This window comes from Doryrhamphus excisus, linkage group LG13, assembly GCF_037039965.1.
Source record: "Doryrhamphus excisus strain RoL-2023G ecotype Guam linkage group LG13, RoL_Dexc_Guam_v1.1, whole genome shotgun sequence".
Classification (NCBI taxonomy): Eukaryota; Metazoa; Chordata; class Actinopteri; order Syngnathiformes; family Syngnathidae; genus Doryrhamphus; species Doryrhamphus excisus.
The window spans coordinates 9,713,653-10,002,010 of NC_136369.1; the positions used below are offsets into that span (position 1 = coordinate 9,713,653).

General features: G+C 39.8%; 11 protein-coding genes across 17 annotated transcripts in view; 5 read left to right on the top strand and 6 right to left on the bottom strand.

Annotated features, from left to right (window-relative positions):
• Window positions 1-3,137: 3,137 nt before the first annotated feature.
• Window positions 3,138-80,117, bottom strand: sbf2 (SET binding factor 2). 4 transcript variants are annotated; one of them, XM_058088768.2, is made up of 43 exons: window positions 79,953-80,117; window positions 71,828-71,913; window positions 55,007-55,144; window positions 51,776-51,910; window positions 50,604-50,714; window positions 48,754-48,859; window positions 45,721-45,853; window positions 44,525-44,633; window positions 44,206-44,319; window positions 43,693-43,770; window positions 43,335-43,448; window positions 42,317-42,445; window positions 42,140-42,238; window positions 41,654-41,858; window positions 41,441-41,550; window positions 40,390-40,539; window positions 32,629-32,697; window positions 25,933-26,103; window positions 25,413-25,684; window positions 24,405-24,577; window positions 24,067-24,140; window positions 20,992-21,187; window positions 20,744-20,871; window positions 19,980-20,155; window positions 19,746-19,879; window positions 19,189-19,390; window positions 18,841-19,037; window positions 18,614-18,754; window positions 16,602-16,685; window positions 15,422-15,496; window positions 14,061-14,239; window positions 13,816-13,992; window positions 13,460-13,561; window positions 9,260-9,445; window positions 8,227-8,353; window positions 7,849-7,976; window positions 6,820-7,044; window positions 6,627-6,734; window positions 6,130-6,323; window positions 4,449-4,536; window positions 4,240-4,371; window positions 4,053-4,169; window positions 3,138-3,958 (listed from the first exon to the last, which is right to left on the bottom strand). In XM_058088768.2, exons 1-42 carry the CDS (start codon window positions 80,005-80,007, stop codon window positions 4,071-4,073), a joined length of 5,709 nt encoding a protein of 1,902 aa, XP_057944751.2. In that variant the 5' UTR covers window positions 80,008-80,117; the 3' UTR covers window positions 3,138-3,958; window positions 4,053-4,070. The 4 variants fall into 4 exon arrangements, with proteins under 4 accessions (XP_057944751.2, XP_078651637.1, XP_078651636.1 ...); XM_078795511.1 differs by having other exon boundaries at window positions 3,138-4,169; window positions 6,130-6,320; XM_078795510.1 differs by having other exon boundaries at window positions 3,138-4,169.
• A 2,424-nt stretch (window positions 80,118-82,541) lies between these two features.
• On the top strand, window positions 82,542-84,827 carry adma (adrenomedullin a). Its single transcript, XM_058089190.2, has 4 exons — window positions 82,542-82,674; window positions 83,233-83,342; window positions 83,464-83,577; window positions 83,659-84,827. The coding sequence occupies exons 2-4, from the start codon at window positions 83,248-83,250 to the stop codon at window positions 83,960-83,962; spliced, it is 513 nt and encodes a 170-aa protein (XP_057945173.1). The 5' UTR covers window positions 82,542-82,674; window positions 83,233-83,247; the 3' UTR covers window positions 83,963-84,827.
• A 6,743-nt stretch (window positions 84,828-91,570) lies between these two features.
• On the top strand, window positions 91,571-100,965 carry ampd3a (adenosine monophosphate deaminase 3a). Of its 2 annotated transcripts, none has more exons than XM_058089063.2 (14): window positions 91,571-91,819; window positions 91,989-92,175; window positions 93,088-93,253; window positions 93,324-93,543; window positions 95,087-95,216; window positions 95,297-95,491; window positions 96,451-96,582; window positions 96,670-96,833; window positions 96,904-97,030; window positions 98,346-98,509; window positions 98,598-98,718; window positions 98,802-98,975; window positions 100,260-100,370; window positions 100,458-100,965. In XM_058089063.2, the coding sequence occupies exons 1-14, from the start codon at window positions 91,599-91,601 to the stop codon at window positions 100,629-100,631; spliced, it is 2,286 nt and encodes a 761-aa protein (XP_057945046.2). In that variant the 5' UTR covers window positions 91,571-91,598; the 3' UTR covers window positions 100,632-100,965. The 2 variants fall into 2 exon arrangements, with proteins under 2 accessions (XP_057945046.2, XP_057945047.2); XM_058089064.2 differs by having other exon boundaries at window positions 91,989-92,034.
• On the bottom strand, window positions 100,637-103,896 carry lyve1a (lymphatic vessel endothelial hyaluronic receptor 1a). 2 transcript variants are annotated; one of them, XM_058089066.2, is made up of 6 exons: window positions 103,737-103,896; window positions 103,483-103,660; window positions 103,266-103,405; window positions 102,287-102,457; window positions 102,106-102,178; window positions 100,637-101,346 (listed from the first exon to the last, which is right to left on the bottom strand). In XM_058089066.2, exons 1-6 carry the CDS (start codon window positions 103,816-103,818, stop codon window positions 101,244-101,246), a joined length of 747 nt encoding a protein of 248 aa, XP_057945049.2. In that variant the 5' UTR covers window positions 103,819-103,896; the 3' UTR covers window positions 100,637-101,243. The 2 variants fall into 2 exon arrangements, with proteins under 2 accessions (XP_057945049.2, XP_057945048.2); XM_058089065.2 differs by having other exon boundaries at window positions 100,637-101,349.
• A 2,190-nt stretch (window positions 103,897-106,086) lies between these two features.
• Window positions 106,087-135,693, bottom strand: mrvi1 (murine retrovirus integration site 1 homolog; the record flags this gene model as incomplete). Its single annotated transcript, XM_078795831.1, has 32 exons — window positions 106,087-106,739; window positions 107,458-107,586; window positions 108,657-108,779; window positions 109,262-109,326; window positions 110,458-110,592; window positions 110,692-110,741; window positions 111,946-112,099; window positions 114,603-114,734; window positions 114,843-114,983; window positions 115,692-115,722; window positions 115,817-115,922; window positions 117,027-117,105; window positions 117,202-117,612; window positions 117,760-117,816; window positions 118,585-118,625; window positions 118,835-119,008; window positions 119,086-119,147; window positions 120,530-120,636; window positions 122,208-122,496; window positions 124,686-124,816; window positions 126,933-126,979; window positions 128,898-129,045; window positions 130,986-131,697; window positions 131,970-132,220; window positions 132,332-132,425; window positions 133,058-133,113; window positions 133,202-133,261; window positions 133,336-133,392; window positions 133,463-133,540; window positions 134,818-134,868; window positions 134,953-135,070; window positions 135,518-135,693. Coding segments are annotated over 32 exons (4,428 nt in total), but the record flags the coding sequence as incomplete, so codon positions are not given.
• A 1,221-nt stretch (window positions 135,694-136,914) lies between these two features.
• Window positions 136,915-137,824, bottom strand: LOC144901609 (protein KASH5-like). The gene is made up of 4 exons (XM_078795651.1): window positions 137,752-137,824; window positions 137,516-137,595; window positions 137,308-137,427; window positions 136,915-137,242 (listed from the first exon to the last, which is right to left on the bottom strand). Exons 2-4 carry the CDS (start codon window positions 137,532-137,534, stop codon window positions 137,058-137,060), a joined length of 324 nt encoding a protein of 107 aa, XP_078651777.1. The 5' UTR covers window positions 137,535-137,595; window positions 137,752-137,824; the 3' UTR covers window positions 136,915-137,057.
• A 958-nt stretch (window positions 137,825-138,782) lies between these two features.
• ctr9 (CTR9 component of Paf1/RNA polymerase II complex) lies at window positions 138,783-148,583 on the top strand. Its single transcript, XM_058089788.2, has 23 exons — window positions 138,783-138,951; window positions 139,625-139,723; window positions 139,943-140,182; window positions 140,267-140,384; window positions 140,645-140,734; window positions 140,815-141,071; window positions 141,148-141,255; window positions 141,331-141,567; window positions 141,836-142,054; window positions 142,594-142,777; window positions 142,857-142,945; window positions 143,029-143,214; window positions 143,283-143,370; window positions 143,444-143,592; window positions 143,665-143,781; window positions 143,860-144,005; window positions 145,563-145,634; window positions 146,179-146,314; window positions 146,393-146,548; window positions 146,628-146,776; window positions 146,852-146,945; window positions 147,532-147,644; window positions 147,788-148,583. Exons 1-23 carry the CDS (start codon window positions 138,907-138,909, stop codon window positions 148,167-148,169), a joined length of 3,474 nt encoding a protein of 1,157 aa, XP_057945771.2. The 5' UTR covers window positions 138,783-138,906; the 3' UTR covers window positions 148,170-148,583.
• A 2,798-nt stretch (window positions 148,584-151,381) lies between these two features.
• eif4g2a (eukaryotic translation initiation factor 4, gamma 2a) lies at window positions 151,382-159,511 on the bottom strand. Its single transcript, XM_078795832.1, has 21 exons — window positions 159,245-159,511; window positions 157,602-157,708; window positions 157,433-157,489; window positions 156,449-156,571; window positions 156,238-156,340; window positions 156,033-156,164; window positions 155,890-155,956; window positions 155,660-155,811; window positions 155,482-155,592; window positions 155,203-155,385; window positions 154,965-155,118; window positions 154,733-154,893; window positions 154,310-154,417; window positions 154,080-154,187; window positions 153,899-154,003; window positions 153,605-153,820; window positions 153,267-153,525; window positions 152,950-153,154; window positions 152,673-152,881; window positions 152,480-152,601; window positions 151,382-152,398 (listed from the first exon to the last, which is right to left on the bottom strand). Exons 1-21 carry the CDS (start codon window positions 159,509-159,511, stop codon window positions 152,333-152,335), a joined length of 3,015 nt encoding a protein of 1,004 aa, XP_078651958.1. The 3' UTR covers window positions 151,382-152,332.
• A 1,697-nt stretch (window positions 159,512-161,208) lies between these two features.
• On the bottom strand, window positions 161,209-230,969 carry galnt18b (UDP-N-acetyl-alpha-D-galactosamine:polypeptide N-acetylgalactosaminyltransferase 18b). The gene is made up of 11 exons (XM_058089791.2): window positions 230,518-230,969; window positions 194,935-195,130; window positions 192,841-193,007; window positions 184,856-185,039; window positions 184,317-184,514; window positions 183,106-183,220; window positions 167,672-167,857; window positions 165,512-165,649; window positions 164,472-164,567; window positions 162,731-162,895; window positions 161,209-162,630 (listed from the first exon to the last, which is right to left on the bottom strand). The coding sequence occupies exons 1-11, from the start codon at window positions 230,756-230,758 to the stop codon at window positions 162,484-162,486; spliced, it is 1,833 nt and encodes a 610-aa protein (XP_057945774.2). The 5' UTR covers window positions 230,759-230,969; the 3' UTR covers window positions 161,209-162,483.
• Window positions 230,970-277,560: 46,591 nt separating this feature from the next.
• Window positions 277,561-278,077, top strand: pth1b (parathyroid hormone 1b). Its single transcript, XM_078795820.1, has 2 exons — window positions 277,561-277,640; window positions 277,779-278,077. Exons 1-2 carry the CDS (start codon window positions 277,561-277,563, stop codon window positions 277,972-277,974), a joined length of 276 nt encoding a protein of 91 aa, XP_078651946.1. The 3' UTR covers window positions 277,975-278,077.
• A 570-nt stretch (window positions 278,078-278,647) lies between these two features.
• btbd10b (BTB (POZ) domain containing 10b) overlaps window positions 278,648-288,358 on the top strand; it is a 9,773-nt gene continuing 62 nt past the window's right edge. Inside the window, exons 1-9 of one of the 2 annotated variants that reach the window (XM_058089677.2) lie at window positions 278,648-278,781; window positions 279,117-279,318; window positions 281,489-281,682; window positions 284,102-284,417; window positions 284,516-284,618; window positions 285,586-285,706; window positions 285,891-286,088; window positions 286,172-286,282; window positions 287,447-288,358. The exon at window positions 287,447-288,358 is cut by the window's right edge and continues 62 nt beyond it. In XM_058089677.2, coding sequence (XP_057945660.2) covers window positions 279,218-279,318; window positions 281,489-281,682; window positions 284,102-284,417; window positions 284,516-284,618; window positions 285,586-285,706; window positions 285,891-286,088; window positions 286,172-286,282; window positions 287,447-287,778 — 1,476 coding nt within the window. In that variant the 5' untranslated portion in view covers window positions 278,648-278,781; window positions 279,117-279,217 and the 3' untranslated portion in view covers window positions 287,779-288,358. The remainder of the gene's footprint in view (window positions 278,782-279,116; window positions 279,319-281,488; window positions 281,683-284,101; window positions 284,418-284,515; window positions 284,619-285,585; window positions 285,707-285,890; window positions 286,089-286,171; window positions 286,283-287,446) is intronic. The other variant, XM_058089679.2, reaches the window with a different exon arrangement.

Here is a 288,358-nt window from a genome sequence, read left to right on the forward strand (position 1 = left end):
TAATTGGCGCGTAGTGGCTCACTGTGGCGCCAGCCCAGTGGACTCCTAGAATCATGCAGTGATGCATTAATGCAGCGGTCCGGCGGCCATTTGTGGCCCACAGCAGGTTTTGTATTGGCCCCTTACACATTCTAAAAATATAACATAAACAGCAAGTCATTTTACACGAATAAAGTCAAAATATTAAAATAAAAAAGTTGTAACATAAAAAAGTCATCAAGAGAATGTCATAATATCATAAGGAAAAATAACATATTTCAGTTGAAAAAACTTGTGTTTTGTAAAAAGTTAAAGTGTTTAGAGAATAAAGGCAAAATATTATGGGATTAAAGTCATTGTTTCATTAGAAGAAAGCTGAAGTAGGTGAAGTAGAAAATAATTGTTAATTTAAATACAAGTAAAACTAAAAAAAACATCTGTAATTTTACAAGTCAAAACATTAAGACAAAAAGAGTCACAATTTTAATAGAATAAAATGGTAATGAGGCAAAGTTATGTCATTTTAGCAGGAAAGTGTTTAAATAATTACAAAAAAATATGAGAAACTAAATAGTTGTAATTTTTGGAGAGTTATGCTGGATCTATGACTATAAGAAGAACAAAGTTATAATATCACAAGAAGAAAATTCTAATAATATGCTTTTTCACCTATATGACAAAGCTGAAGCTGTTTTTAGTTAGGTTCAGTATTTTGCATTCCAATGTGAAAAAACTGGGAATAAATTGCAGTCATTTACAAGCCTCCAATTTGTCTGATGGTTTTTTTTTTTGCCAGCATGGATATGAAATGGGTATTATATTGTCTTAAAAGGTCTCCAGTTAGACTTGTTGAAACTTGCAGAGACCAAGTATAATTATAATTCCACGGCTGGAATCAGTCTGTAGACTAACTCAGAGCCACCAACTTGTGGATGCTTTGCTAGGTCATCATTTTCGTCGAAAACCGAAATTCACATAAAACTATATTCCACAAAAATACTTTACTTTATTGAGGGGCAAACACTTTGATAATATATCTTTATATTTAATATCTTTATTTGACGTGACGTATCCCACAAATAAAGACATTTGCAATTTTAACGTTTATTTGTCGCCACTGCCTCTGCTTGTAATGACGCAAAATATCCACTAGGTGGCGACATAAGTACATCTTGCTCAGGCATGACCGATTAAAGTGCACGACCGGGACAAAAGTCTTGGGACACACCTCTTTAAGTCTTAAACTACATGTCTTAGGGGTTGAAAGGAGAGATGTAGTTAATAACATCACTCTTTTGGACCATCCTGCATGTCTCTCTGATTTAAATCCCATAGAGGATCCCATTTGGAGATGGATGGCAAGGGAAGTTTATAAAAAAGGCCATCAAGTCATCTTCACCACTTGGAGCAATGTTCCCAAAAGCCTCCTGGGAAAAACTCCCATCAAGCATGCCCAGATAAATTTTTCGTATTCTACTCAGCGCAACATTTCCAACGTCTTCCGCCTGTGGTACACCCCAGGAAAGGCTCGCCTCACATTTTCAAAATGAAACAAATATGGTGCCGCTTCCTTTTTTCTCCATCGCCAGGTTTCACAACATCTCTGCATTCCAAAGTGAAGATCATCGCCTGTTTCTGAAAAAAAGAAAAAAAAATCCACGTCCAGTCCAGAACGAATTCATTTGGAACCCTCGTGCAACATCTCCTCACTCGAACATTCTTCAGGATTGTACAAATATCTGACAGATGTGTCTTTGGATGGTGACCTCACAGGCCAAAGCTTCACAGCAGCAGCAACAACAGAAAGACATTAAGAAGCTGAAACCATTTTGGAGGTCATAGACGGTCCTGTGGCCCCCGTGCCTACTTTTAGGGGTCCTGAACGCAGACTTGCCTTGATTGTTGCTTACATATTTGCCTCCTTCATCACATTGTGGTTACATAAGAGAATGAATGCGTGCTTGTCTAACTTCATTACCAAAATCTGTGGGGGAAACATTGTCGTTTCATGGTCACAGATGATTCGTGGAAGAGGCCAAATCCGGAGAGGGCTTCCATATGTTGGATGTTTGCTCTGCACCTGCTGGCTTTCCGAGCAAGATGGAAGGTTCCACAATATTGCTGCAAGTTTAAATGAAACATTTTAGAATAAATACTTCATTTGAATGAGTTGAATAGGAATGAATGTTGTATTAAAAAAAAGATCCATCATGTTAGAAGAATGTCGTCACCGGAGTTCTTGGATGGTTGGGAACAAGTTCATTCATGGCTGTGTTCTCGTGAGCCCACTCCCTTGGATGAGAGGCAAATCCACACATGATTTCAGGATGCAAGATACCTTCTCTTCTGCGGACAAGTTTTTTTTTTTTTTTTTTGCACATGCCCAAAAAAAAAGGAATTGGGATTCATCAGAAAAAAAGCCTTGAGGAGTCCAGTCCAAGTCCCTTTTTACCAATATTAACCATTTTCTATGCTGCTTATCCTCATTAATGTTGCAGGAGTTGGAACCTACCCCAGCTGACTTCAGGCGAGAGGCGGGGTACATCCTGGACTGGTCGCCAGCCAATCACAGGGCACATATAGACAAACAACCATTCACACTCACATTCATAAGTTGATTGTACTTAAAAGATTACACCAAGTGTGGTTTAAGTTATTGTTTTTTTAAGTACAGTCTAAACAAAAAGGTACACTTTGTTGAATGTTAGTTTTATAGTTATTGCTACTTAGATGATTTAAGATGTTAATAATAGAAAAACATAGTGGAATCTACTTAAAAGTACAATTGTTCAAAGTTTATATTTTAAGTCAATTGCCCTTAAAAGCTTCCTTTTTTGCTGCCTTTGGCCTGCTGTCATTCCTGAGCAAGCGCTGCACTGTTGGTGCCCCCGATATCACAGTTAAATCAACTTTTGGAGATGGTCCTGATGCTTGCTGGACTTTCTTGAACCTCTCTTGGAAGTTATTGATGATAAAAATTTTGACTATTTTTTTTACTATTTTAAAAAGCTAACTCCAATAAAACCTTTACAAAAATAACAATGCTTAGTTTTGATGAGAAAAGTATGAATTTGACGTTTGCAGATGTGTAGAACATTATAACCGATACAGACTCGCTAACGTAGCTAAATAATGTCACCAAAATAAAGTTCCAACCCTCATTATAAAAGTGGTATTTTATTGTTAGAGGTTATTTGTGACAACTTTTACGAGTGTCAGCTACACAAACAAAAGTTGTGACTTTCAAGTATGTCTGATTTATTTCCATAAAAATTAGTGTCGGCACAAAAAACATTGGCACAAAGATTCAGCAACAACAACAAAACAAAACAAAAAAAGATATCTTTGTATAGCTTCATTTTCTTTTTGTGTGTAAAAGCTGCATTACTTACATATTTGTTTTGTTTCTTGAGTAAAAGCCCTTAAAAACAAGATGTCAACAAACAGGAACAGGCCACTCGGGTATCAGTTCACTTTTAAAAACACTTATTAGTCACTTCAGGAAGGTTAGAAAAGGTCACAAAACAAACAATATTTACACAAAGTCATGATAAAAAAATAATTTACAAAACACGAGACATACTCGTTAAGCCTTGATGGACATTCAACATAGAAAATCGAGAAAACATTAAATAGAATAATAACCTAATATAACTTTTCAACTGGCTGTGCAAATTGTGTCTTTTTTTTTTTTGGAATTGAACACGTGACCCGGCAGTAGGAAAGGTCACAAAGAAGCTAATAGTAACAATGCCTTCCGTTGGGAGCTCCAAGTGCAAACTATTAGTATTAAACATCTCTGAGCTGATTTGCTGATTCAGCAGTAAAATCACCTGGTAGTAAAATAGAACTTCCCAGTGTCTTATTGCTTATGAATGTTAAGAAGAACCCCCCCACTGCCCCCCTCCCTCGCCCAAGAGAAGTGCAGTGCAGACTTGAGAGTGTTTTTCCCTGCTAGCAGCCACTTTCTGAGTCCTTGCTAGTCCCAAAGAAGAGAAGCAGAGTTAAAACACTGTCAAGTCTCCGATGCCGCCTTTGTTGTTCCTTGTATGATATCGATAACCTTGCCTGACCTTGTGGAGACGCGGCTCTCAGGCGTCAGAGATGCAGCTCTGGATCTTGTCCATCCACAGCTGTGCACTGGCCGCGTCTGCCGCGCAGAAGTTGTATACCCTTTTGCTGGTCTTCAGCTAAAACAATAATATATATATTTATATTGACCATATTATGTATTATATTATTCAAGATGTCATGACTTACATCAAAGAAAGCCTTTTCACTGATGTGTTTGGGCGCCCCAATTGTCGGTGCCCCCGGGATCACAGACTCCACCTCTGCCAGCTCGATGTGACCTCGACAGTTGGTGTCCTCGCCAGTTTCATAGTACCTCATCTGTCACCATAACAACCAGGTCCTAACTTCCCCGCCGACACCACTCACTGACGCCCCCGATTGGCTGGATCTCTTACCTGGTGCTTGGTGACATCCAACACAAACCAGCGAGGCTTCCAACTTTTCAGCAGCGCTCCACGTTTGTACAGGATGCCCTCGTACGACCTGAAAGTGGATGCAGAGTCTTAGCATGTAGCATTGTATGCTAACATAGACTTTCTTTATTGTCATTGCACAAAAACATAGCAGTGAAATTGCCAACGAAATGTCGTTGTGTAATAATAAATAATAAATAATAATGTGGAGAATAAATAGATGACATCTAACATACACCCAGCTGGATAAGGAATTATCTTATATTCAACTTATCTGTGATCCAGTTTCACAAAAGTGTGATATGTTATGACATACTGTCTTAATTTTTCATGGTTTGGCTAGTCCTGCGACTTTAACTTCGGAGCGACTTATATTTGGTTGTTTTTTCCCTACACTGACAGCCACACGAGGGCGCTCTAGGCTTGTGTCTAGGAGCGAAAACGATCAAAGCTGATTTGTCAACATGAGACAGAGGGAACGCATCTGTTTCTCCTATCACTATCACTCGTGATCAGGAAAAAAGCCGAAAAAACAAACAAAACATCATTGTGTACTTCTATAGAGCAGCTACACACAAATAACCCGCACAGAAAGCTTTCTAGATCTTCCAGAATCTGCACCTACTCCAGCTGTATTTCTTTGGATTTCCAAATTGGTCTGTTGTAATGTATTCCACCCACGGCCCACTCCACTGTGATTGGTCACACTCATCTTGTACACAGGCATGCCCGTATAAGGAAGTCCAGCTCACTGTGACTTCACATTCTCTGACACGGAGTGTTCAAAGCCATCCCAAACTTCTATCAGGCCTCACTTCCAAATGCACAAACCTTATTTTCTGGAACTTTGGCATCGTGTAACATGAGAATACAACATTCTAACTACATTTATAGGTCAGAAAAGTGGAAAAAGTATAATATGATCATTATAAACACTTTGCCATGCTTTCTCTTTTTGTTCTATGACAGTAGCGATGTTGCCTTTATATTTGTATACTTGCTCTTTCACCTCCTTATAAGCCTCCATGATGATTTCCGCTAAGTATGCCATGATGAATCGGTGACTTGGTGATCAATAGACGGGGCTTATTTAAGTGGGCGCACAGAACTAGTTTCACCTGGCTTGATTAATCCTTGTCTGCTCATCCTGGCTAGGTCTTTGTGAAACTAATTAAGCATGGACACTCTTGTTGTAGGTTGGGTGAAGGCTACTCAATCATTGATCTTGGATGTCTGAATCCTACATACATCCAACGTTCTAACAAAGAGACTTGACCTCACTGAGGATAGGTGTGAAGCATTCACACACAATTGGATTGGAGTGGATTTGACACAAAAGAGGATTCTATGATTTATGAACAATGCATCATGCAAACACAATAAAATACAACGCCTCAAGCGGCATATTAGCATTTGATCTGTGGAAGTTTTTTTGGAAGACAAAAAGTACAATTTGCAATACGTCAGGGTTCTTGTGATTGGGAGTGAAATATCTCCATTTCAGTGCCAAGAGACTGCACATTTTTACAGCCGATGGCCGCCATCATAACTCGCAGCATTCCTCAGCGCTGACTTAAGAGACGGACAGCTTCCCTGCACCGTCTGTGAGTAAATCAACTGTGAAGCTCAGACTGAGGAGGGGGAGGGGGTGTTCACGACCCACCTGTTCTCCTCACTCTTGGGGGTGAACTGGTTGTAAAGTGTAGCAGCGCGGCGGTTGATTCCGTTGGAGGTGGCTGTGCTTCGGTCTTCAGCCAGTCCGCTGTCTGGCAGGTGCAGCATCGAGCGTCGGTGGAGTGCCTGCAGGCTGGACGTGGGAATCAGGCCGGAAATGGATAGCGACTGCTTGCCAAGCTGCTGATACAAAACGGTACAAAAAAAAAGCATTTGAAGGGAAAATGTGTCTTAGTACAGATCTGACTGTGTTCCTGCTGAGTCCCCTTGTCCTTTCTCTGCTATGTGGGTCAATGGAGCTCTGTGTCACATGTTGCCAAGGAAACAACTTTGACACAGGGTTATGCCAATCTTGAAATGATTACGTCCAATGAAATCTCCTTGGCAACAAGTGTAAACATGTGATGTGGCTTAGCTGCTACAGTTTTACTGGAAATGTGTCCCATTTCTCAAATGAAAAAAATGTTTCAGGTCACTGCTACATACAATTCCTTCTTGTTTGATGTCTTCCTGGATGCTGACACACACTCGGTCCAGAGTGGTCTGCCATGTCTCAGAGGTCTGGTTCACCTCTCCTTCCAGCCTCTCCATGTCCTGTGGACGTTAAAAACAAGCCATGATGATTAGAAATATGGCAGATGGAGACAAGAGTTTGATGTTTCATGCAATGAGGTTTTACAGAGAGCAGTTTGGTGATGGCGTCAGGCTGAGCTCGGGTCACGCTGCTGTAACAAGGCCACACAATCCTCCTCTTGCTGCTCGAGATGGTCTGAGGTTCCTCCGAGTAGTCCGCCCTAACCGCCATCAACCTCCAGTCATAACATGGCCCCGTTGACAGTGTCTCGTCCATGAAGAAGTCCCACTTAGTTAGACTGGGGATGCCAACTGAGGGCTTCAGGATGGTCTGTAAGTAATTCATCGGAACAAAAAGTTTCAGAGTGATCGACTAACAAAACGTTAATTGCAGCCCTTGCATTATTTAGATTCCCCGCTTGTTCATTCCAAAAACATGCTAAGTTAATTGGTGACTCCAAATTGTCCATAGGTATGAATGTGAGTGTGAATGGTTGTTTGTCTATATGTGCCCTGTGATTGGCTGGCAACCAATCCAGGGTGTACCCCGACTCTTGCCCGAAGACAGCTGGGATAGGCTCCAGCTTACCCGTGACCCTTGTGAGTATAAGCAGTATAGAAAATGCATGGATGTTTACATTATTCAGAATATGTATGCCATTATGTCATCATAAACAGGAGATCATAGCTTGGCCATGGAGCTGATACAAAGGGTTCGAGGAGGTTAGCAGGGGAACGCTCGTTGAACTAGTTAATCTTCCCAAATGTTTTAGACTTGTCTTTCACTGTATGCTCTCACACAAACATCTTAGCTGCCCTACAATCACCTTTGAAAAACACATCCATCCATTTTTTTTTTGTTATTCATTGTTTATCCCTTAGAAAACAGAACAGTGGTTGTAGTCTTGGAAAAACATGAATGTTTTCACTACTTGAGTTTCTATTTCCCATACTTTTCCTGACCTGGACATGTATCTAACCCTAAAATCAACATGCACGTCTTGACAAATTGACTGTGGTAGTGCAATGTAAATGGAAGTGACTTCCCTAGCACATGCATTTTCGGAACAATCTAATTTTAAAGTTGTGGGACATGAGTTGTCAAACACTTGTTTGCAAGGAGAAAGACACTCACTTGGCTCTCTGATGCGCTGTACAGATAGTTGAAGAAGATTGGACTCCTTCGGTGCATCCTGTTGATGCACTCCCAGATACAGATGCCTCTCTTCGCCTGCTTGTCACCCTTATCGTCAAACAACAAGCCTGCCAAATAATAACAGAAGACACTTTTAAGCAAAAAGAATTATTGCTTCTGCAGATTGCTTTAGTTGTGTTTAAAAGATGGAATTTCAGAGGGATTTATTATCTGACTAGGGAGTGTGAATGAGAACGATGTGTGCACACAACTTGAGATGAATGTAGAAATGGGACAAAAGTCCAGCCAGTCAGTGTTCATTTAAAACTAAACAGGATTTTTTTTTAAATCTCTGCTGTTCTGAGTAAGAGCACCAACCATGTTCCAGGCGCTCGTAGTCGGAGTCCAAAAGAAAGTTCTTGAATCGGTTGGAGATGTGGTGATACGCCAGGAACTTCAGGTAGTACTGATTAAACTCAAACTCTAAGGGATGCTGCAACAAAATCTAAAAACACACACAAGAATGGACAAAGGCAGTTAGTCAGCGGTTCAGTGACGTTATGCTAAGGTTTTAATGAGCAATTGAAACAGAAACAGGAAAGTCCAAATGGTGGTGGTGGTGTGGAGTTCTCGTGGGAGCAAACTGGGCCTTTATCATGGCCACTGCACGATTCAAAGCTAGCAGAGGGCATCCCAGCGGTGTTAAGTGGCCATCGGATATTTGAGGTCACTTGGGTCCACTAGCAAAACAACAGCTGTTTTGGAGATGAGGCACTTCTATTTTCAGCTCTTTTCTGAAGGCCTGTTCTTCAGAACGCTACAGAGACACCCCCAGGGGCCCCCACCCTGCTATCAACTGCCAAAACTACACTTTTAGAAGCCAAATGAAGAAACTATGTGTTGATGTAAGTACACAGGAATGGGTGTGCACAGTGCACAGAAATACACAATATTGTCTAAAGTAAATTTTTGTGTGAACCTCATGTGTTTGCACTTCACTGTTAACCCCCCCCCTCCAAAAAAACCCCACACAAGCCTTCCTCTCAATCCCCCAAACGGCATTTTTCACGTGTTGCTCCAAATGTGAAGGGATGCTAAAACACGCAAGCACAGACAGTTCTATGCCGATCACTGGGTTCAAGCACCATCTGGGCTGCAGCCTCGCTGGTGCAATACGATGTTGACATCACACTTTCAACCTTGGGAATTCAAAGTGTAAAACTAAAGCAAATGTACAATGTTGCGCTTTTCGCCTTCTTCACCCTCACGCCTATTCGGTCCTCCGGAATGTCATGAGCTCATGTACAAGATATGAACAATGAATTGAGGAAGTGCATGAAAAGAAAAGTAAAAGCGAAGAGCGGAGATGTGCGAGCCTGTGGGATTTGGGAATGAGATGTTGTTGCCTCACCTGGTGCACGCAGTCCAGGAACTGCAGAAAGATGGGCGTAAAACCGCTGCCCTGACTGCTGGGACTCAGGTTGCTCCTTTGGCTGAACTTGTGGCCGAAGGAGAGCCACTCCTTCTCTAGCAGCACCTGAAAGCCCTCCAGAGTGCGGTAGAAGGGATCGCTCAGCAGTTGCACCAAAGACACAACCTGCACAGAAGACGGAAAAGATTGAATGAGTTTCAATACAATAATATTCTTATTATATTTCTATGACATTTCTCTTATTTTCAGGCAGCGTGTCTACACCAAGCTATGTCAGTGTTACAGGCATGTTATCCATTGTAATTAAGGTTTTTAAAAATGCAAATACATGAGGTCCAATGTTTACAACAGGGGTCTCAAACTCAATTTACTTGGGGGCCACTGGAGCTCGAATCTGGGTGAGACTGGGCCGCATCAGGTTTAAAAAAAAAAAAACGCATTTATTAAAAACATCGCTTTGGTTCCAATTTTCTACAAGAAAAGCTCTGATAAAACATTCCACTCTTCTCAAATATCTTACTTTTTATTTTTCTACACAAAATAAGATGAAAAATAAATAAACAAATCAAGAATAAAGAAAATCAATCAATCAGTAATAAATAAATAAATATAATAATAATAAAACGGCAAATAATAAAAACCTAAGAAACAACATATAGTTGGTGAGTAGACAAATTATTTTTTTCAGATTAAAATTAACAAAGCATTATTAGAGCCCTGTAGACATGACAAAACACGACTATAGTCACATTTATACTCTTTTTATTTACAACATATTGCGCAACTGCAGGGTCTTGAGACACATGCTAACTCGCAAACTAGAGAGCTAGCGACCTAAACGGTAGCCTTCAAGTTATTTCCTTTAAACTTAAATAGCCAAAAAATTACCACTTCCACACGGATAGGGAGGATAACTATTAACAGTTATTTAACCTTTAACATGAACATTAATCAAATGTAATATTTTTTTCTGGGTACTTGATACCATACAGCATCCATATCAAACTTGCACGGGCCGCACTAACATTAAACTTTCATATCAAGGCGGGGGCCTCAAATTAGTGTCCTGCGGGCCACATTTGGCTCACGGGCCGCGTGTTTGAGACCCCTGGTTTACAACATCATGTTGCAACATTTCATGGTTCCGAACATGCTCCCATAAACTAATTAAAAACTCTCTCAAAAACTAGTTACAGTGCACACCAGCTAGAGAATACGCGCCATTTGCAGCATATGAATGCAGTTTGTGCCTTGCACTGGACGGAAAGATACAGAACAGACTTATTAGTCAACTTTTTGGACAAATTATATATCTCAGGCGGCAGTGCGCACAAGGAAAACCATCACCATGGAAGTGGAAAAAAAACCCATAAAAAATGCTCCCAGAGATGAGGCATTGCTTGACTGTTGCGACCATCATCAAGGATAAAGAGTCCAAAAGAACAAAATGAGATGAGACTTTAATTTTATGAAAAGTACAATGGTGGATGAGTGGTTAGTTAGCATGTTGGTCACACAGTCAAGAGATCGGGAAGACCCGGTTTTGATTCTCATTCTGAAGTTTCGCGCATGCCTGGTTTTCTCCAGGTCTTGCTTAGATGTAAAAACTGTGTCCATTTCCCCCCTCATCTGCTTTTCTGCAAAAGAAGCTCCACTCTTTTACTGTGTGTCTACGCTAGCGGCCCCGCCTCGTCCCCCAGAGACAAAGCAAGTCTATGACTGACAAGAGGTCTCATTCTGTTTGCCATGAAATATATGTATGGAGCCTAAAGGTGCTGAAGCAATGTACAGAGTGAATGCTCTTCCTGCCTGCTTGGAGGCGAGAGATGAGAAGAACAGACATGCATGGGCTGTTAAATATTGATTTATTACGGTTTCATTATTGTAATTAGTGTATTTAAACTTTTTACATTTCCTTATTGTGTTCTGTGTAGTGCGGGTGACTTAGAATTTCAGTTATTTATTATAATTACTTCTTAAGTTCCGACTTTCCCTATTCCATTCGGACCCGAGTACCACAGAAATAGGCGTCCCTGGCTACAGAACACACAAAGCAGCAACAACATATTTCTGTCATATGTGACACACATACATCAACCTTTGAAGCTGACCCTAATGTCAAACGAATCATCTGCTATCAATGACACTTATATAACAGCCTAGTTAAATGCAGGCTCACTCCACTTGCCCACACATGCAATATGCTTGGCGGGCCTTCCTGCCCGTCACCCCCAACACTACTAATGAGCCCTGACATGGATGGAATGAGTGGGGAAGAAAAGAGTTCATGTCTTGCCTGTAGGCTTTATAGAATATCCAACCCTGAGTGGTGGAGAAAGGCGATGGCGCCCCGGCACAGATCACTTAGATTACAGACTACAAGACATGGAGAAGATGTTTGAGAGAAAAAGCAGGGAAAGAGAAAGGAGGCAGAGGGTTAGACAACAGACACAAAAAAAAAGAAAGTTTTGTTTCCTGTCTGCTGGGTGTCCTGTGGACAGCAGCCAGAGCATATGGATGCCATTTGCCTGTGCAAGCTTGATCATGACCTGGCGAGAAAAAAGCCATTCGTCTGTGGACAGAGAGCCTCGGGCCCAACACGTGCCTGGCAGAAGGCACCCACAAATTGTTTTAAACGGCAGCCCAGGACTTTAGACACCTTATAAACACATTGATGGACACAGTCTCACAACACAAATATGTGAAGAACATGAAAAACATGGCTAATGAACATAATGAAGACACTGACAGGACCCTGACTGTTTACATGCCTTGGAACTCCTCAAGCCTTCTCATAATCCTTCACTGATTAATTCAGAAATGACACAATCAACTAGAAGATGAGCAGAGAACACACATTATACATTTATAATTTATACCAGGTCTATTTTAAAGGGGACCTATTATGCTTTTTCCACTTTTCTGACCTACAAATGTAGTTACAAAGTTGTATTGTCGTGTTAAATGATGCCAAAGTTTCAGATAATGAGGTTTTCACATTTGGAAGCAAGCCCTAAAAGACATTTGGGATGGCTTAAAACGCTCAGTTTCAAAAGGAGTGGTAAAACTGCCCCTTTGTGATGTCACAGAAGGGCAGACTTCCTTATATGGGTGTGGCTGTAAGCCACCGAAGCTCTCTGTCCCCAATGGCATTTCACACTGGACTGCTTTGTGAACTGCTTTGTGCTTTGTTGGGCCAGTATGCAGCTGGCCCAAACTAGCCGACTTTCCAATGTTACTTGGTTGTGTGGAAGAGTCAGAAGAGCAAGCAGTAAGTAACAATTTATCAGTGTCCGAACCATGCTTATTTTGTCTAAGTCGTGGAGCAAAAGCACTTCCATATAGGCAGAGAGGTTGCTAAAAGCCGTTTCCCCCCACAATTAGTGGCCACATTAGATGTTACCGATGCTGTAGAAAACGCTAAAATGCTAAAGCTACTTAACATTGAGAGACGTCTTGTGACAAACAACATTTAACAAGCCATTTCTGCAAATATAGTGCCTCATATATAACAGATACTTTATATCTATGTAAAAATAGCAGTAATAATGCAGATGCATGCTGCAGTGGCATTCCAGATCCCTCTGTAAATGATGATGTCTGGTTTGCTTGAGAGATGAGAAAGAATACCTCAAGTGGATTAGACACTTTCATAAGTCTTTTGATGAGACGGTATGATGGAGACAGGGATCTGACAAATTCTGATCCTGGTAACGTCATAAATTTACTCTCATCACAAACTTTTTCAAGCTACAACCTTTTGAAATAGTAATGTCAAAATATCACATCTTGTATAAATTGGGATTAAGTTATTACTTATGTGAAAAAGTTGAAAGTTTTATGGTGTTTTACGGTGGTGGCTTAAGAGTTCTTTTGATCTCACAAAGAAAATGGAGGTTGATTGGGTCGACAAATTGTATTTGATCTTCAGAATTTCCACTGTGCAATTAATCCTGAACGGTGGTGTTAAGGAAAGTAGCACACTTGGCATTGAAAGGGCAAACATGTGAGATGTTCACTGTTGGAGTAGAGGAATGGCACGATGTCTGTTTTCGTTTCTTAACATGCCAATTTTCCAACTTCAGGAACATGTCATGGAAACGCTCTCCCTCTGAATCTGGGTGTCTTGTCGGCTTATTTAAGTGGGGAAAAAAAAAAGTATTTGTGCAGTGTTCTCACTTGCGTGGTGATGTCCCAGCCATCCTCCAAACTGAGCAGCACAGATGAGCCGCTGTCCAGAAGCTCCACCAGAATGAGAGCCAGCTGCAGAATCTTGTGAAGCTGTGACAAAAAAGCCATATGAGCAATTTATCTTAGCAGTAAATCACTTGGGAACTTTGCTTTGTTACTTTAAATAGGGTTCCCTCACTCTTTGACCAACAAGAATGTATGTGTCCTTATTAGACGCATAGTAAAATCAAGCTCAAATAAAATCTGCTATCATGATAAATCCTTGACCAATGTAGAATGACACAAAGCAACATATTGTACACCCTGATAAAAGACTGCACTGGTTTGTATGTGTGCTTTGTCACCTGCGGGATCCATTCAGAGTCCTCCAAAACTTTGAGGAAAGAGTCCTCAGAGTCAGAAGAGGTGACACTGGGAGCACAGGCCCTCAGCAGCTTCTTGAAGGAGCTTTTCACTTGCCTCGTGTCTGCAAAGTCCACTGGCACCAGCTCACAGTTGAGAGAAGAGTCTACTCTGAGGCCCTACGCACATTTCATCACCAAATGCTCAGGTGAAAAGAAGTTCAGACACAGCAAATTCTGTCTCTTACCCTCAAATGCGACTTTTCACCAAAGATGTAGAGAGCAGCTTGCTGTTTGAGCAGTTGAGCCTGTAGACTGTTACTCCCTGCAGGGGGCGCCAAATCCTTCCCTGCTAGTCTGGCACCCACATCCGCTGTGGATGTGTGCTGGCTGAGCCTGCTGCTGGAGCGCAGGCTGGCCCACATGCCTGCAAACACACAGACGCAAACAAAACTCAGACCACATATAACACACACACGCTGTCCCGTTCCAATGCCTCTGATGTACACATGCTGTCAAACAAACTAAGACTGAGTGATGAACAGCACATGCGCAGATGACGTTTACATGCACAGCAGCATAAGCAATTATGTAAACACCTTCATTCTTTAAGCACTTTGTGACATGAAACAGGCAGTGATAGATTAGAAGCAAAGGGTGATGGATTGTTTTTCAGCATGTCAACAAATCTAGAAACAGTTTCTCTGAAAAACAACATGCAAGATGTTCCAAATATCACACTGAAAGGAAGGACATTTCGCAGTAATAAAATGTTTACTGTGTGATCATGATAGCAGCCTTCATTTGATTCAATACATACAGACCAAAAGTATTAAATTGGCTCTCTGTCACTCTCTCTCTCTCTCTACCAGACAATAAGTGACACATTTTTCATAGTTTTTAAATGTTAATTCATACAGACTATCATTGCCATGAACCAATGAGTGAACATTACTGTTTCCAGTCACACGAACAAAATATCGCTCTTAGCTTGACATTGAGTATGAAGAATTCAATACATTCAGTGATGTGGAATGAGACGCCGATATTGTCCAATTTTCAATTTCTGATTCAGATATCAACCGATATGTGTAACATCACATATATATCATCATTCAGGACAGGAAGAGTGATGGATAAATCCAACCATCAATTGGCATTTATTGTCTTGTTGCATTGCTGAAACTAAGGGTGAGTTATTCCTTTGCAGTTACATTTACACTTTATCCAAGCTGTCTTCACTGAACTACGTGCACGGTCAGAGGTGCCTCATTTCATTTGATTCATGACAGTCTGCCAGGATAAACTGCTTCCTTTCCTCCGCAGTCTGCACTTGGCTTCCAACTGACCACAGACGGCCTTGCTGAGCCAACATATCAGCCATGGAAAGGGCCAGATGACAGCGGCCACTTTGGTTTCTGAAAAACCGCAGCTTCCAGAATTGCACTCTTTTACTCTAGTGATGATTAGTCATTAGTGGCTCAGAGGGAGTTTTGAGAATGGCGGTATGCCCAGTTTCTTGTTAGCTTGTGAGAGAAAAGATGATGAGGTGTCAGAATGAGATGGAGCGCTGAAAAAGGAAAGGGGAGGCGAGGCAGTTGCACTCTACCTTGGTTGTGGATTCGCTGCTTACTGGTAGATTTTTGGTTTGAGTGAGTGAATAGTTTATCTCTGTACTCAAGCACTGGATGGCGGTTGTGTAGAGGAGGTCATGATGAACATGGAAAATAATGTCAATGTCATACAAACATTTGAGCTCATAACACCCCAACATGGTCATGCATGATTAAATGGAGAGGAGCAGCTGAAGGTCACTTAAAAGTATGCATATGATTATCCATTGTAATGAGCTTATGTTGCAGATGTTAGTTCTATAGACAGAATTGGCAAGGATATGCCTGATATGCAGGTTTTTGGAGGACAAGGTTCACTGTTTAATGTCAAATGAACTAAACGTTACAGTAGGGATGCCCCAATCAGAGTTTAGAACATACTTAATGCTGCAACATAACCTACATACATGGTGGGTGCTCGGTTTATTTGTTTCAAACCATTCTTCCACATAACCAAAAACAAATGTTAAACACACCAAAAACACTATTCCATGCTTTTTACAGAGTAATCTATTACGCCCATCCTTGCTTCATTTATTCAAGAATTACTATGTCAGGTTTGAAAAGAAAAAAAATGCTGTGGAATGTGGCTACATATTTTAAAAGGTCAACCTGGCAATTTACAAGGAACTAATGTAGGAATGTGGCTATTAATTGGAAAGTGAATTGTGTACTGTATCCCACTGCAGTGATTAAAGCTACCGCCACCTTTGGAACAGTCAGTTTGGATTTGACAAATAACGTACTGGGTAAATTAAGCAACATAATGACCTATTTCATAAGTTTGTAAATGTCAAATAAATGGAACCAATTAATTTTTGTCATTTTCTTGGCATGTCTGGCACGCTTGAAGGTAGAGTCAGCACAAAAAAGAATTAGTAAACTTCACTGTACTTAGGAATTAGTTGGAACGTGTTTTCACCTTCGACCTTGTTCTGAAACAGTGACTAATTCCTCAGATATGCACCGACACCAAGCACAAAGCCATTAAGCCAAGACAAAACATTCAGTACTTATACAGCACAATACAATGACCTGGATGAATGAGAATATTCACAGGCATTCAGTAATGAAGTACTCCTTCTAATTGTATAAGCACTCTTCAAAATTGCAAAATTATGATGCAAGGTAACTAATAATAAAGCTGTTTAATTTAGAACATTCTGTGACACTCACCTCCTCTGGTGAAGCTGTTTGAAAATGGAATGTCTAAATGGACAGGGGCCATCTTTGGCATTCTGGATGTTCTCCTTTCGCTGCCTAAGGGGGGGACACAACATTCATACATGATGCAAGAAGGTGCCAATAGTTATTTTCCATTAAGTACAAGACACAATACAGGATGTGTACTCATTTTCATAAACAACTGAAAATAAAATACAAATACAGTACTACAATGCATGTTTGATATGCTGCATTTATGGCATCAAAACACATGTTGTTATTTCCACCATGAAATATACCATTGTTGTAGCTACTACTGCCAGTAAAACATACACACCTCACAACACAATATCCATTAGTGAATGATATTACTGTTAACTGTTAGCATCTGTTGCCGGTGTCACTCGTAAGTGTTGATGACCTGAATTTATTGCAGTCACTCATCTTTGTAACTGACCTTGCAGTCAATCTGTCAGTTTCAGTAAGTAAATACATAATTTTAATAATGCTATGGGGTTTCATTCCAGGCTTACATACCTGTGGCCATTTTCTTGTGTGTGTTATGTTATAGTTATCACAACACAATAGTGAGTGTTGTTATTGTGTTATTGTTGTGAATATGTCACTTTCTTGGCTTTGGTGTGAGTTCATTGTTGCATGTGTTTGAATCTGGTTCCCGGAACATAGCCAGTTAAGGAAACTCGATGGAGGGCATGTCACAATCACCATTTGAATTCACTCCAATTCATTTAAAAAGTGAGTACTTTCATTTTGTTACCTTTTTTTAAATTATCATGAGTACTTTAAACCAAGTCGGATATGGCTTAAATGTCTCAACAAACTAAAAAAAACAGTGCAACCATTTAGGATGCACTGATGTCTGTGGAGATGGATGGGGCGGATGGTGACCTTACATAACCTTTTATTGTACAGGTTTCCTTCCATATTCTACTGAATATCAGCTTTACTGTTAAACTACCTCATTGTCATGAACACACACACACACACACAAATTAAAAATAAAATAAGCATTGACCGTTCAAAACACAAAAGGGAAAATAATGAGCATAATAGGTCCCCTTTAAAATAAAAAAAAGGTATTTTTTTAAGTTGTTTTTTTTTTTTGTTGAATTTTTAAAGATTCCAGCATCAGATCGCGCTGTGCCATACACATTTTCATCTTCGTAATACTGCACAGCAAATTTCATCATTCATTAGTGGTGTGTACCTACAATTTTACAATTTAAAATGCTTTAATAAGCATATTATAGGGATAAAGCTTGCTTTAAAGGTATGAAAGTATTTTGTGAGCGTCATTTGTCATAAGTGAACAATGACAATCAAAGAGATGGGGAGCATCATTACAACAGTCACTTTTATTGAAAATAGTGATCCATAATTTAAGGACAAGTCAATCTAAAGCTCACAGGAGGGTTTGGAGGGGCAGCAGCATAATCTAGGCTCCATTAGAGTGTCAAAAAATTACTAAAAATCAAATTACTCACATTTTTCACAATTTGCAGGTCTCGGAATATAACCTCAGCTAATATCCGGGATCCACTGTATAATGTTTCATTTAACAGTTTTTGTCCTGCAATTTATTCTTTAGGTTGTGCTTATACTTTTAATTTAGTATCACTTATCAACATTAAAAATTTTAATTTGTAAAGTAAAGTATAAAAGTATTTCTTTAACTGATAACAGAAGAAAATTAACCAGTGGTTCTCTATTTTCTGTTAAGCCCCTCACCCCCCATGGGACAAAAATGTTTTCATGCCCCCTCATTTTGGCGTACAATTAAGAATGTGATAATATTTCTTTATCTGTTCAAACAACTGTATGAGTTGCTGGTACCAGCATGAATAAATACACTAACAGACCTGCCAACCTTGAAGAAATTATGACTAGTCCCCTCTGCCTCTCACCTCAAATCCCCTCAGGGGTGTCCGTCCGCATGTTTGAGAAGCCCTGACATAGTGGGCATCAAAGAAGGCAGAATGTGAACATAACCCATAAGCATGTACCTGGTGAAAGGCCTATGATGGAGCGATTCGACAGTGTGTTATGGCCGTTCATCTTGAAGTAAATAGGGATGGAGTTGAGGATGGCTTGCAGGTACTTCTCTTGTTCAAGGCTACTGGACGAATCAGAAGACGATGCAGGCGCTGAATCAGAACACAGACCATTGCAGAACAAAATGACAATATAAAATACATTTCCATCCATTGCATATAATGACACCCAGTCTTACCTGTTGAAGATGGGTTCTGTGACTTAAACAAGCCCACAACACTCTTGCCATGGAAGCCTCCTGAGCGGAGGAGCACAGCTTTAGTGCGAGGATGTTTCCAACACACAACTGGCAGGCGGTTGTGTCTGTAGCAACGCGCCACTTTGTGTAAACTGCTGTCTTGTATGGCCTGGGGAACCACCAGTAGCCCTGGGTAACTGAGGTAAAAACAAATGCAACTTAGGAAAATAATTTAGTACAGCATATGTGCAACAACTTCCGTTGGAAGTCAGTTCATTTAACAAGCCAAACACTTGTCTGACACTTTAAGGGGGACTTGCCATTGGACCTTTCTTAGTGGTTGCGTACCTGCGACACAGAGAATAAAGCCTATTGACAGCTGTGATCCTGAAGTGCTCGCCCGACTTGGAGCGTGATGAGCTGGCCGTAATAGTGCCAAGGCCCAGTCGCTGGTAGTCACGGAAACACGACTGCTCGACCAGCTGCTCCATGGTGGACTTCTCAGACGCTCTCAAAGTGCTGCTGGGCGGTGGCTCTCCATCATCTGATACTGAAAGTGAAGATTGGATTTGAGTTGGATTTCCATTTGATTTACATGAATCGACATAATAGTCCATTAATTGATCATTAAGAATTCTGTCAAAATCTATTAAAATTGGTTGATTATCAATCCCTACAAAATGGAGTGCATGACTTGGCTGCAACCCCCATAGGTCGATGCAGTTGAGATTTCTAGTCTCAAGCATAAAATGACATTAAAAGAACAGGTATGTAGTACATTCTCCAATCCCATTAAATATAATAAAAGAAAAAAATAAGATCAACATCACATGATTAAGTTGTCCCACTGTCAATCAAGCTAACTGAGTCAGAAACCCATGCTTATTGTACATGACGACTCTCACTTGAAACATCATCATCTTCATGCCAGGTCATTCTGCTTCCTCTGTCACTCCTCTTCAGTGTGGTCTGGCTTCCACGGCCCATTGTAATCTTGCTGGCTCTCTTGGCCCCCTTGACAATAGTTTTGGATAGCGTTCTGCATGGATGACAGAACAGACATTACATTTACATTTTTTTGGTCCACACAGGACCAGATTTCCACAACACTAGACAGTCCGCAGAGTTAAAGCACAAACCTAAATCCAGTGTTCCTCTCTTTTTGCTTTGGAAGGATAAGCTGAGGCTGGGTTTGCCCTGCAGCAAATGCAAAGGAGCTGAAGATGGATTGCGGGTAGCGGATCCTCTGCAGGTGCTTCCTGAACATCTCTACCACTTCAGATTTCACCTCTTCGTCGAAAGCCACTTTTATCAACTAGTACGACACATTTTAAACAAACATTTTAAAGCAAAGTAAAGTGAAGTGAAGATATATGCAGCTATACACAGTCTACTACTTCATACTTCCATGCAGGACATCCAGGGGCTCATACAGTACATTCACAAGCTCATGTCTTTATTAAAATCCTTTTGAAAATGTTCCAAGTCATGTATTTGTCATTTGATATATTACATGTTTTGAAAGCAGCTATATTGTAACATAATATGTATAATTAGTTTTATGTTGTTTCATTCCCTTTGTATTAAGCTTGCTACTGCATTTGTTGTCAGCAGCTGTTTGCAACTACTCAGTGGCTGCAAATGGACATTTTTGACTATCTAGTAAATATGACTGATATTGTCAAGATGTTTATATGATTATCCATCCATTCCATCTTCTACGACTTTTATATACACATCATGTAGCCAATGTATTATCATTTTCAGCCCAACGTATTGTTCATCGGCTTTCTTTCAGCACTCTATATCGGTATTGGCCCCAAAAAAACCCATATCGGAAGGGCTATTATGCTGTGTATTAAACTTGTGGTAAAAATAAGGAGAAACCCTGCATCGTATTCACCTGAGAGGATGCAGAGCGCAGCTGGAGGCCCTCCTGCATATTTTGCTGCAGCTGGTTCTGGATGCTTATTTTCTTCTCTTTGGTCAAGGTGGCAACTGGAAATGCTCTGACAACTGCCTGCTCCCCCACTAAACACATAGCCAAAGGTCAGGTAACTCAAGTAATTATGAATAAACAGCGCACCATCACATTACTGTATTGTGCACAACCTAACCGAAAGTCAGAAATACTTTGCAGAGTAAACTTACCGAGCGGGTCATGGGGAATGCCTTTGAAGATGATGCGGTATGTGGTGAGGAAAAGTGCTCCCTCTGCTGGTAGGATGTGTGGGCCCCCTAATAGGCCCCCAGTAGCTTCTTCCCTGCCATCAGGATCCAGAAGCACCCTCAGCCCCTCCATCACAAACTCTTCTCCAGGAAGCAGCGCTGGACGTAAAATTTTAGGCTGATAGGACAGCATATTGGGGAAAAAAAATCAAACCCAGAAGCAACACGAAGTGTTATGTCCTGACTATAATAGCGTACACTATATAGACAAAAGGATCCAGACACACTGGATATAAAGTGTTAACCTTACCAAGACCTTTTTGACAATTGTATACTTCTGAATTGTATTTATATTATATTACTTTTATTTATATTGTTTATACTACTATATTATGTATAGTTCTAGCAGTTTGGGCAAGGTTCTACCATGACTCAGCCCCAATGCAGAACATGTGAGGCATGATGTCAACCCCATTAAACACCTTTGACATGAGCTAAAACAGAGATTGTGAGCCTAGAAGGACCTCTGACCTACAAAATGGACAAAAATTCACATCTTGAAGAAAGTCTGCCAGATCAGTGGAAGTGATTATAGCTGACAGAGGTCTATATTTTCGTCACTCGCTTCCAAATACTTTTGTCTATACCGTAAAATGTACAAGCATCAGCTGAAAACTTCAGTATGGCAATTGCCTGTCATAATGGCAAATCACAGAGCCCCATGATACTGTTTGATGTATTTGAGCTTCACATGCAAGTCACCTTCAAAAACAAGCAAGCATACAATGCTTTAGATAGCATTTGAAAAAAAACAAACTTGAGAATAGGCACACAAAAATTTCCAGCACAAAATAATTGTATCATATTACTTAATAAATTGAATGTAGAAAAAACAAAAACAACAGATTCTTATGGATCTTCCACACTCACTTACTTGACTGGGAAGAGACAACATGATTAGTTTAGATTTAATTTTATATCCTGCAAATAACATATTCAGCACTTCGGCAACCACAGAAAAGAGTAAAAGCTCACTCAAGCACCACCATTGGAATGAAATAGGGCAAATCCAGCCATGCATTTTCTGTACCACTTATTCTCACGAGGGTCGCCGGCATGCTGGAGCCTATCCCAGCTGTCTTCAGGCGAGAGGCGGGGTACACCCTGGACTGGTCGCCAGCCAATCACAGGGCTCATATAGACAAACAACCATTCACAATGATGGGTAAACATTATAGCATGCAAGCTTGTCACATGGACACATGAACCAACTTGTGTTGGGATCATAGCAGCCGTGGAACCAGTCTCATAACTGTATCTTCAGGCCAGAGATTGCGTCACATGAACTGTTTATGATGTTGTTATCCCTGCACTTGGTGTCCAGGGAGAGAACTGTACCATCTTACGATGTTGTGCATCTTGCTCTGATTCTGTATAGTCTGATCCTGTATAATCAGGTGGCAATTAAATGTGTTAAGCAATGCCAATCAGTTAACTGGAACCCAAAGATTGCTTCTTGCTGACTTACTCAGGTTTAACTTGTAAGAAATCAACAGTGTTCTAATAAAGCTGTTTGACCCCGGTCAGTGATCTTAAAGAGATATCAGCCTGCACTTTAAATGCATTCCTCGCATTTTCTTTCCAGTGATCAGTGCTGCTATTGCAAATACTCTGACTCGTCATGAGGCCGGTGCCATTGTTGTATGGACACTTTTTAGTATTTGGCATGCTTCTTGCAGCTAGCAATCCAGCTTGGAAAGAGCCACAAAGTTCAGCAGACAGCTCACCACAGTTTCCGGGTTGGTCCCAAGGCAGTACTGGGATGCTGTTTGTCTGTGTACAAGTGCTTTTAACAAGGATTACCAAGCGTTGGCAGGCACTGTAAAAGCACAGCAGGGTTCAAAATACCAAGTCAAATATTTAAAAGTGCACTTGACAACACTGGCAGTCTTCAGCTTGCTGCACACTCGCAGGAAACAGAATAAAAACCAAATGGCTGGTGAATTCCATTCACAACAGTGTGTTATTATTCATGTTCAGTTGCCATTACAATTGTCCCTGGTTTATTGACGATTAATTGCTTACAGACCAAACCGTAATAAGTGAACTAAAGTTGAGTCTGAAATAAAAATAGTGATACTTTTTATATGTCAGCTATATAATTGCATCTTTGTTTTTTTTCTAAGCTTGGCTATATTGCAAATCACCCCAGGACCTCAATATATTCAAGGGTTTAAAATGCATCAGTAAATAACTATGATGTTTTGTATTCTTGATGCTTGATTTGAAATACTCTACACGACTTTTTAAAAATCACCAAACACATTAGGTGAATTAGCACATAGAATCAGATCGGTATCATCGACACCAGCCTAACTTTTCACCCAGTATCGGATTGGAAATTAAATCAATGGTATCGCACATCACTAGCACTCACACTTCTGTAAACACACGGAAATGTGAGTGATGGCATGCTTTTGCACATGCACTTCACTTTGCATACATATTAACATGTTGCATTTCTTTGGTAATGAGAACGACCACACAAAAAATTGTATATAAACAATCTGAACTGTACATGAAACCCTGCAGTTTGAACCTATAGCCAAAGTGTCTGTATGCTCCCAAAACTGTACTGAGGTGGTACTCATTCCCAAATTTTGCCCACATTTGCAAGTACAGCGGGTTGGGACCGTGGCTTTCTAGCCACTGCCTGACAGATGATTGCGAGCCAGAAACTCACCACACCCCGCCAAGTGTGAGACAGCAAAACCTAGTCACTCTCACAAAGATAGAAAGTCCCACAGACGGAAGACATGCTTGTTCAGAATGCTGCAGCGGGGGCAAAGCTGATTGGCATTTTAAGGCAAGTATCTGCCGATCTTGATACCGTCCTTTTTCACTGATATCGTCCGATACCGATCTGTGGACGATGGATCGGAGCACCACTATTTTTATTAGTATTTCACTGTGTTGTGCGCAGTCATCGGGTTTAATTTAATTATATTTTACACTAGTAAAACTATCTAGGAAATGTTGGGCAAAGTCATCGCTCACCTTCTGAATGGGCGGTAACCTCCTGCTCTCCCTGTGAACTGCCTCAAGAGCCTCTATCTGCATGGCAACTACGCCTGTGGGTCAGAGGATGAGGTCAATTACCTGGTGTCCACACATCAGTGCACTCATTGACGGGGTACAAAGAAACACATGTACGGTACTTAAACACACTGACACAACCAGCGTGTATTTAGAGGTTTTAAGGCCATTTAACATGTCAGGAGTTAATCAGCTCAGAGGCCGGTGTTACTGAGAATACACACTAGCAGGAGTTACTCTGTACAAAGCTGAGGGAATTAGGACAGCAGCTGCGTGAATGAACAGTGTGCGTGACGTACCTGGGATCATGCTGTGGAGGTTCTTGATGTGTTCCTGGGTTACACCACTCTCTGTGCACACTTTGTCAATAAAGCGAGCCACAAATCGGACCACCGAGTTGGCCACGTCGCTGTTCTCAGAGTCCTCAAACCCACTTTCGGTGTCAAAGCTCTCGGCAACGCTGCCGGCGATGCTATAAACGATAAACAATGTGATGAAAAGCATGACTACGTAAAGGGTGAAACCACTTTGTCCATTGGGAGATGCGAGAGCTGCGTGTTGACAGAGGTGAGCTATGAGCCTGGCACATGCAATGTGTTGATGCTGTGATCAATCTATTAGCCATAAGAAAAGTTTCACATGAAGTTAACTGCCTTCTGGAATCCTCACTAGTCAAATGGCAGAGCTCAAAAAACATGTCTGGCGCTACAGTGAAAAGAACAAATGATGAAAATGTCGACATGAACAAATTCTCAGCTGTTCTCTCATCAAAAGTTTAAACATCTTGAGGCAGTTGTGACAATAAAATACCAACATTTAGGGGGGGAATTATATACCACAAACTTAAAATGCGGACATTGTGTTCTTGGTGTTTTTGGCAACAAGTGAGCCACTCCAAAAAAAGATTAATTTCCCAGTGCACAACAGGGGAAATCAGAGGTATTCTGTTTGGTTTGGGTCGAGTACAGAACAGGCTTATTGATGACACCCAAAGGGTTTTCAGGTTTCGCTATTTTGTGCAGTAGCAATGTCTCGGGAGCAGCTCAGACTGAATGCGGACTGGACACAAAAAACACAATGAGTTCCGTTTGGCTACATTGGAAGGAATGGGTGACTGACTTCCATCACCACCTTAACACAGGAACACATATTCCCAAACCATGAAACCTTACTGTTAAGGTCTCCTCCAGATAAGAGTGATTGCTGTACCTTCCATGTGATGAGAAATACAACAAGCAAATTTTCAGTTCAACTAAAGTAACAGCAATGCTAAATATATTGACCTAGTGACACCTTTGCATGCTGACCTGTTGGTAACGATGCTGTTGCTGCCGCTCTCCCAGTCAGTGGCTGGTGTATTGCGAAGTAGTTTGTTCTTGCTGGTGTCCAAAGGAACAAGCAGATAGACCATGAGGCTGGCATAGTGGATGGCCTGGCTGAACACGGTGCTCTCCTCGTTCTTCACCAGCTCCTGCTGCTTCTCTTTGCTGAGGCTCGGCCACAAGCGCAGCTGCTCAGCAGCCAGGTCCATAGCTGTCTGATCCTCTCCTCTGCCCACCCCAGGCACTGTGCCCACCTCCTCGAAAGGGATATTGGAAAAAATGGTTGGAGAGAGTACCCAGAGTAAACCTAACGTGCAAACTCCACACAGAGATGCCCGAGGGTGGAATCGAACTCGGTTCTCCTAGCCAACGACAATCAATGTAATTTACTTGTTTGTCATTGCCAATGGTGAAATTAACTTAGATTGCTGGAAATGCAACTGTTTGTGTAAATTATTTCGTAGTTTTGTTGATTGAGGGGGCTGTCCTGCATCTTGCAAATTACCTTCAGCCTGGCAGCGATGCTCCACTTTTCTTCGGGGGTATTGAGGTATAGGGCTCGGATCTGGCTCTGCACCTCGCTATAGAAAGTGGCCTCCCAAAACTGCTGATTGGTCCAGATGGGGTGGTCTTGGATGCAGGTGTAGGCAAATTGGTTCACTCCAGCAACCAGTTTCTGTAAAACACAAATACATACTGTAAATTAACGACACCAGTGACCAGAACTGAAAACATTTTTTTTTTAATGGGAGAGAAGTGCTTCAAACAAAAACATCAATGAGGATCTAGACAGGAATTACATTGTTTTCACTCCATGATGCATTCTCGTCTGGATGCAACTATATGATAAACCGGCCAAAAAAATATGCCAAGAACGTTCCTTTGTGGAAAAACACAAATTAAATCAGCCATGACTTAGTCATGACTGAAATCAATCACTGAGTTGTAACCTGTGGCAATATAAGGATGTTTAAGTGTTCTTTGGATCTCTGGGGTATTTCGAAACAGTGCTAATGTCTTTCACTAGTGTGGTCTAAAGACTGAAGCACCTGCTGCTTGCACAAATAAACCAGGTAGGGAATGTGTGATGCTCGGCTTCAGGCATTAAATCTGGTTGACAGGGTGGAGTACAACACGATGTTAAGGAATCCTTGAAAAATACAACTGTCTGAAAAAAGATTGCCTATCAACATGAAGTCAGGGGAGATGAACCTTTTAGAATACGACCCTACGTAATGGTTTTCATGTTCACTTCATGGATTATTCTCAAGTATAGTATTAGAAGTAGAGGCGGTCGCTGTAATCATAACAAGCAGAAACAAAACAACTTCATTCTCAGTAAAACCACTGCAACAATCAAAGTCTTGTGTGTTTCTTCTGTTGCATAACAACAGATGCATTATTTTCTGCGAACAAGACAGAAAGATGAAAAACATTTCACATAATGTACAACTCTACATAAACCCAAGTGTAAATTCCCCCAAGGTAAATGCCTCACTCATGTGACGCATCCAAAATGTAAGAGCAGGATGATCCTTCTCACCTCTCTGTACTTACTACATGCTACGTGTCTAAAAACACAGATGTGACTGCGTGTGTGTGTGTGGGGGGGGGGGGGGGGGGGATGTTTGTGATGCGTCTTTGCTGCCTATACTCAGCCTGTGTGTGTTTTTCTGACTCTTGAGATATGTGCAGGGGTCATTTTGACCCAGGTCATCACTTCTTGTAATACAGTGGGACACGACACTCACAAGATAGATGGTAAGCAATCAGACAGGGAATAGGAGAATAATGGAGAGGGGAGAGGAGGGAAACGAGGAAGTAAAGTTGAAGGGGAAAGGGGGAGTTTACAGACCATTATGGCTGAGTAACTTGTCTCATGGAGGGGTGGAAGGTAGGAATGAAAGAGGGGGGATAAAAAAAAAAACAAGCCAAAAAAATAAAATGAGCACAATGGGAGCAAAAAGGAAGAAACTGTTCTGTATAGGTCAAACACAGAAGGGCTATCTGGATGTGAGATCTTGCATAGAACTTTAGGGGTCATGATTCTGAGGTTGATCAAGGTTTCTTCCATCAAACATAAACTGGGACTCGCAAAAACTGAGAAATGGTGCAGGTTGTCACCAAAGAGGGTGCACAACAGGGCATAGATAACTGACCTACACAAAATCCATCTCTTTTTGTATTGTAATTGAAGTATTTAGTAATGGAAATATGATGTTGAAAGTTGAAGAATAAACAATTCTGTTCTTGTAGGACATAACTGTATACATACAAGTCATGCAAATGTTCCAAAAGAAGGTAAACATAGATTAGGTAAACCACAAGCTGGACATTCTGAGTGATACAAATGCTTCACTTTATGCATGAGGTGATAGGGGACACTGGCTGAATTAGACCCCCCCCCCACACACATAAACCAACCAGAAGGGATGCTTACAGCACAGTGTTCCAGTCGTGTAGGTCCTCTAATTTGTTTGGGGGCTTTTCCTTTTTTCTCTTAACCAGTAGGTCCAGCAAAAACAATTACTGTAGTGGCACGTTAACATATAGATCATTCAATTTTATGCAAAATAAAAACTTACTGAGATATCAATGACACCTACGCATCTCTTGATAAAGGCACCCATTTTTAAATAATAAAGGTCAGAAAAACAGCTCCTTAGCAATTGGACCAAATATCATCCACCACATCCAACAAAGGGCCACTGTAGAAAAGGTTGCATGAAACCAAGATACACTTTGGCACTAACAGACAATTGATAACATCCATGCAAAATACATATATACAGAATATTTTGCAAATCAGTCTCACCTTCCCTCTGTCATGAATACATTTTCAACATGCATTCTCTCAGGGGACCAGAAAAAGTTGAGGCGTTTAAGGAATGAACAGAGAATGTGGGTCAAAAACATCAACTTGTCAGCCTCAACATATGGAAACAAACTAAACACACTCTGGCTCTGGTAGCAAGGGTTGAGGGAGCATGGGGTTCCCATGTTCCCTGCCCTAGATAATCTAGGGACAAGGGGACAGTGCCACTGACAAAAAAAAAACAAGGGGACCTTTCCAAACATGGACTCGGAGAATGACATTGGTCCTAGAGACACAGATTCACAGCATAATACTGAACACATTAAATGTAAATGTCTGGTAATGTGCATCGTCATTTGCCAGTTATTTAAAATGAACAATTGTTAACAAATAGCTTTTGTAAAAATCTATACATCAAACTATTTGACAATCAAATAGTTAAGAGTCTATACATTGTATACTTTCACGTGGTATATTTTCAGCAAAGTTCAGTAGATGTGCAGAAGGTGCACTGATAGAACAAATGACTGAAATATAACAAAAAATGTATAAACATTAAAATAGTATTGCAAAACATAATAAATATGTATGGAATCAAAAGAAAAGTACTGACTCATATGATTAATTTCAAGTGCAGAAAGTGTCATGATGATCAGAAAGTACACACCCAATTTCAAAGCCATGATTTATCATGACCTTTCACAGAGTCCTAAAAATTAAATGCGCACAACCTCTGATGAACAACTTGTGATTCGCAAAACCTATGTCAACATGCAGACTGTGTGTATTAATATATTATAGCCTTACTGTTTTAATATGAATGGATAGAGAAGTTGCAGATATGCAGTGCCAATTAAATGCATTTGATTAATTCATGATCAGGAAGTTTGATTTCCGAGCTAAATGTTGAGGTTTTATCACCTTGTGGGTCTCAGGTGTGTATGTTTTACCACAATGCAAAGTCAACAAATTCATTAGATGAGCTACTGTACTGTACTGTATCTAATACCTATCTGAGAAAGTCAAGTTCTTGACTTGAAAGCTTATTATTATTATTCCAAAACATTGGGAAACATTTGACACACTCACCAAGATACTGTATATAGTATTGTCAATAACAAGGTCAGAACGTACAATGCTCAACAAAAATCGGAATAAACCCCAAGGGACACATCGCAGATGCTACATAACGTGACAAGACTAAAGTGGAGATGTTTAGCTATAATGCACAGCATATGGGAAAGTCTAAACACAAGCTAGGCATATTTTGTAGCCACAAGACTTGGTCCTCATACGGTTTTTACGGTATGTCTGGGTATACCAAAATCAAATGGCATTTCTCCAGCAGGTAAGCTTGCAATAAACTCGGTCATGCAACAGGACAATTGTCTTCAACAATAAACACTGTGCAACACAATATCTTTATAAAAAATAAGCAAATTGTTACAATGATCCAGCCAAAGGTCATACCTTAACTCAATTAAAATGCTGCCTGTGGACCTTAACAGAGAATAACAGACATAAAAATAACGCATGTGTGTTCTAGTATGTCAAACAGTCATGCAATATATATCAGGCCACAACTACTGTGATGCCCCATTACCAATCTGTGTTTTTGTTGTGGTTCCACTGAGTGACCCTTGTACCACTGCACCAGTCATTACAGAGTCTTTTTGGCAAATTCCCACCTGACTTCACTTTAACTTTTTACCCACTGGAGAAAAAAAGTCAGACAATGCACTGTTTGTTTCAAATTTAACATATGTAACAAATACATGGCTATATACCATTATATTTTGTTTTTATAGGCCTTCATTGGTAATTATTCATTGGTGTTTTACAACCTTAAATAGCAAGACATTGTTCCACTGTTGCAAATGTTGGATAATAGCTATCCTTATGAATGTGAACAGTGTGTCAGTTCCTGTAAGGATGGTTCTCAATTATTTTCTGTCATATCAACACTGGGGGACAGAAATGTTTTTATTTTGATGTTACAGTGCATCCGGAAAGTATTCACAGCGCTTCACTTTTTCTACATTTTGTCATGTTACAGCCTCATTCCAAATTGTATTAAATTAATCTCTTACCTCAAAATTCTACACAAAATACTCCATTATGACAATGTGAAAAAGTTTTTTTTTGACATGTTTTGAATTTATTAAAAATAGAAAACAAAAAAATCACATTTACATAAGTATTCACAGCCTTTGCCATGAAGCTCAAAATTGAGCTCAGGTGCATCTTTTTTCCACTGATCATCCTTGAGATCTTTCTACAGCTTAATTGGAGTCCACCTGCAGTAAATTCAGTTGATTGGACATGATTTGGAAATATAATAACTGTCTATATAAGGTCCCACAGTTGACTGTGCATGTCAGAGCACAAACACCAAGCATGAAGTCAAAAGAACTGTCTGTAGACCTGCGAGACAGGATTGTCTTGAGGCACAAATCTGGGGAAGGATACAGAAAAATGTCTGCTGCTTTGAAGGTCCCAATGAGCACAGTGGCCTCCATTATTCGTAAATGGAAGACGTTTGGAACCACCAGGACTCTTCCTAGAGCTGGCCGGCCTTTTAAACTGAGCGATCGGGGAAGACGGGCCTTAGTCAGGGAGGTGACCAAGGCACCGATGGTCACTCTGTCAGAGCTCCAGCGTTCCTCTGTGGAGAGAGGAGAGCCTTCCAGAAGGACAACCATCTCTGCAGCAATCCACCAATCAGGCCTGTATGGTAGAGTGGCCAGACGAAAGCCATCAGACCAGAGAATTTTGTTTCTCATGGTCTGAGAGTCATTCAGGTGCTTTTTGGCAAATTCCAGACGGGCTGCCATGTTCCTTTTACTAAGGAGTGGCTTCCTTCTTCCCCGATCGCTCAGTTTAGAAGGCCGGCCAGCTCTAGGAAGAGTCCTGGTGGTTCCAAACGTCTTCCATTTACAAATAATAAAGGGCACTGTGCTCATTGGGACCTTCAAAGCAGCAGACATTTTTCTGTATCCTTCCCCAGATTTGTGCCTCAAGACAATCCTGTCTCGCAGGTCTACAGACAGTTCTTTTGACTTCATGCTTGGTGTTTATGCTCTGACATGCACAGTCAACTGTGGGACCTTATATAGACAGTTATTATATTTCCAAATCATGTCCAATCAACTGAATTTACTGCAGGTGGACTCCAATTAAGCTGTAGAAAGATCTCAAGGATGATCAGTGGAAAAAAGATGCACCTGAGCTCAATTTTGAGCTTCATGGCAAAGGCTGTGAATACTTATGTAAATGTGATTTTTTTGTTTTCTATTTTTAATAAATTAAAAAAAAGTCAAAAAAAAAATTTTTCACATTGTCATAATGGAGTATTTTGTGTAGAATTTTGAGGTAAGAGATTAATTCAATACAATTTGGAATGAGGCTGTAAAATGACAAAGTGTAAAAAAAGTGAAGCGCTGTGAATACTTTCCGGATGCACTGTATTTCGACCTCACTATGCTGCTATTGTCCCCTACAGACACTTAAAAACAGCACATTGAGTTTACTTTTGTTTTATTGACATCCAAATACCCACATCTTATTTTGCAGTTCCGTCATTACTGTCATGTGAAGCATTGAGAGGCCCCATCATGGGCTGTACATTGCGAGTATAGTAACTCAAATATGCACCTAGAAATTAGACTGTATGAGTGGGAAAACAAAGCATTCATGTAAGAACATTTTTTAACCGCTTTTGTTCTCAGTTCCGTCCATACAAATAAAACCAGAGTAACATTTTTGCACATCTGTATATAAATCTATATAAATCAAGTCTTCAACAACAGTCATCTTGCATTGACGCTCGATGACGTCTCAGCCATATAAGCTAGCTTGCACGGCGAGCTTGTGCAGCCCCTAATAATAATATAGCCAGTAGTGCATTCAAATATTTACACTGCATGTATGTGTTCATGTACTGTATGTGTTCCACCCTGATCAGAACATCCCTAGCTAAAACACTTTTTTTGTTTGTATGCATCGTAAGTCCATTCTGAATTCCCGTATGGCGCACATTAGAAAAGAAAGCAAGGATGTGTTTCTTTTGTTATGCATTTGCTCTTCAACAAGCAGTGCAAAGTGCAAACATTTGGCAGTATATTACAATTATTGGTCTTCGCCAATTGGTTGCCAATACACAACCAATGTCACAAAATTATTGAATTATTGTTGTGAATTATTTAAGTAAGCATATTTACTGTTTGGAAGGGAATATTGTGGCAAGTCTAACAGTATATGAGAGTGGAAGTGGTTTAAGCAGCAAGGCATGCCACCCCAACACTTTGTATGCATTAGCTGTAAAATGAGAGAAACAGACGCCTTACATGGAACACACATACATCTGTGTTTAATGAACATCCTTACTCTGTAAAAAGCAGTTGACAGCGGAAGCAGGGCAGCAGCCACGGTGTACTCCTCTGAGCTGGAACAGTCCTGTGGGTCAAACAACAGGGGACAAGTGAGAGCAAGGTAATACACAACAGGTCACAGGTTACGTAGCTCTGGAAACATTGCACACCTTAAGCCACTCAACACACATCAGCAGGGCCCTGAAGAAAAATAAATAAATTACAAGTGAGGCAGTGTTAGTTTTATCGCTTTTAGATCCCTACAACACGGTGGCCATAGAGGCATCAGCTCTGTTAGTAGGGTGCTCTAACAAATCTTTAAAGACTCTTCCGTTAGTCCAAAACACTGCCGTACGAGTCTGAACCGGACCCACAAGAAAAGCTCATATCTTATACCTATTTGCCTCACTGCACTGGTTACCTGTAAAACTTACAGGTTCTGTCCAAGGTTTCATCCCCAGAGGGAGTTTTTCCTTGCCTCTGTCACCAAAAGGTTGCTGTGGGGTTTCAGTTGGTTTTCATGTGTCACCTTCATGTGTAAAGTGCCATAAAGATGTATGATGGATGTATCAGAGGACATGAAAAGCATGTAGCACAAGAAAATGATAAATGCAATGAACACTGAGGGGCAACTTTCCTCTTACATAAAAGACACTCTTGCCCTGTTAAATGTCAGTGCCAGGCCCCAAAAACATGATCTGCCAAAACCACTCACTTCACTGTGTTCCATAGTAGAAAAGGGCATATGCTTTCAATAACCTTATATAATCTTTGTCCTGACACACTTGCTAAAGCAAAGTCGGCTTGAATTTATTTGTAAGATTGTTTCTAAATGCCAGACATCCGCAACATGTTGCATAAATGTTTGGGGGGAGCCATGGCAAGCCACAGAAGCAATCCTTTCTGTTTTACTGATTCTAAATCATGGAATATTATAAAGTTATAATGTAGTGAAATCCGAATTTATATTCTGATGTACATGCCAATACCAAATATTATACAATATTCTGTTTTCCCTTATCCTATGTGGAATACCTCAAAGTATGCTGCACCTCATAATCACTGTGTTGTACATTTTGTCGATATCTTATACTGTATCTATATACAATGTGAAAAAATGTTTTCCCTTCATGATTTTTTGTTTGTCACACTTAAATGTTTCATATTAAACAAATGTAAACATTAGTGACAACATAAATGACACCACAACAGAACTCCAAATGCAGTTTTTCAATTAATCCTTCTATTATCAATGGAGAGAAAAAAATCCAAACCTACACGGTCCTGTGTGAAAGAATTATTGCCCCCACGTTAAAACATAAATTAACTGTGGTTTATCACACCTGATCAATTTCTCTAGCCAAACCCAGGCCCGATTACTGCAATGCCTGTTCCAAATCAAAAAATCCCTTAAATAGGACCAGCCTGACAAAGTGAAGTAGACCGAAAGACCCTAAGAAGGTAGACATCATGCCGATAAAGTTTTGGGACTCCAGCCAACCAATATTACCCCAAAAGTGCAGCGAAACAAGATGTACTGCAAACCTTTACACACTTTATGTTCAAATAATTTTGAATTTAAATAGCTTGAATTTGTGAATAAAAATGTATTGTTCCTGAGCGGGAAGCAGGCAGGATGTAATACTCGTAAAACATTAGAAAATAACGTTAGCCATCTATGCAGCTGCATAATTCTTGCAAAGAGGTCCTTTTAAATATAGAACATCAAAAAACTTTTAGTTGGAAAATGTTCCACAATGGGCTGCACGGCGGACGAGTGCTTAGAGTGCAGACCTCACAGCTAGGAGACCAGGGTTCAATTCCACCCTCGGCCATCTCTGTGTGGAGTTTGCATGTTCTCCTCGTGCATGCATGGGTTTTCTCCGGGTACTCCGGTTTCCTCCCACATTCCAAAAACATGCTAGGTTAATTGGCGACTCCAAATTGTCCATAGGTATGAATGTGAGTGTGAATGGTTGTTTGTTTATATGTGCCCTGTGATTGGCTGGCGACCAGTTCAGGGTGTACCCCGCCTCTTGCCCGAAATACAGCTGGGATAGGCTCCAGCAACCCCCGTGAGGAAAAGCGGTAGAAAATGAATGAATGAATGAATGTTCCACAATTTAAGTCACCTCTTGTCATTGAGGTGGGAGGGTGGGTCCTGCATCCAAAACAGTTGAAGACCACTGCTTTGGATTATGCAAGAAATTACCAGGATCTTTACAATAGAAGGAAATCAAGAAAGGACCTTAGGGGTTCAAACAAAACTGATGAGAACAGGAGAAAATGATGCGAGTTGGACTGCAAAAGTACTTCATTTACAGGAAATTGGTACTTATCGGTCCTAAGCCTTGTTGGGATTTACTTGTTGGACTCAAGGAGAGTAGCCAGAGGAAACAAAAGTAAAGACCATACACGAACATCAGTCTGGTTTATGACCTGGTGGCACACCTTATAACCATAACTGGAATTGATCCAAAGAAAGTCTAAAAGTGTTTCTTTCTTAACACGCTTCTTTTCAAAGATGTATTGTGTAAATCATGCATAGAGAAATGTGACCTTCAGGACATAGGGTGAAAAATGCAACATTCTCTGATAATGGTCTCTAATGGGGCCCCCCGATGCCGCCGTTGCTCAAGAAAAGCAGACAAAAAGGCAAGAATGCACAGAGGAGCGAAAATGCAAAACACAAGCTCACCAGCTACACATGAAACATAGCCCCTCGCGTGGACAGTTTCTGTCTTATTTTGCTTGTCACTTGTGTTAGTCTTTTCTGCCATTTGCAGTGTGATAAAATGTTCCACCTTGGAGAGGCACCAGAGCATTGTTTACCAGCATCCCTAACAATGCAGGGGGTCACTGGAGTTTAAGAGCTGCAGGAGGAAATGCACTGTGAATATTTAACACTTTTTTGGGTGGTTATTGCTTTAAATCAGTGATGCGTGTAATACATTCTGTGGCTTAGATACATACTATTTTTAGTTATTTTTCAGGTGAAGAAAACATCACAGCTCAATAACAGTAATGACAAACCCAACAGGACGTCGTAATTGTTGTTTTAATGACACCTCAAAATATTTGAAGATAAAATCGGGGTACACGTTACAGATTACAAGCTAGTTGTGTAGCCTCACATTTTAGTCCAGGGGTCTCAAACACGTGGCCCGCAGGACACTAGTTTGAGGCCCCCGCCTTGATATGAAAGTTTAATGTTAGTGCGGCCTGCGCAAGTTTGATATGGATGCTGTATGGTACCATGTACCCAGAAAAAATTATTATGTTTGATTAATGTTCATGTTAAAGGTTAAATAACTGTTAATAGTTATCCTCCCTATCTGTGTGGAAGTGGTAAGTTTTTGGCTATTTAAGTTTAAAGAAAATAACTTGAAGGCTACCGTTTAGGTCGCTAGCTCTCTAGTTTGCGAGTTAGCATGTGTTTCAAGACCCTGCAGTTGCAATATGTTGTAAATAAAAAAAAGTATGAATGTGACTATAGTCGTGTTTTGTCATGTCTACAGGGCTCTAATAATGATTTGTTAATTTTAATCTGAAAAAAATAATTTGTCTACCCACCAACTATATGTGGTTTCTTAAGTTTTTATTATTTGCCGTTTTATCCTCATTATTATTTTTATTTATTACTGATTGATTGATTTTCTTTGTTCTTGATTTGTTTATTTTTCATCTTATTTTGTGCAGAAAAATAAAAATTAAGATATTTGAGAACAGTGGAATGTTTTATCAGAGCTTTTCTTGTAGAAAATCGGAACCAAAGCACTGAAAAAGTTTTTTTCTGTTTTTAATAAATGCGTTTTTTTTTTTTTTTTGGCCCAGCCTTGCCCAGACCCTAGCTCCATTGGCCCCCCAGGTAAATTGAGTTTGAGACCCCTGTTTTAGTCTGTAGCAACATCCCGCTGTCTTCTTTTCCCCTTATTATTGAATGTATTACTCACTAGTCTCCCTTCCCCTTGACGCAGCGGGAGCTCTAAGAGCTATGATGACAAACACAGCTATTTGTCCTCAGACACGTATACGACGGACAACAACAGGGAGCTTGAACATGTGACAGAAATGATGCAGGAAGTGAACACAAGGAAACTTCCTGAGTGTTTCTCAGACATTAGCACTATCCAGGAAAGCTGTAAAATGAAGTGACGTCGGACGAGGAATGCTCACGTTTAGAGCACTTTTCTTTGTAGTTACACACGTACACTGAATTATAAATAATTTTCAGCTCATGCATCATGGTTTACTAAAGGGGAAGAGCAGGCCAAATAGTTGACCTCTGTGGTGTCAGAAACCTGACTGCAACAGATGTTGACCTGTCCATACTGGACAATCAAAGGAATGAGTAAACATGGGAACACCACTGAGTTTCTATTCTCAGCAACCACTATTACATCAGCCAGTCTATCAAGGCTACAGAGACAGACAGGAGCCACGTTCTCCCAGCTAAAGACTAATTAATGGCTTGAATAATGTCAAAATCAATGAAGTCATAGATTGTTGTAAGTGATCCTTCAGGCACCCTGTAGATCACACGCTTTTCCAGTGTGCATCCAACTGCGCTTCATGTAGGACTGTCATTCATTTCATTATCCTCAGCTATTGTGACCCAGAGAACCAAAGTGTAGGGAGGGAAGAGCCGCCTGCCTTGGCTGGGTAAGGTGCATTAATATCGGATACATTATGTGAGCAGCTGACATGTGCCCACGGAGGTCAAATGTACTTTTAAACTTGCAACACATGCAAGGGTCACACACTCATACACTCGCCATTGTGACATGGCTGTGTGCAAGGTTTTCCTGCATGCACACAGAAAATAATAACTGTGTGCTGTCTGCGGGTTTGAAGACCTTTTGCGATTTTGACCATTTTTGCACAGTCAGCACGTGTATTTCGATTTTAACATCTTTTTTTTAATGCCATGCGATCTATCCCCGCAATAAACGAGGCAGAGGCATAAGCTACCATCTAGGTGATACAGTACATGAGCTCAAAGATTAAAGATTTTCTCTTAACATCTGTGTGGAATATGTGCAACATCAAATTCAACATCATGTGGGGTGTACTTGGCAGCATGATGACCATATAAACTTCCAAGCATAATCCTCTCCCTGTAAACTGCCATTCAGAATGTGTTTTTTTTTTTTAACCAAGATGAGGCCTTCGGCCATGTGAGAGCAGAGCACAGAGGACTAATAATCCTATCAGACAGGAAATGGTTGGAATGCCAGGATACATCCACAGCAGGCCTCATTCCCCCACATGGCTTGTTCACTGGGAGCTGGAGTACTGACTGGTGTTCATGCACACACAACTAAATGTGCAATTAGTTTAAATACGTCAAAGGGGCTCATTACATTGTGTGATTCACGGCAAAAAAAAGATAAGGATAATAACACATGTTTAAGATGGGGGAAAAAAACATTGTAAACTATTTCTGGTCCACATATTTCTGATAATGCATTCATTTCCCCTACATTCCAGGCTTTCAAAGGGTCCCTGACATGATTCATCAACTTTGCTTAAAGATATTAAATTCGACCTAAAGTCACGTACCCCCTATTCCTGCACACCTTTTAATCTAATCAATTTTATTTAATTTTATAGTAATTCCAGGTTAAAAAATGTGTCTTTTGCATGGCCACATTTTCTTAAAATTTCACATAAGCACTGAGATTAATAAAAAAGTAATCATCCTAAATATCTTTTATTCCAATCTGTTGTTGGCATCCATCCATTTGAATTTGAGCTTCACTTTGTTTGTCCACTCACGGTGGCTATTCTAAGTGTGCATATTAATTTAAGATCATATTGAAGAGGAAAGGTTAACAATAATGATAAAGCAGTATCCAAGTACAAAAATACATACAACCAATGATAAAGCATCATTTACGGGGCAATCCCCACACACAGTGACAGGTTTGCACTGCTTCATTGTGCATGGATTTGAACACCAATATAAATGACAGCTTCAAGAAGACTCTCAATGCACAAAAATAATCATCAAACTTGCGATTTGTTCATATAATGCACACAAAGCAATGAACAACTTCATGTTCTGTCTCCTTTCTGCTCTGTTTTCCTTGCACTGTGAAGCGTTAAGGCACACTTGTAATTATGAATGGTAGGCGCTAATTGTTTTTCAAAACCATCGCATTTTCGCTAATGAAAAGTCTGAAAACAGCTGATGTGATATATTACTCGTACAAGTATGTGTATATTACCTTGAAAATCAGCACGTGCTTACATGGACCACAGAAACTATCATGAATGTTGTTTGTAATTTCCCGTGCACGTTATAATGCGCACACACACATGCGTGTATAAAACGAAACACTGTTCTAATATACAGTCATAAAAAAAACCTTTAAAACACTGATTAAAATCATAAAACAAAACTGCTTTTAGCCTTAGGGTGACAATTTAATGATGAATGTCATGAATGACCGTCTAATGATGATATCATTGGGAATCTATGTGTCACATCATAGTGGGTGCCAGAAATCCTAATGAGACATCATGCTTTCATTGCACAAAGAACATTTTTTACACGATAGGTCACTCTGATTCCTTACTCGCTGTCTCACTCAACACTAAAATGTCCATGTGGGTCTCGTATGTGGCTGGGTGTTGCAACAAAGCATGTATGTTAGAACATGACCTCTTTGCTATTTATATTATTTTCTTGGCGCATCTCAAAGAAATCCCTAAAATGGTACACGATTAACAAATAAAAGCCAAACCCTATGCTTGTTCGGAAAACAATGAAAAAAAAAAAACCCATAAAATCCAGTTGGGTCACTTCTTTGACAGCACACAAGGACTAAGATTTCTCTAAAGACTCTTACAGATGCTTAAAATTGGCATTTTACTATATAATATGTAAAGTTACAAAACATGAACACAAGTAAGAAAAAAAGAAAGTATGTCCTGTCCAGTCCGCCAATTGCAAATCTTATTTTTTTTTTTTACATTGACTGTACTATTCTGCAGCTGGCTTTACTTTGAAGCTATTTCATAATTAATTATGGACAAACTGACCCATGAAAAATGGCAGGAATTCAAAGTCAATTCACAAAAGCCGTACACAAGGGACATCTTACACAGATTACAACCCAAAAAAAGGACTGATTCAAAGCAGTAAAAAATAAAATATGACTTATTTTTAATAAAATCCCAGCTGCTCGGGGTGCCTGAAGCCTTACTGACTCTTTCGAGGCAGCACAACTTTGGCACGTATTCCAAGCATGAGGGCACCAGGAGGAGACAAACAAGCTGTCTGATAAACAATGAGCAGCTTTGCTGAGACTCACTGTTACAAAATGTTGTAAACACAGCCAAAACCGGAGAATACAAGAAAAAGAAAACAAGGATGAAGGCTAACTGTAGTCAGTAGGTCTTCTGTACAATTGAGCTTCTCTAAAAGTTCGGGACATTGTTAGTATGTTCCTGTTGTGATTTCCGTTCTGGACACATCTGCTCCCATAAATCGTGGTTATTTTTACCCCAAATCAGTTTTATGTAAGAATTTGGAAAGAAATGTGGGGTAGTTGCAGTTTTCTCTCAAAAAGTAGACATAGAGGAATACGCTGATAATCATTCAGTCGTCTGTCAGTCGTTATTTTTCCATAATGGTTTAACTATTTTGTTTTATATTAACTGACCAAGTGTGTTTAACGCTAAAAGAAAGTGAAAGTGATCCCAATTTCTAGTATTTTCAATAGAAAATACAAACAAACAACAGAATGTACAGAAGTCGTTTTGTGATTACCTGGAGGGCACAATTCATCATTCGAATGATGTAGTCAAATTGATGGTGGTCGAGTATGGCCCGATTTTGCTGGACATGAAGACTAAGCTCATCAGTCAGACACTGTCGAGCTGCTTTGCCTTTGAGGGCACGAAGTGCAGCAGGAAGCGTCTGTTAGGAGGCAAAGAGAGGTAAATGTTAATTGTCAGAAGAATTAATGACACTGGCTAATGTAAATGTGACAAGTTTTTCTGAGTGCAATCATCAACAGTAACTTGTGATGGAATTACTTTTTAACAACTACTGTATTTTTTTAAGGGGCTGCACGGCGTGCGAGTGGTTAGCGTGCAGGCCACACAGCTGGGAAACCCAAGTTCAATTCCACCCTTGGCCATCTCTGTGTGGAGTTTGCATGTTCTCCTCGTGCATGTGTGGGTTTTCTCTGGGTACTCCAGCTTCCTCTCACATTCCAAAAACATGCTAGGTTAATTGGCGACTCCAAATTGTCCATAGCTATGAATGTGAGTGTGAATGGTTGTTTGTCTATATGTGCCCTGTGATTGGCTGGCGACCAGTCCAGGGTGTACCCCGCCTCTTGCTCAAAGACAGCTGGGATAAGCTCCAGCACCCCTGTGACCCTTGTAAGGATAAGCGGTAGAAATTGAATGAATGAATGAATTTATTTTTTAAAGACTGTCAGTTTGTTTTAATGAGAGCAACAGAGAGAGAAAACAGAATTACAACATAATTATTAATCTACTGCATAAGTATAATGCTTTGCACATTTATTCTGATCATTTGTCCAAACGGGTTTTACAGGCTCATTTAGTGGTTCAAAGGATAAACAATACGCATTCTTATTTCAAAGTGTGAGTCAACCCATCTAGCATTTAAATGTAAAAAATCCCCTTTCACACTGCTTATTAATACAATGAATTGTGATCTTGCGACACCCCTACTAACAAGTATTGAAAAATATTACACCAGACAAGTCTAATTATCTGTTACTGCTGTGTGAACGCAAACACATTAAAGCTATATGAATGAGTGTACACATGGCACTGGACATCACCTTTTCTGTCTCCAGGGTCTTGTTTTCAAAGATGAAGGAAATGCAGCTTTTAACTACCTCAAGCCTGCGAGCGCTGTTAAACACAGAGCAAGTCTTTCCTAAAATGGACACTGAAAAACAGACATGGCTAGATAAGAAATACATTTAAACACACTTGGAAATCAGTACATTGAGGGTATGTTTGATATTTTGAATATCAAAAGGTGGTCATACCGACAGGAGGACCAGCAGGTACAACGCATTTCTTCTCCGGTCTTGTCGATGGATGGATGTTGATGTGTTTGGCCACTCCTTCTTGCAGCATTTTCTCCACTTTGTCGTCACACAACACAGGGAAGGGTACCTGGTGCACCCGCAAGTGAGATCCCTCTGATGGCCTAGGCACTTTCTGGAATGCCATGTGGGGGTTCGGGTTTTCCTACAAAACACATACACATAGAATATGTTTTATGATGAACCGACAAAACTGACGTATGTATACAAAGTCATATCATTCACACAGTTGATTTAAAAGTGGTTGACTTGTCGGGTAACATTTTGCTTGGCCTGCAAGAACAGTCTTTCTGGTTACTGAACATTTGAAACACAAACTGTCTACTCTTAATTTGCTAAAAATAATTTTGAATTATTGAGTACTGTATTTACATAATTGCCAGATAAGTAAATGACAAATTTGGGAAATGTTAAAGTATGTCTCACATTTCTGTATAGCTGCTCGGAGAGGTCCTGGATTCGTTTGAGCAGCTTTGCAGGGTTGAGTTCTTCCTCACGAAAACGCTCAATGTCTAAGGCCACCAGCTACAAAAAGAGAATACAATAACATGACAAATATGAAATGATTGGTTCATCGTTGAATGTTTTCAATGCCTTCCTTACCTCATCAAAGAGATCGCATGCTCTGTAAGGCGGACCGCGCTCTGAGACAAAGCCAGCAAAGGCCATACCATCCAAGACCTTGGTGAGAAAATCGTTCTCAATGAGGCCTCGTTGGCCTAGAAAGGCAGTCTGTGTAATGTCAGAATTAGAAGAGTTACAATACTGCACACATATGAACACCGTTACCCCGGGCTCACACTGGATCCGTCTTGGATCCGTCGTGGCTCACACCAGCTCCATGTGGCAAAGCTCTGGCTAGATACGTTTTTGTACATACTGTATGGAGTCAAAAGGCATCAAAAAAACAGAGACGCTGAGGCTGTACAGGCAAATATGGCTATTGTTTACCAGAAGTTCCTGTATCTGCTCTTGCGAGCCACAGTACCTACCGGAGTCAGTGTGAGTGGCACTGCATTGGATCAGGACTGTACCCGTAACGGATCAATTGTGAGCCTGGGGTTAAACTACTAACATGGCCATAAACAAGAAATGTTTGGAAGTATCCTTTGATTACGGTAAAGGATATGTCTCGGTGTCACTGCAGTGTTGAGATATCAATATTTCATGGGTTTACTCAAGCCTTCCCCACTTAGCAATTCCAGGCAAATAAACTGAGCATGTTTATAATAGAATCCATGTGGGGTACTTTGAGGATTATGTGCTCACGGGGATACCATGGAAACACCACTATCATGAACAAACAAAATACCTAACAAAAACATGCAAGCTGTAAAACATCTCAAATTGCCCAAGGTTAGAGGCCCGTATTGACGGCTTGCAAAAAAAATAATAGCAGCATCGTGAAGCGGTCACAACTGAGGGACATGCTAGCACACTTGGGTTATCTGTTTACATGGAATTCCAGTCACGGCTTGTCTCAATATTCCTGGCAGACTACAAGGACAGTGCTTTTTTTTCTGAGAAACACTGGCTTAACATTTTTAATCAAGTGGTCATCATCAGCAGGAAAACTAAGTTTTGCAACATTTTCATCCAGAAATTATATTTGTGATCTTACCTTGTGAAAGTGAATAACAGGTTCGCAATGGATGCGAATTAGCTGCAGGCATGACCTGTAGCCCTGGAAGAGTTGTGCAAACAGCCTGAGAAAGACGGCCCTCACCTCCTTGTCCTGACACACACACACACACACACACACACACACACACCTAATCAAAAAGCCATTTTGCAACAGCAAGCAATTATTTACTTAATCATCAAGGTTATTTGTCTTAAGGTTAAATTCAGTTGATGAATTGCCTAGTCCAACCTTTTTGGGATTTCAGGCTAATTGTTGAAAGCAGCAGTGTCCTCCTCGTGAAGGATGAGAATTCATACCTATGGGCAAAGAGCATTTGATAGCGATGCTGACTTACCAACAACTTAAGGTTGGAGGGTGCAGTGCGAGGTGGTGGGAAAGCATTGTCTGCAATCTCCAAATCAGGATGCAAAACCTTTAAGAGTTGAACCACTTGTGATCAGAAAGCATTGGATTTTGTGTTGAAAAATAAAATGATCACTCAACAGAACTGAACATTACTAGCACATGATGGCACATGATATTATGAACAATTTAACAATGGAGTTAAGAACTGAATTGAAATTCCATCAACTAAACATGTTTTTTTTCCAAGCTCCAGTCATTGCTTAATAAGGATGTGTGTTTACTGGTACCGCTGCTATTGGCAGATGTTTAACAACCTTATTCTAAGTAGAGTAACAGTTGGACAGTTGTGAGACAAGGGACACATTGTAAGCAAACACTAATGGTCACATTTATGTTTGACTTTACAAAGGGGCTTGGGCTATGTATTTTGTTGGGGTCTGAATGGTATGGTTATGGGTAAAAAAAATGAATGAATGAATGAAGTAAGCAAGCACGTGCTCACCAGTGACAGGGCGGACTGTGTCTGGTTTAGGAGAGGTTCAGGGAGCAGAGACAAGTGAATGCACTCTGGGATTTTTATTGTTCCTCCATCCAGGTCCGCAATGATGACATCCAACTGGTGATACATGAAATGCTGACATGTCAGGTGGTTTTATTACAGCTAGAGGGATGACTGCAGGGATAAACATGAATTCCTAACAAGGCTTCCACGTTAGCGGCCACATCAACCATAAAAGGGCAGATTACATTAGGTGCAGACCAACCTAATCATCATGCATCATCTTTGTTTTAAAAAAAAGATATTTCAAATATGTACCCACCAGATCCTGGATTTCACTCTGAAACATGGAGTGCACTCCGATGATAAAAGGTGTGGGGGAGCTCAGCACCTCCAGCAGGCGTGAAGGCAGGATTGGGATGTAGGGATAACTACAGATAAAGACACACAGATAAAGAAAAAAAATACACATCACACATCCAGTAAAACCAAGAATACGCAGAAAATGAACAGGATATTCGGAAAAATGTGTTTATTTAAAACTAGTTCACCAGAAATCCAAATGAGTACACTCATAATCTGTGATACGTGTAGTACACAATGTTGAAATACTTTGCAATAACATCCTTACAGTTCTGGAGCATCATCATTGATTGGGAACTGATGAGCAAAAATTTTGCACAATTTTATATACAGGATACTTTTTGGACTGTTTAATAACCTGATATATTCCAGGCGTTGGCTAAAAGTGTGTTTTTACTTAAATTTAGTAAAACGTTGCCCGCTTTATCATCAAGTCAGACGTTTAAGATGTGTATTCTGTCATGTAAACACATGTTGGAACAGCTGCATGTACTACATAGGTACAGTAATGTATGTTTACTGAGTAATGAAGTCATCCTTCAAACAAATGCGTATACTGTATGGGTGTGACAAGATCTCGTGTTATAAGATGTTCCAAGATTAAGGATTTCTCGTTCAGAAAAAGCCTAGGGCGGTAATAAATTAATTACACAATAAATGAAAATGAGCTTGGTAATTTTGCTGGCCTCAGTACATGACCATGTGCATGCGTGTCTGTTTTCCTCATCTCCCGTCTCCAAACAGGCAGGAAGAAGGTTCACTATACATTGGTTTCAGCATCTTGGCACATTTGTTCCATAATAGTGAGTCTTTTTTACAGTCTCTTTGTCTAGGTGGGAGGAGGCAGGGCCAGCAGCATGCACACAAAGAGTGTAAAGTAGTACAAATTAAATTAGTAGATTGCAATATATTGTCTTGTATTTTTTTGGGATGTTCTCATTGCTCTTTTCTTAAAAGTAAGGTTAAAATATAATCTTGTTGACTCAATCTCGTGAATTGTCTTGCAGATAAGTTCCACAAAAAATGATTTTACAGTACCCATGGTACTGCAGATTTGTTTGAAAAAGAAATTAATCCCTATACAAATAGATCTTTTCGATTGGGTAGTGGAACTGAATAAACACAACAAATCAAGCATCAATCACCCACTTTTACCTGTATTTGAGGGGAAACATGAGGGCTTCCAAGGCGCGGCTTGCCTCCCCAAGCCTCTGATAACTGGTGGAGTGGAACAAAACCTTGTGCTCCGTCAGAACCGCACAAAACAAGCTTAGAACATTTTGAATACCTGGAACAAGGAAACAGTAAAAGAAAACAAAGCACAATTAAAAAGATGTTTGTTGGAAAGAATGTTGAAGGCAACAACCACATTGTTCCAAATCAGTCATCAAAGATGTATGGCTATTTATGCTGTAAAACTGCTCACACAATTATGGAGTAAATGGACATGTCACCGATTGGCAATGTTAACTGGATTACCTGTGCACTAATTGGACAGTGGGTCAGATCAGTGCAAAATACTGCATGGGTCACTCAATTAAGGGTTTGTATAATTCATTTAAGGTGAGCTGGGTCAATTATAAAATTGAGCAGTAAGCACAGAACTAGGATTATGTCTAAATTGTAGTTCTACTGTATTTGTAATTCAAAGAGCAATTGCCCTGCTATTCCGTTCCAAAAGAGCCACTTGGTTAAACCTCAGCAATTTGAGGTAACATCAGCACCACTGTAAATGTTCTTAATGAAACTCCCGGAATCGTAAAAGATACCACACTTTAAGTGGTATCCAACTACTCCCAGCTCTCTCCAACACTGACGAGGACATTAGTGTAAACATTAACCAACATAAAAAAACCCTCTTGAATTCAAAATATTTGAATTACTGTGCCAGTGTGACAATCAGAATGGATTCTAACTTTCCAGTTCCTGTTATTGTTTCTTATCAAGCAGCTGACAGATCAATTCATCACAGACTGGGTTGACAAAAGAGAGAGGAACACTTGCAGACATGTTTGCACCACTGGGTGCTCAGAGTCTGGCTGTTTGGCTCCCTGAGTGCAGCACTAAGCTGATAAACAGGAAATGGAGAAAATGTTAATAATGTAGAAGATGACCGAACTGATATATTACTAGTCTGATAAAACTTACATAAAGCACACAATAATGTGCTGCAAAGATTTCCCAATACACTGATGAGGCCCCAGCTTAATATCATGACCAGGTGTTTACTCATCTTATAAAAACAGCGACACATTTCCGAGCTTTAAATAAAAGAGACAGGAGCAGCCCCCGATAACAGCAGACAAAGGCAACAAACAAACAAACAGCAACACTCTTGTTGGCTGGTTGTTATCTCATTCCCGGAGGGGATGGACTTCCTGTGCAGTGTGACATGTTTAACACACATTCCTCTCCGATTACTCCAGTGACCTGTGCACACAAAAAGATGTGCCGAAACGCCATTCTGTATGTCTTTTCCGCAATCCTTATATGGGGAGGAAGGTGGCTAAATTAGTGTAAATGCTACGCCCATGTACTGCATGGACATATACTGTATACAGTGGTGTGAAAAAGTATTAACTAATTTAAATATTTGTCAATGAAAACACAACTGAACACAAAATTGAGTTTTTAGATGAAACCATTTATTATTAAGGGAGAAACAAAACCAAACTATATCACCTTGTGTGAATAAAAGGATTGACTTATTATGGTCATTTTCCGACCCTTTGCATTGAGTTGCAGCCATAAAGCTGCTACACACAGAAAACTTTCTATATCTTCCAGAATCTGCACCTATTCCAGCTGTATTTCCTCAGATTTGTGCTTCCTACCTAAACGGTCCGTTTTAATTTATTCCATCCGCGGCCCGCCTCCGGGCACGCCCAATCCCCTGTGATTGGTCACACTTTCAAACTACTTCCTGACTACTGCGACCAGACTACTATGTCTCTAATCAAACTTTGCCCTTGTAACACTTTCAGTGTATTTGTTTAACCAAGTAGGTAGTGGCATTTTATTACTGGCAATACATGGTACTGTTTAATGGCAATCAAAAAAATTAATCAATGATAACCACCACTTGCACAAAACAAATCCTGTTTTGTCATTGATAAATGAGAACGAGTCAAATAAAACAAAGCTGTGGTGTATTACAAAGTAATAGCACATGTGTAACGTGCTCAAATGCAGATGGGTAAGTAAGTAAATAAGCGGGGGACAGGGGGACGACGGTTTAATCACCCTGTGGCACACAATACACTTGAAGTCGCATCCCTAATTCTTACCGGAGATGACCTGAATTTAACCACAAAAAAAATCTCTCTTTACCAAAACAACACAAAGATGATGTGGTCCATGTGCGATCCAAGTGGATCGTGTATGTACCCGCCATGTGCACACAAGAAATAAAATCTACTTTGCTTTGAAGCACATTCTTCCCCCTAAATGAAGCTAGACGAGTGCCAATTTTCCATTGTAAATCAGATTTCATAATTTAACTCATGACCACATATTCAAGTGTGAATGCTTCAAAAGTAATGTTAAAGTCAAATACACACATCCACAGTATATCTTAATTAATAAATGGTTGTAAGCAGGAATCACAGCATAGCAGGCACATACTGTACTGGTCACAGAAATAGTTTAAGGTATAAAAGATTAACATATTGTGCAAACTGAGCAACGTGAGCCCAACAAACTGCATCAAATCTTCATCATGTGCTTGTTCCTTCTTAGACCAAATTACAGAATCACTGAGGGGACAAAAAGCATATAATCTTGCCTCAGACAAGTTTACAATAGAATTAATCCAAAAGTCTCCAGAGTCTTAAAATCTGTAATTGTGATTTAGTCAAAATAATTGGGGCTTGGAAAATCTGATAAGGTTCAAGACAGAATTAACCTACACCACATCATGTCACAGCTATTAAGATGCCAAATTAAATAAACCCCAATGAGGATTTCAGCAATATGATTTAAAGATATTATTTTAAGAGGTTAAGCACTACAAAACCTAAAAAAATCTTCGCAACTTAATGAACAGTTTAGATATTTGCAATAAATGCTACATCAGATTAACAATTATACACTGCCATAAGCAGACTGGGAAAGTGACACGGAAGAAAAACATTATGGAGTCTTCCTATCAAATAATTACTTAATGGTACTTCAAGTGTCAGGACCCACCTAGCTGCTGGAAGAGCAGAGCAACACTCTTGCATGTGACGGGTAACGTGTCATTCAGAGGAGTCTGGATAAGCTGCCGGTCACCTGCTCCCAGGCTAAACAATTTCTGTACAAAAAAATGCAAAAAAGGTCAAAAAACGGTGCAAGAACATATCGCTTTGTTGGACTTGGATTTGACACCAGTGTAATAATATTGTGCCTCATCGGCAGAAATACTACATGCTTAAACTGGACCTATTGTGCTAATTTCTCTGCCCATTGTATTGAGTTATGGACTCTAATAGAGCAGCTACACACAATAACCAGCACAAAAAGCTTTCTAGTTCTTCTGGAATCTGCACCTATTCAGCTGTATTTCTTTGGATTTCATGCTTCCCGCGAAAATGGTCTGTTTTAATTTATTCCACGCACAGCCCACCTCCAGGCACGTCCACTCCGCTGTGGTTGGTCACACCCTCGAGTGCTTGAAATGACTCGTTGTGCCGATAGCTGCAAGCCCAACTTTCTAGGAGCGATTTATCTTTTTAAAATGTCCGCTTTTAACATAGAGCCATATGTGTTGGACGGCCATAGGGAAGCCTGCTCCTCTGTGACATCAAAAAGGAACAGTTTTGCAACGCCCTCTGGAAACGAGCGTTTTGAGCCATCCCAAACTTCTTTCAGGGCTCACTTTCAAATGCGCAAACCACATTATCTGAAACTTTGACATCGTTTAAGTTGATAATCCAACATTCTAACTACTTTTATAGGTCAGAAAAGTGGAAAAAAGCACAATAGATCCTTTTTAACAAAACATCAATGCCTATACAATGAGAGAGGCTGCATAAACAACATATTTCAATTCTTTACATAACTGTATTCTATTAGTGTGCAAGATTGATGACTTGACAGATAAAATTACTGATGGGATAGTAATCGTAGTTCGCAGGAGAATGGTGGGTATTGCCTTGAAAGACGCATCAACAAAGTTTGCAGAGCTCTTGATTCATCCAATTCCTTACATCCAGTAGCTGTAAGTTTTACCATGTGCGAGGTTGACTAATGTGTCTGTTCCCCTGCCTAAAGGCACACTTAAGGAGCTGCAAATTAAAGTGGTGTCATGCTGGGGACATACCAAATTCTTTCTCTTACAGCATATAAACAACTGTTTGAACAGATGCTGAAGTCACAACTTACAAGAATTTGTATTTTTCCAATAATCATCATTAGTGGCGAGTGGGCATTTAATTATTCAAAGATGGAATGCACAAGTTGATGTCATAATGAATGTTGTCTACTCGTGATGACATGGTAAGTATCAAGTGAGCTTAAGTGAAAAAAGTCAGAAAGTGGTTGTAGAACACTAACAGCTAAATGTAAGGACCTCAATGATGATCGTTAAAATAACATATGCCTTTATTAGTCCCACAAGGGGAACTCTTAAGTAATTTCCAGCAAGAAAACATATTTTCCATTTGACTCTGCCACATTCAATGCATCTGTTGGTTTTAGTACCAAACAACAAATGAGTAATTTCAGCATGCTCTGTCAGCACTCTTTTCAGTGATTAACTCTTGTCACACTGGTCTTGAAGAAGAAAATTCAAAATAAATTCACTGTATTTATCAAATTGAATACATATATACACAGTTAAATATAATTTTATTTGGTTATGACTTGTAAGGACTCAAAAATTTCAAGCCTATTATTTGTGAATTCGCTCGACCTGTCTTGCCTTGAAACTTGACTTGGACATGCATGACTTTACTTAAGACTTGTAAAACACTGACTTGCTCCCACCTCCGCCCGAAAGTCACCACAAATGTACCAGACAAAAATCACATTTAAAAGTTCCTTGAAGTGAAACATACCTGCGATCCTCCAGCCACAGGAACCTGGAATATAAAGAGATTGGCCACCAAACCCTCCAAAGGAAAACTCAAACTATCAGTGTATACAGTGTAGATCAGTCCCAAACAACCCTGGAAGAACAACAGGAGACATACAGTTAATTCAACATGTTAAATGAGTTGTCATGATGACATACAGTATCGTACTATGCTAAGTACACCCCCCACATTTCAAAAAGCATTTTAATTACGGTAGATCAACAAGGGACTATTACAAAGGAAACTTTAATATACTTTAGAGTTCCAGCTTTTATAGCAGTATAGATTTATCTGCTGAAAATCTATCTAAATAATTGTGTCTCGTCTACATTCAAGCATGATGGTGGTAGTGTCATGTCTGTCAAAATGTCAAATATGATGAAATGAAACATGAGTCTCTCCCTTGGGAAACTGGGTCATGTGGCAGTTTTCTAACATGACCGCAAACACATCTCCAAGATTTGCTTAGAGATGTGGAGGTGATGGTGTGGGCAAATATGTTTCATCCAGACCCAACCGAGCACCTTTGAAGAATCTTCAAGCAGAAGGTGGAGGAGTGCAAGGTGTCTTAACATTCATCATCTCTGTGATGTCATCATGGAGGAGTGAAGAGGATTCCTGTAACAACTTGTACAGCTCTGGTGAATTCCATGCCCAAGAGGATGAAGACAGTCCCAGACAAAAAAGGTGCTCAAACAAAATACTGACACTTTGACGACTACTTTCAGTGATGAATAAAGGCTATACTGCTATATAAGGTGTACACATAATATTCAAAGTCATTGAGGTTTTATTTCTATAGTATTGTCCCTTGAGAAGATATAAAATGGTCGGTGAAATGTGAGAAGTGTACTCATTTTTGTGAGATACTATTTATGGGCTCATAACAGAATATTACTAGCAGCAGTCTGGACATACAGTAAATACAGTTTCAACTAATTGTTAACTGCATTTATTGACAAGTGGAACCTATATTAAAAAAGTGAGAGATCCTTTTTTGTAGCTATCAGATACAGAACAGACTAAAACGTGACCAAAACAAGAAGCATTTCTGTCCAAAAGACTAAAAATAAAATGGTTGCCAAAGACAACACTGCTTCTACAACAGACAAATAATTCATAAATCAAGATGTAATCAAATAGTGACTTATTACCCTGAATATTTCTGGATAATCCAATCTCGAGACAAGAATGAGACTTTTTGGAGCAAACACTTGGGCTGGTTGGATCAGGCCATCCTCTTCCACCTCTTCATCTTCATCCCCATCAACCTCAATACTTTTTGATCCCTAGGATATAAAAAAAGAGGCAATTTTAATGAAACAGTTCAAGCACGTGCCGTGGACTTAAAACTATAAGCACAGTGTATAAATACACTGGCACATTTGTGTTACCAATGTAAATCATAAAGTCAGGGTGCGCCTTTAACATTTTACATCCATTGCATTGTGTTTAGAGAAATACCACAAATGTATAATTGTACACAACAAAAAACATATCCTAGTGATCAACCTTTGCATTAAGTTGGTTAATCACAGTGATATAAAGATTCCAGTCACTGATAATGCCATGAATGTGTTGAACGTTAAGCAATGTAGTTAATTTTAGAGATGACTCAAATGAGACAGAATAAACATACCATCCCTGTCAGAAGTAATAAAACTCGCATTAGACAAGGTAAGTTTTTGGCTGGTTAAGAGAATTATTTTCTATATTTGATTCATTAAAGATAATGCTGTTCATAATCTTTCGTCTCAGTCTTTCCATATGGAACACCTAACACATGAAGAATAATCCATCAGATTAATGTTGAGCCCCACGCCATCATAGAAAAATGTAAAACATCAGTGCTAATACAGAGATGACAAGACGGAGGCCAGAACAGTCGCACTATGTTGAAACAATTCTGTACAAATCAAAAAAGTAAAAGTAATTAATACTGCGATTAAACCATTTGTACTCAAAACTGATATAAGCTCATTGTACAAGTAAAGAATGGTCTTGTTCTAATCTTTTTGGATCCTCAATCAGGACAGTCATGCACCAACTTCTCAATGTTCATTCCTGACTAAAGCCCATATCACAATCTGGTATATTTCTTCAGACAGAGAAAACATGCCAGAAGTAGCTCAGGTCTATACAGTATTGGATCAGGTATCCCATTCAGATGGGGGTCATATTCCAGCATTATTCTTAGGATTTGGCTCAATTATTACACCCAAAACATTCCCCCCCACCACCTGTCTGGACTCCCTCTGGAATTTAATTGGGCATATAAGGATTAGAATGTTCAAACAATATCACGTTTCTAGAGGCTCTTTGGTGCCTTATGTAGAATTGAGGAATGTGTGTTTGTTTTTCCGGGGAATGATGTCAGGACAAGGCCAAATATAGCCCCAGCTCCTTATCGGGCTGTGTTTTACTAAACAAAAAGGTGGTATTATGCTTAACACGGTCCCGTATTTCGAATTTGTTATAATCTGTTTTACATTAGTTATAAAAGAATGATTGTAAAGTATAAACTGTCAGGATAAGAGAATGATTCAAGGAGTTGACAAAAATGTACTTGAAACAACAACATGGGGATGTAAATTAAAACAACCTACAATGTTTATTGTAAGAAACCCCCAGCTTATGTTGTTGACAGTTTAGCTATCATCAAATTGAGATGCTTCCCTTTAGCTTAAAACACACTTTTTTTTAGCCAAATGTGGCTAGTATCAATAGTGGTTTCAACAAGATTGCGCGTAGACCTCACAGCTAGGAGACCAGGGTTCAATCCCACCTTTGGCCATCTCTGAGTTTGCATGTTCTCCCCGTGCATGCGTGGGTTTTCTCTGGGTACTCCGGTTTCCTCCCACATTCCAAAAACATGCTAGGTTAATTGGTGATACCAAATTGTCCATAGGTATGAACGTGAGTGTGAATGGTTGTTTGTCTATATGTGCCTTGTGATTGGCTGGCGACCAGTCCAGGGTGTACCCCACCTCTCGCCCGAAGACAGCTGGGATAGGCTCCAGCATCCCCTGCGACCCTCGTGAGGAAAAAGCGGTAGAAAATGAATGAATGAATGAATGAATGAATGAAAGCTCTGCCAATGGAGTTCAAACTATTTCGAGTTTCATCTTACTGTTTCATCAAAAATTGAAAGTAACAATTAATCAAAAATATGGAATAAACGCATCAAAATTACAAAAACATCCTGGAACCTTAAATAAAATTACAAATACCTGCTGTACATAAGTGTTAGGGTGAGAGACAACAGACTGAGTAAAGTTCATCACCTAAGGACCTTAACACCAAGTAACAAACATAGCTGGATGTAATTTGTCTCCCTCCCCAAAAATACCCCACCACGGCACACAACAGGGCTATTCCTTCATTTCTGTTGCATTGAAATCAGTAGGGGAATTTGCGCTTGGTTGTACAATAGGAGGCATGTCAATAATTGTGGTCTGATTCACAAAACAAGATCTAACTGTTAAATAAGAAGGAAACAACGCTAACAATTGTTGATTCTAAAGATTCTTCTGCAGTGACTTGTTCGGTCTTTGTTAGGTGATACATACTTATTGTACAAGGTTCAATTTCTAACTCAACAAAACAAATTATTTGTTGAACTAACTGGAATGTGATTGACGACTGCCTTGCACATGTGAAAGGATGTGAAATCACAATGGGCAGAGTGACAGGAGACATTTAAGGACTCTCACAACGCCATACACAATGAAACTATTAGTTTGGTATTCTGGGGGCTTTTGGTTGCGAGAGACTTTAACAAGGTCATCCACAATCAAGTCCAATTGAATTTGTTGTGATTAATGATAGATGGGGATGTCAACTTGTATGCACGAGTGAATCATAAAGCTGAGGGTGACCACAGGTTCATTGGATCTTTTCTATCAGCATCCAGTATGCCTTTTATTAGCCTGCTGGATCCATCCAGGACTTTGTTTTCTACTAATTCTGGAAGATGTCACACATGTGCATTCCTTCAAATAAAAACAAAGTGCCAAAGAACATTAAAAACAAAATGATAATCCATAAATGGAAAACAGAAATGAGATACATATTGCTCAACCAAAAATATCCCTGATGGCTGTTAAGAGTCACAAAGGAGACACACCACAGTAGATGCACCTAACATTCATCATAAGTGTTCACAAAATTAATTTCACTATCAGGACCATCTATAATGTGGACTTGAAATTTCATTAAATCAGGATTAATGCGGCTCGTGCAGCGGTTCAGGGGTAAGGCAGGGTGAATTTTCAGTTACACAGAATCTTCTTAATTGTTCATCACATGACTGATGTACTAACTCCAGAAGAGTGTGTGTGTGTGTGTGTGTGTGTGTGTATGTAGTTGCATGTATGCAAGCCTACCTGCAGATTGACCTCAGCCTCATAGAATGTGAGGCAGGAGCAGTAGTGTCGGTCTGATTCAATATCTGTTAACACAACAGTGAAGAAGGTAGGGGCTTTCCTCTCCCTGGACAGCTTCCAACCTCCTGGCTGGCAGAACTGCAAATATTAGAAAATACTATTAGAATGTTGTACACTACAGCAAGACACCTATGTCGTTGTATCTGTTGCTTCAATCGTGTAAAAGTCACTCTTCAGTTTTAAGTGGGGCTCCTGAATTCTTTATTAATCTGGGCATATTTACCAGTTCTTGCAAATAGGATTTCCTGTTTCTGTACTACAATATTTACTCATCAGAGCTGGAAGTGGCGTGGTCACATTTATTGTCACTGAAAACCACAAAAAATGCCTTCGCTAATTAGGTGTCTTGGCATGAAGGAAATCAGCATCATTAAAAAAAGCCACATAAATGGTTGAATTCCAATGACAATTTGTGAAACCAACACTTAAAATGCAGTTCTTGCAGTTGTTTAAATAGTTATCTGATGATGAGTTAGGAAAAATAGATAAATAGTTTCCTGTCCTGACAATGTCTACGGTACAATGGTTGGGGTTCGTGTTTTAATTTAAACTACGTTTGAACTCAACATATGATGATATTGATTATGATTAAGCTCTTTGGTGTGAGGACTTAGGGAATCAAGCTCTTCCAAAATACTTCTCAAATAGATGCTTGTATTTCCAAACACAGAAATCACAAGTTTTTTATCATGATTACTGATGCATTAGATACGCAATATGCACAACAACCTTCAGTCACACTTTCTAATTAAACATGCAGTAGATGCAAAGCTGCTGCATTTGTGTCCTAAAGAAAACTAAACTCAAAGCACTTTGTTGGTAGTTTAAGCTGTTGTGTAATATTTCTGTATCGCTTGTCTTCACTAGGGCTGCTGGTATTCTGGAGTCTATCCCAGCAGTTTTAAGGTAAGAGGCAGGGTACACCCTGGACTGGTCGCCAGCTTATCTTAGGACACATATATGTACATAGACAAGCAAGCATTCACACTCACATTCACACATATGGGCAATTTAGAGTCTCCAATTAACCAAGCATGCATGTTTATGGAATGTGGGAGGAAGCCAGAGCACCCAGAGAGAACCCATGCATGCATGGGCCGAACATGCAAACACCAGAGATTCACAAAATCTTACACATCTCCTGACTGTGTGGCCTACATGCTAACCACTCAACCACTGTGCGGCTGTTTTAACTATTTTAAACAGAAAACACAACATCTCATGTCTATACGTAGAAACATAACAAAAATAAACACTTAAGTATAATATAGTGGAGTGACGTAATCACCAGAAAGAGACAGAGAATGACTCGAGTGAGGATTGTTGTATCTTTCTATTAAGCGTCACTGCCCAAGTTCGTTTGTTCGTTCTTCTTCTTTAACTTCCGTACAATTTTCTGCCACTCTCAGGAGCAACTCCTCCTGGATGACAGTGAAAGAAGTTGATCGTATCTATTTTAATCCTAAAAAAAGGGATACATGAAAAGAGTGCATCAATAATACATTTCAGGGTTAAATGTTGCAATCGTTTGATATATGTATCCATATTTCATTACACTCCTGGTGCAAAAAGGGGACCGATTATATATTCTTTTGGGGTAAGGGCCTGATGTCACAATGGCCTTGTCCAGATCGTGCATACTGATAAGTGACATCATTACGATCGAGAAACCTATGGCCTAAGAGACAAAGAGGGACAGCGCTGAAGTGAAGCAGAGTATAGAAAAAGGAAGGAATAGAGATTAAGAGTGGAAATGGCTGGGGGGGAAAGGAGCTTGTTCAACCTGAAGGTTTCAACCAGGATGCCATCATATTCGAGCAGATACAATAGTTTACAGGAAATCTGTTAAACATGCATTGTGGTTCTTTGAGTGGAGCATGTACACACACACACACACACCTGTCTGAAGCTATTCCAACTATGCCATTCATTGTTGTCAAAAAGGAGAGCCTAACACTGCTGATAACACATAACTCAGAAGATCACAGTCGATATGGCATCCTGTGTGTGTGGCTGTTTATGTGCGGGGTGAGTATGAACATGCGAGAACGACACGCACAGCCATATGGGGGAGGCGATGGTTCCCTGATATTCAAATATTTCCTGTCAGTCGTTATCTGGCCTATGGGTCAGTGGGGATGCAGACATGAGATTTGGAGCGTGTTGAAACACTTTTAATAAAATTTGGTGATGCGATAACTTCAACACATAATTTAACGATCCACTTAAAGCTGCCAAACTAAAACAAAGAATTATTCAACATGAATGTAGATGATGGAACCTATAAAAGGGCTACAATTGGGCAGCTTGATTAATGCATGTGGAAGGGATACTGTAAATCATTGACTACATTGTAATTATGTTTATTTCTCTGGCTCTCATTCAAAATTGCAGTTTGTAATTATACATAAAAGGTGCTGATATCAAAGCACAAACGATAAAGTATTTAGATTGCATCAAGCATCTTCAATTCAGATTCGGCTTTTGTAGACTTCTATAAAAAGAGAGAAGCTACAGTGTATTCCACAAATAGTGTTTATCATCAATTCAGTATAAACAGAGAAATGCCTTATGCCTTCTATTTAAACAGTGAACTTGAAACATTTCCAGTCAGTCAAACACAACACTGTGAATGTAAACACACACACAGACACAAATTTTAGGCTCATCATTGTCAGCTTAATGATTGCAAACAGCGATTTGAATGAGGTATGAATGACACAGCGAAACAGAAATGTGGACACGCAGAAACACAAATAATTTGACTTACAGCATTCTTCCTCAATTCGACACCAATCTGAAATGTGCTTGAACTATCCATCAACTAACAGAACATTAAAAATAAATTCTTCATTGGACAATACTACATGGATAAAAGTTTGAGTTGTCACTGTACAGGTTTACTATCTATTGAAAATGACTCAACACACAACCAGCTGTGAACACAACAACACAAGTGAGTACACCTCACTGTGAATATGTACAAACAGTGTCCAAAGCGTCTTAGTGTAAGCACCATTGTTATCTAGTACTGCCTTAACCTTCTTGGCCATGGAATCCACCAGAGCTGCACTGGTTGTGACTGGAATCCTCTTCCACTCTATGATGACATGCTGAAGTAGTGGATGTTAGACAAGGTGTCCCATCTCTCTCCCCCATCTCCCGTGAGGATGTCCTCCAGGAGCTCAATTGGGTTCAGAATTGGAGGCATATTTGGCTATTGCAAAAGAGCTCAAGCCTGCAAAAACGACTTTCTAAAATGAGAGGGAAAACCTTTCCTCCGATTACCACTCATGGTTGATGATTAAGTGAACTAATTTGAGTTTGTGTACAAAAAAGCAGACCGAGTCTTCAACTGGTGTCAGTTTGCCTGTCTATTGTGCACCAAAGTTTGTAGTATAGTGTTCACACATGATTAGTGCTGCAACATTTAGTCAAATAATTTGAGTACCTTGATTACAAAAATATTTAAAAACATTTTCTGCTTGGAAGAATCGCTTACGTCACCAACGTTCATATGTCACCCACATAAAGGACGAAGAAGGAAGCGGGTCTTTGAGCTTATTTTAAGCTGCTATGTCATGTAGGTTGGGTGAAAAAGTTACTGAAAAAATAAAACCTTGATTAACCCAAAAAATTAAACAAATTGGTCTTTCATTGTTTAGGGCAGTGCTTTTCAACCTTTTGTGAGCCACAGCACGTTTTTTTACATTGGAAAAATCTTGCGGCACACCACTAACCAATCAGCTACGTGTTGCCACACAGATGCATATTACATTGCTCTGCCAGTCTTTACACCACGGACACTCGACAATGGCATATATTTGCAGAAAATGATTAATAAATGTTAATTTAAAAAGAAAACTGATATTGGATAATTCCTCATGGCACACCTGTGCACACTGACTGGTTTAGGGAAACATTTTTCTTTTAATTATTTAATTAATTATTGCTTCTTGAACAAGTAAAAATGTTTTTTCTGATTACTCGATTAAGCAAAAAAAAATTCCGTAGAATACTCGATTACTAAAATTCCATAATTGCAGGCCTACACTTGACCATCCATCCCATCCATTCACAAGACAATAATAATTTGTGCTAACAACCCAAATTACACATTTGCATTCACATTTCTAAATCTTCTGTCACACAATAGTTATACCACTAAAACACATTTTTTGTGACTTACAATGCTACAAGCTATAACTAGGCATATGCCAGCTAAAGTAAACCCAGTTGCTACGATCCCAATGCAGTAAAACAAACTCACACCTGGAACCTGACCAGTCTAAGCACCAGTCTGCTCGGCTGACCATTCAGAGAAGAGGAGCTTAAGGGCTTTGCTCAGGGGTACATCTGAAGAGCCACTGAGAGAGGGGCAAGCTCAATTACAGCTCAATACAGTGTTATCCTCCAAGCCTGAGTATTGAATGCCTGATCACAAGCTAGCTTATCTCACCTTAAAGGGGAACTGCACTTTTTTTGGAATTTTGCCAATCATTCACAAACCTTATGTGAAACATGAACACATATTTCTTTCCCTTTTTTGTACATTATAACACGAGAAAACCTGTCATTGGCTGGCGACCAGTCCAGGGTGTACCCTGCCTCTCGCCCGAAGACAGCTGGGATAGGCTCCAGCACCCCGCGAACCTCGTGAGGATAAGCAGTAGAAAATGAATGAATGAATGAACACGAGAAAACTTTCAGAAATAAATATGTGTTCATGTTTCACATAAGGATTGTAAATGATGGTCAAAATTCCCCAAAAAGTGCAGTTCCGCTTTAAGGTCACAGCTACCGTTCATATCTCGAGGTCAACACCTATGTATATTGTCAGTGCTATTTTTTTCAAAACTGAAGACTCGGAAATTGGGAAAACTACAAGTGAAGGAATGACACATAATATCATGCACAAGCTGTACTGTATGTGAGCTCAGTGAAGCAGGTGCAAAGGTCACCATGGAGAACGTAGCCTTTGTACGGCAAGCATAGAACAACCCTCACCCACTACTCCCCACCACGAGACAGGGCATCTCCTGCTCTGAAATTAGACTGCAGTCAAGTGACACTGGAACTCCAGGACACGCTTGCTGTATTGATGTCAGAGTCGAGAAAACTAGTGCCCTCTGGCTAAACTTGCTGCGTCACATCATGTGCTGTAGCCAGGCATGACTGACTCCCACCCGCTTGCTGTATTCACCACCTTTGCCTGTGATACAAGATCTGCAATTTGACCCGCTAAGCATCGCCACAGTTGGGCACACAAGGGGCATCACTGATTTAAAATAAAAATGCCATTTACATTCTCGTACTGTGACGAGGCTTCTATCTGGTAAGACCTACCAACTCCAAATATAACTGGGGTGAGGATGACTCAGGACCGTTGAAAGAGAGGACAGTATCACAAGGCTTTGTCTTCCTCTGTAGTGACAAAGCTTGAACAAGATGCATTTTCCTCTGTATATCGCATAGCAAATGATCACGTTACATTTGAAATTAGGAATGGATTGGTATTATTGCTTCCACTGGTAACTGTAATAATAACTGTCATCTTATTTTCATCCAATCATGCAAGAAGCTCATCACAAGCTGTAATATAACTCAATCATCTTCAGACAACACATAACTCGATGGTGTCATGCATGGGAAGTTGGGAAGTGGTGTTTTCCAAGGTGAGAGATCTCATAAGATCATGTCAAAACAGCACTGGTTGACATGCACAAGCAGCCTGATTGAATGAGAAGTACCCTAGACAATATGCTCAGGAAAATGTGCTCTCCCATTTATTTCCATCATCCTCTTCCTTCAACTTTCCTCATTCATTTGAAAGAGCTGCATAGCAGGAAGACAAACACAATGACGGAAAGTAGAGTGTGAGGGGTCAGGGGCCAGAGATGGGGTGAAAAGGTTAGTGGCGTGCTGCCTGCCCAGAAGTGCCATATTATGAGGTCTGCAGGATGAGTCGTGGTCAAAACAACCACAGAGCGATTCGGCCAAATGGCTTGACGAAACTCCCATCCCCCACCCTCTTTACCCATTGCTATTGCAAACAAAGTCACCATCCTGCAACAATGTTTGTAAATTGTTACGTCGCTGCCCAAAACTGATGCACTTTTCTCTTCTTAACTTCAAAAAACTCTGGTTCCACTTCGAAAATGTGTTATGCAATGTTGTGCACACATGGTTCATTTTAGGGGTAGATATTTTTAGATGGCCATGATGGTCTGAACCGCACAAATAAGAAAAAAAGTTTAGTCGTCAGAACAGGAAGAGTCAAAGAAAATTGAATTCTTCTGCGTGCAATTTTGGCTTTATAAATGCCATATGGGTAGGAAATGCAATGTCAGAAAAAATACCTTGTATTGTATTGTCAATGTCAAGCTGCTGTAGCCAAGCAATGCCCAGAAACAGGCTCAATATGTGATATAGAACTTTCATTTTTTTCCATTCTATACAGACAGGTTCCTGTCAGAAGAATGTATCCCATCTTAGGTTATAGTAAAGGGGACCTATTGTGCTCATTTTCTGCCCTTTGTATTGACGTTGTATTAACGTTGGAAAGGCTTCAGCAACAGTTTAGTGGCTAGTCCAGCTTCGCACATGGTCCCAAAACAGTCCCATATTTTTCGCTTGCTGGTCAGGAATCTGCAACTTCAACCATTTCTGCCTGATGCACGCGTCTTGAGGCAAGTTCGCCTTCCTTCAAACCTGAAGGAAACCTTCTCTCAGGGGTCAGTCAAACCTCATTATCTGAAACTTTGGCATGGTTTAACACAAGTATTCTAACATTTATAGGTCTGAAAAGTGAAAAAATATTGAAATAAATACTTTATTGATGTGGAAGGAAATTCTTGAACTCAAACCCAAAAGCCTCTTCTTTTGGCATGGATTTCCTAAACATAAACCTAACTTTATTTTGCCTTAGTGTGTGTCTAAAAGAGTTTGACAAACACAATATTTTCCAAAAACTTAGAACTGAACATTTGCTTGCTTAACCTCATAGGGGTTCACCTGAACTATGAATCATAGAGTTGAATCATAGTTTAAGTACGTATTTGAAACATAGTCAGCAGCACCAAAGTTCCTTCTCAGAAACAAAGTAAAGTTTGTGGATTGTCCTGGGACAGTTACAGTAACCTGTCTTTAGGCAACACTGATAACAAAACATAATTAACTAAATTATCCCACTGCTGCAATGCAATCGTTTGCTCAGACAAATCAACATGTTATGACAATGTCAAACATGTTGGGTGGTTGCCGGGAATATGGGAATATGGGAATATGATTTGTTTGAGGCTGTACAGTGTGTGACACTACTCCGGTGTAATGTCAGCGGCATTGTTTTATGAATAATAACGTCCGCTTGTACAGCCATATTTTTTAATGTACTATTCTTAAAATCAATGTTAAACACTCTTTTCGTTGGCCCCATCTCATGTATTGTCTCGCACCGTGAGTTAGGTGTCTCATGACACACCTATTGATTAGTGTTGCAATCACAATCGCTATAGCCAATGAGCTATCTCTGAATCCGATGACTATTTGGCTCATCCAGCACTTCCAGCTGATTAAGTGGGTGCGCTCATCATTTTGGTTCTCTTCCCCTAATCCTTCCCCCAATATCCCCCACTCAGATTCCAATTTCAGTCAATGGTATAACTAAATACTGTCTTTTCTCGCTTTCCTCTTTGAATTTAGACATACAGTTGCAATGCAACTGACGGAACAGACCGGAACAGACAGAATATGCCCGACTCATCTGTTGTAAAGCAAAGCTGTGCTAGTAACACAGTAACGTTATAATGCACAGAAAAAGGATATAAATATGTGTTCACGTTTGACTTAAGGATTGCGAATGACGGGCAATATTAAAAAAAAAAGTGCAGTTGCCCTTTAAGATATCCAGTTATGTATGTACGTATGTTATGTTATCAAAAACAAAAAAACATGCTGGACTCAAAGAGTGATGAATGAAACGAGTGGTGTAAACAGCTTTATCCTGAGCTTGCAGATCAGCACAATGAAACACTGCGTCAGAGTGCTGAGCCCCAGACTTTAGAATGCACTAAGATAATGGCTGATAATGACCCTGCTACGGAACAGGTGCTTCCTCTACCGCCTAGAGAGGCCTCTGATAATTTATACACCGTAGGCTACAACAACGCTTCTGCTGCTAATCATCTTAGCAAACACCTATGAAGCTATGGAAGAAGTCTAAAACCCGCCCACGATGCGTATGCTTGTGTTGCAGCCAGTCCTTTGTGAGGAAAGGAAATACAATGTGCACACTAACACCTTCTTGTCACATGGTCACCGGAGCGTATGTAATGTTGTTCTAAAACAATAATAAAGGATATCACTATTGATGTACCAAACACATGATGTCCAATCTCAGCTTCCATCTCCAGAGTAAACACATTAAGTGTGAATTCCAAAAAAGGGCAAAGGCTTAACACATATTAATGGCTTAAGATACAGGATAAATGCAATGCAAACATCAGTATTGTGACGTGTATATAGGCCGAAACTGTTTTTTGTACAGCACGGTAATATTTGTTGCAGAAATAAAAATAAAAACTGTCACAGGTCATGGTGTTTGTTTATTAGAATCTGTCTAAAAGCAACTTAACAACTGGAAAACAATCTCCCTGCTTGGGGAAGGTTTAAGTCATGCACTGTGGCACATGTTCTATAGTTCATTTGATTGTGTTTATAGCTTCTCACTCCAAAATAAACACCTAAATGTTTTCAATGGAAGTGAGACCAAAGCCATGTCCCCATATGCCAAGGATCCCTGAACGTGCCAGATGTGATTTCATGCTATGATCTCTTTCAATGATACAGGTGGTTGAATGGTGGGAATGCTTTTTATTCAAACATTCAGAAGGGGACTAATCAGCACAATGGCAGCACAAGGCAAATATAAAAACACATTTTACTACAGATCCAAACATAAGTTTGAATCTGAAAGATACTGAAACAGGCTTGATTGGCTTTGCTGTTCCTGAATTGTTTAACAGGCACATAACCCTGCCATCTTTAGAACCTCACAAGGAGAGCTAAAAATGTCAGACATGAATGTAATACACTGCTAAATGATGTTATACTGTCAGATGCTAAAGCTAGTCCAAAAGGACATTTTTCAAAAAAGATTCTGAATCTTTCACCCAAGTAAATAAACACCTCTTCCTACTCTATATGGAACAAATAGTTAGGGCCACGCTTCAACAATCAATACCAGCAAGGATGTCAAAATCGTATCTCCTTGAACAAGCCTAAAAGTGACAAAGATGTTTGTGAAATGTACGTAGTCTTATATACAGTAGATTGTGGCAACATTTTTGGGCAGGTAACGGACTGACAGATGGAGACCAAAGGTCAGCTTCTTCACGACACTACGCCGCTAGGATTTGGGACTACTTTGGTTTTACAACACAGGACGAATCACAAACACAAGTTCTTTGCAAGTCATGCTGCAAAACAGTGGCTCCATTGAGGGGAAACACAACAAACAGTCACCTACAACACAACAACCAGGACCTTTATGCTATGTATTTGCGATCTAAAACTGCACAGCCTACTCAGGTAAATGTAAAGGCAAATTCTCAAACGTGCATTAATGAAAATTTCGCTTCTGTCACTCCTTATGAGAAAACTTTGAGGCGACACAAAGCTTTAACTGCAGCCACTATGCAATATATCGCAAAATGCACACTCTCTGTTAATGCTGGGTGTAAAGAGGGCTTTTTCGGAACTGGTAAAAGGAGTTTGACCAGAGATATCAAGTGCCATCACAAACATATTTCTCCCAAGTCGCTATTCCTGACATGTACAAAACTTGTGTGAAATCCGTAAAGGCAGAGCTTAGTGAAGTGATTACATTTTTTTTCTATATTTATTTAAAAGATAATGTACTCTTGACGATTGACTCCAAGTCACGTTGCCAGCTTGTATGTTAAAATTTAAATGAAATACTTTGCCCACTCCAATGCACACCCTTATTGCAAAATATATTGACCATGTCACTAAATTGTCAACAGATCTCTTCTATGTATGAGGTGTGTTTTGAAGCAGATGACCACCAGTACTTGAAGTACTTGAAAGTTGGCACTGAGCCAAATGCAATGAGCGTCAGGAGAACCGTTCTGTGATTGAGTGTGTAGACAAGTCCTAACATCTACATGGATTGTTTTGACAAATGTTAAGTACAATTTGATCAAAAGTTGAGTTACTACAGCTTCTGCTTGGACATCGACAAGTAGCAAACAACTGGAAAAACAGTCATACATCACTCGCTGACACTGGCTCACAGTGTGAACACCAAGGTAGGTTGGATTGGAATGTGTGCCTAAAGATCTTAACATGCCCTTCCAATAATGCCTTGTGCACTGCCACTTCCATATCACAGTATTATCATTCATAGCCAGGTCATAATTTACAGTCTGCTTACAGCTTTTCTCCAAATGAGAAATTTCGTCACTTTAACATCCCCGACTGCACGCAGTAAACGCAGACCTACGCATGTTACCACTCATACACGATAAGTCAGGGGTCTCCAGCCAGTAGTTCACGAGTTACCAGTAGCTCCTAACCACTTTTTAAGTAGCTCTCCAAATAACATTTATTATGTACTCCTATACCGACAAAATTAGACAATGGGGTTCGGCAGTAGCCCTGAAGTCTTTGGGAGCGCTTGAGAGTGTGACCAATCACAGAGGAGTGGGCGTGCCAGGAGGCGGGCTGTTGGTGGAATAAATTAAAACAGACTGCTTTGGACATCCAAGGACATACAGCTGTTAGGTAGGTACAGATTCTGGAAGATCTGGAAAGCTTTCTGTGCGGGTTATGTGTAGCTGCTCTATAGAGGTCCACAACTCAATACAAAGGGTCGAAAAAATGTGCATAATAACTCCTAATGGTGCCCAGAGAAAGTTCCTAGTTAATGGTGAATCAACAGTGCCTCGACTGGTTGCAGACAAATAGCGCACACAGAATTGATCATTATGTTATAACTCAGCCTGTCCTTAAAAATTGTTGATCGACGGCACTATCAATCCACTTAATAAATGTGTTGTGTTATGTTTTCTCTGACAGCAATAAACTTGTACCAGTATCCTCTTTGTGTGCTCTTCAGTGTCCTGTGGCTTCAATTTAACTTGTCCCTTTTCCGGGTGACCTCACAGCGCTTTTCGGCATGGAAAGTCTTGCTTGCTCAACAGCTCCAGCTTTGTTTCCTGGTGTGTTTAGCTTCAGTGGGGCACACGAAGCATTGATTACTCATGTCTTGGTCTTCCTGACAAACACATGATCCCGTTCCCCCACTGGCCAGGACAGCATCCTGCTATGTGGAATGCACTGTTTACATTTTCTCTGAATGTTTTACAAACATCATGAGACAGACGTGCAGTGCGACATGTCAAACTACAGTGACTTGACTCAATGCATCAAGAGATAAAATGATGCTACATTTCTTTCTTCAATCAGCAGCATTGCTGATTGCTGACCTTAGCCAAAAGCCGCAGGTCACGGGGAAGCCAAATTATGAACTATCATTTACTTAACGTGCATAAGCCTGACCAAATGTGAAAAGTTTGTGTTTCATTTTCCATTTTCTGGATGACACCAACAGTTAGAAATTTCAACTTCAGAATCCTTCCCGTAAATGCAAGCTACATTCGTCACGACAGAATAGATTCATGGGGGGGCAGAGCCACAGTTTTAGACAACAGAAATGAAACAAATGTTTACAGTCTGGTTCAGTTTTTTTGTTCAAAATGTGTGTTTTATTGTTTAACTGCAGGGAATCATGACCTGAGAAGAGACAGCAGGAATGAGTGTGTTACTAGAACAATGTCTGCAGGCTACATGTAAAAGTCCTCAAGTTTAACACTGAACTCTGTGGCACTCTGACCTTGCAGGTGTTGTTTCCAGGACAACACTCAACATAAACACACACAAACACACCGTCTGAAGGATAGACCAATTATAAACAGAAAAAGCTATCCATTTCAGTTACCTCTTATGTGCCATATTATATATTACCTTATTTAATCATCTCCTCTGATTTTTTTTTATGCAAAACAAATTAATAATTTTGTGTTAAAAAAAAAAAAAGACCAAAAATTCTTTTCTTCTGGTTTTTGATTTGCATGGGTTTTTCATCAGGTGTCTCCAATATCACCATCCATAATCCAGAACACAATAGGATTTGTGTCTTTATATCAGACAATGTGATGGAAATATACTGACCTCCATCTAAAGACCTGGCTCATCCATAACAGATGAGGATTTGAGCTGGTTCCTATCACCATCACTTGCCTGAAAAGATTAGAAACACATTTTTTGCACACACAAGTTGTAAACGCTTTTTCTTGGTGCATTCCTCATCTGTGGTTATTTAGTTTGCTGGGGGGCGGTTGTGACCACAAAATGCTTTTCGTGCTCAACTCCATGCACTGTTTTCACCAGATGTGTTCCTTGTTTGTAAATGACTCATTTTCTTGTTCATGGAGCAGAGAAAATCTGCAGCCAATAATGGGCTACATACCAGCGTAGAACAAAGCCAAAATGCAAATTGCTGAGTGGGCCTGTTAAGCACTATGGTGTATCTAGATAAAGCTTCAAAGATGGAATTCCTGTCATTTGGCGCTTGACCAAACATTGTCATGACCAAATAGTAGAAGGGTAGATTTTCTGAAAGAAACCATGTTTCCTGTCCTTGATCCTCAGACTGGGAAATAATGATGAAACCACTTGAGGCCCGTTAGCCAACTATATTATTACTACTCTTGTAGATGTCATTTTATTTTAGAAATGGGCATTTCTTTCTTCTTTTCGAATTTTATGGCGGCAGCTATGGGATATTTTAGTAATCAAGTATCGATCAATCAAGTTTTGGAACTTGACTTAATAATAAACAACCAATTGTTTGATTTTTTTTAGATACTCAACCGTTTTATTTCGTAAATTTAGATTTTGCATAGGAAGAAGTCATCCAAGACAAACTATTTAGTGCAAAGGGAGATAAATAATTCTTACTATAGTACGACTAAATGACATATTACATTATGATGGCTGTGCATTTATACAACTCAATGCAACTACAGGTTTACCAGAATTAAGCCATGCCATGGTCGGCAGATGGCTACTGGGCCCCTGTTGGGCACCCATACTGGGCACCCATTGTGGTATGGAAGTGCTACATTACAACGGATACACCTCATGGTGTTCACCTTACTATTTCGCCACATTTTCAGCCTTTCCAAAATGTTGTTTTCCATATCTTTCGTTGCCTTGGAGCATTCTCCTGTGCCTTGAAACCTCAGCTTCCTTCGGGTGGCATAAGTGCTTTGGTGACATAAACGTTTCCTCAAGTAGAAAAAAAAATTGTAATCGAAGTACTTAAATTATTTGGGTAATCAATTTCCAAAACTTCAACATTTTAGAAACAAAATGACTTACCAATGAATACATAGCAAAGAGCAACAAACTCTCTGAGCATTATAGATTTTAGTACTTCTCAATTTCAGTGGAGGATGACATACTGTATAATGAAGAAGCACTGTGGAATGTGCCCCCCACCCCCCACCCCCCAAGATGAAGAACGAAAAAAATGTAACACACTCACAAGGATACAAAAACAATGTGCAGGTCCTCAGTGCCATCTGGAAACACTAAACTAATAGATTTAGCTAAACATGTGGTCGTGTTTCTATATTTACACGTGATGAAACCCCACAGGACCCTGATAGAGGATGAGAGACCAAGCTCAGACAGGGCAGCCAACTTGTTTTATCACCCAGACGCACTAAAAGTTTGAACTTTGACAAAAGAAATGCATTCAATTTCATTACAAACCTTCTATTTTGAAGTCCCAACAAGTTCCCCATCTTTCAGACAAATTTGGGAAGTACTTGGCTTGTCACTATGACAGTATTTGTAAACTAATGTGTACATTCTATCAAAAGTTGTATCAAAGTTGTATCAAATACACTAACTTCTAAAGAGAATTTACCATTGTAATTAAAATGTCAAGGGCTTATAAATACATTAAAAATAAATGTAACAAAAAACTAAAAAAAATCATAAAAATGAAATGTAGAAAAACAACCTCACTTGACCTCAATTGTATTAAGTCTCGCTCCATAAACAAGAATTATGGCAGCTGCAGTAATTGTAAATAATCTTTGATCAGTGTTTGAAGGTTTTATTCTGTCAAAACACATGCATAAATACAATTAGCCTTATAAAGTGAGATTCTAAAGAATGCCTGATGGTTTACACTCTTGGCATACATAGATGACCCATATTATGCAACTTGTTGGCCTGCACACCTGCTGTTCTTCACTATATCACTTAGCTCATGAAGTTAATACCTCAGGTTGTGATCCCTGACCCCTACGTGACATTCCTCAAACTCAAAACACTCCGCTTATGAGACAGAGAAGGAGGGGGAGATGTGACAAAACAAAAAAAAAAGCCAGCGGCCTGTATCTTGCACAAAAAGATTTTCATGACAAAAATATTTTAAACATAACGCTCCGGACAAATTTGTTATAGTACTGGGAAGAGTCAAGTGCCAGGGTAAACAGATGCCTAATGTCTCATTTCTGGGAACTACAAAAAGAGTGTGTTAAATTCTCCAGGATTTAATGACCTGTACCTGAAGGTGGAAATGTGCATCTTAATATTTTACAATTAAACAACAATTTTATCATGATGTTTGCAGTTTCTTTAAATAGTAGCATGCAGGCCTCAGAGATGGGAGACCAGAGTTCAATTCCACCCTCAGCCATCTCTGTGTGGAGTTTGCATGTTCTCCCTGTGCATGCGTGGGTTTTCTCCGGGGACTGCGGTTTCCTCCCACATTCCAAAAACATGCATGTTAGATTAATTGGCGACTCCAAATTGTCCATAATGAATGTGGGTGTACCCCGCCTCTTGGCCAAAGACAACTGAGATGAGGACAAGCGGCAGAAAATGAATGAATAAATACTTATTGTTGGATGCTGTGGAAAACGTACCCAAATTCAATTGAATGTAGGCTTATTTTGAATACCAGCATTGTAATCAAACCTCAGTTTTCAGTGATTAGCATGAGCATGGTGAGAAATAATTAAAAATAAAGAACACCGCTGGACTAATAAAAGACCACCGTCTACAACCCAGATGCTGACAGGGTTGCAAAAACAAGTTAAGAGTCGTCTCTGAAGCCCTAAACACAGGCAGGCTTTTAAACAGTCAATTCACTCATCTAAACATACTACCAGTCCTGACGTCAACGTTTACAGGCTTAAAACCTGTTACCCTATTCTTCCCTTAACTATAAGCATTTAAGGGTACAGTGTTTAAATGACATCCAGTGTGACAACAGTAAATTTAGCATAACCACACTGTAATATGATTCCCAATAATAAAATACTGCAGCAGTACATCGCGATTAGCACTTTCAGGAGTTGTGCCGGTTTCTCATCGTGTGGTTTTCACTCATTCGCTGCCAAGACCACTGAGCTTACTTGTGTGCTGCAGCCAAGACAAATGAACAACATTGATATAATACAGACACTGATATTCTTTGCAGCAAGATACACTTTACATGCTCTTGTGGCCCTGAAAATTAAGAGGTTTTTGTCCACTCTGATAAGCAAATATTTGGTCCTGATACGGGTAACAGATCCCTTGTCACAGACCCCCAGTGGCCTTCTAGTAAGGGAAGAAGCAACTAAGAAAAGCTTAATATCACAAAGGCCAAGACAGAAAGGGTGAATATAATGCAAATATGAGAAAACTTCCCCAATTAGTGAGCACAGGAAGAGCTTTTAAGTAAACATTTCATGATAAATAGCAGGAAATGCCACTGTCCATCCCATGGAATTCACTTGAGTTGGACAAATTTAAAATGGCAAAAAAAAACAAAAACTGTGCCAATGCAAATCCTGACATGCCTTGTTTGTACTTAAAACGATAGAACAGAGCTGATATTTTTTTTTTTTTTTGCAATTTCAATGTCTGTGCATCTCTGGGATTGTATAATTACTAAATACAGCAATATCTACAAATCAAACAACACAAGAAAATTGCTTCAATGAACCAATAATGAACCAATTAAAAAAACACTCCAATGAGGAGAGATGACCCGCAGTGCGCCGTAAGTGGCTTAGCGTGAGCAAATGAGCTCTCCTTGTTTACATGTAATGTGGTGTAAAAACACATGTGGTAAACAAAGTCAATAGTGTGGGTCCTTTCCACTGCCTAAGACCCCTGCTCGCTAGAGACATCAACCTTCAACACAACAAAACCCCACCAGTCACCGGAAACACCACAACAGAACCCTAAAAGCGAACGAAAAACGCCCCCACCACCAAAGAAGGGGGAGGGGGAGGGGGGGTGTAACAACTAATTCACAACATTGATGCATCCATTTATATTACTACGATCTGTGTTTAGTAAATATTTCAGTCCAATCAAATACCACATTCATTTGCTGAGGGATTTGCATAATGACGCTCATCTTTGGGTGCAAAGTGCAGGTTTGATATCCTAAAATTCCCTCTACATCTGGCAGCCAATATAAACCGCGGGAGACTCGTAGAGTTCGCTCACCGCCTGACCCCACCCCCAAAAACTGCAAACCCAGGATAAGTAACACTGTACAGTAAATGAAAATGTACTCAAATATTAGGCAGTAGCAGTTATCTAAATATAAATACATATACATATATAAATCAATTACAATTTTTCATTAAATTTAGTACTCACCATCTCCACCCCTTGAGGGAAGGCTGTTCCCTCCCAGTCCTTCTTGGGGAATCGCTGAATGATCTTCCCACATCCCTCTCCTGAACCTGCAGACAGAAATGTGATGTCTGTTAAAGAACCGAACTTGTTAAAATGTAGTATTCTTGTGTTAAACGATGCCAAAGTTTCAGATAATGAGGTTTGCGCATTTGGAAGTGAGCCCTAAAAGAAGTTTGGGATGGCTCAAAACATTCGGTTTCAGAAGGCGTGGTGGTAAAACTGCCCCTTTGGTCGAAATATCCGCCAAACTGTTGCTGGAGCAAGAAGCAACGCGCATTTGGGAAATACATGCATTAATTTCAGGCAGGCGAGGTTGCCCAACTTTCACCAACATTCAGATTGGTATTTTTTGCCAGATTAGATGCCACTGCCCAACCCTCAGAGTCTCCCTCTTGGGCTCATGTTACATGTTGTTACAAAGTTGCATGATAATCACTCACATAAGTCAAACAGCCCAACAAAAAGTAATTGTCCCTGTCTTTGCTGCAGGTAATCTGCGCCAGATGAAACTTGAATATGAACTGTTAGCAATTCGCTACAATTAAGGAGTGACACTATTTATAGGCAACAATTTGGAACTTTAATGGCTGATCTAGACCAGCAGTGGAATTTATTTACTACACACAGAACTACAGAACTACACACATTTAATTAATTACAACAAACTGCCGCTTAACTTCAATCAATCGGAGGCCCCAACATTGCTTTGTTATTGCCTCCATAAAAAGGGCATCATTAATAAATCACAAGTTGCTTGTGAATGTGTCATAACAACATGCAACAACAAACGAACACATCCGACACAGATATGTTTTGTTTGTTACAAAACATGCAGATTTTAACTCATTTCCCAATTAACGTTTCCAAATGTAAGTTAAAGTGGGAAAAAACAGGAATTTGACCCCCTGCTGATTTTGTATGTTTACTCACTTCCAAATATACATGAACAGTTTCCATAACAGGTGACAGCAACAGGACATAATGTAAAGGGTAAACATTTGTAAAATAAAATAAATGATAAATCTGAAGATATTATATTCATATATGCTGAACGCCAGAGCATGCAAGCACTGAGCCCCAGCCAAAGAGGTAGGATCATGCAGGCTATTGACAAAAATGTCAATGTTTCTAGTCTACCTCCACAGATGTAGCTTACCACCACTAGTGTGTGAAAGTAGAGTAAATCAATAATAGTATCTTGGTTTGAATGTCTTGAAAAGTACCATATAAATCCAATCAATCATTATTATTATTATATTAATTATTAGTATTACCACATATATATTTTTAAATGTATCATAAAGTGCTGCATGCATCAAAATATCATAATTCAAGAGTGTGTATTCTGACAAGAATGCCCTTTCAGTGCAGGCAAGAGAAGTGACTCTACAAACTCTGCAATCTGCTCAGCGATGCCCTCATGTTTGGTGAGAGGTCAGACATCAAGCTCTAAAATACCATCAATGAAGCACACCAGTACACACCATCAAAATGACATAACATTGGCTGCTGTGGCTATTAGAGCCTCAGGTTGACCGTCAACAGCTGACTGAGACCTAGACCTTTACAGTATGTGGTCCGCATTGGTTCATTGCTAGGTTGAGTACAGTATGTTAGTTAAAACACATGTGCTTGCAGCATGCTGCTGAATGGCTATATCTATGGATGGGCTTGGAGAAGTATAGCAGTAGAACAGCAGTCTGCATGAGCGTTAAGTGTCTTTGAGTTTTTACAGCACCTCTAATTGAAATCGAATGCTGCAAGTTCAAATTTCCAACCTAGGATGAAAATAAATGACAGAATTCCACACATTCCTCGCTTGCATTAAAACAAGCTGTGTTTCCCAATGCTACCTCCCTAATATAAAAAGAATAATAGAAGCCAGGCCTGAAAAGAAATGTGCTATTTTTAACATCCACCCACAAGATGAAGTGTAAAAAGAAGGCTATTTATATTTATTCACAGCAGGATTTATCTAAACAAATCAAATCTCGTAGTTACAATCGGGCGTCCTCTCAAATAATAGGGAGTCTAACCGGTGTGAATGAAGCAGGCAAATATTACGTTTAAATTAAATAGTAAATTTAAAATGTTTTGGGAAAAGGGGTAAGTGGAACAAAATATAATATAACAAACAGCCAGTAAAAAAAAAACACGATTTAATAAACAGAAAACCACTGCCTTTACTCAGGTTGCTGTTTTTAAAAGGAAGCAAAACTTTGATGGTTGAGGTTGAGAATTCGTTGATAAATGTCTATTCATTTAGTTCAGGGGTTTGCAACAATTAAAGATACAACAAGGATACAGTAAACAGAGACAATTCATCCATCCACTTTCTATGCCGCTTACCCTCACAAAGGTCGCAATTATTAACCCCATTAAAACCCCAGCCAAAATCAAAGTAAGACAAGAAATTAACAAGTTAAAAAGAAAAATACATTTTCGCAATGGCATAGTTTATGGCACAAACAGCGCAAACAAACAAGTAACTTTTCCACACAACCGACACAACATAGCGGCTTAAAATACGATGGGTGGCAATCGTCGATATGACTTTAGTGGATGACCAGCCCTTTACCATTGTCTCAGGGTGCACTGGTTTCCTCCCACATTCCAAAACATGCTAGGTTAATTGGTGACTCAAAATTGTGCATAGGTATGAAAGTGAGTGTGAATGGTTGTTTGTTGATATGTGTCCTGTGATTGGCTGGCGACCAGTCCAGGGTGTACCCCGCCTCTCGCCCGAAGACAGCTGGGATAGGCTCCAGCACCCCCTGCAACCCTCGTGAGGAAAAGCGTTGGAAAATGAATGAATGAGTGTCTCAAATAATGCTTCAACCTGAGCTGACCTTTTGTCTTACTTTATCATCAACCTACTGAATGTCAAATTGACTTGAAATGTTGTACATAAATTGTTTCCTGCTATGAACTTTAGCTTAATTTGCATAGTCAAATAGTCAGAGAAAAGGCAAATTGTTTTCAACCTTATCAACAGGCTGAAGGTAGTGCACATTTACAACAGTAACCAGTGGAGTTTCCCCTCAATAACAGTTATAAACTTCACAATTCAGAGGAAGGAACTCCTCCACTGCGGTCAGGATACTGCTCACTCCCCATGTCTCGTTCTGACCAGAAGCTGCCACAATTTGGCAAATGTGAAATTAGAATAAAAACAATCTAAAGGAAAAAACAAAAATGCACCACTAAGTAAGACTTTGATTAGAAATTAAAGAACTGAAACTTGGCATACATAAAGAAATGTGAAAAGAAAACAAACATAGTCAATTTTAAATGTTCATCAGAATAAATGTGACTCTTGAACATAATGTGTTGACCACGCCTAATTAGAGATTCCCATAAACTGAATAATTTGCAGTAGCCTGACACACATGGCCATTGCTCGCTGCATATTGATTTTCTTTCATTCATAATAAACCCTAATTACTCTTCACACAGCTGCAGTTATTGAATATTTTAGTATTCTACTGAAAATATTTTCAATTAATCGAGTAATCTGAAAAAAACATATTTTTGCTTGTAGTAGTGGAGCCCAGCTACTGGCAGATGGTGGCTTAATAGCTGAGAAGAAGCTCACTCATTTCATTGCCAATTTATCGAGGGCTCATAATTACCGACCTGCTTTTTTATCATTCGATAATTCGATATATCCATTATCGTGACAGGTCTAGATGTGTTGATGCCCAGTGTTTTTTTCTAACATCGTGAAATATTTCCATCATCACGGAATTCAATAATAGCAAACAATAGCTGCTAAACTTTGCCAAATCGTCATGATCAGCTGACAAAAAACAAACATTACAAATGTGTTTTGTGTGCATACAAAAGGATGTTTAATGTATGTACTTTTGGAATGTGGGAGAATCACACAGAGAAAAGCATAAGCCCAGGTTCCAACCCAAGACCATCATTTTCTAACAAGAATGTATGAACCTCTGAGATGCCCACACCGCATTCTAATAACGTTGAATAATACGTTTGTGGGTGTGCCTAGTGAGCCAGCAGCCCAAAACAAACCCTCTTTGATACATTGTAACAAGAGATTCAATTGATATCTCTTTCATATGATAAAACCTGGCAGCATGAACTCAATTTGCAACAACGTTTTGGGAATCATGCGAGGCATTAACTTCACAATTTCAATCTCCGCTGTAGATCACATGGTCAGCAGAAATGTGGCTGATTTGCTTGTGGGCGACACTTTTTTTCCTCCTCATTTTCCATGATTGCAGCATGTTACATAAGACAATCCGCAAATTCTCACCAGTAGAAAGCAAATCAGAAGATCAATTGCCTCAATGATTCCTGTATATTGTGCCCTTGTTTTCATAATTAGTTGAATTGTACTTATTATTTACATGTTGTTGCAAACCAAAGCACAGCAAACGAGCATAAAGATCAGTTCACATCTTGACACCACTTGTTATAAATAACTTCAACAAACTGAAAACAAACCTACCAAGAGACATCTTACACCTCTACAAGCCTCTCTGTTTTAAATTAGTAGCCACAACACTGTCCATTTAAATTAGTTGCCTGTGTGTGTAGTTGAAAAACAAGACACTTGGTTTTTTAATATGCCATCATATATAATATATGTACTGGTAATGATAAATTAAAGATGTCTCATTGTATATATGTATATTTTTTAGGTGTACAGGTGTAGCGGTACACAACCTTCAGTCAAATGTCTGAAGGGGTACGTGACTGTGAAAAGTTTGGGAACCACTGTCATAGAGTACTCGTTTAAGCACAGGTAAAGCATGCCAATTTCACGCACTTTAGGTTACAGAACCGCAGCAATAATTATGTTAACCAAGCGTATTTTAGCATGCCATAATGAATGACTGGGTTTTTGTGGCTACACTGTAGCATACCTGCTTGGAAACAACTGCCTCTGCTTAACATCACATGGATCAACAGTCAGGTAGATAAAAATAGATTAAATGAGCCATCTTTTTCAGACTGTCTAAATGTGACCCTATTTAGGCTCCTCTGATGATGCCAGGAACATTTTGTCCCTGGCAATCAAAAAGTATATACTAGAATTTGTCGCTAGAGTGAGGATGAACACAGATGATGAAAGCCAGTGTTTATCTAATGTGCATAGCAAGCAAGCTAGGGGGCTCAGAGGATTCAGCTGCTCTAGCCTGGCTTTGACATACAAGGCTCTGGATGGACACCACTGAATGGGGCAAATACATTTATTTTATTCCCTTAGTGCAGGGGTGGGCAAATACTTTCACTCGTGGGCCGCATTGAGGAAACAAAATTGTCCGGGGGGGCCAGAACATATATATATATATATATATATATATATATATATATATATATATATATATATATATATATATATATATATATATTTAACTCACACACTATTTAATACTTATAATTTTCCTTGAATTTTTTTTTGTCTAATTTTATCTGTAAGTGTTATATACTATCAGCTGTATGTTTTCATGTCCCTTTTTTTCAGGAGCATTTTAAACATCACACCACATCTAACTACGTCATTTAATTTGACAGTTTTGTTGTTTTTTTTTTACTAAATAAGACTTGCAAGTCATGTTGCCAGTTTGTATGTTAAAAGTTGAAATACTTAGAAAGCAACTGGCGGGCCGGATTCAAACGCTTGGTGGGCCGCATGTGGCCCCCGGGCCGTAGTTTGCCCACCCCTGCCTTAGTGAGTCTCTCTGGCCTATTTCACTGAGCGACAAATCTTGTTGAATCCTCATTTATGGAACGAATAGTCTTGTACTACTATCTTCACTAACAAACCATCATTCATTCATTTTCTCCCGCTTATCCTCAGGAGGGCTGCGGGGGTGCTGGAGCCTATCCCAGCTGTCTTTGGGCGAGAGGCGGGGTACACCATGGACTGGTCGCCAGCCAATCACAGGGCACATATAGACAACCATTCTCACTCACATTCATACCTATGGACAATTAGGACTCACCAATTAACCTAGCATGTTTTTGGAATGTGGGAGGAAACCGGAGTACCCGGAGAAAAGCCATGCATGCACGGGGAGAACATGCAAACTCCACACAGAAATGGCCGAAGGTGCAACTGAACTCCAGTCTCCTAGGTGTGAGGCCTGCGTGCTAACCACTCTCCCGCCGTGCAGCCTAACAAACCATCAGTCAATCAGTCATAGTAAAAATACATTCCTGAACAAAATCTTAAAACTGGAGCCTGACCAATTTATCAGCAGGTCAGGAATGCACTTTTTTGCTGCGCGGAGATTATGTTGTTCCGTTCCTGTGTACCTCACTGCGCTGCTCCCTGCCCGAGTACCTGGCCCCCACACATACAGGCTGACATGTGCCGCTCTTCCTGCCTCCCTCACTCGGCTGCAGCAAAGGAACAGCAAAACTAAATTGTTTTACACCATGGTAAGCGGCAGCTTTGGAAAATAATACTATATATAAAATAATAATAAGTACCATGCTGTCATGGCCTGTCAAGGAGAACAGTTTTAACATTGTGTCATTTGTATCTCTGTGAGATAAAGATATCCATTTTTGTTTGTAATCAACTTTTTTCCCCACTTTTTAATGCTTGCTTCAGCATTTGTTTTTGTTTCTGTTGAGCTGCAGCTAGAGCTTTTCAATAGTTAGCTAGTAATATGACTAGTTGATATTGGTAAGATGTTTTTGTGAATAAGCTTTTATAAACACAATGTATTTGTTCGTAAAATACCTCACATTATGTAAAAATTAAACCATCACCTTAAAAAAAATCAAAATCTGCTCTAAAATCCTTTGTCATTTTCTGCCAGACATTGAAACGGTCATGATATTCTGATGACAAAAGTAAAAAGGCTTTGTCTTTTAAACATGGCTTAATTGTTCATCTGAACAAGTAAAGCCTCCTGAATGAGTCATTGGGGCTGAGGTTGGGCACAGTAAGACTGTGATTTTTAATTTTGTAAAACATATTAGGGACAAAAAAAGTCAAAGTGGTAGACCTACAAAAAAAAATAACCGGTGCTAAGCTAGAGTCAGCCCAAATTAAGGCCTGCTGTCTGCAGCTCAGTAACCATAATAGAGCATCTAGGAGCAATGGGGTTCTAAATTGAGCTTCTGGATTTGCAGTGACAACAAGTGGTTGCTTGCTAATTTGGACATGTTGCAATGGGCACCCCTATTGAGGTCCCCAGTCTGTGCTAGGACTGTCAAAATGACAACAGGCAACTTGCTTGTGCAGTTCAACAATCTTGCCATGTTCAAAGATTGAAAGCATTATTGCCTTTGCCGTCAGGACATTATGACAGTGTGAATGTCTGAAGACTAATGTAGTTAACACTGCAGATTTTCAACTTTTTAAGGCAATGGTGTTAACCCCTTGCCATTCCGATGAACTGCTGGAACTGAGCTTGAGGCACAGCAAGTGGAAGCAGGGGCAACTTCCTGTCCAAGCACATATAAAAGGTGCAGAGGGTAATAAGAGGGAAGAGGACTGCCTTTCCTCACAGCTGCACGCTGCCTCTATTGTAAAAAACAAGTTCAACTCTTCCGCCAAAACACACACACACACACACACACACACACACACACACACACGACAACAAATCATAGACAAGTGCATTTGCAGCACATTATAAATAGACCACAGCAGAGTGGGCATGACTAAAACAAGAACCAGCCAATACTTAGTAAAATACCCATGCACATCCTGACCATTATAGAATGTAAGCTTGAGTCATGTCACAATGCTTTTATGACAAACTATTGCTTTTATCCAACCACAGCTGTTCTGTAATGTAGTGAATGCGTCTGCCTTCTTTAGACTTGTCACCTAACAACCACAACGCAGACAGGATGTGACTCATTTTGAAAACGTGAAGTTTTAATTGACTAAATAACTACAATAGTTGGTAGGAGTATTGCGTAAAACACTGATAATACTCGACATTCATTGGGTTAATGACAAAATGGAAAGTGTCCCCACTCTCGCCTGTTAGCTTGCGGCTAACACTAAGCTAGTCGCCAAGCTATGTAGCATCAACATCATCTCACACTAAGTGGCGGCCAAGCCACAAAGCTCCTGTTACACACTTACCGGCTTTTTCCTGATCATATCCCACGACAATAAAGTAGTCTGCCAATCTAGCCATGTCTGCCGCTTTTCCCGATCTGTACCAACACAATTCAGCATTTTTCCTTCTTCCAAAGCACAGCCATTTTTGACAGAAGGGCCGTCAATGCGCATGCGTGCAAAACTGAAGCCATACATGGGCGTGCCCCCCTTAGAAAATACAAACACAAACACAACAGTGTGGTCCATTCATGACCATACCGCTTGCCCTCATTAGGGTTCCCTTAAAATAAATCACTATTTAGCATATTATCCACAATAATTACAACAGGTGGCCGCATAGATGGGAAGACTACTAAAATGACATACAAAGAATATTTATTTATCTAAATAACAAAAGTACAAGGTTTAAACATCTTCTCCAAAGTAAAAATGTAACTGATAAGTCTCAACACCTTTATGAATTAAGGTGCAAAAATAAGACACTTTTGTTATTCTCATAAAGGATGCAATGTAATTTGTGACAATGACGTAGTAAAAGTATAAGTGCAGGTACATAGTTTTAAAACAACATTACAAATATAAATACACACATACTTAATTACGGCAGCATGAGTAAATGTATTTTTGTTAATAATTTTGGTACTTTCCACAGGTGGGTATTACACAGATGGCATTGACCCAGACAGAACATATGAGTGTTAAGTGGAGTGTACATAGTTTTCTAATTAGTAGGTGACATAAAATGTCTATGAAAACATACTTTTCCTCACTCTCCATCTTCCTCCTTGCTTTCTGCGACTTATTACTTCTGTACTTTTCCTCATCCCCATCAAATAACTCACATTTGCCAATTAATTATGAACGTGTACCAGCAGTGAAATGTGTGCTCTTGGAAAAACCTTGTTCCTGACATACACGGGTTTTGTTACGCACATACCTGGCCGTAAAAGGTGTGACAAACTATGTCACTCATCCCACAACTGCCAAAAGATATCTATATAAGGACCCAAAACAAAGCTACCACTTTCCTGTCATGATTTCACAACTCCCATTGTTGTCTTCCTGTAAAAGGATCACTTGAGGCAAGTGTCATTACAAAGCGCTTGCTGGTTTTACAACAGATGTTTGGTATTTATATGCTTTCTTGACTTTGAAAATCCTGTTATAAATATAAAGCTCCAAATAACTATTAATATACTCACAGGGGTTTCTTTTGTCAGATACTAAAATAAATAGGATGAGAATTATGGGATGCTGATGGAATGTCGAGTGTTAGGTTTGAAATAAATTGAGAAAACATGTCACAACATGTTTTCCTCTTTCCTCTTTTCTAATCTAAACTGAAAGGAAAATCAAAACTGAAAGCATCCATTCTGATGCACTCTATGAAAGTAATTTAACCCAGAATTTGGACAATTCTCAATTGGAATCTCCGCACTGTTAAAATTATAATATTCCCCATGTGGAAAAGACGATTTATACATTTTATACATTCCATAGTATATCATCACAAACTGCCTGTTGTAAATATAATTTTACTACAGTAATTCCATAATGTGTACATCATGAATGAAATTCCAAAGTACTGCTCCGTTTCTGTACAATAAATCTCAATTAATCTATTCTCCTGGGCAAAGAAAAACTAAGTGATACGAGTCCCTACAAAATCAACAAATCAGCCAAATTATTCCAAACATGTCTGGTCCAATATTGGTCTACTTGATTTTCTGACCTCGGATTTATTCTTAGATAATTGTAAAATTCCACCTCACACACTAGTCCACATGGTAAAATAAATCAAGGCGTAAAGCGAGCAGAACTTATTTACCTTGTACAAACAAATACCTTGAGTATATTGGATTTACAGTCAGGTGTGTTTACTATATTTAATGACTTACCCAATGCTTCTCTCGTATTCATCATGCGGTGGACTTGCACACTGACATGGAACTTCACTGTGTCAGGGAGTGGCTGATACAGAACAAAGTGTGGACAACATTCCTTAAATTTTAAACAAAATTAATCTGTTGTCATATGACAAAATATACCTGTATCCCTTTGTGGTGTAAAATTATTCTATTTGAATACCAGATGCACCTATGAGGCAATATGAGTTCTCTTATACAATAAGCAAAGAAAGGTGTACTAACAATAGAAAATTGAATAATTTAGGTATAACTTATGTAATATATTCATATATATCATTAAAGTCATCAAAGTGAAACAGTCATATAATTTGCTACAATAGTTATCTGGGGTTATACTCATGTTTTAACTGTGTATTAACCAATGAATGTTGTATTTTGGTGTGTCTTCTATTCTGTTTACTTGCTTTACTCAACTCCATTCTTCTGTAAAGTGTCTTTGAGTATTTTGAAAAGCGCTATACAAATAAAATTTATTATTATTATAAAGTGAAAATACTTGAATATACAGTACAATAACTGTATATTCAGTTAATTTTTTAAGTAAGTAAATGCTTCATGAAGGATTTTTTTTGCATGGCTGTAGTGCTGAATAGAATGGAGGGGGGGTTGGAGGTGGTGAAGGATGAGAGTCAGTCAATGAGCCCCTCCTACCTCCTGTATAAATGCTCCCAGTCTGGTGTGTAGGAGCTATTAGCAGAGTGACACAGCTGCCTTACAGAACTACTGGCAATATTGCCAGAACTTGTGGAGTATTCTTCTGGGAAGCTGAACTGACAGCAAGAGCTTTAGCATCCAAGTGAATCAGACAGTCCAAGGTATGTTATGCTTTATTTTCCACGAGGATGTTACTGTGATTGACTGTGCTCACTCAGCTGATGGCTTTATCCTTGCTTTTTTGAGGTCAGGGCACAAGTGCATAGACAAGGACAGGTTATCTGGATGGTTATATAAGCAGTTCAGCTCTTAATATGTGTATGTGTCTGGTAGAGGTGCACTACATCTAAGAAAGGCACTTAGTGGTTGCAATTACTTACAGGGAATAAAAAATGGCAAGTTTAATTACATTTTAGTTAGCTATTGAGCCAAGTCTATTTTGGTAGGTTCCGCTGACTGTCCTTCACATAATTGGCTCAGGGCCCAAAGCATGGTTGTAGGTTTACTTTACTGAGCAAAATGTGACCCTAGCTTAACTTCTCAAATAAATGAATGATAAGTGCAAATAACTTGGCTTTTGGACTCTTGTGTAAGCAACAACACTCTGCAGGCATACTGTACTAGCTAACACACATAGTGGCACATGAGTAGGGGATTCAAAAAAATACATTTTAATACATATTATGAATAACCAACTAAATGTTTGTTTGCTTCCACAGGCGTTACCAGAAAAAATGAAACTAATCTTCCGGTCTTTCCTTTATTGCTGCCTGGTGGCCACAGTAGCACACTGTGTGGAACTTGAAGTCAGTCCCAAGTTAAAAAAGAGGTGAGTTGTTCATTCAGTTATCTATTCCATGTGCTCATAATACCTTGGGGAGACGACAGTTGTCCGTGTACACTGAATTACCTACCTTAAGACTAATGGATTTTTCCTCTCCCTCACCTAGACTCAGCATATGGCTCGGGAACAGACTCAGACGGGATCTGGACAGTAAGACTGTCGACTCTGAGCAATTTGTCAGGCAAGAGGACATCAGGGACACCATGCTGCCACATTCCAGGTATGTATAATCAACTCAGAACCACATTTAAATTTAAATGCATATATAAATAAGCATCTTAAATTGTTCTTTCTTCTGCAGCACTGAAATCAACATCCGAACCAAGAGGTCCAAAAATTCCGCCAGCCAGTCAAGAAGACAGGGCTGTTCACTGGGGACCTGCACAGTGCACGACCTGGCACACCGCTTGCACCAACTCAATAATAAACTGAAAATTGGCAGCGCTCCCGCGGACAAGATCAGCCCACAGGGATATGGCCGGAGGCGTCGCTCCCTACCAGAAGGCAGAGTGACACTGAGGCTGGAGCAGGGCAGGCTCAGGCCCGTGTGGAGCACAACCCATTCACAAGTCCACAAGCTTGAGGCTCTGTTCAGGCAGACATGAATGAGACTTTGCAAGAAAAGAAGAGCTGGGAACAAAAGTGAGGGGAGTCTCAGTACTCTCCAGCACATTTTTCCAGGCTTGGGGACCGAGTCGGAGCTAGACTCGCTGCACTGAGTTTCTCATAGAGCTGAGTTTTACTGCTCAGTGATGTGGAGCGAGCAAACAACTGCAAACACTGGATGGCACGGCGTGGCACAACTACACATGGTGCTGCACTCTGCTTGGCGGGGGTGGGGGTGGGGGGACCCAAAGAAGTGCTGATTCCTACCAAAGTGAGTGGACTCATCCTCTTGTGTAAAAGAGGTAACTTTCTCCCAACATTCTTGGACTTCTTGGACACAATTCCTCTTCCAACTTAATAAGTGCTATCCTGCAAGGATAAAAAAAAAACTGTGAGCACTTTTCCATTTGGACTCAAGAGAATGATAAGGAGAATATAATGTGCGTCACAATGCCAAATAAGGGGATATACTTTAAAGTTGTGAAGCTTTCAGCCTATATCATGTTTTGGGCACTGTATAAAGGAAACTTAATGCCTTAAATTCTGTGAGATATGTGCCGGTCCACAATGGATTGAAATATACTTGAACTTGTTATTTGTACAAAAACATGTGCAATCTATATTTGTTTTTTTTTATTGCAGATATATGTATATATGAATTCATTTATTTAATATTATATTAGTTACATTTAAGTACTTATGCAGATAGAACTATTTTTGTACAGAAAGAAAGTATATGGGCATTGTATTTGTCATTCTATTACTGTGGTAATAGGATATATGTCTTATGGGTATATTATATATTTGCAAATGCTCTTTATTCTATTTGTGTTGAAGCAATAATATTGTCATTTAATAAACATTTTGCAAACAAAAGGCGTTTCTTTGCTCCTGGCCGTCATAAATTCCAGCACAAGCGGCATAGTCTATTGTCTTGGATATAGTAAGACACACAGCACCTGGACTCTGTTAAGTGGTTACAGGGTCTCATTAGAGTTTCCCCTCCTCTCGCTACATTCCCCCAGTTATGACCCCCCTCTATCTCTTCTTTAAGAAAGGGCAGACAGGGTGCCAGGCACATTCCTGCTTGATTCAACTCATATTTGTCGACTAAGCCCATCTCAGAGCTACTCCGGGTCACTGGGGCTTTAAGTTCAACTGTATTCATTTGTAAAACATGGATGCATGTAACCGTCAACCAAACATTACTTCATATTCAAATTCATATTCAGACCTCATTTTATTATGAGCGATTTCATATATGTGCGAGTTAGCAACATCAGCTAAACAACAGCATGGTTATTTTCTGACAAAATCCTCTGAGGTCATATAGAAGGTCAGAAGTATCTCAAACCAAAGCATTGTTAAATGCAACACTCCATCCATCCATTTTAATACCACATTTCAGTGTCCCAGTTGACTGAATTAGGCTGATCACCTGTCAATCACAGGTTGACACATTCCTGTCCTGTAGCCAATTAGCCAATTAGAGTCTTCAATTAGCCAGCCAATTAGCCATACTAATATGCTATTGAACTTTTGGAGGAAGCTAAAGTAACAATGTACACGCTATGTGCAGAAAGGCCCTAGCTGAGATTCAAACCCAGAACTAGGGGGGCCGTCAGAAATTTGGGGTACAAAAAAATGTATGACCTATTTACAACTTCAATTATACATTCTCTATTGCCATCTAGTGTGTAAAAATAAGAACAACTTTGAAATTGTCATGCAGTATTCATCATATTTTAGTATGGGTTATTTCACACAGGAAGGGAGAAATAAATATGACACATCCATCTATTTATTTTCTATGCCGCTTATCCTCACTATATGATCACGGGGGTATGCTGGAGCCTATCCCAGCTGTCTCAAATCAGCATTAATGTAACCATGGTTTTTGTAGACATATGTGAAATTTGACCTTATTAAGCAATATAAAATATTGACTCTCAGTATGAAGTAGTACAGATCTGCTAATAATATTCTTGAAATAGGTACTTCCTGATCACCCTCGGCCATCTTTGTGTGGAGTTTGCATGTTCTCCCCGTGCATGCGTGGGTTTTTTCCCGGCTATTCCGGTTTCCTTCCACATTCCAAAAACATGCTAGGTTAATTAGCGGCTCCAAATTGTCCATAGGTATGAATGTGAGTGTGAATGGTTGCTTGTCTATATGTGCCCTGTGATTGGCTGGCGACCAGTCCATGGTGTACCCCACCTCACGCCCGAAGACAGCTGGGATAGGCTCCAGCACCCCCTGCGACCCTCGTGAGGAAAAGCGGTAGAAAATGAATGAATGAGGTACTTCCTGGCAGTGTCAAAACTGTGCAAAGACTCAGTTTGCACATGCACACAGATTTTTAGAAGAAAACATGATCAACAGAAAAAAAAAATAAATTCTGCACCTTAAATGTGACATAACAGGACTTTCAAGTGCGTTGTGTATGTGAAGTTACACTATAATTAGATCAAATTCCCCTGGATGTGGCCTAGTCACTGTACTCTAATTATGTGAGGGAGTCACTGCTTTAGTAAGCCAATGAACTGATGACGCCACTAGTCACAGCATTGAGAAACGGATGAGGCAGGACTTGAGCTTCATCTTCTTTTATTTCTTGTTTAGATACTAACCATAACCGATGTTGAAATGGTTGTGCACTACAAAGAGGACGAGAGGATAGAACAAGCGTATAATAAAGTTGCCAACTCCCAACAACTGTCCATTAAGGCGATACGGGGCTAGGGCTCAACGTCGGTCCTTTTAAAGCCAACTCTAAAAGTATACTGATAACCTGGGCCGAGAGGATTAGCCTCATAATCTAAACACTGCCTGGCTAAATCAGGGAATGCAGGCGCTCTCCTTGCTTACGGCCCCGGCAGGCAGTCTGAGCCAAGTCAGATGCTTCATGAGATCGATTGTGTCCTCAAATTTTGCAAACACTTGCTTTTGCACCAACAACAAATAACAAAATATCCTGTGCAAAGTCACCACCAACCTTTCATTTTTCAACTCTACTACTACTCCTATTACTCATAGCAATACATAAACATGCATTACACCTCTACTGTGTGTTATTTGTTAAAATTGTAGCACTATTTTTAACACCTAAGGTTTAAATAGAACCCTATAAGCCTGACATTTTTCCACTGTGCTCTGCAAAAAAACTGTAACAATAACTTTAGGATGTTTTGCCAAATCATCCCCTAATTTGGTACACTCGTTTTGGGGAGCGACAAGCACGTCTGTTAAAAACATTCACAGTCATTCATGTTTTTGGAATGTAGGAGGAAACCGCAGTCCCCGGAGAAAACCACCACCATGCACAAGGAGAACATGTGAACCTCAAACAGAGATGCTCCAGGGTGGAATCGAACTCGAGTGGTTAGCGCGCAGGCCACACAGCTAGGAGACCGGAGTTCAATTCCACCCTCATCCATCTACTATGTGTGGAGTTTGCATGTTCTCCCCGTGCATGCGCGGGTTTTTGTCCATAATTGTCCATAGGTATGAATGTGAGTGTGAATGGTTGTTTGTCTATATGTGCCCTGTGATTGGCTGGCAACCAGTCCAGAATGTACCCCGCCTCTCGTCCGAAGACAGCTGGGATAGGCTCCAGCATAACTCCGCGACCCTCATGAGGATAAGCATTAAAAAATTAATGAATGAATATTTTTACAATTTGTTGTGATTTTCACAGCCTAGAGTTCTGGGTTCAATTGTGGTTGTCATTGTGGAGTTGCATGCTCTCCCTGAGTTTGCATTGTTTTTCACCTTCCAAAAAGATATAGTATGTTAATGCTGGCTATTGCTATGGCATCAACTCAACCATCTGAGTTAATTTGATTGAAAGAGACAGGGAGTACCCGTCAACACAGTGGAGCAAGGTGTGGCAATGAAGGAGTTAAAGATGGAATGATGTGCACCACATCGTGGTACATGAGGTATCAAATGCTTGAGCACAGCGTCTACTATTTAGAAACACTTCAGAACCTGAAAGGGTGAGTGGACTGGAATTTGAAAATACGTAAGCAATGTCCTGCTAAAATCAGTTATCAGCATGACTAATAATGATCTGCTAAAGTTGAATGATTTTGCATAATAATACTGTATCATATGGTGTAGAATATGATTGAATACATAATAGTAAGCGTCATCATGTCCCAGTCTGTTATTTATGTTGTGCTTTTTGCTGCGTTTGTCTTCCTTGTGCTCATTATGTCATGGTTTGCACCTGTGTCTTACCCTGACTCCTCCAATCAGCTCTCTCCTCCTTCTGGTGTCTAGTCCAGGTGTGCTGTGTTGGCAACCACTAAATAGTCTGTATTTAGTTTCCAGTTTCCTGTTGTCTTGTAGTGTCTGCCTTGTGCTAGCTGCACTTTCATAGCTAGTTATGTACATGTCCTTAGTTTTGGACATTGCAGACTTTGATTTTATATTTTTAGATCATACGACTACATACTAATGTTGCCTCTCCTTGCTTCTCTGCATTGGGGTCCACCTTGCCTTGTGTCAACCGTGACACATGATCTATCTTTGTTACTTTTCAGAAACACAAACAGAAGGAAATATGGATCTGTGTCTTTTTGACCTCTTTTTGTTGGTATGGTGCAAAAAAATATAGGCTCAGTTTACCTTGAAAGATACCGTACATACCAACCAAAAACACATACAAGTCCAACTACAAACAAAGTGTTTCATTTAGATTTCATTTGGTTTATTTAGATGTCTTTTTTTTTTTTACAATCGCAATAAAATCTTGAATAAATCAACCAGACTTCAAATCATTCATTCTCTACCCCTTTTCCTCACGAGTGTCGCGGGGGTGCTGGAGCCTATCCCAGCCATCTTCAGGCGAGAGGCGGGGTACACCCTGGACTGGTCGCCAGCCAATCACAGGGCACATATAGACAAACAACCATTCACACTCACATTCATACCTATGGAGTTGCCAATTAACCTAGCATGTTTTTGGAATGTGGGAGGAAACCGGAGTACCCGGTGAGAACATGTGAACCTCACAGAGAGGGCTGAGGGTGGAATTGAACCCTGCTCTCCTAGCTGTGAGGTCTGCGCACTAACCACTAGACCGCCGTGTAGAGGAAGTTACAGTTAAAATATACTGCAACCTCTCATGGGACAGTGCAGTTTTACATCGTTGAAGGATATCGTTAAATGAATACCACTAATACAACATCAGGGAACAAACACTAGTATTTAAGTTGTAAATGTAGGTCAGTGTTTCTGTGTTCAGGCTAGTAGAGAAGGCTTTGCTGGCCCTGACAGCACACCACTGAGTGTTATGTAATGTGTATGCTATAGTGTCGTGCTGCCACCTCTTGACTCAATGACAGAATGCATTTCACAAAAAAAAATCAGAGCCATAAGAAAAAACCCTCAGAAGTGTCATTATCTTTGGAAAGGCATTCATGACTTGAGTGCTGAATGGCTTTATTGTATTTGCATTGATCTTGATGGCTTTTGAGATGCTCTCCATGTACTGTTTCTCTAATGATGCAGCCCAGTAATGGACCAAATATGCCCCCCATGGGATTAAAACATGCAGTGGGAAATAATGAGATAACACACTTACAGTGGATGCAAAGAGAGAGCACACATTGTTCACATTAGCCACATAGAGAGAGACAGAGAGAGCACCATTAGCTTGCTCCCCTTGTTGTTGTTTCTATTTATGCTTTCTAAAAGGCTGCACTATAAATGTTTTAATCTGTTTCCTAAAGACAAGCTGTTGCAATACTGAATAAAAGATGTTTCCTGGAAGCATTTCAATCACAAAATTAAAACTGCAAAGCAGTGATAATCACACAATCACACAATCACACACAGTAGGGAGACATGGCATGGCACTGAGGATCAAGGAAACGCCACCTTTAGGGCCGTCCACACTGGGAGGAGCTGCAGGCCGTGCAGCACCCGGGTCCCCCGACTCCGACAGACGGGCGGACCCCCACATTAAAAGGAGGAACCCCCAGCCGGCCGGGTCGAAGGGACCCAAGGATGGCACCCCCTCAGCAGACCCGACACAGCCCCCAGTGTGAGGAAACACTGGAGTTAAAAGCTGAAGACTAAGAGCATAAAATAGGACTAAAAAACATAAGAAAAGTTTAAAAATATTGGTTAAAAGCCTGATTAAAAAGGTGTGTCTTTAATCTTTTTTTAAAAAATATCAACAGTCTCCGTAGTCCTGACTTGTGCTATTTGTGTTGTGTTTATATGAGGCCTTAATCCTCCTACGCAATGTTCTAATGTGGGCTGTATGCTCATTCTTGGAATATGCTGTGGGCCAATAAAAAAACAATCTTTCCATGGTCACTTGCTATGAATAGCTGTGTTTTGAGCGTATCTGCTGTTGGTGCATCACCCCCACTATTACTATCTGTACTCTGATAAAAGCACCCAGGTTGTATGAGGTTGTTAATCTGTCTGTAGATCTCTTTGCCACATACACACGTCAAAACAAGCAGTAGTGGACATAGTATCATTAAAAGGTCTGACCCAGATACGTAATTACAGTGTTGATGATGTTACATTGAAGAGGAGACAACATCACCATCGGAAAAATGGCTATGATCAGCACTGAAAGTAGAAATGTATTGGTACTGTATGAAAAAACATAACTACAGAGGTTTCTATTTCTTAACCCCCCCCCTTGTGCTACAATTTATTCAAACAATAGTGGTAATTTGTAAAGTGAAGGATTAATTGAAAAAATCATCATCTACTGCTTATCCTCACAAGGGTCACGGGGGTGTTAGAGCCTATCCCAGGTGTCTTCGGGCGTGAGGCAGGGTACACCCTGGACTGGTGGCCAGCCAATCACAGGGCACATATAGACAAACAACCATTCACACTCACATTCATACCTATGGACAATTTGGAGTCACCAATTAACCTAGCATGTTTTTGGAATGTGGGAGGAAACCGGAGTACCATGCACCGGGATAACATGCAAATTCCACACAGAGATGGCAGAGGGTGGAATTGAACCCGGGTTTCCTAGCTGTGAGGTCTGCACGCTAAAATAATCCAATCAAACCTAATTAGACAGCAAGATGATGAGTTGTCATGCATGTATTATTTATCAGCAGGATTTAGGAAGAGAAAGAAACTGTGAAAATAAATAAGATATTGTTTGATTAACTGAATACTTGAAAAGGTCATTAATTATGAATCATTGCAGCAGTTTTACTTTCTACCATAATGGTACACCGCTTTCTGGAAGCACTCACCAGACCACTGGTTTAAATAAAACCCCTCAATGCCTCGTCTCTGTGGCTAAAAGCAGGTCTCTTATCTGGACTCAAAGTACAATCACCATTTATGGCTGACAGTTGTCAAAAATGCAATCAATATTGCAGACACACACACTAATAATGTCCCTGATCAAGGTTAAAAAATCAAAGCTGTGATATACCCTGAAAAGTTCAGAGTAAGCCCCCTGGGTGGGGATGTTGTGCATCAGCTTGCCCTTACGCTTCTCACAGAAAAATGCCCTAACCAGGAGTTCTTTGTTTACAAAGCAGACTGTCCTAACAAGATGGGCGAGTTCACTATGTATTATAAACAGTACTTTGCTGTCATCACTGACTTTGCCCTGGCTTCTGCCAACTTGCAGACATGCCTCGCCAATTCCCCAAGGTAACGCTGAGTGAGGCTGTGGAGGAGACCCAACTCCTGGCAGAGAAGGTGTATGCGTCGGCTCTGAAAGAAGAGGACAATAAAGATGCATTGTCTATGTTCATGGTGCCCGAGGACTGCCCCATCGGCCTCCAACAAGCCAAAGAGCATGAATTGCTTAAGGAGCTGGCTGAGCAGCAGTCAGAGGAGAGCAGCAAGAGGTAGGCCATGTTTAAAGAGCGGAAACACAATCTGGGACGTTGATTTATTCAAACTGAACGGAATCGTGCCAAATTCTATAGAATACTGAACTGTGATTTTAGAGATTCCTTAGGTCAAATTTGGACTTACAAGAATTCAAGTTAACCAAATATGTTCCTTACTTTGCAGAAGGAAAAGCCTAAAGATGATTCGTTCCCAGTCCATGTCCTTGCAGGTGCCAATCAATCCAGACTGGACATGGTCAGGAGCTCTTGCGCCATTCCAATCACCCAGCTCCAGCTCACTGGGCTCATCATTACAAGAATACTGCCCTGACTACCAGAGGGTCACCATTAGTGGTGATTACTGTGCAGGAGTGAGTGCAGTAAAAAAGAGGATTAGTGGCTTGTTTATCATAATAATAATAATAATAATAATACAGTACTGTACTTGTAAATGTGCTTCCTCGCCCATATCCAAATATTCACAAGACACTAGATACACCAGGGGTCTCAAACTCAAGTTACTTGGGGGCGAGGGTTTGGGTGAGACTGGGCCACATTGAGTTTTCCAAAAAAAAACAAAAAAAACGCATTTATTAAAAACAGAAAAATATACAAACTTTTTCAGTGCTTTGGTTCCGATTTTCTACAATAAAAGCGCTGATAAAACATTCCACTGTTCTCAAACATCTTAATTTTTATTTTTCTGCACAAAATAAGATGAAAAATAAACAAATCAAGAATAAAGAAAATCAATCAATCAGTAATAAATAAATATAATAATAATAAAACAGCAAATAATAAAAACTTAAGAAACCACATATAGTTGGTGGGTAGACAAATTATTTTTTTCAGATTAAAATGAACAAAGCATTATTAGAGCCCTGTAGACATGACTAAACACGACTATAGTCACATTTATACTTGATTTCACAACATATTGAGCAACTGCAGGGTCTTGAGACACATGCTAACTCGCAAACTAGAGAGCTAGCGACCTAAACGGTAGCCTTCAAGTTATTTCCTTTAAACTTAAATAGCCAAAAACTTACCACTTCCACACTTATAGGGAGGATAACTATTAACAGTTATTTAACCTTTAACATGAACATTAATCAAACGTAATAATTTTTTCTGGGTACATGATACCATACCGCATCCATATCAAACTTGCGTGGGCCGCACTACCATTAAACTTTCATATCCTGCGGGCCATATTTGGCTCGCGGGCCGCATGTTTGAGACCCCTGAGATACACTAATGTGTTGACTTTGTGCTTCATTCAGATCACAGTGGAAGACTATGAACAGGCGGCCAAAAGTCTTCTCAAGGCACTGCTCATCCGTGAGAAATATTCACGGTTAGCCTATCACAGATTCTGTAGAACTACAGCCCAGTTCCTTCGCCGGGCTGAAAATCTGAGTTGGTGTGAAGAGGACGATGTTCAACCAGGTTTGAGCAGACCTTAACATGACCGATGGTGTCTTTTGCATAACATATTAATCTTGCTGTGGTTCTCTAGATATGTGCCCATGTCCTACAGATGGCGAGGATCCTTACAGTATGGATAACATCCCAGAGAACCTGACCTATGAACTGCAGATGAAGGATGGAATAATGTATGTGTACGACAGTACTGACGCTCTAAGAGCAAATTGTCCACATGACCTTCCTTACCCGGATCTGGAGACGTTTGCTATAGATCTCAGCCACGTGCTAGCAATGATTGCAGATGGACCCACGTAAGTTGCCAAAACAAACATCAAAGTTATGCTGGTAGAAAACAGAGAACTGGTTCCCATACACTACACTAACAAATTCCTAACTTTAATTTCATCACTGTTAGCACAAAATGATCTAATGTACATGATAGGCTAATTCGGTTGTTTTCAATTATTTTCTTTCATGCCCTAACCGTGGGATGGAAACATTTTCGCACCCCATCCCAATTTAAAATTCTATTGAGAAACAGATAATATCTATCATATTCAAGAGTCAAATTGCATGCCGAGTATGTCAAATTCATACATGTTGCCAGATAAGCACTAAGACGCAAACAATGCATAACGATGAGCGAATTCAAGAAACAATACAAGCAGTTGATGTTTGCTAAATACAAGGATGAAGAGTCTTGAACCAGTCATGATGTGCTATATATATCACTATATTGACAGTTACTATGGTACACATAATGTCATTGTATGGTCATATCACCTCGTACTTCGATACGGGACAAAAAAAAATTACAAAATTAAAAAAACAAAAAAAAACCTTAAACTGTATTACGGAAAGCAGGAAGTGAACAAATGTAACAGTTACTGATTGTAAAAGTACCAGATGGAGGGGTAGGATTTAATAAGCTTTGCTTCTTCCTACTCCTTTTGAACATGTGGAACTGCGAACTGATTATGTGATGCATTCAATTGTAATCTAGTGCATGTTCAAATGAAATAAAACCATTACCATTAGCATTACCATTAGCATTACTATTAGCATTAGCATTAGCATTAGCATTAGCATTAGCATTAGCATTAGCATTAGCATTAGCATTAGCATTAGCATTAGCATTAGCATTAGCATTAGCATTACCATTACCATTACCATTAGCATTAGCATTAGCATTAGCATTAGCATTAGCATTAGCATTAGCATTAGCATTAGCATTAGCATTAGCATTAGCATTACAATTAGCATTAGCATTAGCATTAGCATTAGCATTAGCATTAGCATTAGCATTAGCATTAGCATTAGCATTAGCATTAGCATTAGCATTAGCATTACCATTACCATTACCATTACTATTGCCAATACTGATGACTGATTGTGGGTTGGGAAAGGCCCATATGCTTGGCTATATCACTGTTGCTCAAACCGGCCTCCACCATACACAGTAACGTTGTTCACGTGATGAACGTGGCATGATGCCGTTCACTGGATTAACACTGCTGGCCTTTTTGGTGCCTTTATATGGGCCTCCAAAACCAATCGTCAAATTATGCAGTATTGCACAATGTGTATTTGGTCCAACCCATGTGCAATGAACCGTGACAACATAAGAACTCGTCATTACCTGAACTACCCGAACACTAAGTCAACAATAAATCCACAAAATATAATTACAACTGTCCCACAAGTAGAAATATGAATTCATTTCCACCTGAGAGTAACTAACTGCTATTGTGACAAATTAATATTTATACATCATTATTGTGATACAGTCTGTATACGAATTGAGATTGAAATAAATTAACCAATAAACTAAAAAACAACCATTCTTACTTTTAGCAAAACATACTGCCACAGACGACTCAACTTCTTGAGTTCCAAGTTCTACCTTCACGAAATGCTCAATGAGATGGCTGAGCTCAAGGAACTAAAAGGCGTTCCGCACAGAGACTTCTACAACGTGAGAAAGGTTGGTATGCTTCTTACGAGGCATTAAGCAACCTGTGTTCATTTCATAATCGGTGGACTGACACTGCATTTGCCACCCAGGTGGATACACACATTCATGCAGCTGCATGCATGTCCCAGAAGCACTTGTTGACCTTCATACAGAAAACATACAATACAGATTCAGACCGTGTGGTTATGGAAAAGGATGGTCAGAAGATGACTCTCCAACAGGTGTTCCACAGTCTCAACATGGACCCATACGACCTTACTGTGGACTCCTTGGATGTACATGCTGTAAGAAAAAGGGTGCCACTATCAGCCTTTATGTTCATCATCTGCTTTACTTTTTATTTATGCTAGTGTCCTTAATTTCCAGTCAATTATTCATTCATAATCACCCTACAACTCCATGACAACCAGTTGTAAGTGTGCCCGATGTATGTATATCCTATATCCCAGAGGTCTCAAACACGCGGCCCGCGGGCCAAATGTGGCCCGCAGGACACTAGTTTGAGGCCCCCGCCTTGATATGAAAGTTTAATGTTAGTGCGGCCCGCGCAAGTTTGATATGGATGCTGTATGGTATCATGCACCCAGAAAAAATTATTACGTTTGATTAATGTTCATGTTAAAAAGGTTAAATAACTGTTAATAGTTATCCTCCCTATCCGTGTGGAAGTGGTAAGTTTTTGGCTATTTAAGTTTAAAGGAAATAACTTGAAGGCTACCGTTTAGGTCGCTAGCTCTCTAGTTTGCGAGTTAGCATGTGTCTCAAGACCCTGCAGTTGCGCAATATGTTGTAAATAAAAAAAGTATAAATGTGACTATAGTCGTGTTTTGTCATGTCTACAGGGCTCTAATAATGCTTTGTTAATTTTAATCTGAAAAAAATAATTTGTCTACCCACCAACTATATGTGGTTTCTTAAGTTTTTATTATTTGTCGTTTTATTATTATTATTATTATATTTATTTATTACTGATTGATTGATTTTCTTTATTCTTGATTTGTTTATTTATTTTTCATCTTATTTTGTGTCAAAAAATAAAAAGTAAGATATTTGAGAACAGCAGAATGTTTTATCAGAGCTTTTCTTGTAGAAAATTGGAACCAAAATTTTTAAAACATTTTTAGTTTTTAATAAATGCGATTTTTTTTTTTTGAAAACCTGATGCGACCCAGACCCTAGCTCCAGTGACCCCCAAGTAAATTGAGTTTGAGACCCCTGCTGTTTCCTATATTCATTTTTACAGGGGAGGCAAACATTCCACCGCTTTGACAAATTCAATTCCAAGTATAATCCAGTTGGAGCCAGTGAACTCCGGGAAATCTTCCTGAAAACTGACAACCTCCTCAACGGCGAGTATTTTGCTCGCATTATTAAGGTAAATAAATGTTAGTATATTGTAAATCCAGACAGAATTTTTTTTTTTTTTTTTGGCCATGTTGCATTCTAACTTTGAACTTTACAGGAAGTGTCCCATGACTTGGAAGAGAGTAAATACCAACATGCAGAGCCACGCTTGTCCATCTATGGGCGCTCACCAGAAGAGTGGCACAGCCTGGCTAAGTGGTTTATTATGCACAAAGTATACTCGCCCAACATGAGATGGATCATTCAAGTACCTAGAATATAGTGAGTCTACCCATTTTTATTACTCTTCATTCTTTAAAAAAATTGATCATTTTTGTGTTTTGTGTTTCAGCGACATATTCAAGTCAAAGAAGTTGGTGCCCAATTTTGCTAAGATGTTAGAGAACATATTCCTTCCGCTGTTTGATGCAACTCTTCACCCGCAAAATCACAAAGAGCTTCATGTGTTCCTAAAATACGTACGTATTTTTTTTAAATTTATGATACCAATTATAATTCATCAATGGGTACAGTATGCTGTTATACAGAAAATTGTGTTGACATTGAATCCAGGTATTAAGATGATGACACTGATGGTGGCACCATACTATTTCTGATTCTGGGATGGAGGAGATGAGACTCAAAAGACACAAAGAAAAAAAATAATTGCTTGTAAAGATTATTTGTTTGACTGTTGTTGAAAATTGATAATTGAGCAAAATAATTTTAACCTACAAACACAACAAAACAAAAAAATACATCAGAACAATATTTTTCACCATAACACTTAACACTAGTTTCACATCCCATCCATGAATGCCTGAAAAATACTAGTTGAAATTTGTGGATTTTAATATGATTCTCCAATTCTGGTTCTAGTCCAGGGGTGGGCAAACTTTTTGACTCGCGGGCCGCATTGATATGACAAAATTTACGGGGGTGGGGGGGCTATATATTTTACACGTAACAGTCCACCTGGTATTATTGTATCTGTAAAATTGTCATGCAATCTGCTATTATTATTTATTATTTTATATTTATATTTAAATATTTTTAAAATAATAAAATATTATAATAATTACAATAAAATTAAAATAATAATTATTATATTATTATTATGTAAAATATGCAAATATAACAATAATATTATATATAATTAATATAATAATTAGCATTAATATAAAATTATAATAATCATAATAGTTCTAATAATTATTATAATAATCTAATAGTAATAAATAATCTTATAATAATAATAATAATAATAATAATAATAATAATAATAATAATAATAATAATAATAATAATAATAATTATTATTATTATTATTATTATTATTATTATTATTATTATTATTATTATTATTATTATTATTATTATTATTATTATTATTATTATTATTATTATGTGCTTGTGTCCCTTTTTTCAGGGGCACTTTGTAAACAACAGACCATGTCAAAAAACGAAATTGATAAAACCATCAAAAGGTTGGCTCAGGCCATGATGCCAGGTTGTATGTTGAGTTTAAATTAAATACTTTGGAAAGATTGGGCGGGCCGTATTCAAACACTTGGCGGGCCGGATGTGGCCCCCGGGCCGTAGTTTGCCCACCCCTGTTCTAGTCCATACTCAGGCAGCAGCATTTTAGATTTGTTGGAAAATTTTTAAGGACATCTTGGTGGACCATCCTGTTACTATAGAGTTACATTTAGATTTGTAACTCCCAAACAAGTCAAGAAATTAGCAATACATATTGATATTTTTGCTTGTAAAAAGCTTCTTTTCTTCCTACAGGTGTCAGGCTTTGACAGCGTAGACGACGAGTCCAAGCACAGCGATCATATGTTCTCATTCAGGAGCCCAAAACCTGAACAGTGGACTGGAGATGACAACCCCCCATACAGCTACTACCTCTTCCATATGTATGCAAACATCATGGTGCTCAACAATCTCAGAAAGTATGAGCTCATTCTTTTTTTCTGTGAATTGTAAAGCGTTCTTCATATTTTGCAAACCTGGAGTTTCTCACCTTGTATTGGTCTGTAGAGAGCGTGGCCTTAGCACCTTCCAGTTTCGCCCTCATTGTGGGGAGGCTGGTTCAATCACTCATTTGGTGTCGGCTTTCCTCACATCAGACAACATCTCACATGGACTCAACCTGAAGAAGGTAAACACTGCTCAACGTGTACCATACCACATTGTTGTTCAGGTATAGAACATTTATTAGTATTTATGTTGTGATCCACTTAGAGCCCTGTGCTTCAGTATCTGTACTACTTGGCCCAAGTCCCCATTGCCATGTCTCCATTGAGCAACAACAGCCTGTTCCTGGAATACTCCAAAAACCCTCTACGAGAGTTCCTGCAGAAGGGCCTCTGTGTGTCCTTGTCTACAGATGACCCCATGCAGTTCCACTACACCAAAGTAATATTTCAACACTTTCAGTCAGTCATTACTGTTTTGTTGTTGTAGTACTGCTAATTAGAAGTAAAAAACTATTCATTTGCATTTTACATAACCAAAGTTAGACCAGAGTTCAATTCCACCCTCCGCCATCTCTGTGTGGAGTTTGCATGTTCTCCCCGTGCATGCGTGGGTTTTCTCCGGGTATTCCGGTTTCCTCCCACATTCCAAAAACATGCTAGGTTAATTGGCGACTCCAAATTATCCATAGGTATGAATGTGAGTGTGAATGGTTGTTTGTCTATATGTGCCCTGTGGTTGGCTGGAGACCAGTCCAGGGTGTACCCCGCCTCTTGCCTGAAGACAGCTGGGATAGGCTCCAGCACCCACGCGACCCTCGTGAGGAAAAGCGGTAGAAAATGAATGAATGAATAACCGAAGTTAGCATAGCAATTTTTAAGGTATTTTTCTTATTTTTCTGTGGTTTTTGTATATAATGACTGCCTTCGGGCGGCATTCCTTTCATTCTAACGTGTTTTGGCCTAGTGGATGTGACAAATTTTTTCAATGGTCGTTTTGATTGATCCCTATGAATTCTGCCATTGATAATGATTTTTTTTTAATTTATGCGATTTGAAAGAATAATACAATTAAATAACAAGCTGTTTTTAATATTTAGCAAGATCATGCAAATAAAGTATAGCCCAATTCATATCGTGTAACAATTCCTTACAATGTGATGCAAGATTTGTGTTCAGAAGGATGTTGAGCTATATTCATGAGCTATATTGAGCTATATTGAGCTATATTCATGCTAAGACACAACATCATTGTGCCAAATAAATATTGACATGGAAACAGGAGCTCTGAACATACAGATAGAGATTCTTATTCATTCTTATTTTTTCCTCCATTATCAAGCATGGAGTTTATGCCCAGTCAGGTAATTTAATTTCATCCTGGATATATCACATGATGTGATTTGTGTTGTTTTCGATACTCTACGAGGAGATAGTAGTAGTAGAATAGTAGTAGTAGATAAAGGACATTTGCATGCTGCTGATTGCAGAAACGCTACCCTTTCCACTTTTATTAAGTCAACCTTGGTGGAGGTGTGCATTCATTCATTCATTTTCTATCGCTTTTCCTCACGAGGGGGTGCTGGAGCCTATCCCAGCTGTCTTCAGGCGAGAGGCGGGGTACACCCTGGACTGGTCGCCAGCCAATCACAGGGTGTGCATTGGACCTTTTTGTTTTCATATGACAACATTATTGCTAATACCGTACTGTTTTTCTTCATGGTAGGAACCTTTGATGGAGGAGTATGCTATTGCAGCTCAGCTGTGGAAGCTCAGCACATGTGACGTGTGTGAAATAGCTCGAAACAGCGTACTGCAAAGTGGACTTCCTGAACAGGTACAGTGTCAGTTTGCTGCTTTTCTAGAATTGCCATTTAATAGAAGATGGGTCATTTGTATATAATAATGATAATGTCATTTACAGGACAAGAAGCACTTCATAGGAGTGAACTATCTTCAAGACGGTCCTGAGGGTAATGACATTCGCCGCACCAACGTGGCCCAGATCCGCATGGCCTACAGACATGAGACTCTGTGCAATGAACTCAGCTTTATTGTGGATGCTGTTAAGTCTGAACCAATGAATTCTGTTGTATGAATATGTCCAAGAACTCATGTGCATCTTTTATTAAGTGCCTGTAGTCCAAATGCAATCAAAGAAATATGCAATCATACTTCACTGATGTCAAGTTGACAAGAAGAAAAATAATAATAGTTTTCTGAGAGATGTCAGAAGACTTCAAAGGAGATGCAGCAGCTTGAGAAAAATAAAATTAATTTAAATCTCTTAGATGATAAATCTCCTGGCTTACAGGTTTAAACAAGCAGTATGACTGGTCAGATGTGTGTGTGTGTGTGTGTGAAGTGCACACAATCCATCTTCACACAAAGTCATTGTGACTCTATAAACATTTGCACTTGATTTCAAACAAGAGATTTGTCCTTTACTGTTTGCACAAGGCACAAAAAGGAACTTGCTGAGCAAGATTTAGACAAATGGGATTACACAAATACACAACGTCTAGTTTGTCCTTAAACTGTCACTTCTTGTATGTACTTGAAGTATCTAAGCAATACAATCAGAGAATCATTTCACATGAATTCAATAGACAGGATGAATTAAGAAAAACAAATATGCATGGGTCAAAATCACATTATGTTGCAGTCCAGATATTGTTACTTTATCCGTTCAACTTGCAATGTCACCAACTTATCTCTTATCGTCTTTTTCTGCTATCTTCACACTTGTCCACTCTTTGGCCTCCATGTAGTCCCTCTTCTGATTCACATCAGCTCTATGAACGTTCCTCTTTCTGCTGACAATCGTGACAAACAAAGACACGCCGTATTATACATGATCACATTCACAATCTAATAAGATCCAATCCGAGATTTATATTTGTTTACCTTTACAAACACAAGAAAGGTCAGTTTTGATTGACACTGTGTCAGAGATATTAAAGTGGACCTATTAGGCTCATTTTATGACCCTTTGTATTGAGTTGTGGACTCCTATATAGAGCAGCTACACACAATAACCCGCACAGAAAGCTTTCTAGATTTTCTAGAATCTGCACCTATTCCAGTTGTATTTCCTATGATTTGTGCTTCCTGACAAAACAGTCTGTTTTGCCTCCGGGCATTCCCACTACGCTGTGATTGGTCACACTGCCAAAGTGCTTCCTAACTATGAACAATATATAAGGAAGTCCGCCCCTCTGTGACATCACAAAGGGGCAGTTTTACCACGCCTTTTGATAACGAGCGTTTTGGGCCATCCTAAACTTCTTTCAGGGCATCAACTTTGGCATCGTTTAACACGAGAAGACTACATTCTAACTACATTTATAGGTCAGAAAAGTGGAAAAAGCATAATAGGTCCCCTTTAACAGTCACTCAGCTGCAGAGAGTAAGGTGTAAAATGTGACTGATTTGAACAAATGTTTTTGTACAAAAAGTCATGGCCACAATATTGGCATGCCAAACATACAAAAATTTTTTTTTTCTAAAGATACCAATATTTTTGGCGAATGATTTGGAATGCCTGATCAATTTGAATTCAGTCAACTTACATTTTGAAGTACGCAAAGACGGCAATTGCAAGAAGCAGGATGGCGCACGCTGACGTGATGAGCACCACTTTGCCTGTAAGTGTTAAATATGACAGGTCAGAGTTATGATAACAAAGTTATGAATACAGAGTGGAAAAACAATGATACCATATACTGTAATTAATACAAGCGAGTGGCATACCTTTCCCAGAGCTTTGTTCACCTCCGACTACACGGGCAAGCTCGACCCCATCTAAGCTGTCCAGCAGTGAAAGGTCAGAGGGCAAGGAAAAGTTGAAAATATTGAGGAAGGGGGGGAGTGTGGGGTTTTTAGCGGACTCCAAAATCCAAGTTTCTTCCTCTGGTTGTGATGCTGTTAAAAAAAACAATGAAAGATGAGATGTGATGAAGTTTATGAATAACATTTAGCTGTTACTATTAAAATTATCAGGTGATACTACCAAATTATTATTAGAAATATGGTTTCATTGACTTGGGACAATATTTTCTTGTCAACAAGACATGAATTTTATGCTATATTAACACAATAGTTAGTCTGAAATAAATACAATAGCATTGGGCTGATTGAGCATTTTCATTATTAAAATACTAAAACACATTTTATTAGTTCAATGCAAAAAAGGGTTAATTTTGGATCATATTTATATTAATCTAACAAAATTAAAATTCAGAGAACCTTTTGACATAATAATTCAGCTTGGCACTACAAATGAATGAATAACCGTTATTAAATATAAAATACATATTACATAGACAGACTTTCTTTATTGTCATTGCACAATAACACAGCTGTGAAATTGCCAACGAAATGTCGTTGCCTGGCTCCCGTATAATAATAAAAAATGAATGAATGAAATAATAAATAATAAGTAACAAATAATAAAAAAATAAAAAATAAAAAATAAAAAATAAAAAATAAAAAATAAATAATAAATAATAAATAATAAATAATAAATAATAAATAATAAATAATAAATAATAAATAATAAATAATAAATAATAAATAATAAATAATAAATAATAAATAATAAATAATAAATAATAAATAAATAATGTGGAGAATAAATAGATTACTGCCCATTGTGATTACTGTCTTTTGTCTCAACACAATCACAATGATTAGTTTGCCATCATATTAGTATATTTTCATGCAAATATACCTGATTCATTAAAACAAAACACATCAAATTTTCGGGTAACAGCAGCTCTCCATTTGACCAAGCCAGTCTGGTTTTGTCCACAATTAGAAAGTGCCTTGACACGGGGGATGACTACAAAATGCTCATCGATCCATCCGAACCTTAAGCACAACGAACATTGATTTAATCAGCGTTTCCTTTTCTTTTATTTAGAGAATTACAGTGCTTTAGGTCTTACCTGCATGTTTCCAAACCCCTATTGAGGGCAGCCATGACTTGGTCTTTAGTGGCGATGTTGACTCCGAGAAATAAGCAGAGGTCACGGGCGTCCGTGGTATTAAAGGCATACTCAGGCTGGTTGAGCTCATTCAGATAACTAACCTGGAACACCCCAGCAATGGTGTTTGCTGGGAAGACTGGAAACAGCATAGAACAAATCATTCACAAGCATTTAAAAATATAAAACACATAATAATAATATAGAACATTTACCTCTGAGTTTGATTTCCTTGATTTCAGCGAAGACATCAGAGATCGACAGTGCGAAAGCAATCCAAAACCAAATGGTCTTCATGACAGCCAATGTTTCGAGACAGTGTTGAGTGCTGCGTGTGTTACAGCCAAAAGACAGGGTTAAATAGCCGTGACTCCTTTTCACTGGGCCCACTGAGTGTGCTCTGCTCTGCCAAAAACTAAGGAAAGGGAAAGGGAAGAGGGACGTTGGATCAAAGGTCGAATCAAGATGCTCCGGGGGCAAGGGCCATTAAACACAGGGATAAAAGATGTGGACAGGACACCAAGTTCAACAGTAGGCAACAGCTGTTTTGAAAAAGCTTACATTTGTATGAATTATTTATCATACTCGTCCATCCATCCATCTGTTTTCATTGCTGCTTATCCTCACAGGAGTATGATGGAACCTATCCTAGCTGACTTCGGGTGAGAGGCTGGGTACACCCTGGACTGGCATACTTGTACAAAAGCAAATAAATACAATATTGGACAAAAATATTTGTTTTTTTATTGTATATAAAACTGCACCTTAACTGTGGGTAAGGGTGAATTCATTCATTCATTCATTTTCTACCGCTTATTCTCACGAGGGTCATAGGCAGGCTGGAACCTATCCCAGTTGTCTTTGGGCGAGAGGTGGATTACACCCTGGACTGGTCGCCAGCCAATCACAGGGCAGGGGTGAATTATGAATAATCAATTATGTTCACTAACAGATTTCGACAGATTTGGGTACATACGTCAATATGTGTACATAGTAGAGTTCAGATCATGAAAATATGATAAAAAATTGTTGAGTGTATTTTACATGTATCAGTAATGTGCGGTAAAGTTAACTAAATTAAAAAAAAATTATACAGCTTCCTCCTTCCCTTACTATATAGCATTCTGGTTACTTAGTAATGTTACATTGATGAGACATGATGCTAGCTTACATTACCTTCACACTACATGTAGTCAGCCATGGTATATCCGACTTGAAAAAAAAAAGGTTCTCATTCCTTGTGGAAGTGGTTATATGTCCCTGCAGGGATCCCATAGCCTGGGCAATGTAGTGTAAACAAAGAATAATAGGAATGTGATGGTGACTATAGGGGTGTTATTTCATGTTTATGGGCTCTAAAGAGAGTTTCTATGTTCAAACTATAAAAAATATTCAATTTATTAATATTGAACCCTTATGGAACCAACTAACCAGCAGGGGCAATAATTCATTCATTCATTTTCTACCGCTTTTTCCTCACGAGGGTCGCGGGGGGTGCTGGAGCCTATCCCAGCTGTCTTCGGGCGAGAGGCGGGGTACACCCTGAACTGGTCGCCAGCCAATCACAGGGCACATATAGACAAACAACCATTCACACTCACATTCATACCTATGGACAATTTGGAGTCGCCAATTAACCTAGCATGTTTTTGGAATGTGGGAGGAAACCGGAGTACCCGGAGAAAAGGGGCAATAATAAATAAATAAAAATATTTTTGTAAGTTCTACATGACTGCCACCCCTGCATCACAACCTAACAATAATGTATTAAAAATACAAGTACACAGGTGCAACGATACCTCATGGAATTTTTTTTTAAAGTGAATCAAGGTGTGATCTTACACCCGTTGTCACACAATAACACATTTTGTGTCGGTGACACTTGACATTGCACACACACGCTCCAAATGATTTCCTCCCATGAGAACTTGCAGAGTCATGAACATGGCCAGGATCCTCTCATGATCCCGCTTCCACAAAAACATCTCTCCGCATATCACGACAGCACGGAAAATGACGCAAATGGTTTGTTTGTGTGCCATTGGTGTGCCACGGAATCGTTAAGTACAAAAAGAAAATAACATTTTCTATTCATGTCAAGGGAAGAATCTTTTTTAGTTTAAGAGCATTTGTAATGATTAAGAACAGTTTTGTTTTTCCAAGTCAACTTAGCCTACTCTATGTGACCCAAATGTACTCCAGGATTTTCTCTTCGTATACAAAATAAAAAATGACCTCCAAGATCTGTCACCTGTCACTCCCATCCCTTCCTAGAGTCCCCTGCACCTCCGATGTCGTAGTTTTGTATTGTTTGTGAATGAATCCATCAAGTGACCTTGACCTTGCTGAGAACGTTATCTGCCAGATTATTTCACGGCCAAGTACAACAACAGTCTGCAGCCTCAGCATGCTTGTCTGCTTATTCCACTAACAAGACACATTTGGGAGCTCCAAGGGTGAGGATAGCTGTATCAAAGACTCCTTAAAACGTAAGAATGCTCGCTTTTGATGGACATCAGTGAAGTCAATACAGTCAATTCATTTTTTTCCAAGAATAAGTCAATGTAATGTTATCACAAACCTTTATTTCAAGGTGACGTGTCAGAGCAAATCTCTGCAGAGTTGACCGCACAAACAGACATACGTGTGAGAAAGTAGTTAGAAATAAACAGAGAGCAACATCTCCCAGTGCTGCGAAGATGCAATCCAAAAATGGCACAAAAGGAGAGCCTGATTGCAAGACAATATTGCACTCTAGAAAACTAATTTGTAGTTTGAAATCTTTAAATACATAAAATATAAATAATAAAAACATACCTTTAAATCGGTCAGGGGATTTTCATGTGTCTATATGACTATTGAAGGTGCCATATTCATCATATTCACAAGTACCAGAATTGTATTTGGTCCCTACAGAAAAAACAGTTGTGTTGATTTCCATTCTAAACCTTGTCAAAGCTAACATCACAGGAACGTCAAAGATGAATACATTGGCAGAAACAATGATTCTTTGGTTCAAACATTGTGTTCTAACTTGACAAAAGTGCTTTTTCTCTTATGTGTCTTCACCCCTGTTGTGGTAGTCAGTGAAAAAGGTGAAAATGATGATAACCAAACACATAACCAGAAAAAACATCAGGGCCAGCCAGAGAAGTCTCTTACTCCACAAAATTCTGGGACATACACGGCGAAGGAGAACCAGGACTTCCTCCATCCTCCTGTTAAGAGAAACAAATATTCACTTTCAGGCTTTGTAGCAGTCACAATACCATAAAGAGTTATGTTAAAAACATGTCAACCCATATCACCCAACTGGTTGAGGCAGAGAGCTGCCCCACATACAGTCTCCATAGAGGAGGTTTTTCCTTGTCTCTGTCATTCATTTGGGCTTCTCTGGTTCTACCAGTCACACTTTGATTGTAAGATCACAACAGTAGCAAACACTTGATAAGAAATAATGTTTACTGTCTGTAAACAGGCTGCAAAAGCAAACATTCATTGGACAATCATATAGGTGAGTATTGATCAATCACATTAACTATAAAACTGCTGGTTTATATGGTAAAACCAATTCTAATCGGTTTAGAGACTCATATAATGGCTTTGAAGTCCAACTTTAAGCCTTTCTAACTCTGGTACCAACTTATTGCCACCCCTATGTGAGCAATGGTCTCACCTTGGCAACCCCAATGGAAAATGTCTGGGCTGTATAGTAAAGGATTCTGTAAAAATGCTATTATTATTGGTGACATGCTCACAAAGAAACTGGTATGCCGGTGTTGTGCGCTACCAAGTCAAGAGCCTCATTTTATATTTAATTAGACATTTTGAAATTTACTGATTTTTACACAAGAACATGTAATATTGACAAATGTTAATATTTATTCTGTTATTATATATTTTTACATCACTCTTGTATTGTCGGTGTTTGCTCACCTGTTTGTTTCCATCTTCTTTCCGCTTTCTTCATCCCTGATTTTGGATTCCAGCAACTTCTCCGCAGCTTGCTCGTCGTCTTTCTTTTCTTCCTGGATCGATTTGTTTTGCTTCAGTCCTTCTTGGTAGCTACATTGAAGATGGTCACATTTACTAGAAATTCAAACAGCATCCAACATATCCACTAGATATAGAAACCTACCAAAATGCAACCCCATTGTTCAATCAATCTCATAAAAATAATACAATAATACAATTTAGTTGAAAATAAAATACACCCGTTTGGAGGAACAAAAATGCTCGCCTTTTCTTATAGACTGACTTACTTTTGGCAAACATCTCCATAACAATATGATAGCCACAGTGAAGCATAAATCCACTTAAAATTATGAGGTGGCCTGCAGAGGGAAGACATTATTTGACACATTTGAGCACTTTTGAATGAATGTTGTAAAAGGTGTTTCGGCAAAGTATTGTAGTATTTTAAGACGTGCACACAACTTATTGAACATTTTCTATGTTTATGGTTGTTTTCATTTTCAGTTGTATTTTTTCCAAATACAGTGGAGCCTTGATTAACACGGTCCCTGGTTTTCGTAGAATTTTGTTTCTGACTAAAATATGTCTTCATATACTGCAGTATATATTCATATATATTTGGTTATCATGTGGCCAAACAAGCGCCTAACTAGTAAGTCCGTTGACCCATGTATCATGTCAGAGAATTGAATGCTGTCTTCGGGCGAGAGGCGGGGTACACCCTGGACCGGTGACCAGCCAATCACAGGGCACATATAGACAAACAACCATTCACACTCACATTCATACCTATGGACAATTTGGAGTCGCCAATTAATCTAGCATGTTTTTGGAATGTGGGAGGAAACACGAGTACCCGGAGAAAACCCACGCATGCACGGGGAGAACATGCAAACTCCACACAGAGATGGCCGAGGGTGGAATTGAACCCTGGTCTCCTAGCTGTGAGGTCTGCGCGCTAACCACTCGTACGCTGTGCCGCCCTCTCTGAAGAATTGATAATTGTTATTGTAGAGTTGGAACTCCATAGACAGATTCTGTCATGTTTTTTTTTTTTAAAATGATGTCATCACTTTCTATCTCCAAGATAGAGATATCTATAATGGATGTCCTGTGTTTGCTTAACAAGGGAGGTGCATGTCCAGGAGAGAAGGCCTCACCCTTTATTGTACGCCTCTTCCTCAATCTTTGCCTTGATCTCTGCCCTGATCTCAGCTCTGATCTCTTCTAAGTTGACTGCAGGCTTGGCCGGTTCGCCTTCCTGCTCCGACACGCTCTTTCCACTGCATTGTTTCAGATAGGAAAAGTACAGTTAGGCCTTGCACATTGACAGTATCGTGGCAAAACATTGTGAAAGCATGTCCATCACAACATGGACTTGATGAACTGCAGCAATGGCTGATTGGCAGACAGAATACAAAGTTTGTTATGGATCTTCTACATGCAGTCCCTTTGTAACCAGGATGTGACCGGACCACTGACTCTGGATTTGATCAAATCTTTGTGTTTAGACTAGGAGCCAGGGTAGCAACTGCAAGGTTTGATGTTTTTCTTTCATTTTCATCTTTCATAAGCTTTGCCACTCCCCTAACACATCCTCGAGGTCACACAGACAAAGTTCCCTCTGTGATACAAAATGCTTTTTCAGGCTTACGTGATCCATTGTTGGAAATATGAATTGGTGACTTGGCGTCAGGTGGTCTTGTGTGCACATAATCTACTTTGTGTGGGTTTGCGTATGTGCGTGTATGCGCTCATAACCTACCACTCAGTGGTTGTCTGATGTGTGGACTCGGGTGATGAGTTGCCTTTCACATCATTCGCTTCACTCTGCAAAGACAGGAGTACTCTCAATAAAACAAAGAATTTCACTTTCCTAGATTACTTTCCTAAAATAAACAAATAGACAATATACATGGACAGTGGAAATGATAATATGTTTTAAATACAATTCATGTCTTAGCTATATACTACACGCGACACTAGTTTGAGGCCCCCGCCTTGATATGAAAGTTTAATGTTAGTGCGGCCCACGCAAGTTTGATATGGATGCGGTATGGTATCATGTACCCAGAAAAAATTATTACGTTTGATTAATGTTCATGTTAAAGGTTAAATAACTGTTAATAGTTATCCTCCCTACCCGCGTGGAAGTGGTAAGTTTTTGGCTATTTAAGTTTAAAGGAAATAACTTGAAGGCTACCGTTTAGGTCGCTAGCTCTCTAGTTTGCGAGTTAGCATGTGTCTCAAGACCCTGCAGTTGCGCAATATGTTGTAAATAAAAAAAGTATAAATGTGACTGTAGTCGTGTTTTGTCATGTCCACAGGGCTCTAATAATGCTTTGTTCATTTTAATCTGAAAAAAATAATTTGTCTACCCACCAACTATAAGTTTTTATTATTTGCCGTTTTATTATACCCTAGCTCCAGTGGCCCCCAGGTAAATTGAGTTTGAGACCCCTGCTATAATGCTTCATTCTTGCATACACCTCATTTATGCGTGAGTAATTTCATGGAATTCAGATTTGAATTGCAAATCTGCCTCCTGGTTGAAACCGAAATTCAAATTCAAGAATGAAATTTGAATGCAGAAGTCATTCTTTGTAGAGCCATGGTGGGTAGAGGCGGGGCTGCTAGCATACACACACACAGCAAAAAAGCAGGGCGTGGTGAGGAGCAATGGAAGATAACGTAGTAGAAGTGAGGAGGAAAAATGTCAAATCCCACAGCCCACGTTTGGGAATATTAATACTGAGCAAGGTGAACCCATCAACAAGAATACGTAAATACTTAAGTTAGGCAAAACAACATGCTTCAATATGCATATCCCATTACTAATAGAATACTAATTTCAACAACAAAGCAGCATGATGACGATTTTATGAGGGATGACGGTATATGGAAAATTTACGACAAACAATGTTATCCTGTTTAGTTGCGGTGAGAAAATGGAAGACTTACCAAGGCAGGAAGAGCAGCGCCAGGAGTGGAGGCCGATGGCAAGTTGGGTCCGCTTGTGGGTGGCGTCTGACCAGGGATGTTCAGGAGGTTAAACTTTGGTACCACAGCGACACTGACTCTGCGTCTGGGTAGCGCCTACAGGTAACAAAACGTGCCATGTTAGCGTGACATAAAGGTGGATACTGGTAATTGGCTTTGCTACACAGGAATTCTTAGATCCAGAAAGATCTTTACCTTTCCAAGAGTGAGTGACATGGATCTCGATGGCCGTGGAACTCCATCATCTTTATGAAGAAACATAGTATATACCATTTTAGAAGCAATCTAATCTAATTTGGCTGTGTCTGTAGTCATCAGAATTGTTAACTAATGTTCTTGAAATGTTCACAATATACAGTGGTATGAAAAAGTTTGGGCACCCCTGATAATTTCCAAGATTTTCCTAGATAAATCACTGGTTGTTGGGATCAGCCATTCCAGTTAAATATATCATATAGCAGACCAACACTGTGATTCATGAGAAGTGGAATGAAGTTTATAGGATTTACAGAAAGTAGGCAATAATTATTTAAACCAAAGTACGTAGGTGCCTAAATTTGGGCACCCCAACAAAAAATGACCTCGATATTTAGTAGATCCTCCTTTTGCAGAAATAAATGCTTCCGATAGCTTCCAATGAGGTTCTAGATTCTGGTTGAAGGTATTTATGAATATTGTTCTTTGTAAAACATCTCCAGTTTAGTCAGGTTTGATGGTTTCCGAGCATGAACAGCCCGCTTTAAGTCACACTATAGATTTTCAATAATATTTAGCTCTAAGTTGTACATTGTTCCTTTGAATGAATGCCTTAGTAGAATTTAAGCAGTGTTTAGGGTCATTGTGTTGTTCGAAGTCTCCATCCCTGATTCTTGAGCATTGTTGGCAAGAATCTGCTGATACTGACTAGAATCCATGCGACCTTCAACTTGAACAAGATTTCCAGTACCTGCACTGGCCCCACAGCATGATGGAACCACCACCAAATGTTACTGTGGGTAGGAACTACTTGTACTGGAATGCTGTGTTCTTTCGCCAAGAGTCAATGACCTTACAAATTATTGTGTTCCAATAATTAGTTTAAAGGGATTCCAATCAATAAAATAACAAGGGTGCCAAAATTTAGGCACATGACCACTTTTGTTTAAATAATTATGGCACATTTTCTGTAAATCCTATAAACTACATTCCACTTCTCATCTGTGTGTTTGTCTGCTATATTTAATTGAAATGGCTGATCCCAACAACCAGTGATTTATAAAAAGGAAAATCTTAAATTACCAGGGGTGCCCAAACTTTTTCATATCACTATATTTGTCTCCTATTTGGTTCATGGGGATAAAACCCAACTTGACTGCAGTGCTTCATCAGCATGCACCAATTCATAATGCAATAAATACATTTGACCCAAACTCAGATATAACTTCATTGTAATGAGTTCCTTGGGTTTACCTCCAGTTTCTACAGACCCTCCATAACAGCGATTGGAGTTCTGGTTGGCCAGCTTCTTAAACTCCATCAGCTCAGCGTGGTCTTTCTCGTACGTCCTCTTGAGATTTTCCACATATTGCATCATGACCTCGGTAGCCTTGCTCATGCGTTTCTCCTGTTGCAAAAAAAGTATAACAAGTCAAAATAATCTGGGACACCGTCCAATTTACTCTATGTGCTCCCAAAAACACAATATTGACCCAAATATTAGAAAAACCTGAAAATAAGACAACACTTTTTCAAGACCTGCTCCAAAAATGTGAATGACAAGAAGAAAAGCTCCGACTTGAATGGGCGTTGAATGGGCTGGCCCCCAAATACATCTCGGACCTCATCCAAATCTACTCTCCAGCGCGGTCACTGAGGTCCGAGGGCCAGCTCCAACTTGTGGTGCCTAAGACGAGACTTTTCTGTGGTTGGCCCCAAACTATGGAACTCTCTCCCCTCCCAAGTAAAAAAAGGCCCCCCAACATCAAAAGCTTTAAGTCTCGTCTTAAAACTCACTTTTATTCTCTGGCTTTTAACTCGGAGTGAGTCGTATGGTCCTGTGTCTTTTAGTTCTTCGTTTTTATACTTTTATTGCTTTGTTTCTTGTTTTTAATATATATTTTACTATTTTATTTCTTAAATGATCTTTTAGTTTTGGATTATTACTTTTTATTTTTACTAGTCTGTGCAGCACTTTGGAAACTCTGTTTATAAAATGTGCTATATAAATAAAGTGGATTGGATTGGACTTGCTTGTGGAGAAGTTGTATGGATCCAGTTGAATGTTTATAAATCTCTATTAGATATACAGTGAAGAAAATAAGTATTTGAACACCCTGCTATTTTGCTATTTCTCCCACTTAGAAATCATGGAGGGGTCTGAAATTTTCATCGTAGGTGCATGTCCACTGTGAGAGAGATAAACTAAAAAGAAAAATCCAGAAATCACAATGCATGATTTTTTAACAATTTATTTGTGTGATACAGCTGCAAATAAGTATTTGAACACCTGTGTATCATCTAGAATTCTGACCCTGAAAGACCTGTTAGTCTGCCCATTAGAAGTCCACCTGCACTCCATGTATCATCCTGAATCAGATGCACCTGTTTGAGGTCGTTAGCTGCATAAAGACACCTGTCCACCCCATACAATCAGTAAGACTTTAACTTGTAACATGGCGAAGACCAAAGAGCTGTCCAAAGACACCAGAGACAAAATTGTACACCTCCACAAGGCTGGAAAGGGCTACGGAGCAATTACCAAGCAGCTTGGTGAAAAAAGGTCCACTGTTGGAGCTATCATTAGAAAATGGAAGAAGCTAAACATGACGGTCAATCTCAATCGGAGTGGAGCCCCATGCAAGATATCACCTCGTGGGGTCTCAATGATTCTAAGAAAGGTGAGGAATCAGCCCAGAACTACACGACAGGACTTGGTCAATGACCTGAAAAGAGCTGGGACCACCGTTTCCAAGGTTACTGTAGGTAATACACTAAGACGTCATGATGTGAAATCATGCATGGCACGAAAGGTTCCCCTGCTTAAACCAGCACATGTCAAGGCCCGTCTTAAGTTTGCATATGACCATTTGGATGATACAGAGGAGTCATGGGAGAAAGTTTTATGGTCAGATGAGACCAAAATAGAACTTTTTGGTCATAATTCCAATAAGCGTGTTTGGAGGAAGAAGAATGAAGAGTACAATCCGAAGAACACCATCCCTACTGTGAAGCATGGGGGTGGTAGCATCATGCTTTGGGGGTGTTTTTCTGCACATGGGACAGGACGAGTGCACTGCATTAAAGAGAGGATGACTGGGGCCGTGTATTGTGAGATTTTGGGGAACAACCTCCTTCCCTCTGTCAGAGCATTGAAGATGGGTCGTGGCTGGGTCTTCCAACACGACAACGACCCGAAGCACACAGCCAGGAAAACCAAGGAGTGGCTCCGTAAGAAGCATATCAAGGTTCTAGCATGGCCCAGCCAGTCTCCAGACCTGAACCCAATCGAAAATCTTTGGAGGGAGCTCAAACTCCGTGTTTCTCAGCGACAGCCCAGAAACCTGACTGATCTAGAGAAGATCTGTGTGGAGGAGTGGGCCAAGATCCCTCCTGCAGTGTGTGCAAACCTGGTGAAAAACTACAGGAAACGTTTGACCTCTGTAATAGCAAACAAAGGCTACTGTACCAAATATTAACATTCATTTTCTCAGGTGTTCAAATACTTATTTGCAGCTGTATCACACAAATAAATTGTTAAAAAATCATGCATTGTGATTTCTGGATTTTTCTTTTTAGTTTATCTCTCTCACAGTGGACATGCACCTACGATGAAAATTTCAGACCCCTCCATGATTTCTAAGTGGGAGAAATAGCAAAATAGCAGGGTGTTCAAATACTTATTTTCTTCACTGTAAACCGTTTTTTGACTGCATCAGCTGCAATTATTCACCATTAAAACACAAACATCCAAAAGCATACAGATGTTTGCATACAAACTGTCAGATACAGTACACCTGGATGTGTTTAAAGCCAATACAAGAGCTGGATAAACAAATTTGATATTTACGTATGTTTATTATTGTGGTACTTTTTTTTTTTATAGTATACAAATGTCCATGTTAGCGTACCTGTCGAACCGCTCCAACTATCTCTGATCTGCTGGAAAGGCGAGTGGCCAGCCGGTGCAGCACTGCGACCGTCTCTATAAGTCGCTGATAGGCCTCACGCTGTTCCAAGTTCTGCCACTGTGGAGCAGTCATCTGAAAAGTGACAAAACACAAGGAGTGTATACTCAAGACCCAATGAACTGTATTGTTTACTGCGGGACCCATTCAGGAAATGTTATACTTTTATTTGGAAGCACTAACCTTCAGTGAGCCTTTGAATTCTTCGAGTTCTTTCTGTGTATCTTCCTCAGTCAGGTTCCTCTCCCTCTCTGCCTGTTTGAGGCGAGTCTCCAGAGTGTAGTTGTCATTACGAAAGGCCAGTGATAGTTGAACAAATGCATTCTACAGGGAGGTAATGACATCAGAACGACACATTAAACAGCACATAAAGCACTGATGAGGCGGAGAACCGACAAACTCTCCCACGGTTAAGTGCATCAGTATTCACTGAATGTGAAGCAACCTGAAGGAAAAGCTGCGATACTGACTTTTTTCACCTTGGGCATCAAAGCCATGCTGCACATTTTCCAAACACGCAAAAAGTCCTGGCTGGGAGGAAACATACGACCTCTGACCCCCCATGGGAGCAGCCAGCGGAGCTACAGCCTGAGCCAGACAACGTCACTCATGTTTGCATTTTATCCACAGGAAATCCAAAGTCTCATTGGGCTGATCACGACCAGAAAACCACTTTCCTGTTGACAAAATGCCACCACATCCAGGCAGCAGTGTTTACGACGTGTAATTAACTACGTTGGTAACAAAACAGAGTTCGGGACTCTTTGGGATACACCTGGTAAATGTACAAAAGAGTTGACGTAATAATAATAATAATAGCAGATAGCAACAGCACATTTGGCCAATCTAGTGGAGAATATGAAGCTATTGTCTGATATGTACTTTTTGAATATTTTTAGTACTGGTCCAAAATTACATCATATGGTAGCTTAATGGTGAGTAAAATATTGCGCATAACAGAAATAATGACAATGTAGTAACCATGTAGTAAAAATAAAGTGCAATCAAAAGTGAAATAGATGAGATACCAACCTCAACTTCCTTTTCCGTGAGGGGAGGTGGACTGGAATGAAATGAGAGGTCAGCTAAGAATACAGTGTTATATAAAAAAAAAAATATATATATATACTGTTTTTGATTGGTTGATTAATACACACCAGCCAGAGAGGCCACGGTGAAGTTTGAGTTTTCTTAGCATGACGTCTGAGATGTTTGGCATGGCGTCAGACTTGGTCTCATCACTGCTGGTTGAAGAAGCAGGTCCTACAGACACACATTAAGTCTGATGATGGAAGCACGTCTACATCATTGTATACTTAGGATTACTAACTACTCATGATCAAATATATTGATGTTGTACCCATGCCCACTGACGTGTGGTCAGGGTAGGCAGATGTAGTAGCGTCTCACTTGATTCATGATGTTGGAAAAAAAAACCCACACAGAATAACAAATATTAAATATTAATTCAAGAGTTTGTATGTTCTTCCCATGCATGTGTGGGTTTTCTCTGGTTTCCTCCCACATTCCAAAAACATGCTAGGTTAATTGGTGACTCCAAATTGTCCATAGGTATGAATGTGAGTGTGAATGGTTGTTTGTCTATATGTGCCCTGTGATTGGCTGGCGACCAGTCCAGGGTGTACCCCACCGCTCACCTGAAGACAGCTGGGATAGGCTCCAGCACCCCCTGCGACCCTCGTGAGGAAAAGCGGTAGAAAATGAATGAATATCATTTATTTATTTAATATAATTTTATAATAGATATCTATAATTATGATATTTATTTATTGTGCCCTGTGACTGGTTGGCGACCAGTCCAGGGTGTACCCCACCTCTCGCCCGAAGACAGCTGGGATAGGCTCCAGCAACCCCTGCGACCCTTGTGAGGATAAGCTGTAGAAAATTAATGAATGAAATAATAATTAGCCCTATGGGGTAAATTAGTCTCGATTGGACCATGATGGACAGAAACAAATTATATTTTATAATATATAATTTAAAATATAATATAATTTTATAATAGATATCTATAATTATAATATTTATTTATTGTGCCCTGTGACTGGCTGGCAACCAGTCCTGGGTGTACCCCGCCTCTCGCCCTAAGACAGCTGGGATAGGCTCCAGCACCCCCTGCGACCCTCATGAGGATAAGCGGTAGAAAAAGAATTAATTTATTTATTGTCCTATGAAAAGATGATTGCTATGAGTTGACTGTAAATTGGTGTCACGAAGGGAAAAAAAACCCATAATTATCACCAGATTTTCCCCAGAGTTCCAGGAAGTGCACACCCTCAGACACATTCTGTTCCAATAGCACTTTGGGGTTCTTACATGAGCAAAAGGGCAAACAAGAAAAGTCACCTTTTTCCTGTTCAGCAGCTTCACTCAAGTCCGGTAACTTGGATCCGACTATGCTTTGGTTCCGCATCAGCTTGTGCTCCTATGAGCACACACACAAACACACGCAAACATGGCAGTTAATGTTACTGGCAAATGATGCAGTGCTAACATTAAAGCAATGGCTCCAATGTTTTACCTCTCTGAATTTGGAAAGTTTTGGTGTTGTGAGCTCCTTGAGACCTGAGGCTTTAAAGACGCCATCCCTGGCCTTGTCAGAATTTGAGTCCTCCGCTCCATTTCTGGAGTTAACGCCTCCAACAGCATCCCAGGAAACAGCCCTCATGAGTGGTGGAAAGGCTCCAATGGTCTTTATCTCGGCTGTGCAGGGGGCTTGTTGCGTTGGGGGCCGGGGAACTGGCTTGGCAACCCCTGTAGCTGGGGCCTGGTTGGAATTTCGTCCCGACCCGCCTCCCTCATCACTTTTGTTGACTCCTGGGGGACTTTTGGGTTCACAGTTTTCCTTAGGGATGGCAAACCGTGGTGTTAGCGTCCCGGAAGACACTTTTCTCTTCTCTGTGAGCTTCCAGTCAACCAACAGTCTGCTGCCCTGAGGGTGGTCACAACATTACACTTCATTCATGCTGAAATTGCTTTTCTTCGTACGTTATTACCCTTTTTACATGACTTATGTAATATTTGGAGAGAGAGAAAGCTCTGTTTAAAGGAAATGAAGTGAGGGAATGTGTTATCTGACCTCCTGATCCTGAGTGGTCACATCCGTTTGCCCTCTCACTGAGGCAACATCCAGATGCTACAGGAGAGGGCGACAGACAGTGGAGGTTCAAACAGAGTCCAGTATAGTCAGAAAAATAATTATTTGACCCCTTAAAAAGACATGAATAATGGAGATGTTTTGGGACGTTCATAGTAACAGAAAGAAAGTATCAACAAAAAAATGCAGAAAAAAACGTTAAATCACGGTTTGTATTTTAATTTGTTTTGAGTACTTTCAAGTCTCCAAGTGACAGCCTCAAAATCATCAGGATTTGGGTAATAGCTATAAAGAATGGACCTCAATCCCTCCTGAATTGTGTGCAATCCCAGTGATGACCTTTGTGCTGGCCGGCCTTTTAACACGTTTTTTTTTTTTATCACGTTTTAATGTTCATTCATTCATTCTACCGCTTTTCCTCACGAGGGTCGCGGGGTGTGCTGGAGCCTATCCCAGCTTTCTTTGGGCGAGAGGCGGGGTACACCCTAGACTGGTCGCCAGCCAATCACAGGGCACATATAGACAAACAACCATTCACACTCACATTCATACCTATGGACAATTTGGAGTCGCTAATTAACCTAGCATGTTTTAGGAATGTGGGAGGAAACCGGAGTACCCGGAGAAAACCCACGGATGCACGGGGAGAACATGCAAACTCCACACAGAGATGGCCGAGGGTGGAATTGAACCCTGGTCTCCTAGCTGTGAGGTCTGCGCGCTAACCACTCGCCCGCCGTGCCGCCCCCGTTTTAATGTGAGAGAAGAAAAAACATATCACAATTTGTATTAAACTTAAAGCTTTACCTGACTGACAGACTGTGAGCTGCTGGCCACGTCAGGGAATCCTACAACTCGAACAAGAGACGACAAACAACGGCAATCAATAACACAAATGGCATTTTGTACTTTGTGGATATTCACCCCCAACATGTGCCTAAGTTTTGTCATTAAGATTCCTTCATTATTGTTTTTTTGCACATGTGAACCCAAAGTGCTTATACTAATAATAGTATAAATGTTGTCCTTTGTGTTCTACTGTATTTTGATGAGTCACCTGTTAGAGAGTCGGAAAGGCTGCTGGTAGAACGACGGCCCCGGCGCATCAGAAAGCGATCGCTGACCTTTTTAGCTTGTTCCAGCAACTCCAGATTCTTCTGGCGATCCTCTTCAGAGAGCTGCATCTCCGGTAGCTTGTCCTTCACCAGATCAATGACATGACCTGTGCTGTCTAAGTCAGGCCGTAATACCAATGAGGTGTTTTAGAGAGAGTAAAGGAAAGTAGTTGTTTACATGTGTTTTACCTACCAACTGTGGTGATGGGTCCTCCAGTGGAGTTTCTGGCCAGACGAGATCTGGGACTGTGGGGCCTAAATCATAAAGCACAATTACAGTTAAATATATTCAGTATGATATACATTCAAACCAGTAAATTTGCATATTCATTCATTCCTTTTCTTCCACTTATCCTAAACAAGGGTTGTGGGTATGCTGGAGCCTATCCCAGTTGTCTTCTGGCGAGAGGAGGGGTACACCCTGGACTGCTTGCCAGCCAATCACAGGGCACATATAGACAAACAACCATTCACACTCACATTCATACCTATGGACAATTTGGAGTCGCCAATTAACCTAGCATGTTTTTGGAATGTGGGAGGAAACCGGAGAAAACACATGCATGCATGGGGAGAACATGCAAACTCCACACATAGATGGCTGAAGGTGGAATCGAACTCTGGTCTCCTATCAGTGACCTGCGCGCCAACCACTTGGCCGCCATGCCGCCAATAGCAACTTCATGTTTTTCTTTATCTTCCTTTTTCTTTACACACACACAGACACACACAGTTTTTGTGATGTTCAGAGTGTCCCTGAATGCATCTCACATTCAGTGTAGTTCCCAGGATGAACAAACAAGAGACGTGTGTGAGTCGGAGATACTGTACATACAGTATGTACATGTATTTTCTCCAAAATACAGTAGTGCAAACATGCAAACTCCACACAGAGATGCACGAGGATGGAATCGAACTTGGGTCTCCTAGCTGTGTGGCCTGTGCACTAACCACTCGATCTCCGTGCATCCAAATTTGCATATTGTTCAAAATTAATTTCTTTTTTTTCCCCCTCAGAAACACATCTCATTCACCGTCAATAATAATGTATAAATATGTTTTAATAAAGGTAAAATAAAGGTAAAATGTACAACATATGTGTTCCACTGTTAGAAAGCGCATGATTTGTCTTTATGATTCACCCATACTTTTTTTTTGTCAAGTGGTCCTTGAATGCACCATAGCCGTGTGCTATGTGCTGCAAACATTCGTTTGCACAAACACAAGCATCGACAGTGAGTCCGACCTCAAAACATGCGACGATGTGAACACAAGTTAGTCCACGATGTTGACTCACGTTCCAACGCTTCCATCTTACATTATCATTCATTATTGATGAGTGTGTGGGGCATATTTTAGACTTCAACCTGGATTGAGTGGCAGTTAAAGAGAGTGGGCAGGAGGTTCTGGAGCTGAATGTAATCTAATAATTACAACAGTCATTTTTATATGCAAAATCCGAGGAGAAAGTCAACAGCAAGCTAGTAGGAGAATTTGGGGGGTGAGGTGTGTCAGAAATAGACAATTTCTTACTTTGTTTAGCATTTGCAGGTAGTCTTACAATATAGCAGGGATCTACTATAGATAAGGTCGCCGTCAGAGATCTTGTGTCCTACCGAATTGAAGATTGCACTCACCTGGCCTGTTCTATAGGGCGCCCATCCTGTTGGACAATGGAGGCCTGCTGTGGGTAGATGATTTTGGGGCCAGTCATGACAACAGCTCCACTCTCACCAGGTGCACACTGTGCAAAAAAACAAAAATCAACACCCCACACAAACACTTCCATGTAACAAGAGTTCAACTTTCAGTGTTATTGTTGCACGCTTAAGTTGTCAAAATAGTCAGGTGCAATCTGTAGCTAGTACTGTAGCTAGACTGAAAAAAACACCCATATATTCCAGCCACAAGGTATGCTGGGTATGCTGGTGCTCTTTCTCCTCAACATTTTGCTGTGTTTGTCATTTTTGCTTCATTGCAAAATATGGTGAGGATGTCAGCGAAGTAAACAAGGAGGTGTAAACATTTCTTGTTCATAGTTCGTATTGTTGTTGCAGCTGGACTACCCAACATGCATTGCGGGCATTTGGAAATAAAAGCTTTAAGTTATGTCTTTTGTTTAGTGTTTCACTACTGTGTTTTTGTGCAATGACAATAAAGGGAGTCTATCTATCTATCTAGTTGTTGTTTATCACCCATTTAGTAGAACTCATATGTAAATAATCGGGCCGCACGTTGGGCGAGTGTATGTTGGCCACAGTCAGGAGATAGGAAAGACCGAGCTTTGATTCGCCGCTTGGGCATCTCTGTGTGGAGTTTGCATGTTCTTCCCTGTGCGTTCATGGGTTTCCTCCCACATTCCGAAAACATGCTAGGTTAATTCATTCATTCATTCATTTTCTACCGCTTTTCCTCACGAGGGTCGCGGGGGGTGTTGGAGCCTATCCCAGCTGTCTTCGGGCGAGAGGCGGGGTACACCCTGGACTGGTCGCCAGCCAATCACAGGGCACATATAGACAAACAACCATTCACACTCACATTCATACCTATGGACAATTTGGAGTCACCAATTAACCTAGCATGTTTTTGGAATGTGGGAGGAAACCGGAGTACCCGGAGAAAACCCACGCATGCACAGGGAGAACATGCAAACTCCACACAGAGATGGCCGAGGGTGGAATTGAACCTTGGTCTCCTAGCTGTGAGGTCTGCATGCTAACCACTCTCTCACCGTGCAGCCCGCTAGGTTAATTGGTTAAGTCCAAATTGTCCATAGGTATGAATGTGAGTGTGAATGGTTGTTTGTCTATATGTGCCCTGTGATTGGCTGGTGACCAGTCCAGGGTGGAACCCGCCTCTCGCCCGAAGACAGCTGGGATAGGCTCCAGCATACCCCTACGACCCTCGTGAGGATAAGCGACATAAAAAAAATGGATGGATGGATATTTATGAATCCACAAAAATTATTGTCTGGATAAGAAAAATATGCAGGATGTCATAACACTTTGAAATGGGAGAAATGATTGTCAGTTTCATAAAAGCTAACCTCGAAGGAGTGTTAAAACTATTCTCTAATAACTGTAAAAACTCTTTTATCACATGCTATGTTATTACCTCATTTGCTCTTTGGAAGTAATGAGGCAAAAGGCCAAAAAACAGTCACCTTTTTTGGAGGCAGAAACCTTGAATAGTAACACTTAGAGTTTCCTGACCATGGCCAACTCAATTACTCAGCGGTGGCCGTTTATAGACTCACATGTTTTGGCCTAATACAGTATGTGTACTTCAGAAAAGGACACTGTGTTGCGTACTCACTGTACTGGGAGAGCTAGAAGAACTGTCCAGCTCTTCGGGGGAGTCTTCCTCTTCCTCAGGCAGTGTGGGCATGGTAGGGAGCAGACAGGGTCGAGAGCGGGTGAGGGGGTAAACAAACTTGTCCTCAGCTGTGCAGGCTGTGTCGCTGGATTCTTTGGTGTTTTGGTGAAAAATAGTTCCTGGCAGTTCCTGGTGTGTCGCCTCTTTTTGGACCTGCACAAACACGCATAATAGTTGCATGGAAATTATAATAAAACATTTAGAATCTAAACAGGTTAGAATATTGCCACTCCCACACGCCACATGACAGGTTGGATGCTTGGCCTGGTTTGATTTGTTTTTTGGTGTTTCATTTTGGGATATTGTTCCTATCTGGCAACCTATGCAGTGCCTTTACTTTTGTTAGTAAAAGCTGGGAGCGCACCTTTTTCTAATTTCTAATTAGACGGCTATTGAGTTCAGATGGGAGTTAATTATTCTTCACCTTGACGTTTGCTTGTACTCGATTATGGGTGTGGACCTTTTGCTTTACTTTTCCTCCATTTCTTGTCACCCATGTGTTGGATGCATTCTGTTGCATCTTTTCTTGTTAGCCCTAACTGTGCCTCATTTAGCCTTACTTTGCTACTTTGATGTTTCAGGCTGTGAGAGCTAATCATTAGTTCATGAAAGACTTTATTGAACCTTCCAGCCGCCATGTCTCCGCATTGCTTAATCAAATTACAACACTTTATAAATAAATCCAAATGTAACACCATAAGCACTGTGTGCAACAAGCTGTTGCTAATTGACAAGATGCAAAAACCAAACCAAAATGAATGCCTCTAAAGTTGCACTTAACACCGAGGACTATGCTAAATGCTGAGAAATCTAACATTTCATTCTTCAAAAGTGTCAGTGAGCCTAACACTAACACCTAGGATGTTCACTTCCTTCAACTGAGTGTCAAAAGATGCCCAAAGAATTATTTCATGCTTCTGAAGTCTGTGCTGACTAAACTCCACAGGGAGTGTGTAAAATAAACACAGGGGACTTTAGATATACAAAATATCATAAGTACATCCTGTGTGGGAATCAGACATACGGTTACAGTTTGGGTTCAGTTCAGGGACCATGTAAGTGCAATAAAGGACACCCATGATCACTGTTCATTTTTATCACTATTCCTATTAAAGTCACACTAATGCATTTTGGGGTTTTGTTTGCTCTAGGGCTTCCACCACAGTTTCCAAGTATGGTTTGTTTGTTAAGTCGCCTTATAACATGACTTAAAATAAACATGCATGATAATCACATTGTGCTGGTCCACAATTGTGTAAAACCACTAAAAGTTAAATAATGCAAGATGTCATTGTCCTTAGTACGAGCCATTGTTCCATTAGATATCGTATATTTAAGATGATATTCCAGGGAAAATGGCATCTATATGTAAAATGGCAACTGAAACATCAAAGTAAGTCATGTCTTCCATCTATTGAAATATTCCTTTGAACTTGCTTCCCTTTTTTAAAGCAAATGTATGCAAATCAGCACAGTACAAGTGATTGCTACTGTACTGTATGTAGCTCTACATTTGCATTTGGTGCTATCTGCCATGACATGCATGTCCTATTTTACTCGGAGATGTAAGATGGAATAAAATCAGGGTTGTTTCAGACACTCTTGATAAATGTTCAGTCGGCTTCAAAACTCCACAAGGAAGGTTTTAGTAACTGGTCTCATGAATCAAATGAGAAAAGGACACTCATAAATGACTCCATAGGTCAAATCTTAATACTAAACATATTCTCTATTATTGTATGTGTGGAAATGTTTGTATATTTTCATTAATTAATAAATTAATTAACTAAACAATCGGGATATCCTGATCAAAACGGCGACAAACGGACAACATCATGAGGCAATGACGTCATTTCCGCTTCTTCTTCCTGTATACAAAATCAACACCAGCAAGGCGTCTATCAACCATCTGTAAAGGACATAAACATTTTTCTTGAAATGATTCGTTTCCTCCTTGCTCAAAAAATGTGCAGTTTTGCATGCCGACATGTTTTAAAATCCAATACTCTCTGTCAAAGACCCAAGATTCCTTTCAAATGGAACATGCACAGAACACAAATCAATATTCCTTTCAATAGGGATATCCCGATAGGCGTACACATGAGCCACTATTCAGATTAGAAATGGAGTCACCGAGGGGTAATATTCAGGTTTTTAAAAAATGGAATATGAGCATATTCTTGTTGTTTCCATGGCCGCGCACAACTGAGTTATTGCTAATATTCCGGTTATGACAGGGTTATTTGACTGCATGTAAACATAGTGATTGAATTATTTGACTGCATGTAAACATAGTGATTGAAATACCCCCTACTCATTATTCAGTATATTTTTATTTTTATTTTCTCACCATATTTCTTCTCTTTGTCCTTTGTCCACAAGGTTTTAATAATGTTGATGTGCTGGACACTACTTGACCTAATTCTATCAGTCTGAGCAACTTCCTCGATTGCGACCATGCCGTAACAGTGTAATTCTTTTCCACGACCCTGCATACTAGGGATGTGAACGATAAACTGATGCAGGCGGATATCCGGTTTGAGTTTCAGCTAAAATGAAAGGAAAGGTATACAAAACTGTGGTGAGACCAGCCATGTTGTTTTGTCTAGAGACAGTGCCACTGAGGAAAAGACAGGAAGCAGAAATGGAGGTAGCAGAGATGAGGATGCTAAGGTTCTCATTGGGAGTGACCAGGATGGATAGGATCAAGTACATCAGAGGGACATTACATGTTTGAGGCCTTGAAGTAGGACTAGGAATTAACCGTTCCTCCTTAATTAAATTTGCAAATAGCAGAGATGAGGATGCTGAGGTTCTCATTGGCAGTGACCAGGATGGATAGGATCAGGAAGGAGTACATCAGACGGACATTACATGTTAGAGTCCTTGGAGATAAAGTCAGAGAGGCCAGACTGAGATGGTTCGGACAGGAGAGATAGTGAATATATTGATAGAAGGATGCTACGTTTACAGCTGCCAGGTAGGAGGCGTAGAGGAAGACCGAAGAGGAGGTTTATGGATGTAGTGAAGGAGGACATGAGGGTAGTTGGTGTGAAAGAGACAGTTGCCAGTTGAGACAGGGTTGGATGGAGGGTATTGATTTGCTGTGGAGACCCCTGAAGGGAAAAGCCAAAGGAGAAAGAAGAAGTAAGACTGCCACTTCCATATACGTAACCGACATCTTTATTTTATAATGTAAGATTATCTACATCAACAAGCATTAACCATAGAATCGACTCGTATTGTTTGTGAATCACTAATGCAAGCTGAAATGTGTTAATCGCTGCAGCTTATTTTGAATAGTACTTCCTATGTTTACTTGTATCTTTACTCAATTTACAAGGCAAGATTTTAGATGCTATGCCATTTTGTGCAAATCAGGCAAGAGCAAATGCATCATAGAGATGAGCCACCTCTGCAGAAGACCCCACACTGCAGATGTGACCGTGAGACTGAGATAAATATTTGTTGAGCGCTTAATTACCGAGATTATTTCCTGTGGAAGAAGCAGACAGGACATATACAGCATTTCTGTGTGCATACACAGCCAAGATAGTCTTGCTCTTTTACAATACGAAGTACTTTTGACAAGCAATGAAGGGAGACACGGGGACCCTTGCTCCCCTCATGTTACATAAGACACGACTCCCTTCTGCCACATTTATTTAAAATGTGCTTGAGTCAAGCATGGGGCCCACAGAGGAAGTAGCGTTCTCTGTTCGTGAACCACACTGTGAGATAACGAGGAAAGCTGGTGAGAACGAGCGAACAAAGAAATGTACAGTTAGTAAATCTGCTGACTTTCAGCTGCATCAGTAGATTACCACACTTGAAAACTTTCATTAAAATACTGGTTAAAAAAAGACACCGCATCCATTACATGCCACGTAGGAGACTGTCCAAAATAATCATGTTTGATTCTGATGCAGAAACATCAAACACAACTTAACCTGCCTCTCACATCCACATGGACCTGTGCAACCAACATGGAGCATTCATTACCTGGGTCCAGCTCCAGTTCCCACTGTCCTCTCAGGCCGACTTCCCATTGACTGTCACCACACTCTGCCTTTTCTCAGAACATGTCTCCAGTCTCTTAGTCGCCGCTTCCTTCTCCCATCCCCTCTGTTCCCTGTCTTTTTTCAGCAGCAGCAGCCTCTCTTTGACTCCTAGGAGCTTTGACCATTTAAGGAGAAGGGCTGCATGCCTCTTTGAGCTGCTTCAGTGTGTGTGTGTGTGTGTGTGTGTATGTGTGACTAGTTAGTGAGTTAGTCGTCTATCAGCTAAGAGGAAACAACATCCTCCTCTAACCTGATGGAATCCAGCAAAAAGCTGTTTTAAAACTCAAGAAAAACTTTTAAAAGTTTTCAAGGGACTTTAAATAAAAGCAAGGACATAAACCGAAACTCTTTTAGCGGCCACTACAGCAGTCCCATTGAACACATCGGATTTTAAACCACATGTTAAAATGTCATTGAGTGACATCAGTACTCGGTAAGCACTATATGATCTTCGGGCAATGCCAAATTATTGCCATTCTGTTCATGGTATTTTTTTTATAATAAAATTGACTTAAAAAATCTGGAAAAAAAATGGAAAATAAACATGTAACTCTGCCTCAATGCTAGGATGCCAAGTTGCCAACAGAAGAAAAGGATGTCTTACCTTGTTGCAGCTGTCTTGCTCTGTGTCACACTCTGTGTCTGCTGGAGCTAAACAGAAAAAGAAAACAGTTCATTTGCATTCAACAGAAAATCAGATGCAATGCAAATGCTACGGGACAACAGAGCGGAAGACTGTTTGATGAAATAGGGAACGGACAAAAAAGAAATGGACTGTCACGGCAGGTGTGGGCAGAGTGAAGCTGATCTGCTGTGACTCCTGTTTCAGGACGTTCAGTCACCCTGCCTCATCGGCTTCATCACTCCGGCAACAACAACCCCAGAAACAGGACTGATTCATCTACTTGGGTTAGATCAGGTGTCTCAAACACGCGGCCCGCGGGCCAAATGTGGCCCGCAGGACACTAGTTTGAGGCCCCCGCCTTGATATGAAAGTTTAATGTTAGTGCGGCCCGTGCAAGTTTGATATGGATGCTGTATGGTATCATGTACCCAGAAAAAATTATTACGTTTGATTAATGTTCATGTTAAAATGTTAAATAACTGTTAATAGTTATCCTCCCCATCTGTGTGGAAGTGGTAAGTTTGTGGCTATTTAAGTTTAAAGGAAATAACTTGAAGGCTACCGTTTAGGTCGCTAGCTCTCTAGTTTTGTTTTGTCATGTCTACAGGGCTCTAATAATGCTTTGTTCATTTTAATCTGAAAAAAAATAATGTGCAAATATATTTCCTTGAGGCGTTTAGTTATAACTTTTTAGGATATTCCAAGGAGAACTTACCACTAACATTACTGTTTTTGTCTTAATTAACATGTAATATGTAATCTATCATGATCTTGATGATCCGCTCCCCCTCCCTTCTCATGTAATGATTACTTTACAATTACAGTAAAAGCGTTGAGATGATTCACTTAATCCCCCAGGAGGATTTTAAGGAATTTATCAACTTAGCTCAGGAAATAGGATAATTTTAAAGGGGAACTGCCCATCATTTACAATCCTTATGTGAAACATGAATACATATTTATTTCCCCTTCCCACTGTTAGCCTTTTTTTGAAAGTTCTTTATCAGGGCTGAAGCGTCCCAATGACGTCCATTGTTAGCTTGCTCATATTAACTTGTTTTCTGGTGTTATAATGCACAGAAAAGGGAAAGAAATGTGTGTTCATGTTTCACATAAGGATTGTGAATGATGGGCAAAATTCCCCCAAAAAGTGCAGTTCCTCTTAAAACATTAAGAAGTGAAAATGTTTTATGGAGGAGAGGATAAATAAACATGGCATTTGAACTAGTAGCTTCAACTGACAGATAACTGGAACAAATTTCAAAAGCAGGGGAAAAAAGTGGCCTAAAGTACATCGACGTGGAGGGCCTCAATGACTTGGTTTCCCTTGGGCCCCCAGATGTCTAAATACGCCCCTGCTGTCATAAAATATGTCATAAGATTAAAAAAAGTCCCTGAAAAGCTTGGATATTCGTGCACATCTTAACTTCCTCAGCATCTACTGTCTTTGTATTCTTGTACCACAAATCATTCATAAAAAAGATCAAGTCTGTTTATGAGAGTTTAACAGAAAAATAGTCAGTCCCATGCAATTCTATTAAAATGATAAAATTAAATGCATGAGTAAATTCAGACCTGACCGTGCAATTGTGGTTTTAATTGAATTCATCAATTTGTGTAACCCTAAAAGGTCAAATTTTTCCACTTACAGTGCCTTACATTTGTACAAAATCCAACAATCTACAAGGTTCAGCATGGCTAAATATACTTTACCCTTCCCAGGGGCCGTATGTTGACATTTTGGAAAAAAAAAATAGACACTTTGATAGATACCAGTGACATACACTCCCTCAGAGATTATTCTCACTGTCTGTTTAAAAGTGACAGCTGTTGTGCACAATTTGAATAACTGCCCATTGTGTCTATTTTCATCACCAATAAAAGAGGAAGTAAGTTTTATTCATTTGTGTCTGAACATGTATTACAGGAATGCAACTGTCATACCTTTCACTGGAAGCTGTGGAGGCTCACTGACTTGTAGAATTATAGGAGGTGGAGGTGAAGGTGGAGGTGAAGGACTCTCTATTTGATCTTTATCCTGTGCCAAACACTCAGTTGAATGGTCTGGACTTACCAAAACCCCGGAACACACCTGCCTCGGAAAAGTGGACAGGGAAGATGATATTTAGTAATCCACATGACCTTGCTTCATATAAGATTCATTCATTCATTCAGTTTCTACCGCTTTTTCCTCACGAGGGTCGCGGGGGTGCTGGAGCCTATCCCAGCTGTCTTTGGGCGAGAGGCGGGGTACACCCTGGACTGTTCGCCATCCAATCACAGTTCATATAAGATGTTCAGGACAATAATTGAAGGATCGGGAATTAGGAATTAACCGCTCCTCTTTAATTATATTTGAAAATAGCAGAGATGAGGATGCTGAGGTTCTCATTGGCAGTGACCAGGATGGATAGGATCAAGTACATCAGAGGGACATTAAATGTTAGAGGCCTTGAAGTAGGACTAGGAATTAACCGCTCCTCCTTAATTAAATTTGTAAATAGCAGAGATGAGGATGCTGAGGTTCTCATTGGGAGTGACCAGGATGGATAGGATCAGGAAGGAGTACATCAGACGGACATTACATGTTAGAGGCCATGGAGATAAAGTCAGAGAGGCCAGACTGAGATGGTTGGGACATGTCCAGAGGAGAGATAGTGAATATATCGGTAGAAAGATGCTGCGTTTAGAGCTGCCAGGTACACTCTAAAAAGTAATTGAGAGTATCTGTTGACACCACTTGATTTAATACATATATATATACATATATGCATAACACATGCAATGTAAAAAATGTAATCAAACACAACTTTAGATAAACTTTCTAAGTTGCTAAATTAATTTTTTAAGTTATGTTCAAATAATAATGTTGGCTTTTACATGAACTTAAGTTACTGCTACTTAAAAATCTGTGTGCACTGTTATTATAATTAAGTAGACAACAAATGAAACTACTTTGAATAAAATGATTAAGTCAGTTGACTTAACATATTTTTTTGAGTTACAAACTTAAAAAACTTGTCCCTATGACAACAATTATTCAGTAAGCATTACTTAAAATAAGCTTTGAGTAAAGAGGAAAAGCTAATTCGTGCAATGCAATATTGTTTGTTGGTTCAAAGCAATTTCAAATTAAGTTGTCATAACTAAGAAAGACGAATGGAAACTGTTGCGTTGATTTTTTTTGTTGAGGCTAAACATTTATTTTTTGAGTGTAGGAGGTGTAGAGGAAGACCAAAAGAGGAGGTTTATGGATGTAGTGAAGGAGACATGAGGGGAGTTGGTGTGAGAGAGACAGATGCAGAAGACAGGGTAGGATGGAGGAGATTGATTTGCTGCTGGAAAAGCCGAAAGAGAAAGAATACCATAAAATGGATGGACCTCAAATCTATACAGACCTATTTCACTTTTATTCCATGCCACTTTTGGTGCATGCATTTCAACACTTCCCAAAATAATTATTAATTTTTATTGACATAATCGGACTAGGGCGGCACGGCGGTGTAGTGGATAGCGCTCACAGGAGACCAGGGTTCAATTCCATCCTCTGCCATCTCTGTGTGGAGTTTGCATGTTCTCCCCGTGCATGCGTGGGTTTTCTCCGGGTACTCCGGTTTCCTCCCACATTCCAAAAACATGCTAGGTTAATTGGTGACTCCAAATTGTCCATAGGTATGAATGTGAGTGTGAATGGTTGTTTGTCTATATGTGGCCTGTGATTGGCTGGCGATCAGTCCAGGGTGTACCCCGCCTCTCACCCGAAGACAGCTGGGATAGGCTCCAGCACTCCCCGCAAAAATGAATGAATGAATGAATAATTGGGCTACATTAACAACATCACTTGATTATAATTGCATAAATTCAATGTCATTTGTTTCTGAAAAGGAGTAGGAAGTACCAGAGCCTATTCATTCATGTATTTAACACGTTAAGTATTTTCCTTTCAAAATGTGTTTTTTATCTTGTAATCATCGCATTGTGCCTTGTTGTGCTGCTACTGTGATGTTCGAATACACAGACCCACAGACAAACCTGATTCGTCGTTGTTTCCATGATCCGAGTCTCAAGTATGTTCAGTTGCATGTCGGTAATGGCCGCCTGTCCCAAAGCGGCCTCCACCCTCTGAGTGATGCTCTCCATCCTCACCCTCACCTGGCTCACTCTCTGCTCGTTCTCTTTTACCAGTTTGGCCGACTCCAGGGCATTGTTGACCACGGCCTCCATTCTTTTGAGGGCCACCAGCAGTCTGTCTGCAGTTATTCCAAGTTTGGCATCTCCTCTTGGGATGTGAACAAAATCTGTGGCCACTGCTGCATCCCTCTGCTCCCTCACACACGTTCCACCAGCTGTGTTCTCATCTTCTGTGTCAGTGTTGGTTTCCTTGTGAACTAGAAAAGCTCTGCTTCTGCTTTTTTGCTCAGCCGCATAATTCTGTGCAGATTTAAGAGAATCTTGCAGGTGACAGACCTGCTCCCTCATATCAGAGATGGTCTGCTCAGCTTCATGGAGTCGAGCTCTCTCTGCCAGCTGCTGAATGGGCTTGCTTTCACCAGTCCGGGCTTTAGCTCCCTCCACACTGAGGGCTTTCCACCACTTCACAATGGCCACCTTCTTGGACTGCGGTATCTGAGTCTGGTTCCCAGTCTGGCTTGGCTTTTGCTCCTTCTCCCAGGCTTTCAACCGCTCGTCCACCTTCTCCCCTTTATCCTCCCATACGCACTTCTGCAGCTCTAGCTCGTGCAGTCTGAAACCAGCAGCACAGCTTTATAAACATCTCCTTCACACACTGTTATGTCTGTAGTTACCAAGGGGCACTAAAACTGCACTTAGCCTCAATACTGTCTTACATACTGAGGATGGTAAAGCCTGTGTGTTGCGTAAGGGTGATGCCCATAAATATTCTGTCAAAAGCAGACATTTTATTAGCAGAAGGGAGCTGCTCAGAGCAGAAAGTAACATCAACTAAATCCACTCTGTTACCATAAGAGGAGAAAAGGAAAGCAAAAACTCACATACACATTAACAAGCTGCTGCTTGATGCTTGCCTGTTGCTGCTGGTGCTGAGGAAAAGGGTTCTCCTGGATCTCCACAGGAGAAGATTCCTGTGGTGACGAAGCAATGAAACAACATCGACTTGTGTCTCTTGTGGAATTTGAACTCACCTTCTCTGAATGCTTATTACGCAAAAGGTGAGCAATTTCTGCAGATTTGATCCTATGGATGATGCTCTGAATGTCCTCGCCATCCGTATGAAGGTGGTGGTTCTGCTGCAAAACATTAAGATATGCCTTTATTCGTCCCTCAGTGGGTAAATTTGTAAACAGTACTACAGTACAAAGTCATTGCAAAAGACAACCCCGTGCTAATCATGACAGTACCTGCTGCTTGTCTTGCATCTCACTCTGCAGGGAGCGTAGGTTGGGAGGATCTCGACCATAGAGAGTCTGAGGACTGATGCAGAGTCTGTCATACCTGTGAGGGGATATCACATTTATTAATCTATATTAGCTGTCTTGTCTTAGCAAGCATTGATCAAACCAAATGTCCAAACACTTGCTCTATACTGTATTATATTCAATATTTGCAAAAGCAAATTCAAGTAGAGAAAAGCAAGTCATCATGGTAGGGCCTAATAGTGTCATATCACTCACATATTTATATTATATTTAAGATAAGATAAGATATGCCTTTATTCGTCCCTCAGTGGGGAAATTTGCATTGCACAGCAGCAAGAGTACAGAATCAGTAAAGCAGTACAAAATACACAATATAGAAAAATAAACAATATAAACAACCCAAGTATTAACAAAATCAACAGTTTTTCCCAGAGTTATATACAATACAGTATGTAGATAATATGAAACGAGATGAGATATATGACCAGTCTATACACTGAGATCTTGCTAGTGAGTTAATATGAGGCATTATGGCATTATTATGATCTTAACTTCTTCAACTTCTTCTCCAATCTTTGGGGACAGTTTTAATATGCTGCATGTGTACCAGTATTCTAGTTCCCAATCAGTTACAAACGCACAAAATGTCTGAAAAGTCTCAATTTGACCATACAGTTTCTAGGAAATGTACATTACAATGCAAAATACCTCAACAGAACTTGATGGGAATGTTCATGTAACCTCATCAGCTCCGCCTGCACACCCTGTAACATAACATGTAAAATAAATCCAAAAATATGTATTCATATTCATTTGCAGAACCAGTGGAAGAAGTAAAACAGTGCAACAAACCTCAATAATGTTGTGATTATCCAAGTGGGAGCTCTTCATTTTATCCATGAGAATGTCTTTCTACACAGGAACATAATCTAAGATGAGTAATGACAGTCAACAGGTTTTAGTGCTAAATTTCCACATCAACCAACCTTAGTGAGTTCTCTGTCTTTCAGAGTCAGCATGACAAGAGTTTCTTGAAGTTCAGCCTGTGAATATTTGAATCTTTAACATGAACATTAACTGTAAGAGTGTTTAATTGATATTGTCTGTTCCTACCCTCAAATCAGCGTTGACCTTTCGGAGTTTATTGATGCCATCTTCGGCGCATGTCTTTTCAAAGGACAGTTTTTCATTCTGCGGAGATGCAAATGTTTTTGTAAAGGCAACACTTAGGTGTCTTATTGGTGGAAAGAATATGAGAAGTCGGGCCTAAAGGCAGCCATGAATGAAGGCATGACTCAAGATACAAACAAACTTATGTAAAAAATGTTTTTTTTTTTTATTTTATTTGGGCAAATATATACAACATTACAGTGCATTTCTTACATCAATCAAAATATAACTTTCCATTATTTACATTTGTATTCAACTATCTGATCACAAGCCCAAAAGGAGTAGGCTGAAGCAAAAGCTTATAAATGCCTACCCCTTTTTGAAAGATATAATCATGTTCATGTTCATGTTTATCCCCCGTTATATTATCATTGTAATATTATTATTGTTATTATCATTATTATCATTATTGTTATAATTATTACCATTATTATTGTTATTATTATAATCATCATTAATATTACCATTTTCATCATTATAGTTGTAACAATTTATGATTTTATTTGTTTTTTTTTATTATTTCATTTTAAAGACTTCATTGCTTCTTGTAGAGTGCTGTTCTAGCATTTTACATGCAAGGTGATTTTTTTGTGGGGGGGGTCACCTTTTCTACATAATTTCCTCTTTTATTTCAGATGTTATGCCACTTGTTTAAAATTCATAATTAAACTACATGAAAATTGTCCAAAAGTTTCCTTCAGCTTGAATAAGATGATTGGTCAATCACCACTGCCGATAGTACTCGCACCCATAAGCAGTCTCAGCAAAACAATTAACAATTTGCAGTCATGCTGTTGTTACTTTTATCAGCTAAACTTTGCCAAATCGCTATCTTTGGCTGATAACATCACATACAGTAACAAATGTGTGGGTGTGTTACATGAGGCGCAGTTTACGTTTAAAGTTAACACCCTCTCGACACCGGACCATCTGTGACATACAGCAACTTTAACAAATGTGTTGATGTCGTAAGGTCCTGGAATCACATACTCTTGGCTTCAATATGTACCTTTATTTATTGTATTTTATTTTTACTTTTTATTTTACTAGTCTGTGCAGCACTTTGGAAACTCTGTTTATAAAATGTGCTATATAAATAAAGTGGATTGGATTGGATAAGATTGGTCCTGGTTTTATTCTAGATACATTAAGGAACATTACGTGACTATATTACTATTTACACAATTCAACTCAAGCAGTAGCAAGAAGCAAATATTAAATAAAGAAGCTTAATAGAAGAAAAAGTAAAATATGAGGATGGTTTGGATCTAAAGACTAATTGAAACTGACTATATTACCTTGTCCTCAAGTCTGCTTATGTGAACCTTCAGGCATTCAACCTCATTGCTCTGTAAGGGACAAAAAAGTGGACCAAAATTGTCGTCTTGAAATTAGTCACTTAATAGAGTATGTGCCTTAAATGTGTGAAATACCAGTTTGGTGCAGCTGGCCTGAGCACGGCTGGCTTTCTCCTGGGCCTCTTTAAATGCCCGACGGGTCTCCTCCAGTTCCTCTGTTATGGATCGGGCTCGAACGGCTGACCGCTGGGAACTACACATTCCCAAGTAAAATATGATCTATCAATATGTCTCAGTAGAAAATATACTGCAGTACAGTTGAACCTCTGAAGTCTACCTACAATTAAAATATGTGCTTTTTAAAATGTTATTTTTACCCATATGCCTTGAAGTCACAAAAAAAAATTTCAAACCACACTTGTATGCTAAACTAGTGAACTGATAATTATATGTGAGGCACATTTGTAGCACCAATCACCTTCACATTATGCTATTGTCATTAAAAATGCATGTTTTTTTCATTTACATATTCATATTAACCATGGGTGAAATGATTCTTACGCTTGTATAACAGTTAATGTTATGCTATGCTTCTAAAACCTTTACCTATCCCGTTAATAAATGTTTTATGTTTCCATTATTTTCCGATTGAAACACTTCCCACTGTGCAACTAGGGAAGATGATGACTTGACCTTTCACCTGGCCAGCTTTGCTCGCAGCTCAGTGATCTCCAGAGTGAGCTGCAGGTTGACATCTTCACACTGAGCCACCGTCCTCAGCAGGCTGCTGTTTTGCTCGTTGAGCTTGCGGTGTGCTAGCTTCAGCTCTGACACTGCCGATGATAGGTCTTTTCCATCGCTGAGTAAGGCCAGAATAAGAGTTAGTGCTGAAATTGGACAGAATGAAGAGAATCCACTCACCAGGCACACTGTTGGCTATTGGTGGAGGCAGTCTTGGTTTTAGAGCATGGGAATTCCAGTCCTGAAAGAGGATTAGGTGATTGGCATTTGTCTAATAACGATCTAGTAAAAGAGAAAAGTGATGGCTTACCATTCACAGCTACTACTGAAGCGTTTGGATAAGATGCATCTCCAACACTGTCCACATCAGCACTGAACAGCAGGAGAAGTCAGAGTTCTTGTCTATCCAAAAACTAACACACTTGGGGACACTAAGGAACACTTACATGGTGTAGTAATTTCCTGTCATTTCTGGTGTATAAGCCGCTACTTTTTTCTTGTGACTTATACAGTGATGCGGCTAATTTATGGCTAAGTTTTAATTTTGTTACATCTCCTTTACTTTTTTACTTTTTTTGCAGGAGATGATTACTCAATATAACAGTCTGACTCACTGTGTCATCTTACAAAGACCACTAAAATCATCACACAACAACTTAACACCCAAACGGCTTGCCCAAGAAATATGAATACAATACATATAAATACATGTACCAATACGAGTTTAAAATAAATAACTATTTTAACATTTTTCCATAATGCATTACATCCAAGCATTGACAGGCACCAATAAATATTGGTGCCTACCAGGGAGCTGCAATGATGTCTGCCTCCTTCTGGGGTCCCTCTATTGGACAGAGGCAGCATTGCAGTGCCATTCATCCATCCATTTTCTATGTTGCTTGTCCTCCAATGAAATGCTTTGCTCAGACAAAATGCTTATGGGAAAATGGTAGTTGTTATAAATAGTTTTTTTTTCACCTTACACTTGTGTTGGTACTTGTTCAATTGTTCAGTTGCTGTGTGATGAGTTCAGCATTCTTTCTAAGATGACATTGTGAGTCAGACTGTTATAGTGGGCACTGAACCACTGCAATTTCCAATGGGTTGACAAGCTCATTTATAACATGCCCCACTATGGCAGTATGAACAGTGCAAACATTATACCAAATTATTATGGAAGAAAATTACATTAGAACCAATTAAAAGTAGAAAATCCTTTACAAATGGGCCCCAGTTGACAATGTTTATGGTTCTCAACACGCTCCCAAAACTTTATTTTGATCCGTAAAGATGAAGTTTGCTTGAACTAATTACAGAGCAAAGAAGAATACACCCCATGTCCTGTACAAAAATGCAGTGTGTTTTAGTGTTTCCAGTCAGGCTCACAATATTCTCACAAAAAACATGTACATGTTCGTAATTATTCATCATGTTTATCTTATTATTTTTACATGTACGTATATGTTTGTTTTGCAATTATCCTCTAATTGCTGACATTACCTGTCCTGGCTGCACTGAGCGATCCATTCCTTCATAGTCAGGTGGAAGTTCTCTCTGCTCACAATGGGGTCTTGACATTCAGGGTCCAGCAATTGCCGCAGGGATGTCAGACCACCCTGCTCTGGACTCTGAGAGGTCACCTTTTGCAGGTACTGTAAGATGGATGATGCCAACACCTCTCCTGCTTGTGAAAGACCAAATGTTGTATTCTGGATTACTTCACTCATCTTTGCCAAGTGGACCTACCTGTGTTGGAGTTGTTGCATGCATTATACATGATGTCAATGAGTTCATGTTCGGAGAACCCACTCGTGTCATGTGAGTCCCTCAGTCCTCGCGGGTTCCCACAGTCAGTAGACTCCCACACTAGACATTAACAGAGATGTTTTTGTGTATTTCAGTATATGTTTGCATACATTGGAGCAGATTTGGCAAACTATTCATCATCTCTTACCTTCATTGCTGTCTGACATTGTGCCTATGTGCTGGATTCCCTGTCAGCAATGGGCTTGATGGAGGGTCACATTTCTGTCTCTGAAATCAAGTACCAATATTTAAGCCATTATTCAAGCCAGAAAACGTGATATTCCTAGGATCAGCATAATTTACATTGTGGTAGTATGTATATGCAATGCAAATATAGTTCATAAAAAGCAATACACAAGAACAGTTATGTAATCTTGGACTTACATTTAGACACACTTTATTGATCCACAAGGGAAATAGCTTGATTGCAGTGGCTCACTTGCAGAAGAAAAAGAAAAACTAGAAAAATGTACCAAATGCAATATAATAGGAATAAATAATGTAACAATATAATAATGAATATAATATATTGTATGTTATACAATAAAAATGCAATCTAATTGAAATAATCTAAGATAAACATAATTAGCATATTTACAAACATATATATTTACAAAAATATAAGTAAACATATAAGTAAATACAATACAGGTTAAGTATTGTAGAGCTTCTGTCGCACAATGTGTGCTGATTATGTAATAACAATGCTTCCTACATGCCTACCTGCTTATGATGAATAATAATCTCATACATTTAAAAGATAATTCAGTAATAATTCTTACTTCTCAATCCATTGCAGTTCCTCTGGAACGAGATGTCATATTGTGTTAATATATTATTTTCATAGTTATTTGAGCATGTCCTCTGATGCACGCATGAAGCCTTCAGGATGCTCTTGCTCTTGTTTGCACTTCACATCAAAACCAGCTGACTCCCCAGAAACCCCCCTTGCCTCAAGCTACTCCTGAAAAAATGATTGCCTGAGGCAATGATACACTCAATTTCTTTGAATTTACATTAAAAGATGTGGAACTGGTATATTGGTATAACTGGTATAAGTAATTAATAATGATTATAAGTAAAGTATTCAGTACACAGGAAGTGGGCAGCACTACACATTTTGGTATGGATACCAAGTGAATCAGGGCGATACTGATACTGATGGTTGGCTGACATGGGTGTTACAGCTGGCTCAAGGTTACAATTTGTCAACCCCTGGTTACCACTACCACCGTTTAGCATATGCTAAACCAGTATTGGTTAAATATTCCTTTTAATAAAATGTAAAATATATATATACATACATAGATAACTTTGGTTGGACAATCAGTCTGCCAAGCATCTCGACTTCACTGACAAAAATAATAACACGTTTGGAATTTTTATTTTAAGTAGGTTTTCCGCCCGGGCACAAATTTGGCTGCACAATCCGCGCTCAGACTTCCGGTTTAAAACAACAGCTAGCTGTTGAGCATTTGGACTACACTGGATTAATTGTCCATTATACTTAACTACATTTTGGTGTTTTCCTCCGCCAGAATGTCTCGGGGGTCCATCGAGATCCCTCTGCGGGACACAGATGAGGTAAAAGCCGTTAATTTGAATGACTCTTCGCTAAAGGACGTTGCTATGTTGCTAGCCATGTGTGCTAGTTAGTGCTAACACCAGAACAAGTGCTTCGTCGCACAAATTGGTAACATTGTCAACATGTCCAAGTACTGTTATAACTGAGCGCACATTGACACATTGTAGCACAGAAAATAACGAATTTAACGTCAGATTTCATCCAAGTTTACTCAAGGTTATGTCTTTGCTCTCTTAATATCTAAAGAAAAGTCAAGTAAATTATGGAAAGACTTCACAGTATTCAGTACGTAGATTTCCACAGCAATGCAAACTACAACTACGAAAATTGTTAAGATAGTACTTCCCCGATAGCGTTATTATCTTTCTAAATGCAGAAGTACTCTATGCGGTTATTCTATTGCATTTGCGTAATTTATGAAAGGTATCTAAAATGAGGGTCAAGTGAATGTGTATATTAGTAAACCGTTCACAAACTCACCTTTAACAGTACTCCTGCATCTTTGCACATCATTGCCATCATGGATGTCTTGATTTAGTTCAAACTGTTTTTAGCCTGTGTTAACTAGAGAAAAGTGTGTAGTGAATGGTGAAATCTTTAGGTTAATACTAACAGTTTATGTGCACAAACTTGTTGATAACATTTATTAATTTAGTAACTTTTATCCTGCAGGTTATTGAGCTTGACTTCGACCAGCTGCCTGAAGGTGATGAAGTCATCAGTATCCTGAAGCAAGAACACACGCAGCTGCACATATGGATTGCTTTGGCGGTAAATCTGTTCTATTCTGTACTGTAAGATTCACGAAATGAAGCATTGCAATGTAGTTGAGTGCCGCAAACAATGTATGGTTGAAAGGTTTGTCAGAAAGTAGTATACTTTTTCATGTTTACTCCAATGAAACAAACAAATCCTAATGTGAGATGTATTACATATAGTTGTGATTGTGAAATAATTAGGCAATAACACTACCCTGTCTTGGTTTTCCAGCTGGAGTACTACAAACAGGGCAAAACAGAGGACTTTGTCAAACTTTTAGAGGCCGCTCGTATCGACGGAAACCTGGACTACAGAGACCACGAGAAGGACCAGATGACATGTCTGGATACACTGGCAGCTTATTACGTGCAGCAGGCACGCAAAGAGAAAAACAAAGATGCCAAGAAAGAGCTCATCACGCAGGCCACGCTGTTGTACACCATGGCGGACAAGATCATCATGTACGATCAGGTGAGAACAAGAGCACAGAGCAGATTATTCAAGATTCAAAAGAGGAGAAAACAGCCTGAATTTAATTTCTCTTGTCTCGATCAGAACCATTTGCTGGGAAGAGCTTGTTTCTGTCTTCTGGAAGGAGACAAGATGGACCAGGCTGACGCTCAGTTCCACTTTGTCCTCAACCAGTCCACCAATAATATCCCTGCTCTACTTGGCAAGTAGTAAACAAAGAACATGCTCGCAAATGTGATTTGTTATTTTTGTGCAACCAACCAGTTGGCTTAAGAAAGGGTAGTGGGATGAGAAAACAAAGCGCACACCTTGTAGTACTACCGAATTGACTGAATATTGCAGCCAATAGGGTATATAATATGAAATATAAAAAAGGAAAAAGAGACTGTCACTGAAAAGTCTCACTTTAGATGAAATAACGAGCATTGTTTCACTGAATTAACGTCTTGTGTTCTTTTCCAGGTAAGGCTTGTATTTCTTTCAATAAAAAAGATTACAGAGGTGCACTGGCATACTACAAAAAGGCTCTACGTACAAACCCTGGCTGTCCAGGTAAACTTTAAAAAATATTTTTAATACCATCACACAATCTAGCATAAAAAGTAATTATATCCTGTGTCATCTCTTATTAGCTGAAGTAAGGCTCGGTATGGGCCACTGCTTTGTTAAACTCAACAAACTGGAGAAAGCTCGCTTGGCTTTTGGACGCGCCCTTGAGCTCAATCCCAAATGTGTGGGAGCCCTCGTCGGCTTGGCCGTGCTGGAGCTCAACAACAAGGAAGCCGATTCCATAAAAAATGGAGTCCAGCTCTTGTCACGCGCCTACACCATTGACCCAAGCAACCCCATGGTGCTCAACCACCTCGCTAATCACTTCTTCTTCAAAAAGGTGACTACTGTCATTGGAAGCTCTCCCTGGTTTGTATTTTAACCGTTCCTCACAATGTTTTGTCGTGCGCTTTCAGGACTACAGTAAAGTTCAGCATTTGGCACTGCATGCTTTCCACAACACAGAGGTAGAGGCCATGCAGGCCGAGAGCTGCTATCAGTTGGCTCGCTCTTTTCATGTGCAGGTAACACCCAAAGTTATCCTAAACTAGCCTCTCCCTTATTTATTTATCATTTCATTGTCCCTTCTCTTCCCCCAGGAGGACTATGACCAAGCCTTTCAGTATTACTACCAGGCTACTCAGTTTGCCTCATCCACATTCGTGTTGCCCTTCTTTGGCCTGGGACAGATGTATGTTTATCGAAGAGACAAAGAGAATGCAGCACAGTGCTTTGAAAAGGTGTTAAAGGCCTACCCCAACAACTATGAGACGATCAAAATTTTGGGCTCCCTATATGCAACATCCGAGGATCAGGAAAAGCGAGACATTGCCAAAGTATGTGTCCCATAACCTCTTGTATTCTCTTATCCATTTCATTGTACAGTGGAACCTCTGAGATAATATATTTCTTAGGCCATCTGTTGTTAAAACATTTAAAAGTCATACAGATGTAAAAATAATGAACTGCTGTTGACATTTAGATGCAAAAACAACACAATTTTACCATTGATAACAAGTGACTATGTATATGGTGCCACTTGGCTCCTTACTCTTTTGAATGCAAGGCCCTTTACAATAAAGAATCCTCATCTTTGCTTCGTAGGGTCATTTGAAGAAGGTAACAGAGCAGTATCCTGATGATGTGGAAGCCTGGATCGAGCTGGCTCAGATCCTGGAGCAGACTGACATCCAAGGAGCGCTATCTGCATACGGCACAGCCACCCGCATCCTGCAGGAGAAAGTGCAGGCTGATGTACCACCCGAGATCCTCAACAACCTGGGTGCTCTTCACTTCAGATTGGGTAACCTGGAAGAAGCCAAGGTACAAAGATGGCAACAAATATACCACGTTGATCATATGATGGGCTGATGCTCTACTGAAATAATACGGATGCTCAGTTGGAGACCTTGTGACACCTCTAAAAATTGCAATTGCAATTAATTGTGATTGTACTAATGTTTCATATTAAATCAGTCAGGATGTAATAGCTGTGTAACTTATATAATGACATCTAGCATCTGATGTCGTAATGCAGCCATCTAGTGGGGGAAAAAAGAGGCATTTATGTGAGGTGAAGAAATTATTTGTGCAAGTGATTAATATCCAATTAGAGGCTACAGTGATTCCACATTTGATCAAAGTTATTTAAAATTTGTCAGATTAAAATACAATTGCTGCATAAGACGATCAAAGCAGCTATGAAACTATAAGTAGAAATACTCTACTTTCTGTTTCCGCACACTAAGCATCATGGGAACTATAGTTCTTGTAGCGTTGTAGCGTAAACATTCTTTCGGTTGTAGGTATGAAATATGAACGTGTTTCATGGGCTGGTCGTCTTTTTTTAATTTTTTTGCTAGAAATACTTCCTTGCATCGCTGGACCGGGCCAAAGCTGAGGGTGAACACGATGAGCACTACTACAACGCTATTTCTGTCACCACCTCCTACAATCTGGCTCGTCTGTATGAGGCCATGTGTGAATTCCACGAGGCAGAGAAGCTCTACAAGAACATCCTGAGAGAGCATCCTAACTATGTGGACTGTAAGCATGCCAAACAGTACATTGCCCATCATGCAGCTGAAAATGGTTTGCGTACCATGAATTGTTCTTGGCTTCACAGGCTATTTGCGTCTGGGCGCAATGGCACGCGACAAAGGCAATTTCTACGAAGCTTCTGACTGGTTCAAAGAGGCCCTGCAGATTAATCAGGTTTTTTTTTTTTTTGGAACGCGTAACTTATTGTTGTCATTCCAGACTCTGTTCACTTCAACACTCTCTGTTGTTTGGTGCAGGATCACCCAGATGCATGGTCCCTCATAGGGAACCTTCACTTGGCCAAACAGGAGTGGGGTCCGGGTCAAAAGAAGTTTGAACGTATTCTGAAACAGCCGTCCACACAGAACGACACCTACTCCATGTTGGCTTTGGGCAATGTGTGGCTACAGACCCTCCACCAGCCGACCAGAGACAGAGAGAAGGTGCGCACACCAAAACACTCTATTGTTGCATATATTTAAGCATATCTGGCCTTTTTTCTTCTTAACAGGAAAAGAGACACCAGGATCGCGCCTTGGCCATATACAAACAAGTCCTTCGTAATGACGCAAAGAACCTTTACGCAGCCAATGGCATCGGTGAGGCTTATTTTCTGACATTAAAACGTCATAGTTGTGGAAGTGAGACCAAAGAGAAACACTCTGTGCCCAGGAGCTGTGCTGGCCCATAAGGGCTACTTCAGAGAAGCCCGGGATGTGTTTGCCCAGGTGAGGGAGGCCACAGCAGACATTAGCGATGTGTGGCTAAACCTGGCTCACATCTACGTGGAGCAGAAGCAGTACATCAGTGCTGTGCAGATGGTAAGAGGCACTCCTCGTAATAAACAACCATTGCGTGTGTACATTTATCTGGAGTACCTTTCTCCTGTGCAGTATGAGAACTGTTTGAAGAAGTTTTACAAACACCAGAACACAGAGGTCCTGCTCTACTTGGCACGAGCACTCTTCAAATGTGGGAAACTACAGGAATGCAAGCAGATGCTACTCAAGGTGAAATCATTTTATTTTGAGCTTCTTCACTCAAAGGATTAAAATGTATTTTTTTCCTTTTGACGTGCTTGCAATCAGGCATGCCACGTGGCGCCTAGCGACACTGTGCTGATGTTCAACGTGGCCCTGGTGCTTCAGCGGCTCGCCACTCTGGTGCTGAAAGATGAGAAAAGCAACCTGAAGGCTGTGCTCAGCGCTGTCAAAGAGCTGGAATTGGCTCACAGGTAGCAACTGGTCATTTTTGTTCAAAAGTCACTGTTCTGTGCTTTTTGTATCAATTCTGCTTTATTTGAAGACTTCATAGTTGTTATGATATCAATGTCTTTATCTGTACCGTAAAGAGAGAAACCAGTGAAATGCAACACAACTGAGAGCAGTGCTGCTTCTTCTTCTTTCTCTTTCGGCTTTTCCGTTCAGGGGTCGCCACAGCAAATCAATCTCCTCCATCCAACCCTGTCCTCTGCATCTGTCTCTCTCACACCAACTACCCTCATGTCCTCCTTCACTACATCCATAAACCTCCTCTTTGGTGTTCCTCTACGCCTCCTCCCTGGCAGCTCTAAACGCAGCATCCTCCTACCAATATATTCACTATCTCTCTGAGTCAAATTCTATTCATTCATGTTGAAAGGTCTGCACTAATATTGAAAGTCCTCCCTTCACTCTGTGCATTGGTTAGCCCTTTTATTTTGTCATACAGTCTCTTTGAATCAGTGGGTGGAGCATTTGTGAAAGTAAAATCTCTCAACATGTCTTTTGCCAACATGTCGTTATACTCATCAACAATCCAAACTAACTAAACTAACTAATGTGGCCATTAGGTGTGTAACGGGACACTCAAGAGATGAGACAATACACAAGATTGGGTTACGAGGACAAGATTTTAACATTCTAGGAAAAGTACAAAAAATATCAAATGTATGACTAAATTAAAACTCTACTACTATGTTACACTCTTCCGCACTCTGTGTGTATGTTAGGGGCCCACCTCCACCCCCTAGACCAGGGGTCAGCAACCTGCGGCTCCAGAGCCGCATGTGGCTCTTCAGCCTCTTTATTGTGGCTCCCTTTGCGATGCTTGAATATTTTTAACACCCGAGTGGGGAAAATGCACGTCTTTTGTAATGAGTTTTAAAAAATCCAACTTTGTCTGAGACCATGAATGCATCCTGAGTGAGTTCTGACTGCTATCCAGTTCAGTACATGAAGAAAAACAAGTAATACTTACCTACAAATCTAAAAAATAAATTCGAGATAATTTAAAAACAGCGGCATGGGAACTTGTTTTTACGTTTACAGTAGTTTACACATACATTTATGTAAGTTTATCTCCAAAACTAGCAAGAGTACTCCAACTCGTCTTTTCTTATCTGAACTACTTTGATACCCCCAAATTCCCTCCAATGTTGTTTTAAACATACTATATGTTTTGCGGCTCCAGGCTATTTTTCTTCAGTGGGCATTGGGTAAAATGGCTCTTTTCATAGTAAAGGTTGCCGCCCCCTGCCCTAGACAAATGGATTGTATGACTGACAAGAGTTTACTCATGCAATTTATTGAAGCTGGCAAAATGATCAAATTCAATTTCATTTATTGTGCTATTATTTAATATATTTATTATTAACCAAGGCCTAGTGTCCATGAAGATTTTTCTGTCGTTTAATCTCCCAGTATTTTGTGACACAAGAACTTGTAACAAGTTATCGTTTAACATGCGACAGTGGTGTGTATGAAGCCTCTAACCAGGATGCTAACTCTATCACTCTGTTGTCCCCTCTTAGGTATTTTAGTTACTTGAGCAAAGCTGGAGACAAGATGAGATTCGACCTTGCGCATGCTGCTTCTGAAGCCAGGTCTGTTTTTTTACACATACTCTAGTGTTTTCTCTCTCTCTTACAAATTAAAACATTTAAACACAGTAAATGAACAAACACGTAATCCAAAGAAATACAACTGGAATAGGTGCAGATTCTGGTAGATCTAGAAAGATTTCTGTGCTGGTTATTGTGTGTAGCTGCTCTATAGGAGTCCACAACTCAATACAAGGGGCCACACAATTAGCATAATAGGTCCCCTTTAATACATGTCACTAGATTGTGTTGGTGGTGATAAAATAAAGCAAAGAATAAGTTATAGTTATGAAATACAGTCTGATCTTCTGCCACAATTTCTGTCTTCAGTGAGCTAGTACATATAGTATTGTACCGCACATACTGTATATCATTACATATAGCATTGTACTGTAACATGGCATTGGATTTATTGCCCATCATTCTTCATTGTTGTATTTTATTGTTTTATCTGTTGCGTTTGGCACACATTGCCATTGTCTGGTAACATGTCAGCAATTTTAGTAGGGCAGGTTCCATCATGACTGTGCGTGTTGTGACTTGTCAGACAATGCTCAGATCTGCTGAGTCAGGCTCAGTACCATGTGGCACGGGCCAGAAAGCAGGACGAGGAGGAGAAGGAACTTCGTGCTAAACAAGAACAAGAACGAGACCTGCTGCGCCAACAGATGTTGAAAGAGCAGGTATTAGATTGATTAGTGGCCCTGATGTCAGGTGTCCTGCTACCTTGTTGACCTTGGCGCTCTTCTAAAACTGCTCAGGAGGAGAAGAGGAGCCGGGAGGCTGAGGAACAGAAGAAGCTGCTGGAACAAAGAGCTCTGTTTGTTGAGAAGACCAAGAACCTACTCACCTTCGCTGAGGGCTCCAAGGAGTTGTCCAAGGAGAAGAAGAAAGGAGGAGGAAGCGGTGGTGGACGCGTGAGTGTCAGAGCACACAGATGCACACACACACACACACTAGCGTCAACGCAGCGTGACTAATGTCATCTCCTCTCAGCGTAAGAAAGGAGGTGACATGGACGAGTTTGTCAATGACGACTCAGACGAAGAACTGCCCGTCAAGAAGAAGAAGAGGAAGGCCGCCAGTGGGAGTGAGCAAGACGAGAACGAGGACCGAGAGAAGAAGTCTCGGAAGAAGAAGAAGAGGTGAGTGCGCTGGTCAGCTTCTCCTACGTGCCAGTGAAGACCAGAAGTGCTGAGTGTGTGGTTACTGTGTCGCAGAGCTCCTAGAGACGACAGGGATAGCGATGACGAGGAAGGAGGAGCTCAACCCAAGAAGCAGCGTAAAATCAAAGAGCGAAAGAAGATTGAAAAGGTTTTTTTTTTTGCATGCTTTTATTTAATTTTTAAGTCTCTGAGGTCCCACAATTGCAATTCTCTGCTGTTGAAATGGGGCGGCACGGTGGTCGAGTGGTTAGCGCGCAGTTTGTGATAATATCTACAAAGGCTACAATACAAAACTTAACATTGTCTCAAATAAGGCTGCACAGCCGACGAGTGGTTAGTGCGCAGGCCTCGCAGCTAGGAGACCTAAGTTCAATTCCACCCTCGGCCATCTCTGTGTGGAGTTTGCATGTTCTCCCCGTGCATACGTGGGTTTTCTCCGGGTACTCCGGTTTCCTCCCACATTCCAAAAACATGCTAGGTTAATTAGTGACTCCAAATTGTCCATAGGTATGAATGTGAGTGTGAATGGTTGTTTGTCTATATGTGCCCTGTGATTGGCTGGCGACCAGTCCAGGGTGTACCGCGCCTCTCACCCTAAGACAGCTGGGATAGGCTCCAGCACTCCCGCGACCCTTGTGAGGAAAAAGCGGGAGAAAATGAATGAATGAATGCTGTTGAAATGCTGATCAAATTCTCTATTTAATGAACATCTCTTCCATCTTGGTCATCTTCAGCCTCAGCCTGAGCGTCCTCCACCTTCTCTCAAAGGGAAGATCAAATCAAAGGCGATCATCTCGTCCTCAGAGTCCTCCTCAGATGAGGATGGCCTGAAAATAGCCGAAGACAGGTAAGAGGTGTTGTTGTTTTTCATTCTTTAGCACATAAAGGGGACATGTATGTTCATGTCTTCCATAAGGATTGAGGATGATGGGAAAAAAATCCACAAAAGCTCCTTTTTAAGTCTCACAAATCCATATTACTCCTCCTCAGGAACCAAAGAGACAGCGGCTCTGGATCTGATGACGATGATGGTGGCAACCACAGGAAACGCATCGCATCCGATAGCGATTCAGACGATGGGAGGAACCGTTCCGCCAGTGAAGCGGCCAGCCCTCAACGCTCGGTGGGATCTGGCGATGACGAGTCTGGCAGTGACCGTGCAGTGAAGAAAAGGAGGGTGCAGCGGCAGTCCGACTCGGAGCAGTCCGACAACGAGAGCAAGCGGTCCGCATCAGATGAGTCCCGGCCTGGATCACCTGTTGCGGCATCAGAGCGGGAATCGGAGCCGGGGTCAGACAATGAGGGTTCTCCTCGTCGCTCTGACAATGGATCAGAACCTGAGGCATCCAACAATGACGATGATAGTGATTAAATCCCACAGAATTGTCTGATTTATGGCAACACTTTATCTCAAAATAAGCCTTTTTAGCACAGCATTATCATGTGTTATCCTTGAATTTTCATAAATTGTCTTTTTCAAACATGTTTTGTCACATTCTTCTTGTCAAGTGAGAAGCTCACATTAAAACCACAATTTATTAAGAATATTATTCACTTTGTAATGAATGTTGTTTATTGGGCTTGTGTGTACATTGTTGGTATTCTTTTCCAATTTCTTTTAAATGTGACAATTCACTGAACAACATAAAGGCTTCGAAATTTCACCTGCATACTTTTATCCTGTGAGAGGAGTTTTTCAAATTTCAGATGTTATGTTCTATTCTCATTAATAGCTGAACTTATTTAACTGTTATGTTACAATAAAGAGTGGCCACGATGTATGATACACTTGTAGTTCATGCGATTGCTATATTCATAATGCTCAGTTTTTCCATCCATCCATTTTCTATACAGCTTATCCTCACTAGGTTCACGGGCATGCAGGAGCCTATCCCAGCTGTCTTCAGTCGAGAGGCAGAGTCCAGCCAGTTAATCGCAGGGCACATATAGACAACCTTCATAATACCTATGGACAATTTGGGGTCGCCAATTAACCTACCATGCATGTTTTTGGAATGTGAGAGGAAACTGGAGTACATGCAAACTTCACAAAGGCACGGAATCAAACTCCTAGCTGTGTGGCCTGCGTGCTACTACCACTCGTCCATGCTTAGCGGTTTCTAATATTTTGAGTCCCTTGTGTGGCTAAACTTATGGCATTCAGAAACACCCATATTCAAAATCTTGGAAAAGGATGTAATACCCTTTTCAACTAGGGCAAGTGTACAGCTAGTGTATACAGTGAAGAAAATAAGTATTTGAACACCCTGCTATTTTGCTATTTCTCCCACTTAGAAATCATGGAGGGGTCTGAAATTTTCATCGTAGGTGCATGTCCACTGTGAGAGAGATAAACTAAAAAGAAAAATCCAGAAATCACAATGCATGATTTTTTAACAATTTATTTGTGTGATACAGCTGCAAATAAGTATTTGAACACCTGAGAAAATGAATGTTAATATTTGGTACAGTAGCCTTTGTTTGCTATTACAGAGGTCAAACGTTTCCTGTAGTTTTTCACCAGGTTTGCACACACTGCAGGAGGGATCTTGGCCCACTCCTCCACACAGATCTTCTCTAGATCAGTCGGGTTTCTGGGCTGTCGCTGAGAAACACGGAGTTTGAGCTCCCTCCAAAGATTTTCGATTGGGTTCAGGTCTGGAGACTGGCTGGGCCATGCTAGAACCTTGATATGCTTCTTACGGAGCCACTCCTTGGTTTTCCTGGCTGTGTGCTTCGGGTCGTTGTCGTGTTGGAAGACCCAGCCACGACCCATCTTCAATGCTCTGACAGAGGGAAGGAGGTTGTTCCCCAAAATCTCACAATACACGGCCCCAGTCATCCTCTCTTTAATGCAGTGCACTCGTCCTGTCCCATGTGCAGAAAAACACCCCCAAAGCATGATGCTACCACCCCCATGCTTCACAGTAGGGATGGTGTTCTTCGGATTGTACTCTTCATTCTTCTTCCTCCAAACACGCTTATTGGAATTATGACCAAAAAGTTCTATTTTGGTCTCATCTGACCATAAAACTTTCTCCCATGACTCCTCTGTATCATCCAAATGGTCATATGCAAACTTAAGACGGGCCTTGACATGTGCTGGTTTAAGCAGGGGAACCTTTCGTGCCATGCATGATTTCACATCATGACGTCTTAGTGTATTACCTACAGTAACCTTGGAAACGGTGGTCCCAGCTCTTTTCAGGTCATTGACCAAGTCCTGTCGTGTAGTTCTGGGCTGATTCCTCACCTTTCTTAGAATCATTGAGACCCCACGAGGTGATATCTTGCATGGGGCTCCACTCCGATTGAGATTGACCGTCATGTTTAGCTTCTTCCATTTTCTAATGATAGCTCCAACAGTGGACCTTTTTTCACCAAGCTGCTTGGTAATTGCTCCGTAGCCCTTTCCAGCCTTGTGGAGGTGTACAATTTTGTCTCTGGTGTCTTTGGACAGCTCTTTGGTCTTCGCCATGTTACAAGTTAAAGTCTTACTGATTGTATGGGGTGGACAGGTGTCTTTATGCAGCTAACGACCTCAAACAGGTGCATCTGATTCAGGATGATACATGGAGTGCAGGTGGACTTCTAATGGGCAGACTAACAGGTCTTTCAGGGTCAGAATTCTAGATGATACACAGGTGTTCAAATACTTATTTGCAGCTGTATCACACAAATAAATTGTTAAAAAATCATGCATTGTGATTTCTGGATTTTTCTTTTTAGTTTATCTCTCTCACAGTGGACATGCACCTACGATGAAAATTTCAGACCCCTCCATGATTTCTAAGTGGGAGAAATAGCAAAATAGCAGGGTGTTCAAATACTTATTTTCTTCACTGTAAAAGAAGTGACCCAATTGTAAGTGCTGTTACAGAAATGCACTAAGCATAATTCTTAAATCAGTTCATGAATTTAGTTAATTTATTTCATTGAAGCTTAAAACAGGTTAAAAGGTTGTACATTATTATAATAAAATGACAAGTTAATGAATTTATTGTGTATGTTTTTGTTGTTCCCATGGCGGAACTAAAGATTCTTGTTTGTGCTGCTAAGTGACAGCATTAAGTGAAGGACATAGGAGGAAGTTATAAACTCACAGCACGTCATTTGCACGTACTGTCCAAGTGGGGGAAGCTAACATTCATATGGATTTCCAAGACTTTAAGGACCTCTTTTCACGACCAGCAGTCAACGAGGTATATTTTTAAGTTGTTAATTAGTTTCATAATATTAAGTTTTATATGACGGGATCATTTTGTGACATGTACCGTTTGTATCTGGTTGAATGCATTTCTCACGGCGTGAAGGCAAGGATGTATGAGAAACAAGCTCATATATTAAACGCCCGTTTCAAAGAACCTAACCTGTGTCTGTTGTCGTGGAGAGTGCTACACCAATAGTAACTTGATACTGCAGTGTTTCACAAAAGTATCTTACCTTTCAGTATTTGCCCTGGTTAAATTGATTTTCACGATTATTTTTGTAGTTGAAGGTTCAAGTACAGTACTCTTCAAGGTCCTCTTGCTATGCATATTAAAACAAGTTTAAATATAAATTAAAGCTTCAGACAACCAAGAGTGACCATGAAATGAACTTTATTAAAGGTTGATGCACGTTCAACCGTTGACATTACAGCGACACCCTAAAGAAAGCGCAGGCGGTCACATGCACGAAGATTAAAAAGACCACTTTAAAAACCTGATGATATGGCAAACTGGAAACTAAGCTTTGGCTGTCTCAATATAATAAAACACTTCAAGTATAGTCAGATACAAGAGGTATATTCATAAAAAGTGAAATTAAAAAAAAAGGCAACACATAGTCCTTTACAGCACATACAAGTTCATACTCTTGATTTAAGTCAAACACGGAAATACCGGTCAAAAAACAGGTCATCAAATAAGATAAACGTCCCATACAGATATTTAAAGAGCAAACCAATGCATTATGTAGATTTATTAAAAATAAAAACAGCTGTCTAGTGCTCCTCTTTTGATAACTTGTCCTGCATACAAGAACTCATTGTGACGCAAAGGCCACATTAAAATGGCCGCCTGTTGTCACAATCAGAAAAGTAGAGCTTCCAAATCAGCCGTCAAGCACAAAAAAAAATCATAGCAGCTAACAACTGCAAATCAGGATTGTTCTTTATATCAAAATTAAAAAGGTGTATGATACTATTGCAACCACTCACAATGTGCAACAAAGTGCATTTAAAAAGAGAGTCTCTTTACAATGCATGTTCTCAATTTGTAAACAGCTTGAAAGTGAAGTGATAGCAGCACTTGATGACTGCAACCAGATGTGAAACAGGTGGTCCGAGTGTACTGCAACATCCACCAAAATATCACCTACAACACTGTTACAAGTTGATTAAAAAAAAAAAAATCACATCTTTAAATAAAAATAACATATTGACGCTGGTTAATAAAAGATTTGTAACAGTGGTGGTGTTGCTGACTGAGGAAAGGACTCCCGAGTAGTAAGAATAAATCACATTCCAACACGTGGATCATCTTAACCAGCGAATTAGTAATCTTCCTCCTCGGATTCCTCTTCTTCTGCAGTCTCCAGCCAGGTGAGCCACTGATTCACCTGCCAATCAAGAACGACATCAGCAAAAACAAAAACACACTTCTAACTAGAAAATGTGTTCACATGGCAGGAAACACTTACATGAAACAAGGCTTTCCCTTTTCCGGGATACTCTTGAGTGACATCTTCTTTCCATGTCAGGAAGGCTTCTTCTTCGATGATTTCCATGTCATAAAAATAGGCAAAGAAGCGCAGGAGCATGCCTGGAAGAAAAGATGGTGGTTACATTTGAGAGAAGTGTGTATGGAGACGTGACGTGTGAATGAGTGGTCACCTTTGGGGAAGTGTTTAGCATTACAGTGGACCTGCAGCGCATAGAGCGCACTGACTTGCAGCTCAATGTGTTCGTGCAGGAACTTTTGCATGACTGGTTTGAAAGACAGCAGCAGTTGCTTCTCCTCATCCAGCTGCTCCTTGCTGGGCGCTGCCAGCTGCTCTTCATCATCATCGGGGTTTATCTCGTAGGTGATGTACTGCAAGAAACTAACACAGAAGAACCCAATGAGTATGAAATAAGAGGGAGTGAACAAAAACAGAAGCAACGATCTTACCTGGTTGTGAGGATGTTAACAAAGCCTTTGTCGATGTGGAGTTTGGCAGAGATGTTATCTTTGATCCATTTGTAGATCGACTGTGGAGATGGATCCACTTTAATCTGTTTCAGAAGCTCCTTCTCAAGCTTCATCAGTGGAAACAGAAAGCCAAGGCCTTTGCCCTCGAGGATCTCCAGCATTCTGTCCTTGCTCTGGTCTATTTCTGAAAAAGGTAAGAATAGATGCCATCAGAGAAACATGATAGATCCATGTTATGCCTCTAAAGACATTTGTCAAGCATGTAGAACGTTTCCTATTAGGAAAAGCAAACATACCAGGTAGCATCTTCTGCATGTTGATCTTGCTCTTCTGAAACAGATCTGTCAGCCACTCACGGTCCTTGAGTTTAGCCATCTGCTGCAGACAGAGCAGGAACAGCGGGAAACAGGCACCGTTCTCCAGGCGGTGGGCCAAATCTGTAATGCTGATCAAGTCAATGACGACGGCCCGAGCTGCAAATTGAGCCAGGTAGGACTTAACCAGCGGGATTTCTTCTTCAATCTGGGGGCTCTGGTCCAGAACATTAAGAAATGCCTGTACAAAAAGAAGGGTTGACTTTTTTCAGCGCCAATGCGTTCCTGATGCATCACATATCAATTGTACTTCACTGTACCTGCAGTAGGTTCTCGCTGGTGACAAGGCCCTCTGTGCAGAGTTCATGAATTAGAGTGCTTGCAAGTTCCTTATCGTCATCCGAGCGACTGAGCGAATCCACCACAATCTTGTTCAGCATCTCAGACATAAAATGTTTAGGGGCCCTCATCTCCTTGACAGCAGCTAGTGCCTCGCTGACATTCTTGCTGTTCATATAGTCTGCAACCAGAGTCTCCTAAAAGCGCAGCATTGTCACAGTTGTGAGACTACATGCGAGTATTAGTGTGGTTGAGTGAACCAGAAACAACATTACCGTCATTTTATGCAGCTCTTCTTTAGTCGGAGGCAGTTTTTTGTTGGGCTTTGCAGGTTTTTCCTGGATTGGTGGCGGGTTGGTTTTTAGGCCAAGCTGTGGTGACTAAAGGAAAAAAAGTAGAATGAATAATTGAAATAAATTGCTGACATAATGTTTGATGTTGTATCTAGACAATTACCTGTCCCATTAAAGAGCCTTGGGCACTTGGAGGCATCATAGTCATCTGTGGCTGCAGCTTCGGCACTTTTTTGTTTAACATGAATGACTGAGCTGGCCTCAGACTGATCTAGAAGGGTGAAGACAGACTTTAAACCACCAAATATTTACATCAATACACTTCTGAAAAAAGCATGTTTTCTTTAAACATACTTATTCAATATTACTCAAAATTAATGACAGCTGTACTACCTCATCAGCATTAAGCTTTCCTTTCTTGGAAAAACGTGGACCCATGTCCTTTGACTGCATCTGTACCGAGCCATTTTGCTTATGGCTGAAAACTGGTGAATTTTGCCCCTGTGAAGACATTTGTAGAGTAGGTTAGTAATAGGATCGGTGAACAAAGTATAGTAGTGCTAAGTGATAACATTAGCCTGTGTACTTTTCATACACAAATATTTCTACACGTTATTTGATTGTGCGTCACATCACACACACTCACCAACATGAACGTATGGAAATATTTTTTACATTATATTTTCAAAAGTAAACATTTTGAGTGTGTACTCCTATTGAAAGACACTTCATAACATTCATATTAAAAATGAAAAGGTTTAATATTTATATACTGGTTAAAAATGGCTGTGAAAATTTCATAGTAATGTTGATCACCTGCATTGGCTTGACATAAGGCTTGCTTCCTGCATCAAACTGAGGCTGATGTGAGCCATTGCTCATCGCAATGTGGCCGTTAAATGGGTTTGTGCGGTGGCGCCCCATTGTAGGGGAGTAGTGGTCCTGAATAACTCCTGGACCTGTGCCAATGCCGATTCCTGCAGAAGTAATGACAATTATAGCAATCATATGACGCATTACATTGTTGATCATCAAAATTGCTGCATACCAGGCATTTGTCCAAACATATCAGCCAGCCCACCAAGTGTCTCCTTGTCAAACCTTAGCCTGCCCTGAAGGAAAGGGTTCTCCAGGAATGAATTATCCATAAAGAAGTCATTCCTCGAGCCATCAGATGAAGGTGGAATAAAGACACCCAGGTCCTTCAAATGACAGACGTTTCAAGTCAGAATAAGGTGATACAGGTAAACCATTGATAAGGGCACCTTCAAGTATTTGATAGTTACTTTTACTGCATCCTGACGAACTTGATTGATCGTCTTTGGCCCATTGTCAACATAGGCTTTACGTGGCACCCAGTTGTTTTCACGTAGCTCCACTGTGTTCTGCAGCAGGAAGCGAATCCTGGCAGGTAATTCTTTGTTGCTTGTCAAAGCCTGCATGCGGCCGAAGTACTGATTCATCAAGGACTGGAATAAGAAGAGAGTGAAAGCATGATTTAAAAATAATGTTTAAATCATACCGTAGTGTTTAATAAATCATTACTGAGCATCTTACAAACATACCCTAGCCTTTTCATGATCAAGTTTAGGGCCAACAGTCTTCATTATCTGACAGAGGCATTCAAGGTCTTCCCCCATATCCTTAAGTTGAACTCTCTTCTTTTTTTCCAGAAGCTTTAAAAAAAATAACATGTTAAAAAAAACAATTCGTTATATAAGACTTTGCAACAATAGAACCTACTGTCTTGATGCATTTATGGAGGATGGATTCATGGATGAGGTGGAGTTTCCCAAGTTCCCCAATGAATTTGATGTTGCCGAGCATTTTAATCTTCGCAATAGCACGCTGTTCCTCCTCCTCAGAAGTAAGAGGGCAATCGTGTTTGTCAAAGACTGCAGAGGGAAAAGAATACTTAATTTTACAAAATTACATTTCATCTTTAATCTTGCAAATGTATACAAGCAACAGACCTTCAACATTTCTGGCACGATTTTCAAACTCATCTTGAAGCTTGGAAATTAGAAGTCTCCTGAAGGTCTGCAAGAAAGAACGTGAGAATACACGAGGGGGAAAAAATACCAGGTAATACTTTTTTGTACAGTTCTTAACTTACTGTATTCTGCTTTTTTGTTGCAGGAGTTTCATTTGCTGGATCTTCAAAGTTTGGTGCATCTTCGGCCAGGCGTAGACATAGCTGAGCGTATAACTGGCTGTACTTGGGTTCTTCAAGGGCTTTGTCGACAATCTAAGGCATACAAATACAACTGAGTGTGTGCCACACAAATCTATAGAAGCCAGTCAAATGAGAGCACACCTACCAACAAAATGATTCCTTTCAGAACAAGCTTTGAATCTACACCCACATTGAGAAGCTCCAGGCACAGTTTGTCAAACTTCTCAGGTGTCAGCTTGTTAAGTATGCTAGAAATTGGAGGAGTGCCAGCAAAACAGTTAGTCATCAAATCGCCCAATCAAAAAGATGCAATGATTCAATCAGCGCCACCATAGGTTGTCTTGACCATAACTCACCCTCTCACTTTTCTGAAGATTGCATCGTGTTGCCCTTTCTCACCGGAGAAACTGGTTTCTCTAGTGCTTCGTGAAGGTATCCATCTCTGAGCGACAGAACCTGGGGGTTTCCCCAGGAACTCGCTGTTATGGAAAAACAAAGCTGCTGTTATAGTAAATGTTTAACAGTCTCATTGAAAGTAAATACAGTGGTACCCCGATTAGTATATACCCCGGTTAGCATATTTTTAGTGTTCGGCAAAAATCTACAAAATGTCTGTACTTTTCCAGGTTAGTGTACAATATGATGCCAACATCTTATAGATACACTGCCAGAGTCCAACAGTGTTCATAATTTATTTTTAATCACAAAACATGTTACCATGGGAAGCATAAGTCACTGGCTTTTAGCTTTGTCACATGTGTATGATGTCATCAGCGGTTGATTATGTAGTTCTTTGCTAGTTAACATGGTTACACCAAAAGTCTGCTTTTCTTTTTGATCACAGCTGAAAAATAACCCACAATGGGGCCAAATAAAGTTGCAAGCACCAGCATTTTGATAAAGGTGAGGAACACTACTGAATTGCTCTGCCTTCCTACCAGTCTTTGTCAACAAGCAAGTCTTCAATAAAGGTAAAAGTAGTGTGTGTTAATATATCTATTTATCATTTACAGCCATTAATAATTGTTTCTTTAATATGAAACTGTAATGGTAAAACTGTATGAGTGCTTTGTGTTATTTCTGAGTGTCCGGAACAGATTAATTGGCTGTGAATTATTTCTCATGGGGGAAAACTGATTCGGTTACAGTACTTTCCCGTTTTGAGTTGGGCCTTCTAGAATCTACTGTGAAATCATACATGTTTATTGTATGAGTTTTCCCAGATAACATAATCTCTTGGCAAATATTAAAAAGATACAATCTTCACAGTGAACATATTTAGGCCAGCACTTGTGAAGTAATTGTGCCATGCAAATTACTCAATAAGAAAAAACAATTACCTTTTGCTTTCAGCCTTGGGAAAGTGCTGAGGTGCACCCCCACCTCCTCCCCTTACTCTGTGATGCAAACAGAAAAGGCTCATGGGTATAAATGAATATATAGCATGTGCAAATATGGGCTACTTAGATGAATGACTAAATAATATAGATAACGACAAACGATCAATACCTGAAATGAGAAGGACCCCCTGGTGCAACAACACTCTCCACTTTGGCGGCTTGGCTAAAAATATTTGAAAAGAATTGTGTTCTGGGAATGGAACAGGGAGAAACAACCTGGAAGTAGAAGGATAATAACATATCACTCATAAACGCAAACCAGTCCAGACACATTCAAATTGTATGATGTCAATTTAAGAGAGTGGAGCACACGGAGTAGAGCTCCATGTGCCAGAAAGACAGACTACACACGGGCCTGTTGGCACGCGGTGTTAGCCTAGCAAACACCGGCGATCCATTTTCTCACTTTTACATCCCAATGACGGTATTAACAATGACCGGTGATACACTGTAACGTATATCTCGATATCACCTAGAGCCACGATGGCGGAACAATTAAGATACTGGCTAAAACACCCCGATTGTTTTTTAGTAGTCGTCGCAATTTAATAATGAATTTATGTACTAGGAATAAGTGGTCTGATTAAGTCGGTATCGAAATCAGACAAACAGGTTTGAAGCTAAATCTATACAAGGTTAAAACCACTCAGAAAAGATGTTTGAATATAAATTCACAATATGGCTTTTGTTATAACGTCCCTTATGTCGTCTACTTATATTGATAAGGGATTCGACTAGGGAGTGAAAATGAGCACAGGACTCGTTTTTCTAAGGTCTTTGTTAAGAAACCGGATGTTACACCGCGGCGACATATTGCTCGATATTCTCTCTATAGTTTAAACGAGCTAAAATCCGACTTCCGCCTGAAGTTAAAAATCCACCATTACACAATTTCTTTGTTCTGTCAGATAACTATAAAACAAACCAATCCAAACTAAACCACAACTAGGTCAACGAGCTAATGCTAGCTAGCCAAGCTGTGAAACACCGAAAACACTTACCTTTTACAAAAAGGACGTCAGCTCTGGTGTCGTTTCGACAGATGTAAAGAAAACTATGATACGAATAAGGAACTAGATTAGACACTGGTGTACTTGAGACCAGAAGACTCGATTTTCCACAGAAAAGCGGTATAAAAGACGACGGCCTAGCAGTTGTGGCTCCTGGCGACTGTGAAGAAATACTGCTGACTAGATGTGTGCGTCACGAGGGAGTAGCTTTTCGAGTGGGGGCTGTTTGAGACGTTATCGCCCTCCTCCGATGACGTCACGTACTGAAAACGTTTCGCAATTGACCCTATTTCCGGAACATCCAAGTACTCTGCTGGCCGGCCTTTTGTTGTTTTTCTGGCTTTGATAACTTTCAGAACCTCGTCTTTTCTCAACAATAGAAGGAAGCATATTATAATTAACTTTAGTTATTTTACAGGTTAAATGTATTTATTACCAGAAACAACAACAACGTAGGGTTATGTGTAGCGTTATGTGTGTACAATCACGTGCAAGTATCCCAAGATTATTTGTCTTGTGCGTGTGATCCAACATGGCGGCGGTAACAACCTGGACGGTATTTTGAACGCTAAACAATTGGGTAAACTCAAGCCAAGACAAAATTTTAACAAATGTTTGGTTGTTTATCGAAAAACACGCTAACTGGGGCGGATGTTAACCATCATATTGTAGAAATGAAAGAAAACAACAAAAAATAGTATTCATTTTTTGGGAGGGAGCAGCACACAGCAGGCCCCCAGACCTGGTTGACGCCTGCGGACACCTCAGCAGGGAATCCACTCAGCGCCTGACAAGCGCCCCACCTCTCCCCCCCACTGCCTCGATGGGAGACGGCAAAGGTCGCAGCACGCAGCTCCACCCGTCGGGAGTGGGCAAAGGGCTGGTAGGCCAGTCCAGTCAGCAACCTGCCCTCCCCAGCAGAGAAAGGCACCGGTGTTTCACAGCCCCACAGATACCCAAGCCACAGCTGCCCCAACAAGAGGTAAGGTGTCACACAACCCGCCCCCATTCAGCATCTGACCACTAGGTGTAGGATTAGCAGTTTTTGCTGCCTCTGTTTGCCACCAAGAGTTAGCTTACTGTATATAATAATACAGTGGTATTATTTACAAAAAATCTTTGATGTTCCTGTTTGCCACAAGGTGGAGCCCTTCTTCCACCACTCAGCACCAGTTTCAGAGTCACTGAGAATATTAGCTGAGAATGTTTGGGTTCAGATACAGATATTTACATACTGTACATCATAAGTATTGACTCTGCTGCAATATTTGTCATACTAGCCATGGACTAACCAAGTAACTTTTACCATTCATATTCCTGGCCTAAGATCAGCTAGCAGCCTTCTTACGATGTCTCTTTCTGGAGAAGTTCACATTGAAAATTGATGTTTAAGCATGGACAATATTGTGCGCAAATTGCTACAGACTATTTGACTTTGTTTTGCTCTGATCAACCTATCCGAGGATGGAAAAAAGGTTATTGTTATTGTGGGCCAGCAAGGTGATGAGAAATCTGGCTGGTTAAAGAAACAGCCCCCATTTCTAAAAGAGTTCAAGTTACATGGGCTAGCAGTCCTAATTTTGAAAGCTCTGGGCAGATTAGATTGACATGGCAAAACATATAAACTGAAGTCTGACAAAACATACTGGAAGCAGTGTAGACAAGGGACATGGCACGGAATTAATATATTAGACTGTTATAAATAATGGGAAAGGGTCACGGGGGTGCTGGAGCCTATCCCAGCTGTCTTCGGGCGAGAGGCGGGGTACACCCTGGACTGGTCGCCAGCCAATCACAGGCCACTTATAGACAAACAACCATTCACACTCACGTGTTTAGACATAATGTCAGGTAAAAATATTGTGAAAGAAAGACAAAAGTTTGCAAAATATACTTTTAAAGAGCACACACCCTGAGGGAAGGAGCAGAACAGAGAGACATAATTTCCAACACATTTTGTCTTTTATACGTTTGTAATTTCCGCATGCCTTCTGCTGTACTTATCTCAGGCCCATGCCTTTGCTCTGTGGAGAGTTCGCATTTGAGCTCAAGTGAACTGAACTGCACTAGAGTTCACTTGCAAGAGGACGGAGACCCATCTGTTATGTGGTCAGTAGTCTTTCTTTTGTATTTTTCTGTGCAGTCTGTTTGAGCCTGCAGAGAGGCCCGTGTTGCATATATTAAGAAGTGTAACTAAGGGAGGTCGTTTTGATGAAAGTGGGTTTCCATGTATATTTAATGCAGTGGTCTGCTGAGCTTTGCTTGAATGCAGTTTCTAATGAGGACTGACATTTTGAAAACAGGCTACGCCACCAGTCGCCTCCTCAGGTGTGCAAAACAGTTGGAGCAGGAGCAGACCTATTTTTCATCCTTTGTCATGACACACTGACACTTGCCACACTGTGTACTTTTCAGATGCTTGCGACCGGGAGTGCATGTGACCAGGAACATATATTTATTTTTTTCTTTGAGTGCACCTTGTTATCTGAAATGTCTTTCACAATGTTCAAAGAAACAGTTCCCCTTTCTTTTATATTTCTGTAAATCTACTACCTCTAGTTTTTGTGTCGCTATGCAGCACATATAGAGTTGTTTGTGTTTTCTAAATCTTCAAAGTTGTTTCATACTTTTGTTTCTTCATGTTTTATTGTTTGAAAGTCAGTGACCTTTATTCTTGTTCTAACTGCACAAAAAATGCACACACACTTAATGGTTTAAAGCAGTGACTTTACTGTTATATATTACAAATATTTGGGTCATTAACAATCAGAAAATAATCTAAACATTTTTTTTTTATTTGTCCCACATTGCCCCTTCGACTGTACAGCTAAATCACATAATAAACCTGAGACCTTAAAAGAAAGCAATTACAGCAGAAAGAGATTGCTACACAGTAGCAGTTATGAACAAAACATGTTTAACACAGTACATATTTTAGAGTCAAGGAACTGACTGACTGTACTGCTTTTACCATAAAATGGACCCAGTACACCAGCTTGTCATAAAAAATATCTATCAGTGATCCATTACAAGTTTTTACAATCGCCAAGTGATGTTACTTAATCATCAAATGCGCTTAAAATACAAATTTAAAAGTTCATCCTCATCCACTTCTGTTTGTTCTTCTGCTGCATTCCAGAAAACAGGGAAGACATTTTCCACCTTGGTCAAGAAAAAGTGCATTGGAACTTTGCTGGAGCAATTCTTGCTCATATTTGCATTTATCCAGTCCAGGTTGGAGTTTGCTTTTCCCCCAAAGTCAGCTGGAATTGGCCACAGCTCAGCCGTGACCATGAACAGTATAGAAACTGAACGAACAGATAGCTATCAGCATTTATTGAAACAAGTTTACATGGAAAGCGGTGTGAACTGGCTATACAGCCACACTGCATGGTGTTATTTGGTCACAGCACGTCTCGTCGGTCAGTCTTGTTAAAGTTATTTTTAATCTCAATGAGGTTTATCTGGTTAAATAAAGGATGAATTACCTAAAGAATACCTCTGGGTGACAGTATTGCTCCGCAAACACATTCCTGTTCCAAGGTGTTTTGCAAGGGGCAGTAGTTTTACTTTATTTTATTTGAGTTGTATTTACAATGTTCACAGGCACTCTATATTAGTTAGCAACTTTCAGTAAATACAACTAAAATATAATAAAGGCCGCAACTGGACTGTTCAGGTCGTCTTGGAACATAGAACCTTTTCTAAGACAACCTGAACAGTCCAGTTGTGAGTGATTCAATGCCATGAGAATAACTAATGTAGAATATAAAAATATATGCTGCATGATTTAAATGATTATTATTAATGGGAAATAATTCTACATTTAACGCTAAATACTCATTGTGGTCGTCAACTATGTTTTTTGTTTTCGTTCAGATGTTTCCAAGTGGGATACGTCCTACTTCCCAACTGTCTGGAATGCAGCATCACACTTGCAGACACACACACGCACACACACAAAGAGTAAGTCATGTGTTCTCATAGTGAATTGCTGTACAACACGTTTGTAATGAACCATTTCTGTCCGGTGCACTTCTGCAGAGCCAGTTGATAGCCGAACTCGGTGTCACTGCTCACTACCAACTCCAGGCATCTCTTTGATTTCTTGTTCTGGATGGATCCTCCCTAAAACAACGAAAGCATGTTGATTAGAATTGTGCGTGTGTGTGAGTGCTAGTTTGGCATTATGTTTAACCTAAAGCTCCTGCTGAACATTTGTGGTCACCTGAGTGAAGAGCCAGTTTAATTTCATGCGTTTGGCTGTGGCGTAGCCGCACTCGATGAGGCGCGGTCTACTGTTCACATCCACCAGGCACTTGTTGTCATCGTCATCAACAGTGGGACTGAGGAGGCCCACCAGGAGCTGCTGAGTACTAGTATAGTACACATTCTGTAAGAACAACAGAAACGGCTGCAAACTGGACTGTGTAATCAGACAAGCCTCTAATTTAGCCATCTATCAACCCATCAATGTACTGTACATGAATTGGTATCTGCATATTTTGGTTTGCGACAGAGGCGTACCGCTTTCCCACACTTTAAAAGTGAGGGACAGGAAGTGTACATTTGAAATTTGGGTTGCACTTCCACAAGCCCAGGTAGTGAGCCTAAAAGCGGATGAAAAGGTAAGGCATTTGAAACAAATACAAGTGGATAAGATGAAAGCAATAAACCTATTATTGTGACATATTATTAGATATTAGACTAATTTGTTTTACAACCTCCAACACAAAGCTTATATAGCTTATAATACCGTATATTGACCTCATCTTTAATGCACAAAATGTCTCAAATTAGCCCTCTGCATATTTGAATTTCTCTCGGTTACGTCTGAATGTTTTTTTTTTATTTGAGGATTTTATTCATTAGAAAATAACATGCTGATTTGTTTAATTTTAAAGCTCAGTAAAGCTGTTTCACAAAAGCTAAGCAGTTTTATGCATTGCATTATGTTCTCTCACTGGAGCAAATGTGAACCAAACTGGGTCCTAAAAACCACAGAACACAGCTATCTATGTATCTGTCTATCTGTATGTTTAGCTATACACACTGTATCTACTTGAGACATTCACAAAGTGTGCTGAGTGGGGGGAAATATGAATACACAGCAGAGAACACAAACATTCAGGAGTAAGCATGAATATTTAATCCTAACAGCTTTTTTTCCCAAGGTAATCCGCTTGCTTACATTTAGCTGAGGGATACTGATCATCAGAGACTTTAGTGGAGAAAAATCTTAGCGTTTACTACATATGGGAGCTTGTAGCTTTCTGAAACTATACTTGCTGCCAGAGCACCGTATTTCATCACTTCGTCCAACCATGATAGGTGAATTTCCACAAATTTTTTGTCATTCGACCTTCTAAGTAACTTCTGGTCATTATTTGAACCCTGCACCCACATATTACCTAATACAGTAGACGTGGTAAGCAATAATTTGCAACGTTTGAATCGCAAAGTGGTGAAAGACAATTAGTGTTAGTGTATTAGTGTAGTAACAAATAGTAAGAAAACAGAGTAGGCACACAAGTTTACAAATGTCACAGCAAGGTGAAAACAATCTGCTCAGACAGAGAAGGATGTAGAGATCAATATCAGCTTGATGACGCTGGCAAACATACCAGGAGAACAAAGCTGTGCTAACATTTAGAGTCCCTGTTATTTAGGCTGACCTATCTTTAACAAACAGTCCCATTAGGCTTCACACTTGTGAGGAAAGAGCTTCTGTGTCTTCACACAGACATCGTGCAAAATTACAGCATCACAGCCACAACACAAAATCCCACTTTTACACAAAATCGAGCGAGGGGATAAGGGGATAATGTGCAACTGTGTCTTTTTTTTTTTTACCCCACAATAACAAAAAAAGCTTGTGTCTGATGCAGTGTTTGCTTTTCTCATGTCTTAAATGTCCATGTTAATGTGTAGAGCAGCCGTGGCTGTGAAATCAGAAACACGACTCTTACCTGCGGTGTCATTCCGTGACAAAGGTACAAGATGGGAATGTTGTCATTGTCAGGTCCCTGATCTAGACACAGATCATTCTTCAGGGAGTTTTTCAGCTGAGAGACAGTAATGAAGAATACACACAAACAGAAATAGTCCATATAATTAGTTTTACTAAATATAGCACTAAATATTGAATAGCCTCAAGTTGATAAGATGAACTTTACGAGGTACTGATATGATGGTTGAGAAATAACTGGTTTTATATTTGGGTGACAATTTTAAAATGTGATATTGATTTCATATTTGATATTTCTTACAATAAAACTGGTAATAGAAACTGGATGAGTAGAAACTAGAGTGTTTTGTCACTATGGCCAGTGCATTACCAGCATTAAAAGTAAGTACAAAGTACAAACAAAAACTACTCATAATCATAGACTGCAGTAATGGGCAACATTACATAAGAAATAAATATTAATAAGCGTGTATTTATGCAAAACACAAGATGATCTGGGAAGATTGAGTCATAAGCTGGAATCTACATTTTATTTCTACTTCATAAAAATGCAAATTCTGCAGCATTATCAATGCTCTTGTCACAGATAGCTATTTGTGCATGGTCTGCACTGATTGGAAGATGCAAACTGCACTGCGAGGATCTCCACGAATGATGCTTGTGAATGCACACCATTGAGATGTTTGAATTGTAGAACACAGCCAGGGATGATTCCACTCCCCACTGGCTCTGGAGACATCTACTTTATGTCCTCATCAGTAAAGCCACAGGCAGCATGCTGTCTCATCTAAGAGCTAAAATCTAAACCTAACTAGTTTTGTGAGGTGAAAATGTTTGTGACACCTGCAGGGATGAGCTGAGAAAATGAGCAAAAACCGCTAGAGATGATTGGACAGATGTACTGAAGCAATCACACAAATGTCATAACGCCTCTTTTTTGCCCCTTTTCAAGAGCCGAATCCTACTTTTTCAAGACCAACTAAGCATCAACAGAGATCAAAACAATGCAAACTCTAAGTTTTGTTTGGAAAGGGGACTTACTATGCCATATGCGATGGTTTCAGTGTACATCCTCATCTCAGGGTAGATGTTGACCAGGTACCATCTGAAAGTTTTACACTGCAGCCTCTTTCTCAGAGCTTTCCTTTCTGAGATGTCACCAATATCAATCCCAGAGTCCTGGAACCACACACACACATATTAGATAAACACATGCATACAAAAGAAAACATTGATTAGGTGCCATTTACGGCAAAGCAATTCAACGGTGTGCAGCCATCTGTTAGTGAACAGCTTCTATAGACTATTGACGTTTTCAAACTCTAACCTTATTATCTACCCAGTCTACCTCATCTCATCATCAGCGATGCTTGTCTTTGTGTTCATTCAAAACCACAATGTCATGGAGGTTCTGGCTCTGGTGGCCAGACAACATCTAGAAGTTACTCATACTGCTGGTTTTCACTCCTCTGTGAGGTAAACCAACAGTGGCAGTTGTGCCGCGTGCTTAATTCTTTCGGCCGGGGCTAAATTTCATGCTTAGTGAGTACACCCCAAGTTAAATGCCTCATTATTGACCGAATAAATTGCCTGCAGATGTTCATCTACTCAAGAGAATACCCACAAGGCTCAAAGGGATACTACAATTATCATAAGAAGAGCAATATATTTATTCATCAAATTCAGTTCAAGACAAGTCAAACATGTACAATTCCTTTTTATTCCCATTCCCAAGACATAAATACAATACTTTTGTGTGAGAAACTCAATATGACACAGTTTTTGTGGCTTCCATTCATCCAGCTTTCTATAGCAGTTGTCCTCATTTGGCTCGTGGGTGAGCTGGAGCCTATCCCAGCAGACGTTGGATGAAAGACACACTACATTGTGGTCTGATCAGTAGTTAATCACAGGCAGGAGCGCTAAATTTACTTTGTTTCATTTACTTGTTAGTTTCTTTTGGCTTTTTCCTGATCACGGAGTCACCACAGCGGATATTCTTTTTTGATCCGCATACTGAGTTTTGGCTCGAGTCCTTTTAAATTCCGGATGCCCTTCCTGACGAATACTGATGATTCTTACTAGTGGAGATTTGAACCTGGGGTGTCTGCTCCAAAGTCCACAACGCTAACCACTACTATTTTTTTAAAAATAAACTCAACTTGTAATTTTATTGAAGAAACACAACTTTTACTCGGTTACATTAACTTTTTATTTGATCTATTATTGTTTGTCAGAGATGGCAGCACACAGATGTCACATGGCAAGCACTGCTCAACTTTAAAGGGACCTATTATGCAAATTATTCTGCACTTTGTATTGAGTTGTGGGCTCCTATAGAGCAGCTACACACAATAACCCGCACAGAAGGTGCCAAAATGTCCAAAATGTACACCTATTCCAGCCGTATTTCTGTGGATTTCCAAAACAGTTTAATTTATTCTACCCCACAGCCCGCCTCTAGGAATGCTGTGATTGGTCACACTTCCAAGCGTTCTTGAAGACCTCAGGATTACCGCCAAGTCCCACTTTTAATTTGGCGGTATAGGAGTTGATAATAAATGGAGAGCTACTTGAAAAGTGGCTCGGAGCTAGTGGTAGTTTTTTTGTGGGACTACCCGTGTCTAAAAACAACTCCGGTAGTCCGCTGACTTGTGGTGAAAAAAAGGCTATTAGCATGTAGCGTGTAATTTATAAGGCTACACAGACGACCGTTTACATACACAAAATAAACACAGTTAGGTTACTTATAAATTGTTACTTGTTACTTACTTGCCATGGAGGGCCGAGACACTGCGGGTTTTCTTTCCGGCCGGTCACTAAAGCAGGTAATTTTAATGATCGACACCTCCTTCAATTTGAGGAAGGAGATCATCAATTAAAAAATTGGTTGGAGAGAAAACCTGCAGTGTCTCGGCCCTCCATGGCACATGTGCGCTAGATGACTATTCAAGTAATGTTTATTACTGATTAACAGATAGAAAGATATGATAGGATTGTCATAGGAATGAAAATTGTAATAATAATAAAAAAAACATGACACATTATAAGATAAGTGCCTATCTTTGCCTTCCTTTTTCCATATGAAATTCCACTGGGATTAGTATAAAAACATAACTATATAAGGCAATATAAAAACACATTTTATTGCCTTACTGGAACACGGCTCTCCAATGGGCACTTGAGTGGACATTCACTCACCTCCTGAGGAACGTTCCAGGCCATGTAGACGTGGCTCTTAAACTCATCCATCCAGACCTCTGCCACTCGGAGGGCGTTGCGTCGTACATGAGATGTCAGGTCCTCTGTGTAGGGTTTATGAGCACGCTCGATGTGGGCAATACGGGCACAAGGCAAGACCTCCACGCTGCCACCACACTGCCACACCTAGTTGTGAACATTACAAATTGACAAGACACAAATACATATTTTTTACACAGAATGAAATGCCTTCATTGAACATTTGTGTTCTGTATGAAGTGAAGTCATACTACAGTCATCCGTCATCGTGATTATCGTAATGAGTAAATTTCCGCCAGGTAGGATTTAACCTTAATAAAAGTAATATTTTCAGAGTTAGAGCATAGAAAACCTGTTTGACTCTCTAAACAATTTTTCCCATTAGACATGAAATAACACCCCTTTATACTACACACCACATTGCTAATTGCTAAAAAAAAACACTGACACTGACTGATGCACGATCGTGCCTGCTGTCCTGTCAAAACACGGTGTATTTTACGAAACAAGTTTAGGATTACAAGGTGCATACTGCAACACATTGAAAGGGGAGTAATATTTGATTCCAGCCATAAATGCAGAATGCTTGATGCCGCCCTTGTGAGCTGTACAGCGCCGCATAGCGTGCTAAGGAACAAGTTTACCAAGTAACTTTAGATATAAACCAAAATAGAGATGAGCTGAAGAAAACCTAGTAAGAAAGTGGAGGCGTGTGCATTTTCTCCGGCTTTCTCCCCCCATTCTGATTTGTCCAGTGGTGTGAATGTGAATGGTGTTTCCAGGGTGTACCCCGCCTCTTGCCCGAAGCCAGCTGGAATAGGCTCCATCTTACTTGTGACCCTAACAAGGACAAGCGGTATAGAAAATGGATCTCTTAAATTTTGGATGATTTTGATGCACATGGTGACCAATGGAGGGTGTCTATTTGAGTAGAGACAGCAGACAAGGTTACCTTACTCTTTTCGGCCAATGCAATATTCTAAACAAGAAACACATCATGCAAGTCATGCTTCCCTTTGGACAGATTACTGCTACTAATGTGCATATTAAAACCCTCAAATAAAAGCAGTATAATTTTTAATAAGCCGTAAAGCAATAACTAGCTTCAAAATGATCTGCAAACAATATTTGCTAAGGAAATTATTTGGAAGAGCTAGCTAGCTAAAAGTCACTATGCATATTTAAAGATTTAAAGGCTGCACAGATGTTGCCGTGACTCACTGACTGGCTTAATGCATGAAAACTTTTAAAGAACTTTTACAGAAGAACATTTTTAAACTTTTAAAATGCACCAGTCACATATAACAATTCGGCAACAGCATCATTTTATTATTGTAATGAAAAGGGCTATTTTGCCTCGGCTGAAGAGGAAAGCTAATTCATTATGCTCCAATTTGCTGGTGCTTTGCCGACTTTTCAAGTGGGAGAGCAGCTGAGGAGCCTCTTCATAGTGGAGTTAGTGAAGTGGGCCACTGTTTACAAGCACTCTGTTTGGTCACTGCTCCAGATGTAGCTGTCAAGTTTATTTTTTAATAATTACCTATCTGCTAGGGGGCCCTTGAAATTGTCTAACGGCAGCCCTGGCCAGAGCACTCATCATAAATCAATTGAAAAATGTACAGTTAATCCATGTGATCTGTGTTGGTATCTGCCATATATATATAAATACAATATGTGTACACACAATATATATATATATACACACACATATATGCTACTTACAGCATAAGAATTTTGTTAATTTTCAGTTGGAAGTACACAGACGGTAGCAAATATATATATATATATATATATATATATATACATTCATTCATTCATTTTCTACCGCTTTTTCCTTACGAGGGTCACGGGGGGTGCTGGAGCCTATCCCAGCTGTCTTTGGGTGAGAGGCAGGGTACACCCTGGACTGGTCGCCAGCCAATCACAGGGCACACATATATATATATATATATATATATATATATATATATATATATATATATATATATATATATATATATATATATACACACACAAACACACACTCCCTATCAGTGTTTTGTTTTTGTCTTTTTCAGTGGCATAGCCCTGTTACTTTTGGACTTACTTATTATTATCCTGTTTTTGTTATTTTCATGAGGACTGCTTTTGTATTAAAAACATTTTTATTACACATCTCCTCGGCATTTGGGATCCAACACCGGCTCATGTCGTTTCCTGACAGTTGCTTCCCTTGCTAACTTCTCCCCAACATGTTTTAAGATACTCTGTCTATTGCCTACAGCTTCAGCGTTCTTTTACCACATAATTCTTCCAAAAAATTAAATGACTGCACATTGAGATGACTACCCACTAGACTCTGCAAGTACAAAAATGACTCCACATATATACGACGTAGTCCAATTGCCATCCACCAATGCACATTACTAGCAAAAGTGATGATTGCAAAAGGGTCCGACAGGCTAAAAAGCATTCATTTAATGGAAGTTAGGGTGATGAATATTTGACATAGACCTATCTCGCACAGCCAATGCTGTGTCGCTGATCAGGCAGGCATCCAGTATTTAGGTGTGTTCTGCCTTGGAGGTCTATGCTCCACTGAATTCCATTGTGTTTCAAGTTTTGACATTTTAGTAAACATTTAAAATCAGTGGGACAATAGGTGCAAGTGTTCAGTGTATGTACTACATTATGTGGTCAGGTTGATGACATAAATGCTTTTAAATGTGTGTATGCCCTGCATGTAGCAGTACCATTTAAAGCATTCCTGTTTTGTAGGTACTTCGTTCTAATGAGCTCTGCAGGTGCTGACTGCTCTTATTTCACAGTGTAATCATCACTAATTGCAATTGTCAACCCACTAAATTTAGATTGCATTTACAGTGGCAATTTTTAATACATGAATAAATGCGCTGAGTGAAACATACCACAGCTTTACATGAAGCACACCTAACGTGAATAACTCTTACTACCCTATTTCCGCTACGTGCTGGCCATGGCTAACACATTTCCACAAAATTGTGGAGCCCGTGTATGTGAATGTAACTCCTGCTTTAAGTTAATGCCTCTCGTTTATATATTCACATACACACTAACATACTCGGGGAAACAGGCACCCAAAACAATGTATATTATCTTCTCAGATGGTTAACATAAGAATCTTTATTGGTCCCACACAATAGTAATAATTCAAATTACATCAGCTATAGAGCACACAATTGTGCCTTTAAAAATAAATTAAATCTTTACAAAAATAACAAATCAAGATTCAAGAAACACAGACATATTCTTATATAAAATGTTATATTAATTATGTTCTATCTAATATTACTACTACTATCTACTATTATCTAGAAATGGGTGGAGGAGCCAACCGAACAACTGTACTCATTTAAGAGTATTGTTACTTTGCAACAGTTTTACTTGAGAAAAATATGTGTGATGTTACATATATCGGTATGATATTGGAATGGTTTAGAGTTGGACAATATCAGTTATCTGCAAAAAAGCCAATATCGGCTATCCCTAGTAAAAGCATACAATTGTATTGTTAACATATGAATCATTAGTATTTGCAGGGGAGGTGTTATTCTTTCCTGCAGCTGCAAATTGTATTGGTCAAGCGTAATGGTGTGAGCAGTTAGGCTACACTTGCAGTTAGGCTACTTAAGACACATGAGAAAACTATTCTATTTAGACTTAATTGGTATTGTTTGATTTGATTTGCCTGTTGTTTACAACAACACTTCAGCAGTATTCTGCAGCTTCATGACAAGAAATGGTTCATTACATTCAAGATGGAAGACAGGCTCCTTCAGCATTGTGGAAGGAGTGCTGTGCAATTTGGTTCAAAATAGACGCATTTAATTTAGCTATTGAATGCATTGCTCGTCAGAAAGAAGAGCACAACTACAAATTGATGACTGTCTCAGGAGCAGGACAGTTTAATAATAGCAATTCTGTTCAGAAGACATGCAGGGAAGAGTGGTGAAGGCACAAAGAGATCATCTTTTGAACCGTCTTTGAGTTCTGCTTTGTGTTATTAGATGTCTAGGCCTTTTCTTGATCATTACATGTCTGAGAGAGAGTCATATGCGTGTCTGCTTATTGTCTGATTTGTCGTTCCCAAACCTTGCTGCTTTGCAATTTGATTAATCACCTCAGCAGAGCAGACTGTTTCTGTGGTACTGACATTTGGTACTTCATTTTTGTTTATATGTTGTATTTTTGCAAGAAACTTCCCATTAAATATTTGCTGCAATAAAAAATAAACACAAAAGAATATCAATAATATTAATTAGGTTCAACGAGCGCAAAGGTCTTCAACCTTTTTTGTTCTGAAAGATACTTTTACGAAATGAAAATGTCTGCGAGCTACTCATTTTTTTCAATTTTCCTAGCTTATGTCAAACTGAAGAAGCTTGTCAGAACATCAATAAAATATTGTTATCCACAAACACAAAATAATAATAATTTTGTGGTCCTGCATCTTGAACTATGGATGTTTTCCGAGTGTATCTCACATTAATACTGCAATCTTGAGTCATAAAGAGCCGCTCAGAGGTACTTCTGTCGGCAAGCATTATGGCAATCAGAAGGATGAAACGTACTCAAAAAAGCCAAATTACAGCATACAGGGAGCTGGGTTGCTAATAGTCGTTTGCCATCAAAATTAGTGGCCATATTAGCATTAGCATTAGAAAACCGCTAAAATACTAAAGCTACTTACCATTGAGAGACGTCTCAAAGTAACCTCTGTCCTTGAGAAACTTCGGACTGTCCAGTCTCTACTTCTGGATCAGATTTGGAATCGAACGCATATGGCTGTATGTTAAAAGCCGACATTTTAAAAAGATACATAGCCATTTACGATTAACTCTGATACCAGCTAGCTAGCGGCACAAACCGGAAGCACTAGCGAGGATGACCAACCACAGTAGACTGGGCGTGTCTGGAGGCGGGCCATAGGTAGAATACATTAAAACAGACCATTTTTGCAGGAACTACATATTCCAAAGTAATACAGCTGAATAGGTTCAGATTCTGGAAGAACTAGAAAGCTTTGTGTGCTGGTTATCGTGTGTAGCTGCTCTATAGAGGAGTTCACAACTCAATAAAAAGGGCCAAAAAAAAACAAGCATAATTTATGTTATTGCAAATTTGTAACATTCTGTAAACTTATTTAAGCAAGAGCTCAACTGATGATATTTTGTCCAAATAGATTGAGACAGTTGGGCTTGAAAGTCTGAATTTTTTTTTCTTGCTGTCAGTGGTATTTCTGTTCCAGCCTTCCCCCTTGCTAATCAGTGATGGAACTACACACTGTCAACTGCCACACTTTTCTAGTTTGAGCTCATCATATATAAATGGGCTGCAATCTGAAATCGACTTTTCCATCTTCACAAGCCAAAAGTGCTGTTATGCTGTTGCCTCATTCACCCAGAAATCTGGAGAAGCATGGGTTCATCCATCAGTCATGCCATGAATCATCACTGCAAGCCTGAGGTAGAAAGCAAAGTGGTGAGGTATGCTGCATTTTCCTGATGAACATCATGTATTTGGATAAAACCTGGCATATTGTTTCATGAAAGTGCATCCATCTTTTTTTTTTTTTTTTTTTTTACTTTGAAAGCTTACTTTTAAAGTTCCTTTCAGCTCAAACCAACATGCACCTCAAATGGAACAAGAGCACTCTGATTACATGTACAGTGGAATGACCCTAAAGTCATACAATTCATACATTGAAAAAACTTTAAAGAAAAAATATGCCTCTAAAGTTGCTCAAACCTTGAACCACATCTGCTGTGATTTCATTCAAGACCTCAGCACATCTCATAAGAGCTCAGTTTAATGAGTCAATCAGTTACATTGTTTTTATCCATGGCTTTTTTGGATGTGAAAAATACTAACGATTTAACGATTTTTGACTTGTGTTGTATATTTTAGTTTGACTGACATATTCCGTTCATATGTTGTTGTTAATACATACAAATATTTATCATCCTGTTCTGGTCTATTAATTAAGTACAGTAAAAGTTGGAAGTTGTGATTAATGATGATTAATTAATACATTTTAAAACTGATTAATCTGATTAAATTTTTTAATAATTTGACAGCCTTGGTTACAATACTTATTTTTACACTTGTGTGACAAATTAGCTATTAGCAACCCCGCTTCCTCTATGCTGTAATGCTACACAGACAAGCGCTTTTGCTCCATGACTGATGGTGGCATCTTTAGGAATTGTAAACAAATGTGGCCTTCCCGTACAAGGCTTTGCTATCAGCGGAGCAGCACTTGGTGTAGGGCGTTGGGAACAGCGCTTGGGGGAGGGCAGAGAGTTTATTTAAATAAGGAAATCCGCCCCTGTGTGATGTCACAAAGGGGCAGTTTCACCATGCCTTTTGAAACCGAGCATTTTGAGCCATCCCAAACTTCTTCGCACCTTCAAATGCGCAAACCTCTTTATCTGAAACTTTGGCATCGTTTAACATGAGAATACAACATTCTAACTACATTTATAGGTTCCCTTTTAATAAAATAGAGTACTCTGTTTTTAAGTTCTAATATAAACAGTGGTTATCTTCTTGTTAAACTTGTATGACAGTTCACAACAGGTTCTAATGAAAGATTTTATATTATGCAATTTGACCCTGGAATGGATTATTTCTATTTCCTTAAAAAAAGATATTTCAATGGGAGCTTTTTGTTGTCAGAAATTGCTATGGACCTCAGCCAAGACTTTAAAACATGTCACCTGTAAAATCAGTGACTGAATGGCCACAACTGTGAGACAGATATTCTTCCCCAATACTATAGGAGGTAGTAATGTCTAGTTTTTAGCTAAATCTAAATAAAAAAATTACCTCCTACAAAAAGACATCAACATAACTTTTCAACGCAGTCATATGCTTAACAACATTTTTTTCAACATTTCATTTTTCATTTCATACTTGTGTATCTGTTTAAGGCTTTCTGCTTTCATCTCCCTGCACCCAATCTCCCATCCTTCAGCGCACTGAGACTGGTTGTAAAAAAAACACCCAAATGTTTCCTGCTGCAATCATTTTATTCCACATTTCCTCACCATATGCTATGATAGGTCTTCACATCAAAGCACATGCAAGGTAACACTGCCCCTCCTGCTCTGCTGCCCAGAGCAGTACAGATAATTGGCATGAAGTTTCCACTTGTATGCATCACCTCACACTGTCTACTATCAGTACATTTACCACCACAGGCTATCCTTCAACTCTGTTTCTAATAATAACAAAAAAGATTGTACATGCTCCCTGGAGAATTGATTAGGTACACATGCATAATCTCATATCCAAATCGTCTTTTTCAAAACTCATAATATTCAATTTTGGAATGATGAGAGGTTTATTTACAAAGCACAATGATGACATAAAATATAATGTACATTAACATATATATATTAAATGATATAAAATATTTAACCAGATTAATCACAGCTTTAAACTAATTAACATGAAAAATTATATCCGAAATATGTATTAAAGCTCCAAATGAACTGAATGGGCTCTAATATGTGGGCTCCTAGAATAAAATACTTTATTTACATTGACCTGCAAGTATACTACCTTTCCCTTGCCTGTTATTTTCTTTCTACACACCCCATTTTTGCCCTAGGCACCTTTGGGACGTAACAGCATTGCATTACATAACCCTTTCACATTTTTAATATGTAGCTATTTTTCAGACAAGTGTTTTATGTAACCATCATTGAAGTATTTTAATTTACATGAATGCTATTAAATTATGAGAAGAAGTTACAGTCGAGATAATTAAAACATGTGGATGCTCAACAATAATGTTAAAGTGGACACACACCTACATATATACCATTGTGGTACTGTATCACGTCGGTCCCACTCGGACTTTTTAGAACATAAATGAAAGAAAAAATTCTGTGGAACATATGAGCACCGGGAAAGTGAGATGCTATTCACTGATGTTGGAAATTAGCTCTCTAAGGAGTTTATAATGACACAAAAAGGTTGTACAGTACATCTTGTTCAATGTTGTTTGCATTAGGGACCAGTGGGTCCGTGCTTTACCATATCTAGCAGTATACCCTGTGATTGTGCTTCTTGTGTCCATCCATTTCTGTATCCATCCATAATTTTCTATGCAGCTTATCCTCACTAGAGTCGTGGGGGTATACAGAGATTTGTTTGTTGCTGCCCCTGTTGGCTATTCTTTTTCCATTGTGTAGTATCTACTCTGGATGAGCGAGTACACCACTATCTGTTCACCAATCTAAATGATCTGTATCCTTGTCTGTGGGTGTGGCAGCTCCTCTCTGGCTGCCGCCTGCAGCCTGTAGAGTCAGTCTTGGGAGGGGACGGTCACTGTGTGTGACTGGCCAATCACAGAGCATGAAGAGTGAATACATGATTATGGATAATGATGAGATGTACTTGTTTCATGTTCGTACTCGTTAAAAATACATTATATGTAACGGGTACTTGTACTCGGTACTCATTTTCGAGTATCCGACTCTTCCCTTGCTACAGCTGTGCTTGATATTGATGCATTTCCATCCACCCATCCATTTTATATGCCACTTATCCTCATTAGGGGGTGTGCTGGAGCCTATCCCAGCTGACTTCGGGCGTGATGCGGGGTACACCTTGGACTCTAGACTCATATGACTCTAGGTGTGACAGTATTATTCTCCACAGTCTCCACTTGGCTACAATGGTCCGTTTCCTTGCTGGACTCGGTCTCCTTTTGAATAATGTATCTTCTGATTGTGGTTAACAACTGCATGTGTGGTGCATGTGATCATCATATGTGGTGATAAAGCCACAGACAGAGGCGACCTTAGACAAGCCATTATCTTGCAGTGAAAAAGCAGCATTTTTATATGTACACAATTTTTTGTGTGTCAAGTTTAGTAGACCGACACTGGAAGGGAAATGTAGTTTCCACCATATAAAAACACCAATGAGTATTATAGGCTTAAACAAGAATAGCTCTTATTAACCTTGGCTTTGACTGACTTTTAAAAAGAAAACGCCTTGAGGTGCACAGCTGATGATTTCTAAACATAGTGTCCAGGACAATGTCACATCAGGTCAAGCAAGCCATCGTGCACATCTGTGTAATCAAACCAGCCGTCCGTGAAATTTGGAGTGTGCCCATATTTTGACTTTAATGGCAAAGACAGCTGGGAGAATGAGTGTACGATGAAAATAAAATCTAATTAAAAAAACATCTTCAGCTGAAATCTGTCTGAGAACTACAGTAAAATAATTTTCTATGACAATGTAAGGCTTTACAGTATGTACAGTATGGTGGCAGTATAGTCTAACTTGTCCTTGAACATTCATATTAGGGATGCTATGAGATCTCTTAAACATGACAATATTTCCCGTATAGAGAAAAACTGTCCCACAAGAACAGGACAGCCAGAGGCCAAAGAGACTGTTAACTCTGGCATTGCTATTGTGAATGATACTAATATGGAAGTGGCAGTGCGTGAGGCAGGAGTGGAACCTCGCATTAAGTGCTGTAGCGAGTGACGTGGTTGTTTTTTTTTTCCATGGAGTTGAACAGCTGCAAATGTGTTAATGTCCAAGCAGAAGCTGTACTAATTCTACATTTGATCAAAATGTACTTGAGATTTTTCAGATCAAAACGCGTAGCTGATTGGACTTGTCTGCACTCTGAGGGGGCAAAACAGGTTTCATTCATTCATTTTCAACCTCATGAGGGTCGCGGGCATGCTGGAGGTGGGGTACACCCTGGATTGGTCGCCAGCCAATCACCGGGCACATATAGACAAACAACCATTCACACTCAATGTAGTGTATCGTGACACGCCTAATACATATGACTGTAATAGCTGCAATAATCTATACAGACCTATGAAATTTCACGGGATTGAATTATTTATGTCCCACCTTTCCATCACATCCTATCTAGACCATTTCCACAACAGTCTTCATATCAAGTTCACTTTAGCAGCTGTATAATATACCTTCAGGCGGTGAATGCTAAAATATTAATTATCTTTGCATAAACACATCAAAACAATACTTTTATGTTTACATATGACAACCTGAGCAGTATTTTAAGGTGATATCACTGCATGAAGATTGCTGAGTACATACTGGACAGAAGACACCGTTGGAAAGGAATTGTTGCAAAGCAGACACTGCAGCTTTGTTGTCTATAGTTTCTATGCCTGCTCGTCCACTGTGATCAAGCTTTGGTATTCTCTCTGTGTTACTCAACCCCCTCAGCGGGCGCGGCTTCAACTGATGCACACTGCTTCAGCCACAATGCCTTTTTCAACTTCTACACTCAACATCCACAACATTAAGTGCAACTGCACCACCTAATGAGGTCATATACAAGAACTGTATCAAATGTTTACCTTAATGCTTGATCATTATTGTGGTTCTGCTTTGCAGTGGTGTACAACTGCACTGCATCATACTGAGAGTGGTTGCTTCAGGCTGTTGGACTTGAAGGCATCTGTATAAGTGTTGTGGAGATTTAGTTATTTAACGACAAGCTACCCGTGGTTCAATTTCTATTTGTAATTTTCAAGCCAACAATAGTGTTTCTTCATTGCACTTCCACTGAAAAAAGGCCAAATTCACACTTTCTATTGCTCTCAATAAGCCTCATTTGTTTTGTACAGGTTTCCGGGGGAATGATTGAGAGGGATGAAGTTTGCTTAGGGCTCTCTTACAATGCAACGTTCCAGCCGGGCCTCACTGGCATGATAGCGAGTACTCAGGAGTGTTTTGGCAATTATTTCCATTGCAATGCTGTCAGGCTCCAATTAGCTGTGTGTGTGGTGTAGCGAGGTCTCTTTTACAGGCAATCAAAACATTTGGATTTCCTGTTTGCAATACATAGCCAGTGACTATTTAAGAGTTGATTTTTATTTAGTTACATGCATTGGGACAGATTGGGATTCCTGTCCCTTGTTCAAGGAAGGAAGGGGTCTCTTAAGCCTAAAATCCCTATTATCCCCAAGCCAAGTCTGAGATACTGCTAGTAGTTTAAAAGCGGTGTCAAGGGTAACCTGGTGCCATAAAGTGTGGCAAGATCCATAATTTCATAATACGATGACATGTGGGGATAAAAAGGAAGGATCTTGTTTAAGAGACCCAAAATATTACATACACTCCTCACTCAGAGCCAGTGCAGTTGTATAACACTGCAAATTACAATTATTGTTACAGAAATCCCTCTTTTATCATGTTTAACTGGTTGCAGTATCATGAAGTATGACTCCATCATTATTACCTTCATTAATGAAAGCATAAAAATCATTTTACAACCTTCTAAATGTTTTTTTTAACATTATTAGAGCCCTCTAGATATTAAATAACACCCCTATAGTCAAATTTACACTTGTATTACCTAATATAGCAGATATACTATAAAATATATATATATATATGTATATATATATATATATATAAAATAAGACATCTTAGACTTAAATAATACTTAACATAGACTCACACGAAACATACTGTGGCGGTCAATGTAACATTACTGACACCTATTGACACCTATTGATTGTAGATTGAGTGTACAACTGGAATGCTGCTGTTTGTGGCAAAGGAGAGCATCACGATTACTTTATTGAGACGTGGAAAACACACACGCAGTGAACAATCACACTGGATCTGCTGTCGGCCACAACACTCACATACTTTCCGTACTGCTCACTCAGTTAAGCATAGGCACACACAACAAGTCGCATCTACTACGCTACATATCAAGTCTTCTCAATGCCTGGTATTTGTTTGTCATTCATTTGAACGAAAATGAAAATGCTTAATTTGAGAATATGTGCAATTTGCTTGTATTTTTTAAAAATACTGAGAGGCAATATTCAGTGATCATAAACAGCGATCATTTATTCATTAATTATTTTTTAAAAACTGCAACAAAGTGAGGGTGGACTAGTGCAGTGACAACTGTGCCACGAGAAATCGTCAGGTGTGCCGGGAGGAATTATTCAATATCACTTCCTTTAATTAACATGTATTAATAATTTTCTGCAAATATTATGTCATTGTCGCGTGTCATTGGTGTAAAGACTGGCAGAGCAATGTAATATTTGTCCGTGTGGCAACACGGAGCTGATTGCCTCGTTCCTCTAATAGACTTAGTGATGCACGTGAGAGGTAGTGGTGACATGTTGTAACATTGTTGGTTAAATTAGTATGCGGATCAAAAGGATCTGCTGTGGCGAGTCCGTAATCGGGAAAAAGCTGAAAGAAGCAAATAATGTTGGTTATTGGTGTGCCGCAAAATTTTTCCAACGTAAAAAACGTGCCGCGGCTCAAAAAACTTTGAAAAACACTGGACTAGTGTTCCTAAATGAAAACACATGCTTATTTCCTAATTAACATTTTGGGAAGGATATCCTTGTACAATTATAATTCCTAATGGTCACAGTTCTGATGCTTCTGATTTAGGGCAACCATAGTACTTATCTCACGAGATAGACACATAAAATAAACATTTGTGTCAGCGTACTTAATTAGAGTGCAGTGACTGATTGACGACAGACAGCAATAGTAGGATACCGCTTTAAAGCCTCCGCCAAAGCCTGTAGCTGTCGGCCTAGTTTGTCTCTGAGAATGCTTCAGCTGCCAGTCATGCTAGCGGCTGGTGTGAAGGCATGACCGGCACACAGCAGGCATGCCAGCCTCCATCGGCTTTGGATTTCAAAACCATCACTGAACTGTCAGCCTGGAGGCAAGTGAGGGCCGGAGCAAACATTGCGAAGTAAACAACATCCAGTTTGAGTCTGAGGAAGCATGTCATTCTTGGAAGAACATGACTCTCAGCACTAACCTTGCCTCTTTTCTTGCCATTGCATCTTTGTCACAAGTAAAAATGTTGATAAATTCTGTATCTTTGGGGGTGAAACTAGACTTTAACCTTCCATAAAACAGCATGACAATGATCAGACATAACAAGGCCCCGGTGGAAATGGTTACGATTGGCGTGTTGGATCAACTTAACGGAGGCACAGCTCAGCTACACTTCTGCATCATTTGAACCGTATCTGATTATTACCATCTAGCGACTTCCAACAGCAAGAAAGTATGACACCAGTTGTATACCAATAAGGTGCCTAGTGGCGTGCAGTGGCCCAAACTGGCTCGGGGTGGCCCGTAACAGCGGCAAAAAATTGAGTTTGGTGGCAAGAAAATGTCAAAATGTTTAAAATCTTTGTTGCGCTGATTGCTTGACGCAAGTGTCTACTAAGTGGAACCAAATGTTGCAAAACAATCCTCCTATTGGAATCCACTGGAATTTAATGTCGCAAGCAATCCGCCTATTGGAATCCACTGGAATGTAATGGCGCAAGCCAAGTTGCGGCAATGATGCTAGGAGTCCACTGGGCCGGTGCCAGTTGGTGCCAGTTGGTGCCAGTTGGTGCCAGTTGGTGCCAGTTGGTGCCAGTTGGTGCGGTGCCGAATAACGACAACATGGCAACATGCCGAGCAAACTTAATTTGGCGTCACAGCGGGCCACTACACCCCAATCACATAATTTTGGCACAAACTGGCACCAACTGGTGTCGGCCCAGTGGACTTTTAGCATAAGATCCAAATGTGCAAAAGTTAAATTGTAGTTATTTTGCAACTGACCAGGTTGAATATACGTTTATGTCCTCTGTCTGATGCTTTTGACTGATTTGACATATACTCTGGAACGACTTACAGTCCTGAAAATACAGTACTATGGTAGAACATAGCAACCACCATTATACAATCCATATGTTTCTTTTCTCTTTTTCTCACTGTACAGTGAATGGGTGCTATTCAGCTATTGAACAATTCATTGCGTGGACTGTTGGCCCGGCTTTATCGTGTGCAACTGTACATGTACAAGTCAATTGTTGCCTCCAGTAAAAAAAAACAATGATAGAGTTCCACATGAGTAAATAAAAAATCTAAAAACTTCACATATTGTTTCCTATTTGCTCTGACTTCATACGGTTCTAGTTTTGTAATTAAGATATTGAGATTCATTGCATTGAATGATTTTCTCAAATTCATAAATACTGCAGCTGCACACTTTCTGTAGTCTATTATACCAACCAACCCGAAAAACCAAGCATCAGACCACTTTAGAGCCCCAATAAACTAATGCAGCTATACTGTTAATCAATACAATAATGTATGTGGGCACATACAGTAAGTCTCTATCATGGAGATTGGAACAGTACCAGCTCTGCCTATAATCCAATACACTGAATATTCATACCATATTTGGACATTTTGAGGTACCTTTTAAATCATTCAAATGACCGAAACCCATTACTTAAACTTGAATCTCAATTCCCCATCTTATTTTGGACAATCGTCTGCTTCCAACTCTGTGGAAATAATTTGGGGATGGCTCTTTTCTGTTTCCGGTCCACAAAGCAAGAAACTGAGAGCCTCATCAAACACCTTTGGGATGAACTAGAACAGAGATGGTGAGCCAGCAGACCTTCTCTCACATCCATCACAAGTGACCTCACAAATGTTCTTCTGGATGACAACTTCCCACAAAAACACTCGACTGCGACTATAACACTGTTATAGTCGCAGGGTGGGGTACTAACTTCATATTTGCTTCCATATGTCTTGCCATCTCCGGGCCAATATGTCTATACAGCTGGAATGATAAAATGTCCCAATAATTTAGTCAATATATTGTATGAAGCCAAAATATGATATTGATGTAATTCCCTATGACTTGATTTTACAGTGTTACAAATCAGATTTATGCTATATGAATGGTGTACTGTGTGTACTGTGTGTACACCAATGGTGTACTGTGTGTACACTGGTGTATTTACCCCTTTCATGGCTGCTGTCAGTATGATGAGTGTATGCTTTTGAGAAACCATTCATTCATTTTCTACCGCTTGAACCCTGGTCTCCTAGCTGTGAGGTCTGCGCGCTAACCACTAGACCGCCGCGCAAAATACATCTCAAAATGATTCTTAATTATGTGTGACGCATGCTTGATTCGGTTACAATGTGACATTAAGGTGATGCACAATGTTGCGATCACACCGTCCTTATGTCCTTATAATGGGACTCTAACATTCTGAAACCACTCACCACAATGCTTAACCTCACTGGCTCCACTGCTCCTTCAATGACTACACAACATTCAGCGGATCAATATTTCTTAAGAGACTGTAGGCACTGAAAGTGAAAAGTGAATCCTAGTGTGAGGTGCATTACCGCACCTACCATGTTGGAGTGTGGCCGAGAGTTACTAACGTTATACGGCAACCGGGTGGGACCGCTGATGGCACAGCTGATCGGTAGCCGATCCTGCAGATCGCATCAGGACATCCCTATTGCACACATTACACGTTTAAACAATGAATATTACTAACCCTGATGCCCAGCTCCACATTTTCTCCACCGTACACCTCCATCCCCTCATCCAGGAGACCGATCTCCTCAAAGTACAGCCTGTCCACCACAAAGCAGCCAATCAGGGCGGGGCTCCTAATGTAGAAGATATGATAATGTTGTCTCAGTACAGTATCATGCAATCTTGAATGTTTACACCTTAAAAATGTGTGATTTTGGATGGAAATAATAAACAGAATCACATATGAAATGACAATACTTTGCCAATGATACCAATGGAAGACATGCTTTTTGACATATTATACACTATTGCCTTGATTATTAGTGAGGTAATTGGTAAACTTTACACTCATATTATCCAATATAGTAGATACTGTATAACAGAAAGTTTAGCAAGGTAATTGGTAAACTTTACACTCATATTATCCAATATAGTGGATACTGTATAACAGAAAATAAGACATTTAAGACATAAAATAGACTTGTGCTCATGTCTGTTGCTATAAATGTGGACAGGAAATGACGTTGGGAGTACAGAGGTGAGTTTAAGCTCGGCATGGCTTACGGCCACAATAGCAGCCAGTGTTTTTATTCTAGATTTCTAAGGATTATTGTGCCTTTTATATAATATATTATATATATTTTATAATATATTATATAATATATATTTATATAAATAATTCAAACCTGCAATAAAAGCCCATTGTTCCAGCGACTGACTCTCGTGATTGTACAGTAGGTCTCAACAAACATTACAATAACTACTGATCTACAGAATACTACAGTACATGAATGAATCTTTTGAATGCTTATTCATATTTTAGTGCGTCTAGCCATTTTGTATGCTAGAAAGTGCTTCATTTACATAACATTTGCCTAAATATGCATATGTTTTGGATAATAATAGGGCATATTTAACTGCAAAACAGCATTGTTTATTTCATTCATTCATTTTCTACTGCTTGTATATTATTATTATTTATTAATCTTGCCCCGTGATTGGCTGGCGACCAGTCCAGGGTGAACCCCGCCTCTCGCCTGAAGACAGCTGGGATAGGCTCCAGCACCCCCGACCCTTGTGAGGAAAAAGCGGTAGAAAATGAATGAATGATTTATTAATCTAATTTAAAGTGTGAAGTGGCGAGGGACGACTATATATAAATAATAAAATAACAAATAATAATAAAAAAAAACATTGACAGTCATAATTGATTTGATTTGAGTCACTTACTGTATGGGAGCACTTTTGCTGCCTTTGTGCCACCAGGACTTGGGGGGGTTGAGGTAGCGACACCACAGTTCCCAGTCAAAGCCCTGGGCAGACAGCGCATACTCTTCAATCTCAAATGTGTCATACTTGATGTTATCAAATGAAGGGGAGATTATGCGGGTTCTGTCCTCCTGAATTCTCTGAAGAATGGGTTCAGCCCTTTAAATGAGACAGAGAGAGCACACATTTAATTGGCGTGTTTGCCGGCTTCCTCTTGTCACCCTCATTATCATGCTTGTGCTGATATGAGAGCACAGAGATGGATTTGTTTCCTGCAACATCTGATGGGAAATATTCTTTAACAATGTGTGGAAAGATGAAAATGCTAAATAACATCGATTGGAAAACACACTGAAGTGCATTTACACTTTCGGTTTTAATTGTTCTTGTGCTGTATTTGTTCACAAGCACATTAAGTAGAAGACATTAACGTTGTTAAAATAGAAATATAATATAAATCCACATGGACTCTTAGACACTTTTAACCATGTGTGGCTCACCAGCCAACATTGAACTCCACATGGGCGTCGAAAAGAGCAACAACTGGTGCAGTGGCAGCTCGCCACCCGCTCACTCTGGACCGGATCAAGCCTTCCTGCTTGGAATGCCGCACCATCTTGATGAATCCCGGACGTTGGCTGTTAGTCTCTGACACAAAATCATCCAGCTTCTCCTTCAACTCTTCTGCAAAACACACACATACACACATTTCAGTATCTCACAACGTTTTTGACGATTGCGTATGAAGTCAGGCGAAAACTGTTAGTGGATAAACCTCCAACCACATGATGTTGCTACGTTCTCCTCCAGTGGGCATCACTTTATTGGAAGAAATCCAACATCTCAGATTACTCCATTGCAGGACTGAAGACTGTCTGCAACGCTTAATTTTTCTTGAGGCTAAACACTATACACTAGATGATGAGTCATGACCTGCACTGCTTAAGTAGAGAAATTCTTGCAATATGGCTTTTAGTTTTCTTAATAAACCAGTAAATTCCAATTAGTGAAATAAAGAATCCCTCTGTGCATAATGAAAAGACAAATAAAGCCAACCTAGTCCAGTCATCATCATTTTAAAGACTGCTCATGAGCAAGAAGGTTCTACTATAATTAAATTCTTGATGTATTGTAAAAAAAATTCTGTCACATGAAAACAGTGCACAACACTTCATCTCCATCATGTGCAGCATTAAGGGGGGTTTCATTTGAGGCACGTTTTATACTGTCATATGTGTCATTTGTATGTGTTTTATTAGTAAACAGATTAATGTAAATGGCGTGATCAAACTGTTTGGGTTTCAGAGAATTTTGATTACGTTTTGGAACATTATTTCATACTTTAGTGCCACATTGCTCATCAACTCAAACAGATGCTAACCAGCACTGCATGCCCATGAAGTGCACTAATACTAATACAAGCTTCTGGTCATTAGCAAGTAGGCACGAAGGCTATGACGAAAAAATGGGAGCTAAAATGGTTTGCATAAAGCGAGCGTGTCCAAAGTGTGGCACATCTTAGAAATAAAAGTGAAGATAAAAAAAGCAAAAGGGCATATTGTAGAAAGAAAAAGCTGAAAACACTGAAATGTTGATAGTAATAACCCTACTAACACAAAGTGTTTGTTTTTAAACTAAATTTTATTTTGTGTATGTTTGTATATATAGGTTTATATATGGTTTTGAGACTAAATTTAGCATTTTCAAGAGTAAACATGACTAAATTAACTAAAACACAAATACAAAAGATGCATTCAATGACACTGTGAGTGATATGTAGTATTCTACACTGGTTTCAGCAGTTACTGTAATGTTATGTGAGAGAGAGACGCACACCAGACTTGATTGCCAAAACAACATATTTTTATTGCCGGTTTTCAATTAGGGACACAATAATAATAATAATATAAACAGGCACAATAATCACTAGCTACTGTTGCAGCTCAACTTCCTGCCCGCCTGCCCCTCGACTCCCCGAGGGAACACATATTTAGCAATACACACGAGTACAAATCTTACTTATGTCTTATTTACTTTTATTATGCCTACCATATTGGGTAATACGAGTGTAAAGGTGACTATAGGGCTGTTATTTCATGACTAGGGTGGCTCTAATAATGATATGAAATGTATATAACAGGCTTTCTAGGCTACAAAAATATTTGTTTTGTCAATAAGGAATCCTACTTCATGGAAATTCAGTCGGGTCTGGAATCAATTAACCACAACAAACAAAGGATATTCTAATTCCATTTTTATTTTTTGCCTTTTTACAAAATAAAAATACCAAAGTAGCTCCCCCTGCATCATTAAATTTTTCAGTATGCAGCCCCCATTGGAAACATTTTGGTCAGGACCAATATAGGACAAATAAATGATTGAATAAAGTCTACTGTAACCCAATTACCCAGATCCTCACCAAAACACCCCCCATCATTAATGTGTCACCCTTGAATAAAGTTTCATGGAAATAGATTATAACTGTTTTCACATCATCCTGCTAACTAACTAACCAAGAAATAGTGATCAATACTCCTCCGCAGTCAGGTTGGCAGACAAAGTAAGACAAAGTGTAAATAATGCAAGGCTGTCAGAAAACAGCTTTGATAGCCTTTTATGTTTATTATATTCAACTTATAAGAAAGCTACTGTAGTCATTCATTTGCACCAAAGCCGCCAACAGATTTCTGTAACTATAATCATTTCCCATCTGCCAGTAATGAAGACAATCTGTAAGAAAATAAGAAGGATGGCTACGCAATGTCTCACAACAAATCATAATGAAGCACAGTTGATTAAAACAGGAATAGCTGCTGGCCAACAGTCGTCAATCTTTTACTAATGATAAACTGCGGACGCGGTGACGGAAGGCATTGGGCTGTGGGATTGAGCTGAGCAACAGGCACCTGTATTCATGAGGGAAATCCAATCACACCTTTTACATCAGTGAGTGACAAACAAAATAACATTGGTTGAACTGGCTCGCCGCTTTTTCTATATATGTATACGTAACACGTAGGTGCAGGGAAAAGACATTTTTATCTATTGATATCCAAGCAAAGACCTTGGACACAAATACATAGTTTACACCAGGGGTTGCAAACACGTTTGATATGGATGCTGTATGGTATCATGTACCCAGAAAAAATTATTACGTTTGATTAATGTTCATGTTAAAGGTTAAATAACTATTAATAGTTAACCTCCCTATCCGTGTGGAAGTGGTAAGTTTTGGGCTATTGAAGTTTAAAGGAAATAACTTGAAGGCTACCGTTTAGGTCGCTAGCTCTCTAGTTTGCGAGTTAGCATGTGTCTCAAGACCCTGCAGTTGCGCAATATGTTGTAAATAAAAAGAGTATAAATGTGACTATAGTCGTGTTTTGTCATGTCTACAGGGCTCTAATAATGCTTTGTTAATTTTAATCTGAAAAAAATAATTTGTCTACCCACCAACTATATGTGGTTTCTTAAGTTTTTATTATTTGCTGTTTTATTATTATTATTATATTTATTTATTTATTACTGATTGGTTGATTTTCTTTATTCTTAATTTGTTTATTTATTTTTCATCTTATTTTGTGCAGAAAAATAAAAATTAAGATATTTGAGAACAATGGAATGTTTTATCAGAGCTTTTCTTGTAGAAAATCGAAACCAAAGCAAAGTTTATTCATTTTTCGGTTTTTAATAATTTTTTTTTGTTTGTTTGTTTTGATGCGGCCCAGTCTCGCCCAGACCCTAGCTCCAGTGGCCCCCAAGTAAATTAAGTTTGAGACCCCTGGTTTACACTAAGGAGTTGCGGCATCGTGGATCTTCTTCTTTGGTTATGGTTACAGTTTACATTGTTTACAAGTATTACATTGAACCACTTCATGTTACAATTCACAATTCCAAATGTCTGAAAAGGATTAAGAAGCAGCTAAGATTATTTAATTTTACCCCCTCTCTGTTACCCATCAATCGCTAATACATTTGTTTTCCTACCCTTCCAGCTTTTGTGTTGTACTGTGAGTGTCACTGATTTTAGATACATGGGTTCTAATTCCGGTACTTCATGTTGAGCAGGCTCTTGCTATGTGGTAGCGATGTCAAATGCTATTGAATGTAATCCTTTAAACTGCACAGTTCTTTGTTAGTGAGTTATATCCTCCATTTCCTTGTTGTCATGGTGATGTGATCCTTAATATTCACCCAAATCATTGACATCATTGATTTGACAACCAGGCCGCAGGGTAGCTGAGTAGGTTAGCATGTAGGCCACACAGTCAGGAGATTGGAAAGACCTGGGCTCGATTCTCCGCTTGGGGATCTCTGTGTGGAGTTTGCATGTTCTCGCCGTGCGTGCGTGGGTTTTTGTCCGGGTACTCTGGTTTCCTCTCACATTCCAGAAACATGCTAGGTTAATTGGTATACAAATTGGTATGAATGTGACTGTGAATGATTGTTTATATGTGTCCTGCGATTAGCATCCGTTTTCTATGCCACTTATCCTCAGTAGGATCGCAGGGTATGGTGCAGCCTCCCCCATCTGACTCTATTATCAAATATTTGTTAATTTTTACTGATTTGTGCCACGGAGGATCCACTGTACAATACGTATGCAATTCTATATAATGCCTATCAATAATTAAGACATATACAGTATATAAAACATCTCAGTTCAATCAACCAACCTGTACAATCGACAGAATTCATTCATTCATTCATTTTCTACTGCTTATCCTCACGAGGGTCGCGGGGGGAGCTGGAGCCTATCCCAGCTGTGTTTGGGTGAGAGGCAGGGTACATCCTGGACTGGTCGCCAGCCAATCACAGGGCACATATAGACAAACAACCATTCACACTCACATTCATATCTATGGACAATTTGGAGTCGAATTTTGGAATGTGGGAGGAAAACGGAACACCTGGAGAAAACCCACGCATGCACAGGGAGAACATGCAAATTCCACACAGAGATATCGACAGAGTTAATTATTAAAAAAATAGGTTCTTATGCCCATCCCTGACATTAACCTCTACACATAAGAAACCTTTTAATTCACCTTTGAGTTGAGAGGATCAGTTATTTACACAATATACAAATGTGATTCTGAACATAATGACTGGTAGCAGCTTTCATTTATGATTCTAACTCTGTTAACAATGACTGACACGTTGAAGAGACGGGAACATGAATAGACGTCCTTTAATTACAGTAATCAATCAGTGGTTGCCTCATTCTGGACAATTCAGTGCTTCTAACTCTGCAAACAGCTTAGTGAAGGACATGTTCTGTTCCTTGTGTACAAAGCAATGTCTGTAAACGTGCTTTGACGTGTGTGGTGTACGCGTCGAAGGAGCCAGACTCGAACCCCAACAAACATGTTAAGACGAGGATGATCCAGTGTGAGTGTTGTCATCATCAGTGAACATGAGTGCAGCACCAATAGGGGATGAGGCACCACATTGAAGAGATAACACTTTCATTTCACACTCACATTGACACATTGGAATGAATAGAGATGGTGACTTGTGGAATCATACCTCATATGATAGGATAAAAGTTTCACACAGATTAGACTTTTCAGGCCACAGCTTGGGAGGTTATCTAATTAAGGAGAAATGAGCTAGGTCTATTTGGCCTTCCCCTTTCCCTGTGGTGGCTACATGTTCTCCTGCATGCTAATGTCTCTAAGAGGTGAGATGTGACACTGGTGGTTGACTAATGTGAAGCAGCAGATGAATGATAGGTGAGCCGTGAATGATGACCTCCTTTCGACAATGTCGGCTACATCGTGGGTCAGTGGGCTAATGGCATTTTGGGGAGATATGATCCACAACAAGAACAACATGGGCAGTAAACAAAGTGAAATGCCATCAGCAAAATGTCAAATTGTGACTTGGCTTTGTGGAAGGGCTGAAGGAGGCAGCTCCCTGGCTGCCAATTATTCATTCATTCATTCATTTTCTACCGCTTTTCCTCACAAGGGTCGCGGGGGGTGGGGCTGGAGCCTATCCCAGCTGTCTTCGGGCGAGAGGTGGGGTACACCCTGGACTGGTCGCCAGCCAATCACAGGGCACATATAGACAAACAACCATTCACACTCACATTCATACCTATGGACAATTTGGAGTCGCCAATTAACCTAGCATGTTTTTGGAATGTGGGAGGAAACCGGAGTACCCGGAGAAAACCCACGCATGCACGAGGAGAACATGCAAACTCCACACAGAGAGGGTGGAATCGAACCCTGGTCCTCCTAGCTGTGAGGTTTGCGTGCTAACCACTTGTCCGCCGTGCCGCCCCGGCTGCCAATTAAAAGATCCAAAATGCATGTTCTTGGGATGCAATGTGATAATGCTTACGGGTAGTGGAGACCTGTGATCATTGTCATTCTAGCATCTTAAAGAGGACCTGTTGTGCTTTTTCCACTTTTCCTACCTATAAATGTAGTTAGAATGGTGTATTCTCGTGTTAAACAATACCAATGTTTCAGAAAATTAGGTTTCTCTGTTTGGGATGGCTCAACGCTTGGTTTCAAAGGGTGTTCTAACACTGGCGATTTATTATGTCACAGATTGCCGTATTTATCCATGTTTAACAGTGTTTATTTTGTGTACGTAATGGAACAAAAGTGGTTTGTCTGTGTAGCGTTATAGAGAGTGGTAATGATCACATTACATGTTACTTATGTAGTAGAAAACCTAAAATGCTAAAGCTACTTACCATAGACAGACGTCTTGAAGTAACTTCTTTTTTTAAGAAACTGGATTCAGGATCCAACACATATAGTTGTATGTTTGTATGTCTGCGCACTAACCACTCGAAAAGCGGACATTTTTAAAAGATAAATCACTGTTTATGATCAACTCCTATACCGTTTATGTGGCCATTATGTGTGTTGGAATACATTAAAACAGACCGTTTTCACAGGAAGCAGGAAATAATAAAAAAAAATACAGCTGGCTTCTAGAAAGCTTTCTGTGCTGGTTATCGTGTGTAGCTGCTCTATAGGAGTCCACAACTCAATAAAAAGGGCCAGAAATACGTCCCCTTTACCATAGCATCACACTGATTAGCATTCTTCTCCAGCAGGCCAGCCTGCACGTTTTGCATTATTGACTTGGGTAAACATCCTCCTCTTAGGGCCACTAGTCACCATCTTGATAATATCTAAAAGCTGTCTCACTTGTATTACATACAAATACTTTTTAAACTGTTTTTCCTATAAATAAATAACTTTTTCACAAAAGAGCTGTTTTTTCGGGCGGCACGGCGGTCGAGTGGTTAGTGCGCAGACCTCAAAGCGAGGAGACCAGGGTTCAATTCCACCCTCGGCCATCTCTGTGTGGAGTTTGCATGTTCTCCCCGTGCATGTGTGGGTTTTCTCCCGGTACTCCGGTTTCCTCCCACATTCCAAAAACATGCTAGGTTAATTGGCAACTCCAAATTGTCCATAGGTATGAATGTGAGTGTGAATGGTTGTTTGTTTATACGTTTTCTCTGATTGGCTGGCGACCAGTCCAGGGTGTACCCCGCCTCTCGCCCGAAGACAGCTGGGATAGGCTCCAGCACCCCCGCGACTCTCGTGAGGAAATGTGGTAGAAAATGAATGAGCTGTTTTTTGTTTTGAAGTACTGAACTGCACATAACATTGAGTACATTGTATGGTTTGACAAACTTAGGGTGTTGAGTCAAAATGGGTTTCTGATTGCCAGGCAAAAGCTATTAGAGTGATCATCTGCCACCTTCTACTAGCCGCATGGTGGCCGAATGGTTAGCATGTTGGCCACACAGTAAGGAGATCTGGAAGACCTGAGTTCGAATCGCCTCTTAGGCATCTCTGTGTGGACTGGCGAACAGTCCAGGGTGTACCCTGCCTCCTGCCTGAAGTCAGCTGGGATAGGCTCCAGCATACTCCTGTGACCTTAATGAAGATGAGCAGTATAGAAAATGGATAGATGGTTCTCCAATAGTGTTGGCAATATCGAACAAACCATATTCAACTATGAAAATAGTCCTAGCCCCAGCTTTTAGTAAGCCCTATTTGGAACAAGACATTTTGTGTGTCTGCAGCTTTAATGTTAATGAGCTGTGTTTGTCTCCAAGAAGCATGATTTCACACTTTTTAAATATACAAGAACAGACATTAACGTTACAAAAACAACATTCTTCCATTAAAGCCCTTTGAGACTCTTTTTGTGATGAAGAGCTAGATAAATAAACTTGACATGACATTATTCAATATGACCTGAAATTGAAAAAAAATGTGTTTCAGAAGAATATGGCAACATATAAGGAAAAAAATTGAGAACATACAGGTACCCACACATGAGTCATCTACCGGCATTTACATTACAAAACATGGAGGTAGTATTTAGGACTGTCAAAAGCTAGAAAGGCAAAGCACATTTGTGTTTTCACAGTTGCTTAGCAATGTGTGGAGAATATTCAAATGTAGGAAAAAATAAAGTGTCGGATGCTAAAAGGCTTGCTGATTACCGTTATTGCTGTTGTCGTCCACCAGAATGATCTCTTTGAGAAGGTGGGAGGGTGTCTTGCTGATGGCAGAGTGAATGGACCTCAGGATGACAGACAAAGCTTCGTTCACAAAAATGAACACGATGCTCACTTGTGGGAGGTTTAAAGGATAAGTGAGGTTGCCACACCTGCGGAGGACAAATAAAATGCAGATACTTTGCATTTTTTTCCAGCACATTAATTGCATTGGAATACATGCTGCAATTCTAAGAGCCTTTAAAATCGTGATGAAAATAAGATGATATAAGTTATTAAGGTTGTTGTGTCCCTCTTCCAGCAAAGAAGCTATTTTCATCACATGTCGCTATTGTATTAGACACAATCACATCACATTGTTCATCCAAGCAAACAGCCTGTTGTGTTTACGTAATGTCATTGCCTGGGTACATCTTTGAAGATATGTTAGGACAATGTGAAGGCCAAACGTGTGATTAATGTATCCCCCGAAACTATTTTGTATGAACGGACAGAATGTGTGTTGCTGGCAGTGGGTGGTCTGGAGGAGTGTAATGATGTGAAGTGTAAAAAAACATCCCTAGGACCTTTAAACTGTGTCAATTTTAGCGCCAGGGCAGCCCCTCGTAGCCTCCTGTAACCTTGGTCATGTTACCATGAAAGTCAAGCTCAGCAGTGTCCGTAATTGCTAACAAAGATGGCAATTTGAGGTTATTTTTGTCTCCTTGACTTACAAGAAAGGTTTTGACTGAACCAGGAACTTAAATTTTGCTCAATTTTTTTTTTCAAATTCAAAATATAACGATAAGAGTATATAACGAGATAAGAAATATGACATCATAGTAGTGTGACACACGGTCAGGTCAACAAAAAAGGCCAAGGGAAATAATGGAGGACATTTAGTATTTGTTTTTCCTTGAGAAAGGTCTGTTTTGCTCCACAATACTAAATTTATGTGACCAAAAACGTACTCATCAGTTGAAACGAGGTGGTACCAAGTACAGTGACGTATTTAAAGACACTACTGTTTTAGATTTTAATCTCATATTGGTACATGCAATGTCTATTTCCTAGCTACCTTTGTGAGTGTTGAGTTACTGTGTGATGAGTTTAATGCTCTTTGTAAAATGACACATTGAGTCAGACTATTTTATTGAGTATTGACCTCCTCCTTACTACTCCTTGTCTACAGTCTTTGTCTTCTGTTTGTCAAAAGCTGGACTGCAGGCTTGTGGAGGTACCCTTTTCAGTCTAGATGACTGCTCCTGCGATTAACACTTTGCCTTTTATGACCGCTTGCATTTGATTACAGTGTCAGTGCATGACACAAGAAACCCTTCCTTTCTTTCACTTTTAATGCTTCCTTGAGAAAGGTCTGTCTTGCTCCACAATACTAAATTTATGTGACCAAAAACGTACTGCTCATCTGAAACAAGGTGGTACCAAGTACAGTGACGTATTTAAAGACACTACTGTTTTAGATTTTAATCTTATATTGGTACATGTTATGTCTATTTCCTAGCTACCTTTTGAGTGTTGAGTTGCTGTGTGATGAGTTTAGCGCTCTTTGTAAAAGTCGTTGTCTTCTGTTAGTCAAAAGCTGGACTGCAGGCTTGTGGAGGTACTCTTTTCAGTCTAGATGACTGCTCCTGCTTTGCCTTTCATGACCGCTTGCATTTGATTACAGTGTCAGAAATCCTTCCTCTCTTTCACTTTTAATGCGTACTGTGTGGAAATTCGGGAGTGGAGTTACGATGCATACCGCCACCTACAACTTGGCACCATATCCATTTGCGGCACCTTGAATGTATTAGTAGCTGGCCACCAGATACAAATACATGAATGTATGGCAAACACTGGGTACCGCTACCACTTATGTGATGGCTGCGAGAACTGCAGCCCATATAAGGAAGTCCAGATTGCATTGCATTGGAACAAAACGAGCATGCAGAGCCATCCAAAGCTTCTTTATCTACAAACCTCATTATCTGACACATGAATACAACATTGTAACAACATTTATGGGTCGGAAAAGTGGAAAAAGCACAATAAAATCCCCTTTGAGTGTGTACTAAACAATTTATTGAAATTGCTTCTTACCCAGTAGGCCTGAGATCTGGTATTGGCCGGTCTAATGGGAGACGGTCACTGAGGTAGCTGTTGTAGCCATAGTACTGGAACATCTTGAGCGCCACCCGTCGATTGTCAGCACTGAGCTCCTGACCCCAGTGAGCAAAGAGAGACGAGTCAGAGAAGGATGTGTCTGCTTGCTCATCTTCCCCTCGCCCTGGAGCCTCTGAGACACAAGAAGACAAATAGCATGAATGTTTGTCTAGATCACCAATCTGTTCACATGGTGAATACATATGGAATAAAACACAGTGATGGGACTAATACATCCGCTGTGATAAATGTTTTTTTTTTTCCTGTAATCAGATGAAACATGGACAGACTCATCTTAAAGCAGACCGGGAGTTCATACTCTTGACGGCAAGCCTAAGTGCCCTTGAACAAAAGATTCAATCTCTACAAGCAGCCAGTGGTTGCTTCTGCGGCTGGTCTGACACTTTGACCTCCAGAGGAAAGAAAATGAAAAACCCCCAGCACGTACGCCTGATCGTTTTATGTGCGCGTCAACTTCAGTTTGAAAACCGCCTTGCTCTGGTGCTTCTAGAGTTGGAAAGTGAAGGCTTGCAAATGAGCACAGCGTCGCTGCGCTGGGCCTGTGTTCCTTTAGGTTGCATCCAACAAGTTGAAAAGAAATTTATGGATTTTTTTTCTTTTTTTTTTTTTGGAAAAGCAATTTGGCTGTTCAGTCACACATAAACTGAACTCTTTTATAAGGAATAACTGCTGTATTGCAATTTTTTCAATAACCAAGCAAGGTTATGTTTTGACCGCTATTCAATGGTTGAATAGCTTTTTAACAGTAATGCAAAAACATCCTGAAAATATTGGCTCATGTCCTTAAAGATTCTGCTGTATTTATTTATATAGCAGACAAATGTTTACCAAATGTGCATGTGTAAGCCCATACTAATACACAGCATCTCCATTAAACATTGGAGGCATCTGCTCACGATACTATACCACTTCCGAGATTTAAAGATTTAAATGCACCTCAGAGATGTTTAACAGTCAGGAGGCTAACCTCAAGGCAAATGGTTTGGGAATACCAATAAAACAGAGGCAAAATTTCACACCTATAATATAAACTATCGTGAATCCCACAGGTTGATAATTTACACCAGAAATCAATTGTATTCAAGTTGGAAATGGCGACAATCTTGTGAGTCATTAATTCAAAAAACGACTAACTGCCTATCATTTTCTGTGGCAAAAAGCAAAAGGAGAGAAGCTGAGCTCCTCGTCGGAGATAATGGCATAATGTTATATTGTTCATTTAAATGTTCAGATAAGAAAGGAATTGAAATAAAAAAGAAAAGTCCCTGGAATCATCTGTTAATCCCCGTGGCTTATTGAGTGTATAAAGGAGCAATTTTATGACAAAGCTTTAACGGTCCACAATACTGCTGACAGATTGAGGTTATGCTGGGAGAATAAGTCACCACCTGACAGAAGTAATAAACATCTTTTAACGGCAGGTGGATGTGGCTTCTCCCTGCATTTATCATCTTTTTACGATATGTATTATTGTAATCGTCTTAAAACTGAGAGCCGTGTTAACATTACCCACACGTTGTGTTTGACAGTGGCTTACAAAGCACTACAGAGTTCATGAATACATTATGAAAGTACAGGAAAAAATACATAAGTATCATAATAGGTACATAAAAGTTGCAAATTATAACTTAAGAGGTTTTTAGGCCACATGTGAGATGGAAAACACAACAAAGTTATACAAGTTGTCTGCGTGTCTTGTTTGTGTGTATTCAGCAGACTGGAAAATAGCAAGCTTTGGGGATAATGGTTTTACTGGTCAAACTATGCTTTTACTTTACCCACTTTGCGGTACCTGCACTGAGGATACTTGAATCCTTTTGAGACTGCTACAAAGGCAGTGGAAGAGGCCCGGTGTGCATCGGCTTGTACTCTACACTAGACTTTGTAAAAACATACTATGCCTTTTCCAAATTGATCACATGATGTAGTGTTTCTTCAATGTATGTTTTTCATTCGTAATTAATGTAAAGCATTGTGGATAAACACTTAAGAATGAGCAGTAGCCCTTAAAACTGGAATGGAATGGCCTTTATTGTCATTATACAAGATGTACAACGAGATTGGAGAGCTTCTCCTTTCAGTGCAGTAGTCAAGTTAAAAAAAAGTATATAAAAGTAGAGTAAAAAAAAGACAATTTAACAAGATATATACAAGATATCCAAAATATACACATAGTATTGCACAGGAGCATATGCAGGAGCAGACATATTGCAGATATATTAATTTTAGTGCAATGATCAATGGGTCATAGTGCAAAACTGTATAAAAACTGTAATTGTTCAAATAAAGTCTTTTGCATGAATACATTCAGAATTAGTTTTCGGGGCTTACAAAATGAATCATTTATAATACAGGAGGTACAAGTGGAGGCCTCCAGGGACGCGTGAGCCTCATTGATCCACACTAAGAGTAGTGGCATTAAAAGGTTAAGGATTACATTGCTCATTACTACAGTATTTTTTATCATGCTTCACTTCTTTGCACTCATTATTATATGTATATATCTCAATGGGGTGCAAGCATTGGGAGTGACCAGGATGGATAGGATCAGGAATGAGTACATCAAAGGGACATTATGTTTATGTTTACATTACGTATGTTAGAGGCCTTGGAGATAAAGTCAGAGAGGCCAGACTGAGATGGTTGGGACATGTCCAGGGGAGAGATTGAGTGAATATATTGGTAGAAGGATGCTGCGGCGTACAGGAAGACCAAAGAGTAGGTTCATGGATGTAGTGAAGGAGGACATGAGGGGAGTTGGTGTGAGAGAGACAGATGCAGAAGACAGGGTTGGATGGAGAACAAGTCTCACCCTGGGACTCACATTTCACAAATACACTACATTTCTAGGCATATTATTAAGAACCGAGGTATAAAATGACAAAAAAGTGACCACAAAATTAGATACGGATGCTATTATACTATATTGCTATTAGGCTTTGCAATGTTGTCTCTGAAAGTCAACAGTATTTGCTACAATGATAGACCTACGGTCAAATAATGTGTCCGACCCTCCAGTTAAGATCCACTGCTTTGACAATTACATGTTGTCAGACATGTTTATACTCATTCTCTTTTACTTGCTTGAAAGGCCTAAACTCCAAAGACCATCGGCCCGCCGCTCCATGCGACGTCCTAAATCTTAACTCGATTTGACACCGGCAACACCTGGAGCGGAAATTAGTGTATGTACTATGTGTGTGCATGCCTGTTTGTAATAGCAGTCAGTGTGCTTCCACTGCATGCACAAGCAATTATACACCCAAAAGCAACAAGAAAACCATCACAGTCAACAATTAGAAAAGCACAACAGAACCTGCTTGATCCATAAAAGTTTCTAGCTGAATACATTTTAACCTACAAAATAAGATTTCCACAAACAATATTTATTCATTCCCCTCTGTCTGTAGAAATGCAACTGTTTTGCATTTCAAAGGCCAACTATTATTATCATGTCATACACCTTGGAGATAACACTCTTTCATCAAACACTTTCTGCTAGTACAAGTTCATGCTGAATGGAATCTGACTAAAAATGTTTTTTTTTTTTTACTGGGTTTGTCTTGTCTTGTCTCATACAGAAACATTTGAAGTAATGATCCAACACCCCGGATACTAAGAGCCCTGAGGGGGTGGTATATTTGCATGGTATCTGGGGATTGCAGTGATATGCTGTGATGTATTAACCTGTATTACTGTCCTGTATTCATTTCTTTATTTGGCATTTCATCTTGGGATTAGTATTTATCCTTTGCATGCACTTTTTATGTATTATGATGAATGATAAAGAGCAACAAAACTCTTTAACAAATCAATGTAGTGAATAAATAATAAAAAGTAAAAATAGGATCTGGGCACGGTGGGCGAGTGGTTAGTGCGCAGACCTCACAGCTAGGAGACCAGGGTTCAATTCCACCCTCGGCCATCTCTGTGTGGAGTTTGCATGTTCTCCCCGTGCATGCGTGGGTTTTCTCCGGGTACTCCGGTTTCCTCCCACATTCCAAAAACATGCTAGGTTAATTAGCGACTCCAAATTGTCCATAGGTATGAATGTGAGTGTGAATGGTTGTTTGTCTATATGTGCCCTGTGATTGGCTGGCGACCAGTCCAGGGTGTACCCCACCTCTCGCCCGAAGTGAGCTGAGATAGGCTCCAGCATACCCCCACACGCCTAATGAGGATAAGAAGAGAATAGATTTGAGGATTTGAATACAATAGAGATTAGAGAATAATAAAATAAATACATTCAATAACATCATAATGTGCAATAAAACCCTCTGAAATAAAAAAGCATGGAAAATAATATGCCTTTACCTCATTAATAGCTCTAAAACAACTGCAAAATACACTACTTTCATTGCAAAATATTGCATTTTCCAAATAGCATATGCTGCAGATGTCGTTTATTTTAGGACTTGCCATTTTTAGTGTCTCTGCAGCTTAGGGAACATGCACATACTCCTTTGCTGGAAAATGGCACAGATATTAATACCATTTAGTATTTATGTAGTTGTATGATGACACCTGTGCCTTTCGTGAGAAAAACTGTAGCACAGATGTGTTCAACGCCATCACCATCAGCTGCCACCTACATTTTAAATGGGCTGCTCCACCACTCCAGCTGGTTTATTAAACAAGACAGCAAAACCCCTCAGTAACTACAGCACCAGTGGTCATGGCATGTTAGGAACTTGCAACAGTGGTGCAACCTTGCAAGCCTGAGACAGCAGTTGTTGTAATAGACTTGAAACAGAACCTTTCAGACTTGTAGAGGTTGTAATATTGAAAATGATCAAAATGTAGCTCACACTGGAAATGTATTTGGAAAATATTCAGGTTGACTGAAGGTCCTTGTCTGTGTGGTAATGACTAGGTTTTTCAACAGGACAAAGCTGCAATTCATAATGCTGGCCTGACTTCTTCCAGACGAATAACGTCATTCTTTTGGACCATCTTGCATGTCCCCCTAATCCAAATCCAATTGAAAACATTTGAGGATGAATGGTAAAGGAAACACATCAGTTCCAGACAGTGGATGACCTCTGTGAAGCCATCTTTACCAACATTCCCAATAGCCTGGTATCAACACTGGTATCAACATGCCCAAACTTATTTTTTTATTTATGAGCTACTCACTAATGAGTGCTTTTTTTCAAAATATCGTTTTCATTTTAGTGTTTTAGGTTTTTATGAGCCATCGCCTTAAACTTTTGATCATCTTATAAACAGCCCATTTCAGTTGGTTGTTTACAATAAATTGCTTACTCAGTTTTTTGTTTTCTCACTCCCATTTCTTGTTGCGTTTTGAAGCTCTACATAGACCCCCCTATTTACAATTTATCAGTCGGTCTTTGATCAGAAGTGTATATAATGGCACATTTTGTGTGAAAATCAGACTATATAAAGCTGTAAGTCAATACTGTTTAGCATATGATGAGGTGAAAAAGTGTTAATGCTATACAGTGAAACTTTGAATTTTGAAAAACTTTGAAAAAGCATGCATGCCGGACGTATAATGCATTGACAGAGAAATAGAAAAGTTGTACTATACTGTTCTAAGCAAATCCCAATCCACTGATCTATGGTTATCATCACAAAAGCATCACAACACAAGTGAAACACAAAGCAAAACCAACTATTTTTTTTTACGTTGGATAGTCATTCATTCATTCATTTTCTACCGCTTATCCTTACGAGGGTCGCTGGGGTGCTGGAGCCTATCCCAGCTGTCTTTGGGAGAGAGGCGGGGTACACCCTGGACTGGTCGCCAGCCAATCACAGGGCACATATAGACAAACAACCATTCACACTCACATTCAAACCTATGGACAATTTGGAGTCACCAATTAACCTAGCATGTTTTTGGAATGTGGGAGGAAACCGGAGTACCCGGAGAAAACCCACGCATGCACGGGGAGAACATGCAAACTCCACACAGAGATGGCCGAGGGTGGAATTGAACCCTGGTCTCCTAGCTGTGAGGTCTGCACGCCAACCACTCGACCGCCATGCCGCCCCGTTACAAAAACATAAGAATTCTTAAATGGTCACTCTGGCTGAGTTCCAAACATGGCCTATAGTGATGAAATCAAAATCCAAAAGAACTATATTAATGAAAACATGCCACAATGTAGCCATTTCCTGGAAAAGGGCATTGAATATACCTGTTCTTACAATACTGTTGCAGCATGCTAACAACAAAGCTAAACGGATGTCAAGAGATAAAAAGATGGCTGTATCAGCTTGACATCAGACATATGTTTAAAACAAGCCTGATCTTACTATGCGGCCTCAATAAAAGCAGACACTTACAATTCATTCTCAGTCTGTGTCATTCTGCATCTAAAGTATTGACATCAAACACTTGGGTGCAGTCAAGAGGACAAGACCTTGAGGTAGACTACAGTCTGATCATCATTCCTCTGAACATCATAGTAAATATATATTTATTTCTTCCTGCCATACAAAAAGGATCAAGTATTTTAGAAATCAGCCGTTTTCATGCAGAAAATCATCCACATGCTGTCAGTAATACTTTCCCCAAACGCCTCTCCTGCAAAGGAATCAAAGGCTGCTCATTGTGACTGTTTTTTCATTTCTTGGACCGAGAACTATTTTAAAGCTTTTTGAATGCCTTGCTGTGTAACATCAATAACCGTTACATTTCTCATTCACTTTACAATTTTAGACAGCGTGCAAGAAAGACTAGTAAAGAGTGACTGGGGGAGGCTCAGGTCGCACTGGACTGGCAGCTGTCCGTCATGCATGGCATCTCTTCAGAATTTTAAATTTATTGTTAGTGTTTTATTGTTGAGCAGCACGGCGGTCGAGTGGTTAGCGTGCTAGGAGACCAGGGTTCAATTCCACCCTCGGCCATCTCTGTGTGGAGTTTGCATGTTCTCCCCGTGCATGCGTGGGTTTTCTCCGGGTACTCCGGTTTCCTCCCACATTCCAAAAACATGCGAGGTTAATTGGCGACTCCAAATTGTCCATAGGTATGAATGTGAGTGTGAATGGTTGTTTGTCTATATGTGCCCTGTGATTGGCTGGCCACCAGTCCAGGGTGTACCCCACCTCTGGCCCGAAGACAGCTGGGATAGGCTCCAGCACCCCCGCGACCCTCGTGAGGAAAAGCGGCAGAAAATGAATTAATGAATGTTTGTGTTTTATTGTTGGGCAGCACGGCGGTCGAGTGGTTAGCACGCAGACCTCACAGCTAGGAGACCAGGGTTCAATTCCACCCTCGTGGAATTGAGTTTGCATGTTCTCCCTGTGCATGCGTGGGTTTTCTCCGGGTACTCCGGTTTCCTCCCACATTCCAAAAACATGCTAGGCTAATTGGCGACTCCAAATTGTCCATAGGTATGAATGTGAGTGTGAATGGTTGTTTGTCTATATGTGCCCTGTGATTGGCTGGCCACCAGTCCAGGGTGTACCCCGCCTCTGGCCCGAAGACAGCTGGGATAGGCTCCAGCACCCCCGCGACTCTCGTGAGGAAAAGTGGTAGAAAATGAATGAATGAATGTTTTATTGTTTTAAATATTGGGCGAGCTATTGTCTTACTTATATCACAGTTAAAAATGGTACAATAAAGACCAGGACCTGGACCAGATTATTTTGATTTGCAAGCATTTCCCATGGTCACCGTTGTTTCAAAATCTGACTGATGGATGGAGGTACACAAGAAAGTTTGCACATAGAGCACGCCAGGCCAGAATGTGTGTGTCACTGTGTAAATAAATGTGCATCATCGCTATTGTGGTTTGACATGCTTGTGCGTGGCCAGACTGAGCACTCATCACGCATGAGCATGTCCTTTGTTTTCACAGATGTCTCTTTTCCATTGCTTACATGGAAATTATTTCCAAATGTTCTCTTGCCAGCTACCAAGCAAGTGATACCAGGCTTGGTCCATCACTGTAGGTCCACTGTGGTTTTGGAGAGGGGACGTGGGGGGGGGACACGTTTTCTCATTAGGATGCATCAGAAGCTGGCACATCACACTGACATTTTCCATTTGAAAGAGGAAAGGTTGTGTATGGCTTTGTCTCTCGCTTTGTTTATTCCCAAGAGGGGGTATGCAGAGGCAGAATTTAGTAGGAGGGTCATGTTTACTTGCCGCATCCTTTGTCATCTCTACACCTTTTGTGCAACTCTCCTCATTAAAGCTTGAAATCACTTGTGCCCTTCAGAAGGGGATAAAGGTTCTCTTTGTGCATCTTTCCTCCTACAATTCTTTGTCATTAACACCAGGAAATTGTCAGCGACGAGCCACTACGCTTTACCTCTTTCGAAGGACATGTGTGATTTGAGATATGTGCCTCGACTTTAAAAACTCTTACACAGCCTGCATGACATTTCTCGATTTTACATATTTAGGCTGATGTGACATCATTTACGTCATTTACAGTGCGAAAGCTTGTTGAAATTTGAATTCTCTTTCTTGACATGGCATTTGATTGCTCAAACTATGCTCTAATTGCATGTACTAGTCTCTAAAAAACTTACAAAAATGTGGCTAAATGTTTGCATCATGGAAAACACAGGAAGAAATGCATATGATGGAGCCATCGATTTAGCTGTCAAAGAAGCAAACTATTGTGCTTCACAGAAGCTTAACATCAATGAATGTATGGTGAGACGTTGGAGACGGTAACATGAAAAGCTGACGCAATGCAAAAAGACTATCAAAGCTTTCAGTGTAAGAAAAACAGATGGCCTGAACTACAAAAACGTGCTCAAAGACTCGTTGAATACACAGAGAGCAGAAAGACGAGGTGTTTCCGCTGTGCAGATCCTACTAAAAGCCAAAACAACCGGCACTGAAAAGAACATAGAAGATTTTATAGGTAGACCATTGCGGTGTCTCAGATTTATGACACAAGAAGGACTGTCCATGACGGCATGCAAGACTTTGTATCAGCAACTCCCAACTACATGAAAACAGTTAAAAACATCCGGTTTTGGACTCAAAGATAGCCAAGAATTAATTCCATGGGACCAGATGACATCATAAAAATGGATGTGGCATCTTTGATGTTTGGCTGGCTTCTCACTAGAACTGCTAACAAGAAAAGTGACTCGTACGTCAATCTGAAAACAACTGGACACAAGAGAATAAATAGCATCTGCACAAAAGCTTTCACCAATGCTCATTTTTAAGTGGATGGCAATACAAAAATAAACACTTCCAGGCAGAAGTGAAAGTACCCATCAAGAGGACAGACTCCATTTCAGCTGTGATTCCTGGCGACACAAAAGAGTTTTTGACATCAGCAGCCAATCGACATCAGAGTTGAGTGGGAGACGTGGATGACTGATAGAAATCCTTTAACAAAACTGTCTGCATACGACGAGCAACATTTGCACGCCATACGGCGTGGAGCAGTGTCAAAAAATCCACGATCATCAATGAGTTTCAATGGGCAACAAAAAAGAGCGAGAGGCCGACAACATGTGTGATGAAGGAATTATGACGCTGTTCAATTCTGACAGAAGAGGAAGTGGTTTTAGTTCCCACGAGGAGTATGGCAATGAATGAATATTTTGGTAGGCTATTGTTTAACTAGCTATGTTAGACACACAGTAAGGATGTTTTGATTGGGCCTAATGAATTCTTTCTAGCCTCAAAATAATTGACCATGTTACCAATATGTTGGCTAGCTGACAGTTGTAAAGTTTTATACTGAATATGCACAGTATTTGTTGTCTGGAATAAATTCTTTGTAACACAAACCAGGCAGGAGGATAGAGCACAATGACCAATTTTCCTAGCGGTTAGCATTATGGCCACGCAATCAGGATATTGGCGAGATCTCGATTCGAATCCCTGTTTGGGCATCTCTGTTTGGAGTTTGCATGTTCTCCCCAATGCGTGAGTAGTCCGGTGTGAGTGTGAATGGTTGTTTGTGTGTATGTGCCCCACGGTTGGCTAGCCACCAGTCCAGAGTGCCCTGCCTCTCGCCCAAAGTCAGCTGGGATAGGCTCCAGCATACCCCCACTAACCCAGTGAGGATCAGCAGCATAGAAAATAGATGGAGAAAAAAACACTTTTGATAAAATTTCATTACTTTTAAGTTAGAGAGCCTTTCCAGAGCCAAAGGCACTGGGACTCTTTCAGAGATAAGTGCAGAATCTCACAAAAAGCATATCGGGCGCGAGCATGGGTCTTCATAAAGTAGAGTGTGAGTTCAAGCATCAGTGTTGGATATAAATCAGAAATATATTTCTGAGCGCTGCCCTGAGCACAGAGATAAAATGATGTCGCCTATAAAACCGCAATGCGAATAGTGCCATTCGCTCATCTTGAGCCAATACTTTGGCGCTACTACAGTGAAATATCATTCTCAATAGTCATCATTTCTTTCACTCAATATTTTGCTACCCGCCATTTATATCTGGCAATGGTAAGTAAGTGACTGGTACTAAAAATGTTATCTGTGAAGGGCACTTCCATTCATCATGTTGTGTCATCAAGTTTCTGACACTCTCTCAAGAAATGGAACAGAATATTAAAACACTTAAGCTGAATCTTTAATGTGTTGTGTGATCAAAGAAAAAAATATTGATAATAATTAGAGCTGTCAATCGATTAAAATATTTGATTGCGTTTAATTGCATTTCGTCCATAATTAACTCAGAATTATTCACATTTTATCGCAGATACTGGTTTTAAATTCAAAATGTTTATGTGTAGAAAAGCCTATTGAGGAACATTCAGAAAGGTTATTGTGAAATATTTGCCACATTGCACTTTTCTTTAATTAAATGTACAAATAAAAATCCCATAAACACATTTTATCATTGAGCAGGATGATGGTCACAAATGTAACATGTAATGTGTGAACTGATTATGTGATGCATTCAATTGTAATCTGATGCATGTTCAAATGAAATAAAACCATTACCATCAAACATTTAGTCAAAATTGCAAACTCAATGTATCTTTTAACCCATTAAACATTAAAATACATAGATATGAATGAAGTAAATGTGTTGAATCTCTTTCCCTAGCTAGTGTGATGCTAATGCTAGCACAGCACTCGACTTCAGTCAATAGCAGTTGTAACTCAAATTTTAGCTTACGGTTCAATGCAAAAATCAGGAGAGACACGGCTTGCATGTAAAAAAACACTCTTATGCCAAGGTACCACTGAATATGACAATGAAAACAATACCGAACACAACAACAATAGATACAAATAACTTTGGTCTTGCTACAAGAGCCATCTATCAGGGCTTTGAAGCTAACTTTACCAATCAAAATACTCTTTTCTTTCTCCATTTCTGCTCAATATTTGTTCCAGCTTGTGGCTACAGAGTTCATTCGTTCATTCATTCATTTTTTACCGCTTTTTCCTCACAAGGGTCCGGGATGCTGTAGCCTATCCCAGCTGTCTTTGGGTGAGAGGCGGGGTACAACCTGGACAGGTCGCCAGCCAATCACAGGGCACATATAGACAAACAACCATTCACACTCACATTCATACCTATGGACAATTTGAGTGGCCAATTAACCGAGCATGTTTTTGGAATATGGGAGGAAACCGGAGTACCCGGAGAAAACCCACACATGCACGGGGAAAACATGCAAACTCCACACAGAGATGTCCGAGGGTGGAATTGAACCTAGCTGTGAGGTCTGCGCGCTAACCACTCGACCGCCGTGCCGCCGGCTACAGAGTTAATGCGTCATTAACTTTGACAGCCCAAATATCAATACATAATATAATATATGGATCCAGCAGAGCTACAAGGGATCAGTGATTTTACTTATAATTTTAATAATATGAACATTGAAACAGCCAACAGTCATTTTATGCTCGTTTTGGAACACAGCTTGTCTTGATGACGGATGCATTACACATTCTAAAATGCAGCTTTCATTTGCTTTACATGCATTTTACTTGCCAGAGCTTATGGAGGCTAAACACATCTGCCACACTGGGCTTTCAGTTCTTTCAGGATGTCCTTATTTGTTGTTTGCCCTTGATTTCATTGAGGAGATTTTTAATGAGTCCTTTGAGGTTTTTGTCTGTTTTACCATGTTCACTTTGACTTTAATGCAGCATCTTTTCACTTTTACGTATCAAAACAGAGGAGGAATTTTGTCTTACTTAACAAAAAACAAATGAAGAAGGTAGCTACCATCATACTGCCTAGTAAAGCCTTTTATTTGGGTCTGTGTGAAAAACATGAGAACATAGAAATGGTGGTGGTAGCTTACAACACCCACGCAGAAAGAGATGTTTGGTTGAAGGAGCGGGATGGAGAAAAAGGCGAGACAACAATGACTTTGTTTAAGCCAGACAGCAAGCTGGGTGCCTCTTGCAGCCGTGTCGTCCTTATTTCATGCCTAAAGTCAGCAGGCGTCCTAAAACACTCATCACATTAGCTAAAGCACAACAAGTAAGGGTGTTTTCAGCAACCTTGGGGATATTTCACTTTGCCGCCTCGGTCAGTTAGTGTTTGTGAGGACATGGCACCATGAATGACCGGTCCACACAAACGTTCCTTCTCACAGCATTTCATTCACAATATGTAAAATTCAGCGAGATTCAGCATTTAACAGTAGATTCCGTTTTCATTGGCCAATTCTGCAATGAAAGGGTCCTAGAAAAACCGTTTATGACTTTCTAAATATGATGTTTACCATTATTAGAGCCCTTTAGACATGAAATAAAACCTTTACACTCATATTTTCCCAATTTAGTTCATATAATCAGAGAACATAAGCAATTTAAGACATAACTAAGTGTATTTTTCAATAAATGTCTTCGAGTCATGAGGACAGGACGTGACATTGGGGATTCAGAGTGGGATTTTAGCAGGCATTCGGCCACAACAGTAGCTTGTCTTGGTGATGATGACTATTATTATAATGTTGCTACAGTAGAAAATGAATGAATGAATGAATAAAAGCCTGTTATTGGCGATGAGGTCTTGTGCGTGCTACTAGAGACACCTAGCGGCCAGTGAAGACCACAGTTCATTAATATCTTGTATTGCTATAAATTGTATTTGCATTTTAGTTCATGTAAAAAAATGTATACTTGAAAATGCTCAATTTAGACCACGGTGACCGAGTGGTTAGCGCGCAAGCCACACAGCTAGGAGACCCGAGTTCGATACCACCCTCGGAATGTGTCTGTGTGGAGTTTGCATGTTCTCCCTGTGCATGCGTGGGTTTTCACCGGGTACTCCGGCTTCCTCCCCGCTAGTTAATTGGTGACTCCAAATTGTCCATAGGTATGAATGTGAGTGTGAATGGTTGTTTGTCTATATGTGTCCTGTGATTGGTTGGCGACCAGTCCAGGGTGTACAGCTGGGATAGGCTCCAGCACACCCGCAACCCTCGAGAGGATAAGCGGTAGAAAATGAATGAATGAATGAATGGACCAAGAATACATAACATTTGCATAAATATTGATTGATTTTTGGACGAATAATAGTCTGTAGGCAACTAAAAAACAGAAATCTTTTAGTAACTATTTAATTTTTGAACAAATGTGAGCGTGAGGGAGTAATGTTTGAACCGCGTTTAGAGCGAAAAATGACTGAACTCAATTAATCCAAGGAATTTTCAGTAATTTCCATTACTAAAGTATTCAATTGCTGCAGTCCTTCATCTACAGTAAAGTCTCGTTATATCGATATCGGCTAAAACTAATTACTACTTATTACAATACTATTTTCATTTCCCGGCAATTTTCTAGTCTTTTATGATATAATTAGCTCTGTTAGTACGATACACGGTTATTATGATAATCCGGTTACTAGGATGCCCTTTTCTCCCGCCAGCCAATTTGGTCTGCTTATATCAATACAAAAGCAGCTTAAATCAATCTTTGCTTAAGGATTTCAATACCAAAAAAGAACACGGCGAACGGCTGCTTCCAGTCAACTTAATTTTTCACACTTCCACCACCAGAGTGCAGCACACACAGCGGAAAACACCCGTCCCTCGTGCCTACCCCTCCGGGTGGCAACACCTTCCCTATCGATAGTTCCGGGGTGAATTATGTCCCGGTAACCGGTAATCACTACAGCGTAAGTTTATTTTTTTTACTGTAGTACAAAATTTATTGTAGTACAAAAGCATGCTAGATACGCAATCCATGAACTCAAGGAGAAAATTACATGCCATATCAAAGATCCGCCCACTTTTAATGCAGTTCGGCGCAGGATCGGATATATGGATAGTCCGGTTATATCGGTATTTTTTCAGACTCCCGAGAATATCGATATAACGAGACTTTACTGTAATTTGTTGTTGTGTGAGAATGTCCAGTTTAGCGAATGTGAACGACACAGGTGAATAAATCTCAGTTGGATGTGTTACTGTGTTTCTTTGATGCTCCGGTTTTGTAGAATATCTGTGAAAGAGGCCTTAGATGTGAGGACAAGTTATACTGACTGTAAAAGTTTAGTTGCTGAAGGACAACCTTTTGCACAGCAACCAGTTGTCCGTCAACGTCTCCTTGTGATTTAAAGTGTGTGGATCGATACGGTCAATGGTGCAGTGATTGGCTGGAGAGAAAATCTTGAAATTGGTGAAGCGTAATGACATGTAATTGAGGACAACAAAGGCACCACTGCTGACTAAAATATGTCACTTACAAGTTTAGCATCCAAATATCTGTCATAACTTCAAAAGCCCACACTTACTGTACCTGATGCACACAGTAAACCACTACAACATTTGAGATATTCTAAGAGCAGATAAATTACAGCTCAGTTACTCTTTCTTACACTTCTGATTTCAGAATATAGCAAACGTGCTTTCAGGTTGCTGTCTTTCTTCTTCTACGCTGCTCAGAATCCTTTGAATACGGCCTCCTGCTTCCAAACACATCATCTCACTTTCTGATGGAGCCACAATGAGATGCATAATTAGCTCCAAAACCTCCGCGTCCTAAACATGTGAACCAGCACGGTGCTTATCATTGCACGGCAGACAGTAGCACATGACAGTAGAGTTGTACACTCTGTCTGTTTTGAAGGTCCGGCCAGGCTCACTGAAGAGCTTCTGGCTAGTGGCTGATGGCAGCCGCTGCCCTTTGTAGAACATTTCCAAAAAAATGCTGCCTCACAGCTAGACTCATCATGTTTTGTCAGAAAGCTCAAAATGCTTGCAGAGTGCAGGGTTAGGAAAACAGAATACACGCTGCCGTGGGGTACTAGGATATTTGATTATTTAGGGCATTTTGCTTCAGACAACACATTTCCAGTAGCAGAGACGAGAGATGGGCACAATTGAAATGTGATCATTCTATACTTTTGTTGTGTAGTCGTAAGGTCTTGTTCATTCATCATTGCCCCATGTAAAATGAAAAGACTGCCATAATGATATCATCTCATTTTTGTGGCATCACATGAGAATCTCAAAAAAAGATTAAATGATTATCATTTATTGTGGTTGTTTTCCTACATACTATATCATGATTAAATAGATCAAATTGTGGAGATGTACACTACCGTTCAAAAGTTTGGGGTCACCCAGACAATTTTGTGTTTTCCATGAAAAGTCACACTTTTATTTACCACATGAGTTTTAAAATGAATAGAAAATATAGTCAAGACATTGATAAGGTTAGAAATAATGATTTGTATTTGAAATAATAATTTTTTCCTTCAAACTTTGCTTTCGTCAAAGAATCCTCCATTTGCAGCAATGACGGCATTGCAGACCTTTGGCATTCTAGCTGTTAATTTGTTGAGGTAATCTGGAGAAATTTCACCCCACACTTCTAGAAGCACCTCCCACAAGTTGGATTGGCTGGATGGGCACTTCTTGCGTACCATACGGTCAAGCTGCTCCCACAACAGCTCAATGGGGTTTAGATCTGGTGACTGCGCTGGCCACTCCATTACAGATAGAATACCAGCTGCCTGCTTCTTCTCTAAATAGTTCTTGCACAATTTGGAGGTGTGCTTTGGGTCATTGTCCTGTTGTAGGATGAAATTGGCTCCAATCAAGCGCTGTCCACAGGGTATGGCATGGCGTTGCAAAATGGAGTGATAGCCTTCCTTATTCAAAATCCCTTTTACCTTGAACAAATCTCCCACCTTACCAGCACCAAAGCAACCCCAGACCATCACGTTACCCCCACCTTGCTTGACAGATGGTGTCAGGCACTCTTCCAGCATCTTTTCAGTTGTTCTGCGTCTCACAAATGTTCTTCTGTGTGATCCAAACACCTCAAACTTTGATTCGTCCGTCCATAACACTTTTTTCCAATCTTCCTCTGTCCAATGTCTGTGTTCTTTTGCCCATATTAATCTTTTTCTTTTATTGGCCAGTCTCAGATATGTTTTTTTCTTTGCCACTCTGCCCTGAAGGCCAGCATCCCGGAGTCGCCTCTTCACTGTAGATGTTGACACTGGCGTTTTGCGGGTACTATTTAATGAAGCTGCCAGTTGAGGACCTGTGAGGCGTCTATTTCTCAAACTAGAGACTCTATTGTACTTATCTTCTTGCTTAGATGTGCAGCGGGGCCTCCCACTTCTCTTTCTACTCTGGTTAGAGCCTGTTTGTGCTGTTCTCTGAAGGGAGTAGTACACACCGTTGTAGGAAATCTTCAGTTTCTTGGCAATTTCTTGCATGGAATAGCCTTCATTTCTAAGAACAAGAATAGACTGTCGAGTTTCACATGAAAGTTCTCTTTTTCTGGTCATTTTGAGCGTTTAATCGACCCCACAAACGTGATGCTCCAGATACTCAACTTGCTCAAAGGAAGGTCAGTTTCATAGAGTCTCTAACCAGCTAAACTGTTTTCAGCTGTGCCAACATGATTGCACAAGGGTTTTCTAATCATCCATTAGCCTTTTGACGCAATGAGCAAACACATTGTACCATTAGAACACTGGAGTGATAGTTGCTGGAAATAGGCCTCTATACACCTATGTAGATATTACACTAAAAACCAGACATTTGCAGCTAGAATAGTCATTTACCACATTAACAATGTATAGAGTGTATTTCTGATTAGTTTAAAGTTATCTTCGTTGAAAAAAACAGTGCTTTTCTTAAAAAAATAAGGAAATTTCTAAGTGACCCCAAACTTTTGAACGGTAGTGTATGTTAACAGGGCATGCCATACTACCTTACACATCGTAGTCGTAGTAAGCAGTGATATTTATAAGTTGTGCACCACAATAAAACATTATTGAATAGACACATTTGTGTACTAGTGTAGTGTTTTTAATCCAGAAAAAAAAGCTCAATGGTCAAACAATAATTTGTGGAGCAAAGGTGAGAAAAATACACAGAGAAATGGAACCGCTAGATTTTGTAGCTTTTTCAGTGCTTTTATTTTATTTTCTACAATAAAAGCGCTGATAAAACATTCCACTGTTCTCAAATATCTTACTTTTTATTTTTCTACACAAAATAAGATGAAAAATAAAGAAACAAATCAAGAATAATAATAATAAAAAGGCAAATAATAAAAACTTAAAAAACCACATATAGTTGGTGCGTAGACAAATTATTTTTTTCAGATTAAAATTAACAAAGCATTATTAGAGCCCTGTAGACATGACAAAACACGACTATAGTCACATTTATACTCTTTTTATTTACAACATATTGCGCAACTGCAGGGTCTTGAGACACATGCTAACTCGCAAACTAGAGAGCTAGCGACCTAAACGGTAGCCTTCAAGTTATTTCCTTTAAACTTAAAAAGCCAAAAACTTACCACTTCCACACGGATAGGGAGGATAACTATTAACAGTTATTTAACCTTTAACATGAACATTAATCAAACGTAATAATTTTTTCTGGGTACATGATACCATACAGCATCCATATCAAACTTGCGCGGGCCGCACTAACATTAAACTTTCATATCAAGGCGGGGGCCTCAAACTAGTGTCCTGCGGGCCGCGTGTTTGAGACCCCCCCCCCCATAGACAAACAACCTTTCACACTCACATTCACACCTGTGGACAATTTAAAGTATCCAATTAACCTAACATGCATGTTTTTGGGATGTTGGAGGAAGCTGGAATACCCACAGAAAACCCACGCAAATGCAAAAGTTCACTCTGAGATGCCCAAAGGAAGAATCAAAACCTTAATCTCCTGACTGTGATGCCAACATACTGATCGACATTGGGGCTGGCCCAACTAGTTTGCTGCCTAAATAGGCTGCATCAAAGGCTAAGGCTTAATGCTAAGTCTACACATCTATTAAAAATAAGTCTTAATCACAGCAGACCATTTAGACAGCACTTTTTAGCCAGAAAAATGATCAGCTGTGGCCTATGTCAACCTCTTTGTAACGCTCATTACTGCCACCTATAGAACTGGACTGGAACAGCCATCACTCAATCATTCTTCATAATGTTTTTTCAGGGGAGCTGAATAATTGATTGCAAAGTTTCCAATTACCAATGGGAAGGGATTTCTTGGAATGCCCATCTCTACACGATATACTTAAGAGTTTCTTGAAAAACAAAGCTATAAATAATGCACAAACCAAGCATTCAGGCGCTAACTGAGCGTGTCACACAGAAATCACTCTGGAGCTGTTGTCTTCTCGCTCTCGCTCTCTCTCTCTCCAATCCAACAGAGACGTCTCTGAACAAATACCAGCTGAGTTGAGAGTGTTATCTTCAGGGAGATTTTGTAATGACTTCACTTCAGCACTGTATCGCCTTCTTGAAATGGATGGAAACTATTTTTATGCTAAGAATTTGCATTCCGGAGGTATTTGTGAATATTTGATAGCTCCGTCTGTCTTGCCAGGAAGCAGCACAGACAGCTTGAGGATGCTGGCACACTGCTCCAGGCATCCAGTGCTCTTTAATGTGCCACCAGAATCTGTGTGCTCATTGCATAGTTAAGTTTAAGTCGTTGGGGGGCTGAGGAACAAGACAAATATTAGAGTTAATTCAAATTGAGCATATGTTTGATGGTAAGGCCTGATTGTTAAAATTAGGTGGAGGCTCATTCATTCATTCATTCATTCATTTTCTACCGCTTTTCCTCACGAGGGTCGCGGGGGTGCTGGAGCCTATCCCAGCTCTTTTTGTACACCCTGGACTGGTGGCCAGCCAATCACAGGGCACATATAGACAAACAACCATTCACACTCACATCCATACCTATGGACAATTTGGAGTCACCAATTAACCTAGCATGTTTTTGGAATGTGGGAGGAAACCGGAGTACCCGGAGAAAACCCACGCATGCACGGGGAGAACATGCAAACTCCACACAGAGATGGCCGAGGGTGGAATTGAACCCTGGTTTCCTAGCTGTGAGGTCTGCGCTCTAACCACTCGACCAGGTGGAGGCTAATTAGGGCAAAATACTTTCAAGTAGGGCGCGTTAACAGTGAAATTAAAGGGGAACTGCACTTTTTGGGGAATTTTCCCCATTATTCACAATCCTTATATGAAACATGAACACATATTTCTTTCCCTTTTCTGTGCATTATAACTCCAGAAAACAAATTAATATTACTTAGTAGACAACAGACATAATTGGGACACATCTACTTTGACAATGAAAAAAAACCCTCTAACAATGTTGCATCGTTTGATATACATGCTGTGATCGTGCATTAACATGTACACTGATGATAACATGTAATAGTTGCAGTATCTTGTCATATTTTGATTACTTAAAACACTAACAAAACTTATTTTCTCTGCTCATTATTACTCATACTTATGCTTGTTCCGTCAACAACAACAACAGCACAGATACAGCGACAACACTTAACGATTGTTGTTAACACTGGTTTGCAACTGGGGACATGACAACTTACACCTTGCTATTATTACACCTAGGAAGTGAAAATTGAATAAAATACAGAGGCTTTGCAGCCATAACAGATTCCAGTAAGCTTCTTGCGTCTCAATTATTTTCTGTCATCCTCCTGCTATTTATTCATTTATAAGATAAGATAAGATATGCCTTTATTCGTCCCTCAGTGGGGAAATTTGCATTGCACAGCAGCAAGAGTACAGAATCAGTTAAGCAGTACAAAATACACAATATAGAAAAATAAACAATATAAACAACCCAAGTATTAACAGAATCAACAGTTTTTCCCAGAGTTATATACAATACAGTATGTAGATAAGATGAAATGAGATGAGATATATGACCAGTCTATACACTGAGATCTTGCTAGTGAGTTAATATGAGGCATTATGGAAATACTTCACATAGAACTTAATATATTGCCTTTAGAGCCCTTAATATTGCACATGGGGGTTGATCAGATATTGCACAGTGAATGGGGTCTGGAGTAACTGTACTGACTATAAAAGCAAGTATTACACAGATCTGTACCAGATAAACAAATGCAACAAAATGGAGAGCATACAAGCATATTCAAGAGTCAAATTTCATGTTGAGTACTATAAATGTGTACATGTTGGTAGGTCTGCATTGAAATGAAAGCATCTCGTGCCTCCCCTGACAATCCCCCAAGCCCGCCGCACTATTTGAGAAGCACTGCACTATGGTGTTTAAGTGTGTCTATGGGAATTGCTGTGCATTCATCTAAAAGAATATTTAGAAGGTTTGAGGTCACTGATGTTGGACCTGGGAGAGGCCCCTGCTGCATCCGTTCCTGGTTTATTCTTGTCTTGATGAGCTCAAAGCCTTTGTTGTATCTCTGCAGGAGCTCAAGGCCCCATACTCTGCTTCTTGATTCGGTTCCAGCACTCCACAAATTCCAAACTGAGTTCACTTGACCAAAATGTGACAGACACAAACAAGCGTGCAGCATAGCCAACTGGTAACACGATCATTCCAAGCTATATTTGATTAAAAAAAATCAATAAAAATTCCCCAATCTCAAAATCCATGGTACAATCACACCCTTGAGAACATTTGCACTAAATGTTTTGACAAAAATATGATTAACAGACAAACGTATGTGTTAGTTCCAATCTCCTTTAGAATAACTTAACTGTCTTTTTAACTGTGTTGAGTAAGTGCAAAAAAGTGGAATTTTAAGTGATTTTACTGAACAAACTTTTTCTTCTCTTCATCAAAATATGAAAAAAATGCCTGATATGCCTGGGAAAAAAACACAATTTCTTCTAAATCAGTTCTCCTTTTCTAAGGCCTGTTTCTGTATGACATTTCAACAGCCATAACTTAAAAGTGTAATTCATATGTTTGTGTCTCCAGATACAGGTTATCTGGGATTTCCACAAGAAAAGAGCGTTTCATGGCTGTTGGTGCTGTGGGAAGAAAAAAAGTAGGCCATGAGGACCATAATTATTAGTGGGGGTGGCTTGAGATCACACATCAGTGAACTCTACATGAACTTATAATCACTCTTCAGTGCTTGTAATATTATATTTTTTCAGAAAGAGGAACAAAATATCACCCAAGTAGTCTTTAGTATGTTCTTTTGAAAGCCACATGCCATTGTCTCAGACTGTCTATAAAGACAGAGCATTCACAGGAGCAGAGATTTAGATTTCCGTAGCATCCATATCAATGTTTGCGTCTGGATTTTCAAGGCCGCAGCTCATCAGTGCTTGACTGCACTTTCAGTTTTATCGCTGTCACTGATGAATTTATAATGAGTCGAAGAATGGAGGCATACGCTTGGAAAAAAATCTCAATTATAGGTAGCTATGATGAATATTGTTCCTCGGCCACAGTAAATCATTTCGGTCTTGTCTGGGCTAACCCTTTAATCCACCTCCCTCCGTCATAACCTCCCAGCAGTATAAGCGCTGACTCAATAAAAGCTAAAGATATATTGAAATGACAGCTAAAGCCCACTGACTTAAGCTGTAGGTAGAAGGTTATGTGGAGTGAAGATGGACTTTTTCTTTGTATTCCTTAAATATAAAAAAGGCTGAGATGTTAGTGAGCAGGTGACCACATTAGATCTATTTGTTTTAAGCAATTCCATTTTTAATTTTTCCGTTATTCATGTCATCATTTTGCATCATTCAGCCTTTGAAGTGTGCAGATCTGGAAAAAAAAAAATTAACCTTTGCTAGTGGTGTATTTTATGGTCTGACAGAGTGTGTGACGAATTGAATCAGACATTCAGGTCTAAATTCAAAGAGACGTCTTGAGTGCTGTGTGCGCAATAAGGAAATGACAGTGTACACTTGTTCATGCAGAAGATGAAAAGATTGAACATAATTGCACGGGGGCGTTGGTGCCGGAGCACGCCTTGCGCCATTAATTATGAAAACATGCGGGCTGAGAAGTGTGACATAAAATCTTTGCTGATAAATTCAGAAAATGTTATGAAAAAAATCATCCTCAATGCATACCTGTTAATATTTTCAGAAAATATTGAATTTTCCACTTTATGCCAGCACCCCTTAATACTGAAAATATTTCTGGAGTGCTTGTCACCCGCAATCCCATCCCACCTCTTTAACTAATTTATTATAAATTGAATGTTAAAACTCTCTTTTGATGAATTTTGCTCATAGATAATATTTCAGATTTGAAAACATCCTGGATTGTCAGTTTTTTTTTTTGTTATCATTCCACCAGCAGCTTGGTAACTGAGCTAAGGTGCTTAATAGAAAATACCGTATTGACCTAAATGTAGGATTTTTCCTGGACAATAATCTGTAAAAGACAGGTTCGCATACACTCCTGATCACAATTTTAAGAGGAGCTGAAAACTTTCCATTTTGCACTGTTGGATATACGGAGTTAGAGCTACAAAATGGGAGAAGAAATGGGATTGAGACGAAAAACATTAGATTCAGCAATTTATTGCAAAACTGCCAAGGCTAAAAATCTAATTTTAAGTTCATAACTCATAAAAACAGAAATCCCCCCAAAAAAGAAATACAATAATGTAAAAAAATGACAAGGTGATGCTTTTGGCTTTACAGAGGCCATCCACTTTCTGGAACTAAAAGAGTTTCAGCTAAAATGAAAGGAAAGGTATAAAAAATTGTGGTCAGTCTAGCCACTTTGTTTGGTCTAGAGACAGTGCCACTGAGGAAAAGACAGGAAGCAGAACTGGAGGTAGCAGAGATGAGGATGCTGAGGTTCTCATTGGGAGTGACCAGGATGGATAGGATCAGGAACGAGTACATCAGAGGGACATTACATGTTATAGGCCTTGGCGATAAAGTCAGAGAGGCCAGTTTGAGATGGTTGGGACATGTCCAGAGGAGAGATAGTGAATATATTGGTAGAAGGATGCTACATTTACAGCTGCCAGGTAGGAGGCGTAGATGAACACCAAAGAGCTGGTTTATGAATAGATAGGGTTGGATGGAAGCGGTTGAAGGGAATAGCCCAAAGAGAAAGAAGAAGATCCACTGTTTGGAAGTGATGTCCATTTCTGCGAACTCCCCTTCCTATCCATCCCCAAATGTTCTCATTTGGATTTAGATCAGGATAACTTGCAAGATGGCCCAAAAGAGTGATGCTGTTCCTCTGGAAGAAGTCCAGTCAGGCATTGCGAAAACTGCAGCACTGTTCTGTTGAAAAACCCAGTCTTGACCACACAGACGAGGACCTTTAGTCATGAGGGCTGCCCTCTGCAACATCTCCACATAGAAAACTTCCAAGCTGACATTTTTCATTTTTCAAAGTAACTGATTCACCGAGGCCCGACGTAAAACCGACAGTACAGGGTTCAGCGTTTTATGATGATAAAATTTCTTGCATAACAACCTTGAGGTTTGTGACACTCTGTTATAGACACAATTGCCGTCGCTGGGGCTAACAGTGTGGATGTGACCTGCTATTGTACAAGGTGCATACAGCTATATTAGCCTTTTTTTATTTTGATACACTAAAATGCACCATAGAAAGATGACTTTCTACTCCATTAAAAAAATGCATATTGATGGCTCTGTATGCTAGTGATACTTTTTCAGTGACAAAAGCCGATACTATGAGGTACTCTTTATAGCGCCTGGTATGTTTGGGTCAATACCATTGTCGCATTTGGGGATCATACAGCTTGAAATGAAAAAAAACAAACACATGATCTAGGGCTATTCCAAAATTTCCAGATATTACATCTCTAATCTATCTATTTTATGTGATTATATATATGTGTTATTATGATTATATTATATGATTATATTATATGTGATTAAGAATTCCCAGTACTACTATAAACAGACATGCACACACAGTGACAGGTTTTCAGCACCATACAGTGTGAAACTGGAACAGACCAACTCGATCACGCTACTGTAATTATAAGTGTGTGGAAAAATATAAAAAAAATGAGTAATTTGAAACAATTTAACTTAAGGGAAGTAAAATGTTACTTTTACGACTTCATGCACGACAACGTGCTGAAGTGACATTTGCAGAAAGTTTTCTAGATCTTCCAGAATCTGCACCTATTCCAGCTGTATTTCCTTCGATTTGCTGTCTGTTTTAATTTATTCCATCCCCAGCCCGCCCACTCCGCTGTGGTTGGTCGCACTCCCAAGTGCTCCCGAGGACTTCTGGACTACTGCCAAACCCCACGTTCTAATTTAGTTGGTATAGGAGTTGATAGTATATGAATAAACCCTTTCAAGAGCTACTTGAAAAGTGGTTAGGAGCTACTGGTAGCTCTTGAGCCACTTGTTGGAGATCCCTGACTTCTTTTTTTGAGAAACTTCCGTATCGGATTCGGGATCCAACACATATGGCTGAAAAGCGGACAGATAAATTGCTGTTTATTATCAAGTACTATAAAGTTGGTGGCACAAACCGGAAGTCTTTACATGCACTCAGCAATCGGCAAAATCGACGTTTATTATCAACTCCTATACAGTTAGCGGCACAAACCAGAACTCTTTCTATGCACTCGGCAGTGTGACCAACTACAGCAGAGTGGGCGTGCCTGGAGGCGGGTTGTGGGTGGATTAAAATACATACATTAAAACAGACCGTTTTTGTGGGAAGCACAAAATCCAAACAAATGAATAGGTTCACATTCTGGAAGAACTAGAACGGTTTCTGTGCTGGTTATTGTGTGTAACTGTTCTATTGGAGTCCCAAACCTTTGGATTGAGTTGGATTGAATGCTAAAGAATGCTAGAGGGTACATGTAATCTGTGCGCTTTTACAAGAATATCTGGGGGGAGAAGAGGTTATCCTAACTGACGAGCCTGGGACAATATTTTAAAAATACGTTTTAAAGCCTGCATGACAACCACTGGGACAAGAGTAAGAAGTTTATTTCATTGAATTCTTGTATTTATTTTTCTATTACTGTCTTTCTTTTGTCCTTCATGTGCTGTGTGTATAGTATGAGTGACGTGGGAGTTGATTTTGTTATAAACTTGGTGTAAGTTCCAACTTACACTAAAACTGGACTTACATCATAGTCCAGGAAGAGAACTCATTTATAACTCAAGGACCACTTGTATATTATTTCAGTCAGTGTCTTAAATCAATACAGCAGATACATCATCATTGTTGTCTATATTAAGAGAGCAAATTGAGACTATTTGCACAAGGGAACTTCATCTATTTAGTAGAATTTGCCAAGGGACGAGTGCTAAATTGCCATTTCATGCCTGATTTGCACTCTTCTTCATGATTTTCTCCTCTGGATTCAGTGCAATTAATTGTTTTCATTACAGAAACATCCTCCAGTGGATCCATAACCCTGTAGTCCCGTTGGAACAGAATTTCGACCCTGTTTTGCACTCATCACCCAAGACACTTTCCGTCACACCGTCTGCATTACTGCCTACGAGCCGCTGTGCTGGCAGATGATTCAGACTTTTAATAAATCCAGAGAACAATCTTTGTAGCAACCACGCTCAAATGAATCTCAAACTCTGTGAAGGGTGCAAGAAAATCTCTAGGTAGCGAGTGCCATATCCAATCAATCTCAGCAAGCGTGCCGATACTATTTCCCAGCAGTGACTAAAATGTCAGAATATTCGTAACACCAACAGGTCATGATTTAAAACATTGCAAAGCAATTTTTACACCATGTCCCCATGGATGCTTTATTGAGGATGATCTGTCCTGGCTAGTATCCAGAAAACCGGTGGCAAATTGCTCCGCTATTTTCCCCTTCATCATGGCTGTTACTGCAGCAACGCTTATTTTTATTTGACCAATCTCCAGTGAATGACTTACAGAAAACCAGAGAGAGAGTACAAACAAGAAGTCACACTAGCACGCATTGCTAAACTAAACTAACACAGGTAGCTTCCATTCAAACGCTGTAATAGGAACTGGAGGTAGCAGAGATGAGGATGCTGAGGTTCTCATTGGGAGTGACCAGGATGGATAGGATCAGAACGAGTACATCAGAGGGACATTACATGTTAGAGGCCTTGGAGATAAAGCCAGATAGGCCAGACTGAGATGGTTCCAGAGAGATAGTGAATATATTGGTAGAAGGATGCTGCATTTAGAGGTGCCAGGTAGGAGGCGTAGAGGAAGGCCAAAGAGCTGGTTTATGGATAGACAGGGTTGAAGGGAAAAGCCCAAAGAGAAAGAAGAAGATCCACTGTCTGGAAGTGATGTCCATTTCTGCGAACTCCCTTTCCCATCCATTACCAAATGTTCTCATTTGGATTTAGATCAGGATAACATGCAAGATAGCCACACACACTGATTGGCTCTTGATTGTTGTAAATATATATCGCACACACGCAGCTACACTAGCACGCATTGCTAAACTAAACTAACACAGTTAGCTTCCATTCACACGCTGTAATAGGAACTTTTCGCCAGTATTTCAGACTGCCGCATCAGCATGTTTAGTTTAGTTAGTGTTTGTGACAACATTCCACCACGATTGAGTGGTTCACTAGGGAAATACATCCTAAAACAAGCATTCCCTCTCATCATGATGACTGGTTTTTCATAGAAACAGGATGAAATTAAAACACCCATGCACATGTCAATATATAGAGGCCGGTAAAATTATTAGTTATCGTGCGGTTAATTGGATTGATTATTGTTATTATTGACAGGCCTACAGTATAAGAAACGGTCAAACAATTGTTTTGCTTATAAACAGTGGTCTCAAACACGCGGGCCAAATGTGGCCCGCAGGACACTAGTTTGAGGCCCCCGCCTTGATATGAAAGTTTAATGTTAGTGCAGCCCACGCAAGTTTGATATGGATGCTGTATGGTATCATGTACCCAGAAAAAATTATTACGTTTGATTAATGTTCATGTTAAAGGTTAAATAACTGTTAATAGCTATCCTCCCTATCCGTGTGGAAGTGGTAAGTTTTTGGCTTTTTTAAGTTTAAAGGAAATAACTTGAAGGCTACCGTTTAGGTCGCTAGCTCTTTAGTTTGCAAGTTAGCATGTGTTTCAAGACCCTGCAGTTGCACAATATGTTGTAAATAAAAAGAGTATAAATGTGACTATAGTCGTGTTTTGTCATGTCTGCAGGGCTCTAATAATGCTTTGTTCATTTTAATCTGAAAAAAACAATTTATATTTTAACTATATGTGGTTTCTTAAGTTTTTATTATTTGCTGTTTTATTATTATTATTATGTTTATTTATTACTGATTGATTGATTTTCTTTATTCTTGATTTGTCTATTTATTTTTCATCTTATTTTGTGCAGAAAAATAAAAATTAAGATATTTGAGGACAGTGGAATGTTTTATCAGAGCTTTTATTGTAGAAAATCGAAACCAAAGCACTGAAAAAGTTTGTATATTTTTCTGTTTTTAATAAATGCGTTTTTGTTTTTTTTTTTTGAAAACCTGATGTGGCCCAGTCTCACCCAGACCCTAGCTCCAGTGGCCCCCAAGTAAATTGAGTTTGAGACCCCTGCTTATAAGCTTTTAAGTGTACCTTGTACTGCAACACCATCAGGTTATATGTGAAAAACATGTGAAAAACGTGTACTTTACTGAATTGCATATCAAACGCTGCACAACTGCATGCACAAGCATGTACACGTACTGAATAATATATGTGCACACTTCCATAGAGACAAATGAAACACAGCTACTCTGCTCACTGCTATGATTACTCTCATTTAATCTGCTGCTTTATCCATTGTCATTCTCAAAAACGGCGTTAGATAAATGCCCAAATATAACAGTCCTCCGAGCGTGAGTGGAAATGCTGATTAACTAAGCTTCTCCGCTGATGTGATGGGTGGATTTGCTGGAAGCCATCTTTGGAAGTGTCACTATCATTTGGGGATAAATCATCGTTGTGTTAATCACAAGCTCTCGCGGGCCTCCTGGCCATTCAATCAGGACACACAATGGAAGACACGACTCCCTCAGTGGTCGAAGGAAGCCTTCAAACAAACTGCCTTTTAATGAACCTCCCAATCATGCAAATTTTTGCGGAAAAGATGTCACACACACTTCCTATAACTCCCATCAAAATCATTATTAGTGCATTGGAGAACGGAGAAGAGACAGATATGGAAAGTCTTTTAACAATCTTGGGTAAAAAAGTAAAATGACAAAACGCAGCTGTGGTTTCAGTATGGTCATTGTACCAGTGGTCTAACCAGCCATGTCTATGAGACTCATCTGCAACATTACCCCCGTAACTGACAGTATGTATATGGACTAGGGATGTCTTCAGGATCGGGATCGGCTTCCGATACGCTGTATTTTGAAGATTAGGTAACATCAGCTTCCGCCACAAGATCGGGCCAATAACGGTTGCCGTATCATTTTAGTAACTGAGCCACACTGCAACATGGTATGTGCAGTAATTACCCTGGTATTTTTGATTTTGTAGCAATATGTGCTGAGGCGGCGGCACGGCGATCTAGTGGTTAGCGCGCAGACCTCACAGCTAGGAGACCAGGGTTCAATTCCACCCTCAGCCATCTCTGTGTGGAGTTTGCATGTTCTCCCTGTGCATGCGTGGGTTTTCTCCGGGTACTCCAGTTTCCTCCCACATTCCAAAAACATGCTAGGTTAATTGGTGATACCAAATTGTATGAATGTGAGTGTGAATGGTTGTTTGTCTATATGTGCCCTGTGATTGGCTGGCGACCAGTCCAGTGTGTACCCCGCCTCTTGCCCGAAGACAGCTGGGATAGGTTCCAGCACCCCCGCGACCCTTGTGAGGAAAAGCGGTAGAAAATGAATGAATGTGTTGAGGCTGACATCCAACGTTATTTTCTATGACCACATTCAATTCCACAAATTCATGTTTCTAACGAAAGCTTTCTTTCTATTTAGGATCAATACTGGATCGGCAAGACTATTAAAGAAAATCGGACTGGATCTGAAGCCAAAAAATGAGGCTCAGCACATCCCCAATATGGACACACCTTAATCAATCAGGATTGGACTAAACCTAAAATTATACCTGTATTTTAATTATTTTTCTTGCTAAAGCATTTTAAATGCTTCCAACTTTGTGAGAACAATTCAATTTCCACAGTCCACAAACCAAGGTCCATGAGGCATCATTGGTTGATATCAAGCATATTAAACACCTTTGGGATGAACAAGAACAGACAAGGTTAGCTGCAAGTCCTTCTCTCTGGTCCAACATGGGTGACCACTGAAATCACATGTTTTTCAGAAAGAATGGACGAAACCACTCCCTTACACAGCCTGTAAAAGGTGCTATGGCTTTTAAACCTGCAAAGAGGGCTCAGCTATACAAGTTGGTGTAATTGCCACACACCCTATATACTGTAATCTTAATGTTGTCAGATATTACAAATGTAGTGGCTTTTTTAAACAGGAATAACACAGAGAGGAACACAGTGCTGTATGGAAAGAGGGTTAGGTCATTCAAGATTTGTTTTTCTGAAACCAATTAGCTCCTCAACAGGGGATATTGCTTGCCTCGAGTCCACAGGATCAGCTGATCTGCTGTGATGCAACAGTGCTGACAGTCGGGATAAAAATGAAGTGAAGACATGCTTTACTGGGTCAACCATGATGAAAGGATGTCTAAATCATCTAGGGCATCGATATACAAAAACATACAATACCGAATGCAAGTACTGAATCTTACAAAAGTGAGTTCAACCCTTACATTACAATAACCATATTATAGCAGTATATATTTTTCAAGGGACATACTTCAGAAGTGAAATTTGGATATACTTTGGAGTAGTCAGTGTACAGCTTGTATAGTGGTATTGATGCATTATAGTCAGCACACAGCCATTAATGTCATTATTGTGAAATAAGGCGAGAGGCATGTTTAATATTGCACCCACCTCATAACAATATTTTTTAAAATTCTTTCTTTTTGCGTTAACATTGATGATAACACGTAATACTTACAGTATCTTGCCATATTTTGATCATTTAAAACATTACAGAAACTTATTTCCATTGATTTAGCATAGATCTTATGTTACTTCCATCAACAACAGCAGCACAAAAATGGCGACAACATTTCAACATTTGCAATGTGCCCTAAAGGTGATGGCTGTGTCTTCCAGCACAAGATGTGTGCTCCAGTTCTCAGGTTAAAAAATGCTGATAGCAAAGAGCATCTTGTTGAGTCTTTGTAGTGAAATTGAGAGCTAGGTATCTACTCCTCCTTCGGTTGCGCTGGTGATTGGCGCCGAGACTAGCGGTTAGCAAGGCGTCTCTGCTAAATAAATATATTTTTTGTTTTAGCTGCTACAACCACAATATTGCAGTAGCTTGGTTAAGATACAAGTCAGTTATGTTTATTTTTTTTGTTAGGGCTTTTGTTAGGCTAAAGTCAAAATGGTACCCCCAATGACGTGCATTGTTAGCTAGCTCATACTAACTTGTTTTCTCTTGGTGGAACACAGACGATGGGCATGTGTTCATGTTCTACATAACGATTGTGAATAATGGACAAAATTCCCCCCGAAAAAGGGCAGTTTTTCACTTGTGTTGCCAGCTACATTTACTTTCAGCGAACAGCAAATCAACACTTTTCAAGATGTCCGCTGACATGCAAAGTTTCATTTTGTATAGAGTATATCATCTTCCAATACAGTATATGATAAAATGGTAGCTGAAATGTGAGGAGTGTACTGAATTTTGTGAGATAGTGTATAATACATACGCCTGGTACTGCATATTGTATTCAGGTCAAGCTGTAACAAGTCGAGACATAAACCCACATAACTATAGCATCTGTGCGGTCCAGATAATGTAAATAATAGAAAATCACACAAATTGCCCCAAAGAGCATAAAAATGACCTTTTTTTCTATACAGCTTAACCTATTCAGGGTTTGTGGGAAGTTGGATACAAACATGCATGTTTTGGTCAACAGCTCTAACCACTCATACACTATATTACATTGACTAAAGTATTCATTTTGATCTTCAAGCAAACTGACCACTAAAAGCTATTTTTCATATTAAAGCCAAGAACATTGACCACTACAAAGGACACAGTGTTCTCTGGAGTGTCAGCCAAGCAGAGACACACAGTCGTGCTACATTTTTCCATGACTTCTGGTTTGCGGTACAGTACAAGGCAGTGAGCCCAGTGGCACAGCCCTCATGGTGGGCGTGTGTGAACCTGCACACTGTCTAAGTAGCCAATAAATTCCCCCCGGGGGCGGCCAACAACATGATAAAAGATGGCGTTCAGACAGATTATGTGCTGTTGCCATGTTGCTTTGTCGTGGCAACAGGCTACTTTGCAATGTCACTTTGTGTGCCTCCTCCCACACCGTGCAGATGACACTACAAACCTTTTTTCTCTTAGCAGGCCGGTTGCAATAAATGTTCTTTACATGCTCTTTAATATCCGTGCACTAAATCTAAGTGCATGTGCTGGCATTTGTGGCTTTGTTATTAGTACGTCAATGTGGAAGGCACAGCTATTGCAAAATGCCAAGGTCGTAATATATGAGATGAGACCAGATGACTCCTACACCTATCCTACAATATAACACAGGATATAGAAACTGTATTTTACGGGAGACTGATGAATGTGCACTAATGAATATGTCTCTGCATGTCACTGACTGTTTATGTCGCTAGCTGCTTGGATTATGGCATTATATTATATTTGCAATGCATGCTCTCAGGGCAATTATAAGGTTGATCCAGTCAGTGTCGTTTGTCCTCAAAGTGACATGTAATAATGCAATGATTGCGTGTATTATTGCAAATATATGAGAAAGCTGTAATATTAGCCCACTCATGGTTTATGCCAACAAACAAACTGAAGGCTGAAAATAAAAGGAGCTAATATATTGTGGGCATGTCCTGCCCCAGCACTTTGTTAGGCATTAATTTATTAAATACAATAAATGCAAACATCCACAGCAGCCATAATGAAGCCACAGATACGTATGTGCTGCTGAGCACAATGTGTGGAAAACGTGAAAGTGTTTGATATGCAGAAAGGACCCTACTAAACTAATTACAGGATGCCTGTCCTAGTTTTAAAAGTGCCATAAAAAGACAAAAACACAACGGAGCTCCAGTGAGCTGCCAAACACTGCAGGTGCTTTTGCAAAAAATAAAAAAATAAACACACACGAAAAAAAAATGGTAGCTAAATAAAATGTTAAATTGAAGCAAGTGTAATTAAAACGTTGCTAATATTTGTTACAAAGACGAACAAACAAGTACTTTGATATTAGGAAATGTCATTTCTGCAATGCAATGCATATGTATGAGAGGATATGCAGAGACGCAACATATGAGTAACGCTCTTATTTTAGTTATTTGTTTAATGCCCGTTAATGCAGTTAATTGAAAATCAAAAATTTAATAGGCAAAAAAATAAGCCTGTCAATCATGCAACTCCAGCAAAGTGAGTTTAATCACATGACACCATCTATTTGTCGTAGATTTATGCAAATGGACTACGTCTTCTGTTTATGTTTTCCTGAGTTCAGCCAGGCATAGCAAGCAAGCAGCATATCATACACTGTCTTGAATAAATAACAACAAGCGTATCTGCATCATGGCCATGTAACTCTGGGTTCAAAACTCTGGGTTCAAATTCTGGCAAGTTCTGCTCGTGCTTGTGTAGGTTTTCTCCAGGTAATGCATTTGTCTCCCACATCCCAAAAACATGCATGTTAGGCTCAATGGAGAGTCGAAATTGTACTGTATTTATTTATTACATTATTGAGGTATAGTGATGATAAAATTCATATCGGATAACGCTTTGTCTTTTCTTGATTGATGATTTAATTCAGATTTTGGTAGAGAAAAGATACTGTACAAGCCTGGCATGAATATCACGGTTTTCTTGAGTGGCTCTGCTACTAATTGGAACTGCATCCTGTAAATTGATTTGCAGTGGAAGTAATTTTTGATTGTCTGTGTATAAAATATACACACAATTTCTGCTGAACAGAAATTTACAAAGTACAGAAATGTTGAAAGTCCAATAACAATCATCGCTTAAGTGTCTGCTGCCATCATGCTTGTTAATTAGCTTAGGAAGCGCTTTGAACGCCTTCTATTTTGCTTCTAGCTAGGGTACAGTTATTACAGTTATGAGGCCATATTACATATTACATTATATGATATCAAAAACTAATGTGGTGTCCAAATCATCACGGCTGTTATCAGAGACACACAGAGAACATGTCATATATGTGATTGACTGGTGACCAGTCCACAGTGTACCCCACCTCCGAAGTCAGCAATCCTCAGATACCGTGCAAATATGCCCCCTAGTGACTATGAGCAGTATTGTGAATGGCATCACATACTGTACGTTTGATTGGAGTCATCATTCTTGCATTTCATCCTCCCTGAGCCAAAGTATCACAACAGTATGAGTCAAATCACCCAACCTGGAGATGCGCAATTGGTTTTTGGTAAAACTTGAATATGTTTAGAAATGATTTGGATGCTGTTAAAGGCGGAGGAATGAAGGGTTATGGCACAGAAGTGTTTATATAGCATGTTGGCCACACAGTCAGGAAATCTGGAAGACCTGCGTTCGAATCTCTGCTTTGTGGAGTTTGCATGTTCTCCCCGTGCGTGGGTTTTCTCCAGGTACTCCGTTTTACTCCCACATTCCAAAAACATGCTAGGTTAATTGGTGACTCCAAATTGTCCATAGGTATGAATGTGAGTGTGAATGGTTGTTTGTCTATATGTGCCCTGTGATTGGCTGGCGACCAGTCCAGGGTGTACCCCGCCTCTAACCTGAAGACAGCTGGGATAGGCTCCAGCACCCCCGTGACCCTCATGAGGATATAATATAATATATAATAACATAATAATAACAATTATGCAAACGCCAGGATTACGCAATCAAGCCACCTAGCTTACTGCCATAAATAGATTACAGTCCTGTGAGAGCATTTACACATTTATCATCAAGTCAATATGGACCATGCATATTTCTAAAATAAATCCAACTTTAACTATTTAAGAATCCAATACAACCCACACTTTAGCGTTCAGACAACCTGCTCAAAGGAGTCTTTGGGTGCCAAACAGAAATAGAGACGCGTGGCTCCAGCAGGAATGTTTAGCCATGCTTAGCTTAGAGCCGTAGCGCTGCGTACACCATGAATAGATTTCTGTCTGCATCTCTCTTTGGCACCAGCCAGTACCGTGCTATTTCAAAGTGGGAACCTGCCCAAAACACCACGCCCCCAATCGCTACCTAAAACACAAGATGACCAGAATAGTATATTTAAAGAGCCAGAGCAGAGAGAAACTAATTATGTGAAATCAAACACAAAGTGACTGTGCATCAAAGGTGACTGACAGGAAGTTTAAAACAAATTCCAGGCATTACTATGTCTCTTAAAATTAATCTCTCAAAAATCTCTCAAAAATCTCTCAAAAATCTCTCAAAAATCTCTCAAAAAATCTCTCAAAAATCTCTCAAAAATCTCTCAAAAATCTCTCAAAAATCTCTCAAAAATCTTTCAAAAATCTCTCAAAAATCTCTCAAAAATCTCTTAAAAATCTCTCAAAAATCTCTCAAAAATCTCTCAAGATGTAGGTGGATTGACGTGTGGCACAACTAAAAAAAAATAGATACAAGGTTGCGTACAGTATTTTCTCCTGCCAGTAGTTTAAGATATGATGAGCTTCACACTGCCTATTTCTCTAAGAATAGCCTTCTGCTTTGAGCTTAGGTAACATGCAAATTAACCTGAGAGGTGCAAACACTGAAAAAAAAATCATCGACTCAGGCTGTGATAAGTGAAGCCTATTTGACAATCCATCACATAATCAGTGAACTGCCAACAAAAAATACTTACTTAAAAAATACATTTCCTACTTTAACATGAGCATGATTGATTTTTATGCTGTTTCTCAGTCATAATGAGCAATTAGTGGAAAAAATTACATATTCCATTTTCTGCAAGGGCAAGATTAAAAAAAATAATTCTGAATGACTTTTGAGTCAGAGTGGTATTACTTAATGAGCATATTAATTTGATGCATCATTATGACATGATTTTGTTTACTTCAGTATAACAAAATATTATCAGTGCAGTACAGCAAGTGCAGCAAGGTATCATTTTTAATACTACCTGTATATATATATTCTAGATATTGATGTTGAATATACACACACACACTTCATTTTAGGAGTCCACTATTGTGAAAACCTCCAAAGTTTCCACTGCAGATGAAGTAGTGTTTAATTATTAAAATGAATTTACCTTGTATGTGTTGATTGACCACATTTTCCAAGCGATCAAGTCTCTCCATGATCCGAAGAGTGTCTCCTCTTTGGTCCCCCACCTCTAACTTTCTCTCCGGGAACGGCATAGGGACTTTAATGTAAATATTTGCAATGTAATTGGTGACCCAGCCGACATACAGCAGACACACGATATTGGTCATGCCGCTCAGAATCACGCATGTAGACACCAAAGTTTTGGTTCTCCTGGTGCAAGCCATGCCCACATCCCTCCATGCAGGTTGCAGAATCCTTTCTTTAAAAAAAAGAGAATAAATAATACGACGCAACAAAGTGTTTAAGTCTCCCGGTGATTATAATCCGAATCTTCTGTTAAAATGTGTAAAGTAGGTTCCTACAGGTGAACGCTACCTCTCTTGGCCCATCTCAAAGCTCCGCCAGGTCCGGGAACATTTGACAAAGAGGGAGAGAAAGAAGGAGAGAGGCGGACAGCATGTCGCTGCAGCCAATCAGAGGCAGGGAGAGGACGGGCAGGCTTCGTGCAGCACACCTCCTCTGTCGGATACACACGAGCTGGCCCCTCTCGGTATTTGGAACTCCATTAGGAACTATTCTACGTGCAGCCTCGCTCACAGTATTGGTAACAAGGTCGACTGGAAAGCCATAGGATACACTCATTCCTAAACATACTCCATGTCCACCACCATGTTTTATATCGCTTTGATCGCTTTGATAAAGAATGACGTACAAGGGGATGCTGTATCACCCCAATCCTGTAGGTGGCGGCAGTGGTAAATTAGGATTAATGGATGATGGCAATGTTGTTGTTGTTGTTTTTTTTTTTTTACCAATTTAAACGAGTTAGTTCCAATGATGTTCACGCTGTACACAGAACTCATACAGTTACAAAAAAAAGTAAGTACAGGGTCAGGCAAAATGATCTGACACATTTGTATGTTAAATAAAAGGCAAATAAAGTAAAGAAACAAAATGTTTTTATTTTCGAAAAGTACATTCATTCACCGTCCACCGTGCAGCCCCTGGTAGAAGTTATCTGAATAAAATGTTATTCTAAAATGCATTTGTACTAAAAAAAAAAAAAAACCTACCTCCAATAAATGTTGGGTGAATAAATGGTTAACCACTCGACTGCCGTGCAGCCCTGAAACGTACATATAATGCATTTTTTTCATATAATGCCATTGTGCTTTGTTTCTTTATAATGCCATTGATTTTCATTTCTTTTTCAGTTGCTGCCATGAATTGGATTGCTGAGTATTGTTTATCAAAACAAACAAATCTGTAACTGCAACACAACAAACGTTCTGTTTGCACTTCAATTTTGGTGGACATGATCCCGTACCAGCTCAACAACACCATCTTGTTATGGGTTACCAACTTTAGAGCTACTGGGTCTGCATTAAAACGAAAATCAAGCAGCCGACCTGATTTAACTTTTTAAAACATAATGAAACAGAATGGCCCTGTGATTGGCTGGCAACCGGTCCAGAGTGTACCCCGCCTCTCGCCCAAAGACAGCTGGGATAGGCTCCAGCACCTCCCGCGACCCTCGTAAGGAAAAGCGGTAGAAAATGAATGAATGAAACAGAATGGCATTATATGTACGTTTAGAAAATAAAAACACTTTTTTTTGTTTCTTTACTTTATTTGCCTTTTATTTAACCTACAAATGTAGCCCTACAAAGAACCCTGTACAAGAATTAAATAAAACTAAATAAAATTAAAACAGACCATTTTGGAAAGCCAAGGAAATACAGGTAGAATGTGTGCAGTTTCTGGAAGATACGGAAAGTTTTCTGTGCGGGTTATTGTGTGTTGCTCTATAGGAGTCCACAACTCAATGATCCCTATACCTGTAGTGCGCAACTGGTTTGGCTGTAGGGCCCACAATCACCAACCCAAATCTTTTCAACTAGAAGTCTTTCTTTTATTGTAGCAAGTGAATGGCACAGGTAGGAAACTAGGGATGAGCTTGTTTATGCATTTTTATATTTAATATATATATATATATATATATATATATATATATATATATTAATATATTTTATATTTTTGATACAAGTACATTTCGTCATAATCTGTATTCGTGCTGAAAGAAAAAAAATTGTACGTCTGATGATATTAAATGTAAATGTTGTGAAGAGCATTTCAGAAGAAAGAAAATCTGTAAAAAGAATTCCATAAAAATATGATTTGGATTCAAATTCATAGCAGTATTACTACTAAAACTACAAAAAATGTGCCTTTAATTGCTGATGATGTGTATTTCCAGCCACAGAGCAGCAGTCTTCCCAGATTGATACTTTCCTCCATAATGTAGGTGTAATAACCTTTGTGCTGCCTGCTCAGCATCATCTCTTTCTGGCTTTCAATAGAGAAACATGCTGAACATTCAGCTACTCAGTAAACAGTATGAGAATGGAAGTTTCTTCTATTTGCCAGTAAAATGCGATGAAAGTCAGTTATTTGATTTTCTTGCTGGTCTAATGACTTCTCGTAACCCTTGAGGTTGTGCTGAAAGTCAATAAATTGTAGGATTTCCGCACCCCTGCGGTACAAATGATGCTCTGGTGGGCCATTAGGCCTGAGATGCTGACTTGGACGGAAGTCATTAACAACAATGGAGGTCTGACAGCCCAGTAATAATGTGATGATTAACCGATCAGATGGATTACACAAAAATAATTGGCTATTCTCTTGACATTTTGGCATCTCTTGACTATTCTCCTGGCAAGTAAAAAATCTCATATTTGTGGGGGAAAAAAAGCCAAGACACATAACTGTTTTTTTTTTTTTTTTTGCATTATTTTTCCAGCCTCACTGTGGCTCTCAAATTGTACATCTTTATTTTCATATTAGTATAGTGACAAAAATGTAAAGATTCACTGATATGATTTATCAATTTTGCTTGTTATGTGTTATATATTGTTTGTAATGACATTCTACATTGTTTATTTCTTGAAAGCAAAGGGCAAATTAGCAATGACAATGACATGTATAGTTCATGGCCCCCCACAATGACAAACTCGTTAATTTGAAATTTCTGCAGTTTAGGTTAGGTTAAAAAAAAAGAAAAAGAAAACCATAAAGTACCTTTAAATTTAACTTACTTCACTGTCAAGTAGTAAAATATCATTATTGATCAGTACTTAGTCGATACTAGCATGATGTAATTAATATTTTTCAGTTCTCATCTACGTTTATTTTCACTAATGCGTTGTTGAAGGTTATGGCAATAAGCTGAAAAGTTGGTCAACTATGAGATTCCACTAGCTTGCAACAAAACAATGGACAAGACTGAAGCAATGGATACCAGCTGTCAACTTAGACCCGACGACATCGCTATAGTCTCAGCAAGATGCTTATTTGTTCTGAGCGTTTTTGTTTTTGTTTTTTTTTACCTGAAGACTATTTTGAACTTACCATTTCAAAACAGAAAGCACACGTCTTGTGCTGAAGATACAACTATTCCATAAGTCCGCATCCCATTGTAAAGGATATTGTTTGTGTGTGTTTCACTACAGCCTGATCTGCCAAGCACACTGCAACATTATTATCTGCCTGGGGAGAGGGGGTGTCTTACTTTGTTGACGGAAATAGCGTTAGTTCCGATCAATGGACTCTGTGAAATCAATGCACACAGGAAAGAAGCTTAAGTAATGTTTTAAATCATCAAAATATAGCAAGATACTACTAAGTATTACATGTTATTAATGTACTTGTTAATGCATGATCACAGCATGTATAACAAACCATAAAACAGGGTTTTATAGCTGAAATGAGTCTCAATGACCTGCATTGTTTGCTAGCTCATTGTAACTAGTCTTTTGTCTTTACAAGGCACAAAAAGGGGAAGAATTATGTGCTCACGTAAGGATTGTGAATGATGGGGAAAAAGTGCAGTTTTCCTTTAAGCCTTATAACATGGACATGAAGACTGGTCGCCTTCAAAAGTGGTCAGTGTAAATTACTCTACAGTTGCTAATCCTTCAATTATTATCCTTCTTAAGCCTTTTTTTATTGTGTATTTTGTCAACGGCCACCCCAGCCACCAGCCACCACCCTCCACCATCAACATTTCACTGTGAAAAGATGTTTATATAACATAGGTAATGCTTTACAGGGGCGGCACGGCGGTCGAGTGGTTAGTGCGCAGACCTCACAGCTCCAATTCCACCCTTGGCCATCTCTGTGTGGAGTTTGCATGTTCTCCTCGTGCACTCCAAATTGTCCATAGGTATAAACGTGAATGTGAATGAGTGTGAATGGTTGTTTGTCTATATGTGCCCTGTGATTGGCTGGTGACCAGTCCAGGGTGTACCCCGCCTCTTGCCCGAAGACAGCTGGGATAGGCTCCAGCACCCCTCGTGAGGATAAGCGGTAGAAAATGAATGAATGAATGAATGAACGCTTTACAGGCTTCTTGCTATGGTGGAATAGTGTTCAGAATACAATATGTAAACATGAACACTCTGTTCTGTTCTTAATCTGTTCTGTAGCGACTTTGAGGTCAACCTTCATGTCTTTTTTCAAGCCTTTGTACAGCATCAAGATTAGCATCTTTTTCTAAATGTTTATAACATACTTTCATGCATAATGTAAAGGTGTGAATTGTTCACTGCAAGGTGGGCGTCCATTCGTCTATCGTTCTCTGTACTTGCGTTGTCCGTTGTCCATCCTGTCCAGCTGTCTTCAGGCGAGAGGACTGGTCGCCAGCCAATCACAGGGCACATATAGACAAACAACCATTCACACTCACATTCATACATATGGACAATTTGGAGTCGCCAATTAACCTAGCATGTTTTTGGAATGTGGGAGGAAACCAAACTCTTTGTTAGAACTCGGGTCTCCTAGCTGTGAGGCCTGTGCGCTAACCACTCGTCCACCGTGCAGCCGAATTATAAATGCAAATTTACCTTTTGCTTAAAAAACAAACATAATTGCAAACAAAGAAGAACATATTTAAATTGATAACTCATGTCAGTGACCCTTTGAATAGCCAGTTATTTTACCTTTGCACAAGAGGAAATTAACACACTCCACTTTTGTGCTTTCAGAGAGTGAATTTGTTTTTATTGTGTTGCGTTAATCAGCACTGTAATGTAGTTGTAGTCTGTTCCACGTTTGATAAAGGACAAGTTATAGTTTATCAATGTCTGAAACACAGCACACATTTGGGGAGGCGATTTATAGTTAAAACAGTTAAAACGCAAAATAGTATCATTATAGTTTCAGTAGATAAATGGAGCAGTCAAGTAAAGAATCAAATTTTAAATTAAATGGCCAAATTTTAGAGTAGAGTAGCAGCACACAAAAATAGGAATATTCTTACATAGGTTACATATACAGCATACAGGATGTATCGACAACATGAGGTGACTGGGATACGCAGCACTGTATGTGGCAACTGTATATGAATAATACATTTGCTTGCAGCAATGAATTCAACACAAGACAGCTAGAATAAAAAAAACATGCACTGACGTTCTCTTTATAACTATACATGCAACGATGACACTTGATTTAAAGGAATTTGAATTTGAAATGCTGTCATGCTAAAGCTGTGATAAATATAATATTATAGTGATGTTTATTTTGTTGCAATAGCATCTCTTTGTAATGTATTCAATGTAAATTCATCCATCATGCTTTGATGCAGTTTATCCTCAATCCCATATCTTAATGACATTTATTTGCACAATATACTGTCATGCCTCAGGATAGGTTGGACCACAAAAAATGCACGGGGGGGGGGGGGGGTTGCAGTAGAAGTGTCTTTATTGCTCTCGGCAAACAAACAAGCCAAAGGGAAACAACAAAAAAATCATTAATTCATTCATTTTGTACCGCTTATCCTCATGACTGGTCGCCAGCCAATCACAGGGCACATATAGACAAACAGCCATTCACATTCATACCTATGGACAATTTGGAGTCGCCAATTAACCTAGCATGTTTTTGGAATGTGGGAGGAAACCGGAGTACCCGGAGAAAACCCACGCATGCACGGGGAGAACATGCAAACTCCACACAGAGATGGCCGAGTGTGGAATTGAACTTGGGTCTCCTAGCTGTGAGGCCTGTGTGCTAACCACTTGTCGCCGTGCAGCCCTGCAACAAAAAATTATGGTATAAAAATGATATACAAAATGCTTTCATCATTTTTCACCATTTCAAACAGTGTAATGAGAATTTCTCTTTACTGTGGATACAGAACCATTGTGTTTGTGTTTTTTTGTTGTCTTGTCAAAAACTAGTTGTGGGTGGTGCATTTGGTACCTGGACCTTCACTGGGAGATAAACTAGCCTGAATTAAATGAGACACTGTGAGGGCCAGTGTTGTTAAAAAAAAAAAGAGATAATGATAATATTTCCTGTCGTGGGCAATACCGCACATTGACACAAAAGGGGAGAAAGTAGCACTGAGCGATTTGTGAGGTCTGATTTTTTTTAAGGAACTACTTGGAACTACGTTCCTCTTCACCAAAATCCGATCAAAATTAGGCTCACAGCACCAAGTGGAGGGTAAGTCACAGTCGATGCACTACACTGCTGATTGGGATGTCATACAACTTCACGGCGAAAAATCTTAACTATCCCTTTAATTTAGTGCTTGTGCTTTTGTTTATGACCCTAGTATAGGTGCTCGCTGCCTTTTATATATGTGTTGCAAAGCTTTTGATGTAGCTTACTTATGATTCTCCTAGGTCTGTTGTCATTGAAGCCACTGCCAAGTTTAGTCTGATTAATTACTGTGCGAGAAAGGTTATCCTGTAATCACCGCTGCAAGGTCTGAGAGATGAAGACATGGCCATTGAAGGTTCTCAAGCTTGGCGGACAGCTACCATTAATCAGCAAAGCACACACGACAACAGTATAGTCAATATTAACAACACTGACAAATGTTTTAGATTCAGGACAAATTCAAATTACAGGCCAGAAGTTATTAATGCAATTTTGATTGACATCATTCTCCCACAGCTCCTTCTCCTGAAACTGATGCCTTATTCCAAACTCTTGGTGGGTGGGGTGCTGAAAAGAAAAAGGAAATTCCCCTTGAGACAAGAGATCATTTTCATTTAATTCATGCTCAACAGTGTGAGCGGGTCAGTGAATTTAAATTGAAAAAAGGCTCGTTTTCCCCAGTAAAATCCTCTTATGATGTTCATTTTCACATTGTTTGCATATAATAGAATTACTGTAAATGTATTTTCTGCAAAAACTGCAGTAACCCTGTGCAATTCAATGATCATCTATGGCGAATCTCTCTCGAATCTTCTGTCTTCTAATAGTCTTCTGTCTTCTAATAGTATTGAACTTGGCGTTTTGTAATACACTGTTCCCTCTGTGTTTGCTAGTTATCATACCGCAGTGGTGTGACTCTGAACTCTGTATATTTGCACGTTTTCTCCCCGACAAAACCCACAATGATGACAAAACCTTCTGCATGCAAAAGGCAGAAAAATCCAGCCATCACAGGAAAACTTTGACTTCTGTAAATGAATTTGAGTTAATGGCGGACGACGGGAAGGAGTAAAATACTAAGACAGTATGTCTCAATATGTTTTAAAGGAGACCTATTATTCTCATTTTCCAACCTTTGTGTTGAATTGTGGTCACCTGTAGAGCAGCTACACACAATAACCTGCACGGAAAGGTTTCCAGACCTTCCAGAATCTGCACCTATTCTAGCTGTATTTCCTTGGATTTCTAAAATCTAATTCTGTTTCAATTTATTCCACCCACCCACGGCCTGCCTCCAGGCATGCCCATTTTGCTGTGATTGGTCACACTCCCAGGCGTTCACAAAGTCTGCCAAACCCTACTTTCTAATTTTATCGGTATAGGAGTAGATAATAAATGAATAAACCCTGTGGAGAGCTACTTGAAAAGTGGTTAGGAGACCCCTGTTTTGGCACAACATTGGTAGTGGAAAGAAACTCGGGTTAGACACACAGATTGCGGTGAAAAAGAATAAAGCAACCCAAGACATCAATTAACTTATAATTTGCATGCATGCAGTTAAGTAAACACTGTGAAACACTGTTTCCCGAAGAATATTCAATTCGATTTCAATCTAATTACCAGAACTATACTTATTTTAATACACTAATAATACTGTAATATTGCCACTCTGCATTCAATCTTTTGTTCTACTAAACCAGCCTCGTTATTAAGTTAAATAATTAACTCTAATATGGACAGTGTCGGATGAGAACCATACTGAGCTTCAACTTGTTTATTTATAATGCCCTTCATCAGAACCCATCCACAGCTTTAACAGGATCAAGGTAGGGACATATTTGGGTCTCTTTTAATCATAATCAATCACCAGACAAAATGAAAAGCTTTTAATATCGTACAGGATGAAACTAGGGGAATTCAAGGTGGTAATAAGGATGTTGAGAATCTTCACCTCCGCTCCTACTTCAAAATCTACAGCAATCCAATTTATTGGTGCTGCAATAAATCTGACCTTTGTGAAACATGTTGACAACACAATTCTTGTGTGAAAGAGAAGCTGACTCTTTTTAGTTAAGACCTTACCTTTGGTGACATTAGAGCTGATTCATGACATCATCTTTCTCTCTTTGCTCTTTCTGTGCTTTAGTCCTTGTTTCCAGCTCCATTGAAACTGATGAGACAATCTCCCAACTCTCATTATGGGCTTGTTATGTTTGCATCAACAAAACTCATTTGACATATAGCATTAAGAATCACTTCCACCATTAGTGTATTTGGAAGTCAGTGACCTGAGTGCTAATGATGTGATGTCCTCCAAATGTAATGTAATGCAATGACTCAACATCGCAAATAAAATCAGCAGAAATTAGCTTACCATTGCAGATGACAAGTAGTTCCTTCTGTATATACACTATATGCATATTTTTCTAGTTAGATACTGTATATATATATAATATATATGTTTGTGTGTGTGTACCATAAAGACTTTCAACCTTACACCATTCATTCATTCATTCATTTTCTACCGCTTTTTCCTCACGGGGGTCGCGGGGGGTGCTGGAGCCTATCCCAGCTGTCTTTGGGAGAGAGGCGGGGTACACCCTGGACTGGTCGCCAGCCAATCACAGGGCACATATAGACAAACAACCATTCACACTCACATTCATACCTATGGACAATTTGGAGTCGCCAATTAACCTAGCATGTTTTTGGAATGTGGGAGGAAACCGGAGTACCCGGAGAAAACCCACGCATGCACGGGGAGACATGCAAACTCCACACAGAGATGGCCGAGGGTGGAATTGAACCCACCTTACACCATTAGATTTTCAATTTGACAATGCTATAATAGCCATGTACTGTACAACCACAATGTCCCCCAGTAGACCGCAGACCTCCGGCAAGGCTGAACTGTTTACAAAAGTGTGTGTGTGGGGGGGGGGGGGGGGGGGGGGGGGGGGTGTATGGAGTAATGCATTTGTGTTTGGTGATTCATCTGCTTGCCAGCTAAAGAGCTATTTCCTGGTTCTTCGTGCCATTGTGATTCTGCTGGGTTGGATAGTTCCACTGAAAATACATTCCTGTATCCGGATTCTCAATATAATGTACTTCTATGACTCATGTATCACCACTATATACATTTTTTTGCTGCATTTGTCATAATATTATTCATTGATTTTCTGTGTCTATATGAGTACTGTTAAAAAGCAACGCAGCAAGTGGTAGACAAAGATGTTGCAGAGTTTTGTACTTCGGCTATCTTGGATTGGATGTCATTCGAAATCTCTACATATGATATGTTTTATATAATATTTAGAGAGGTCAATTCATGTAGTGGGCGGCACGGCGGTCGAGTGGTTAGCGCGCAGACCTCACAGCTAGGAGACCAGGGTTCAAATCCACCCTTGGCCATCCCTGTGTGGAGTTTGCATGTTCTCCCCGTGCATGCGTGGGTTTTCTCCGGGTACTCCGGTTTCCTCCCACATTCCAAAAACATGCTAGGTTAATTGGCGACTCCAAATTGTCCATAGGTATGAATGTGAGTGTGAATGGTTGTTTGTCTATATGTGCCCTGTGATTGGCTGGCGACCAGTCCAGGGTGTACCCCGCCTCTCGCCCAAAGACAGCTGGGATAGGCTCCATCACCCCCGTGAGGTAAAGCGGTAGAAAATGAATGAATGAATTCATGTAGTGACTAGAATGGTTGCAAGGGTTAGTTGATAGCAGTAAATAATACAATTATAATATAACAGTAAATAATTGGTGATAACATTTCGGGATTCAATTGATCGGCCCCTGGGTCAATCTTGGTTGTTTCCATAAAAAAACATATGATACGTGCCGTTAACAGCCATTTCAAAGCCGATCACCGTAGGTTGGCAAAACCCTACGTGTCTGCTTTGTCACAAAGGGTTGCTGACAAAATGATACGTCTGGTATTGAGCTTGCCAATCAATGTCGGTGTATTTCATCACACCCTTACCAAGCCTATTGCCAATCACACACCACAAGTGGTAATTTAGTCCAGCGCACACTCTGCACAGCCAATTTGGTAGACTGGGCTGCACTGAGATGGGCGTGGCGGCGCACCACGGGGAGGTGTCCACATTTTCAGCTTGACACAGTCCTGAAAGATTGACAGCTCTGACCTGGTCTATTCTATTCTCGGTGCAGGCAAAGCGCACCCTGCGCAGCGGTAAATTGGCTGACAGGCGCACAATGCACACACGTCACCAAAACCTCACAGGCAGGTTTTTTCCAATGACAGCAACCACTATTTAATGTAACCGTGTGAACCAGCATGTAGATTTTTGTGTAAATTATGCCATCACATCTGATGTCAGATCAAAGACGTTACGCATAATGGGAACTGATGGCAGCTGAATGTATGATGCCTACAAATGAGTTCACATTTTTCAGCGAACCACAAACAGCCACGGCATTTCTAATAATATTACTATTATTATATTGTTATTGTATATATAGAACAAATGGCCTTGGAGAATAATACGTGTTACTAGGTGACTGGGAGGTAAAAAAAAAGCTTGCAAGCTTGAGCATTTGTCTATGAAAGCTGGAAGAAAATGTCAAGGTATGAGATTACAGTCCACACTCGAGTTGAACTTGCTCCTGCGAAGATAAAGGGAAACAAGAGACAGAAAAGGACTAAGTCGATCCAGAAACAAGGACACTGACATGACAGCAGGCCATTGTTGTCAGTGATTAGCTGACAAATAGGATACCGCTACAGCCACACGCCTCACTAAATATGCCTCACATTGTTTTAACTCAAAGTCACCTCATCCGTGTTGAAATAAACCAACCTCATCCTGAACTTTAGAAATGCCTCTGACTCATTGGCTTCAAGAGGGAGATGTCTTACAAGGGTCTGACATTTCAATTAGGTTCGCAAATAATGAGTTGGTCACCTGTTCAGACACGATCTCGAGTTCTTGTTTTTTAATGCACAAGATTAGACACATGCAAATGTTACACTTAGGGGGGAAAAGTGGGATAATAAATTGACAATAAAAGCACAAATACTGCGGATTTCAGAAAACAACAGATGGAATGATACAGCACTCTACAAGAAGCAATGAAGTCTGGAAAATTAAATAATTAAAACAATTTAAAAAATCCATAATTGTTACAACTATAATGATGAAAATGGTAATATTAATGATGATTATAATAATGGTGATAATAATAACAATAATAATGGTAATAGTGACAAAGATTAGAACAATAATGATAATAATGATAATAACAATAATATTACAATGATAATAATAACAGGGGAAAACAAGACTGTGGCATGAACATGATTATATCTTGCATTTATAAGCTTTTGCTTCAGCCTACTCCTTTTGGGCTTGTGATCAGATAGTTGAATACAAATGTAAATAATGGAAAGTTATATTTTAATTGATGTAAGAAATGCACTGTAATGTTTCATATATTTGCCCAAATAAAATAAAAAAAAATTCTTGTGACTAAAATAATGTGGAAAATTAATGTATTGGTGACCGTATAAGCTCATTTGGATATACAGACATACATAAAGGATCAATGAAGGTCCTTGGCACCAAATTATGAGGTCTTTAACATGTCAGACAGGTGAGCTGGGAATACTTAATGGAGGCATGCACAAAAAGCGTGTATCTGTAGCTATACGACTTTAAAATAAATCCACTTCCTTCATAAAATCACCAATGGTGAAGCACCCCAGAGCTGCTGGGGACAAAAATCTATCCCAGATGTAATGACCTGCATGAATATTTAATGCGCAAATATCAGGCATCTATAAACTTGAGGTATTTTTTTTTTACAGTTGGCAATTTCAGGCAATAGACAGCTTGTGAATAATGTATAATCGCACTAAAGTCACAATTTACAATATGTGTCTGAAAACAGGCTGCTGACCTGTGATATTTTTATATGTAGTATTAAATATGAAACACACCTACAGTGGGGCAAAAAAGTATTTAGTCAGCCACCAATTGTGCAAGTTCTCCCACTTAAAAAGATGAGAGAGGCCTGTAATTTTCATCATAGGTACGCTTCAACTATGAGAGACAAAATGAGAAAAAAAAATCCAGATAATCATATTGTTTGATTTTTAAATAATTTATTTGCAAATCATGGTGGAAAATAAGTATTTGGTCAAAAACAAAAGTTCATCTCAATACTTTGTGATATACCCTTTGTTGGCAATGACAGAGATCAAACGTTTTCTGTAACTCTTCACAAGATTTTCACACACTGTTGTAGGTATTTTGGCCCATTCCTCCATGCAGATCGCCTCTAGAGCAGTGATGTTTAGGGGCTGTCGCTGGGCAACACGGATTTTCAACTCCCTCCAAAGATTTTCTATGGGGTTGAGATCTGGAGACTGGCTAGGCCACTCCAGGACCTTGAAATGCTTCTTATGAAGCCACTCCTTCGTTGCCCGGGCGGTGTGTTTGGGATCGTTGTCATGCTGAAAGACCCAGCCACGTTTCATCTTCAGTGCCCTTGCTGATGGAAGAAGGTTTTCATTCAGAATCTCACGATACATGGCCCCATTCATTCTCCCATTTACACGGATCAGTTGTCCTGGTCCCTTTGCAGAAAAACAGCCCCAGAGCATGATGTTTCCACCCCCATGCTTCACAGTAGGTGTGGTGTTGTTTGGATGCAACTCAGCATTCTTTCTCCTCCAAACACGACGAGTTGAGTTGATACCAAAAAGTTCTATTTTGGTTTCATCTGACCATATTACATTCTCCCAATCCTCTTCTGGATCATCCAAATGCTCTCTAGCAAACTTCAGACGGGCTTGGACATGTACTGGCTTCAGCAGGGGGACACGTCTGGCACTGCAGGATTTGAGTCCCTGGCGGCGGAGTGTGTTACTTATGGTAGCCTTCGTTAATATGGTCCCAGCTCTCTGCAGGTCTTTCACTAGGTCCCCCCGTGTGGTTCTGGGATTTTTGCTCACCGTTCTTGTTATCATTTTGACCCCACGGGGTGAGATCTTGCGTGGAGCCCCAGATCGAGGGAGATTATCGGTGGTCTTGTAGGTCTTCCATTTTCTCACAATTGCTCCCACAGTTGATTTCTTCACACCAAGCTGCTTAACTATTGCAGATTCAGTCTTCCCAGCCTGGTGCAGGTCTACAATTTTGTTTCTGATGTCCTTTGACAGCTCTTTGGTCTTGGCCATAGTGGAGTTTGGAGTGTGACTGTCTGAGGTTGTGGACAGGTGTCTTTTATACTGATAACCAGTTCAAACAGGTGCCATCAATACAGGTAACGAGTGGAGGACAGAGGAGCTTCTTAAAGAAGAACTTACAGGTCTGTGAGAGCCACAAATCTTGCTTGTTTGTAGGTGACCAAATACTTATTTTCCACCATGATTTGCAAATAAATTCTTTAAAAATCAAACAATGTGATTATCTGGATTTTTTTTTCTCATTTTGTCTCTCATAGTTGAAGCGTACCTATGATGAAAATTACAGGCCTCTCTCATCTTTTTAAGTGGGAGAACTTGCACAATTGGTGGCTGACTAAATACTTTTTTGCCCCACTGTAATATCGGTAATGTGATGTATTGAAGAATTTTCTCTTCCACTAACGTATTGATACACAAGTATCAAATATAGATAACATGGCTATCAATTGTCCAAATATTTTACGGAGATTTTTTGACCATTCAATATGACGTTTATCTTCATGTTGTCCTCCATAAGCAGTATACCTTAGTAATCCCTTATTATTATAGTCAATTGGCTCTAATTTTGTGGAGCAGTGCAATGTGGCGCAGGGAGGCGCAGCTCACACAGTGGTAATTTGGTCCAGCGCAGCCAATTTGGTAGACTGGACTGCGCCGAAAAGGGGCATGGCGGCGCACCAGGGCCGGTGTCCACATTTTAAACTTGGCGAAGTGACAATTTCGTGACAAAACAGCGCACCAGGCGAAGCGTACCCTGCGCAGTGGTAAATCGACCAATGGCCGTACAGTGTATATCAATCACATTGTCAAAAATGCCCGGCACTGACAGGGATGGCTTTTGAAAAATGGCTGGGATTAAAGGAGTTAATAATGATGATAAAAATATTAGTGTAGCTTGGTTCATAATGCAACACATTATACTATATGTATATAAACGCCGCATTTTTGGCACTTTTTGTTTTTTTCAAAAGGCTTTATAGGCACTCAGTGTTTGGCATTATGTGCAGTAATGAGCTGTTTCTATCTGTTTTTATATCTTTAGAATACACAGAAAAGAGAAAGACTTGTGAGCATCAATATATTCATATTATGAAGTGCATATGTGCGCTACCAAGAGGGTGTGTATTTAGCATGCTAATACATAATTATAAGTGTGAATGCTTATGCATTCACACAACTAATTTTGAAGCATAATGAGCTAGTGGAAGGGTCAGCAAGACTGAGACGTTCACGCCTTCGTTTTATTTTCATTAAGCAGGCCAACGCAAAGGTAAAGTCAATAAAAAGAGCAACTCTTTCTCCTCCTGCGGTCACTGCAGGTTGAAGTGTCGTGGATTTGGCAGAGTTTCAGGTCAAGGTTGATTAGCGACTCCATCTCGGCTGCCCACTCTGCTTTCTCGATTGCTCTCTCTCACCACAATTTTGCTCAATGCCGCTAACCTCCCTTATGGAAAAAAAATATATTCCGGTATATTGGCAAATATAATGCAATGTATTAGGAAATATATTTCCATATATGGGATCTTATGTTTATACTTTCCAATATATTGCAATATATGCATAGATCATATATGTGTATATATTGATACATATAAAAAATCAAGACCAAAAAAGGACTATATTTTTACATATATAAAATTGCATATAATTTGGGATATATAAACTCATATATTATATATTTGGATTTAATATATTTCAATATATTGAAAGCGGTAATCATTTGTATATTCTGCAATATATTGCCATATATTACATGAATATATAATATATTGTATAATATATGTACAAAAATATATTATTCCATGTATTTATAATATATAATGTATTGGAAAATATAATGGAAAAATAATATATTATAATATAATACAATATATTTAAAGTAATATATTAATAAATATATTTTCTTTTCGTAAGGGCTGTATCAGTGCTCAGGCTGTAAAACAAAAACACACTGCTTCCTTGATTCGACGGAGCTGCATGCTTTGTAAATAGAAAACACCAGCACAAGCTGAAAGAGCACATGCTGCTTAGAGCACTAAATATAACTTCCACTAGCAGGCATCATGCAATTTATACAATATGTGGATTACACAGTACATGTGGATCATACATGCCGGCTGTTAGAAAATGAGATTTTGATCGCTTTGAGGTGTGTGGCGCTAATTGTATCGTATTTAGTATGTTCACTCCATATGCATGTTTTGAATTTGTTCAATCCCAGCCATTGTTCAAAAGCCGTACCTTTGGGTATCGGCTAATTTGGAGGATTTTTTTTTTGTAGTAAGTTGTTTGTAAAATTAATTATCTGCAAAAAATGCGACTTATACTCCAGAGCGACTTATATATTTTTTTTTCTACCTAATTATGCATTTTTGGCCTTGTGCGACTTATACTCCAGAGCAACTTATAGTCCAGAAAATACGGTATATATATAAATGGTATATTTTTTCAAAGTTACAATTCAATTCAGTCATCATTGACAGAAATTAGGTCAGATGTGTATTTGCGATTGTAGTTGTGCTACCTGCTATCAATACCTCTGTGCCTGGTAGTGCCTAAACAAACAAACAAAAAAAAAAATCTCTTTCTGTAGTGACGAAGAAGGTGTTATTTGAATTTACATGCATGGTTCTTCAGGTTATTTCTATTTTGTCACAACCTGCCACAGAGTGCTTGCAGCGAGCTTCAAAAAGGTGTTTACAGCGAGATGTGAAAGTGTTGCCTGCCTCAACCTGTGAGCTCCCTTGACTCTCAGCTGTGTTGTGCAGATATAACGCCAGTCGTGTCAAAACAGCTTTCTTCTATCACTGCTATAAAGCACAAAAAGCTGGAAAAAAAAAAATCTGGTGTATAGATCATGTTCTCTGTGTGACCTACTTAAACTCGGAGGCCTGACTTCACTTGTGTTTTCTGAGTTTGGGGATAACACTGAATTATTTCCTATGCCCTACTTTGCTGTCTGTACATTAAGATAACTTTTAACTTGTTAACTTGCTGAAGGCAGATTTTTGTCATTCAAATTCTTCTCAAATACACTGATGCACAAAAATCTTTAAGCCTGCTCCAGCACGCCCACGACCCTCGTCAGGATAAGAAAATGGATGGACTGACATTTGTGGCGCCCCCTTATGGATTGTAGTCATAGTGTTTTAGAAGATATGCGAGCATTCATTTAATAGAAATATCCATAAAGTTTGATAATCATAGAAAAATGGTCAATTACTTATCGGCAATTATTTGCGAAGTCTCACCCTTACCCCTGCAAAGATGTTGTGCTTGATGGCGACCATGCTTTTTAACCAATCCTGCTCAAATCCCAGTCCCCCAAAGATGTGTACCAAATATTGTAGTGAACACTGATTTGGTGTATTTGTCAGGAAAGTAGGATAGGCAAACGTCTTTCATCTTTCACCAAATATTTACCATTTATGAGTACAGTTCATGAGTAAAAGAGCTTACACAAACAAATACAGATCAGGACACCCCAAAGGGTGCCTCAAATGATACCTCAAATTTTATACATTTAAAATGTGCCTCCTCAAATATTAGTAAAATCAGTTTGCTATACGCTGTATGTGTTATTATTAATTTATATGTGCACTGTGTATAAGTGATCTTTCAGACGTTATTCTTTAATTATGTTTTAATGAGCTATGTGAAGTTTGTGATTCATGCCAACATGGTAAATCTGTCAGCTTTGTTGACCCTATTTTTTTCAAAAGTACCACGTTCAGTACAATAAGCAGTTTACCAACTGACTTTATAATACCAACTAAACCAGCCGAAGCAAGCAGACAGAAAAAACCCCAAACACTGTCAGTGACTGATGCACGATCGTGCTCACTGTCTTCTGAAATGCATCGTGTAAATTATGAAAGAAGATTGCAAGGTGCATACTTCAACATATTGAGAGGGGTGTAATAATTGATGCCCCTCTTGTGGTACTGTGCAAGTGTAGCTAATGTTGTGGCCAGTGAATGCAGGTTATTGTCACCACTGTGTGTGTACTGCTAATTTAAAATGAACAAAATTGTTATATTGTACATAGCATACATGTTTTATGATGACTTCATGGAATAAGACACACGCTCATTTGACGGAAGCGTATCAGATCAGCTTTGTGCACATTTAACGTAACATGTGTTTTATATACTGTACACACCATCGTGTGTCTATTTGTCTCCAAAATGACTTCTCTTTGCCAGTTTCATCTACTGCTGTTGTCTTTTCTGTCATATGTAGAATACGATATAACCAAAACAAGAATGGTGGTCCTGAAGATTGTTTGTGCTGATAACACTTTTCCAGCAGTGTACATTTATCCGACTGCAAATATAGTACATAATACACAGTTATTAGGCAATTGAGGATTGTGTTGTTGCTCCCATGTCGATGCTTACTTTTGAAATCCTAACAAAATAAACTTGAAGGTTTACTGAATTGAACCATATTGCGGAGATATGCATTTGTCTCATGAGAATGGATGTCGCCTAAAGTGTTGCTATATTATAATGTCTATAATTTGCAGGCAACTGTATTTCCTCGGGTCTTTTATCATGTCCGTAGCTCAGAATGAAACTTGGCAAATTAAAACAACAGTATGTCTGAATTAAAGCAGAAGGCGAAGCGAGAAGAAAGTAATTTAGAAGTCAAGTCATCCTCGTTTCCTGACATCTGTCTTGCATCTTCTTACTAATGGTGCAAAACTGTATCATCAAACGTGAAATGCACGACAGGCTTCTGTTGTACAAATCCCATCAATCAGCTCGTACATCTGCTCCCCCATTTGAAATGTGTAGTATGCTACGTGAGTAATGAAATAAGATGAATGATGATGCTGCTCTTCAGAAATTCACAAAGCAACTCTAGGAGTCTTGATGGGAGTGTTGATCACACACTGCTGTGAGAGTGTCATTTTTCTGCACTCCAAGTGCAAGATTATAATTGTCTGAGAACTCTGCCTTTTGGTGGAAGACATACACACTTAAATATTGATAAGTATACAGTAGTTGTATTTATGCGTCTCCCACCAGGGGTTGACACAAGTCACTCACATGATTTGTTGGGCTTGGTTTTGGGATTCCCTTTTGGGATTATGACATAACCAATGTATCTGTGCTTGGGACCGGCACTGCAGAGCCCCACTGACTGGGTGTTAGGGGATCAATCGGGAAATTAAACCAGCAAAATATACCATTGGTAGAAGTTCATTTATTAATTTTCTACCGCTTATCCTCACGAGGGTCACGGGGGATGCTGGAGCCTATCCCAGCTGTCTTTGGGCGAGAGGCGGGGCACACCCTGGACTGGTCGCCAGCCAATCACAGGGCACATATCGACAAACAACCATTCACACTCACATTCAAACCTATGGATAGTTTGGAGTCGTCAATTCACCTAGCATGTTTTTGGAATGTGGGAAGAAACCGGAGTACCCGGAGAAAACCCACACATGCACGGGGAGAACATGCAAACATGGAATTGAACCCTGGTCTCCTGGCTGTGAGGTCTGTGTGCTAACCACTCGACCACTGTGCAGCCCTTGGTAGAAGTTCATTCATTCATTCATTTTCTACCGCTTTTCCTCACGAGGGTCGCGGGGGATGCTGGAGCCTATGCCAGCTGTCTTCGGGCGAGAAGCGGGGTACACCCTGGACTGATCGCCAGCCAATCACAGGGCACATATAGACAAACAACCATTCACACTCACATTCATACCTATGGACAATTTGGAGTCACCAATTAACCTAGCATGTTTTTGGAATGTGGGAGGAAACCGGAGTACCCGGAGAAAACCCATGCATACACGGGGAGAACATGCAAACATGGAATGGAACCCTGGTCTCCTCGCTGTGAGGTCTGCGCGCTAACCACTCGTCCACCATGCAGCCCTTGGTAGAAGTTATCTGAATAAAATGTTATTCTAAAATGCATTTGCACTAAAAAAAAAAACCCTACCTCCAATAAATGTTGGGTGAATAAATGGGCATTATTTGAAGAAATACTACAGGTATACTACTGGCTCCATGATGATCAGTGAATGGAATATTTTGTAGTTTGTTAATTGCGCTATACGCAGCTGTTTGAAACTCCTAAGTATTGCCCATGCCGTGCTGCTGTGTTAGTCACAGTCTGGTGGTGATAATATTTTTTCACTGCACGACCTTCCAATGACAATGGAGAGGTATGGAGTATCTCAACATCACTATGAGCCATATTCCAGCAAGGCAGCTGTGTAAAGCTGATGTTTCCATAATAGTCTGTAATTTCCAGAAATGGTTGAATAAACAGCACGGTGGCCACACAGTCAGGAGATCTGCAAGATCTGAGTTTGAATCTCCGTTGAACATCTCTGTGTGGAGTTTGCATGTTCTCCCCTTGTGTGTGTTTTTTTTTCTGGGTATTCTGGTTCTGGTTTCCAAAAGCATACATGTTAAGTTAATTAGTGACATTAAATTGTCCATAAGTAAGAAATATATTGAACATTTTTCAATATATACCCTGCGATTAACTGGCAACCAGTTCAGGGTGTATTTTGCCTGTCTTTTGCCCGAAGTCAGCCGGGATAGGCTCCAGCATACACCCATGAGTGAGAATAAGAGGCATAGAAAAGATGGATGGATTGAATAAATACAAAAAGTGATTTGCATCCTCGGCGGTACGGCGGTCGAGTGGTTAGCGCGCAGACCTCACAGCTAGGAGACTAGGGTTCAATTCCACCCTCGGCCATCTCTGTGTGGAGTTTGCATGTTCTCCCCGTGCATGCGTGGGTTTTCTCCGGGTACTCCGGTTTCCTCCCACATTCCAAAAACATGCTAGGTTAATTGGTGACTCCAAATTGTCCATAGGTATGAATGTGAGTGTGAATGGTTGTTTGTCTATATGTGCCCTGTGATTGGCTGGCGACCAGTCCAGGGTGTACCCTGCCTCTCGCCCGAAGACAGCTGGGATAGGCTCCAGCACCCCCGCGACCCTCGTGAGGATAAGCGATAGAAAATGAATGAATGAAAGATTTGCATCCTTTTGTTTCAAATCATTGTGAAGATCTGCAGATGGCATGTATTCCTACTGTCAGCCATTTTGGTAGAAAAGATGTGAAGATTACAATTTTACAGCAATCATGAGTGAAGCGTTCTGAATACCATGCCTGCTGTGTTCACAGCTGCAGAATGAAAATTAAGTCTGACATTATCCTGAATTCTTATAAACTGGGAGCGTGAGGGGAGAAACGTTATCAGTCCAGTTCTTTTCCCTGCATGAACTAAATGCTCAACGGAGGCAGGACATTTGCTCTTTGCCGGCGAGACTTTTTCTTTTTTTTGCTAATTGCATTCAGGAAATCCATTGTTCTGTTTTTATCTGTGCGCTTTTTTTCTTCCGAAGCCCCACCACATGGTGACTGAGGCAATTTACCTCAGGCTAATTAATTTGAGTAAGCAAGTGAGAGGGTTTTTTTTTAAGTGCACAAATGAGCACTATTTGCAGGCATGTGGGAAAAATAATTTGACTTATGCATAATGTGTTATAATGGGCTCAGCTTGAGGTCTAATTCAAATGTGACTGGAATCACATTTAGACATTTAATGTAACGTCACTATATATGGAATGCCATGCAGAAGTGGTTAGCATGTGGGCCACACAGCTAGGAGACTTGCGTTCAATTCCACACTCGGGCATCTCTGTGTGGAGTTTGCATGTTCTCCCCGTTTTCTCAGGGTACTCCCACATTCATGCTAGGTTAATTGGCGACTCCAAATTGTCCATAGGTATGAATGTGAGTGTGAATGGTTGTTTGTCTATATGTGCTCTGTGATTGGCTGGCCCCCGCCTCTCGTCTGAAGGCAGTTGGGATAGGCTCCAGCATGCCCGCAACCCTCGAGAAGAATAGCGGTACAGAAAATGAATGGACTATACATAACATCCTGAACATTACAAAATATTAGAAAAGGTAAGTAATAGTTGGCGGTCGAGTGGTTAGCGCACAGACCTCACAGCTAGGAGACCAGGGTTCAATTCCACCCTCGGCCATCTCTGTGTGGAGTTTGCATGTTCTCCCCGTGCATGTGTGGGTTTTCTCCGGGTTCTCCGGTTTCCTCCCACATTCCAAAAACATGCTAGGTTAATTGGCGACTCCAAATTGTCCATATGTATAAATCTGAGTGTGAATGGTTGTTTGCCTATATGTGCCCTGTGACAGCTGGGATAGGCTCCAGCACCCCTGCGACCCTTGTAAGGAAAAAGCGGTATAAAATGAATGAATGAATGAATGAAGTTATAGTTGAAAGAGCGTCTATTTCATTGGCAGCAGCTGGCAGGCGTGTGAGAAAACGTAAATAAACTTATAAATAAGCTGTAATATATTTAGTAATTCCATTATTTTTACAAAATAAAGATGGACAGCTATGTCTGGTCTGAACAGTAACGGATACCACATGAATAAATCAAAATATAGTATTGAGCTGCATTTCTTATCCTTATTTATGATATCTATGACCAATGAAGGACTTCAGCAGTGAGTACATGACTGTGAAGTGTTCATGACAAAAGCCAAAAGACCGATAAAACCAATTCCACCTGCTTTGACCTGCTGCAGTTTTAATGTGGGTTGACGTTCACTTTCTCACTGTGGATGAAGCCATTCAGCACTCCAGTATAGTGAGTCACAGGGTCACTATAGTGAGTCACTGCACGCTGCTCAACAGCCCCCACATTTATTGCACATTACATTACACTAAAGCATGTTTTTTTTTTTTAGTTCTCAGGTTTAATTTATTGTGTAAAACAATGTAAGACAGACACTCATGGGACGTTTTTCAAGCAAACATGCCCACACTACACAGAACCTGGAGGTCTGCTCTTTCATATATTAGAACACAGAGGGGAAAGGACCAGTGCAATAAAGACGGGGGAGAAATATCCTGCAAGGACGCAAGGGTCATTGTTCATTTTAAAGTCCCACACAGCTATAGACGTTCATTTTTTTTCTTTTCTCAGAGATTGGCGCTTGAGGAGGGACAGCTTCATGCAATTCAAATGGGTAATGCCCACTGACAGAGACTGCAAATGTGCTAATGTTGCATGTCTGGCTGGAGGAAATGAATGGTGCCTCCACATTGCAGAGTATTAATGTGCTTCGTTTCATTTTATGGCAACGTCGCTGGCTGTTAGATTTTGTGAGTGTGTGGGAGTTGTAGGCGACATAAAAGGTCAACATAATCCCCCACCAAAAAGAGTTTTGTACCCAACAATACTACAGGTTCTCTATTCATGTGAAATGAAGAGAAAAGTGCTAATGTGTTTGTATTGTGATTAAAGAACATGAGACAATTAAACAGGGCCAATGCAGCGGGAGGCAGAGGTTGTGAATTCAGCCTCAGGTCTCCCTTTTCTTCTGCCAACCTCTATAATAATCTTTAATTAAGCTTGGGTCTAATGAGACACCTTTTCATGGTGTTATATTCTATAACTCCTGTCTTTGCATGCTGGCTTAAAAGTGTCTTTGTTGAAACTATTTAAAGATGACCTTTAATAATTATTATTTTCTTACATAACTGTCCTAATAGAGATTATGTTTTGGCAAAGATAGAATCATACCACAAGCCCTCGTTTATTGCAGTCAATTGGCAGTGATAAGAGAATTTCAAAGTAGGATTCCTAATTTATATATGGAATATTTTCATAGTGAAACCCCTTCGGCTCTAGTGAGGATAAGCGGCATAGAAAACGGATGGATAGACATTTTCATAGTTAGAGCTTAGAAAGCTGTTTATGATCTTCTTAATATGTTTTTAACACTATTAGAGCCATCTAGGTAAGAAATAACACCCCTATAGTCACATTTAGGGGCATATTACAAAATATAGTAGACATCATAACGTAAAATAAGACATAATATAAACTCATACATGTTAGCATTTGACAGGCTGTCAAATTAATTTCATCAAATAAATCCCGATTTTCAAACTAATTAATCATGATTAATAACCATTTGTAAATATGCATGAAATATGCAAATTTTTACTGTCCACTCACAACGTTGCAGTTTCTTGAGTGTTTGTTCTCTTGTTTTTTTTTCATTTACCCGTACCCGTTTCCCAAAATATGAACTCAATCTTAAGTCAAACTCAATCTTAAGTTAAACTTAACTATAACAAAAACATATAGAACCACACCTAACCATGAATTGTATTGTTTAAATTGTACAATTGTTTTTATTGTATCATTGAACACCTAATACATCAACACACATACACACCCACAAATATATATATATATATATATATATATATATGTTTTAACCCACTGTTGCACTGCAGACTGCGAGTGCACATCACAGACAAAATAGCCACAAACATCATTCATTATTTATAACCAACATCTCAGTTTTAGTGCCATACTTTTTTTCCCCGTGTTGTGACCTCCACAGAGATAACACTGTGACAAGGGCATAAAGTGAAGAACAGCTAAAACAACTAAACGGGAAAATAGAGGCTGCAAACAGTTCAATGTAATACTAGGTAAAGTCAAGGACCCAAGGCTTACATTCATTCATTCATTCATTTTCTACCGCTTTTTCCTCACGAGGGTCGCGGGGGTGCTGGAGCTGTCTCCGGGCAAGAGGCGGGGGTACACCCTGGACTGGTTGCCAGCCAATCACAGGGCACATATAGACAAACAACCATTCACACTCACATTCATACCTATGGACAATATGGAGTGGCCAATTAACTTAGCATGTTTTTGGAATGTGGGAGGAAACCGGAGTACCCGGAGAAAACCCACGCATGCACGGGGAGAACATGCAAACTCCACACAGAGATGGCAGAGGGTGGAATTGAACCCTGGTCTCCTAGCTGTGAGGTCTGCGCGCTAACCACTAGACCGCCGTGCCACCAAGGCTTACAGTCATTTAATATTGGACTGTACAGTAAATGTACAGTGTGAACCATACTCTGTCCTACCAAAGCTACCAAAGTGAAATGCATTACAACTACTGTTAAATGATCATCTAGCTCCATGAAGAAATCCATTACTACATGTAGCTGTCCAAAAAAAAGTAATATTCTTTTAGGGAATTGGAAGAACTGCTCACCAGCTTGTTCCTCAAAGTGTTTATCATTTTCATATTTCAGCAGGTCATCATTATCTGGTAGATAGAATGTCAGTGCAGACAGATCGGCGCTATCTGGCCTAAGGTAATTACTGAATACAGTATGTCATTTCTGTTCGGCTGGGTGGAAGCTGTATCCAGACGTATTATATTACATTGCCGCTGTAATTCAGACTCTTAGTGATGAGCTGATCGTGATTAAGTTTCCAGTTGGTAGCCTACTTACAGTGCAATAGGCGTTCATCTGACAGGCAGGTCGGAATTCATGTATGTCTCTATTATCATGTGTTAATAATCCTCTGTCACCTCGGAAATGTGGATATCTTATTCGCAAAGGCCAGAGAAATTATCTTGATTAATGAATAGGAAAATGTGAAATATTCATTTTCTACCGCTTTTCCTCACCAGGGTCGCTGGGGTGTTGGAGCCTATCCCAGCTGGTGAGAGGCGGGATACAGCCTAGACTGGTCGCCAGCCAATCACAGGGCACATATAGACAAATAACCATTCACACTCACATTCATACCTCTCAATTATCCAGGTCATTGTATTCTCAGGTCACTGAACACAACTGAAGTGTTCAGGTTGTCTTAGTAGACATTTTGCCTCTCATCCGAGCAGGCTTCATCAGTTCATGCTCAATGATTCGGTGGGACATACACCAGTCACACTAGATAGGATAGCTTTAGCCTAGATTATTTCTTCATTTTTAACATTATTATAAAAAAATGAAGCTGTAGAAAATAATAGAAAACAGAATTATAATTTCAATTGCTTTCATAGTACAATATCAATATATTTGGAATGTTTTTGGAATGCGGGAGGAACCCACGCATGCATGGGGAGAACATGCAAACTCCACACGGAGACCATATATTGTTTTTAAATATTTTTTCATTGGACTTTTCTTAAAGTTATCATTGATTCTGGTAGACCATGTATCTCACAAGCTTTGGTGACACCGCTAAATTTTATTGTCAAACAATTATTGAAAGGTTAAAAAAATAGTTTACAAAAAGGAAATCTTCATACATGCCGTGTCCTTACTTGATTCCACAGACCAGCATGTGGCACACAGGCTTAAGTTTCCCACTCTGAAGGAGGCAAGATGGCCCTGTGATTGTTCGGAGAGAGCAGATTGACAGCAAAGTGATATTAAAGATCAGCTTTGTCATATCCACTGAGCCCTCACGTTCGCTCTTCTCTTCCCAGGTCAACATAGAACACAAACACCAGGAGCCGGAGCAGCCTGGTGAGGACTGACAAAGGAAAGGAAAGCCTGTCCTGTCTTATCCTGGGCTCAGGGGGGAGATAACAGCACAGGAGCGGTGAGCACACATCCTGACTGAGGTAACACTGGAATAGTAAACAGCAAATGCCACCAGCAACACACACACACACAAAAACACAATTGCATTAAGTGTATCAAATTAACAGATAGATAACGTGACGTTTGTACATTTTCAACACTTCTGTCTTCCTCTGTGGCTGTGAATTTGAGAAATCAATGCAAGCTTACAGAAGGTTTGTCTCACGCGTTCTTCCCGTTCCTCTGTCTAGTACGACCTTGATCACACCAAAAGACATGACTCTTCAACCATAACAGATGAACGCAGGACTTTGATGAAAGTAATACAAAAAGCTAAGCAGTAGCTCTATGTGATTAAGCGTGGGTGAAGGCTACTGAGGCGCCAAAGTGCATCTTTATTAACAAGTGAAGTATTATACAAGTGAAAACTATAACCACCATATTACATTAACCAGCTACAAATCATTTTAAATAATTAAAACTGCACATATAGTATCCTTTGAACGCTGACCCACTGTAGCAACGTGAGATTGGACAGAAAGCTCTTAACACTTGATCAGAATCATGTTTCTACACCTGCACGGAGATTAGAACAAACCAGGTGGCTCTTACACGCCTCGGGGTAATTTAATATATGTTGATTGGTGGGAAAGGTCTGTGTGATCAGATAAAGAAAAAGTATCAACTTTGTGTGCACAGTAGAGAAACTTGAGTCTGAGGGCAGATGTCTGGTTTGATATGGAGAATCGTGACAGCTGCAGAGGTTTTTTTTTTCTTCATTTAAAGTGGGAAATCTTTCATTCATTCATTCATTCATTTTCTACTGCTTATCCTCACGAGGGTCGGAGAGGGTGCTCTCTATCCCAGCCTATCCCAGCTGTCTTCCGTCAAGATGTCTTCGCCAGCCAATCACAAGGCACATAAAGACAAACAACCATTCACACTCTATGGACAATTTGGAGTCGCCAATTAACCTAGCATGTTTTTGGAAAGTGGGAGGAAACCGTAAACCCACGCATGCACTGGGAGAACATGCAAACTCCACACAGAGATGGCCGAGGGTGGAATTGAACTTCGGTCACCTAACTGTGTGGCCTGCACGCTAACCACTTGAGCACCGTGCAACCCTATATTACACATTCTGCTTTATAATTGAATAAGAATGCTTCATGTTGGCAAGAGTGTGCTATAGTACCTGGGGTGACCTTCGCCATCGCTGCCCCCCACCCTCTGGAACTCTTTACCCCATTCACTTCGTGCTTGCCCTGACCTTCCCTGTTTCAAAAAACAACAAAAAAAACACCTCTTTAGATCTGTTTTTAATGTCTAAACTTTTTATACCTGACTGCTGTGCCCCGCCCAGCTTTTCTCATGTTTTAACTGTGTATTAACGAATGAATGTTGTATTTTAATGTATATTTTGCTCTGTTTACTTGCTTTTATTCAAGTCCATTCTTCTGTGTCTTTGAGTATTTTGAAAAGCGCTATACAAATAAAATTCATTATTATTATTATTATTATTATTATAATGATTGGCATGTATGTGGAGTTTGCATGTTCTCCCCGTGCATGCGTGGGTTTTCTCCGGGTACTCCGGTTTCCTCCCACATTCCAAAAACATGCTAGGTTAATTGGCGACTCCAAATTGTCCATAGGTATGAATGTGAGTGTGAATGGTTGTTTGTCTATATGTGCCCTGTGATTGGCTGGCGACCAGTCCAGGGTGTACCCCGCCTCTTGCCCGAAGACAGCTGGGATAGGCTCCAGCACCCCTCACGACCCTCGTGAGGAAAAAGCGGTAGAAAATGAATGAATGAATGATTGGCATGTCTGCAGTAAAAGTTAGAATTTCAGTATTTAAATCTCTGTAACATTTCTGTATGGAGTTTGCATGTTCTCCCATCCTTGTGTGGGTTTTTCTCCAGGTTTTATTCTATTTTCTATTCTGTTTTATCTCAAGTGGTGTAGAAACTCACTGGGGTGTTATTGATTCCATACTATCATAATAATAGGTGGATGAGTAAACAAATGTTTCACAACTTGTAAGAAACTGTTCAGACCGCTGCCGGAGTAAAAAGAGACAAAGGATGGAAATAGTAAATGTTTTTTTTTTACTCATACACATTCATACACATGGAAAGCTTACTTAAAAGAAGGCTGGAAGATGGAGGTTTGCAGGATTAGATGTGACATCAAAATTATGTGTCTTGTGCCCTTGCCACAAAGAAAGCTTAAAAGGTTTTGCAGGCTTAAGACAGGCTTAGTCATTGCTTTTTTCCCCCCTCACAACAATGACTCAGTAGGAAGTAAACCTGTTCCTGCTTTAGGGATCAAAGTATACTGAATGTCAATCTCATGACAACTTTGGAAAATGTGGGCGTCGGTATTACTAACCTCCTGTAGAGGCACAAGGATGACAAGGACTACAAAACAAAGCAAAACATTCCCAGTTACTGTGTTTGTTTGCGGGGATATTTACTGTTGCATAGTTAACGTTTGGAAAAGTCTCCACTGGATTCTCAAGAGGGATTGGACTCATTCATCACAGTCTTTGGAGACTTTAAGCAAAACAAACTTACAAAAAAATCCAGACACCAGACTTCATTGATGAAAAAAAAAGGGATTTAATTATCTGGAAATGATAAGCTTATTTACTTACACATGCTTGCACTCCCCTTCCGGCCAGCTTTTTGGGACTTGGTAAAAAACCTCTGTTGCAATTGTCTGTTGCTCATATTTATTCATGGTTATAATTTTATTATACACATCTCTGTGCAGCAATTCTCTTGTCTCCCTTGTGACCCACTTTTACTGCCTCCTAAACAGTTTTGAACTGCCAAGTATCATAGATTTAGTTCAACTTGTAAAATGGCTCAGTTTTTCCCACATTCTTTTTACTGCTACCAAAAAGTTAAGAAGTATTTTTGTAATTGCTTGTTTTTTAGTTTGTAAAATGTCCATGAAACTCTGGAGAAGGGTCACACTGGTTCCAGATATACAGATTCCCGATCCCAACAAAGTAGTGGATTGAGGGATTATATTCACTACTTACTATTAGAACCCATTTGCTCAGCAAAGCAGTGAATCACAATATCTGGAAGATGGAGCTTTTTCTTTTAAAGAGGACCTATTGTGCTTTTTCCACTATTCTGACCTATAAATGTAGTTAGAATGTAGTTTTCTCGTGTTAAACAATGCCAAAGTTTCAGATAATTAGGTTTGCATATTTGGAAGTGAGCCCTGAAAGAAAATTGGGATGGCTCAAAATGCTCAGTTTCAAAAGGTGTGGTATAACTGCCCCTTTGTGATGTCACAGAGGAGGGGACTTCCTTATATGGTTCAAAGTTAGGAAGCACTTTGGGCATGTGACCAATCACAGGCGGGCTGTCGGTGGGATAAATTAAAACAGACCGTTTTGGCAGGAAGCACAAATCAAAGGAAATAAAGCTGGAATAGGTGCAGATTCTGGAAAATCTAAAAAAAATAGTAGACCCCAACTCAATACAAAGGGTTGCTGTAAAGAAGTGTTTCCCGAACTTTTTTGTCTTGTGTATCCCCAGAGCCTTAGTGTCATACTATGAGTACCCCCTCACTCATATGTGTTGATAATTCTAAGTAGAATGTAACTCAACTGTTATAATTTTTCCGCCACTATGCCACAGGTTATTGTCTTCCTGAAGAAACTTTTAGCGCACATGTTCTATTTTATTGTTTGGCTTATTATGAAATAACTATGAATATTGACTGTATCATCTTGGAAATGTTTCCACATACCCCCTGCAATTTGTTTGCGTACCACTAGGGGTACGCATGCCCCTGGTTGGAAATGACTGCTCTAAAGGAATGGAACAGTACTACCTCACATCACGGCTTTCAAACTAATTAAATTATTATTAATAATTTGCTGGAGGAGCGGTCACATTAATTAGATAAGGTATCTACGTCATGTTTGTGCGCAGCACGGACTTGGAATTTGTGCCTTATTTAAAATAATATAATTTATTTATATTGTGTAATGTTGCAGTTATCAAATGACTAATAAATTAATAAATGCAGCTAGGAATGATCAAATCGATTATGCTTCACGTCTACATTGTGTGCCCGTGCATGAGCAAGCATATCATGTTCATGTCCAACTCTTTTAGCCATGCTGAGGAAGTGTACCATGCTTCAGCACAGATCTGAAAGACCACACTCATGCTTCCTTTAGTGACCGGTTATCAATACAACTCTCTGCAAATGTTATGTTTTAGATAATTATTCATGTATTTCACCTGTGTTTGTTTTCATATTTATCCATTTTTACGTGTAATTCATCAAATCCAAAAAAATAACAAGTAAAAAAAAAAAAAAACTTCTACCCAAATTGTTTCCTTCTTACCCTGGTCTGCTCACAGCATTCATTTATATGGAGTGCCTCATTACTGCTTCCTACTGTCAGCACTTACATAACGCTCCTTTCCAGGCTGGCTTGTGGGCATGTGTGCGTTACTGTCACTTTTAAACTCCTGCAGCATTAACAGTTGGCCCTCACTTACCTTCCACCTCACAGTCGCTATGTTTATATGCAGTCAATATTCAGGTTATGGTCAATATTCCATTTTCTGTGATCATTCATTCATTCATTTTCTACCGCTTTTCCTCATGAAGGTCGCCGGGGTGCTGGAGCCTATCCCAGCTGTCTTTGGGCGTGAGGCGGGGTACACCCTGGACTGGTCGCCAGCCAATCACAGGGCACATATAGACAAACAACCATTCACACTCACATTCATACCTATGGACAATTTGGAGTCACCAATTAACCTAGCATGTTTTTGGAATGTGGTAGGAAACCGGAGTACCCAGAAAATACCCACGCATGCACGGGGAGAACATGCAAACTCCACACAGAGATGGCCGAGGGTGGAATTGAACCCTGGTCTCCTAGCTGTGAGGTCTGCGCGCTAACTACTAGTTTCTGTGATCAACATGTGATCAATATTTGCTGTAAGTGGTGGAACATACTGTAAACTTTGTCATTAACATACACCAACAACAAAAAGTCACACAGAGTGAGCGCAGAGAGTAAGGTCCTTAGCAGCTCCCCAATCCAGCTAAGGCACGTTTTCGTTTAGACATGTTTACAGTTAGCTCTTTGCCTGTCGGTTGAAGCTGCTGAATGCCTGCTGAATGCCTCCTCTTAAGTCACAAGGACAGGAGGGACCACACATCTCTAGCCGGGGCGCTACAGAGGCAGTACGGACAGAATAACCAGCTTGTGTTGCTGCGCTCAGAGTTTCACAACAGACACAGAAGGCCTGGAGAGTCCTTGCATGTCCTGGCTCACGATATAAAGTGTCTTTGCAAGGGAGCGTATGACAATATGTTGCCTCTGCACACAGAGCATAACTCACCTGGTGGAGCACACCATTGACACCAGTGATGCTCAGCCCATTAAAGTGCCACAAGCTTGTTGAGAGGAGGCTGGACGAGATATTTAAAGAGATACTTTAAGCTCTTGGGACTCTTGCCCAAGAAGAACACCTCACGGATTACAGACTGTTGAACAATGTCACCAGAAAGGACTTCTACCCCCTACCCAAATTTGATGAGTCCCTGGACTTGGTGGCTGGGTCCTCATGGTTCTCCACCCTAGACATTCGAAGTCAGTACTGGCAAGTCCTGCTGACACAGGAATCCAAGCCAAAGACTTATTTTTTCACATCTGAAGGTGGGAGTTCAAAGTTATGAGCTTGGCCTAAACGCCCATGCAACCTTTTAGAGATGAATGTGCTTGCTGGTGTCCCATGTCAGAGGTGCTTGGTGTACCTTAACGACCTGTTGAAGCTCATTTGAGACAAGCCTGGACTCCCTGCGGGAGGTGTTGGAGAGGATCACAGCTGCAGGTCTGAAATTGCACCCGGACAAATGCCACTTGATGAGGAAGGAGGGGGAGTTTTTTTGGGTCACAAATTCAGACTGATCTGACGGATCAGATGATTCCATTAAAAGCTGACCCACCCCACTCCAGACCAGACTCAGCTCAAAAGTTTCCTGGGCTTGGGTTCCTATTACAGGAGGTTTGTGAGGGGGATTTTCTTCCATCACAGCATCCCTCTTCAAGCTATTGTGGAAAAAACTGTGACTCTATCTGGTCTGTGGAATGCCAAGCATTTGACACCCTCAGGAGAGCTCTGTCCGAATCCCCAGTCTTCACCCCACCTGACCCTTCTCTCCCCTTTATACGGGACACAGGTGCCCGCAATGTCGGGCTGTCGCAGAGAGGGCCAGATGAAGCGAGGGTGGCCGTGTCTTGAGGAGGCGTGAACACTATTGTGTCATGAGGACTCCTGGCTACGGTCGTGGCAACAAGACACTTAAGGTACCACGTGTGTGGTGCACCAGTCATCATCTAGACCAGGGGTCTCAAACTCAATTTACTTGTCGGCCACTGTAGTTAGGGTCTGGGCGAGGCTGGGCCGCATCAGGTTTTCCAAAAAAAAAAAAACGCATTTATTAAAAACGGAAAAATGAATAAACTTTGCTTTTGTTCCGATTTTCTACAAGAAAAGCTCTGATAAAACATTCCACTGTTCTCAAATATCTTCATTTTTATTTTTCTACACAAAATAAGATGAAAAATAAATAAACAAATCAAGAATAAAGAAAATCAATCAATCAGTAATAAATAAATATAATGATAATAATCAAACACCAAATAATAAAAACTTATACATTATACACATATAGTTGGTGGGTATTATTATTGTTTTCAGATTAAAATGAACAAAGCATTATTAGAGCCCTGTAGACATGACAAAACACGACTATAGTCACATTTATACTTTTTCATTTCCAACATGTTGCGCAACTGCAGGGTCTTGAGACACATGCTAACTCGCAAACTAGAGAGCTAGCAACCTAAACGGTAGCCTTCAAGTTATTTCCTTTAAACTTAAAAGGCCAAAAACTTACCACTTCCACACGGATAGGGAGGATAACTATTAACAGTTATTTAACCTTTAACATGAACATTAATCAAACGTAATAATTTTTTCTGGGTACATGATACCATACAGCATCCATATCAAACTTGCGTGGGCCGCACTAACATTAAACTTTCATATCAAGGCGGGGGCCTCAAACTAGTGTCCTGTGGGCCACATTTGGCCCACGGGCCACGTGTTTGAGACCCCTGATCTAGACAGACCACACTGCACTACAGTGGCTGATGTAATTCAAGGAGCCAGAGGGCCAAGTGGCACGATGACTGGAGGAGCTCCGGTCTTTCAGTTTCACTATGGAGAACAGAGCTGGTGCACGCCACAGCAATGCGCTCTCCTGCCGTCCATTGTGCTGCAACTGGGTGCTACTTTTGCGTAAGGAGAAGACAAGCTCAAAATGGCTTCCCAGTTTTAACGACTTGCTTGAAAATCATTACTTTATATGTGAGTGTGTGTATTATCTGCTCACATAGCCCCTGCAGTCCAGTAATGCTGGCCAGAGAAATGACTGTGAAAGTGATGAAAGAGAGAATGCCCTTCACACTAAAAGTGAATGATTAGGCCTTTTGAACCTGGATAGGGCGCATGCACTGTAACTCACTTGACGCCATTAATCTATGGCATTTACACTTTCCTGATTGAAGTTTGCCTTCTAAAGCCCTGATGCACTGCACGGATGTCCTTTGGCATTTTAGTAATGCATGTAAAAATGATATTGCAGCATTTGAGTTATGAACTATTTTGTTCAGGCCCATGCAAAGCGCGCCTTTATGCCAGTGTGAAATCATGCAGTGGCACTTTGCACTGTGGGATCATTATGGGGTCTCTCAGTCGGTAAAACGGCATCTGTTTTAGAGTTAGCGACTTTACATCAAAAGTCCAAAAGTCAAAAATATATTTAGAGTTGAGACTTTATAACTGAATAGGCAAAGTGTGGTTTCTTCATTATTATTGGTTGATTAATTCCCAGATCACAGTAATGACCTTCCACTGGCCTGCCACGATGATGGATTCATCTTATCGACTTATTGAACGTGCATTGATTCTATTAGTCAAGTGAACAGTCAGAGTGGGCTCTCATTTCATTCAGCCTCGTTTTGGAGGCGGGGCCACAAACTACTAGCTATGGTAGCTACTACCCTCGCTGCAGTTAGCAAGCTCCATGAGCTCACGGATTCAGCATAGGCCCGCTAACTAGTGGTGGGCAAAAACATTCATTTCAGTGAACTGGATCATTCCGGTTCATTCAGTAAAAAGATCCATTCATTTTGGTCACTTCGGTCAATTAGTTGTTAGCCTGTGATCTCCCACTGTGCATAGACCCAGTCGAGTCAGTCCGTTCACTCATGTTCCCGTTCGTTCCGACTCAACTACACAACAACACGTGATGACTAGTGGTGTGTCGGTCATGAACGAATGGGTCAAAAGAACTAGTTCTTTTTTGTGAACGGTATGAACGAGGTCATCAGCAGTGTTGGTCAATCGCTCGGTCTCGGCCTTTCAGGCAGCTAACCCCACCCAACCACAGAGCGAGGCAAAAGGAACGGTGAACTGACTCTCCAGCTAATAAAAAAAAAAGCATTTGCAACTGAACGGACTGAACGGGTATTTTAGGGGCGGTGTCCTCATTCATTCTGTTCACAAAAAAGAACTATTTTTTTTGACCCGTTCGTTCGTGACCGACACACCACTACCGCTAACATCAATGACAACACAGAAGCGATTGAATGACACATATCATGACTAAAATGGCTGAAAAAAATTATGTTGCGATAATATTGAATATCGATGATATTTTGTAGCACAGTTATTGACCAGCGAGTGGTTAGCGCGCAGACCTCACAGCTAGGAGACCAGGGTTCAATTCCACCCTCAGCCATCTCTGTGTGGAGTTTGCATGTTCTCTCCGTGCATGCGTGGGTTTTCTCCGGGTACTCCGGTTTCCTCCCACATTCCAAAAACATGCTAGGTTAATTGGCGACTCCAAATTGTCCATAGGTATGAATGTGAGTGTGAATGGTTGTTTGTCTATATGTGCCCTGTGATTGGCTGGCGACCAGTCCAGGGTGTACCCCGCCTCTCACCCGAAGACAGCTGGGATAGGCTCCAGCACCGCCCGTACCCTCGTGAGGATAAGCGGTAGAAAATGAATGAATGAATGAATGAGTTATTGACCAGCAAAATTTGATATCGTGACAGGCCGAACTTTCCATCACAGGCATTATGTGTCAGGCAGGAGAGAGGATTCAGCAAACTGAGCCTATTCAGTGCTGTTATTTTTTTCTCAGAGTGCTACTGTCTCAGTGCATGATTCACATCTATATTCGCCATCTCCATCTCATCCCTTTTCACAGGCATCTCCTCCACCTGCAGGCGTCACTTTTGTGTTTTGCCTCCCTGCATAACAATGTTCATCTGCTCGTTATCTCCCTCCTTCACTTATTGTTTATATCGCTGTCCTCTGGCAAAGTGCTCATCACAGGAGTTGAACATGAACCAACTGTTCAGTCTGAAGCCTATTCTACATTATGCTTAAATTTGTACTTCGTTGGTTGTCTCATTTAAGTCATCAACTTTGATTGTGTGTCCACTCTTTAAGCTGTAGGATATGTGAAAATATTTAAGTGCATATTTCCACACCATGATGATAAAATATTTGCATAAATGTGTGTTTCTGGCAAGTGCAGATGCACTTTTGCCTGCAGCTCTGGTCTATTATTAACATCGCATGTTACTTTTTCTCTACTGGTGGCCAATGAGCATAAGTTTGATGGAGCTTATGGAACCAGAGAGTTAGAGCTACTCCACTAGAAGTGGCTAAAATTAATTAGTGGACACTTTGTATTACGATGATGACCAAACATCCTGTTTTCCCAATACCCAATGCCTTTTTACTTCACCTCTACACTTTTCATTAACAGTTACACTTGACGGCTAAACCTTAAACGAACAGTCACCCATAACAGTCCACATACTTATGTATTACCGTAACATTTTCCCCCACCCATAAAAACAAACAACATGCCAGGGGCCCTGGCTCGATTCAATTAGTAAGTATGATTGGATATGAAATAAACCCCTATAGTCACCTTTGTACTCATATAGTATTCATAACAGAAAATAAGACATTAGACTTAAAAAAGACATGGCAGACTCATAGGTAGGCATTGGTAGAATATCTTGATTTGTTATTTTTGGACAGTGGAATAGAAACCATACAGTAGCAAAGTAAAACTATGTTTCCACACAATGATGCCACAGAGGATCAAGGCTATTTCAGAGCCATAAACAATGACCAAAATGTTGTGAACACCCACATTTGTGAATATATGTTTCCTACTCTTACTATTTAGAGACATGCTCGTGTTTGCTTGCAAGGATATCTTTGTAACTGACAGCAAATTGATGTTCTACCTTTATAAAAGGTGCCTTTTTGGAGTGCTGGGAGCTCTGTTTACCACTTCTCTCTTTCCAAATGACTGTGTACTGTAATTTACCAGCTTTTATTTCCCTTTTCAGTGGCATTGAGCGCTTGCTGTTACCAAGTGAGGCAGGACAAACGAAAGAGTCCACCAATCTTATTTCCACCAAATGTTTTGAGAAGAAGCATTAACAAGGTTCTCAGCACTTTAAGTGTGCTTTTTTTGCACCCATTAACTTCACTCAGAAACTTTGCTTCAGTGTTCAGACATCAGTAATACACCAGCAAAATCAAATGTAAGCCGAACAGTATTTAGTTATTGCTTATTTAGTTATTGATTTATCTTTCATATTCCCACATTCCAAAAACATGCTAGGTTAATTGCCGATTCCAAATTGTCCATAGGTATGAATGTGAGTGTGAATGGTTGTTTGTCTATATGTGCCCTGTGATTGGCTGGCGACCAGTCCAGGGTGTACCCTGCCTCTCACCCGAAGACAGCTGGGATAGGCTCCAGCACCCCCGTGACCCTCGTGGGATAAGCAGTATAGAAAATGGAAGAATGGATGGATTTTGTTTTAGTGTATTACTTATTTTGTATATTTATTACCTATGGATTGGTTTTTAATTTCAACACTATGTGATTTTTTTCTCTTTCTTTTTCTCTATTGTAGCACATTATCTGTTATTGCTTCTCCCTATTAAAAGTTGCAGACACATAACAGTAATTCAAATCAGTAATTGCTGAGTAGTTGGAATTAATAACCGCTGCTTCTTCCTACTCTTTTATGGACGTGTTGAATTGTGTAAACATGATTCCTGGTTCCTTAATGTACCATTTTGTAAGCATAACAAAACAATCTTGGTGGACAATGTTGTCTTTTTACTTTTGCTATTGTTTTAAGTAGAGGTTATTATGTCTCCTCTTACTCATACAAACACCACAAAGAGTTTTTTTGTTTTTGTTGAATTCTTGTCGTGGCTTTCACATTCCAGCATAAAAACATTAAATTCAGCGCACCACTTCAAAATTCAGTTTGTGCGACAGAAAAAGACAGCATTTGGCGGAAATGATTCACACCAACACATTCAACATTCAACACCCTTTGATGAAAACAAAACATGCTGAAGTCCTCCTCATGTTCTTTTACAGTCGTCCAAGTGGGAATGTCTTCATTCGAGTATTTGCAAAAAGTGACTCATACATTTTTGAACAAACATTTTTATGTGCTATTATGCTCAAGATTTATGTCTTGAGCTTTAGAACAATAGCAATTCTGTCATTTGTTGTCATTATTAAAGTCTGAACATGTTGTAATCAACCAGTCACTGAATCTTTTGGCTCAATTGTTCTCAGATGTGACATTTGCTTGTATTCCCACTCCAGGTGCTAGCTTTGTTTGTTTACACTGGGAACGTCTTTAGGGAATCCACAAAGCTCCCTGATGTCAATGCCAGAAAGAAGCCTTGTTTTCAGTATGCTGGTAGGATTTTGGGGAGAATGTGGCAGAACTATGATACTCACCTGAAAATTGATTTGGAGCGTACAAACCTTGAGAAAGGTTAAGAAGCTTAGTCAATATTCATTCTGAAGACTTGACGTAGTCAAGGGTGCAAAGTCATCAGAACTATACACACCAGAACATTGGACACAAACTATTTTGTTACTTAAATTCACATACCACAGAATAGAAACAACAACCATAGCAGCAAGAAAGGTGACAACATGAAATTGTTCATTGTTCTGTGCATGTCAGATGAACACATAAGTACATTTAATGAAGATGTTATGCATTAAAATAAAAAATGTTTCAAGCTAATAATAAATTTAAACAAATAAGTCAACTTACAGGGGCTGGCTTTGCATTTGGCATCGGCTCGTCAAGTTGTGAAGCACATAACAAGATGATGGCCTGCGAAGGACAGGCGCAGCCATAGCTATTTGTGGCTTCATTGTCCTACCACTGGGTTTTGTGTGTACGCATGGTAAGAGTTGTGCATAAATGGATGCATCTTGGATAAATATCATATTTTGTGTGAAAATGTTCTTACACATGCTCTGTGCACACATCTTTGCAGTGGTTTGCATTGCAATATATCAGAAAGATAGAGGCAAAAATGTCAATTGCTCATTTCCAGAGTGAAAGTTGATGTTTTTGACGATCTTGTTTTGCCTGAAACACAAATAAAATAGGTCTGATGAAGGAAATCCGAATAGTTACAGTACATTTTTAAATTAAACGATTATTTTATGTCTAAAATAGTTGTCGATTAAATGGATAATGGATTAATCCGCAATTTGTTGTGTGCGTACACTAAGATGTTGCAAAGAATGCATCATTAAAAATACCCAAGTTACGTTTTTTATATAAAAATCACAGGTTAATTCAAATATGACGATATTGTTGCTTAAAATAACACCAAAGTAATATTGTGTGACAATTAAGCTGATGTTTATTATTTTGAATCAAAATTGCACTCTAAGTGCACGGTGCAGTCGATGTAACAAATTCGTTTTTGTAGCAAAAACAAGTAAACAGCGTTTAGCCTTGTGAGTTAATAATTCAGGAGTGAAAACCGAGTGAAAACTTGGAAACACACACATCCACTTAAGTGCAGCGCAGCAGCATGTGACAAGCAGCCAGGAAATGGTCCAGTGCACAGCAGAAAGCTTTGGCCAGCTTCTGTCTTTCTTTCCTTCCTTCTTTTAGATGTTGAGAAGGTCATCCATCCATGCATCTCATTCCTTACGCACTGCAACCTCCTTTAAGACAAGTCAAAGAAGCAACTTCTAGCAAACTCTGCAGTAGTTGAAACAATAATTGTGACCATGCTGCTGTGGCTGCCATCGGAATTATTGTGTTGCTATGTTCTTTTACGCCACCCACTCAAATGTTTTGAAATGAGATATGCATGCTTTTGATTAAACAACACATGTGAGTGGTAGAAGGAAGTTGGAAGTGATAGTTGAAGACCAATTAGAAAGTGCAAAGATAGAATGATCTTCTACCAAAGCACCATATGTAAATGGTCTTCTCTCAGCCTCTTGTCTCTTCTTCACCTAGCTTTGTTATGCTCCTTTTTTAGGATTCACATTCTTTGAGAGAAGCAACAGAAGGTCTCCCAATGCAATTGACATCCAGTCAGTCTCTTATATGACGGATATGATTGCTAGTTGATAAAGTACTTTTTCTTTACATTAGCTTTCCATTCTTCCTAAAAAGATCCGTCTCATATTTCATCTGTTCATTATGCAAATATGTCATGTACAATGCAGAATGTATGATCAACATTGTTGAGGCACTTTTCTTAATTCAGTTTACCAAAACTTTTCGGTGAAGCGGTGAATACACGGAGCGTGCATTAAGCATGCATACCTACGTGACTTTGGTGAGGAGGAAACTCATCACCTTTGGGCTGAATTGGCACAGAGTGACCTCACAAATGGACAACAAAAACTCGCAGACCCAATCTAACACGTTGCTCTCGTCTTAGAAGAATGTTTATAGCAACGATTTTAACTTCTTGGTGTAGTAGACAGGCGTCCCACAAGCTTTGTCCATATAGTGTAGCCTTCATAGCACCCAATAATATAATATATGATGGAATATAGGGCGGCACGGCGCTCGAGTGGTTAGCGCGCAGACCTCACAGCTAGGAGACCAGGGTTCAATTCCACCATCGGCCATCTCTGTGTGGAGTTTGCATGTTCTCCCCGTGCATGCGTGGGTTTTCTCCAGGTACTCCGGTTTCCTCCCACATTCCAAAAACATTCTAGGTTAATTGGCGACTCCAAATTGTCCATAGGTATGAATGTGAGTGTGAATGGTTGTTTGTCTATATGTGCCCTGTGATTGGACTGGCGACCGGTCCAGGGCCTCTCGCCCGAAGACAGCTGGGATAGGCTCCAGCACCCCCGCGACCCTCGTGAGGTAGAAAATGAATGAATGATGGAATATAGTCACTACAAATATTGTGGTTGTATATATGTTATGTGGTGTCTGACAGCTTTTAGAGATGTAAATCAGAGATCTCACATCCTGTCCAAGGCCAAGTCCTTAGATTATTCATCATATCACACATGAATTATCTTCTCTTAATCAATAAGGAGTAACTAAGATAACTATACCTACACAGTGTGTTGAAGAGATGCTGATTGGATCTCACAGTGCTGTGTCCACCATAATTACCAAAGTAACACACAATAAATACATTCAAAATAAGTCATTGCAGAGAAATGGCATCAGAAAAGGCTACCATCTGGAATTGATTCTATATCAGACTTGCAACACCGCTCATACCTGTTAACCCTCTTTTTTTCACCACCCTCCTTTTTAAATAGATTCGTGTAAATTTGATCTTTCATTAAAAAAAAGCAACAGCAGTCTGCAAGGACAACAGTGCAGCACATTGACAAGGGCAGTCGGGTATTTTCATTCCTTGCTTCCCTTATTCTTATTTTTCCCTTATTTTTTGCTTCTTTTATTTTCCTGATATTTCCTTTATTTTCAAATGCAAATGTTGACAGTTATACACTAAAGTAACAGGCCATTATAAATAATTCAACAGTGATTGCTATTTGCTCTTCTGGTTGCTTTTCATTAATGTCAAACCAGAAGCCAATCAATTGCATGCAGTATCTGTACAAATGTTAAGTACTTGACACATATGGTGAGGAATTTCATGAGTATTGCTGGTTTGCTGTTGAGAGTGCTGGCTGATTCCGATGTAAATGTAATGCGTGCAAATCGTATGGAAAATGTGGTAAATCACATGGAATGCACAATCCAATATGCATCAGTCCAAAAACCTGCATTTGTGCTGAATGTTCTTTACTCACACGGTAATACGGTAAGACAAAAAAAATTATTCAGCTGTTGCCTATTCTGCTATTGACTCTTTCTACACACATTTTGTCAGTTGGTTATTTTTAGATATGATTTGGAGATGTATCCTAGACCTTTTTTCTGTATGTATGTTCATAGTAAACATGTATGTTTATAGTACTATAAAATGCTGTGACTGTAGAAGATATTGCTTTGCTTAACATATCTTAGCATAATTATATTTCCATGCTTTTTAGTTGGAAAAAATACATTCAAACTCTAAGAGAAAATTGCACATTTACCTGATATTTGCAAATTGCCTGTTCATGGCTATTGCAATAAACTTGATTGTGTACTGCCAGGGGCGTCACCAGGAATTCTGGGCCCTTAGCTGTTACTACCAAATTCAAGAGCTTGTTTTAATCATTCTCTGTTTATATAAAAAAAAATTACAACTATATAGCAACATTATCTGACTTATTTACGAGCGGGGGCCCTTGCAATCGTCCTCACTCAAGCCCTTACCCATTCCCTTTATGGCGCACCGGTGTACTGAAACTGTATTTATAATGTAGGCAAGTGGTTCCCAAGGTGGGTAGGCATACCCCCAGGGGTACGTCAATTGCAATAGGAGGTACGTGAATAGAAATGAAAAACATTAGCACCTAACACTCAAAATTGTGAGTGCGGCTGAACACCTCAGAGTGCGAAGACACTGCAGCAGGAAGGAGACAGCGTCAAGGTGTTCCTTCTCTATGTGCATCATAAATAACAAATAAGTAAGTCTGAATGATTACTTTGTGCATTAAGAGTGTTTCATCTTGAAGATTTCATTTATATTGACGTTTCAGATAATGGACTCTTCATACTCAACAAGCAGGATCCAAACTAGCAAACTGCTGTCAGTGCTACTCGAGCTTTTTCTAAAAATGGTGCATTCAGGTGCGTCACGTAACTCCTGGGACACAAGTTGCCACTGCACTCAGGGGCACTTGTCAATCACATCAAACACAGCCACACATGCATATGCCCTTTGTATTGACTTGTGGACTCCTGTAGAGTAGGTACACACAATAACCCGCTTTCGAGATCTTCCAGAATGTGCGCCAATTCATTTTGTGGTTCCCGCAAAAACGGTCTGTTTTAATTTATTCCACTCACAGCCCGTCTCCAGGTACGCCCACTCCGCTGTGGTTGGTCACACTCCTGCGTACATAGAAACACTTCCGGTTTGTGCCACTAACTTTATAGGAGTTGATAAATGTTATAAGAGTTGATAATAAATGGCATTTTATCTTTTTAAAATGTCGCCTTTTAACATACCGTCATATGTGATGGAGACTGGACAGTCCGAAGTTTCTCAGGAAAAGAGGTTACTTTGGGACATCTCTCAATCATAAGTAGCTTTAGCATTTTAGCGTTTTCTACTGCATCTGTAACCGATTGTGGCCACTAACTGTGGTGGGAAACGGCTATTAGCAACCCTGCTCCCGTTCTTTTGCTCCATGACTTAAATAGTTCGGACACTGATAAATTGTTACTTACTACTTGCTCAGTCCACACGACCAAGTAACGTAGCTACACAAAATAATCCAGTGTGAAACACTGTTGCCAGATTATTTCTTTTGCTGGTAGGGAATCGGGAATTCAAACCACTTGTGCCTGAGGGTGGCGCCTTTAGGAATTGTAAACAAATGTGGCTTTGCTAGCAAGTAAACAGAGGAGCAGAGCTTGGGGGAGGGCAGAGCGCTTATCTGGCTTAAAGACACGGCCATATATGGACGTCCGCCCCTCTGTGACATCACAAATGATCAGTTTTACAGCGCCTTTTGAAACCGAGCGTTTTGATCCATCCCAAACTTCTTTCAGGGGTCACTTCCAAATGTGAAAACCTCATTATCTGAAACTTTAGCATCATTTAACATGATAATACAACATTCTAACTACTTTTATAGGTCCGAAAAGTGGAAAAAGCATAATAGCTCCCCTTTGAGTCTAATTAAATTGGTTAAAATGGAAGGATGCCAACACCATAGTGGAATAAATGTTATGTAGGATTATTGGGAATTCAAAATACACATTTTGGACCGGAATTACTATAAAATAAATGAACCAATGAATTGTCTTCAATATTTCAATTAATTAACATAATAAGGTTTATGTTTTTTTTTAGTGTGTGGGAGTGGGGAGCACATGGCTTTAGGTCTGATGACTGTAAAAAGATTGGGAACCACTGATGTAGGGGATTATTTTTTTAGTTGAGGTTGGCCCTGCTTTAACTAAACCGTTGGATAACAGCGCCCCCCTGTGGTTGAATACTAACCAATCCCTACTCAATATGTTCTATAATTTGAAAAGGGTTTTTAATGGCGGATGGATGTTTTAAACATTTTTTTCCCAGGGACGACAGTTGTTATTACATCACAGCATTCATTTGCAAGCCCTTGCTTTCAGGGCAATGTCATGACATCATGGGCAAATGTTCTTGCTGTTTGAGTTTGAACTCCAGGATTAAGGTTGCAGCTATTCAAGAAAAAAAAATGCTAATTTCTAGCACAGGATAGACATCATCAGCTGGAAGAATAAAGGCATATGGGACGAATAAAGGCATATCATTTCATTTCATATCATTTCATTTCATTTCATTTCAAGATCTACAGTCAAGATAGGAAAGTCACACAATTTGATAAGCCAAACCACTCACCATTTATGTCCAAATGGCTTGAAACTTCTCACACGTTATGTTACACTTTTGTTTTTGGTGTTTTAGTGCCATAAAATTGTCCTTTAATCAATACAAAATCTGATACAAACCTGTTCATCAACTATGGCTGAATATTTGAAACATCCATCCATCCGTTTTCTATGTCGCTTGTCTTCACTAGGGTTGTGGGGGTATGCTGGAGCCTATCCCACCTGACTTTGGGCGAAAAAGGACTGGTCGTGTTTGAAACCTCTTATGTCTTTGTCTATGAGAGTGTGATCCAAAAAATTTTAAACATTGTAGATTTGAGTCTTAATAACAGATGAAGATGGAGAACTGTACTTTCCATACATAACATTGGTTTGAATGAATACAGTCAAATCATTGTAGTGCCCCATTTGAAGAACACCAAAATACGGAATGTTCAGTGCGGTGCCATCTATCTGGTGGGACTCAGAGATGTGCAGCACAGTGATGAGATTCTAACTACTAACTTGACACCAGCACCACCTGTGCTGGGTAGTCAGATGTTCATATCAAGAGCATGTGACGGATTGATGTGCGAGTATTCACATAAAACCACTCTGACAAGACTTGCATATCTTTACAAGATTTGGGATAAAGCCTAGATTTTGACGATGAAACAGTGGGCACGCTGCAAAGATGAGGCTGCATCACCATTGAAATGATTTATGAGTGCTCTGGATTGGAACTGCCTATAAAAAACAATCATTTGTGATCCAAAAGGTATGACTTAGATGATGCTGTGTGTTTGTTTGGTCTCACAGGCAAAGGTGGGATGATGTCATGTCTAAATTTACACCATTTCATCACATGATATTTTGGTGGTGACCTCATTTTTCTGAAAAAAGTAACACTATATATAGACTTCAAAGGAAAGCATCCATATCGTTACACATTCAACACACAATGCCTTGCCAAAACAAGTGGAAAAATATACATTTTAAAAAGCACATACAATTAAATGTAAATTACATGGAGTTTATTAAAACATATTGTATTATATTTTTTTCTATTTTGTTTATTTGGGAAAGATATTGATTAGCAGGTGTGTTATGTGCTTTACTTTCTTTGTGACCTGGCGGGTGACCCAAGCTAATGATTTGCATGCAATTCTTTACATCCTTCCCTGTCATGTCCTCTTGCACACCAGCAGCATACCATAACTGACATGGCTCACATTGTGAACACATGAGCTAACCAAAGCGGCTCAGTGGGGTAGACTACACTTGTTTGAAAATATGTAGTCCACTCGAGATAGACACAGGGCAGTAAAATTGCTACAAAATCCATAAATGAGGTCAATATTGCAGAATAGGCAACAAATAAAACACAACTTATAAGATGCTTTATAATGTGATGCAGCGTTAAAGGCAATGTGCTGTCTTTTTCATCACTAATGGCGGTTCCATTCCTTTGCCACATTTAGAAAATGTCATTGGTGGTTACCTAATGCACCACTGGACACTGTGACAAGGTCATATTCAACCATTGCAGAAGACTTGTGTGTTTAAGGAACCGTGTTAACATAAAATTAACATAAAACATAATTAAAGTACAATTGTTTCCTCATATTTGTAGATGGACCATCAAATTAGCATCTTTTAAAAATAAACAATTGACACTCCAGTATGGCTCTGTCCCCAAAATTCAAATTTTAAACCAGCAGTATGTAGATAGAGTGAACTACTTGGCTGCAACTAGCAGAGGCACTCATTCAGTCATCAGCAATGTGAAGTGGAGCTTATCATGATCTATCGTGATCTATCAAACTATCATTATACTCTCAGTGAGCATCTAGGGAATTAACTCCACAAAGTTGTTTTTCTTTTTTATGATGCCACTATGGAAGAATACAAGTGATAGCAAAAATGAAAAGTGTAATTATAACCATAAAAGTTGCATTTAGTGCAAGATTTAGTGCAGTCTGTCTTTGCAAATATGTTCTCCCTATTATGTTCTTATCAGAAATATTCAAATGGTGAGTAGGTAGAAGTTGTTTTAGTGTTATTGTACAGTGGTTAACATCTATTTATACTTGCATGACAGGAACGTTGAAATGTTACTTAATACATTGTCTGCACAGTTCATAAAAGTTTTATGATGACGATATATTGAGCCTGGAATGACATTTACAGTATATTATTTTCTACGAGAAAACATTTTGTGATGGTATCATTAGGGTCTAAAACAGTAGAAAAAATGGGGTGAAGTATGGAAATTGCAAGTATTTTGACGAGAGTATATGAAGGGTTAAGCGGACTGAGTTGCTTGTGCATTAGTCATCAGTGCCTTGCCTCATTGGCCTGTTCCCTTGCACCTCTTCATGACCTTTTCATGCATACAGTATGCAGCGTGAGCCATAAAATGAATTGCGTTGCTAATAAATTTAAGTGACAGTCACTACCATTTCAAAGGGTATACTTTTACACTTCAGTCCCCACTGTGTGACACATAGCCAACCACAGACCCCCTGAAAGTATTTCACTGAGTATTTGATGCGCTAATGAGAGGCATTATTTCAAATGAAGGGTGAAACTAGACCGAGACCAAAAGCAGAGCGAGGACACGGGGCAGTGCGGGGCAGAGGTGTTGAAAGCTGAGTTAGTAGTGAGTAGTGGTGGTGGTGTCAAGAGGATAGATGGCCATTCCCATCAATGCATTGGTAAAGTGACATCAGAATCAACAGTGAAATTGCTCATCGATGACCAGGGGAGGGCTAGGCTGTGTGTGGATATATAAAGGGCAGAAGCCCACCCCTCCCAAAAGACTGATCAGCAAGTTTGGGGCCTCTGTCTTGTCTATGTTGTCCAGTTCCATCAAAAATAAACATCATTTCCTGGATAGAAGGACAAAAAAATCTGGTAAGACATTAATATAGTGTGTTGTTTGTAGTATAAATAGTATCCCAACTTTTCAGATTTTTTTTTTATATGAAAAGGCAAAACAATAACCTAAAAATTTCATTTCATTTCAGATCATCAGCATGTTTGTGCTACGTTGTTTGGATACAGCCATTCTAATACTCATCTTTTCAAGTTTGAACACAGATGCTAAACCGCTCAGGTAAATGCTGGACTTCATTTTTAACTTGAACCGTGTGTAATATCTTCAATTTCACCCACTTTTGAAAAGTAAAAAAGTCACTCATTGCTTATTATTCATCTTTTTCTCACAGTGACACTGTGATATTTTTGTGTACAGAAAGAGAACCATCAGCGAGGTACAGTTAATGCACAATGTTCGGGAACACAAACAAGTGGGAGAGAGACAGGAATGGCTCCAAGAAAAGTTAAAGGACATTATGGTCACCAGTGTCAAACCTCAACATGGACTGTCATCAATCAATATGAAAAATATCTTCCCAAATGACATTATTGGGTCAAAAAAGAAAATTTGAATTTAATATATTTTCATTGTCTGCTGCAAATAATATTTTTTACTTTTAATTTATTAATGTATGTATTGCATTAAGCTGTTTATTTATTGTATTCAGTTGCACAAGCAACCACTGTTTTTTTTACTTGTTTCCTAATTATTATGCATTAATAATGTGTTGATTATTAATTTTGTTTGTATTCTTTTTGAAAAAAAAAACATGATGTGAGATTTCCTGTTGTCAATACCTGTTTTGTTGCTCCAAACTGAATTATGTATTTAAATGTGGAATTATGGACCAATTCAAAAGCTCTTCTTAAAAATATTTAGAGATTCACTTGTGCTTTAGTAGCATTATTTAATGTGTTTGCAATTGCACTGCCGTAATCCAATTCTTGATGTGCATTTTGGATGCTCAACATGAACAAATATTTATTCTGAAACCTTCAAAAATGTGTTACAATTGCATTGTCTAAGACAATATGACGACAGTATTTATTGTCGCAAAACTGTATTTGAAAAAAGGATCGTACCACATCACGTTGCCACAACATATCGCGAGACTTGCTAAAGAGCAACTTTTAACAAAATATAAAGAAAGAAACCCTTCGTATTAAACCAATTTCTTCAACAATCACATATATTTTCCCTTGTCTGAATTATCTTTAGACCATTATAAGAAAATATTCAGTGGCTATAAATGTGTGTATGCGCGTCACCGCGTTAAGCGTCACGTTGTACGTCAGTTTGATTAGTGTTTTGAAAGAAGGTGGCTGGCTAGCAAGATAGCCGTCGGGATTACTCTTCAGCGAAGAAAGAAGCAAATTTGGTAGCTATGCTTGTATATTTTCGGCACATTAATGTTACACGCCATGTCTGTATACCATTTCTGTGCTGGAACGGTCAATTACCCAGTAGATTATCTCCAAATGTATAGTTACTGTACTGTACATTTATGCTAGCAACGGAAGCTAGTGTTAGCTAGGTAGGTGTGCTAGCAACTCGCTAAGCTAACGGTAACCATGAGTTGGGTTTTTATCTCGTCTGACAACAATAGACTAGTTATTAAGATGATATGTCACACTTGAGACGGTCAGTAAGAAGTTGTTTTGTTTAAGTCGACGTCACTGGTGAACTCTGACGATGTTCGTTAACTGTGAACAGCTAGCGGTGATTTTTGTAAGGAGTTCCTAATCAACGGATCCAGTTGACTTCCCGATTATGAACGGTGACGCATCCGGAGCGGACTACCCCCTGTACGGGTGATGGCAGCAAGTTTGCAGTCATATGACAGTAACTCCAGTGACACCGAAAACTGGGAGCGGAAAGCAACAAACCGACCTCGCAAACTGTGCAAACATTCGAGGTGAGCTAGCCCAAGACCTCCTATGGAAAACACAGCATAATTTCATGATTTTACACCAGTGGGGAATATCTAAAAGCGTCGATATACCAGATTGTTGGTTATTAAATGTATTGCAATTCCAGCAATATATGTGTCAGGCATTTTTTTTCTGTGCAAGTCATGATATGATTTTAGGTTGCTCTTTATCGTTAAATATCAGAGAGAACCTTTTAAAATTTACCATCCAGTAAATGGGAAATTCGATGACTGGCTTTTCATACTGGTGATTTTACGAAGCATTCTGGTTTGAGCCATAAAGTTACACCATCGATGATTGCATCTATCATTTTGGCACATTGTTTTTATTGTGGCTGTAGTTTGCGGTGGCATACAGCTGTGCTGTGCCATACTGAAATGTTTGTACAATATGATATTCCATGTATCCATTTTCTATAGTGCTTGTCCTCAGTAGGGACAAGAGCTGGAGCTTATCCCAGCTGACTTCAGGCAAGAGGCGGGGGACAGCATGGACTGGTCGCCAGGCACATATAGGCAACCAGCCATTCACACCCACATTCAAATTCAAGACCGGGGGCGTGATGTGGCCCGCCACATCATTTTATGTGGCCAGCGAAAGTCTGGGGATAATGTGTGTCTCGTCAATAATGCACTTCACCTTTTTCATTCATTCTTTTTCATCATGTATTTGTTCTTTCATTTTGTGTGCAGTTCTTCAAAACGTTTATATTATCTGATCATGCAGCAAGATATTCCAAGCATGTTTTGATATTAAAAAATAAATAGTAGAATGTCTGCATCTCACCTTGACATTCTCACTTAGCTTCTCAAATATTATCAATGCATGAGAAATTGTGTAATAAAATCATCGGGTTATAGTTATAGAAAACCCATGCATGGGGAGAACATGCCCAAATGGAGATTAAAATTTTGAATTCCTGGCTGTGCAGCCACCATGCAAACCACTAAGTCAAGGTTGGGTAACATTTACTGTACTTACAATAGAGGAACTTAGCCTCCTCCCCGTAAAGAAAAATAGTCTGGAGCCGCAAAATATTACACAGCTTATAAACATTTACACGTTTTAATCTATATTAAAATGTACCAGGTAGAGCAGAAGTCCGCAACAGTGCAGCATACACGTGTGGGCCAACTTTGGAATAATCTAATCTATATAGGCTTTTTTGACTCCTTCCTGTATGTGTGTAAAATTTAAAGAAAACACAGCCAATTTTAACATAAGAAAGCCTATCAGAGATTACATAGCTGTATATTGTGCTTTGTGCTCAATATTGTTTACATCATTTGACTCATCACAGGCAATTCAAAATGCCTGTGCCGAGTTAATGTCATCAATTTGCTTACTGGTGATGTTTGTTGCCATTCTGTCGGTCCTGTCCTTGTCTGACTTTGCATAGAGGCATTTCCTGAATAATTTCCTGTTTATTTTTAAATGCTGAAATGGTTTCCTTGATGTTTTGTGATTATTTCATATATTCACCGATTGCGAATGGCCTCCTTGTGATCTCATGTCACAACTGTAGTTGAATTTGGAGCATTCAGTCAGAGTGAGTCAGATATTTCAAACTGTTTGAGAATGCACATTTCCTCCACTTCGGTGTCAAAAAGAAGAAAAAAAAATACAGAGCTGCGGTCTGGCATAAACAAAAAGACAAATTAAGTATGTGATAGACTCGCTGTGATATCACCTGACAAGAAAAAGTGGAAAGACAAAATATACAACTACTCAAGAGAGGCAGCTCATCACTGCAAACTACAGCCACAATATAAACATATTGTTCAATTGGTCCTGCTTTAAAAAACATAAGCATTATCTTTAAAGAGTCATAATCCTGAATGAACTGTATTAGATCAAATGTGTTTATTTAGAGATGTCTCTAGTTGGCTGCATTTTGGCTTTGCTTCTCCCTAGTTGTGAATGCAGCTAGACTGCATTCTTTGTGCATCAGTCATGCTTGAATTAAACCTTCATATAAAGACATTGACATAGTCCAGGTTACTCCATTCTCTTTAGATACAAACTAGATAAATACAACTGACAGCCAGGCTAAGCTCAAGCTCCCGTGCATGCGCTTGTAGCTTCTCTCTGGCAATGAAGTAACTGTTCTGTTATTAGACAGATGTTGAGTAAGCTTTTTGTGTTGAAATGCAGCAGCCAAGCCCGTGCATCTCGAGTGGAGGCACAACAGGGGAACATGAGCCTGCATGGTGCCAGTGGGGGCTGCGACCGTTCACGTGACCGACGCCGCTCCAGCGATCGCTCCAGGGATTCCTCGCATGAGAGAGAGGGGCAGCTCACCCCTTGCATTCGTAACCTCACCTCACCAACTCGGCAACACAACATAGGTGAGTATTCACGCACAGACAGACAACAGAAGGGGTTTCTGGGAGGGGGGGAGGACCTGCTCACATGGGGTTACATCCCTATTGTTATTGCTTATTATCCAGAGCTTGTCATCTTTTAATCTATTTCTATTTGCATACCTACAGTGGAACCTTAAAGGTCAAACACAATCCATACTTAGAAGCTCTTCAAACCTCCAGTTCAGATTTTAAACATTTTACTCCAGGAGTTTCAGGGTCAAAATGTTGCAATTTTTTTTATTTTTATTTTAAGGTAATGATTTATATGATAATTACTAGGAATGTATACAGCTCCGGAGACGAGACAATACACAATATTGGGTTTATGAGAAGGAGCCGAGATGATACCGAGGTAGGTTGGATTGCAAGGTTAATAGTATGCATAAAACGCTTAGGGGGCTATCCACACAAAAAAATGTTCAAGTCAAAACAGCAAACTATTTTGTTTCAGCCTCCCATCCACACAGGAACGGTACTCTGTGTGACCTGAAACTGTATTTTTTGAAAATGGCTTCCAGAGTGGGAAAATCTGAAAAGGCTGGCTTGCCGTTGCCAGGTAGACAATACAAGATCGATGACATCACCAAAGCACCTTCACCTTGTCACCACCAAGTGACCAGAAGTGATCTTTAACAAGTAGAGCTGAGCGATATGGACCAAAAACCCACATTCCGATATATTTAGGTTGAATATCGATATACGATATACAATTTTAAAAAATTCCTGCAAAGTGAGTTTAGACAAAATCAAAGCCAAATATTTGTGTCAAGTTATTGTTATTTTTTTTAAATAAATACTTAACATGAGGGTGTTTTTTTCAAACTTCATGCAAGATGCACATTGAAAAACATTTTATACAAATAGCTGTGGGTCGCTCTCTTTTTTTAAAATAAATACAGAAAAAGTCAAATACAATCTTTTTCCAAACAAACCTTTGATTTTGCTCAAATCCTCAGCTAACAACAAAATACGAAGGTGTGTCTGGTTTAAGAGGAAACTCAAAAATACTTTAAATAGTAGTATTTTTAGGTCAACATTTTTAGAATACTCAAAGCATGTCCTTATTTTGTGCCATGAATACCAACGTGTCAACTGCATCAGGCTTAGCAGCTGTCTGTCTGACTTCCCAGAACATTTGTGCTCAAGCTTGTTATGCTAAATAATTGTGACTTGTAAATAAGATGTAAAACCTTGCTTTACATCATTACATCATTTTCAGCGGGTTTGGCAAGCCTTTTTTTTCTAGTGTTGCAACAGGGACCATGTATTAGCAATGTGAGCTAATAACTGGGAAAAGTAATTCCACTTATTCCACAGTGTAAGTAACTGATGATTTAAAAGATACCACAAACTGGCAGCAAGAAGCAACTTCATTCACTTATTTTATGGGCTGAAAATAGTATTGGGCAAGGCAAGTTTATTTTTTGAGCACCATTCATACACATAATGCTTTACAGAAAAGAAGGGTACAACCACTTCATAAAATCATTCCATAAAAACATAGAATCATTCTAAAATCATTAAGCACAATTCCATAAATCACTCCAAACAAAGCAAAACCTAAAGGAAAAAAGTGTGTTTGTTATTGTGGCAGGCAACTAAAACAGGCACTGTAACGCTTGTGAAAAGTGTACGGTAATCATAATTCTTAATTAATAAACTTAGCTCTGATATTTCATGTTTGTTGTCAAATAGCATTACCACTTATTCGATCAACAGTTACACAAATGAGGCGAGGCTACCTTTCCAAAATACTGTATTTGCAGCTTGGAAGCACATACCTTGGGTAGATCAGTCTCTGCTTTTCTGCTGCTGTGTAAATAGGACCAATGTAGTTGGTAAAGTGCAGCACAATTGACTGTCATTGTCATACATACATATATGGTAGATAAAGTACATGGTAGGAATCCCCAGAGGCCCCCCAAATGCTAAATTATGACCTATAAAAGGTGTGCGTTGGCTCGGGAAGACAGGAGAGCAATGTGGTTGGACACTTATTTAGTGTATGGAGGCTATGCCATGACGTCATTGCTTTCCTTTTAATGACCTCATTTTTTACCTTCTTGTCATAAAGAACCAGCCCTATAGTCCTCGTTCATTTCCTCCTTAGTCATTTTGGCTTGCCAGGTTTTCTGCATTCACACACAATTAGTAGGGGCGTTGCAATTTCTCTTGTTTGTCCGTCTAATGTAAGGAGTTGCATGTGGTGCTAACTTTCAGTCGTAGTTGGTAGATAGCACCCAGATATTACAGTGAAATGCTATGAGTTGCAAGACAACTGCACAATTTAAATTCAAAACAGGTACCAATAAACACTGTTAGGTTTCACATTCATAGAGTAAGCAATGTGTTGTGTAGTCTGAATGAAAAATGAGTTATTTTTCTGTCCCTGTGCATGTAGACCGGGACCGTGATGGCGGGCCACCGTCAAGGCCCAGTAGTCCTCGACCTCAGAGAGTGTCTCCCAGCGGCTCCAGCAGCAGCGGGGTGGTGAGCAGCCGCAACAGCAGCCTGTCCAGCACTGAAGGAACGTTCAAAAGTTTGGCAGTCGGAGAGATGGTTTTTGTGTACGAGAACCCAAAGGAGGCCGGAGCCGGTGCCACTGTCTGCAACCGAAACATTCGGACGTCAGAGAGAGTTACGCTCATCGTTGACAACACGCGCTTTGTGGTCGACCCGTCCATCTTCACTGCACAACCCAATACAATGTTGGGCAGGTACGATACCCACAAATAAATGTCAAAAAGTCCATTGTTTGTATGTATGTGTATATTCTATAAATGCTTGGAAATAAACCACAGCTACTTTGTTTCAGAATGTTTGGATCAGGACGAGAGCATAATTTCACACGGCCGAATGAGAAGGGAGAGTTTGAGGTGGCCGAAGGAATTAGTTCAACAGTTTTCCGAGCAATTCTGGTCAGTACCTTTTTTTGTTCCACTTATATTTTGATAAACAAATGTTTCAATTATGTGCTGCCGACGTGTATTTTGGGTCCAATGTGAACGGTTGAAAATAAAAACCTCATTTGTGTAACTTGGGCTGCATTCATACTGCAGGTCAGTTTCTATTTTTTTTGCACATATGTGACCGTTTTTATGTCTGCATAAACGGTACAATTCCGATTTTTTTTTTTCCAAGTGCGACCCAGGCCTCTTTTGTATGTTTATATAAACTTGATATGTATCCAATACTGCTGCAGTGTGAACGTTAAGGTCACAGACATCCAACCTAATATGTTTTTGAAAGCCATGTTTTGCTATGCGAGAGTTGGGGAAAGGAAGGCAGATGTAGGCAAAAAAAATTTGTCAGTTATTTTAAAAAAAATCTGTCAGTGAAGCGGTTCATGTCAATGTCTCATCACTCCTGGCTCAGACTCCTGAGCACCCACTCACACATCAGAACAGACGTTGCCGCAAAGCAGTATTTGTTTGGAAAATGTTACAAGCTGAACCACTTGTTTGTGCGCTTGCGTCCCGGGTGTATTGTGGTCATGTTGTTCATAGTGTGAATTTAGCAAATGGTTGGATTATGATTCACAATGACTTGCAAACAATCATGAAAACAAGTAATTGAACTGAGAGGGAGGGAGGAATGTTTTGCTTTGCCAAATATAAACCAGGAAGTAAATAGCTATTAATTAAAGGCTGACTAACCCGGGGTGTGTTTATAACTTTCATGTGGTTTAATCTGTTTGTTCCGGCTTAGCAAGATTCATATTTCTTTTCTTTTCTTCCAGTTTTGGAAAAGACACTAAGCTGACAAATGTATGGGCCATGTGGGGGGATTCTTAACCAAAAATTGCAATGTACTTGAAGCCTTGTCCATGCATGTGTTGATTTTCACACTAACACAATGACTTTGTGGTTTGTGTCTAATGGACAGGATTACTACAAATCGGGCATAATTCGTTGTCCTGACGGAATCTCCATCCCCGAGTTGCGTGAGGCGTGTGACTATCTATGCATCTCTTTTGACTACAGTACCATCAAATGCAGAGACCTCAGTGAGTGTTTTCAATATCAAGGTTTATTCTTACACACACACAGGTTACATGGGTGTGCATCCGAAGGGAGAGATGTAGCTGTAGTTCCATTTAAGCACAGTACTAAGAAGATAAATAACACATTGAATTTACTGTCTGCAACTTCATCCAACAAGACATGACCGTAGTGACCTCTTGTCCTCAGGTGCCCTCATGCACGAACTGTCCAACGATGGTGCTCGACGGCAGTTTGAATTCTACCTTGAAGAAATGGTTCTACCTCTGATGGTGGCGAGCGCCCAGAGCGGCGAGAGAGAGTGTCACATCGTCGTCCTTACCGACGATGATGTGGTCGACTGGGATGAAGAATACCCACCACAGATGGGAGAGGAGTACTCTCAAAGTGAGTACACATCATATACAGCTCCAATGCTTTATGGCTGTGTAACGTCTATGCGACTATCCTGTTGCTTCCTGTCATTGCAGTCATCTACAGTACAAAGCTGTACAGATTCTTCAAGTACATTGAGAATCGAGACGTGGCCAAATCGGTTTTAAAGGAGAGAGGATTAAAGAAAATAAGGCTTGGCATTGAAGGTACATTCACATACTCACTTTTAGATGGTTTATGTGAGCAAAGTATGACATCCCATTTAGAAGTCAAATTATGATGTAGGATGTGAAGTGAAACTTTGTCATATGTCAATAGTATAAGAGCATATTTCATCAAGCAGTGTGTGATATGAATGAAAATAATATGCAACTCATATACAACGCCTGTTGTGCATTACAGGACATCTTTATATGCATAATAATTATATACAAGTATAATATGTCTTCATTTTTACTTAACATTTCTTTGCTGAAAGAAGTCATGTGGTCCTTCTGTATTATAATAACATCATGTGATGTTTATCTTAGCGAGTATCATTTCTTACCTGCCCTAAAGGCAGCCTGTTTCCCCCTGCCATTAGCTATGTTTACATGGACCCAAATATTCCAATTCCATTCAGGTTATTTGCTCAAACGGAAAGAATCTAACCTTTCATATACACTTCATTCCGAAAGAAAAGTGCCAATCCGAATGAATATATAATCGGATATTCCTTTCCCCAATCCGATTGAGGTATCTTGTATACCCGCTCAATCGGAAAGTTGTCATGGTGCGTTCTTTCAGCGCATGCTCAGCTGTGCCGTAACACGCAGACGTCTCTCAGGTTTTGAAAATGGAGGCGAGGAGTCATCACTGGACTACAGCGGAAAGTTCGTTTTTGATACAAACTTTAAAATAACGGAACGCTCAAGTTGCTGCTTTAAAAAAAAACGTAGCAACTGTCCCAACAACCGTGGTAATCACACTCTCGTCCGCCATCTTCGATGAATCATGTGATGTTGTTTACGTTTGCACATGCCCCGTTGACTATTCCGTTTGATTATAGCGGTGCATGTAGACAGGAGATTGGAATATTCCTTTCCATGTATACACTGTTTTCTGGTACGTCATTCAGAATTTGTGTATATTTTAGTTACCTTATTGAGAAGTACAACTTATTAGAAACAGCTCCTGGAATGAGGAAACATTCTGCAAACTAAACCACAGTATTAAATAAACAGTCAGCTGGGATAGGCTCTGGCCATCCACGACCCGAATGTGGACATGCGGTACAGAAAATGGATTAATGGAATATGTCTCAACTCGGATGTCATTGGATAATGTAGGAATACAGAGCATATGTATAAATGTGTTTATCCATATTCCAGGTTACCCCACATATAAAGAGAAGGTGAAGAAACGTCCAGGAGGTCGCCCAGAGGTCATTTACAACTATGTCCAGAGGCCCTTCATCCGCATGTCATGGGAAAAAGAGGAGGGCAAGAGCCGCCATGTGGACTTCCAGTGCGTCAAATCGAAATCCATTACAAACCTGGCAGCAGCAGCGGCGGACATACCCCAGGACCAGCTGGTTGTCATGCACCCGGGCCCCCAAGTGGACGAGCTGGACATCCTGCCCAACCTCCCACCCAGTGGGAATCATTACAGCAACAACTACAGTAACGAGCCTGACCCCGACGTACCTCCCCCCGCTGTCTGAGGGTAGGGTTCGTCGACAAGGACGCCTCCCTGCCCCATGACTGTCCCTCTCGTCCGACTCCCAGCATGCTGCAGCATGGAGTGCTAAGGGGCACCATAACCATATTGCCTTGACACCTCCTTTGCAGCCTTAGAGAGCCAACAACGTGGTGGACTGGAAGACGTAAGACTGCTCAAAGGAAGGGTTCACTTTTATTTCTTTTTTTTTTTTTTTACTTGACCAAAGCAATTTATTTTTATTTTGGAATATAGACAGCAAACACATTTATGGTATTATTATTATTATTATTATTATTATTTACAATGTCGCACCCTAATTTGTCAGGTTTGGCTGAGCACTCTTGTGGTATCAATGTTTTCTTTCACCAATCATCTATTTTTAGACTTTCCTGGGTGGCTTAAGGAAAAAGGAGGGTGGGGTGGAAGACTGCTCATGGAGAAAATCATCACGTCTCACCTCTTTAGTGTCAGGACCTCCATGTGTTCTCTTATGTCATTGGCTGGATGTGATATGTGATGTTACGCTCCTACCGCAGACAAAATATTAAAGCAGAGCACAGGCTGTTGTGCGCTCTCAATCT

Coding starts and splice junctions, on each gene's coding strand:
- sbf2 (XM_058088768.2), bottom strand. CDS start 80,007: ATGGCTAGATTGGCAGACTACTTTATTGTCGTGGGATATGATCAGGAA. Junction 44,634..45,720: donor ATGTTTCCCCTCAAATACAG/GTAAAAGTGGGT, acceptor CTTTATCTGTAG/TTATCCCTACATCCCAATCC. Junction 26,104..32,628: donor TGTCAACTGCTTTTTACAGA/GTAAGGATGTTC, acceptor TGTGTTTTACAG/AAACTGGTTGCTGGAGTGAA.
- adma (XM_058089190.2), top strand. CDS start 83,248: ATGAAACTAATCTTCCGGTCTTTCCTTTATTGCTGCCTGGTGGCCACA. Junction 83,343..83,463: donor AGTCCCAAGTTAAAAAAGAG/GTGAGTTGTTCA, acceptor TCCCTCACCTAG/ACTCAGCATATGGCTCGGGA. Junction 83,578..83,658: donor ACCATGCTGCCACATTCCAG/GTATGTATAATC, acceptor TTTCTTCTGCAG/CACTGAAATCAACATCCGAA.
- ampd3a (XM_058089063.2), top strand. CDS start 91,599: ATGCCTCGCCAATTCCCCAAGGTAACGCTGAGTGAGGCTGTGGAGGAG. Junction 92,176..93,087: donor GTGGTGATTACTGTGCAGGA/GTGAGTGCAGTA, acceptor TGCTTCATTCAG/ATCACAGTGGAAGACTATGA. Junction 95,217..95,296: donor ACTTCTACAACGTGAGAAAG/GTTGGTATGCTT, acceptor TTTGCCACCCAG/GTGGATACACACATTCATGC.
- lyve1a (XM_058089065.2), bottom strand. CDS start 103,818: ATGAAGACCATTTGGTTTTGGATTGCTTTCGCACTGTCGATCTCTGAT. Junction 102,458..103,265: donor GTTTTGTTTTAATGAATCAG/GTATATTTGCAT, acceptor TTTTTTTAACAG/CATCACAACCAGAGGAAGAA. Junction 102,179..102,286: donor TGAACAAAGCTCTGGGAAAG/GTATGCCACTCG, acceptor TAACACTTACAG/GCAAAGTGGTGCTCATCACG.
- LOC144901609 (XM_078795651.1), bottom strand. Junction 137,243..137,307: donor ATGCAACAACTCCAACACAG/GTAGGTCCACTT, acceptor TTTCACAAGCAG/GAGAGGTGTTGGCATCATCC.
- ctr9 (XM_058089788.2), top strand. CDS start 138,907: ATGTCTCGGGGGTCCATCGAGATCCCTCTGCGGGACACAGATGAG. Junction 141,568..141,835: donor AAAAGCGAGACATTGCCAAA/GTATGTGTCCCA, acceptor TTTGCTTCGTAG/GGTCATTTGAAGAAGGTAAC. Junction 147,645..147,787: donor CTGAAAATAGCCGAAGACAG/GTAAGAGGTGTT, acceptor ACTCCTCCTCAG/GAACCAAAGAGACAGCGGCT.
- eif4g2a (XM_078795832.1), bottom strand. CDS start 159,511: ATGGGGGCGGGTTGTGTGACACCTTACCTCTTGTTGGGGCAGCTGTGG. Junction 154,004..154,079: donor AAGGCTCTTTAATGGGACAG/GTAATTGTCTAG, acceptor TTTTTCCTTTAG/TCACCACAGCTTGGCCTAAA. Junction 153,526..153,604: donor CCAGCGAGAACCTACTGCAG/GTACAGTGAAGT, acceptor CTTTTTGTACAG/GCATTTCTTAATGTTCTGGA.
- galnt18b (XM_058089791.2), bottom strand. CDS start 230,758: ATGGCTTGCACCAGGAGAACCAAAACTTTGGTGTCTACATGCGTGATT. Junction 193,008..194,934: donor CCAGATCTCAGGCCTACTGG/GTAAGAAGCAAT, acceptor TGTCCTCCGCAG/GTGTGGCAACCTCACTTATC. Junction 167,858..183,105: donor ATGTGGAGCTGGGCATCAGG/GTTAGTAATATT, acceptor GTTCACAACTAG/GTGTGGCAGTGTGGTGGCAG.
- pth1b (XM_078795820.1), top strand. CDS start 277,561: ATGTTTGTGCTACGTTGTTTGGATACAGCCATTCTAATACTCATCTTT. Junction 277,641..277,778: donor ACAGATGCTAAACCGCTCAG/GTAAATGCTGGA, acceptor TTTTGTGTACAG/AAAGAGAACCATCAGCGAGG.